Below are 288358 nucleotides of genomic sequence, written 5' to 3'. Positions count from 1 at the left end.
GTGTATGCATGTGTCTGTATATACATCCTGTACTGATTTGTGTTCCCAGAGGCAGAAGAGTCATTTACACCATCCTCTTCCCCAGTGCCATGTGAAAGCTAGCTGTGACATGACCCTATGGAAAGACCCTATCTTCTAACCATCCCACTGTGTACCCCCTGCCAAGGACTGTGGGAAATAGATGTCTGTGACCTTTTGTCATGGGATGCCAGCTAGGATATGTTCTCTTCTTTTTTATAAATCCAGGCCACGGACAGGAAACTGTCTAGGTGTGCTTTGGTAGTCTTCCCAGAAAGTCACATTCTTTCTGAGATATTTACAATGGCAGAGATAATGGGTTATTGATGAACAAATCAGTGGGGATGGCCCCTGGTGAATTAGCTGCTGGCCACCGGCCTGCCTAGGATAAGGAACAATTGCTAACTCAGCAGAAGCTGGAGAAGGTCTAAATCACACCCATCACTTCCTATCAAAGCCTGTAATCTCTGTTAAAGGCACTACTACCACCAATTCCTCATCTGGGGAAGCAACTTATTTAATTTATAGTTAATTGAAGACTCGGGCCCTGGCATCAGATGGATGAGGTTCTCACCCCTAGCTCCTCCTCTCTTTCTTTACTGTGTTATAAAACACAATTTAATATATCCACATTCCAGCTTTCCTGCTAATCAACACTGCAGAATTTCCCTAAAAATGATGATCTCCAGCATTTCACAATTTAGAAAACACTCATGTTCCTCTTCAGTGAATTCTCACAATGACCCAATCATATATAAATGTAGCATCATGCATATTCATATATATATATATATATGTATGTATATATATAATGCATTTATTTTAGTACAAAATTGCTACTGGATTCAAAGAGTTCATTTCTTTGTGGGAATGTGGGAATGCTTGTGTGTGTACATATATGTGTACACGTGGAGACTGGAAGATGATGTCAAGTGATTTGCTCAGTCATTCCCTACCTTGACTTTTAAGTCTTTCACTGAAACTGGAGCTTATCAATTTGGCTAGACTGGGATCAGCAAGTCCTAGTAATCCTCCAGCCTCTGCATGTGTCACCACACCTTGTTTTCTAAAAGCATGAGGTCTAAAGAGTCAAACTCAGTTCTCATTCTTGTGTGTCAATCACTTTCTTCATGGAGCCATCTCCTCAAGCCAAGGAGATGATTTCTCACACAAAATCAAGCTCTCTATATTCTCCAGTACACATATGCTGCATAGATGAGGATACACATATTCAAAGGGATGAGTCACCTGCCCAAGGCTATATGGTCTACAGAAGACCAGCTTAATGGCTTTCTACATAATAATCAAATCTAAGCTGCATGGATCAGCCTTGAAGGACTTAATTGATATGGTTCTATCTGCCTGTCATTTTACTCTTGAAATGTTTCATAAATAGCTCAGGTTTTCATTCCTGCTTTGGTATAGAGATTTTTGGCTTGTAAATACACAGTGCTTTCCCATGGACTCTTAGCTCAGTGTGTTACTTGCTTTGACTGATGGAATGATGGCATTGTACTTCTGTGCCCAAGTTGCATGGAACATTGCATGTTTCGTGCCTTTGGTATTGCTTTGACAGCCTCAGTGCACTAGCTTGCTGTTAGGAGGTGAGAGGGGCTCAACTAAAACTGGATTCCAAGCTGACCACACACCTGGAAGAAAACATAGTGTCACATGCCATTATGTGTCTTGTTTGTTATACAGCATGATCGTGCTAGCTAATACCCTAACTTCATCCTGTTGTACTTCTTCCTCACTCAGTGTATTACGTCCATACATACTCTAATTTATTGTGTAGAAAGCCAAGTTATTCTCTCTTTAGAACATCTCTTTGCCTGGAATGTGCTCTTCTCACTGTATGGGCCTTATTTTTTATCTTTATTTTATTTTGATACAAGGCCTCCTATAGCCCAGGTTAGTCTAGAATATGTTATATAGTTGAAGATAACCTGGATTTTCTGGTCTCTGAAATCTCAGGCTGATGACATTATACTTGGTTTATGTGTTGAGGGATCAAACTCAAGGCTCCCTGCATGCTAGGCAAGTGCTCCACCAAATGAACAGCATCCCCAGACCCATATTTCATTTTTGAAGCCTCAACTTTAATGTTCCTCAGAGAAATGTCCTAACCCTCCTGTCTGCACTAGGATGGTCTTCATATTCTCAATTATACTGTCCTGTTCTCTTTCTAAAAGCATAGCTTTATTATAATTTGTAACCTTACTATAATTCCTCAGCTTGATAATGTCCACCTTTCAGGATTATTGGCTGCATGTTTTATTCACTACTCTATTCACCCAGCACAGAGCCTGGTGCTGCAGGCGCTCAGTTCATATTTGGTTAGCAAGTGCACACAAGAATGAATAAATTGGCAGAACCACTATTTCAACTCTCAGCTGTTCCCCCTCTTTCTTCTATGCCACAATTATGGCTTTATTTGGAGGTTTAGGGCTTATCAGTCTTAGAGTGCCCTATCTAAAGCACACAATTCACTGATAATGTTTCGTCTGTTTAGCTAGCATTTTTTTTTAAAATCAGTTTACACTCAAGTGAGCAGCTTAACACTTTCAGGGATTAGCCACTGACAGTCACCAGAGAAAAGACATGAGGAAATAGCTCAGGTTAACTGAGAATGCAGGGGGATGAAAGCTTTGGATAAAATAAAAGAGAATCCAAGGCCTTGGCACAGACATTTCTTGGGTCAGTTATGGCGCAGTTCCACATGGAGTTAGTTTTAGCTCTCACCAGCTGCTCTTGCAGTGGTTGACCTGTTGGAAAGTCTAGATATATAGGGGGTGGGGCACATATCTAGACCAGGGAGAAAATGGTCCCCATCTTCAAGCAGAAATTATTCACCACAAAGCAGACAGTGAATGCTACTATCCAGGGTGCTGAACTGGAGTGTCTCTTAAGTATTGATGTCCAGCAAGAACAAAGTCTTGTGGACTCAGCAGTCTGAAATTTCTTTGCACTATACAAAAATAAACACAAGGAAGGCAAACATCCCATATGGTTAATGCATAAGTCACAGTAAAGTGCTCATTTAACAACAAGAACCTTGGTAAGGTGTGAGGCAGGGTGCTGAGGTGGAGAGCAGCAGAAAGACCATAGACGAAATATAATCCAAAAATCAAAGTGAAAAATTTGATTTTCTACAGTAGATCTTGGGGAACATATAGTAAGAATAGGCTATGCGGGGTTTAGAACTTTTCGATGGTTTACTAAGGTATGAAAAGAGCAGAGAAGGAGACTTAACAAAGCACACAGGAAGTGCCACTTACAACTCTAGTTGTGAAATATTATACCAGGTGAGCAAAATTTCTGGAGAAAAATGTCTGAGAGGTCTGTGTCAATTCCATAGCAATGGTCTCTAATATATATGTCTCCTAAAGCAGTTTCTGTGATTAAAAAAAATTATAGAGACATTCCATGCATTTTCTTTCCTTACAGAATCATGCATATTTGTATGTTAAAAGATCTAAAACGTCTTTTAGTGGAATACATTATTTAAACAACTTGTTCCTGTATACTAACTGCTGTCTACTACAAGAAGAAAATGGCAGAATGATTAGCCCTAAATATACCACATCCTCTTCTCACAAGGCTCAGGGGACAAAGCAAATGATGGGCAAATGGATAGTAAGAGCCAAGGGTCAGAGAGGCTCTCTGTGAAACAGGGTCTTCTTCACTTGACAGGACCATTCATTGCATAAATAGACAGCAGATATGGTTGCCTGCATAGATCAAACCAGTCAAAATTCCAGTAAGAATTAGGGAGGGTTCTCCTGAGACCACACCCTGAGGTTGATGGCTGCTGGGAAAGGGAGAGTCAGTGTCATTCAAGAATGTGCCTACACTGCAGTTGATGACCTTATATTAATGTGCATACATGCAGAACTAATTTGATGTTGTGGGATATGAAACAAAAAAGAGAGGAAGTTGAGAGAATCATGTAGTAGGAGGAGTTGGAAAAGAAATGGGAATAAGCATTGGTATTTGTTTGAAATTCATAAATAAATAAAAAAGTAAAAGTTTCTACTAAGTTTCTCCTTCTAAACATTTCATTATATGGCCCCTCCTTTCTTTCTTTCCATCTTGTTCAATGTCACTTAATATTTTTTTTTGTAAAGCCCAGAAAGATCGAGTTATTGACCTTAAGAGTTTTTAATGTATTTCATTTTGTTAAAATAATAGAGAGATGTAGCAGAAGGATCACCGAGTGAGCACCCTGCTAGGTGCTATGCCTTGTACTAATCACTTTGCATACATGCATTCATATTATTCCCAAAACCACTGCAAAGTTAGGGAAGGTTAAAGCTTTTTGTTCAGATAGACAGCCTGGGGCCTGAACAGTTTAAATTATTTGTCCAGGGACACATCAGTGGAAAGCTGTATGTCTAAGTTCAAACTGAGTCTACTCTCAAGTTCATTCTTTAAGCATCTCACTATTGCATTATGGGAAACAAGAGATCTGTGAATATACCTTATTTCTCCTTTGAAATATCAGTGATTTTGATTTGTTTCAGCTGATATGTTGATTAAGTGATGTCAATATTTCTAGGTATTTTGCAAGTTAAACTGCCAATTATTAGCAACAGAAATGAGAGGTGTGCCATGGAAAACTGCTCTGGTTAGAGACACTTGCATATTTACCTGACTATCTAGAGTGCAATCCCTAGGTCACACAAAGTTGTAGAACCAACCCCTGAGAGCTGTCCTTTGACATCAATACATGAATGCACAATTAATAAAGTACTTGGTTTGCAACAATGAGGACCTCAGTTTTTACCCCAGAACCCACATAAAAATTCAGGTATGTGTAGTGGTATCTTGTTCTGCCAATAGGTTTCAGTTAATAGTTTTAGGGTGTGGCTTCAGTATGTGGACATGGTGCCTTATAAGGAAGAGGATGGGCTTGTTCAATCTTTCTTGCGTTGTAGTCAGAGCATCCTGAAGGGCAGGTGCTGTGCCTCCAGGAGCAAAGATGGCACTTATTTACCTTCATTGTGTGACTGCCCCCAAATAAATATCTGTTAATCCTTTTTTTGGGGGGGGCATTCATGGACTTCCTTTAATCCACCTTCACTCATGGTTAATACTCTCTTGTAATTCCTGTGCCAGTAGGTCAGAGAAAGGCATGTTTTTGGAAATCTTTGGCCAGTCAGCCTGGACACACACACACACACACACACACACACACACACACACACACGCACGCACGCACGCACGCACGCATGCACGCACGCACGCACACACACACACACACACAGAGAGAGAGAGAGAGAGAGAGAGAGAGAGAGAGAGAGAAAGAGGGAATTGAACTCTCATACAAACTTCATTGAATAAATTTCCCATGCTTTATGTGATGGGGGGATGAATGTGGCCAGTAATTATACCCCATGGTTATTTAGGATGTATAGTTATATCCACTTGTCATCTAGTTTTATTTTCCAAGGAGTGGCACATAGTCTGCTGAGATTTTTGTGTTGAATAAACAATACTGTTTTTGAACACATTGTGGATAAACCATAAATCCTCCTGAAGGTTTCACACAAAGCAGAGTTGGCTCTGACTCTGGATTAAGTCCAGCCAACCATCTACTCACCCCCTGGTTCCTCTTCCCTCGTGTCTACTCTAACTTTTCTTCTCTGTCCTGTTTATATACTGTAATGGAATAAAAAATAATCCAAAGATTTGGGACTATACAAAATTGGACATGGACACAAAATCCCACCCACAGCCGAGGAGCTATTAACAGTTGATGGCTGTTGGAAGAGGAAACTTCACTTTTCTTTAAGAGTGTTGCCCTTGGTAGGTTGAACACACTCCAGTGAAAGACCACAAATCCATAAATATTTGAGCATCACAGATTGGATTTGAAGCATGAAAAAATATAAGAGAGAAGACAGTGTTGGATGGACAGTAAAGGGGATTTAGATCTGAGAGGAGTTGAGGGAGGAGTGAATATGCTCAAAAATCATTGTATGAAATTCTCAAAGAAGTAATAAAACAAAAGATTCATATAGAAGCACAAAAGACAAAGTCAGAGCAATCCTGAACAAGAGAACATTACTAGGGATATGACTTTACTTGACTTCAATAGATCAAATTCTGTAGAGTCATAGTAACAAAAAGAATCATACTATTTGCCCAGAGACACACCTACAGATCAATGGAATAGAATAGAAAATATAAATCTATTTTTGATGTGTTTGTTTTCGATCTTTGCATTAACTCATCCTGGTTCCCAATGGTGCTGCACCTGCACAGCAAGTGACACCAGTTTTAAATAAGAAAGGATATGTTTTGGTGTAGTAAAGACAATAAATGGCCCAGGTCAGCATCTTTGAGTCAACTACTCTATTTTTTTCTACTTAGCTAACGGGTTATCTTGAACCATATCCTTCATCATCTTATCTAATGGTTTCATTTATAAACCTGTCATGTTCTCTTAGTAGGCTGGGATCCAAGGATTGGATGAGTCTGCAGTCTCAACAGAATGGTGACAATCTACTCTTATCTAATTAACAAAGTTACTGGCATGTTGGATTAAGCTCCAAGGTCTTCAAGAGTGCTGGCCAGAGATCTCCCTCAGTTTATGGCCATGTGGCTACTTCATACATAGTCTAGCAATGTGTTGGCTGCCTTTACTAGTGTAATCAAGGGAAAAGACAGGAGAGGACACAGGCAAAACAAAACCAGTTTTTAATGACTTAAATACAGAGATGCCATCACAGCACCTTCTGCCATGCTATACTTAGCCATCCATTTCATTCTATAGTTAAGAGGAAGAGATTGCACAAGGTAGTTGTGTATGTCACTTTTATTGTCCTTCTATGATATCTAAGGAATCTGTTCTAGTTTGTTTTCTGTTGTTGTGTAAACACCTTGACCAAAAGCAAGTTGAGGAGGAAAGGGTTTATTTGACTTACACTTCCACATTGCAGTTCATTATCAAGAAAAGCCAGGCACTAGCTCAATTTGGGAACCTGGAGGCAAGAACTGAAGCAGAGGTCATGGAGGAATGCTGCTTACTGGCTTGCTTTTCCTCATGGATAGCTCATCCTACTTTCTTATCCAGCTCAGGACCACTTTTCAAGGGTGACAATGCTCACAATGAGTTGGGTCTTCCCACATCACACATTAATCAAGAAAATGTTCCATATATATGATTATAGATCAATTTGATGTAAGCAATTTCACAATTGAGGTTCCCTTTTCCCTTGACTCTAGCTTGTGTTAGTTTGACACAAACTAAACAGCATAGAATCAAAATAAAGAGACAAAGTATGACCTAAGAGTGGATATGGTCCAGGGCTTTGTTCTGGTGAGAGTAGTAGAGGGTAGCATTTCATGGCAGGAACATGTTGAGAAACAAACTGACATATCTGGAGGTAGAACATATGATGGAACAAATCATGGTTTGTCATATTAGTCCTTTCACCCTAAGTACCAAGCAGTCTCACAAACATTATCTTTGGAAGGCACACATCTCCCATTAGCTTCTACCTCTTCCTTCCATGCTGGAGGACCAAGTGTTTACTTATGTATTTTGGTTATCACTCATCATCCACACCATTGCTACTACTGTGAATACAGGGAGGTAGGAATCAAGAGAAGACACACAAGAGCTGGTGATGGTAAGAAGTTAAGAGTCTATGTTTGGGGGACTGAAGAGATGGCTCAGAGGTTAAGAGCACTGGCTGATCTTCCAGAGAACCTGACTTCAATTCTCAGGAACCACATTGTGGCTCACAACCAGCTATAGTGGGATCTGGAGACCTCTTTTGGCATATAGGTATGTATGTACATAGAACCAAATGCATAAAATAAATAACTCTTTAAAAGTTACTAGGGTCCAGAGAGATGGCTCAGAGGTTAAGAGCAATGGCTACTTTTTCAGAGGTCCTGAGTTCAATTTCCAACAATCACTGGTAGCCCACAATCATCTATAATGCGATCTGTTGCCTTCTTCTGGCATGAAGGCATAAATGCAGGCAGACCATTGTATACATGATAAATAAATAAATTAAAAAAAAAACAAGAGTCTGAGTTTTGAAGTAAATAAATGCTTTACTGAGTCTCTACTTAGTTCCCCAGTAACACCAGTAAAGCTGTGCAAAGTCTTATGTGAAAAACCTTTGTTTTCCTCTAATTTCTTAGGGTGTAATAATAGTATAGCTCCATAAAGTTGTGTTAATATTAAACTCATGTAGAGATGTTGGACATCTGTCAGTGATGCTGGCTTCTTTCTCAGAATAACTACAGATTCGTATGACCTTCAAATGTAGCATCTGGAGAGACACTGAACAGATCAGACCCAGAATGCTGCATACCAGAGTTCTGCTTTCTGATGTTTAGTAGGGTTTTCTACATTTCCCATTTCTCCTCTGGAATTATGTTTATTGATGTGTAAAAATTAGAACATTATATTGAAAACAAGAAGGTTTGTGTTTTAGAGCCTGTTTTTTCATGGCTGGCTGTGGATCCCCGGAGGGAGATCATTTGTGGTGTGGGCAGGTGGTTCTCAGATGCTTCCAAGAGTTAGTATATGTCTGCTTCCTCATTGTGCATTCAGTGGCACCACATGGTTATTCATTGTCAGCCATGATGGAACATTTGTCCTGTGGATGTTGTAACCCAGTATTTCCTCTTGTCCCTACTATGAGAGGACTGCCACACATTTCCTGTGGCACAAACTAATGCAGATACCCATAGGAAAGGAAGAGGAAATCGCTCCCATGCCTAGTAAAGTCAGTGTGGGAGAAATGGGAATGAGTGGTGATTCAGAGCCACTCTCCCTGATTAGGTGATGCCTGTCTTCTTCCCTGCACTGGTGTTCAGAGTTTATATGCTTTAGAGAACATCTTGCTTCCCAACCATGATAGAAAGGTTTTAATTGGGGTCTTTCTCATAGTTTCAGAGGTTTAATTATTTATTATCATGGCCGGGAGCATGAGGGCATTCATGGCACTGTAAAAGTATCTGAGGGTTTACATCCTGATCCAGAGAGAGAGAGATAGAGATAGAGATAGATAGATAGATAGATAGATAGAGAGAGAGAGAGATGCAGAGAGAAAAAAGAATAGAGGGATAGAGAGAACGAAATAGAGAGATAAAGGGAGAGAGAGGAAGAGAGAGTGACTGGGCACAGCATGGGTTTTTGAAGCTCAATAAGGACACATCTCCTAATTCTTCTCAAGTAGTACCACTCCCTAATAACTAAACATTCAAATATATGAGCCTATGGGAGCCAAAGATTGCTATTATGCCTATATCTATCTAGATAAAGGAATTCTCAGGCCCAATTTATCACTTTTTGACCATGTTATCTTTTCTGTTTCTTATAAGTACCTGAGAATTTAAGAATTGGGTTACATCCAAATAGGCTCATTGTAAGTATTAGATTCCCATTCCTTTTAGCATAGCTACTTTAAATACTATAAATGCTATGACAGTATTAATTCACACATCAGCATACTTAGATCCCAGGAAATGGATTCTACCAATTTCTTCAGTCATTCCATCTCAAGATCTGATGACCATAGATCTTTACTGAGTGAGTTTACCAATGGCTGCACACTGTGGAATGGTCATGCAAAGGCACACACTCAGGTCTTTTTCCTGAAGTATCCACTTTTTAAACATATTGCTGGGAGAAGAAAAGGCATTGCATGATGGGGAGAAGTGGATTGGGAAGTACTTGTATATTTCCTTCTTGCCATGAAATTCTAATGGTCTCCAAAGCAGGGAAATATGGTCACAATCATAGTGTTACCCAAAAGGAGCTAAGGACACAATCATGGACTTTCTACTGCCAATTATTACAATTTCCCAAAGCCTCTCTCTTGTCATATTTAATTCAGCAAAAAGTGCAGGTGGAAGACAACTGGCATTGAGGGTCCTGGGCCCAGGGTTGCTACCCTCATTGGAACAAGCATCTAAAAGAAGAATGACAACCCCGATAAATGATGCCTGCGAAAGCCATTAGGCAAGGTGACTTATTCATGTAGGGTGACATATACTGATCATACAAAACATGCATACTGTATAATGTGATTATACAAACTTAGTCTGCTTTAAGAGAGCCAGAAAAACCAAGGATGGAGCCTAGCTCTGTGAATAAAGCTGGTTTGCCTCTGGGTGTGACCTCCAAGCTTTGGGCAGGAAGGCCAGCATGTTTCTGTCATTTGTTGTTTCTTTGTGCACTTGTTATAAATTCAGTCAACTGGCTATTAACTCAACAGTTGCTTATTTAGTCCTATGTAAGAAGAATTGTAGTAAGTGCTCAAGATAAAATGATGATTGAAATGAAACATGTTTCTTAATCACATGAAACTTATTGTGGCATAATAGAGGCATCTGAGGATTGTCAAGTGGTCAATGCTGATTACAAGTAGAATAAACACCCCCAAAGAAAGAATCAGGGGACAATGGAAATAGATGATGAAAGAGTATGCTTAGGCATGGAGTGATTATGCTAGCTGCTATTCCTTGTATACTTACTGTGTATGTGTTTGCTAGCATCCTCTACAACTTGTTCACACCTCAGAGTGTAATCTTAATTGGAAATAAGGTCTCTCGAGATGCAGATACTTAAAGATCTTAAGAGGTACTAGATTTATGTTGGACTCAAAATCAGTGAATGGAAACAGATGGTTTTCTTAGAATATACTATAGACATAGATGTAAAGATAAATGGAAGAAAGCCATGGGAAGACAGATTGACAAGATGAGACCATAGCTAAAGAATGTGAAGAGCCACCATATTCTGGAAGAGGAAAGGAAGAGGTCCTCACTGCATCATTTTTGAAAGAACATGGCCCATAGGATGCCTTGATTTCAGACAATGACCCCCAGAGTTGAGAAAGAATATCTTTTCTTGTGTTAAGATCTTCAGTATACAGTAATTTGTTATGACAACCACAAGACATGAAAATATCTACTAAGTGAGTAAGTGTTCAAAGTTGTACTGTGACTGTCAGATGCAGAGAGACATGAGGTGCAGCTACCATTTTTTAGTTACTCTGAAAAAGTCAGATTGATACTTAAAATCCACTAGTAAGAGCACTGTACTGGACAAGTCCTTGGACTGTGGGAATGCAGGAGACTATTCTAGATCAAGCTATGGCATTTCCATCAATGCCTAAAGCCAAACATCTGTGGTCACTACACATGCCATGCCACATAACCCCCCACCCCCCCACACACAGTCATGTAACACCACATTCTCAAGGACTGGTGTTCTAGCCAGCTTCGCAGTACTGTCATGTAATAACTGAGGCAATTTCTTCGAAAAGAGAAAATGGTTGCTTGGCTCATAGGAGGTTGCTGTCCAACCTTCAGCGTCTCTACTCTTTGAGTCTTTCATAAGAGTGGTACACTGGGAAAGAGAAACTGTTCTCATGGCTGAGACAGCAAGAGTTTTGAACCTGGTAACTTTCTTGTTCATTAACACTTTCCAGGATCTTAAACCCTTATACTGGGTCTTAGCAATTATTCATCATGAAACTGGTACAGATCAAGGTTTGGGGTGACTTGGGAGAGAAGGAAATAGATGTTGTGGTGGTTTGAGTTAGAATGGACCTCATAATATTTGAATGCTTGGTCCCTAGTTAATGGAACTGTTTGGGAAGTATTAGGAAGTATGTCCCTGGAGTGGGATTTGATGTTCTACAAGTCCATGTCACACCCATGTCTCCCTCTGGATGTAAACTTTCAGCTACTGCTCCAGAATCTTACCTGCCTGCGCCATGCTCCCCAACATAATGATCATGAAACCACTACTCTAAAACTGTAAGTAAGCCATATTAAGTGTTCGATTTTTCTCTTGTAAGTTGTCTTAGTAATGGTGTTGCCTCACAGCTATAGGGCAGTAACTAAAACAGAAGTTGGCTCCAAGTATTGGGATATTGCTGTGACAGGTCTGACCATGCTGTTGTTTAGAGGAATGTGTACTTTAAACCAGGATTAATGGTTCATCCTAGTAGAAGCAAGAAAGAGAGTAGTGCTGTGGGGCATTGAACTACAGAGGGTGGGCTGAAGTGGTTTCAGAGGGGAAGATTGTTATTATTGTGATAATATGGCTGCTTTCTGCCCTTGTGTTAAAAAAAATCTGCCTGAGACTAAACTGAAGAGTCAGATTAATGACAGAGGAGATTTCAAGACAGCTTAGAATTGACTGTGTTGTGTGGTTACTAGTAATCACTCTTATGCTGACCTATAATGAAAATGAGAAAGCTAAACAAAGAGAAATACAAACTATAGAGTTTGAGGGGGACAGGAGCATTAAGAAGTATAATGGAGGAGCTAAGTTCAGTGCTCAAGGAGACAAAAAGTTTAGACTAGGTAGATGCAGATGGGATAAAGGGAGTGGTGACCTCAGGGCAAGGCCTCACCCAGCTAAGCTCCCAACCTGCAAACAGGAATAAAAGAAAAGCTTAAGCAGTGAAGGAAACCATCGACAATGGAAAGTGGATGAAAATGTAATTAAAGGAGAAAAGAAATTCAAAATGTGCCATTTTGAGGAGAAAGGAACATCAGGAAATAATATGTTGGAGCCAATCTTGTGCTCAGGGATGTTAGGAACTAGCAGCCAGCTGACCCCCGCCCCGACGATGGGTGGGACGCTCATGGCCCTGTCATGCTTCCTCAGCTTTACCTGGAGGCCAGAGGACTCAGTTACGCATGTGCAAGCCTCTTTTAAAGCAAGCACACCAAGTGCTTCTCTCTCTCTGCCTCTGCTTCTTTGCTCTCTCTTTGCTCTCTCTCTGGTCCCTCTCTGTTTGCTCTCTCCTGCTTTTGGTTGGCCACCAGCTACCCCCTCTTTCTCTCCCCTCTCTCAATAAACTCCACGTGGGCGCTGAGTCTCGTGTTTGTGTTTCTTAGGCATTAGCTGCGCAGCAAAAGAACAACAAGGGAGATGAGAAGTTTAAAGAAAAACCCAGTGCTAAATGGAATAAAGGAAGTGGTGACCCCAGGGCTAAATACCACACAGCTAATCCTGGGATCTGTGAAAGGTATACCCAAGGGATCTCTTAGGCCTCAACCATATTGCAAAATTTATGCAAATATAATTCAAAGAAGATCCATGTTCCAACCCCAGCCAGCAGAAGGACCTGGCAGCTTTGGCCATGTGGTATAGAGGGTATAGAGGCAAGAAGGGCACTGGAATCTTCCTCAACTGTTAATAAAATCACCTAGGTCAGACATGTGGCAAGGACTCACTGCTTAGAGGCCCAGAGAGGCAATTGCTGGGTTGCACTGGGGAGCTCAAGATGTTGGAGATGCCAGAACCCTGGGATAACTGCCAAGAAGAGCTGTACACAGGGAATGAAATCAGAGAGATGAGTGAGAGGGACAGGGACAGGGAGAAGGAGAGGAAGAGGGGGAGGAGGAGGGAAAGAGGGAAGGAGAGGAGGAGGGAGAGGCAGAGGGAGAGGCAGGGGGAGAGGGAAGAGTTGCAGTCAGCAAAGCTGAAAGTGAAGAGCCTTTAATTCATTGCTGTTGGATGTAGAGATATGGGATTTGGAGTTTGACCTGGCTTCTGCTCTTGCTTTGGTTCAGTATTTCCTAACTATACCCCATTCCTTCCCTTTGGTAATGGTAATGTATATTCTGTGTCTTTGTATGTTGGAAGTATGTGATCCATTCTTTTTAAAATTTTGACTTTACAGGGATATATATTAGGAGATTGCCATGAGTCTCAGAAGAGACTTTGGACTATTAAATAGTCTTGTGACTGTGAAAGAGTTCGGGGACTTTTGAAGTTAGGCTGAATTAACTTTGTATTATGCTCTGGCTAGGAAGCAGAATGTAGTGTGATGGGAGATGTCATTCTGTAAATGTTTCTCATGCTGGTTAATGAATAAAGCACTGTTGGCCAATAGGAAAGGAAGATAAGAGGGGCTAGGAGATAAGGAGGAAAGAGAAAATAGAAAGGAGGAGTCAAGATGGAGAGACTGGGGAGACGAGACACCTGCCATATTCCCTGGTAAGATAAGACCATGTGGAAATACATAAAAATGGGTTAATAATTAAAACAGAGCTAGCCGATAAGAAACTAGTACCTGGCCAATAGGATATTATCAAATACAGAGTCTCTGTGGGTTAATTGGGGCTGGTGCGGCGGCGGGATCTGACCAGGTGGCGGGCACAAAAACCAAACTCCTTACATATGGCGCCCACGTGGCTAATAAAAACTTCCACTTAAAATTTAACAAAAGCTTAAAAAAAGGGTTTTAGACACAAAAGAACGGAGATAAACAAGGTTTCTTGTTAGCAACATTTTTCTCGGTTGGACTCTGCTTTGTGAGAGACAAACAGATTTTCGCGCGGCTCCTTTAAGAGAGGTTTCCTGACTCAGCATAAGCGACAAAAAACCACATGACTTTTAAAAAACACTACTAACAATTTATTGGTGTGTACAAGAACTTACAATGACAGTGACACATCTCTAAGCCGGCAGCATGCAGACCAAGGTAGTGAACACAATTCTCAGTACAGGTGGTAAAATAGCTGCCGCCATCGTTGATAACCACGACAAAAACTATAAAGACTTTCATTTTAACAATGTTGTTGTTTACCAGATAAAAGACTCATGGCCAAAAAAAGATAAAGATTTACAGTAAAAACAAATTCATATTAAAAAAAAAAACCTCCAAAGGTTTACAATGTATTTTAAAATATATGTAAACATACCTTATGGTGTTATATTGTCTTTGTATCTTTTGACTGCTGAGGAAATAACAACAACTGTTAAAACAAATGCTGCTAGATCAATTCAGTTTATATATTTTAGAAATACTTTAACTCAAAAATTTAAATCTAAGGACAAGTTACTGGGGAAAAGGATTTCTATTTTTGTTTCCACAGAAAATGAAAAACTATGGATTCCTTCCAGAGTAATGTGGTTTGAAAAAACCAGACCCCCTAAAACAACGTTCCTGGTGATCCAACATTCAAAACACCTTAAACAAGGCAGTATTGCAGACTACAACCAGGATTTCTGTGTCTTCTTAGGATCCCCATGACAGCGCCCCCTATCAACAAAAGGTAGTTTAAAAAGAATGACACCCAAATTCCCAAATATTGTTTATAAATGTTTGTTTTCATTTAAATGGGCTTGGTTATAAATGGTTAATTACCACAACCAATGTCTTTTTAAAGGTAAAAAGGGTATTATGGTATAAATATGAATACTTTATTTTGGAATGGATTTTCATTTATTGATACAATTTAAAGTCAATTTGGTGATATGTTTAGGTATCGTGTTTATATAGCTCATTTAGAAATATGTATAATTTAGGACAGATTATAGATAGCTACTTATAATAGTCAAATCTTATAGTGTTAGTTAGGTTTTCTAGATATATAGAGATGTATTTGAGATGGATAGGCATTCTTCAAAACTTTCAAAGACCTACAGAAGATGGCATTTAAAATGGTTTAGTGTTTTTCTTGACAATGAGACATAAATGCTCCTGGCAACACCACCTGAGTCAGAAAGGAAGATGAAGATGGACATTAAAGAAACTCGTTATGGAGTTTACTTCCAATATGGCAAGACTAGCCATTTGAACAAGATACTACTCTTGTCTGGACTGTTTGACTTTATGCTGTATAAACTGGACATGCAGGACCCACAAAAAAGTGACTACTAATTCAAAATGGATATTACTACAACGTTCCTACTTCATGGAAGAGTCTGCCAGACAGTCTACAGGACATAAAAAACAAAAAAAAACAAACAAAAAAAAAAAAAAATGACTAACAAACTACCAATGCAAAAAGACAGTTTAAAGTTCCCTACTTTACTAAAGAGTCTACTAGACACACTATAGCCTATAGACTAAAGATAAAAGATTACAAAAAAACTTCAAGTGACTAACAAGACAAAATGTCTCTATCATTTCTAAAGTTTATATATTATCCTTCTGTGGTCTTTAAAGGAGTTAAAGACAGATAGTTATGGTTATAGTTTTCCTTAGTTAGGCTTAAAGGTAAGTTACATATAGGACTTTAGACTCACAAATATAAGATAGATAATAAAATAGTTTCTTTTAATCTTGCTAAATGTTAATGGACTAAATATTGTTAACTATGATTGTTATTTGATAACTGTTATGTTATATATTTTGCTATGTTAAGGTTAAAACCCTTCTTTTTATTTAGACAAAAAAATAAAAAGATGATGGGAAATGTCATTCTGTTAATGTTTCTCATGCTGGTTAATGAATAAAATACTGTTGGCCAATAGGAAAGGAAGATAGGAGGGGCTAGGAAACAAGGAAAAAAGAAAAAGTAGAAAGGAGGAGTCAAGTTGGAGAGACTGGGGAGACGAGACACCTGCCATATTCCCCGATAAGATAAGACCACGTGGAAATACATAAAAATGGGTTAATAATTAAAACAGAGCTAGCCGATAAGAAACTAGTACCTGGCCAATAGGATAATATCAAATAGAGTCTCTGTGCATTATTTGGGGCTGGTGCGGCAGCGGGACAAGACCAGGTGGCGGGCGGAAAAACCATACTCCTTACAGTAGTGATTTGAATAAGAATGCTGCCCATAGGCTTATATGTTTGAATGTTTGGTCCCCAGTTAATGGGACAGTTTGATAAGGATCAGGAATTAGGGCTTTGTTGGAGGAGGTGTGTCACTGGGTTGACTTTGAGGTTTCAAAAGCCCATGTCAGACCCAGTGTCTCTTTCTGTCTTTCTGCCAACTACATTTGGATCAAGATGTAAGAAAGCCCACAAATTCAAAGTTTTTATCTTATAAGTTGCCTTGGCCATGGTGTCTTTTCATAGCAATAGAGCAGCAGTAACTGAGACGGATTATCTAGGTCTTCACCCAAGGATTCAGGACAGATGGAGTGAGCCTTTGTGGAAGTAAGAGTACAGGAGGTTGAGGTGACAGCTAGACATATGGTATGGGACAAGTTGGATTTATCTGGGTGATATTCATCTGAGAAGACCCCACAAGCTATGGGCAATATGAGCTAGAGTGAAAAGAGCATTTTTGGCTATTCTTAGTCCCATTCTGCTCATCTTAGGCAAGTCACCTCTTATTAAAATCCAAACAAGCTGTGTGTGGTGGTGGATGTTTTTAGTTCCAGAACTCCAGATGCAGAGGTAGGTAGATCTCTTTGTGTTTGAGGCTAGTCTGATTTACACAACAAGTTCCAGGACATCCAAGGCTATATAGTGAAACCGTGTCTCAAAAGAAAACAACACCAAAAACCTAAAAAACCAAAAGTCCAGTTCTACTAACCGTTAATGATATGGCATTATTCCAATCTCAGATATTAAGTCATACTACAAACTACAAGATGACAGATAAAGAAAGGGGTCTTCAGAGAGGCTAAATAACAAGAAGGGCTCTAAGAAGGAGGCTGGGACTCCTTGGAAAGGGGAAGTAGAATAACTTTTGAGGATGGATGGAAATGGAAATAGGAGGGATCAGGTGTATTTTGGGGGATGAACAGAGAGAGAGAGAGAGAGAGAGAGAGAGAGAGAGAGAGAGAGAGAGAGAGATGACTAGAATTGAACACATTTACAATGTGATGGGAAAACCCAGTGCTGTAGAAACTTCCTGGAATCTATGAATGCGACTCTAGTGAAGACTTCTAGTAGGGGAAGATATGGAGCCTGAACCATCCATCTTCTGTAACCAGGCACAGCTATTGAAAGACCCGCAGAGCATGGACCTTCACGCTCCCGCTCAGGAAAGGCGACACCCCAAATCACTCACGAGAAGTGGTTTTGATGTAAAGGCATGAGGTCTTTTATATTCCAAGTGCACTGGGGTCCACAGCCATGTGCCACACAGGGGTAGAGGACTGAGGACCCTGAGTACAGAATTGAGGCAGTTTTTATAGGGTTACAAAGCCCGTGCATTGTAAACCAATCATCTCATAGCATCCAGAGCCTGTGCGGTGTGGACCAATCAATTTAAACCCCCCCCCCCAAGCCCGTGCTTTATAGACCAATCAGTTTTCTATAGCTCCGGAGGTCAGCATTTGTACAGGGCTCCTGGATGGGGTGACAAAGCTCATTTCCTGTACTCAGGTACTCACAGGCCCTGTAGTAAACAGCAAAGAATGTGACCTTTCACCTATTTACTGGCTGAGGGCAGGATCTGGAATTTAAGGTTTAAACTTCTAGCTTCCTGGGGTCATTGGAGAGTTAGGCTGTATTTTTCCATCCTTACACTATCAGTGGTGGGACCAATCCAGCCACAAAACCTTCTACCTACAATCCACCCTGCCTGAAAGATGTGCTGTGGCAATGTTGGTATGGAACTTGTGAAAGTTCTCTAATTTGAGGCCTATGTCACAAGAGAGAGCCCATGCCTGACACTGCCTGGTTGACCAGGAACCAGAGGCTGGATAGCTTACAGACCTAGGATAGAACCAATTATGACTGGCAAAAAAAATCAGTGAAATGATTCCTGATGATTTTCTGCTATACTCACAAATCTGCACTTAGCTCATTTGTTGTCAGAGGGGCAAGGCTGTCTCTTAAAGCTTTTGGGAACAGATTTTAAAACCCACAGTCAAACATTAGGTGGAGAGAAAATCTCCAAGTTTGGATGTATCCATCTGATCCTTCCCCTTAGAGGTCAGAGGGTAAGGAACCCTATGGAAGAGGGGAAAGAGAAACTGAGGGAGCCAAATTGGTGAAGGACACCAGGAGAACACAGAATCAACCAAAAATGGTCCATGGGGTCTCAAAGAGATTGAAGCAGCAATTGCAGAGCCTGCATGGGTCTGTGTAATGATTATTGGCTCGGTACTTTCTTTTTTTTGGGGGGGGTAGTCCTGATAGTGAGAGTAACAATGTCTCTGACTCTTTTGCCTGCACTTAGGATCCTTTTCCTCCTATTGGTCTCCCTCAGCTTGATGTCCCTAGGAGGCTTGCTGTTTTCTGGCCAGAGACTGGATGGGGTGGAGAGTGGATCTCAAGGAGAAGGGAGATTGGGGAGGGGGACTGGGAGGAATGGAAGGAGAGGAAACTGTGGTCAGGCTGTATTAATGAGAGTAGAATAAATAAAAATTACAAAAAGAAAGGGTTTTCTGAGCCATTATGTGTCTCCACTGAACACCAAGTAGAAATTCTATTGGAGTAAATGTAGTCAGGAGTTCAGCATCCTCAAAGTCAGCCATGGTTTGCAGCTTGACGGCAACAGCAAGTAGCAGATTCTAACTTTTGCAGATACTATTTAGCTTTTCTAGGTGTGAAAACCTAAAAGTCCCTTCTGGAACTTGGATAATACTTGTATTTTATAGTGGGGAATTGCTACTAGTCTAAAGATATTAAATGTCTACCTCAAGAAAATGTTTCTCTTAACCTTCCTAATGTAAACATACAGTTAGTACAGAATTTACAGATTTGTTACATTAAACAAAAAAAAGAAAGTGTACACATATTCATAGACTACAAGACTATATTTGGAATGGTGGAGGCAGAGAGGATGTCTCATCTCAAATAGAAAAGGTGAAGAATATGCTAAGTAGAGGAAGAAGCACACAGATGTAGAGTCAGGTAAACGTCACCGATTTATCTTCTTGTACTTCAGTAGAAAGAAAACAGTGTGCCTTCTAGGCCCAAGTTTCAACCATGCTGTGCCTCAGTTTCCTCATTTATCAAATGAGGATAATAATAAGATGCTTCCAAAGTCTCTCCTTCCCAGGTAGATGACAGTTGCTCAATAAATGACAGTTTTACCTAGAAAATCAGAGACCCATGCATTTAAGTTCTAGCCTGGATATTATGGTGCACCCTGCTGTACTATGGATATGACTAAATAATCATAGTGATCATAACCACAGTGGTAAGCATGGTGGAACACCCACTGCTTTTCATGGAGTAGTCAGTCAAGTACATGATCTGTGTAGATGGCTTCATCCAGTCCTGTTACTTGCCCAGTACTTTTGTCATTTTCTAGAAAAAAGAGTAGAGCCGAAAGCAGCAGGAAGAGAGTAGTCTCAATGCCATCTCATTTTTCTTGTGCTTCAGCACCAACAATACTGCAGAGACTATGTGTTATTAATTAACTGAATGAATATATGGAAAGAATGGATGGTTGGTGCTAAGGAGATAACTCATAAGCTCCTAAAATCCAGTTTGATTTTATTCTCTACTTTTGTGCACTTACATTTTTCAGTCAACAGGTTTCTAGACATTTCTAGAACATTCTCTGGGTTTGTTTCTCCCTTTCTGAGAGTTGAGCTAGGAGTCACTGTACTTCATTCCTACCCTGTGGCTTCAATTACCTGCTAATTGGCATGCAAGGACCTTCCCACTCCTGCTCCTGAGTGGGAGTAGAAACTGAGAATCATGCCTATTAAGTCATTTTATGATTGCCATTATGTAATAAAGAGCATCTGGAGCCCGAGAAATCATTGTGAGCTTTTATTTTGTCTTAACTATAACTATCTCCTCACACCCTTCTTTCTCTGGGTGATAGCAACCATAGCTATAACTAGTCTCTTATCCTCAGGCAAGAGCTTGGGGTGGATGGCCTTGCTCTCCTTTTAAATTCAACAGGAATCAAATCTTGTCTGAGCCCTGTCACGAGTCCACCAATCATCAGGTACCTACACGAGCTGACATATATCAAGTTTTTATGGATAGGGATGGCTCTTTTAAACTCTTGTAAGGGTCACCCTATCCTTTTATGAGTTGGATGAGGTAAGGACTAGTTCAACACAGGGTACTAAGCTCAAGTCAAGAACTAGCCACTTCTTGTGTCATAGATCCACAGCAGACACTCTTTTCTAGTCCCAAGTGTAAGTGGATCAGGGCATCTTGACCAATACAAGGGTGAAAGTGACATAGTCACTCTGATGCTCCATCTGTGCTTCCAATCTTATGCGTTTGATCTTTTTCTATTTGAAAATCTAATGTAGGAAACTAGTGACTTAAAGGACTGTGGAACAAAGAGACAGAGGAAGTCTGAGAGCCTGAGTCCCTACATGGAAGGGTGTTCCTGGTTAGAAGCAGTTGGGCTGCTATGCAAAGAAGCATTAGACTTTAATTGTGTTAAGCCACTGACATTTTAGGATTGTTTTGTAACAGCAGTTAGCCAAGCTTGACTAATTTAGCTACCAATTATTGATGTAGCATAAGTCTGGGTACTTTGCAACATCTGGGGTTTCAATGCTCACAACACTGCAGTTTATCCCAGGTTTAGAGGAAAATTCAAAGATGTTTTACATTTTGTCCAACAACTCATAGTTTGTACATGGAAAAGCTAAGGTTTGAATTTGATATTTTAATAAAAACAAATAAATAAAATTTAAGACATTTACATAGTACTGAGAAATGATTTTGTTTTTCCATTTGTTTTCATTGTTGAAGGTACCAAAGACTCTCAGAGTAGGGAAGAGAAAAAGCTAAGGAATGAGCTAAGACTAGAACTGAGTCTTAGGCAGAGTGGATAGGGATTGTGTTTGCTTCTTCCATGGGGTACAAATGGAAACAAGGAATAATACTTTTCCCCTTCTCCGATTTCTTTTCTCTTCTTTCCTTCTTTCCCCTCCTCATTCAATATAATAGAAGAAAGAAGGATTTTTCAAAGAATTAGATCATAGATCTAGAAAATGGGAAGTCCCAAATCTGTTGTTATAGATTTTGTTTAGGAAAGAAATCCATCAATTGTCTTGTTTGCCCTTCTTGATAGGGACCTGGGTGCAATTGAAGTCTAGTTCTTTCTGTAAACAAACTAAAAGCAAGCACCTATCCCCCTCAGAAAAGCTCAGGTATATTAATGCCAGTCTAATTGGGTCTTTCTGAGATGCTGGAACGTAGGGGATTTGCTTACATTCTGATCTCTTCTTACGTGCCTGCAAATCTGGGTCTATCTCCAATAACAATTGAAACAAGACCAGAAGGCCTGGTGATTTCTGTCTTTAATTTCCTAGGTGTTCTTTATGTTGTAACCCTATAAATCATCTGCTCATCACTTTTTACATCTCCTATTAAAATGCACAGGCAGAGAAGGTCACAGTACAGGTTCTAAAAACCAGAGGCTAAAGTTGGCCAGACTCATGCTGGAACAGGAAGCCAAACTGGACTCTACTCAGTAAAAAGATGCTCAATAGATAACCACAATTGCATCTTCCTCAGCATGTGTTGGCCCAGGTGCCCCATAAGTATTCACTTGTTATATTGCAAGATGAAATTTAGTTCATTTTACAGATTTCCCATTTCTTTTCCCTTGTCTCATCTAAACACAGTTCCTTAGAACTTGGAAGAAACTGTCCCAGATCTCCATGTCATAGAAGAAGATGCTTACTTGACACCATGAATGTAGACATTGCTTCTGAATTATGAGGGTAATCATTTGGGGCTCTGTTATAGAAAGATGGGTTCCAGTTTGGAAGATGACAAAAGAGGGAGGACCCCTCAAGCCCCACCATCAACTTAAGTTCTCAGTATTTTAACCTCTATTGTTGACAGTTGATTACTGCTAAGGGAGGAAGACTTACTCTTTTATGAGGATGTGGCCAGTGGTTTCCCATGCCCCATGACCTACACCAATGCACACATGGACAGTCTATCTGAATTCAGTGGTGTGTTATTTTAAAAAGAGATAAGGGCATAAAATTGGAATGAAGCATGCTGGGAAGACCCAGGGATTGTTGGAGGGGAAATGAAGGGTGGATATGGTCATGCTTTATTGCATATAAGTATAAAATTCTCAAAGAACAACTTTTTTAAAATATAACTTAAAACATAACTTTTATTCACGTTATTAGGAAGCAAGAAGTTTACCTCTTCCTCAGCAACAAAGGAGTGAAGACTTAATGCCTTCTAGAAAGTGTGATTTCTAAGCACAGCGTCCTTAATCAGAGGGCTTACAGGTTTACCCTTAGCTTCAGTTTTTGACAGATAGCTTCTTTAAGTGCACACATACAGCTTATCTTTCTGGGTGGAAACACAGTGTTTTGGTCTTTTTTTTTCAGTCAGGACAATAGATTTTTTTAAAGTGGCTAATCCTATTTCAACAGAAGTTTAAAAAATACATGGGTGGTACCATGTGACTTCATATCCCTTCATATGTCTCGATTTCCATAACTATGTGCTAGAGACTAAGTTTTGGGACAGATAAAGCTCGTTCAAGTTTGAGAATCAGTTTTATAAAATTTTTGAGATTGTAACGTAATTACATTATTTCTCTCATCCCTTTCTTCCTTGCAAACCTTCTTTGCTCCTTTTCAATTTCATAACCTTTTATCCCATTAATTGTTATGTATGAAGACACATTTATATACTTCAGACTGTATAACATTACTGGTCTGTATGGTTTCAGGGCAGTTTCAGGGCTGACCACTTGGCATTGGATAACAAATTGGCGTGTTCTTCTCTGGGGAGGACTATTTACTCACTCTCAGAATTCCTTAGTTTCCTGTAATTCTTTGTGTAGGACTGAAGCTTCATGAGTTTTCTACTTCTGTGTTAGCACATGTATTGTTGTCCTATTCAGCTCATGTTTAGGCAGTCATCTTGGTGGGACTTTATGGGTACGACTTCTGACATTGCTAGGAAACACAATCCCACAGCAAACTCTTATCCCTTTGGTTCTTAGAAGACTTGCTCTACAAGAGGGAAATCATGCCTGGTACTTGAAATCCAACCAACTGTCTAGGGCTAGTGAAGTCATGAACCTTGGAGGGAAATCTATAGCTTACACTTCAATAAACCAGAACAATCAATTGAACAAACAATTGAATTTATAGATTACATTTTAAATATTTGTCATTATACACAAAGATAAACATAGACTTCACCCTGCATTAAGGAAACTCTTCTTTGTAACAGAGACCATTACAGAAAACCATAGCTATCGTGGTTAAATAAGGATCAGGATAAACAAATAGGCCGAAGAGATGTTTATTCAGGGAGAAATAACTTACAACCTAGACAGATGAACACCAGGAAATTCAACCCGATCCTCTCCTGTCCGAATCATGCCAGCAAGAGAGCTTCCCCCACTCCCTCCGACTTCCTTCCACAGGTCACTTCCGCCCATGGCTCCACCCACCAATGGGCGTGGTCAGTGCCACAGAAGGACTATCTCACTAAACATAGCCAATTGAGATACAGAGTTGTGGAGCCCAGATCCAGTGTTGCCAGCTTTTAAAGGCATGAGTCAGATGACTCATTTAAATTATTTATTTTGCTATATTTTCACTTGGATAAGGAACAATAATTGTTTCCTGGCTTGTTGAAAGGTCTTGAGGTCAATAAGTGTTTGCTTTTATGGTTTTTAATCAGTTCTTATATGCAGTTCCTCAGACATACACAGCTACTTTACTTTCCCAGCCATTGTTTTTTTCTTCATCTTGAATGTATTGGTGACCTGTACCAGAGACACTTGAGGACCCTTTACTCCTAAGCAGAGATACACATTGATAGGTGAAGTTGGAGAAACCCTGAAGTGCCAGTAGCTTCTTCCAAAGAGAGGCAGTATGCAATCTGAGACAGCTCAGGAGTTCAAGGAACATACTATGCCCTCAAAAGAGCTAGTTAAGTAATCATAGAAATGGAGTTTCAGGAATTGGATGCCAAGATGGAAATAACAGAACTGAGGCAGAAGCAAATGGCCAGGAAATGAATCTGGAATGTTTGAGGAGTTGGGATTTGTTCCACCAGTGTGCCTGCTCACTCACTCTATATACACACACTTTCCTGCCAGCTTGCTCACTTACTTAATAGAGCATTCACTGTCTGAATCACTTATTCCATCAGTAACAAGGAAAGATAACCATCTCCTCGGACTGTGAATCTGAGGGAACTCCATAGAGCAGTAAGTTTTTATATAAAAGTCAACACTGGGTGGTAAGTTGGATGTCAATGATGTAGTATCAGATGGCCTATAGCTCATGATGGATATGCTGCAGCATAATAGAAACAAGGTTCTCTCCATGGAGTAATTGGGGAGCCACCTTGTCTGTCCCACTAGAAATGACTCAGGGTGGCCCTAAGACAATATGCTTCTGGTTGGACTCTTTCAAGATAGCTTAGTCTTGAGAGGGTCCTCTACTTTGTGATATCTGTAGAGATATGTGGTTATCATAGTGACTTTCCAGGTGTTGACAATAAGCAGTCCTATGGATGAAGGCACCATTTTGGATTTTGCAGCAAGGCCACAGGACCTCCTGAAGACTCTTCCAAGTCTCAGTGCAGGATCTTAAAGGAAGCAGCCAATCTTGGACAGAAAAAAAAAAAGCCTGCCCTGTGAGCCCTGATGCACCCCCCTAAGGTATCTGAGAATAAGGATAATGATTAGTCAAATGAAGACTGAGCAAGGCAAATAAAGACCCTTCTTGGCTCAGCAGCTGTGATGGTTAGTTTTAAATGTCAATTTAAAATCCTCTGAGAGGGTTGGCTGATGGGATATTTTCTTGATTGTTAATTGATATATAGAGAGAACCAGTTCATTGTGAGTGGCCCTATGGGTTGGGTTCTGAATTGTATAAGTCTGGAAAAAGCTGACAGGGATGTGTTTATTTATTTTTTGCTCTTGACAGAGGATGTGGTATGACTAGCTCCTTGAGTTCTTATTTTTACTTTTCCAAAATGATGGACTGTATTTTGAAAGTATAAAACAAACAAGCAAATTCTTTCCATCCCACCAATAAAAATGAAACCAGCACAATGAATTAAGTGTTTTCAATACAAGCATGAAGACCTAACTTAAAATCCCTAGGTCTGACATAAGCTGGGCATGGCAGTATATATCCATAATCGCAACATTTGGAGAATCCCTGCAACCTCATAGGCTAGCTATCCTGGTGGATGTAGCAGGAAATAACAAAAATGATACCCTCTCAAACAAGGTGGAAGGAAAGACCAGCACTCGAGGCTGTCTAGGCTATCTTCTGATATACATGCTATGCCACACATTCTCTCTCTCTCTTTCCCTCTCTCTCTGTCACACACACACACACACACACACACACACACACACACACACACATTAAACTCAAAACAAAACAAATAAGACTTGATATGCAATAGAGTTTCCTAACCTTCAAAGGAAGTTTTCAGTACCCCTTGCATTGGCCACGTTTGCTAGGGTAAGAGCAGCAGGCAGTTATGGGACTTAGCTGGGTTTGAAGTGGAAGGAGGAAAGCCTTTTTTCAAAACAAGTGAAATGTCACATGACTTGTTCTTTTCATTTATTCTGGCAAGTTATGATTTTTAAAAGGTTGAATGAGTCATTGTTGCTGTTATTCATGTTATTTTTTCTCACTAACTGCTTTGTTGTAAGACAATATTGTGTCTCTGAAATAAAGTTTTGTCAAAAATTCTAATTGTTTGACAGACTTATACACTGTTGATAAAAGCACACTGCTGCAACATAAATAACTGACAGAGAAGACAGAATTATCTCAATGAGGAATGATTCACAGTAACACAAACTTGAATATCTGGGACTATCATGATATATCTGCCTCTAACATACATACATACATACATACATACATACATATATATATATATATGTTGCATTAATTACTTTCAGAGGTCCAAGGTTCATTTGGATATAGCCCATATATCTTCTTTCAGAGGATATGTGTGATTTATTTTTATCTGTGTTCATTTTGATGCTGTTAAAAATATTCCTAGTCAACTTCATTTCCAGAATTTTCTACCCTACTATGTTAGGTGTATCTACAGGTCTTATGGTGAAGTTCATCTTTTAATTGTTGGTGTGAGAAATTTATCATATTTACTTGTCCTAGGTTAGCAATTGTGTTCCATTTTCCCATAAAACATAGGAAAGGGAGATGAAAGGAACCCAACCTATGTCCCTCCAAACCACAGCCATATGTGCAGTATTATGAGAAGTAGACCAGTGTGGTTTCTAATTACTTGACTTCTGAGGTTAATTGTTGTGACACACAACCCACCGTCTGATTAATATATGTCTTGTATTCTCCATCAACAGACCAGAAATTCTCTGTTCTTTGTGTGGTTCCGTAAACAGCAAGACATGCTGTGTTTCTTTTTATTCATTTCAAAAGTGATTACCTGGCTGCATGTTGACCAAACTATCACATATTCTCATCTTCTACTCCTAGTTCAAAAGTCAGCAAAACCCAGGGAAAGAGAACTGGTACCCAGTTAAAAAAACAACACCTCTCTTGAGATACTATTTAAGCAGGTAGAACATAAGCCATAAAGTACTGGTGACCATTTTTATCTAGAAGTGCTGGTGTCCATTTTTATCTCTGCTTGGAAACATCCCCTCAGGGAATAAAGCTACCATGGAAACAAGAGCAGACATATGGTGAGTGTTCTAATTTCATTTCCATTACTGTGATAAAATACTCTGAAAACAAGAAGCCTAAAGGTGAAAGGGCTTTATTTCATTTAAGTCTTCAGGTCATAGCACATCATTGTGGGAAGTCAAAAGAGGAACTTGAAGCTGGTGACATTGCATACAGAGTCAAGAGAGGAAAGAAACAAATGCATGCCTTCTTGCTTTCCTGCTTTCTTGCTCTCAACTTGTTTAATCCTTTCTTGTCATGTTCAGGACCCCCTGCCTAGGGTATGGTGCTGCCTACAGTGGGCTGAGTCTTCTTACAATGAACAACAAAGACAGTTACTCACAGGCATGGTCACAGTCTAACCCAATATAAACAATTCCTTAATAAGGCCCTCTCTCCAGGTGATTATCAGTTGTGTCAAGTTGACAGTTAAAATTAATCAGCATAAAGGGGTAAGGATCAATATTTAATACTTTAGAACATGCTTGCTTCCATTGATATCAACAAGTAACAGCACTCCTTCCTCCTCCTTATGCTATACCTCTTCTTTTTCTTCTCCTTTCCCTGCTCTCTTCTCTCTCCTTTGTCTTCACCCCTTCCTCTACCACCTCCTTTATTTCTAAGTTTCTCATTATTTGCAATAGAGAAAGCTTAAACAACACACCTCCTGTACACAGTCAGCTCTTCATTTGTACCCACCCATAGATTAAAGCTGAGATCTGTCAGCATGGCCTTCAATGACTCTTGGGTTCTATTCCTATGCATTCCCCACTTTACACCTGAGTCACTTCCTCTAAATCTCCCCTCCTCTGTATTCCATTAACAACTTTGTTTACATGTTCCTCTTTCTTAAAGCACTCATATGTTTGGTTTGTATATTCTTGTCACATATCCATTGTACATAGCAATTGGTTCCATAAAGCTACGTTTACACAAGTGTATCATGCGCTTGATCACTGTCATCCTCTGCATCCTCCCACTTATTTCTCTCAATCCCACAATGCATTAAGTTGCTTAGTTCATTTCCATCAGTATGACATAACAATTTATGGCATATTCACTTTTCTTTAAGGATAGCTTGGATCTTCCCTCAGCCACATGCACACTGCCTGGGTCTTTGATGAGTCATTCTTGTATTGGTCCTCTGCAGTTGACTGTCTTATTTTACTTTCCTCATAATGCTTAACATTGATTCTTGTACAGTGTGTACTAAGTAAATAATTATAAAACCAAGCAAATTATGCCTTTTGAGAAGTGTTCATTACATATATATTGTTCATGCTCAGACCACTGGTTTGAAACAATTCCTTATTATTTGACTGAACTTCCTTGAAAACTACCTTTGCCTCTATATCCCTTATCATATTCAAAACTCCAAACTTCTTCTTTTTTTTCTTTTTTCTGTTTTGTTTAGAACTTAAAAATACTGGTTTCCAATGGCCCAGGCTGGTGGAAGACATCTACAGGCCTGCTTGGGTCCTTATGGCCTGTGTTGGCTGAAGATGTCTATTATGATCTGAGTGGCCTCATGGACCACGCTCCCTCATGGACCATGGTTTTGTCTGGGGCTGCTGCTGAAGGCAATATCTGGGTTGATGCCCATGACCCATGTTGTCTCAAAAACCACATGGATGCCCCAGGGTCTGGACCACTACCCCAGCCATGTTGGTGTCTGAGGGCTGCGCTGCCACCAGGGCCATGCTGAGCTAAGTGGACTGTGCTGCCCCTGGGGCCATGGTGACGTCTGGGCTTGAGCTGCTGCCTAGGGTCATGTCTGGGTCCTGCTATGGCTGGGGTCTGTGTTGATCTTCATGGCTGATGATACCACAGGGGTCCATAGGAACCATCCCTGTTGAAATCTGAAGGCTGTGCTGAGCTGGGTCTGGGAGATCTGGCCTTGCCCCCTGCAGCCACTGGAGCAAAAGAGCTGGGCCTGCCCCTCATTGGAGAGCTGGATCCACACTTGGAAGAGATGGTCCCACCCCTTGCCTGAGGGAGGTGGTCCCAGTGGCCCAGACTGACTAAATCAGCTACCACCCAGATCCACATCCAGGGCTTTGAGTTGGCCTACCTCAACATCTACCCCATCTATCACTTGCCAGAGTATGTGATGTTATTGTCCTTTGGAACCACAGCTGCAGGATCTCAATGACTTGGGGAAATAAGAGGAGTTTGGTAAGAGACCAGTATTGATGGTGCACCAGTAGTCAGAGGCTTTGAACCAGTCCAACAACTCATTGCAATGAACATTTGCAAGTAAAGCTTAGTGGACAAAAGGGTATACTATTTGATGCACTGTGGCTTCCAATGCTACTAAGACATGTTGGAGAGATGGGAAAGGTGGAGGAGAAAAGTGTTTTTTGTTTGTTTGTTTGTTTTGTTTTTAATTAATATTTTAAAATTTTCTTTTGCCGGGGTCACTACAAGGGTAAGGGCTAGATATGGAGGGATGGGAAATGAGCAGGATCGGGGTACAAGATGTGAAATTCCCCAAGGATCAATGAAAACATGTTACAAAAAACACTAGTTTCTTTTCCAGGAGGCAAAATATTCTTGAATAATTAAAATTAGATGAGCTTTAAACAGTAGCTGAAGAGATGGCTCAGTTGTTAAAGTGTATGAAACCCAAATGCAAGGACCTGAGTTCAATTTCCCAGAACCCACATAAAACAATCAGGGCATAGCAATACACACCTGTATTCCCACCATTGGAAAGATAATCACAGAAGGATCCCTGGAACTTATGGCTAGTCTGTTGTGCCCCAGGTTCACTGACATGCCTAAGTCAAAAAGTAAGGTGGAGATGGATTGAGAAAGACACCTGATGTTGACCTGTAGATCCCACATGCATGTGTGTCATCCACAGAGACACAGATTTGTGCATAAATGCACACATACATGCACACATAAATACACATATATGTACACTAACTGCTGTAAGAAATACTAGAATGTATACTGGGCTGTTTAAAATATACAGTGAGCACTGTCTGTAGCCACAGACACTTTGCTTCTTTTTACAAGCACAAAATAAAACCCAGAGAAATTTCTGTGAATTTCACCCAATGGGACTCAGATACAAATTCAGACCATTTGATTTTGGAACTTCGGCTGTCTTTGCCTCACATGTCTTCAACATGGAGGAATTGATGTTTCTCTGTAAGAGATTATTTTCATATGCTTCTGAAATATTTTTGATTCATCTTGATCAAAAGTGAAGCTTGACATGCTAAGACAGGAAGATGACATGATATGTTCCAGGAGGAGCTGGCTCTCTGCAGAAATGAGCCTTGAACTGTGCTTTTGTCCCATTGTAGTGATGTGACTGTTATGAGACCTCAGGAGCATGCACAGTCCCAGCTTGTTCACTTACAAATGGAGATAAGAACCACTGCCTAGGAGTAGGAATGAAGATGGGTGAAAAGCTTCCCATACACTGCAAGGAGCAACGTGCCATGTAAACAGGAGCTACAAGTAATAATGAATGTTTTATAATCTTAGGGATGCTATATCTAGACCACCAGTCATAGTTGATATGCATTAGGGACCCTATATCATCTTTTTTAATGCTCATGTAGCATAGTGCTCATTAACATTCTTTTGAAAATATATGTATAAAAGTTGGTTCATGTATAAGTTCACTATGTAGCTGAGGATAACCTTGAACTTCTGATCAACCTGTCTTTCACCTCTCCTGGGTTCTGTGCTATGCTGAAAATTACACCCATAATTTTGTGTGTGCAGGGCAAGGCAAATACTCTACCAGAGTTACACAATCAATAGAAAAGAGTTTTAGCTCCTTAAACTTGGTAATTCTTATTTTCAAAGTGGGTTTATTTGGGGGGTTCTTGGGCAGAAATGAAGGTTTATATGTGCAATGGTAAGCACAAGGGCTCACATATGGCGAATAAATTTTAACAAATTAGATTGGGGCAATGGGCAACAGCACAGTATGAGGGAAGAACCGCAAATATTTCTCACATCCAGACTTCCTCACTCTGAATCTTGTACTTTTTAATCCATCAAGCATGAAGCTGGAGATATTCCTGCTCCACTCCATGGGAACAGCAGCAGTGAGACAATGCCAGTCACAGACATATGCCATCCACAGAGATGGTGACAGGGGCATTGGGGAAGGATGCTGTAGGGCTAAAGTGTTATCCTTCCTATTAAATTTCACCTTCCATTCAGGGAAATGATGCTGAGGGGTTTTAATTTCTTGGTTCCTCACCAAAGATGAGTTGCAGGTTGTCACAATTTATAACATATGCACGAAACTCTGGTCATAAAGAGGCTGTTTTATGGGGACATATGTTGCTCGCCTGGAAGCACAGCCTGGCCTGAATGCTATTCCTTGGCGACGTCATGATAATATCTCCATTGAGTCCAGGGAAACCTCTCAGGCCTGCAAGGCTGCAATTTTGAAATGGATTTCACAGCTGCAAACTGTAAGATGACCCAATTTGTCTTCCCCGTTCCTGCCTCCTTTCCTATAACTATGGAAATCTGCATCCACATCGCAGTGATGAGTTGCATAAAATATGCAATGGACTTACAGCTCCTATTTGTGAGCTGCAAAATTTAAGGACAGCTGCTGAAGTGATCACAGGGTAGGTGTGAGATGGAGGCCAAACCACCAAGGAACATGTGTGGATTCTTGTTCTTCAGGCACAAAGCCTTTCTATTTGTGGAATTCTAGTCCTAAAGAATGTACATATATCCCTTTGCCTTTTCTAAGGAACCCGGGGCTACTCATCCTCCAAAGAATATCCCAGATGGTAAACGGAACTGAAGTTTGCACATAAATTCTCCTGAGGGAATTGGTGGTTGGTGATAGCAGGCCTAATGAAATTTTTTATTGTGGTTATTACATACAATTTGTACAGTATATCATGCACGGAAATTTCTTCTATTCCTATAAATCTGGAATTGCCAGTGTAAATGCCCAGTCTTACGAACTGCTGCAGAACACAATTACCTCTAGATACAAACTCTCTTTAGGACATAAAACTCGTTGCTACTGAGAAAGCCTGAATTGCACCAGCAATTTTGTAAATATCTGAGTGATATATTTCCTTTTGGATAAGTTTTCATGGCCTTGGAAAGCTGTCTCATTTCTTAATGCTTTTGTTGTTGAATTTTTTTTTTCCTGGGTATCACTTGTGGCTTGATTGTTGTTTTCAATCATGCTTAGTAAATCGCAGTATTGGACAAATGTCATTTATAAAAGGCTCAGAACTGTACAGCCTTCTATTGGCATTAAGAGGGCTGTCTTTATAGGAGTTTCTTGAAGATATGAGAATAAAGGAAAATCGGACACAAGATTTAGGCATATACTGTACTTTCACCCCCTGTATGGTTAGTTTTTCAAGTTAGAAGCTGAAGACAAGCCTTCCATTTTTAATGAGGGCAGATATGTACACTTTCTCCTTTATCTGTCTGGATCAATGGGGGTATCACTTCTCAGTCTGTCCAGTTGCGCTGGTAGTGGAAAGTCTCTGTGCATTTTCTGGTTAGGTGTTATTATCGAGTATGATGGTGAAGGATGTTATACCCTTGTATTGATTTTCTACAAGTTCTAATATTGGATATAAGGAGAATTCTTTCATCCACTTTCAGCAAACAGGGAGAAAACTGCTAAAACTCTTCATAACAGCTTCCAAAGGAAGACACCAGTGATGGATTATAGACTGTCTTGGAAAGGAGGATGGAGCATGATGAACAAGGGGTGTGGAAGAACCATTGTCGATGGCCAAGTACAAGCCTCTTTCCTTTCTTCTTTGTTCTTTTCTTTATTTCCTTCCTATGTTTCTTCCTTTCCACTCCCTTTCCCTCTCCTCCTTTTTCCTATCCCATCTTTCCTTCCCCCATTTCAATTCTTTTCTCTTTCCTTTTCCTTTCTTCCCCCTTTCCTCTCTACCCTTCATCCTCTCCTACCTTATCTCAGTTAATCCCCACAATAAATCTTCACTTTCAAATGAAGATAATACATGGCAAGTTGACTAAGATTCTTGACTTGTATGTAGCTGGGATCTGAAGTCCACATAGTTGGATGCAGCTAACCTGCTTTTCCCAGACTTCTTTTTAGCTGTCTTCATTCTAAGAGCTAAGAGTCTAAGAGTCACAAGCTTACAATATACCACCTAAGGGTCTTCTCTAGGTTCTCCATCACCAAGAAATGGATAGCACATTAAAAAAAATGACAACTTGCCTCATGGTAACAGCATGAGTAGTATACAGAGAGAATTTTATTAGAGGCCAATAAAGGCATGAGAAAAGGCTTAGAGAGAGAGAGAAAAAAAACAAAAAACAAAAAACAAACAGAGATGTTTGGTCACTGTGGGATAAACTTGCAAAGAATGGAAACAATTCAAAAAATCTGAGTTAGCATTTACCAAAGAAAGTTAATATCCAGTGCAAATATTAATAAGGAAAGAAAAGTTGAGTTTTTCTATCACTTTGGGGAATATAAATGTAGAATGAAATAACAGGGCTATAATTTTCACTGTTCAAAGCAACAGGTATTTTTCTGGGCACACTGATGTACACATAAAGGGGCAAGTTGAGCTGATGAAAGATAAAGGGCTGAGAGAAACAGACTCTTATGTTCTGGTGGGGGAGTGAGCACTGTTTAAACCTAGTGGTGAGACCCATCTGTTCATGATTTTAGAGAGATCTGAGTGCTTATCTAGCTAGCCCATGATTGCATGCTGGAGTTCATAAAAATGAGTAGGTCCAATTTTCACCTTTATGGAGTAAGAGGAGAAACATTAATAAAATAATTTTACCAGTGAATGCAGAAAGGTAAACAAAGCAAGACTTGTGATGAACACGAAGTGTATGTTAAGGATGAATATAACCAGTGCTACACTGGGTTAAGTAAAATTCTCAAGCATGTTTAGGACATGGAGGGATACTTTCTCAGCCTAGATGTAGTGGGGAGAGGTCAGTCCTGCCTCAAATAATATGACAGACTTTGATGATTCCCTCATGAGAGGCCTCACCCTCTCTGAGGAATGGATGAGAGATGGGATGGGGAGATGGTAGCAGGAGTGGGAGGAAGGGAGGGAGAGGGGACTGTGATTGGTGTGTAAAATAAGATTGTTTTTAATTTAAATTAAAGGTAATAAAATATTCTCTAGCAAGCACGTAAACACAAAAGCAAAACAAATTGGAAACAGACACACAACACACACACAAATAAACAGTTCACACACACTCATGCACTACACACACATGCTCACACATACATGTACACATATTCACAGACACAGCAGCAGCAGCTCCCTTGATGAAGTAGTACTTTGTAAAAGACTATTCAAAACAAAACAAAACAAAACAAAGTCACCTTTGACTTCCCAGTTGACTTGGTAAAGTTCTTGCTATGTAAGTATGTGAGTCTGAGTTTAGATTCCCAATACCTATGTAAAAGCCAGGCAAGGCAGTGTGCACCATTAATCCTAGCATGGAAGGTAGAGCAGGAAGGAGGAAGGCCGGTTCCTGAAGCACACTGGTCACCAATTCTACCCAACACAGTAGAATCCAGGGTCAGTGATAGGCCCTGTCTCAAAAACTTAAGCAGAGAGTGGATGAAGACATACAATGTCAGTTTCTAGCACTCACATTTATGTGCACACATATGCACATGCACACACATGAATACACACATATCACATACAAAACTTTGATGAAACAATCTCATTTGGATCAAATTTATGTTAATCTATATAAAATCTTTATGTTAAGGCTATGACTATTGTATTGCTAGTAATAGATCATTGGTGAAATATGTATCTATGGGAAAATACCTACTATGTGCTGTCAGCACACAATGAAGCCCCACATAGCATATAGGAATCATGTTTTGAAGGCTCTTTGGAAGCACAGAGTTTCACGATGATGAAATGCTAAGTAGAACATCTCAGGCTACAAAATGATGCATGGAGTATGATTTTTCACTCCATAAACAAGAGTCCATGAGTCACACGTCTGGTCAAGCTTATATGCATTTCTCAAGATTTCTGCAATGAGCCTTTAAGAGGACCTTATAAACAAAATTATTCATTTTAAAGAAACGGCACATTCAATTCTTGAGTCTTCTTGTCTATGTGTGAAAACAAAGCATTCTCTCAAAGCATGCTCTCTTATAGCAAGCCTCTAGGCACACCCATGTTACCTTCATGCTCTGACTGTGAGCTCCTACACAGGGAAGAAACTGAGGTTGGCAGCCAGCACTGCAGTGCTATTTACTTAGTGAATTTAATTCACAATAACTAATATTGTTTGCTAGCATGTTCCAAGATCTCTACTTGGTCTAAGTTATTTACATGTCATTGGCAGTCATCAAGAAAACAAACAAATAGCATTTTCTGGTGAGGATGTGAATAAAACCAAAACCAAATCCTTCTATCTCACTGGTGGGAACATAAACTAATCCAGCCTCTATGGAAATCAGTACAGTGGGTTCTCAAAAAAAAAAAAAAAAAAAAAAAAAAAAAAAAACAAGAAGTAGACCCATCATATTATTTAGTTATACTGATTCTCAATATTTACTCAAAATAGCCCAAGTCATTATATTACAGAGACCCTCATGCATCCATGTTTACCATAGCACTATTCACAGCAGCTAAGTTCTAGAACAACCTAGTTGTTCAAAAACAGAGGAATAGATGAAAGAACTGAAGTTTGTAGACACAACAGATTTTTTTTTCATCCATAAGGAAGAATGGCATTATATTGTTTGCTGGGAAAATAGATGCAAGTAGAGATTAACATACTGAGCAAACTAACTCAGTCTCAGAAAGCAGATGTGAGCAGAAGGGAATTAATGAGAGGTGGAAGAGGGTAAGGCAAGGTAGCAAGTTATGGGGGAGTATGTTCAAAGTATATTATATGCTTTTGTGAAAATGGCCTCATATGGCCCTGAACAATGGAAAAGGAAAAGAAATCTCTATGTGTTTCATCCACATGGGGAAAAGTTTGGCAGATCTTAAGAAGGTTAAATACAGACATACCAGGTATGTCTTTCCTTCTTCCCTTGCCTGCCCCTTTCTTTTAGGTACTGTCTCTAGTCGAGACCGTCCTCAAACTTACTATGTAGCTGAGGGTATAGCTGAACTTTTGTTTTCCCTGGTTCCACTTCACCAGTGCCAGGCTACAGGCAGGCACTCACCACCACCAGGGGCTTATGATCTTCTGAGGGTGGAGCTCTGGGGCTTCGAGCATAAGCAAGCACATAGCTAGCCATGCCCCCAGCCCTGTGGTATTATCTTGCAGACATGGTTCCACTCCGTTTTGTGTCTTCCATGTGTGATTCCCCTGAATTTTCATGAGGCTATTTGCAGGGAATGAGTGTCTGTATTATCTCATTTCTCTTGCTTCCTGCTGAAGGTCTCTGTGCTCTCAGTTTCCATTGAGATGGGCTTTAAAAACATACTCAGTTTTGAAAATTGAAATGTGAGGAAGAAAACATGGTGTGGAACCGAGGAAAACATCAAAGTTCCAAAATTCAAAACAAAACAAAAACCAAATGAACAATCCTACATGATGCAGGAGAAAAAACAATTCAGGGACTGAGAGCTCCTTTGGGTCCATAAGATTTATCACCTACACATGCAGGAGGCTCTGGAAAGGCGATATAGGGACTAGAGCAATAGCTCACCAGTTGGCCACATAGCCTGTAGCTGCTGATAGTCCCCACACCATGTGGCCCCACATCATCCCCAGCTGGATCTGGGCATGACCTCACTTCTAACAACCCTTCTCCCACTCTCTGTGGTCCAGGGACCCAGGGATGGTGCTATTCCCCTACATATCTTAAAAGGCACAGGCACATCCATCCTCTCTCACCATAGTGACTGGAATGGGGAGGAAAGGAATATAACAAAAACCAACCTGAGCTGTCAACCCCATGTTTGAGTAAATGTTACATTCTGCTTTGAAAGAAAAAAAAACTTTTAGGGCTATAATACCCACAAAGAGTTTATACTGTCTTTGAAAACAATTGTATTTTTAAAAGTACTTTGAAAGCTTTTTGTCTGAGCCTGTGAGACAGCTCACTGAGGAAAGGTGCTCTCTGCAAGCCTTATTACCAGAGTACCAGAGTTCTATCCCCAAGACCCACATGGACAAAAGAGAAAGCCATCTCCTACCATTGTCTTTTGATGTATGCACCCCCCCCCCAAGTAAATGAATGAAACAAAAGTATTTTTAAAGCCCTTTATCAAAGATATCCAAATTATGAATGGATCACAGAGTATCAAACAGATACAATTATATGGCTTTTAGAGGCGGAAAGAAACACAATCTTGTTCCATTGCCAGCATAGTTGGGTTAGCATAAGCCAAAGGATTTTGTTATATATGCAGCTGCAAACAATTAGAATGGCGATAGAGCTCAAGGGTAGAGCACTTGATTAGCTTGTAGGAGACCTGGGTTTGGTCCCTAAGACTGTAAGAAAAGAAATCAAGACATGGATAATGAAATGGGTGCTTCTCTCCTCTCTCCACCCCTCACTGAAAAGGTGAGAATTATTTCTTACATTTGCCTCTTATGCTCCAGCACACGGGGCTCTTTGGTTTCTGACCTGTGTTTTATTGCCTCCATTTTCTGCATTCATTCTTGTGATTTTTCTCATTTTGTAGTTACATTTTTCAAAAAATTATTTTGTATACACATGTATGTATGTATGTGTGCATACTAATCCTATGGCATGCTTGGGGAGGCCAAAAGAATGTTATTGGGGTTTTGTGGCCTCCCTCCATGTCTTGTGGGTTCTGGGAACTGAATTCAGCTGATTGATCTCAGTGTCAAGCATCTTTACCCACTAAGCCTTCTCACTGAGGGTTTTTCTTTTTCTTTTCTTTCTTTCTTTTCTTCCTTCTTTCTTTTTTCTTCTTCCTTCCTTGCTTGCTTTCCTTCCTTTTTCCTTCTTCCCTCCCTCCCTCCCTTCCTTCCTCTGTATATCTTTTTTTCTTTTTTGAGGCAGTGTCTCTGCCTATAGCCCTACATTGCCCATTTTAAATTGTTGGCAGCTGAAAGTTGACCCTACTGTGTTTATTGGCACCAGAGAAACCAGGAAACATTCTAAAACAAGGCTTCATCCACAGCCCATTCAAAGTTTTGTCAGCACACTCCTCTTCTTCCTGTCTCTTTAAAGAGCCACAGTCAGATAATTTATGCAACTTCTCAGCACACAGCCTTGTATGCAAGAAGGTTATTTTGAAAGGACAGGTACTTCTATGGTGTTACTCCTGTGACTTTCAACAATAACCAAATAAGAAAACCAGTATTAGGACCCTCAGAACATAGTAAATACATAGTAAATACTTGGGAAACATCTTAATTTCTTTATTATTTATTCATTATTGTAGGAAATATGTGTGCATCAATGAAAAGGTAAGGGTTACAAGGGGATAGGTTATTCTCAAGTCTCATTTCACTTTAAAGTGAATTATTTTAATAATTATGTGTATGTCTGAGAAAGATAGGGTATGTGCATGTGAGCGCAGCTGCCCTGGGAGACTATAAGATGGCATCAGATTCCCTGGAGTTGCAGTTACAGCTAGTTGTAATCCACCCAACATGGGTTTTGGGAGCCAAACTCAGGTCCTCTGGAAGAGCAGCAACACTCTTAGCTGGTGAATCATCTCTCCAGCCACTCATGTCTTATTTTTGGTCCTTAAACAAAATGGAAAGTTATTCCTCTTCTTTTCAACCAAAGTAAACCTTTGAAGAAACACATATTATTACATGGTAGTAGCCAAATGTAGGTAGTCCCCATTTTTCCTTCTTCCATTCCATTCCATTCCATTCTGCCTATTCTCCTTAAATGCCACAACACTTGGGTGACTGGGGTTCTCTTCTTACCATCCTGAGGCTGTCAGTACCCATGGTGGGCCCTGCAAAGGATAAAGGACAATTAATCCACAGATCAGTGGCAGCAGCATCATTGTTTATGAAATGATAGTTGCATCAGGTAGCAGCAAGTTCCAGCATTAGCACAACAAAAGCTCCAAGCCAGACCATCTGTTGCCACGTGGACAATCTGGTGGGTTTGCCAAAGCCATTTATCTGTGTCGAGTACATATCCAGCTCGGCCAGTCCTCACGCTGAGCAGAAAGGAAATTTAAAGAAAGACCCGTCATTTATCACTGTAGACAGCTGGGCTAGAGTGTGGGCAGAGAATACGTTTTTCTTCTTCTTTCTTGAGAAAAACAAGACCCTGAAGATGGTTAATGCTTGCTCAGCTCCAAGATTCTTGCTAACTTCAGCCTCCCCAGATTACAATTTTCTTCCTGCTTTCCTGTGCTATAAAGGGAAAGCTATAGCTGTGGATACTTGATTCTTTGCGCCAATATTTCACATACAGATGGTACCTACAAGTCTTTGTTTTTGAACTGTAGTGAGCATGCTTATTTGTGCTCCCCAAAACAGAGTTCCAGAAATAATTGGTTTCTGCAGTGCCCATTGTCTTTGGAGCTAGATGAAGCTCTATGTTCACACAGACTGTCTGGTATATTACTAAGTGGCTGTGATGTATGGACTCACCTCTCTTATCTTCAGCTTAGTGTTCTGCAACATGGCAGCCAACAACTTCACCACTGACCATATGTAGCTTCCACATACCTTCTCCACATAAGAAATAAACACCAAATTCTTTTTTTTTTTTTTTGTATGAGACAAGTATCATTAGTATTGTATATCAAGGTACTTTCTTTTTTGTTGTTTGTTTGGTTTGGTTTTTGGTACAGGGTTTCTCGGTGTTACTTTGGAGCCTTTTCTGGAACTTTCTCTGTGGACTAAGCTGGCTTTGAACTCACAGAGATCTGCCTGCTTCTGCTTTTCAAGTGCTGGGATTAAAGGTGTGTGACACAACAGCTCAAGGTGTGTGGCACCACAGGTCAAGGTATTATCCAGAGTTCATTTGTTCTGTCTGTCTGTCTGCCTGCCTGCCTGCCTGCCTGCCTGCCTGCCTGCCTGCCTATCTATCTATCTATCTATCATCCATCCATCTATCTACCTACCTACCTATCTAGTCTTTCTATTCTTCTCTCTCTTTCCCTCTTTTGCTTGACAGAGTCTCATTCTGTTGCCTACACTGGCCAATAACTTTCTGTTCTAGTTCTTCTGCTTTAGTGTCCTGAATGCTAAGATTACAGACAAGAACCATCATGAATGGCTATTTCTTTTTGTTGTTGTCATGTTTATTTGTTTTCTTTAAACAAATTATATCAGTAGACTGGTCCCGTGAACAAACATATACACACACATAGATATTGATCTTTTGTCATTACATATTTTCTTTAACCTAAGAATTATTATGGTTTTAAAATAAATTAAAAACTTTTCATAGATTCTAAACATTTATGTGAGGGACAGATATATATATATATATATATATATATATATATATATATATGTGTGTGTGTGTGTATGTAACTTGTATATAATAGATCTCTCTGTGTATAGATATATACAGAATATATGGAATTTCATATACATGAAATATATAGAATGATTAAAATATTGTTACCTGGGTGTCTAGATAGGTTCTTGGTTGTCAGAGTTGTATGAATTAATTAACATAAAACTCTTATGGCATTTGCTTGTAACCTATTAAATTTCTAAATGTCAGCTCCTCCTCAGCTCATGTTGCTTGTCTTCAGTATGTAATAATAAATACATTGATAAACAGTAGGTGTATGGTCAAAGCAGAATCCTTAAATCCAGAAGAACTCCATGAATAACAAATGAAACAAAGGAACACTGATGTCTCCACCAACTTATTCTGCTTCACAGCAAGTTTTCCTTCCATGAAATCCCATATAAATGACTGGCATTGCTCATATACAGAATTGGATAGATGGTTAATGATGCATGAGCACATTTTATAGGAATCCACTTGACCTGCAAGAGATCAATTCTATGATTTGATTAAAGGTTTAACCTTTCAGAATCCTGTGTTGACCCCATGTTCGCAGATAAATCTGCAAAGCTGATGGATCCCTGCTTCAAAGAGTTGGGCTCAAGCAAAGATAGAGTTTTAATTTCCATTGTTCCTAATATTGATGAAGCAGACCCCAGCATTGCCACTGGGCATCACTTTGGGTAGCTCTTGGATGCTCTTTAGCATTATTCCTTGTTGGAATGACAATCAAGCTAGAGCAGTATGCTTATAATGTTGCTTCTTAGGTGGTAGACTATATATATATTTCAGTGACTTCTGGGCATTTCTGTAGCAGGATTGACTTCTTCCACCTCTGCAATTTCTAGGATTTCATATGTAATAACAGTTTAACAATGAGTTTCAGTGCTTAAAAATTGGGAGTGTAAAACACTGGACTCTTCAACAGTTCCATCTGAGACCAGTTGTAATATTGGGAAGAAGAGGTCCAAATGTGAAATAAAATAGAATGGGAGAATATACACGATTCCAGTCCAAACCCTCCAAAGAAAATTATCTAATTATCATGAGAGGATGTGCTTAGTAAAACATAAATGAGAATAGTTCAGGTGTTTTGTCTGGGAGAAAGATCAAGAATGAATTCAGGTTACAATGCTATCATGAGATAACACACCAAAGTAATGACCAGCTACTAGAAGGCTAGGCGCCAGATGCTACAAGTGTGAGTTAAGGGAAAGGACTCCCACAAGTAAAGGGAAGGTGGATTTCCCTCCTTGACTCCTGATGATACCTGAAATGTGCTCTGTGTACTCTGATATTCCAGGGCTGTGTCACAGTAATGGTTTTTCACAGTCCTTAATTGGGAGCCCCACAAATTTCCAAACTCTTCCCACTTAAGAACTAACTTAAAGCTTCCTAGGATGTTATAAGCACATATTAAAATCATGATCAACATTTACTTACAAGGTTTGAAGAGCTATTCTCTGTGCGTGTATAATCTTGTTAAATGTAATTCATGCTTTGTAGTCTCTTTAGCAGATTTCTTATCCTCCTCCTCTTCTTTCTTCATCTTCTTCTTCCTCCTTCTCCCTTGTTAGGGTCCATAAAAAAAAGCTTTGCTTCATCTTGACTTAAGGTCAGAGAGTTCAAAACTATCCTTACTCTTCCAAGGTTAAAGTCATAAGAACTAAAGGACTAAGATGTGGCCATCTTATCTTAGTCTTAGTAGGTCTTACCGAAATAACAAAACGCTTGGTCTAAGGTTTGGTTACTCTTAACCCTCAAGGACAAATATCGAAAGCTTTAGTTTAAGGCATGGTTACTAAATGTTTGGAGAATTGAGGAAGAAAGTCTGCTTGTTCCTTGTATCATGATAAAGAAGTCTTCCCCTTTTGTTTGGGATATATAAGAATGTTGAAGAATAAACTTGGGGCATTCAGTATTCACTGGACTCCCCTCCTGATTCTAATCTGTGTCTCTGTCTTTTACTTACTATATTTACCTGCTGTTTCTCAATTCCCACACCCCCTCTCAGGTATGAACCAGGCAAGTCAGCTGGATCCAACTGAAGCCCTCCAGAGATGGGTAACTACACTCGCTCTCCCTCACACTCTTCTTCATCTCCCGCTTTTCCTCTTCCTTATTCTCCTCCAAGACAAGGTCTCATGTCAGTCTGGCCTCTACCTCCCTATTAACCCAGATTAACTCAGATCTGGTTTTAGACCTGTCCACCCCCCAAGTTCTGAATTTCCAGGCATGTGCTACCACATCTGAATTATTTGGTGCTATATTTTGAAACCAAGTCTTCATGCATGTCAGGCAATGAAACCTACTGACTGAACTATATCCTTGGCCCTTTCAAGTACCTTCTCATAGCTCCATTTTTATTCCCTGGGGGGGACTATCTTAATTAGAGTTTCTATTACTGTGAAGAGAGAGAACATGACCACAGCAACTCTTAAAGGAAAACATTGAATTGGGTGGCTTACAGTTTCAGAGGTTTAGTCGATTATCATCAAGGTAGGACATGGCAGCATGCAGGTAGACATGGTGTTGGAGAAGGAGCTGAGAGTCTTACATCTTAATCTGAAGGCAACAGGAAATAAACTGAGACAATGGGTCTGGCTTGAACATATATGCAATCTCAAAGCCTACCTCCACAGTGATACACTTACTTCTTCCAACAAGGCCATGTCTCCAACAAAACCATGTTTCCTAATAGTGCCACTCCCTTTGGGGGCCATTTCCTTTCAAACAATCACATTCCACTCCATGGCCCACAATGGTTTAGCCATATCATAATGTAAAATGTATCTAGTTGAACTTCAAAAGTCTTAGTAATCTATCATATTATCAACAATGTTTAAAAGTCCAAATTTCAAAGTCTCTTCTGAGATTCATGTAATCTCTTAACTGTAATCCCCTGTAAAACCAAAATTAAAAGGCAGATTACATATATCCAACATATAATGGCACAGGATATACATTATTGCTCTGAAACATAGGGAAGGGAGCACAATGAGGAAATACTGGACGAAAGCAAGACTGAAAACCAGCTGGACAAACTCAAGACTCTGCATCTCCATGTTTGATGTCAAAACACTCTTCATATCTCCAGCTCTTTCAGCTTTGTTGACTCCAAAACACATATCTCTCTTGGGTTGGTTCTACTTAGTGTTAGCAGTTTTCCTCAGCAGGTATCCCATGACTCTGGCATCTCTAATATCTTGCAGTTTCCAATGTAATCTAGGCTTCACCTCCTCAGCTTCACACAACGGCCTCTCTAGGCCTCCATTCAGGGACACCCCTGAGACATGCCTGACCTCAGCAATATTCTTTAGTTGAGAAGAATATTCCATAAGACCCTTTTCTATCCTTAAAGCCATAACAATGTGGCTGAAGCTGCCAAGCTCTGCTGCTTGATGGGGCTGGAACATAGCCCCTTGTTCAATTATATCTTCACAAAATTTCTGTTTTTCATGATCTCCTTCACTGCTTAAGCTTGGATGTCCTGGAACTTGCTTTGTAGACTATGCTGGCATCAAACTCAAAAGATCTTCCAGCCTCTGTCTTTGGAGTGTTAGGATTAAAGTGTGTACTATTATACCCAGCTCTAAGTTTTTTTTTACAAGTTGGAAACTTAGCTGGGTGAATTTTTTTCCTGAGGTCACCACTCCCTTTATTCCATTTCTTAACCTGTTTATTTCCTTGAACACAGCATTTAGCACCATTCAACTTTCCGATGTTCCTTTCTCTTCAAATTTTATATTTTGTAATTTACCCTGCTCAGATTGCTCTTTTTCATTACAAATCTTCATTAGAGTTACCACTAATAATAATACAACTGAGTCTATATGAATCTGTTTTGAGATTTCATTCGCCAATGGAATTAATTGATAATTCTTTAGCCTCAGTCAGACTCTTTGGACAAGGATAAAAGTCAGCCATATCCTTCACCAAAATATCACAAGAACTATCTCTAGGCCACATATTCATATTCTTATCCTCTGAAACCTCTTAACTGAGCCTCAACAGTTCAAATAACTCTTAGCACCATTGTCTTCCATAACTCTACCAGTAAGGCCCATTAAGCAGCACTTAAACCATTTCATTGTTTTTCTAACCCAAACTCCCAAAGTCCATATTATTCTAAACAAAAACATGATCAGACCTATCACAGCGATACCCCAGTCCCTCTTGGGTTTGTGCAAGAAAAGAGTAAGCATCTTCAGTACTTAGTGAACACTTTACTGACAATAAAACAGTAGTTGCTGTGGGAATAATATTGAACTTGACAAGGACTTAGTATACCACAAAAACTACCAACATAGTCTGTATCCTGACCTATACAATCATTCTCTTCTCTTCCAAATAAATTAAAACTGAAGTGACTGAGAAGCAAATCACTGGTGTGGCGGCTTCCACAATTATCTCTTGATACACTAGCCCTAAATCCACTCTAAGTGGACTATTGCAGAACCCCATACATATGAGATCAGAATAGTATAAATTAGAACTTGACCACTAAGCAATTGCCTTCCCAGGTCTGAGAGGCTATGGTAGAAATGAGAAATGAGTCATGTTGAAGTGTTCAGAAGCAAAACTGTGGCCATTGAAGACAGAAACACAGATTTAAGTTTCAGTCTCTTGGAAAAATAAATGGAGATACAAGAAGACACTTGATCTGTTCAGGTTGTAGTTCAGTTTGTAGGGTGCATTACTTGACATACATGAAGCCCTGTGTTCATACCCCTGTGTTCTACCAAATGTGATAGAACATGCTATACAGGCTATTATAATAATGGCTGGACAGCTTGCAAAGGAGATAGTTTCTATAGTGGGAAGTTTTGGTAAGGTTTCTGTAGATTAATTTGACATAATCTGTGCACTTACATTGTTATTAGGCCAAAGTTTTGCAATGAGCTCAGAAAATGAATGTAAAAATGCATAAAGTTTTCCAATAAACAAATTTGTATTTGTTGAACCAAAATAATTAAAATAATTAGAATAATTTGAGCTTATATATTTGATATGTAATTTCATTTTACAGCAACTTACTTTTAATAATAAGCATCTTGGTCCATGGGTGCAAGAAAAAAAAAACAACTAAAAAAGTAAGTCTGTTACTATTTGGATCTTGACAAAGCATTTAGACAGGCAGATTTGGTTGCACCTAAATCAAAGGCCCCATTAAGACTGTGTTATACATATTTGAGCGAGTAACATATAAAATTGCCTTGCACAGTTCCAGATACATACTAAATGTTCAATGTTTTTCTTTAATATAAAGGAAATAATTTACTGAAGTTTTGTTATCATATGCGTTAGTTATGGATTTGATTGCTACAAAGAGATACCATGACCATGGTAACTTTTGTAAAGGAAAACATTTAACAGGGAGGTTTACAGTTTCAGAGACTTAGTCAATCATCATTACACTGGGGCACTGCAGTATGCAGGCAGACATGGTGCTGGAGCTGAGGGTCCTACTTGATTGGCAGGCAACATAAGGTGAACTGAGACAATGGGTGTGGCTTGAGGATACGAGACCTCAAAGCTCACTGCCAGGGTGACACACTTTCTCCCAGAAGGTCACACCTACTGTAACAAAGCCACACCTTCTAGTAGTGCCACTCCCTGTGAACTTATTGGGACCAATAGCCTTCAAAGTACCACACCATAATGGCATGATTACTATAATACATACCACAGTAGTTAAAAATTGATGGACAGAAGTTTAAAAAGCATATTTTCATCGTAGAAAAATTGAGAAGTTAGATCAAGTTGCAGATCTTTCCCTCTGTAATATTTGCTTCCCACCTGCAAAAGTCTGCATGCATACATGCATGCATGTTCATTTTCTTTGTAGCAAGGGCCTCTTTTAACAACATTTTTCTTTCCTTTCTTGGCACATGTTTTGCTTTTGTTGGTATTGTATGAATCCCAGGAGGCAATGCTGATCATCTCTGATAGATATACTAGGATATTTAATGTGTATATATGTTTAAATATTACCATTTTAACCAAATTTTTGAAGTGGACACTGACATTGAAGGCTTGTTTTATGATGATTCCTGTATGAAGTTTGCATATTGACTTCCAGTTTTGGCTGCAACAAAATGAGATTGTGAATAGCTGTCTATCTGGCCAGTAGATGGCGAACACAAACTCTCCCAGCTTGTATTGTAAAACACTATGCCAGCACATACAAAAAGTGGTCAACAAGAAATTAGGTGCAGACTCAAGCATTTGGGGTGATTTTTGACTGTGTCTGACCAATGACTCCTTAGTGAAAGCAAGGAATGATGGTTGAACTACATTACATTCATATTAGATTTGCTTTTCTTTGTACTGTGTGGGTTTCATTATGCTTAGCTAAACTTTTTATCCCTTTTAATTTTTTTTTTTTGGCACAAACTACTAAATTGAATACTCTTTACAAATAATACCATCTACCTATGTGTCTTACTAATGAATTTACTCACTCTTCAAGTGGCAACCATGGAAGAATCAGGTGTCAAGCCAACTTACAGAACACCCTCTTTAATTAAGAAGTATTCTCTTTCTGCTCAGGTGTGTGGGGTATTGAATATACAGCCAGTAGCTAAGACATACCTAAAATCAAAATGAATGTGTGTCGTGCTTGGACAGATGAGCCTCCAACCTGCCAGGATGCTGGAGAGTGATGGTTTTTACATTTGAAGGTAGCTGTTCCCAGCCATAAAGTTGGAAGGCAGCCGGCAGCCTATCCACTTTTGGCAGGTTTGAGTAGTCCAGATGTCCATCATGAAATGGGTTATTTAATGTATCTGTGGGCTGTTTGCAAAATGGGAATGCCTCCATTTTCCCAAACATCAAGTGGGCAAATGCCAAATGTCTCTGCCATCCACCCCGACTTGGACATGGGTATTAAGTGCACATAAAGGTTCCTTTCTATTCCATCCAATGCAAATCAAACATTTGCATTGCAATTCATGTCAACTTAATTCTATTTCTTATACAGAAGGAGCTCCATTAGGCCATTCTGCCAAATAGTCACTGTCTGGTCAACCTCTTCCCTATGGGGCAATTATCAAACTGATCTGTTGCTGTAAAAGTTGGATATAGCATGATACTAACCAGTGCTCATCTTCATCATAATTCATCATCAGATCTGACAGACCCCAAAAGAAATGAAAAAAATAAAACAGTCAAACTCTGATTTCAATGAGGTTCCTTTAAGACATGGCACTGAAAGAAATAATTGATATTAGACAGAAACCACATCTAAGCTTTGTCTGGCTGTCAACATCAGATATCTTGCTCTGATCCAACTTCCTAAATTCATGACTTTACATTTTATGTGAGTGTGTGTAGTAAATACATATTGATATGTGATTTATATCATTAAAAATATCTTTTGAGGCTGGGGAGATAGACCAGTTGTCGAAGTGCCTGTTGTGCAAACATGGGAACCTAAGATGGATCCCAAAAACCTGTGTAAAAAAGTCAGGTGTTATAGTTTATAATCCCAGTTTTGAGTAATTCACTAAGGAATCAGCCTAACTGAATCTGAGTTCCAAGTTCAGTGAGAGACCCTGTCTCACAAATGAGGTGAAGAGACATTGAGGGAGACAGTTGGAGCCAATTTCTGGTCTTTTTACATGCACACAGATGCACATACACCTGATTCACACACATGTACAAACACTCACAAAGGCATGTACATCAACACATAAACACACAAAATTTTAAATGAATGCATTCATTTCCCAAGATGGGGGGAATCAGTTTTCAAAGGGCTCATACCTCATGGAAAACTCTGTTAAGGTTTGAAAAGTGATGGTCATCTGAATGTCCATTCCCTATTTTTAATCAAAATGGCAGAGTGGATTGCGTTAAGTGCTAATGTAAGTTATCATAAACATTTATGAATGATACCCCCTCTGAGTGTCCTGGTGAAAGAGAGAGAGAGAATGGATGTGTTAAAGAACTAAGTTACAACAGGATGATACTATGAAGAAGTATGGAGATTTGACATGTGACCTTTTTATGGTGTCTTCTATATCCAAATCAGCTCTAGGGTGTTGATGCTTAGTAGGTAGGTTTAGAACATGTTGAATCTATTTGTCTAATATTACTGGCCCTCCATATAATGTGTAAGTGTTACAGATTTGCCCCTTACCAGATGGACTTACCTTTGTGTTCACAATCCAGTACTTTTGGAGCAGATTGTTCCACTGCTCAGTGGCTGACAACTTGTTCTTCCTTTGCCTTGATGCTGCCTCTGTTTGGTAAACCCTTTGAGAAGGAGCCCCTGGGTCCCTGTGGTGGGATCATCCATATTTGTGGAAAGCTGGAAAAAAGTTTAGATCTAGTACAGAGGATCCCAGATTTCAGGGTGGTGCCCCACAAGAAAAGGTGCCCTTTATTAACCTCATACTTGTTAGGGAGCATGCTATCATTTGAAATACTGTGACAAAATAAAACAGCAAGTCAGATTCAAGGAGAAAATGCTCACTGTATTGAAGGACTCAGCCCAGGGTCACTGGTATCTGGGTCTCTAGAAAGGTAGAAATATTGAGGTGCAGAGTGGAGTGTTGAAAGCTGCTTACCTCATGGAAGTTAGTAATCTAAGAATGAGAGAGAGGAAGAGGCAGGGAGCAAGATATACCTATCCCCAGTAACTCATGTCCTTGAACTAGACCCCATCTTCTAACAGCCCACTCAGCTTTTAAGTAATCAGCAGATTAAGTTTGAGCCCTCATCAGCTAATCACCTCTCAATAGCACCTCCTGCTGGTGATCAAGCCTCCAAACATATGAGCCTTCTAAGCAATATTTCACATTGAAATGCTAACGGTGAATATCCAGGACTCTGTGTGTCTGACAAATAGTTTCAGATAATTCTGACATTGATGGTGAGTAGCTCACAAGCTCACATGTGTCAGTGTACAATAGGGATTGCTTCACCTTAACAGATGATGGGCAAGAGAACCCTCCTGATAGTAGCTTCATATAATTAGGTTGGTGCAAAATCCATCTGGGAAATTTACCACTCAGGAGGTGACATACCTTTTGGCATGGACAGATTTAGGGGATGGAGACACACTGGTAAGAGAAGCTGCCTCAACCAGGAAATTGTACTGATAGTTTGAGTTTAGCACTTAGGCCTTTTGAGGGATCTACTCTCTGAGATATAAACTTGTGTGTATTTTGTGGGTGGAGTTTAGGGACTCAGAGGAAAAAAATAATTGAGTAGCTATTGAGAGGAACAGAGAGAGAGAGAGAGGTCATATATAGCAAGCCTCAATTTCAATAAGGGGCAATTTAGTTCCTATTATTATTGTTAATATCCCTTTAAATTTTAGTGATCAGACTCGGTAAAATCAGAACAAGGATGTGTTCTCCACTCTTTCCCTCCCCCTCCATTTTCTGTGTCTCCCTCCTGGTTTTCAGTTCCTTTTTAAGTGGTAATGCTCGCTTCAGACGAGAAATTCTCTTCCTTATATTTTAAATACTGTGGGAAGTCAGATTTTTGACAGCTCTCATCTGCACAAATGTGGTGTCAAGCAAAGGAGTGGAGGTGGCGAGAGCAGACACACTTTCTGCCTGTATGGAGGTGTGCAAAGTGGCTGATTAGCTGGATATTTTTAAAGTTTCATGGGTGTGAGGCAGCCCGCGCTAATGAGAGTTTTAGGGGATTTCTCAAATCTAAAGTGAAAGGTGCCAAGAGTGGAACATGACCTTGGGGCTTTCCTGTACATGTTAACTAATATTACAAAGAACTCCCAGAAAACCCTTGAAGTAAACTTCAGCAGGAGGACATGGGAAGGAACAGGTGAGGCAGCCCAGACTTGGACTGCAGAGCTAATGATGGCTGCTATAAATAGATGTGTTCGGAGGATTAGGATAGAATACCATAGGTAGTCTGTTAAGAGCAAGACATAGAAAGCTTTGGAACCAGAAATCAGGGCCAAAGGTACACAATGTAGTGTTTTATTTGGAAGAAACATGAAAGGCAGTTGTGCCTCTGGTCACCAAAGCTCAAGACTGATAGGGTTTCCCACCGACTCTGGCTCTTTCAAGAAGTCAAATTTGTCATACATTAGGATGTCTGGTGAGTATAACTGGAAAGGAGTGAGTGGGCTTGGGTGAAGTAAGGCAGGTAGTGAACCCTTAGCTGCTGCCCCATCCTCATGGCAGCTTGCACAAGGTACTTTGCTCTCCCTCTAAAGGCACCTGTTTCTGTTTTGCAGGTGTACAGCTGGTGCCTACAAATAGCTGAGGAAATCCGCAAGTTCATGCAGATGCAGCTGGCACCCAGGATTGAAGCTTCAAACTGTCTGCTCTCTGCTCTCTAGTAGGTACCTAATAAGGATCTGGGGATATCTGGAGTTATAGGGGGTAAGTAATACTGCTGGTGGTGGTTGTATTTGCTACATTTCATATTCGCACAATCAAAGAACTGTCAATAAACACATAAAGGAGTAGTTTATTTTGTCTTACAGTTTGAGGAGATAGACTTCTCACAGTGGGGAAGTCAGGGCAGATGCTCAAAGTACATCCACAAACAGAAGCACAGGGAGAGAAATGCTGATGTCCAGCTCAGTTTTTTTTTTTTTTCTTTTTATTCAGACATAGAACCTCAGCCTATTTAGGGTGTTTCTTCCCAATTCAATTTTGCCTGTCTAGAAACTTCCCAAATCTTTGTTCCCTTAGGTAATTCTAGATTCTGTCAGGTTGACAATCAATATTAGTCACCACAGTGGTCTTACAAAGAGACTAATGACATCAGAATCAAGAGTATTAAAAGGTTAGTTGCAGACTTCACTGGAGTATGGCCACAAACAGGTCTATTGTGCATTGTAATCAAAGACCTAGGTAGCAAAGGCAGAGTGGGGCTCCCTGGATTTATCATACTGGAGGGAAGCACGTTATTATAGTACAGTTTAAGTCCAATGAGGGAGACTGGTATCCTGTGGGGAAACTGAGGCACCAAGTGAGATATGTGTGAAACTGGAATTATTTATGCTCATGCTGCCTGGCACTTACAAAAGCCAATGTGTAGAGAAGGATTCAGATCTTTACTATGTGCCTTATTCAGTGCTGACAATATGGGAAGACAATGGACCAATACCCTGGTGGTTCTGTCTTCAGTCTCATTTCCAGCAAGCAAATTTTATAGGGAAAAGTGAGGTGAGGACAAAAGCAGTCAGTGTTCTGGGCTCAGGCTTGTCTTCAGGTCAGGCGGTCAGTCACATTTGTAAGACTTGTGATGTCCTTGTGGCTCCCCTCACCCACCCCCTCCACAGTTCTTTTGTTCTGTTGGTGTCTGGGCCCAGATACTCCTTAAAACTCCTTGTTTGGGTTGTGTCTGCTACTATCAGCCATGCACTTCTCCAGGAGCATCTGGGCTGGGAGGGGCTTAGTTCAGATCAAACCAACCATGGACAGTGTGTGCTCACTAAACTGTTGATAAAAATGTATGCTCAGATCCCTTTTTCGCTTTTATTGTACAAAGCACTGCTGTGTCTTCTTGTTGTCCCATGGACTGGTGCTGGGGAAGGAAATGCTGACAGGAGTTGTGACTGGGTTATGAGGAGATGCAGTTGGCTCAGGGACTGACATTCTCTGGAGTCAAGAAAAAGGTTGAGGTTAAAGGATTTTATGCTTTTCTGGACCCTGGCTAATTCTCTTCCATTCTGTCAGTACTTAGCAGCTCAGGTTTCCTGTTTCTCAGCCTCATGGTGAGTCTCCTCACCTGTGTGCATGTGGGAGACCTGGAAGCTAAAAGTCCAGGTCTAAAGGCAACTTTGTCAACATAGAGTCAACCTTGTGCAAACCCATACATATTCCTATAAAATTTTGTCATCTGCAGAATTCCTAAAAATGTCTTTCCTTAAGTAATTTGCAGGAGACTGTGGGAAAAGACACAACCAACCCTCCTGTCATGACCATCTGGGACGAAGCCCAAAGTGGTGACTCTCTGACTTGAAATATCTTTGAAGTTGCAAACTTAATCATAAAAAAAAATCACATGCATTCTGTATCCTGCTCTATTATATATTCAAATTGACTTTATTATGGAATAATGCTGCCCTCCCCAAATTGAAAGATGCTCCCCCCTCCATATATTCATATGCCTCCTGGTACACTGTGTGGCCTAGTTTAAAAGCCTTTTGAAAAGAATAAAGTAAAAAGATAAGAAAACTATAAAACACCGAATAAGTGCAAGGCATTCATAGACTTCTTATTTATTAATAAATAATCATTTTTAATAATTAATGCCAATCAAATCCACTTAAATGGACCAGGTCCTTTAGGAATTAGAAGCAGACTTAGCTACAGCTAAAGAAACACACACACACACACACACACACACACACACAGAGAGAGAGAGAGAGAGAGAGGCGAGACACAGAAAGACACAGAATCACCCTTCTTGACTAATCTCCATTGAGCATTTTCCTCACCTGTGCTACTGGCTTTTAGGTGAGGTTTGGTTTTCATCTTATTTGATAAAGGTATTGAAAGCTATAAGAAAGGCACAGAAAAACAACAACCCAACTCCTCACCTGTGATGCATGGTGTTGAATATTCTCCAAACATTCATTTTATTGCTTGTCCATAATAGTATTGCACAATGGGTTTTTTTTTAATGTTATTTTTGGAAGAGGAATAGAGACCTGGGGAATTAAGCAATCCTCTCAAGGATACACAGTTTAGCTGCAGTATAGTTTGAAAACAGAAGTCTATTATGTGTAGTCTTGAGAAATATTAGAATAGAGGAGGTGAAAGATTGACTATGGAGGAGACTGCATACAAGCTGTACCAGGCTTTCCATTGATCTGGGTTTGAATCACCTCTGCTCCTGTAAACAATCTTGATAAACCCATCAGTTCATTCAACTCAGTGCTCCAACTCTGGAACACAATTTACGTTTGTAAATAAAGTTTTATTAGCACACACCCATGGTTGTACTGTCTGCATCTAGTTTGGTACTATAAAGACAATGTTAAATTGTTGCAACAGAGACTTTCGTAGAAAGATCGAACTGACTCAATCTAAAGTTCTTATTACTCATTGCAGTCATTATTTTTAGAAGAGTTTCTGTGAACTGGATCCTGATGTCTAACTGAATGAAGAGCTAGCTGAGATCCAAAAGGTGATGTTTGTTTTGGTTCAGAAGAGGAAAGATGCTGGTGGGAAGTCTTCATCCATCTATGTTGGCTTCGTGCTCAAACTGGAACCAGCAAAGCTCTGCCTAACCTACCTTCTGCAGTCTGTTATCTATGCTTGTTGTATAGTTGTTTCCTCTGAATAAAAAAATCATCGTCACAGAAGGCAAACACAGCTTAAAAGTCATGTGGTTTCAAAAACGTGTAGGGTTACAAGGCTCCACTGGCAAGGTGGACAAGCAGTGACAATAGTTGATGAGAAGGGCTTCCCTCTGAGTAGCCAAAATCCTTGCAAATGGTGTAGGGACTCCAGGCTGGGGCAGGACATTTTGGTGGAAGCTTTTAGCCATTCATGCTGTATAAATAATGTTAATAAATTCACTGGGCATGGGTAGCACCATTCTTTTGGTCTGTCATTATTGCCCTGTTTTGGATGAATAGATATTTGTTCACATTTCCCCCAAGAAAAGTCACGTAACAGCCTTCTTCACTAATAGGAAAGTCAGGGTAGCTTTTCTTCTGTATTCTCAAATTTCAAAGAATCCAAAAGGAAGGGGTTCTCCCCTCTTTCTCTGCACTCTCACGGGTAAGTTTGACAAGTCCAGTTGATGAGCTGTTGAGAAGGGAATGCGACTGCTATGTGGTGTATACAACAGCAAATCTAACAATGCCCAAACTATGGAGTCTTATTCAGCTTCCTTCTGTAAAACTCTCTGCAAGGTTACATTTTTTAATGGAATTTCTCCTGCTTCCCTAACTCTTGCAGTTGTTTGGAAACTGTGAGCAAACAATTGTTGTGCTCTTCCACAAGTAAGTCTGTGGTTGCCTTTACTTCTTTGTGTAGGGTTGAGGGCTCTTGGGCTTTTCCCTCTCCATTTTGGCATGCCTATTGTTGTCTTTGTTCAGCTCATGTTTAGGCAGTTAGTAAAACAGGCCATGAATTTGAAAGAGAACAAAGAGTGATTTATGGGAGAGTTCAAGGGAGGAAAGAGAAAGGAAATGATATAACAATATTATATTTTAAAAATGAAATAAATAAAATAAAAAAGAAAATTACAAAACTTAAATAAAACCAAATAAAACCCTCTACTAAGAGTTCTTTGTCTTCCTCAGTTCTTTGTCTTCCTCAGGCTCCAATTTTTTTTTTTTTGGTACCTATAACACTCTTCCATACCAGTTCTACAGCAGAATGCAATAAAGAAGATGACTGGTGTATGATGTGAATATACTCCAAATGTTTCTGGATGGGGACTGTTTTAGCATGGAGATTCTTATTCATGTTCTACCTTCCAGATTAGCACAATATTTTGTTCAGAATGTTTATAATTTTGGGGGTTTCCTTTGTCTACAAATAACTCAGTATCATTGCTAAGATGAAAAGAATTGCTGTTTCTGTCGGTGGAATGTCAGAAGGGGGGTGGTCCCATGACTGTGTACTTATCCCTCATGTGGTCCGGGACTCAACTCAGACCTCGTTATCTATGTCTTTTTCCAACTCTGTACAGAGGAACCGTATTTCTGTGTTGAAGACACCATCTTGTCCTGCACTTACTTCTGGTGAAGTGTCAAGAGGGAATCAGGGAGGCCAAGAACATTTTCGGGAAATGTAGTTTTTCTTGTTCTACATGGATCTGGTTACTGGAAGCATGCCTCAGCTGATCTTCCTTCATTTCTTATTGTCCAGAGCTGGATAACATGCCCCTTTCTAAGCCAGTCTCTGGAAGAGGGGAAGTCTTTGATAGTGATTGGTTTGTAATAGTGGTAATTTTTCAGCAGAGTCAAGGACAGTGGGTATCATTAATGGGTATTTTCAAATACTTATAGTCTTAGTCCACACTGTCTTTTCATTCTAGCACCTTCGTGTGAGTGGGTGGGAGTGTGGGGTTTAAAAGGAGAGTCATTGTTATCAATAGAACATGGGAGGGTTTCTTGGCTTACTTTCACATGGGATGAGGTTATCGAATTAGAGGGAGTTGGAGAAAGCTATACCATCCTAAACTCCACCCGTTCCCACTCTCATCACAGCTTATGGAGTTTAAAGAGAGAGATGGGATAGGATGAAATGTCAAAAGTGCCTTCCACTGTTATTTTGGGACTAGATGATAAGTTGAGGACAAATATGAGCTCCTTTCAGTTCAAGCTTGATCTACTTATTGAGGACACTTCTAGTTTTTCCAAAACAGGACAAAATACTTCCTTGCCTGAAGCAGATGGATGGCATTTGAGTCTGGCATTCTGAGATTTACAGTTCAACAAATACTTCATACTACACTGCAGTTTAGTCTATGACCACTCTACTCTGCACTGGAAGTCCAGTAATGAATGGCAGATATGATAGGAACAATCAAAGGGTAACAATACAAAGAAATAATCAAGAAAATAAAATATAAAGATAGATGTTATTAAGAACAGAGCAAGAGATGAATGTTAAGTAGACTTTTGGATGGAGGGCTCCAGGGGTTTTGTGAGGAGGTAGCATTTGATCTAAGAGCTGGGTGTCATGACACAATCCCATAACTCTAGAAGGTGAAGGCAGAAGGATTAAGTGTCAGGCAAGCCTGGGCCACATACAAGTCATTTTCACAAAAAAATTCTTGGAAAGCATGTGGGACTAGGAAGATTGAGTCAAGGGAGGAATAGATAAAGGGAGGAATAGATAAAAGGAGAGAGAGAGAGAGAGAGAGAGAGAGAGAGAGAGAGAGAGGCCATAAAAGAGGGAGTCACTAAAGGTTTGAAGAGAAAACTGACTCTAGAGAAATGTCCAGAGACCTATAAGGATGACCCCAACTAACAATCTGAGCAACAGTGGGAAGGCTACCATAAATGCCCTTCCCTGATAATGAGATTGATGACTAACTTATCCACCATCATAAAGCCCTCATCTACCAGCTGATGGAAACAGAAGCAGATGCCCACAGCTAAACACTGAATCCAGATGCAGAAAGAGAGGAGTAATAAGAAAATGGGGACAAGATCAGACTACAGAAACCCACAGAAACAGCTGACCTGAACAAGGGGGAGCTAATGGTCCCCCAGACTGATAGCTGGGAAACCAGCTTTGGACTGACTCAGACCCCCTGAATACGAGTCTCAGTTAGAAGGCCTGGGCAGTCTAAGGGACCTCTGACAGTGGAACCAGGATGTATCCCTGGTGCACAAAAGGTCTTTAGGGGCACATTCCCCTTGGAGGAATACTCCCTTAACCTAGAGGTAGGAGGGAGGGCCTAGTCCCTACTCCAAAGGACTTGACAGATTTTGATGATCCCTCCTGGAAGGCATCACCTTCCCTATAGAGTGTGTGGGAGGGAATGGGATGGGAGGGTGGTCAGGGGAATGAGGAAGGGGAGGAGGGACAGAGGGAGGGAGAGAGGGAGGGAGGGAGAAAAGGAGGAAGGGAGGGAGAGGAAACTGGGACCAGTATTTAAAATAAGAAAAAAAAAGTACTATAGATAGGAATTGTTTAAAGCAGAGTACCAAGAAAAATAGCTCAAGTCCAAGGTGAGTACAGAGAATAGGGGTGGCCTTGAGGTGGGGCTGTGACTGTGAGGTGGAGCTGTGGGGTGGGGTTGGGGATGTGGCTATAGGGTAAAACTGTAGCTATGGTTATGGTGTGGGACTGTGGCTGGGGCTGTAGGGTGGGGCTATGGCTGTGGCTGTGGGGAGGGGCTTTGGGGTGGGACTGTGGCTGTGGGTCATAGTTGTGGCTGGGGCTGTTGCTGTGGCTTTCCTGAAGGGCTCTTGTGAATCCTGTAGAGCATCTTCTTCAAAACACATTTTTCCTGACTGCTCTCATACTAGCACAAGCAACATGGAGAGGGAATACAGAAAACACTTCAATAGCAGCTGTGGGCCTTCATGAGCACATTATTTGTTATTATGTTGTTTGAGTTGTAGGCTGCAACTCGCATGAACATTGCTGTTTGCACAGACTTACTTGCCTGGCCTATCATGGTCCTGGTTAATGCAGGCATCTATGCAATCTTCCTGTGTTTTGTGGCTTCCCGAGAGAAGTGCCATCGTGGATTCAATAAAGGTAGCAATAAAGCCCATATTAATAATGTATGCAGAGCTATATATGTCTATTTATAAGGTGCGGAATTACAGTCCAAATGCATTCCTCCTGTCCTCAGATGCATATAAGTAGCCTGAACTGTGTTAGATGAGATTTCCATCCCAACCTGACACTCCCTTTCACCACATTGCATGTTAAAGACTGAGCTAAGTGCTGTACCGGCCCTGGGACGCAGTACCCCTTGGATCTGGGATGATTATTTATGCAGGGAAGAGGAGATAATGTAGTCCTGGAAACATACTGTGATTCACAACTGAAAAGAGGAATATATAATTGGAAAGAGGGAGACAGATGTGCTTTCTTGAAGGATATTATTTTCTGAGAGGAGTTTACTGAGGTAGCTGAGTGAACATGAATCTAATATGGGTAGTGTTCCTACTGTGTGTTGGAGAATATCTTAATATATGTGTGATATGTTTGCTCAGCTCTTTATATTTTTATAAGGAAACAAACTGAGGACAATGACTTTTAGGAGTTACTTAATTATTTATGAGGACCTACTATGTGCTAAATTACATTATAATCATTATGTCAATTCACTGACTCCTCATTAACTCACAGTGTCCATCAGTCAGTATAGATTATATATTGCTGATATGACAAGTGACTTCATACTTCATAATTAGGCTTATATCTTGCATCATAATAATCTCTGTCTGGGAAAACTGCTAAAGATTATCAAAGAAGCAAGGGGATGTCTGGTATCCCCACACACGCTCTTACACACACAGACACACACATCACACACACACAGACACATCACAAACACACACACACACACACACACACACACAAATAGACACACATACTGCAGTTGAAGCTTTACCACTTGGCTGATAGACATTTGCTCATATTCAACTGGCCCGGGCAAGAAGGCCAGTGGGTATTTTAAGTGTGACTGGCAAGAACCTAGCTATTAACAGAGGATGTTTGGAAGTCTCCCTGTGTTTATGACCACTGAGGTTTGGTGGCCTCCCCAGCAGAAGGGTCTTGAGAAGGCTGCTTGGTTAGAAATGAAAGGCCTCAGGCCAGCTGCCCTGACTCATCTTTGTTCATGCCTGTCTTAGATGGCCTTACCTAGAAACCAGTCTAGCCATCTGAACAGTGACATGTCTAGATATCATGTTCCCTCTTCCCAACCCATGTCCCCATCTGTAATCTCACCAAATGGCACAAGGCAGGAAGTAGGAAATTCACCACTGTCTCTACTTTCTTTTCCCTGCACTCTTACACTTCAGTTACTATACCCTTCTCAAAACATTCCTCCCAAATTACATGGCTTCTTCCTCACAGTCTTCACTATCTCTGGCTGGAACGATAATCCTCCTTTTTGCTTATGAGACTTTGCCTTTAATAGTATAACTATTACGAGCATCTTGCCAGATTAAAATTCTTCTTCCCATGCAATGAACCCCTCACAAATTACAGTTCTATGAAGCAACTGTTTAGTGGACAAAAAAGTGAAGAAATACCAAGAAAGCATCTAGATAAGAAAAGGAAAAAGTAGAGCATTACTCACTGCAGTGAAATGATCTTGTATAAAGGAATTACTAATGAATCTATACTCTAGAACCCCAAATCTAAACTACTAGAGATAATCAATAATTTCAGAAATTGGTCTGGCTACATTTATCTATAAAATATATAACAATCAGCTGTACTTTAACACACAAACACCATACAAAATGAAAATAAAATTAAGAAAATAATTTTAATTTTTACAATATTAGAAGACAACATCCTAACTAAATATCTTATGCCACCAAGTAAAACCTCCAGTGCTAGCAATTGGTTACATCTTGTTGAGCTATTGTCCCAAGGGGTCCCATAGACCCTTCCAAATATCGCAGGTTATTGCCATCCACCTACCATCCATGGTACCCATGCTCAGCCATGTACCCATCATCCATGGTACCTGTGTACAGCCATCCAACCCCATCTACACACATACAAATAAATAAATGTAATAAAATTTACTTAATTTATAAAATAAAAAGCAGATACAATTTAGGTACAGGATTTTCTTGTTTTGTTTTGCTTTTTTGTTTTTCTAGGCAGGGTTTCTCTGTGTAACAGCCCTATCTGTAACTAGCCCTGTGTAGACCAGGCTGGTCTTGAGCTCACAAAGATCTGCCTGCCTTTGCCTCCCGAGTGCTGTGATTAAAAATGTGTGTACCAACACTGCTCAGAAGGTATAGGAGATTTCAAATGTAGGTTCCTTCTTACACAGGAAGACTGCCTAAGAAGGTATGCATAAGCCTTTCCTTGGAATGATTGCGGGGTTCAGACAGAAGGAGATATGGAGATGTGTGGCTACTGCAGCAAGCAGGGGTCACACCAGAAAGCCTTTACCAGTTTTGAGCCACCCAGAAGAATGAGAACATTAAATTTGTATTTGACCATTATGTGGTATTTTAGAGGTGAGGAAGAAGTTTAAAAAAAAAAAAATCACACAAAGCCCAGTTGACACTCTATGTGTCGACAGGATGGGTAGGTGGGGCCTGCATGGAAAGGTCCTGGGTTATCAGACTAACTTCTGGGTGTCTGGCTTAGCTGAGAGTGAAGGTGGTCAGTCTCACCTGCCAAGGTGGGAATCCCAGTGGAAGATATGGGGAATAAGATGAATTTCACCTTGGTCAAGCCTAGTTTCAGATGTCTGTGTGTCTTCAGGTCCCGATGTCAGATCTATAGGCTACAGCCACCAACCTCAAGGCCACATTCAAGCAAGCATTATTTTCATATTATTTCTTAATTTTGCCTATTTGCTTATGTGTATGAGTGTGTGTGTGTGTGTGTGTGTGTGTGTGTGTGTGTGTGTGTAAGTGTGGAGGCCAGAGGTCAACTTGGAGTTTCCTCCTGAGGCACTGTCATCTTGCCTCAGGATAGGCCTGGAGTTCTAGATAGACTAGGCTTGTTAGCCATCTGATCCAGGGATCTGCCTGTCTCTGTCCCTCCAGCATGAAGATTACAAGCAGGTGTGAGCATATTCTGCCTAACACATGGGTTCTAGAGAATTAACCTAGTCCCTATAGCCTGTACAGCAAGTGCTTTACTGACTGAACCCACTACCCTGTCTCCTCATCACATTAAAAAAATCTACTGACAGGTGCTGATATTGAAGCTACTGCCACATGTTTGTGTGAGCTTGGATGGCCACATAACTGTTCTGCTTTGATTTTATCACCAGTAAATTTGGGAGAATGGCAACTCCTCCCCATTGTTGCTCTCAGGGAGTGTTGGGATGCTTTGGAATCTATACATAAAACTGATTAATGTGTTCTAAAGTATTGTATACATGGGAGGAGCTATCACCATAACAAATAACCATATAAATAATAGTTGTCTGAGTAGCAAAGGGTTTTTGAACTTGTGTTTTTAAGATTACAAGTTACAGGGCTGGGAAATTAGCTCAGCTGATAAAGTACTTGATATGCAAATGTGAGGACTTGATTTCAATCCACTCAACACTCACATAGAAACAAACAGCAACCACAACTACAACAACAAACAAACAAACAAAAAAAAAAAACAAACAAAAACACAAAAAAGCCTGACTGGTGGGGTTAGAGAGATGACTCAGCAGTTAAAAGCACTGAGTTCGGTTCCCAGTGTCCATATTAGGTGAAACCCAACCTGAAACTCCAGTTCCATAGACTCTAACACACTCTGCTGCCATCATCAGCCATCTGAACTCAGGTGTACATTCCTCCTGCCCAGATACAAGTAAGTATCAAAATGTCTAAAAAATGACTGAATTTGCTGGTGTGGGGCTGGGTTGCGGGGAGTAGAGAAAGGCAGAGCCCTGAAGCTACCTGCATCAATGAGCCTTGTGTCCTAATGATGATTTCTTAAGGCTGGAGAGATGGCTCAGTGGTTAAGAGCATTGTTTTCCTTGTATTAGGATATGGGTTTGCTTCTCAATACCTACAGAGGCTAACAAGTCTGTGCCTCTAGTTGCTGGGGATCTGACACCTTCTGGTCTCTGTGGGCACGACAGGAACATGGTGCACAAACACGCAAGCAGGCAAAACATCATACAAATAACAAAACAAAGGAGACATTAAAATATTTTAAAATAGGTAGATAGTTCCTAAGGAAAAATGCTTGATGTTGGTTTCCATATGAGTGCATGTACCCCCCCACCACAACACACACACATGCATGCATGCTTACACCAAATAAATTGAACACATGGATACAAGTGCCTCAGTTAATTGTGAACATGTCGATAAGTTCCTGGCATCTGCTTGGCTACTCACTGACATTCTGCTTCTACATTTGTTATCTGGCAGACCCTTCCCTGTAGTAACAGGCAGAGAGAATAATTTTGTAGCCAAGGAAATAGAACCACAGAAGACCCAAATGTACTACCCAGCACCACATGGGATTTCTTGTGTTCCTTACCCAGGACATTTTGTCTGTGTCCATGTGGAAGATCAGATGTTGGCTTCAGTTTTCTACCTTAATCACTCATCACCTTACTTTTTGAGATGCAATCTTATTAAATCTGGAGCTCAGTGTGGACTAAACTGCCTTGTAAGAGAGCACCAGGAACCCACCTGTCCCTTCCTCTCCAGCACTAAAGTTACAGATGAAGCTGGAGATGTAGGTGCTGGAGATCTGAATTCATGTCCTCACGCTCGGGCAGCAAGCACTTTCCTCGTTGACACATGGCAGCTCCCTGAACTCCATTTCTAATGTGAAAGATAAGTGAAGGGTGGCCTCAATTAAGACCTCTAACATCTTGCTTGTCTTTTAAATATAACCAGATATAGTGGTAATTGGCCAAAATCTAGCACTCAGCTCTTCTTTATGCACCGACTACAACTAAGAGCCCCAATTTCTAGACATGGGAAAGATGGGACACTCTTTCATCAATCACTCAAATTCAGACATCCCCTCAGTTTGTTAATGGGAATGATTTCATAGGCTTCATAATTGGTAGGTACCATGTTCTCTATGTATGATCTTCTCCCCCCATTCTCCTCAGGGAGTCAGTTACTTCTCACATTCGTTTATACCACCCTTATAGACTGAAGACTTAGGATCATTTTAAACTCATCTTGCTTTTTCTAATGCCAACCTGGCAGGCTATTGGCTGCATCTAAACACACTTGATTAGTATGGAGGCAAATGGGTAGTTAGAAATACTCAGCCAGGCAAGTTACCTGGAGCAAATGATCCCATGCTGGAGCAAACTGGAGACTTAACGAGCAACCCAGGAAGATCTGGAGACAGCCTGCACTGCGCCAAGCCTTGGCAGTTGAATGTCAACGTTGGTGGGTCCCACGCCGGCAGCCTCCTACCCTCCGCTTCAACTCATGCCCGCTGACATTTTCCTTCCTTTCAAATTGGCAGCAGGAGCAGGGAAAACCTAAATTTAACCTGCAGAGAATATACCACATGACATTTGTGGGCTTTACCATGTACAGTTTAAGACTTTGAAAGCTAATTTAGCCATTTGATTCCTCTGTAAGTGACGAGGGTTGATACACCTGAACTTCTGTCATTGTTAGCGACCATGGTATCATTCTGTCTCCTGAGACTTCATTCTTTAATAACTACTATTGTAAACCCCAAAGGATAGCACTAATGAGTATTTGAAATGCCATATTCTTGGCACCAGGCACTGGTTTTTAAGAAATGAAGAAGAAAATGACTAAATAGCACCCATCAGTCCCTCATTGTGGTGGCCAGAGGTATGAGGACTGTCTTAGGCGTGAATCACTTGGTCATTTCCATGTCGTCCCTGGATCTTCACATTCTAATTACAAGCAATTAAGTTGTTTTTAGACCAAATCTTAATTAACTCAAGTCTCTGTGATCAAGACTCTTAAGATGAGAAGACATCCACATAATTGTAATGCAAGAAAATGACAACAACATCCAAGTGGACAAGCTTTGGTGGTTATGGTGGTTACTTTGTAAAAGTGTTTCTCTGTTTAGTCTGACTTTCCAGTGCAGAATACAACTAGTCAAGTTTAAACTCCTAATGAATTATATTTTCCCAGAACCCATTATCACATATCATATGTATGTATGTATGTATGTATGTATGTATGTATGTATGTGTATGCGCGTGTGTGTATACATATACACATATATATTTATATATGTGTATATGTATATATTTATTATTTTTTCTTATTTTACATATTGATCCCAGTTACCTCTCCCTCCCTCCTTCCCATGCTCCCCGACCCCCCCTCATCCCACCCCACCCATACTCCACAGGGAGGGTGATGCCTTCCAGGAGGGATCATCAAAATCTGTCAAGTCCTTTGGAGTAGGGACTAGGCCCTCCCCCTGCCTCTAGGCTAAGTGAGTATCTCTCCATGGGGAACATGCTCCCAAAGTCCTTTTGTGCACCAGGGATACATCCTGGTTCCACTGTCAGAGGTTCCTTAGACTGCCCAGGCCTTCCAACTGAGATCCACATTCAGGGGGGCTGAGTCCATCCACTTCTGGTTTCCCAGCTATCAGTCTGGGAGTCCATTAGTTCAGCTCAGCTGTCTCTGTGGGCAAGCCTAGACTTGTCCTCCATCTCTGCAACTGGATTCCAGGAGTTCGGCTCAGTGTCTAGCTGCATCATCACACATCTTAAAGCTAACAAGCACATTATATAATAGCCTCTGGGGACTTTCTCCCTGGTATTCTTCTAAGCACTCATGACATGCTGCAGCAACTAAGTACAGTTCTATTAACTGCCCTGAGTGTTCTGCTTTTTTTTGACACCTTTGTGCATGTCCTTAATGTACATATCACAATCTTTTAATCTACATATAGTGACATGGTGATCATAGCCAATAGGTGAGTTTATCCACCCCTAGAAGTGTGTATGGCAAGAGTGCTTCACTGTATTCTTTTGAGTGTGTGTGTGTGTGTGTGTGTGTGTGTGTGTGTGTGTGTGTGCAGATGCCACAGGTGGACATCAGTTGTCCTCCTAGATAAATAACCACTGTATTAATTGGGGCAGGGTCTACTGGTGAACCTTTAACTAATCAGTTTGGTTTGTTCAGCCATCCAATTTGCTCTGTGGAGCTGCTCTTCTCCTCTTGAATACAAGGATTGTCAGACAACCACCATGGACAATGGTTTTTGTGTAGAAGTTGGGGACCTGAAGTCTGGCCCTCATGTTTGTGCAAGAAGTGCTTTGCACACCAATCATCTCCCTTCCCCCTAATACATATTCTCTCAGCGAAATATCCAAGTACAAGAAATTAAGTTATGTTTGTTAGGTCTCTAGACTTCTTCACCCTATTTATAGATGCCCACATCCTTTGACCCTCATCTTCCCATTTCTTCTCCTTCCCCATCTCTGCTTGGAAACCACTGCTGTTTTATATATTGTTCCTCTGTGCATTTGAGTTTTTATTCACAGGATTCTACATGTAACTAAATTTACCTAGTATTCCCTTGATGGGGTATGTCCTTCTGTATGCTGTGAATATATGTTTCTCTTATTGGTTGAAGAATAAAGCTGCTTTGGTCAACGGACTTGCAGAATTTAGTCAGGCAAGAAACCCAAACAGGGATAAAGAAAGGTAGTAGGCAGAGTCAGGGAAACACCAAGTAGCTGTCAAGGAAGCAAGAAACCCGGGCATCACTGGTAAGCCAAGACATGTAGAGATACACTGATGAATAGAAATAGGTTAATAATTAAGAAAGAGCTAACTAGTAAGAAGCCTGAGCCATTGGCCAAAATGTTTATAATTAATATAAGCCTCTGTGTGTTTAGTTGGGACTCAACAGCTGTGGTACAGTGGGACAGAAACTTCCATCTACTTTCTCCCTCTCTTCCTGGATTACCTCTTTTGAGTTTATGTGGTGACAAATGTTATAAGATATCTTATATTTAAAAACAGAACAGTGGTCTGGAGAGATCCTCAGCAGTTAAGGGCACTTGGCTGCTCTTTCAGAAGCTCTGAGTTGAGTTCCTGAATCCATAGTGGACAGCTCACAACTGTCTGTAATTCCTGCTCCATGGGATCCAATATGCTAGTCTGACCTCCAAAGGTCATACTTGTGGAATAGTGTCTATTTAATAGTATCTATCCATCTATCTATCTATCTATCTATCTATCTATCTATCTATCTATCTATCTATTTATCTATCTATCTAATGCAATCACATATTAAATTTTTATCTATCTAAATGTCTATCATCTCTCTCTCTCTCTCTCTCTCTATATATATATATATATATATATCTCACACACATAAAAATTTGAACATTTGAAAAAAAATCTTTTCATAAGTGCTAATGGGCATCTAAATGTACCACACATATAGATATAGGCATAATTATACACATAAATACAAAGATATAGACTCTGTTTTTATTGTTATTTGTTTTGATTTTTGCTTTTCAAGACAGGATTTCTCTGTGTAATAGCTCTGGCTGTCATGGAACTTACTTTGTAGACCAGACTGGCCTTGAACTCACAGAGATTCACCTGCCTCTGCCTCCCAGTTGCTAGGATTAAAGGCATGTAGCACCACTACCCAAATAGATTCTGTATTTTATGTTTTATTTTCATCTTAAGATTCCATATACAACACTTATATAGTGTTTACTTTTTATACCTGCCTTCTTTTTATTTTTGGAACTTTTTACTTATCCTTTGTGATTCTCATGTCATGCATCCCATTCATCTCCTCATCCCTTTATATCTGCCCTCTGTCCTTGCAACCTCCCCCATCCTACACTGACAGCATAAAATTTAAGAGAATACAAAAAAATGAAAAATCTTGTCATGGAAGTTACAGTAAGTGACACAGTATACTCTTTGGCAATACATTTTTACTTGCGAGTGTTCCTTTCAAAGAGGCATTGATCTGGGTCGAGGCCTTTGATTTCTGCTACACTATCAATACTAGGCTCTCCATGTGATTCCTCTTGGATATCCTGCAACTTTTGATCTGCAGAACTGGCTCCTTCATATACTCCAGCAAATCATAGATGGCATGGATTTTGGGGTGCTCCAACTCATAACCTTGGTTCTTGGCCTGCATGGTTGCAGAGTTGGTCAGCCCACCAGCTTTCCCTCATCATCACCAGCAGGGTGAGCTCTCCAGCACCATCCAGGCTAGCTCACTCTATACAGTAGGCAAGGGGCAGGGCAAGTTCTCTAATTTCATGCCTTCAGGGCCGGCTCACCTAAAAGAGTCATCTCTATTGTGCTACTCAGGGGAGGTGCAGGCCTGCTCTTCCAAGAGCTACAACTGGTGAGGGCCAGGGATAACAGTCTTGCTCGTATGACCTCAGAGCCAGCTCTCCTACCTGTAGGTGATGAGTGCCAGGAGAGGGCATCTCTCCTTCAGCTATGCCACAGTATGGCAGAAGAGGGGCAGGGTCAAATCTCCCATGCTTGCATTCTTTGGGTTGTCTCATGGATGTCCCTGTTCTGGCTTCCTTTTATTAAATTTATTTTTAAGTATGCATCTCTTTGAGTTTGTACATGTGAGTGCAGTGCCTGCAGGGGCCACAGGAAGGCATCAAGACTCCCCTGATACTGGGTTTACAGGTGGTTGTGGGCTGCCTGATGTGGATGCCAGGAACCCAACTCTAATCCACAGGAAGAGGAGTTTGCGCTATTAACCTCTGATCCAGCTCTTCAGCATGTATTTCATGGGTTTAATGTTCTTCAAATTTATTTATGTTATGACAAATGATAAAAATCTCCCATGTTAAAGGATGAATAATATTTAGAAGCCTATACAGATATCGGTATGGCTATGGCACATAGATATAGGTGGTTATACAGGAACTGAAGTTGACACTGGTTAATTCCATATCTGTGAGCAACACCACAGTGGATGTGAAGTGTGTGTCTTCATAGGGCGGTAATCTCACTATGTTTGTGGGTTTGGCCAACCTACAAGCACCTTTGCTCCCCATTACTGTAGAATCTTGACTTTTTTTGCTGCTCACTAAATAACTTGCAACCTGATTTGTGCAGAAGTAGATAGCTCACTACTTGGTTGGGGATGGCTGCATCTAGAAATGGGCAGCCTTTTCAAATCCTTCGAAATTCTCTCTAAATTTGTTTTGATATTCATACGTTGTTCTAAAAACCCACATTGACATTACTCTTTTCTCCATAGCATTTAAAGCCTTTAAAGTGATAATCTGGGGGAGGGATGGGAGGATTCCCATCTGGTATGCACATGACTATGGACATGATCAAAGACTCTTGGTCCATTTAAACCTTTGATGAACATATTGATCCTATTCTTCAAAGGTGTCTGGTTAACGTCAATATCAGCCAGTGTCAGAAATTAACCAGAGGGCAAGTCTAGCTGGCTTATTTGCAGGTCGCAAGGCTGAGTTGGGCCATTATACAGTCTGAGGGTAAAGGCAGAGCATCTGTTCTCTATGTTGATTTGATTTTGTTGGGGATATGAGACATCATGCTAAAGTAGGACTCTATAAGAGGAAAATAAGAATCTCTCAACCACAATAGGTCACACATGATTAATAATAGTTCCCCTCTACTATGTACAGTGCCAAGCCTTGGAAGAAGCCCTCACATCTGGCAGTGGGCAGAAGAAAAGGAAGATCTATTGGACACTGGCTTTTAAGACTCAAACAGCCCTGCTTAATAGAAGAACCAGAGTAGGGTCTCTGGACCAATGCAACAGTGTGCATTGGCAGCAGTGTGATCTATCTCAAAGAGAAAAGATTTCAGTGAGGCATAGCCCCAGGCAGACCCTTGTTTAGGGAACAGACCTCAGCACCCAGGCTGCTGGACACCTGATGTGAACTAGAAGCTGATGTTTGAATGTATAACTGTAGGCAGCTTCTAAAGTAGTAGCTATGAAGCACTGGTCCTTTACAATTAGAGATATCTCTAATCCAACCCTCACCAACATGTGTCCTGTGGATGGCTAACAGATTTATTGACCCTCCAATCGAAATAAATAAATGGTGCTTTTGGAACTTTCAAATGCAGCAAACTCCTCCCCTAGTCACTTTATTGGCAAGATTCTCCAGTTGGAGCAGCTTTATTTGGGCTCAATATATCAACACTTCAGGAGAATTAATAATGTATTTATATCACATGCTAGTGGTAGCATAAAATTATCTATAAATGTTTAATAAATATTCTGTAATGCTTTTTGGAACACATGTTGCAAGTGATAAATAAATAACAATGGATTCCTTATGAAATATTTATCTCTGGCATGGTTATTGTTATGTTATAACCATCAGGGAAACCATTACTAGCAAAGGGAATTGAGTTACTGAGGATATAGGCATGCTTAGCCAGCCATTCATAATGAAAAAATATTCAATAGTTAAAATGAAGTGAAGACACCAGAAAGAGGTGTTGACAAATCATAGCCATTGGGGTCACCAATCACGTTTAGTAGTTTGTGGATATAAAAGATTGGCAACCATTTAATGAACTGTGCCTCATGAAATATCAAATACTGGGATCTTGTAAATGGGATATGAATTTTATAGAGGAGTATCTGTCTGGTAACACAGAAGTGTGGGATCTTCCCCAAGTTTCCATCAGTTCAGAAGGTGTTGGAGCAAAAAGGACATTGCTTAAACAGGAATAGTATATGTAGGTTAGATGTGGAAGAACATGTCAGGTGAGGTCCAGATTTTGGTTGTTACCTTTTGAAATCTAAAATTCAACAAGATAATTGTGTGTGTGTGTGTGTGTGTGTGTGTGTGTGTGTATGTGTGTGCATGTGTGTGTGTGTGTGTTGAACATGTCTGTATGCAGCTGTATGTAGAGGTAACAAACCTTGAGTGTTGCTTAGATGGTGTACACTTGGATTTCTCCTTGGTCTGGAACTCTCCTGATTCAGTCAGGCTGACTGGCCAGCAAGCTCCAGGGTTCCTTCAGTGCTGGGATTACAGATTAATGCCATTTTACATAGATGGTGGGGATTAGCTTAGGTCCTTGTGCTTGCAAGGTGAGGTGAGCACCTTACCAACAAAGCTTCTTCCCAGCCCCCTCCCATTCTCATTTACACAGTAAAATTCCTCTCTCGTGTATAGTTACATGAGTTTTGCAAAATGCCAGCAGTGATGTAACCATTAGCAAATCATACTCCCTCAACTTCCCCCAAATATCCCATAGCCCACCTGCTCCCTCACTTCTTGCTCTAGGGACCAGTGGTCTGTTTATTTCCATATATTTGTCTTTTCCAGGCTATCATTATGATCAAAATAATATATTGGGATCTTAGGTTCAATTCTGTTGTGACAAAATACCTGACTAAAAAACCAACTTAATGAGGAAAGAGGTTTCTTTTAGCTGAGCTCCAGGTTACTGCCCCTCACTTTGGAGAAGTCAGGGAAGAAACCTCAAGAACTTTGTCACAGCACACACACATAGACAAGGTCAAAGAAAGATTGTGTTATATGGATACAGCTGCTGCTTCATCTGACTTTCTCCTATGCTGTAGAGAATGGTACCCAGTAGACTGGGTCTATTTAGTTAATTTAGTCAAGATAGTCCCCTCCAGACATACAATAGGCCATGTAGAGAATCCCTCATTGAGACTCTCTTCTTCAGTGACTCTAGATTGTTTCAGGCTGACCATCCTAACTGGTATCTTTTGGAGCACAAGCCCTGTTTTTTCAGTTTGAATGTGCTGAATGTGAAGTTTATCCAGGATGTGGTATGTTCCAGTCATCTACTATTTTGTATTCCTTGTGGATTTAAGATAGTTTGTTTTTTTTCATTCATGAGTTGAAGGACATTTATGCTGCTTGCAGGGTTTGGAAGTTATAATAAATCAGCCATAAACATCTGAATATAGGATGTTGTGTGAAGAGAGATTTTATTTTTCTAAGACAGAGAGCTGAGCTAACATTGGAGCTGTGGGATCATGTGATAATTATGGTTTCAATTTTAGAAGAAAAGTTCTAAAGGGGTTTCATCATTGTGTTTACCATTGGCAGCATATGATTTGCTGTAATACACATCAAGACATCACATAGAAGGTTCTGGTCATACCAACCTAGGAAAACATTTTTTATTATACTCAGAAGAATGGGGTTGGAGATGTGCCTGATTAGAATGTTTGAGCCCTGGGCTGTATCTCTATATCTTATAATCTGGATGTACTTACCACTTGTGAGATCGAGGCAGTAGGGTCAAAAGTTTAGGATCACCAGCCTCATAGCAAGATGATATATGCTATATGAAATGCAGTGTCAACAAAATGAAACAACAACAAAACTAAACTAAAAAAATCAACATCAAGTAGAATGGAAAAAATACACAGTTAAACAATGTCACTACATGACTCATACAGAACATCTTTTTGCATCTTCATCTTTGTGAATTGATCACAGAAAGTGTTGATTTGGCCAGATAATGAGGTATATCTCAGGGATGGGGTGAAATTGGGATTTTTCAGAATGGTATGGTATGAAAGAATAATCTGATATTTTATATGGAGGCACAAAATATCCAAGGTAGCCAAATTAATCCTGAACAATATAAACACTGCTGGAGATATCATCATCATATATTTAAAATTATACTATAGAGCTATTGTAATAAAAGCATCATGGTATTGACATAAAAACCAGACTCATTGATCAATGAAATAGAATTGAGAACACACATGTAAGTCACATTCCTACAGCCTCCTGATTTTTGACAAAGAAGCCAACCACAAGTGCTGCTGGTCAAATTGGATAGCTACCTGTACAAGATTTTATATTACCCCATCCAGAATGACTAAGACAGAAAAAAATAATTACAAATGCTACTGTGAATATGGGGGAAAGGGAACACTTCCTCACTGCTGTTGGTAGTGTGAACTGGTGAAGCCACTGTGGAAATCAGTGTGGAGGCTCCTCAAAAGGGTAGAAATATGATCCAGCCATGCCATTATCTGTCCTACTCCATATCCTTCTACAGAGCTATGTGCCCATCAGTGTTCGTTGCTGCATAAGAGCCAGCAACTGGGAACAGCCTAGATGTCTATGAGATGACAAATTTACAATAAATGCATAGTACTTTCCCACAAGAGAATACTGTTTAGCTGTTAAGAAAAATGAAGAATTTCACAGGTAAGTGGATAAAGATGAAAACAGTCATTTGGAGTGAGGTAACCCAGATACAAAAAGGTGGCTTTACTCTCCTATGTAAACAGTTCCAAGACTGAGATTAGCCTCCCAGCCACCACCATCCCCCTTGAGAATTTATGGTTGACTCCTGATATAGAGGGAGAGACATTGTCTGCAGTGGTTCTAACTACTGGTTTATGCCTATGTTACTATGAACGAAGCCTTGCCTGGGCTCCTGTAAGCTGGCCTGATGAAACTCATCAGGTTGTTGTTTTAGCTTCTTTTCTGTTGTTGTGATAAAATCCTCTACAAAAGCAACTTTAAGGGAGAGGGGTTTTTTCAGGCTCACAGTTCAAGGCACAGTCTATCATGGAAGGGAAGTGAAGATGCACTCGAGCTTGGAAATGGACAGGGGCGAGCGTGAGCTGCCACTCAGCTCCTTTTCATCTTCTTATACAGACCAGGATCAAGCTAGGGAATGTTGTTTCCTACAATGGCAATCAAGTTATCCCCGCAAAGGAGGCCCAAGACAGTCTCTTGGGTGACTCTATAGTCTATTAAATTGACAATTATCACCAACAATCAAAGTCACTTAAAAACAAAGACATAAACGCCAAAGTAGGGCTGGTTGGGAATAGGAAGGGGTCAGTGAGCAGATGAGTGGGGATAACTAAAAAATGGTAGGGGAAATGAGCTTGATTGAAACATATCACATACATGTGTGCAAATGTCACAAGGAAATCCAGCATTATGTATAATTAATATATGCTAATAAAACAGTTAAAAAACAAGACAGTAATTAGATCACAGGGTACAGGTTCCAAGTATCCCATGGGATGCTGTCCTTCAAACAATTTCCCATCCTCACAATTTTACAAGGGGAAAAACACTCCCACTCTGAAAAATACCAGCAGTTAATTTCTGTCCTTGTATTATCCCAACCTCCAGCCATGCCTGGGCTTCAATCTTCAGCAGCTCTTTTGATTAAACAGGAACAGGTTGAAAAGATGGCCCATTAATTAATGATGAATTACCCTCGACCACTGCAGAGCTTCTGGTGTAAGAGTCGTATTAGCAGTAACCATCAGCTCTTCATTATCAAGGAGGAAAAGGAGGGCTAAATGCAAGACCCTCATTTTCTGCTAGATATTGTTGCTAAGCCAATTTAGCATCTGAGATCTCAAGCTCTCCTCAAATTCAGTGAAGCTTCACAGCTATTAAAACACTCAATATTCAACAGAAACACTGAAAATAAAATTGAGCCTCATCTATGTAACAAAGGCAGACAGAAAGCAGGTGCTGCACCAGCCATTAGCAGAACTTAGTCTTCCAAGATGCATGGAGTCCCATTGGTACACACAGCAGAATAAGCTGCCTCTGTTAGAGAATAAGTGGCAGCTTGGGGCAGCAGAATAAAGATGTAAAGACCATTAGAGGTTGGTGATTTGACTAAGTTGAGTAATGCCTAGTATGCACAAAGCCCTGGGGTTCAAAACCTAGCACCTTAGAAACTGAGCATAGTAGTGTATGCCTGTGATAATCCTAGTGGTAGTAGGATCAGAAGTTCAAGGTCATCCTTGAGTTTGAGGCTACCCTGGGCTACACGAAAAACTGTCTCAGTGGAGTAAACATCTCAGTGGTTATTCTAGCAATGAGTCAGCATATGTATAGGAGGCAGAGAGACCAGAGGCCTTTCATAGTCTTAGAGTCATCTCTGTTTTTCTATGTATGTTCTATCTTCATCCAGTTGAGTCTAAACAGATCTATTCCTCTCCTTCTGGTTCATTATCCAACAGCCAGACAAGCCCCTTTAAAACTCTAACACATTCAGGATCAAGAGGGGTCAGGTGCTGCAGAGAGGGAGGACATTATGATTTAAACCCCACAATTTAGTACAAAAAACCTCCTTTTGGAATGTCTTGCTTTGTGTTTAATCTTTTCTTTTTTGACAAGATCTTACTTGTACCCCCATGCTGTTCTAGAACTCATTGTGTGGTCCAGGGTGCTTTCAAATTCATGACAATCTTCCTGATTCTGTTTCCTGACTATTGGCCTATACCTGTTTAATGGTTAATCTAAATCAAGCTGTTTCTTCTGCTTTCTAAAGAGAAATGTGCTGACTGTGCAAGCATACCAGTATCTAGAATAGAGGCAACTAGGCAGAGAGGAGAGATACAGACTACTAATAGGATTGGACAATGCACCTGGCTTCAAGCTTCCTGATAAGAGCAGAAAGTAGAGATGATGCTCTGGGGACTTTTGTTCCCTCTCAAGTGCCTTTTACAAGGTCCTTAGAGGGCTGGATACAAGAAATGATGGGGCATGCCCAGAAAAGAGCACCTTGTGGGTAGAGTAGCAGAATAGTGGTCCAGAGAAGGTGACAACCTTGGTTGGTGATGCTGAACTTGGTAATGCACTCACATCCATTCACTTAGTACCTGTTGTACATACGAACTATTCGAGATATGTAGCACTGATAAGTTACATTTAGATGGGGGGTGTCTAGAGCAATACCTCAATGGTAAACAGTGCATACTACCCCTGTAGAGGACCTAAGTCCAGTTTCCATCACTTAGGTCTGAAGGCTAACAACCACCTGAACCTCTCAGCTCCAGGGGATCAGCCTCTCTTTCTGGCTGGCCTTTGCAGATACCTCATCAGCACAAGCCCACATTCAGACCCACACATCTACACATAATTAAAAATAATAAAAATAAAGATCATTGAAAATACCTTGCTCCTCCTTCCTTTTTTACTGAAGAGAGAAACTTTGCAAGCCATCTGCTGAAGAAGCTCATGGTGTTAGAAGGGTGACACCATGTGCCACAGAAGAACAGAAAACACAAAGCAGAAGCAAGTGGCTCAGGCATGATATCAACATGGTGACTGGTGCTCTTCTGTTATCTTTAGACAGCTCTGAGAGGCAAATAAAACCATGCTGGTGAAAGCTGCACACTGTTATATAGAAGCAATTTAACCTGGTAACTGAGAGGATTGTTTGGAGAGGCCTCACCCCACAGACACACATGCCCATATTAATATTTAGCTTTGGGGATTTCCCAGAAGACTAATCTTTTCTGCTATTTTTCTGACTAAATACCAACTGCTGTTAGGGGAATGCCTTTGGTTCTTAGCCAATAGCAATTAGGAGATGACATTTTGGGAACAGATATAGGACCCCTGTCTCTTAGCTGGTCTTCTCTCCTGCCCATGTTATTGATAACAGTGCTGGGACCACAGCAGTCAGAAAGCCAATTAGAGTCTTATTGTTGTCACTGGTAGCTGACTTTTCCAGCCACTTTCACTTACTGATGGGTGAATGAGAAACAGGCATACCACTCCTTTCCTCTTTCAAAAGAGACACCTGGTGTTTGGACCCCTGAACTGATGAATGAAGGATGAATTGCAATGGAAACTGATATGACTACAAAGTCCTCATCAGAGTCCATCAAACCACCACTCACTTGTTTACACTGAGGTTGCTTCTGAATTCATTATGTTCTTTAGAAAGCTGCACATAGTCTGACAAGTTCACTGTTGGCAGTGTCTAAGGTGGTGGCTCATACAGCACTTTCTGGTAGACCTTGGATGGAGTTCCTGAATAGAAATAGAATTAAGGGTAGTTTTTGGATTTTGTGCTGAGTATTAAAGGGAGGTGTGCTGGATACTTTTGTGTCACCTTGAGACAAATTAAAGTCATATGAGAGAAGGGAGCTCAATCAAGAAAATGCCAGTATAAGATTGCCTGTAGACATGCCTGTAGGGCATTTTCTTAATTAGTGATTGATGGGGAAGGACAACAACAACAACAACAAGAACAACAAAAACACAGGTGAGCAAGCCAAGAGGAACATGTCAGTAAGCAGCATGTCTCCATGGTCTCTGCATCAGCTCATTCCTCCCGAGTTACTGTCCTGATATTCTTCAATGATGCAGATGTGTAAAATAAACATCCTCTCCTCCCTAACTTGCTCTTTGGACATGGTGTTTTGTGGAAGCAATAGAAACCCTGACTAAGTCAGAAGGGCACTGGGTCCAGTGCTCAGAGACTAAAAAACATGTGCTTCTTGTAGAAAGGACTCAAGCTTGGTTCTGAGCACTCATATCTCCAGTTCAGGGCTGCCTGTAGCTCCAGCTCCAGGGCATTCTTACATTTCTTCTGACATCCACATACAAATACATAAATGAATATTAAAATAATTCATTAACAATTAAACAGGGGGAACTAGAGAGATAGCTCAAACAAACATTGGCTGCTCTTCCAGAGGACCTGGGTTCAGTTCCTAGCACTCACATGACAGCTGTCTGTAACTCCAGTTCCAGGGGATATGAAAACCCCCACATAGACATACTTGCAGATAAAACACCGATCCATCTCATAAAATAAAAATAAAGAAATTATTTAAAATTAAATAGTCAGGCAGTGGTAGCACACACCTTTAATCCTAGAACTTTGGAGGCAGAGGCAAGAAGATCTCTATGAGTTCAAGGTCAGCCTGGTCTACAGAGTGAGTTCTAGGACAGCTAGAGCTACACATGAGAAACACTGTCTTTAAAAAGTAAAAACCAAACAAACAAAAAACAAAACCAAAAAAAAAAAAAAATTAAAAAGGGTGGGTTGTTCTCAACAGACCTCAGGAGGACTTAGAAGGTCATAAACAATTCTTTTGGGCATGCTACATTTTAGGTAGTAATTAGCTTCCCAAGAAGAGATGTTGGAAAGGAAGGTAGATAGGAGTCTGGCTCTTGGGAGAGAGTTCTGGACTTCAGATACAAATTTTAGTTTTAGTATGTGTACTATATATGCTATGATATGTAACAACATATGCACACATGTACACACATACATTATTGTCTGAGTGAAGGTGAGAACTTCAAGGCTAAGAAGTGGTAGGTGGGAGCTTCAGGCTTAAAAACTCTAACAGCAAGAGGAGAATGAGGCAGGAAGAGAAATAGGAGGGGATGGTGAGCAGGGAATGCTGATGTCATCAATCTAGTTGCCATGGTGAAATAAGAGAAAAGGGAAAAGGTCTAGTCTCCTAGAAGAAAAACAGAATGATATAGTAGACACAGCTGGAGGGCCATGTAGGATAAAGTATCAGAATTGGCCCTTGTCTTCAACATCATTGTCTGCCCATTGTTGTCAGTCATGTGGTTATAGAACCAGTAGGAAGAGACTAGAGATGACATCTTCTACAATCTGTGGTTGCAAAAAGGAGATAAGAACATAACAACACCCATGACAGTAAAATATGTCATCAAAGACAAGTTAGATAGCTCATAGGGTACAGGTGTTTGCTGTTAAGCCTGATGGCCCAGTTTGATCATTAACGACTACAGAGTGGAAGAGAGCACAGACTCCTGAACGCTATCTTCTGACCTCCACATACATGGCAAGGCATGCTCACCTCTTCAGATAATTAAATATAATGAAAACCATCTAAAATTCTGTAGTTCACTGTAGGATTATCCATTTTGAAAGAGAGCAACCCTGATTCCTTTTAGAATTTTGTGAGAAGGAGCTATTGGCATGATTTTATTGGTGAGGTAAAAAATGTAGAGATAGATGGGGGAGTTCTTCAGGGGTCACACTGCTGAGCAGGGATTTAAACCAAGAATGCTTTGCCTTCTCTACCCACTTATTTATACCATGAGTCTTAATGTTTGCCTTCTCATCACCGATATCCTGCCAGAACTCTTGGAAAATATAGGAGGTGAGAGAAAAGAAGATTTAGAAATTTTCTTATTTATTTTTGTGTTATCTTGCACAAAGTAATTCAATGGGGGAAGTGAAATGAGCTCAATATCATATTGTATTTGAATTATTGACAACCATTCTTATTCTAACCAGGAGAAAACATGTTGAAATCAAGCCCCCTTCCCTCTCATCTTTTTTATTATTAAGTGAAAGCCTTGCAATTCTGGGCCTATTATTTTACACTGTATAGCGATGAGGAATTAGAAAATTGTGAGAGAACAGGTGACAAATTGCAATCTGATGGGCCAACATGAACCTATAAAAATGTTATCAAGATGATATTAAACAGTCTATTCCTCACTTAGCATCCAGGCAGGAAATTGGACCCATTCTTGCTGGGATATCTCATACTTGGATATTTTTTTCATTTAGATAATGCTATTTAAAATTTAACTGGATTACTGGTAATTTGTCTCTCAAAAAGATGCTTCTGAGCACTCAGCTTAGTTTTCAGGGGAAGGCTTAAAACTTTCTGCAGTTTCTAGAACTTTATGTTTTGTTCTATTGCCTGCTTTAAGATGCTTTTAAAAAGAGCTGAGAAAAATGATGGTTGAGTGTTTAGTCCTAAATAGGATTTCTGTGTTGCACTGCATCCTACCTCCCTCCAAGCCTCATGCAATATTGTGGAAGACAGGGGAGAAAGTGTGTAAATATGCCTAAGTCAGAGGACTAGGAGAGGAGCTGTGGAATGCTGTCTTCTGGGCATGACATGGCTGCTGCACTTACAAACCCACAGCCACTCTGGTTAATGGCACAAGACCAGTCCAGTCCACATTCTAGCATGGATGGGTCAGGAGGACCCACTCTTACCTGAGCAGCCATTGTCAGTTAATGGCTTCTTGCGGAGAGTGTAATCATGTTTCTTTAGGGGTGTACTCATGATCCAGCAAATAACCTACAGCTAGGCATGTGCAAAAATCTCTGACTACATTTGATGAGCTATTTAGAAATTCAAAAGACATTTTAAAAAATCGTGGTTGCACATTTTGTTCTATGGCAGTTGCATGTGAATACAGTCAAGTTGGTAAGTATCACCTTTGGCATGAAATGTGGTTTTGGAATAATTGCCACATCTCTGGAACTCAGCGTAGCACTTGGCTCACAGAAGGGGCTCAGCTCACATTTGTTGGCTGAGTGTTTTGTTTGTTTAATAAAACCTACACTTGTCATCTTATCCAGCCCAGAGTAACTGCTGAATTGTTATCTGTCCCACTGAATATTGAGCATGTGCACAGAAATAGTCTAGTGCAATCTTACTCTGTACCTCTTCTCACAGATCTTGTGGAGGCAACTCTTGTCTTCAAATAGACACTTTCCTTCTGATATGAGGATACTAATTTGTTGTGGAATATTATTATAATTGGGCAAAGATGTGTGACATTTATTTTGGCTGCCTTTGTGAACAATGTAAAGATGTGTCACTTTTGTTTATGCTGCATTTGTCTAATTATGTAGGGATGTGTTGCATTTGTTTTAGCTTGCCTGCCTAAGGCACCTGATAGGTTTAATACAGAGCTGGACAGCCAGTAGCTAGCAGCTAGGCAGAGAATGGATAGGTGGGGCTGGTAGGCAGAGAGAATAAGCAGGAGACATCTAGGCTCAGGAAAAGAGGAATGAAGAGAATGAAGAGAAAGAGAGGGACACACCTGCAGCCAGAAACCAGGCAGCTGCCAGCCAGCAAGACAAGGAGACAGCAGGAAAGTAAGATATACAGAAAGAAAGGGGAAAAGACCTGGGCAAAATGTAGAGAAAGAGAAACATTAAAAGAGGAGCTAAGATAAGGCCAAGCATAACTAATAAGAAGTCTCCATGTCATAATTTGGGAGCTGGTTGGTGGTGTAAAAAACTAAGGCCTGGTACACCTATTTCTGACTCAAAGTCAGGACAGAGGTCATGATATTTAGGGTACATTTGGTTTGTGAGAGAACAATAATTGTCAGCGTGATCAAAAAGTTACATGTGGGGCAAAAGTAGTTTTCAAGTGAAAAACTCTGTGTTATGAAAAGAACAACACAGATTCTGTATGCGTTTGAATATCAGGCCATACTTACAAAGCTCAAGGAGGAAGACAAGAGGCATAAAGACAACTCTTCCTTCAGGCTGGGAGGACTACTTTATTAGTAAGATGCCTGACGTGGGAGCTTGAGGCCCTGAGTGTGATTCCTTAGAGTCATGTAAAATCTAAGATGGTATGGTGGTAGAGCTTTAGGCAGTGTGCAGAGACACATTCATCTCTGGAACTCAATGGTCAGCCCAATCAATGAGCTCCAGCTTCAAGTGAGAGAACTTGCCTCAAAAAATAAGAGTGGTAGATTAAAGAAAGGTTAGCCTCTGACCTCCTCATACATGTGCACACACGTGCATATATACCTGCATGTACATTAACAAACAAACATATACACACCGAATTATATTTTTTATATCTAAATTTGTTTATTTTATATCCCTGCCACAGTTTACCTTCCTTCTTTCCCTCCCAGTCCCTGCTCTCTGCTGTTCCCAACCCTAACCCAGTCCTCCTCTGTTTATGTTCAGGAAAGGGCACGTCTCCAGTGGATATCAACAAACACGGCATACCAATTTGCAGTAATACTGAGTACCTCTCCTTGTACTGAGGCAGGGAGAGGCAATCCGGTAAGCAAGAACAGAGTTAGAAACAATCCCTGATCCCACTCTTAGGAGTCCCACAAGACCAAGTTACACAACTGTCACATACATGCAGAGTGCCTAGGTCAGTCCCATGTAGGCTCCGTGGTTGTCAGTTCAGTCTCTGTTAAGCCCTGTGAGCCCAGGTTATTTGATCCTGTGGGGTTTCTTGTGGTGTCCTTGACCCCTCTGGCTCCTACAATCCTTCTCTCCTTCTACAGGATTCCCCGAGTTCCAGGACCATAGGCTAGATGGCTCAGAGACCTAGGATAGAACCAATCACCACAGGAGTAGAAAAAAAAGTCAATGTAATGATGCCTAACAATATTCCAGCAACTGATGGAAACAGATGCAGACCCTCAGCCACCCATTAGACGGAGACCAATTTTTAAAAAGTGTTAAGGGGCTTTTGAGGCCATGCTTCTAGCTGAGAAGCTAGTGACAGTGGATGGCTGCTAGGAGAGAATCCATTTTATTCAATTCAAGGCTGTGGTCCCTGGATGAGGGAGAGCTGGTGGACCTTGGAGGAGTTAGGATGAGGACTATGATAAATATATGGTAAAACACATTGTACACATGTACAAAATGCTCTCAGAACCAAGAAAAATGTTATGTTAAAATTTGAGAAGAAAATCCTTTATTATGGATAAATGCTGTTTTTACTTTTTTTCTTTGAGAGTATAAATACATCATTTCTCCTTTCCCTTTCCTCCCTCCAAACCTTCCCATGTACTTCTCCTTCTTCCTTTCCATCATGGCTTCTGTTTAAAATTAATTATTGTTATGTGCACATATGCATGTTTATACATGTATATTGCTGAGTATAACCTGTTCAGTCTGTGTAATGTTACTTGTATGTATGTCTTCAGGGCTGACCACTTGGTATTGGATAACCAATGGGGTGCTCTTCCTTGCGGAAGACTATTTCTCCTGCTCTCAGTATTTCCTAGTTGTCAATAGATCTTTGTGTAGGGTTCAGGCTTTGTAGGTTTTCCCCCATCTACTTCGACATGTTTATTGTTGCTGTCCTTGTTCACCTCGTGTTCAGACTGTTGATGAGATACGACAAGTGCAGCTTCTGACCTTACTAGGAAACACAATCTCACAGTAATCTTCCTGATCCTCCATCTCTTATGATCTTTCCTCACCTTCTTCTGCAGTGTCCCCGAGCCTCAGATGCAGCAGTGGTTTGATTGATGTATCTACTGGGCCTGGGCTCCACAACTCTGCTTACTGAATTGTTGCTTTTTTCTATATTGGTTTCCATTTGTAAAGGGAGAAATTTCCTTAGTGAGAAATGAGAAGAACTTCACTTATTTGTGTTAATAAGGACAAATACTTAGAATGTAGTTAGGGACTATGCTAGAAAACTCTTTCTCTTGCTATTTACTGTGTGCCATGTCCTTTACCTCCTGCTGGAGCTGCAGTGAGGACCAGAGAGAGTATGAGACCCCTTGAGATAGGAAGTGATCCTGTCATGCAAAGTAGACTGCAAAAATCACATGGACAAGGCAGATTGTGAAGAACTTGAAGAGACTAAGGCTTGGCGATGAGTCATACATGAGACTGCAGCCTGAAGGATGAAGTTGACAAAATTAGCATTTGCAAATAGAAGAGAACAAGCTGCAGGCTTGATGAGCCAGTCATTGGGAAAGGTGCTAACCAAACACAACACTATGGAAAAGTCAGGAGAGTCAGGGCAATTTCAAGGAACTCTACAAACAAAGTGACAGCAGACAAACAACATAATATAAAAGGAGGAAATATATACATTAAGGGAGTTGGTACTCAAGGGTTAGGAAAGAAACCAAATGCTTAGGCTATGTTTAAAGAGATCAGTACAGAGCCTAACTCAAGGCAAAGGGAAGCGATATAAGTGGTTAGATCAACCAGAGGAAAAAAAAAAGCTTCACCTGAAAAACAAAACAATCAGGACTGGAGATCAAGTATTGGGGTAAGCTACATCATAAAATACAAGAGTCATTTAATACTGATAAACAATACAGTCTACAATAAAAAATAATAGCCAAGATTAATTATGCTTCAAATAATACATCTTTGATACATAAACCACACAATAGATAGTGTAAAGCATCGGGGCCTGTGAGATGCTTAATGGGCAAATACGCTTACCATCTGCTGACACAAACCTGGTGATGAGTTTGAGTCCTAGAGCCCACGTGAAGGTCTCAGACCTCCGTATGTGTCCTGTGCTGTGCTCAGTCATACACATATGCTGTGTTGTGTGAACCCATACACATCACAGGCCATACATTTTTAAGAGATCCTAAAAGTTGTTTAGTTTATACTTTTATTTTTATTTTTGTAACTGAAGTGATGCTATAAGCAACCTGAGGAATTTTTTTTTTTTTTTTGGTTTGGGGATGAAGCTTTCAGTTTTACAGCTGATACATCTTAAAATTCTAAAAAAAAAAATGTGCCTAATGAACTCATAGATCTTGAAAGGTAAAATCGATGTGGTACCACAATGATGAATATAAAGGGCTTTGGTGGGAGAAGAGGGCATGGTTAGTTAGTTTCCAACCCCTAGCATGCACCGAGGGCTCATTTCTGCCTTTCATAAAATGACTTACTACATGTAATACACACAACAACTGTTAATATTTACCGTTGTTAACTGAACACCTAACAAGTTGAATCACAGTATTTATGAGATAAAGGAGACACTGCGAGTCCCTCAAAAGCTATTGGTGTAGGGACTATTAATGTCATTTATCAGAAAATGTAGTAGAGACTAGGAGGGAGAGGTTTATTTATTGTCTCACAACAATAAACATTGACGCTGGATATCAACATCAGATACATGTCTATTCAAAACCACCAGGACCTTTTTTTCCTTCCTCTCTCCCTCCCTCCTGCCTTCCTTCCATATCTGTGTGTGTGTGTGTGTGTTGTGTGTTTTGTGTGTGTGTGTGTGTGTGTGTGTGTGTGTGTGTGTGTGTGTGCCAGAAGTTGACTCTAAGGCCTCCCATGTGTCAGGAAAATGCTCTGTCATTGAGTTATATCCCCAGTCCTTCAAATCCATTTTTTAAAATTTGAGACAGAGATTCACTAAATTACTCAGGCTGACCTTAAACTCTTAGGCTGGCTTGCAATTTGCAATCCTTCTTCCTCAACCTCCTGAGTATCTGGAATAATAGACCTATTCCCATAAAGCCTGACTTAGTGAATGTGTTCACATGAGTGTTTGGTTTTAGTGGTATATGTGCATGCATGTATGTAGAGGCCAGAAGTTACTACTGGGTGATTTTTATACTCAGCCTACACTTCATGTTTTTGAGACAGGGTCTCTCCTGGAACCCAAACATGGTTTGTTTAGTCAGGCCCAGGGATCCTCCTGTCTCGGCTACCCCAGTGCTGGAATTTCAGGAATACATGACTCTGCTTGGCTTTTTTAAAATGTAGGTTTTCTGGGAATCAGGTTTTGCCAAGTGACTCATCTCCCAGTCCCTGGCTTAGTTTTCTCCATCTTCCTCCTATCAACCCTGCCTTCTGAAAGCAGGCACTGAAAATGCTGCCCTAGGAAAACACCAAAGGCAGCTGACCTGGATCCCTTTGAGCATGCCTGCTTTTAGGTTTTGTTTTGACAGGATTTCTAGTCCAGGATGGCTTTGAACTCTCTATGCAGTTGAGGATGACTTTGAACTATGATCCTCATTCCTTTACTGAGATAACAGGTGTGCAACACGGTATCTGCTTATTCAGTGCTGGAGCCTGAAGCCAGGGCTTCCTGCATGCTAAGCATATGCCCTACCACCTGAGCCACATCTTCAGCCCTGTGCTTGCATTTTTAAAAATGATTTTGCATAAACACTGATAATGTTATCACAAATCAGGGTACACTTCTAAAGAACACATACAGCTAGACATTGTGATCTTGATAAATGTGCTTGCATTGGAGCTGGAATTCAGCCTCCTTTGTCATGTGTGAATGGTGAGCTAATGAGAACAGAAAGGCTGGACCACATTGGCATCCTGGGGCCTGTTCAAGGACTCCACATCCACAGGTAAGTGATGGACAGAAAACAGTCACATTTCTCTTTTCTCCTTGTTCCCAGGAAGCTGAGGTCTGTAAAAAGCACATCTCTGCATGATTTCCTCATGGAAAGTGGGTAGGTAGTGCTTTTGGGGCATGAAGACCAGAGAAGTCAGGTCTTTAGGAAATGGGGCTTCTAGGTAACTTAATCTCTTTAAGAAAATGTTAATATTTACTTTGTCATGTTAACACCATGCTTTTTTCTTTCTATGAGACATAAGCTTGAACGCACAAATATTTCAAACAGATATTCTTTTAAGGAAAAAGAAATCTGTACAGTATTCTTTCTGAGAAAGTGTCTCATGTAATTCAAGCTCCCCTCACATTTACAATGTAGAGAAGAGTAATCTTGGATTTCTGATCTTCCTACCTTTTGTCCCTTAGTACTGGGATTATAGTATGCAAGGTTATATCTAGTTTATGGGGTGCTATGGATGGAACCTAGGGTTTTATGCATGCAATGCAAGACAAGCACTCTACCAACTGGGCCACACCCCAGCTTTTTTTTTTTTTTTTTTTTTTTTTTTTTTTTTATGGAGGCAAGTATATCTACCCTCTATTCTGACCTTGTGAGTCCAAGATGCATCACACTGCCTTATTAGGTCATTAGGTCATCTTGAGAGCATCAATTATCCTAGCCCACAAAGCTGTGCATTTAAAAGTGGGGAAATGCCCTCTTACATTCTGAGAGGATTATCTAGGAACCCCACTGAAGCCATCTTCTTCCTAACACATATGTGGGAACTGTCTCAGTTGCTTCTTTCAAAGTTTGTTTAAGGTTGTTACAGACAGAATTAGATCCACTCTTCAGAGAAGTCTCAATGTTGTTGAGATAACACAATGTGCTTGTAAGCACTCTGTTCCCTACAGTGCCTTGCATCCATTGTGATATGTATATCATGGTGGTGGTGTCCCACAGACCAGATAGTCTTGGTATAAATCTTGACATTGCTACAATTTAGTGTCAGGACCTTGAAAAATCTCTTTACCTTCTCAATACCACAATATCTTCTTTTTGTGAAACTTTGGTCTTGGTATCTACCCTACAGGTTTCTTGCATTCTTCTGTGAGTTGATCCATGAATAACACTTAGTGTCTGACAAGTCCAATATGCTTTCAGAATCTCAGTGGTTATTATTCATGGACTTTTGATTGTCCTACCATAGGATGAACTACAGAAAGCATGTGACATTATTCTCACTTGAAGGAGGAGACACCAAGTCAGAGAACAATCAACAAGCATGGTCAAAATCACAGAGCTGGTTTGCGGTTAGGGCATGTCATCTCTGCAGCCTCCACAGTGCCAAAGCAATGATATGACCCAGGAAATGTCCCAGCTGCTCAAGCTGCAGCCAGAACTCATTTCAAAGGCAGCTTTTTCACATAGCACTCCCCCCCACCCTCAGGCCCCCACATACTGACTGCTGCGGCAGATCAGGCTGTGGGCTATGCATCTTCTTCGACATGCTCTGCTCCTGAAGAAACTCCCAATTACCAGGCCTGTGTTCTCCGTGATTGCGATGTGTCATGACATTTCCAAGATGTAAGTTTCTTCGAAAAACGCATTAGCACCAGGCGAGTGAAGCGGCTCATTTTTCAAACTTGGAAACTGTCGTTGGCTCAGCTCAGTGCTGGCGAAAACTGAACACACTGTTTAGTGAGCTCTGTCAGGTGACCAGAATTTGTCCCCATGGGTATGGTCAGCTGCTTTCGCTTGGCTGGCTCTATCCTGCATCCTGGATTTACACTAGGTACTTAAGCACTGTCAGACCTTCCCACATTTCCAGTTCTCTCCAGCAACTCTTATCTCCTCCTCTAGTCCAGAACCACAGGACAACCCACTTGTAGACTGTGCCTAACCCTGACCACCACCCTGAAAGTGTCAAAACCCTTCATATTCCCCACCTGTGACAGACAGCCATCACTTGTAAACAAAACAAAGAGCTGATTTTTTTCCTATGGCAGAGAACTACTAAAAGGCTTAAGGTCAGCACTGGGAAACAATGCAGCCAGACTGAGCACAGGGGAGACTTCATACTTGATAAAAGTCTTAGAGAAGATTCTTCTCCTACATCCTTTCACTGGCTTAAGTCCTGGGTTGAGGGTCACATTTCTCACTCAGCTGCAAGGGAGGCTGGGGAACATCAGAACCTGTATGTGATTCTTACAGCTGCTATAGTGTTTCATGGGTTTGGTAGGTAAAACGTGGTACTAGCATGGTCACGATCCCTCTGAAAGTACCAGGGAAGGGGCTTCCCAGACATTCCTTTATGTTTCTAGAAATCTCAGGCTTTTCTTGGTCAGTACATGGCTGGTCTTTCTCTGTGTTTCTTCATATCACCTTCCCTCCACGAATTTTCTCCATTTCATAGAGGCACCAGTGATACTGGATTAGAGGCCACCATGGTGACATCATCATGGCTTGACTATATCTGGGGATACAATTTCTAAACAGAAGAAGATATCTGACTACTTTGACCCATCTTTCGGAGGTGACATAATTTAACTCGTGATCTTTCAGTTACAACATTTACAACTTTAAGCAAATATATGCTCTGCTGGAATCTGTGCAAGGCACTGACATGCTGGATGTTGTAAGGAGTATGGTTTTTCCTCCCGCCGCTGGTCTTGTCCCACCACCGTGCCAGCCCCAAATAATGCACAGAGACTCTATATTTGATACAATGCTATTGGCCAGTTACTTGTTTCTTATTGGCTAGCTCTGTCTTAAGTATTAACCCATTTCTATTAATCTAATATTTCCACGTGCTTTCATCTTACTGGGGAACGGGCCTGCATCTGGTCTTCCCAACCTCTCCATGTTGACTCCTCCTTATTACTTCCTCTTTCTTCCTTGTCTCCTAATCCCTGCTATCTTCCTTTCCTATTGGCCAACAGTGCTTTATTCATTAACCAGTATGAGAAACATATTTACAGAATGACATCTCCCATCAGGATGTCACAACTCATGATCCATCTCTTCCTCATGTCCGTGGAAGCAGGCTCAGAGAGGATGGTGATTTGCTAATGAGAGCAGAGCTGAGTAAGAATTCACTGCTGGGGTCCTGTGGCTAAGACGTTGAGTCCAGTGATTATTTATAGCATGTCTTTTTTCACACCTTGTACATCTTTGGACCATAAGAATTACATAGTCTAACTAGCTCAATCAACTATTCAAGATAACACTGGCTACTCCCCTGCCATTTCTAATTCTGGCTTCAAGCCCTACCTTCTATGAATTCAGTGCTTAAAAGCAACAAACAGAGGCAGCCACAACTTTATGTATCTGCTGTAGAAAATCATCTTTGATATTCATTCCTCAGTAATATGTACATTTTCACTTGCTTTGCAGGCTCAGCCTTGGTCACCTAGGTTGGGCCAAAGACATTAAACTTCTCTAAGATCAAATCTAGGCTCTCTACCTAGTTCTGGCAAAAATGTCTTGCACCAGCAACACTACCATGGTCCAAGAACACAGGTACACATTCTTTCAAAAGTGTAGAGTGGATGAGTCAAGGAAAAAGAATTGTATGCAGATTTGATGAAGGTGAAGACTAAAAGCTAGGCGGCTATGTGCAAAGGGGCCAGTTGTAAATGTAGATTCTAGGCACATGCCTAGAATACCAGTATTAGAGGTAGAGGCAGGAGGATCAGGAGTTCAAGGTTATCCTTGGATACTAGTGAGTTTGAAGTCAACCTGAGTTAGAGACTCTGTGTTAAAATCTAGTGACTGACTGACAGGACTGACTGAAAAATGAATGAATGAATGAGTGGGGACATCCCTGTCTGCTTATGTCTAAGGTCTGAGGAAAGGGAAAATCCCAGGGAAGAGACTTTTTTTTTCTGCCTGAAACAGAGTATCAGGTGATCCTACATTCAAAATAGCTGGACAAAGCAGCCTTATGGACACAGCCAGGATTTCTGCATCTTCTTAGAATCCCCCATGACAGTGCCCCTTACCAGCAGGAAGTAGTTTGGAAAGACACCCAAATTCCCAAATATTGTCTATAAATGTTTGTTTTTATTTAAATGGACTTGGTTATATAGAATATATATATATATATGTATATATATATATATGAGAGAGAGAGAGAGAGAGAGAGAGAGACTTTTCTCTTTTTAAATCAAGAATCTACTCTGACAATATGTAAGTTCACACAGGTGCTTCTGTTTGAGGTATTCCTATAGATCTTGTATTTAATATTAGTAATTAGTAAATGATTTTAAATTGTATATCCATCAAATTAATAAGGCCTACAGTATTTAGGGCATTTAGTTTGCTAAAAATCATTGACATCTGTGTCTATTAAAAATGACAAGTGATTAGGATATCCAAAGTTTGTTGAAATCTGCTAGCTAACAAGGTAGAATTAAAATTTACATCTTGTTCCAACATGATGAAGATAATTAAAAAGTGATAAAACCCTTTGATTAACCCTCATCTCCTCTTGCATAGCATTTTATTATGCAAATGAAACCTTCAACACTGTAAACCTAACACTAGTTAAGAATGCGAATGCATTTTGTGAATGCATTCTCATTTTCCAGGTACAAAGCTATATGTGTATGCATAAAATATCCTGTGGAGGTGGAACACAGGGATGTGTGTCACATGGAGCAAAGTTACAGCACTGCTGTCTCTAGCTTCCAGTTCTAGTCTTCCATGCCATCCATGACGCATTCTTAGTAGTAGTTTGTACTGTGCTCTTTATGATCTGGCCTGCCATGTCATGCATTGGGAAGATGCAGAATTCAGAATGATTGCATTGTCCCGCCAGGCTCATTGCAGTTCTGACTTTGCTTTCCCGAACAAAAGAGGTTACTACGGGGACCTCAAGAGACAGATCCTAAGGATGAGGATGCAGTTCAGCTGGTATACTTGCCTAACATGCATGAGGCCCTAAGTTTGATGTTCAGTCCTGAATAAACCGAACATGGTGGCACATGCCTATACTTCTAGTACTTGGTGGTAGAGACAGGGGAAATCAGGAGTTTAAGGACATCCTTGGATACAGAATGTGTCTGAGGCTATCCAGAGTTAGAAACCCTGTATCAAAAATTAAGTGAATGACTGATGACCTACTGACTGACTGAATGAGGACTTCCTTGTCTGTCATGTGTCTAATATTTGAGGCAAAAGGAAAAGACCAGGAAAGACACTTTTTTTTTTCCACCAAGGACCTACTGTCATATGCTATTTCTCTCCTTCCTGGGAAGGATTTCTTCCTCCCATCTCCATGGTCTAAAGGGAAAATGGGACAGTAGGATTCCCAGCAGAGACATTGAGCTCATTTTCAGATTCCCTCTTGGATGATGGGGTTGATTAACAGGAAAACAACAAAAGGCACCTTTAGAAGTAAGAGACATACTTCTCTTCATCCATTGTCCTCCATCCTCACTTTGGGGTACACAAGGAGAAGCAACCAAGGTTAGCAAGAGAAATCTGAATTTGCTCCCAAGACCTAGACTTTAGAGACAGCCCAGATTCAGAGTCAAAATGGGTTACATGGATACCTGAAGCGAACATTTAGGGAATCAGCCACTTGAGGACAGAAGAAAGCACAGAGGCTACAAAACAGTTCTGGAAGAGCCTCCTGAGCAGATGCCCTGTAAAGACATAAAGGAGAGCTATAGGCAGCCATTAGCAAAGGGATGCTGGCAGTTTCCCACCCCCAAGGAAAAGCAAGTGAAGGCACCTACAGCCTCAGAAGGGGATTTACCCCTGCCATCACCTTAATTTTGGATGCTTCCTTGAGAGAGCTAACACTGTGTAAACCACCCAATTTTCAGCATCTCCTTGTAGGGAATAAAAGCTTTTGGTATTAAGAAATAGGAAGTATATTATGGGGGAGGGGAGAAGATGGCATCTTCTCCCAGCCTCAGTTCCTGAGCAGCTGTAGGAAAACGTGGCTCAGATAATGGTCTGTGTTGTTTCTACACTCTTATCTTGGAAATGGGAACTGTCCTGGTACTTACTCGGCAGAACAGTTGGGAGGACTAACTAGGCCCTATCTACAAAGAGCTAAGGATAGCGTCTGGCATAGTAGGTACTGTACAAGTGCTAGCATTTATTTCTGTTGCTGCTGTTGATATTTTGTTATTATGATTTGCTAGAATGTGCATGCCTTCCTGATTATTATGGAGCCTATTTGAATAATTTCATTTGCATAGTTTTTATAGGGAATAAAAGGACTAGAAAGCCGTTCTCCAAACTATCATGAAGAGTAATTTCTGAGTGATGGGTTTACCATAGGGCTTTATTTGCTTCTGTTAGCTTCTAGTTTCTAAATTTTGGGCAATGAGTCCATATTACAGTGGGAGTAAGAGCATGAAAGTTTTGTTTTTCTCTTTTGTTCTTAAGATGGTGTTGTTTTCACTCTTAATAAAAATTAAGAAGTCCAAAGATAAACATTTTAAATGCCAATGAGTTGATAGAGAACATTGTATATAATATTCATGATGAAAGTTTAAGATTTGTGAGACGCTTCAATGTATAGCTAAGGGGAGAGATGGGATTGGTGATGAGTATAGAAACAAATCTACCCATATATGGGCATTTCTGGGATGTGGACGTGTGCGCGCACGCTTGCTCACGCCTGTGCATGTTTTTGTTACTGTATGTTGCCAATATGGACTTGCCTCCTTGGTTATTACAGGACCTATTGGAATAGCTTCATTTGCATATGTTTTATAGATGACCAAAGGGCTAGAAATCCCTTCTCTATGTATGAGATCCAGTGGCCAATGTTAGGTGTCCTCAATGGTTCCACCTTAGTTCATGAGACAGGGTCACTTACTGGACCTTAGATGCACGGATTTGGGCAGACTGACAGATAAATTAGTTGCAGAGATCCATCTGTTTCTGCCTCACCAGGCTGGACTCACAGATGTGTGCAACTGTGTCTGAAGTTCTGTATGAGTGTACAAACTCAGGTTGTCTTATTTATACAAGTACTTTATCAATTAAGCCACCCCTCAGCTTTGTGCATGAAAATCAAAGGGTTTCATGTGGTGGTATTTATTTACTATCTTATAAAGCAACTAAAGATTAAAATGCAAAGCTAGCCACAACCATAGAGCCAGGCAGTGGTGATTTATACCTTTAATCCAAGCAGCTACACTAGCTAACCATAGAGGCCAGGTGGTGTTCGAACACACCTTTAATCCAAGGACTTGGGAGACAGGCACACAGGTCTCTGTTAGTTCAAGGCCACACTGAGCTACACAAAATTTATCTAGTCTAAAAGAGAAACAGCTCATACAAAGGGAATCTCAGCACTTGGGATCACATGCCTTTAATCCAAGCACTAGGGAGGTGGAGACAGGAGGACATGACTGGGCAGAGATAGGAATATAAGGTGGGAGGAGACAGGAACTGGGGGTATTACAGTCTGAGGCTTAGGGGAGAACAGTGCAGTCTGCACTGCACTCAGATGATTTATGGAGCCAGGTTTGAGGTAGAGGTAAGAGCTACTGGCTGGCTGCTTTGATTATCTGATCTTAAGCTTGAACCCCAGTATCTGCCTCTGGGGTTATTCATACTGCAGTTTCAAGTTAGCCAGAGTTAAATTTTGGTATCCTCACATATTGACTGGAAACCCACAATTGTGGATTGAATATTCTCCTCTTTCGGAAGTTATTTCTGAGAAGAAAAAGGCATGTGGTAGCTACAGAGTGTTACCCTTGACATGATTGGCACTGGGGGCAATATCACTCTTTGTGGCAGGGGATGTCCTATGTATTCTAGAATGTCTAGTAGCATGCTTATGTCTGCCCACTAGAGGTCAACAGCACATGTCCTTCAATTGTGACAATCAAACATCTCTACAGACATTATCCAGCGTCGCTTGGGGTGAGGAGCGAAAACTGATACGCTTCCAGCTGGAGAGTGCTGTGTAAATCAAAACCCAATGCTATTCGAAGAGTCTGTCATGAAAAGTCCTGACTGAGATTCTCAACCATCTTCTTCAAAAGGGGCACTGTCTGAGTGGACTCATGTGAGCTGTGTGTTCAGAATGCCTGGATGGCTCTTTACACCAGGCCTTCTCTAGCCACATGACCTTAGGTTAATCTGGATAAAGGCACTTAACTCCTCCAACTCCATTCCCTCACATAAAGCAGAATCACTAGCAGCAACTTTCCATTGAATTTCATGTGAGAGACTGCATTTAGGGCTAGGGATGTGGCTGAGAGCCTAACATGTACAAGGCCCTGGGTTTGATCCTGGAGCCACATAAACTAGGTGTAATGATTCAGTACTGCAACTCCAGCATTGGAGAGGGAGGTTGAAGACGGCAGAATTAGCAGTTCAAAGTAATTTTCAGTTGCATAGTAAGTTGGAGGCCAGGTTGGAATATGTGGGACCTTGTAAGAGAGGGAGAAAGAGGAAAGAGAGAGGAAGGAAGGGGAGGAGGGAAGGAGGGAGGAAGAGAGTGAGGGAGGGAGAAAGAAAGGCAGGGAAGGAAGGGAAATTGATTCCCCAAAGGGGGTTGGTATATGTCTTACAGTTAATGATGCTATCCATATAGCTGGCCCCTCACCAAAAGCTTGTCCCTCCAATCAGGTATCTGCTTCTTTTTAATCAAACCTACTTCATCCTCATTCCAAAACTCCAGTAAAAGATGAAACAAAACATAGAATGAAACTTGATGCAAACATGACAGTTTATTTATTCTTGTCACTTAGGAAAGTTCCAACAGACACCCTTATCACAGAGCCTCAGCTGCACAACTGTCCTTCTGGAAGAATCACACAGATTTGAGTCAGAATTAAGCTACTGGGTGAGGAGGATTCACTGCCCTGAAGCTATGTTGTTTCCTCCTCCCAGCTGCAAAGGCTTTTAGTGTGCTTCCATTGGTGTTTTGAGATCTGGAGACAATGGAGTACAGTCATGTTAGATAGACTGAGGCTGAGAGAGAACACATTTAAGTTTAACACATGGTTCATAGGGAACATTGTCAATGATGATAATAGAGGAGGCTGTCCCATTTGGCTCATAGAGATCAATCACCATTCTTCATGGTAGTGATTTTTCCTTAAAGTATTTTTGAAGGATTTTGGAAGGTCTGAGGGAATTTCTCTGTTTGAGAAGTTTCTTTTAGGATGGAGCAAATTGATAGCTTTTATGAAATTCAAGAAAAGGTCTAAAGTTGGTGGGATTGGATTTGAATTCTGGCTCAGGAGGCCATTGGCTAGGTTGGTAAGAAAATGACAACCTCTCCATACCCCCATTTTCTCAGCTGTACAATGGGGATACAGGCTGAGCATATTATTCCCAAAATGAGTTGGATCAAGTCATTTCAGATTTCAGAACTTTTCATATTTTGAAACCTTACTAGTTGAATGTCTTTATTCCAAAAATTCCAATATACTTCCAAATTCACAACTTTTTTGAAGACTGTGGAGTTTGGGACTTTGCAGAATTTTGCATTTTCACATTGGAGTCTGTGGACTTGCCTAACCAAAACAGTATTTGCTATATTCTTACGGTATGAAGAGTATGTTCCTAGCATTAAAAACAACACAAAACAGCATGAAAATGTCTTTAATATGGAACCTATGTTTAGTGATTGGGCTCCATAAAAATGAGCCCAGTTTAGGATAGCTGCTAATTTCTGGGGTATAGATTTTCCAGTTGGGTCTGTAATTGAGCTAGTACTGCAACACACTGAATAGTAACATCACGGAGGAAATCTGCAGATGAACTGATGCTCACACATCTCTGCTGATATCTAAAATCTTCATGGAGCTCCAGCAGGGCTCACCAAGATGATAACTAACTGTTCCGGGTTTTATGTGCATCAAGGGGCACTGCATAGGGCATGAGTGTGACTTCAGCTACTGGAACTCTAACCATCTTTCCCATGGCAATGTCCCCTGCTCTCTGTGTCTCCTAGCAGCAGCCTTTCCTGAATCCTTTCTCTTGGTCCTCCATCATACTGTTCTGTGACCACCTTTTGCTGTGGTTACTGTAGGCTTTCTCCTTATGTGCCACATAACCGGCCAATGTGACTACATACACAATGATAGGGCCCATGTAGAGATTGCTGGCATCAGATTTGGAGCAGAGCTCATGGTATCCCTTGGTTTATGTAGGTAACTCTACCAGTTCTGTTCCAAGGGAGAAGAACACACCTACCCCAACCCTCCTTTCTGCTTTGAATCCCTGACTTGCTGGTTCATGTTTACATTTTAATAGGCTTATTCAGACAGCTAAATTTAGACTTTATTCTTGCTTTTTCCTTTATCTTCTGGTAATGGAAGCCAAGACAGCTGGATTTCTTTATAGATAATGAACCCAAGGCAAGAAATAGTGATGTCAACTGGCAAGCAAATAGTCACCACAGCACTTGAAACTTGGGCTGTCTTTCCTGCTGTGGATGTCCCCCCTCTCTCTCTGTCCACAGTGTGTGTGTGTGTGTGTGTATCTGTCTGTCTGTCTCTTTGTCTCTGTGTCTCTGTGTGTGTCTGTGTCTCACATCTCATATCTGAGGAACAAAAGACAACTTCCAGGAGTCAGTTTTTTTTTCCCCCTACGGTGTCAAGGCAGTGCTTGGTCTCTCTTGTTATTTCAGCTCCTGCTATCCCATTCTAGGGTATCAGGCTTCTGAGCTCTGTGTCTGCCACGTTGCCTTAGGTGTTCTGGGATTACAGATGAGCACTGCCACACACACCTTTCTAGGTGGTCCAGGGACTGAACTCCAGCCATCAGGTTTTCACTATGACTGATTCTGATTTCTACCCACAGAGACATCTCCCTATTCATATCATAAGTGTTGTCTAGTAGTCTAGTTTTTTTCCCTATTCTGTTTTATGTTTTAATTGAAACTTTTGTATCTGTTGCAATTGTTAAGGCAATATCTTGCTATGTGTTTTTCTATCTATTATAGCTGTCCTTTACTTTGATGTTATCTTTCCACCTCATTTTACATTGTCAAGAATCATTCCACCTGCTTGTTCTTCTCTATTCAGCTCCGCGATGTTCCTGCAACTGCAACATGTTTCATTAGCATAGCCTTCTACTGTAGAGCTATCATGGTACTATGACAGAGTGAGATGTTCCAGCCTTACTATGCTGCTTGCCCCCTGCTGTCTACTGTTTTCATAAAGACTATTTCTAACTAGTTGATTACCCACAATGAATTATAATTGTTACCAGACTTGTAAAAAATAGATTAAGTAGAGTATTAAAAGCAGAAGTATAAACATGATTATATATTTGCATATATATATATATATTTTGGGGCTCATGAATATATACAAATTAACATCCATCTGGTTTGGATTGCCCTTCGGCCTTTGCCTTTACCAATACTTTCAGCACATATCTGCTGCAGCCCAAATTTATTAGCTTTTATCATTTTAAAATATTCTTAATTTGCCTTCATTTTTTTTCTAACATTCACAGTGTGGAAAACTTGAGATTGGCACATGTGCTAATTAATTATTCAAATGTCACAATTTCAAAGACGGTGTCCCAGTGCCTTTTGGCTTTCTTGTTTCTGATTAGTGTCTGTCACTTCTGGTTTCTGTTTGGTGATGGTTGTGCATATTGTTTTTCCACATATTTTTAAGGCTTTCACCTGGAAGTTTTTGTTTGCTCACTTGCTGGCTTTTGAAGCTGGTCCACTGTGTGTCTGCAGGTGATATTCTTCCAAGTTGTCTCCCTATTTTGTTAACTTTCCTAGTTCTGTGAATTCGTGCCTGATTTTAAGGTACACAGCCCTCATTATCTCTTCAAGCATCCCTCCATGCTGTTTTTTCTTTCATTTCATACAGGGACAGTGACTGCATGCATATTCTACTGTTTGACTTCATCCTAAGGTTCCTGTGCTACTTTAAAAATGCCCACGAATTCATGAGGATAATTTTATTTATTTAAAAAGATTCAATGACTTTTGAGATAAGGTCTCTCCATGTTGCCCCTGTTGGCCTCAAATTTGAAATCCTACTGCCTCAGCCTCCTGGGTGCTGGGCTTGTGGCTGTACCCCCATTGCACTAAACTTTTTAACAGTTTTCATTGATGTCAACCTACAAATAAGCTTACTTGGTGCATTCTCCCTTAATGTATCACACTCTCTATTCCAACATTTCTGCCTTTTCTCTTTACAGTGTCTGACAATTTCCTCTTCTCTCCTTTTTCCCACTAGACACCTGAACATACTAATTGTGGTTATTTTAAAAGTGTTTCCACTACTTCTTATATTCTCATGTATGGGTTCACTGATTAGTGTTTTTCTCTAACTTACGAGTCACATTGTCCTCTTTAAAAATATACTTAATAAAATTGTGTACAAGAGGCTAGAGCATGCATTCTCATATCTGTGCAGAAAGGGCTTGTGTATTTCATCCTTTGAATCACTGGAGTTAGAGTGTTCTTTCTCTAATCGCATCCTAATTTCCCTGGGGTTGGGTTGGCTGCAGCTGTTGTTAGTTGAAGTTCATCACTGGCTTTCAATGTTTTGAAGGTAAGATCAAGACAGTCCCTTCTGCAGGGCTAGGGATCTGAGTCCCAGCAAGACTTCTTGGATCTCTCTCCACTTCCCTATCACATCCCCAGCTCTCTGACCCTTGTAGAGCTGGGATTGCTTCCTAACCACACATCCATTATCAAGCATTTGAAAATGTCTCTTAGTCCTTCTGCCCTCTAGACATATGTCAGCTGCCCTCTATACTCGTGGAAGTTCCGGTGAGAAAAATGGGCAGTGCATGTACCTCTGGTGTCTCAGTCTGCCCTCCTATCCTGCCCCCAGCCTCCCATGCTGCTCTGTGGATCACAAATCAATGGGGAAAATGGAGAGTAAAGTCTCCAGGTAAATCAGAGAGAATTTGCTCACATAGGGAGAAAAAGATGCTGAAAGGCACTTAATCTGTCTGCAGTCCATTCTTACACTATTCTACATGTTAACACTCACTGTCTGCACTCCATCCTTACAGCACTTCACATGTTAACACTGTCTGCAACCCATCCTTACACTATTCTACATGTTAACACTCACTGTCTGCAGCCCATCCTTACAGCACTCCATATGTTAACACTCTGTGTGAAGTCCATCCCTACAGTACTCCACATGTTAACAGTGACTCTAGAGTACTTTGTACATGTGAACGGGGAAGCTTGTGCTCCTCTGGCCCAGTTACATGTTTCCTGCATCTTCTTTTGGGCAGTTCACAGTTTCCATACCACAGTCTAATTGCATCTCATCACATCCAATCCCCTCCAATGCTCTGCAGAAAGGATCTTTATCATCTCTCTCTTACCATTCCATCCAAATCTCAATATTCTGTCTCTCAAATTCACCTCTGTAGGCCTTTAGGCTAACATTCCTTGGGTATGACATTAAAACACACACACACACAGGAAAATACCATGTTTACCTTTTTTCTTTACCTTATCACACTGTAATTTGGTTGTGTGTAAATTTATTTCACTAGATTTTTAGCTTCTTACAGGTGAAGCTGTATCCAACACGTGTCTGTTTCTCCCACTGATAAGACCATTCATTGAGTCCTGTCTGCTGTTTAGAGCTGACCAACCCTTATTGTTTGGGGATTCTCACAAGGCTAGGATTTCAGCGCTATTGCACAACTCTTCCTGCTCAGGGAAGAGACTGGGGTAATAGGATGTGTTATAGGTGAAGCATGAACTGTCCCCAACAGCTCATGAGTCAGGCTGCTTTATCCCTAGCTGATAGTGCTCATGTTTTAAAGACTTATTTTCATTTATTTTTTGATTATGGGTATGAGAAGGGAGGGTATGTGCACATGTGTTCAGGTGCCTATGGGGGCCACAGGCATAGGATGCCTCTGGAGCTAGTTACAGACAGATGTGAGTCATCCAACATTGGTGTTGGTCACAAAGCATGAATCTTTTGCAAAAGTACAATGTATTCTTACCAACTGAGCCATCTTTGTTGCCCTGAAGGTGCTGTTTTGCTAGGTTGTGGAATCCTTAGGAGGTGTGGCCTAGTTAGAGGAAGTGAGTTTCTAGAGAGCAAATCTTGAGATTTATGGCAGGCCCCCACTTTCTGCCTTCTCCCTGCTTCCTGGTGCAGTGGGATGTGGACAAACAGCTTCCCTTTCCTGTTGCCATGACTACAACATCTCCCATACCCTTTTCTTCCTGGCCATGATAGACCATATCCTCAAAACATCCTTCCAGGCCATCTATGCATCACATTGCTTCCTGTTAGGTATTTAGATGCAACTAGAAGACTAACTAACAGGAGATGCTTCAATGACTTCAGGAGAATTGGAATTGCATCCTAACAGAGAGCCTGTGTTAGTGTGAATACACTGAAACCTTTTGTATCTTATCTTCTTCCTCCTCCAGCCTTCATGTCTCTCTCTTCCCTTTCTGTGCGCCCAACATGAGATTCAATGATCACTTGATCACAGAGCCCATCCATCTGGCAGTTGACACTTGAGCCCCAGAGCTCTGTTTTTTTTCCCTATTCAGCGTTGGTATCATTCACCAACTTGTGTTTTCCTCTGAGGTCACCCTTAAAGGTTTGTGTGTCGTGTTTCTCGTTTTTGCCTTGTCTCGCAGATCCTGCCAGTACATCTATCAAAGTAATCATCGTGGGCCTGATGGAGGAGTATGGCTGCCCTCACATTTTTCATTACTAGATAATTTATTAATATCCTTCCTGGGAAGCACTAGATTTATCTTGATAAAACTTCTATCAGCAGCGACACCAGAGATGCCACTGGGACACCAAGGAAGGGCCGCATGCTCACCTCCTTCACCCCTTAATACCTCTGGAAGCCCAGCCTGCAGTCAGCCCAGGGGTCTGCCAAGACCCAAAACATTTTATCATTTTGATAAAGCTGACCTGGAGCAACCTCAGAGGGATTGCTACCTATCCTGCCTTTCTTCTCGGCTTGCGGCAAACACAGGCTCATCTGCAGACCCAGAAAGGCTGGTAGCAGGGGATGGACACATTACCTTCAAAGAGTTCACCATTTATCTGGGTTTCCTGTGTGTGTCTGCAGGGAATGACTTCCCTTTTCAGCTCCAGTAGGCTTTCTATAAGGCCCTGTGTTTGTGATGGGTGACATGACCTTTGTACTATTTCCTCAGGGCATGGACTCTTCAGTGTGTGAGCTGAAAGGGGTCTCTGTGGTATCCACCTTCTGTCCCCTTCATGCCCTCCCCTCTCTAGGAGGAGAGCTGAGAACAGAGGCTGTCACCCCCTCCTTGCTCTGATTATTTGCAAAAAAAGAACATTCTGAAGACCCCCCCCTGTGAGAGGCAGCTGCTACTCAGGCTGCCAGCAGACTATGGCTGGCGCACAGGGAAAGGAGCAGTTCCTGAAGCCCTCCATTAGCCACAGTTCAGAGCAGCCACTTCATAAATCGGTTCATTTCCTTTGACGTCAGCCTCCCATACCCCCTCCTTCTGAAAAACAAAAACAAAAACAAATAAAAACTAAAACATAAGTAAGATAAAAAGAGTATGCATACATGTTGTGGTCTAAGGTTGTGAAAAGCAGAATAGACATATGTACTGTACACATCGCTGCTTGAGAGGCTGACCCTTTAGCAAACTGAAAATGAATAGATACACCTCATGACTTGGGATAGTAGTATGGTAATGATTAGGTGTATCCCACCTGGAAAGTCAAAAGGTTGAGCAAAGCTGCAAGTGAAGCAAAAATGTTTAGGGGCCAACTCCTACACTGATACATTTCAAAGTGTCCTTTCAGGGTTATGGACACTTTTGCTCTACAAGCATGAGTATATGCATTTGGATTCTAACACCCATGTGAAAAGCTAGTCATGGCCACACATGCATCTGTCTCCCAGTGCTGCATAAGATTAAGACAGGAGGATCATTGGGGCCTCCTAGGTCTGGTTCAATGAGAGACGATGTTTTGAGAGAATAAGTGAGAGAAGATAGAGAATGTCCCTTTCTGATCTCCAGGAGAATGAACACACACACACACACACACACACACACACACACACACACACACACAGGCACACACACATGCACACACACACACACACACACACTCATTAAAGCGAAATGGTATCTTTTTTCTCTCTCTTACTTTTAAATCAAAACTTAACGATGCAAGCTGTTAGTGCCTGGAGTTGTTGATATCTGTGGTCTTTCTGACTCAGGCTGAGCATGCCCAGAGCTGTTCCCACTGCCATCTTTATGACACTGACTGAGCCTGTACTGTACAGAGTACATTTCCATGCTGCAAGCTGGTCATGAAACAAGGAGCCTCTGTGACCTTTGATCATTTGAATATGAACTCTGTGGTTTCTAGCTAAGCATGCCCCAGGTTTGTCTGCCAGCTTCCTTTCTTAAAGCAGAAATTGAGCACACTCATGAATGTGCCTGTCCCCAAAGTGATTTCTCTGTGGCTGCATAGCATCTCTGAACAAAATCCCCATGCTTTGTTTTAGGAGGACATTGCTTTGGAAATTATATCTGCTGCAGGTAATAAATCTTTTTTCCATTCCTTTACTTTTTGGCAGTGCTTGTTTTGGCTTTGTGTGAACCAATTCCATTTGGCTACAGTAAGATAAATGGTGCTGCATTCGTATGGTGGAGGTCTGCCTAACTGGACAGAGGCAGACACAGGTGCATGCATTAGGATGTGGAGCAAGAGTCAGAAAGTGACAAGTAAAACAGAAACTGCTTAAACTGCTTCAGTAGCGTGTTCCTCTTGACCTTGCATGGATAGTGTCATGATGGTCACACAGGACCAGCGTTGGTGGTTTCCAGTGACATCGATAGGCCAGGGAGAGGTGATAGTGTGTGTGTGTGTGTGTGTGTGTGTGTGTGTGTGTGTTTGTTATCACATGCTCTTTATACTAGTAAAGTCCATGATTGTCGGCAATGTCTTTGAAGGACGGTTGAAATCTTTGATTCTTCCATTCTCCATCAACATCCAGAGGCTTGTCCTCCCTCCGTTCCTCCATTCCCTCCATCCCCTTATCCTTTCTTCTTCCCTTCCTTCTCTTTTCCTCTTACCCTCCCTTGATACCTCTCTTTCCTCCCTCCTCCTGCCCTTCACTGCCGCCATCCTTTACTTCTTATCTCCCTCCCTTCCTTCCCTTTTCTCTCCCCACATGAGCTTAATCCACACCATCTGGTTCTGCCCTCCCAGTCTCCTTCATAAATAATAAAAATCAATGTGGTGCAGGTGAGTTGTAGCTGAACACACTAGAAGGTACATTCTTAAATGTAATGTCTTGCTACATGGTTTTTGTGGCAGTTAATGAGGAAAGAATGATTTGTTGCTATTTTTTCAGTTGATGAAAGAAATTTTTAGAGAAAAGTGATTGCCTGAAAGTCACTCATCATACAGGGAGGAAGCAAATAGTCTACTCCCAGTTTGACTGAATCCATAGAGCATGCCCTTTGCTTTTGTCAAGACTCACATCTAAGCAAGTCAGTTGTTTCTCCTGGCTTCTTCTTAGGTGGTGATTTTAAGCATCCATGTGTCTTGCACACTGCCCTCCTCTACTTACTACAGAACTGGGAGCCTTGCCCTGCTTCTTGCATTGCAGCTATGGCTGTGTCTGTGAGCTGTGGCTCCTGGTGTGTGCTCAGGAAGAGCTGAGTTTCCGAATTTTATCTCAATGCTGAGGTGGCTCCAGCTTCCTGGACAGATGGCCAATTGCACTCTAACTCTCAGAGTGCACATACGTCAAGAGTGACAGAGAGGTTCAGCTGTGACCAGAGCTGGGACAGCCTTCCAAATGCAGGGCCATTCGTCACTGTGGTTGGTTCCATAAAACCAGAGATGAGGGGTTTGACTGGGGATGGAATTTCAGCTCCCTGAAGTTTGGCAACACAGGAATTCCAGTATATACCTGGCTTAAAGAACATGGGAACCATTGCTCTTGTAGACACTCAGAATCTGAATAGATTTAGGTTCCTTAATAGTCACACACAATCAATAATTGTGTTAACAAGTATGCTACAATTGCTGAAGAGGGACACACACACATACACACACACACACACACACACACAGAGAGAGAGAGAGAGAGAGAGAGAGAGAGAGAGAGAGAGAACTCAACTTGCAGTCTTAACTTAGGAGATCTCATGGAGAAGGAAGCTCTTCATGCTGTTCCATCCAATTCTCTACTTTCATTGGTTCTCTGTTTTTAATGACTTCTATTAGGTGAGTTTAATTATATGTAACAGCATCTTTCACTTTTCACATGTATATACAGTATATTTTGATCATTCCTGCATTACTCTTGCATATCCCTTCCATTCCACCAATCCCCTTCCTCATTCCAACTAACCTCCTTCTAGTTTCATATCTTTGTGTGTGTCCATTAGAGAGAGAGAGAGAGAGAGAGAGAGAGGCATGAACACACATGTATGCACATGTGTTTATAAATGAGCTTCATGGGATTTCTTACAGGAGAGTGAGTGAAGGTTATGTACAGGAGCATAGGTACCTTACCACTCTTAATACTTGGAGAAACTGTCTCTCTCTTTGACTAATAGGCTCTAGCATTCTCCCCAGGTAGTTGAATGCATCATTTTTTTCTTACTGTTACTTATAGTATAACACAAATCCCAGCAAAATCTTTAAATCTATACTTTATCAATTCATTTTGAAGGCATACTGCACTTATACCACGGAGATTCAGAGAACAATTGAGAAAAGCTTAATAGATGATGTGAGATTTAGAAGATAGGGTGTATAACCATGTGCCTGTTTCTAAAGATGTGTTTTATTGAATTATATGTATGTACATGTAGCAGGTACATCTATGGGTGCAGAAGGCCAAGGAGGCTGGGAGAGGGCATTAGGTCCCTTAGAGCTGAACTGGTTATGATCTGTCTGACATGCTTCAAACTTAACTTGGATCCTGTGCCACAGATGTAACTGTTCTTAAATGTTGAGCCACCTCCAGCCTCCTATCTATCTGTTTCTAAATTTTTGGATAGGCTAAATGTGACTGTCATCTATGCTTGTGCATTTAAAATGGGAAAGAGACAGGCACATCATAGGTAGGTTTATGGCAAATACTTTGAACTTGGACATCCTTAAAGGACAATGAAGTAACACAGCAATTCAGAAACTGCAGGTCAATTTACTCAGTCTTAATGAACAATTTTCATCAGTAATGGAGTTAGATCTCAGGATATGGTGAATGCCATAGGAAATGCACTCCAACCCAGGGCTTGGCTGGCAGGCAGAGGAATGAGTCAGGAAGCTGGTGACTAAGCTTTGTTATCAGAGTCATTTAGCAGACTGAAAAGTTTCCATGAAACACCAATGGTCCCTCTGGAACCTGTTGACTGGGCTGCTTCTTGAAATAAATCTTCAGCTCTGTGGAGGTCATGAAGGACACTGATGATCATGGTAGAAGACATTTCACACCATTTGCCAAAGATTGCATCCCATAAATGAGTTGGTAGTGACCTGGAACTTCACTACCCATTGTAGGGAGAAGTGAGTTTCAGAGAAGCAAAGGACTTAGAGAACTGCCTGGATGGTTTCTAACAGCTCAGATTCATCTTCTGTAATGAGGAATTATCACTGGGTGTTGGGGCTGGGCAAGGTATTATACAACTTCATACCTATAAGAGGTGAGATGGGCTTGTCCTGAAAAATGTGTCTACTAATAAACTTTTTACAAGGTCATGTGGTGACTCAGAAATCAATGAGCTGGGCCTGATGGTGCACAACAAAGCTGATGCAAGTGGATCTCAAGTTCAAAGCCTGTTTGGCCATAGGATGAATTCAAAGCCAGCCAGGGCAAGTTGCTGAAGCACTGTCTCAAAATGGAAAAGCAAAAAAGAAGATTTGGGATGTATAGGATGGTGAAGTCATGACTTCATATCTTAGTGACACCACACACACACACACACACACACACACACACACACACACACAGAGAGAGAGAGAGAGAGAGAGAGAGAGAGAGAGAGAGAGAGAGAGATTTGGCTAGACACATGCTAAACATGCCATTTGTGACCCATTACATTGTAGCTCCAGAAAAACTATATAGCTGGCAGATTTTAATATGTTAATTTAGCTTTTCTTTTCTTTCTTTTTTTTTATTTGAGGAAGGATCTCTCTATTACTATGGGCAGGCACAGAACTTACTGTGTAGACAAGGCTACCCTCAAGTTCGTAAGAATTCATCTTGCTTCTACCTCCAGAGTGCTGGGATAGCAGATATGCACCATCACTCTCACTCCAGGATTCGGATTTAGGTTTCCATTGTCATCTTGTAGCCTCCAAAGATGGATCGGGGATACCCACATCTCATATCTTCAACCAAGGCTCCTTTCTGTCCTCCTGCCTCCCTGCCTCTTCTGTTACTACTAAAAGTGTGTCTGTCCACTGACATGGGTTTTCTTCTCAACTGAGCTTTGCCTTACAAGAAACACACACTAGTGTATTCCTGTGATTACAACTTTGTTCCAGGTATGCACATTTTAGCACTTGTCTCTTTAGACTTTTTTTTTTTTCATAAAAGTTACTTTGCTCAAACAGGTTAGTGTTTTTGCTATTGTCATTTCGATTTTGAGACAGGTTCTCACTCTGTAACTTAGACTGATTTTGAACTCATGATCATTCCCCTGCCTAAGGTTCCCAAATGCTAGAATTACAAGTGGGTGCCACCATGTCCTGCTTTCAGTAGCTCTTGTGGTCTGTTTTAAACTAGTGTGAGGCATACACAGTGGTTAGGGCTAGAAAGAATGTCTCTAGTTTTCTTTGTCTAGTTCCATGGATTAACACCCCCTACACACACACACACACACACACACACACACACACACACACAGACACACACACACACACACAGTACTTGTTCACTAAGCCACATCTCTTGCCCCCAAATAATCTAGGATAGTGCTTATTAAAGTATAGCAATAACATCTGTCTTCCTGCCATTCTGTTTCTGTTCAGGCTAGTAACCAGAATTCTGAATGGAAAAGTCTCAATTACTGTCTCATGATGGAGGAGAGAGAGAGAGAGAGAGAGAGAGAGAGAGAGAGAGAGAGAGAGAGAGAGAGAGAGAAAGGTGTATCCCATTTATTGGATCTTATTACAGCAAGGAAACCAAAGGAAAGAGTTCACATCTTTATAGATGATCTCAGGACAGAACTATGAGCTGAGAGCTCAGGCTTTGCTGTGAAGTGAATTCTCTTCTGAATGCTGAGAGGTGAGTTTGCCTGGAGCAGCAGCAGGGCAGACACAATACCACACATACAGAGGTAGGTTTGAGAAAAGCTCTCCAATGGTGAACATACAAGTATGAAACATGACACAAGGTGTAGGGGGGGGGGAGATACATGCTCATTGTGAAAGGAGAAGGAAGAAGACCAAGAAAAGAGGCTCGAAGACCAATGGGGAAGCTGCTGTGATGGCTTACTGGATATGCTATGGGAAATCAGGAGGTGTCAAGGGATTTACTGCAGTATGTTCAGAGCAGAGGCAAGGGCTTTCCTAAATGCAAGCCTATTACTATTGGCCATGTTATGCAGAGCAGGGCCCCCCAGGTCACTCAGGATTGGGGAGATAGCTGACCAGGTTCAGTGGAGAAGGGCTTCTCAGGACAATTGGGATCCAGGGTGGAGAAAGTGTTGGCCATGTTTTGCAGAGCATGGCTCCCCCAGGTCACTCTGGATCCACGGGGGTGGGGCTGCTGTTCAGAACAAGTGCTTTGCTAAGGGTGAATACTCAAACCCTTTCAGTCCTATTTCAAAGGCCAAATCTGCCACAAGTTCAAAGCATGCTTGCATTTAGGATGACAGCTCAACACTGCATTTGGGAGACATTTACATGAGGACTTACGAGGAACACAGCGAAGGAGTTAAAATTTAAGGAAAAAAAGGATTGGGGATTATACGGCCTTGAACTATGAAAAAGGTTGAAATGCTTTCAAGAAAGCAATAAAGACTAGTGAACCAGAAACTCTCTGCTCACTTATGATAAAATATCTAGTTAATTCCAAATAAAAGATTTAAATAGACTTGTTATGGCTCCTCAGAAAGTCTCCCTAAAATAATGCCCATATCCCCCTTTTCTTGAAAGAGCATTTTCACAAATAAAGTGTTGCCTTTAGGAAGGAAGATTGGCTATGGGGAGTGAGGAGCTTAGTTGGGCATAAAGAATAACATAAGGAATAGGAGTTCTGGGCTTGAAACGCTCCTCAGACACTGTACGGAGAATCAATCTTATCTTGTAAACAACTTCGATGGCTTATTTCATATAGGTATAGGCAGGACACCTTGAATATAAAAAATACATATGCTAGCGCTCCAGAGACCGAGACAGGAGGATTGCTGTAAGCTCATGGCTGGACTGGGCTACAGAGTGATAATCTACCTTGGTGGAAAGAAGAAGCTGGTTTAACAGGAGAGGTGGAAATCAAACCGATAATGACCCAGGAGTGAGTGTAAGTACAGTTGTGACACAGCAGCTACTGGAGGGATGATGAGGAGGGATGGTGGTGGTTAAGAAAACCTGAAGATACCAGAAAAGAGAAAACTAGCTCCCGAGGGGTGACAGGGGTTCTCCAGACTCTCAAAAAGCTGTCCTGTTGCCGAAGAGCAACGATCAAATGGGTCATAAGTACAAAGGGACAGTCACATGGCTCTCAAATACCAAGGGGCTACAGAGTGGAGAGCAGAGAGCTTCCTTCTTGCTTTGGTTATAAGTAAATCTGCTGATAGAACAAGAGCCATGTCTCAGGGGTGGGAGTGATTGCTACTGAGCCTGATGACCTGAGTTCCATCTTGGTGCAGGGAGAGAACTGATTCTCATAGTTTCCCTTTGGGATTCCATACATGTGCGTGTGCATCCTCAACTCTGCACAAAATAAACTGATTTAAATTGCTTACCAGAAGCCCAGTAGGCCCTCTCACCCAGCTTTTCTCTTTCTAGAGTTTCAGTTAGTTACACAGCATCAACTGTGCTCAGAAGACTTGCCTTGGAAAATTCCAGAAATAAACAACTCATACATTTTAAAATCTGTCCTTGTCCTGAATCCTGTGAAGAAATCTTAGGCTCTTTTTTTGTCCTCTGACACAAAGATGATCTTCCTTCCTTTGGACAGGGCGTCTGAAGGTCATGGTAACTCAAAGCTACATCACATGACTATGCCAATCACCTTATTTGGGCTCCACACCTAGACATACTCTCAGCTCACACTGTGGAAAGAGGAGGGCAGTACAATGAGATGCAAAGAGAGAGGCAGACATTCAGTGGTCTTTGAATGACAGCTTATTCTTATTGTTCTGGTTACCTTTCCTGATGCTGTAAATAAACATCATGGTCAAAAGCATGGAGAGGAAGTAGTTTATTTGGCTTGCACTTCATAGTAGAGGAAAGCCAAGGCAGGAACCTGGAGGCAGGAACTAAAGCAGACGCTACAGAGTAATGCTGCCTACAGACATGCTCTCCATACTTCACTCAGGCTCCCTCCCTCCCTCCCTCCCTTCCTCCCTTCCTCCCTCCCTCCCTCCCTCCCTTCCTCCCTCCCTCCCTCCCTCCCTCCTTCCCTCCTTCCCTCACTCTCTTTCTTTGCAACTAAGACCACAATTTAATTAATTAATTAATTAATTTTACAACCCAATCATAGCCTCCCCTCCCACCTCTCCTCCCACGCCCTTCCCCTTTCCCCCCTCCTCAATCTACCCTTCCTCAGGAAGGGGCAGGCCTTCCATGGGCATGAGCAAAGCATGGCATATCAAGCAGCAGTTAAGACCAAGCACCTCCCCCTGCATTCAGGCTGGGTAAGACAATCCAGTATGAGGAATAGGTTCCCAAGAACTAGACAAAGCCCCAAGACTGCCACTGCTTCGATTGCCAGGAGTCCCACATATAGACAAAGCTACACAACTGTCACATATATGCAGAGGGCCTAGGTTGTTCCCATGCAGACTCCCTGATTGTTGGTTCAGACTCTATGAGTTCTTATGAGGCTGGCTAGTGGTTTGGTTTTCTGGCAATGTTTATGACCCCCTGTTTTCTACAATCCCTTCTCTCTCTCCTCAGCAGGACGCTCAGAGCACAGGCCAGTGCTTGGCCCCAGGTCTGTGCATCTGTCCCCATTGAATGAAGGCTCTCTTGGGGTAGTCACCAATCTGATCACAGGAAAGGGATGGCCAGTTCTAGCTATGCATTCCCTGCTACCATCAGCCTGCTTTCTAATATAAGATGGGGCCACATAGACTGGGCTGGGTACTGCCCACAGTGGTCTGGGCATTCCCACATTAATCAAGGAAATGCCCCACAGACTTGCTATAGGCCCATGTGATGGAGTCCATTCCTCAAATCAGGCTTCTTCTTCCTGGGTAAATGTAGTTTGTGTCAAGTTGGCAAATATCTAGCCAACGCAGTGGTAACTTTATTGTTGTTATTATTAGTCATGGTTGTTAATTTCTTGCCATGCATAATTTATGGACTAAACTTGTACTTCTGGTAAAAACTTGGTAAGCTTATGGTTCAGCATCCTCTGAGGTCTTGGGGGCCAGAATGGCTCCCTCAGCTCCCTTTATAAGGTAATACTAATTTTAAACTTGGATGGGTCTGTAATCAACTAAAAGACACACCTATGTGTGAGCATTTCTAGAAAGAGTTAAGTTACAGAAAAAAGAAGGCTGTGCTCCCAGAGTAGGAGCACAACCCTGTGGCTGTGTGGACAGAAAGAGGACTGAGGGAAAAGCTGTGTTTCCAGCCTGCCCTCACTTCTGGTGGATTACAGAGCAGAGCTTGAGGCGAGGATCAAGCATGGAGTGTGGAGTATTGAGAGCTTGCTTGAAAATCGTACATCCAAAACAGCAAGGATAAGAGGAAATGAGAGAAAGGCATGGAAGCAGGAGGCAATGCCATGCACAGCTTTTAAGAGCTGGCCACATTTCCTAACAAACTGCACAGAGTCTCTTATGATCCACTCTGCAAGCATGGTAGCTCTGCCAGAGGCATTTTCTCAGAAAGTGTTGGAAAGAAAACAACAATGGGGTTACAGACACCAAGGAAGTCTCTACACAGGAGAAAGAAGAATGCACTTTGCCAGTCCCTTTTGAGATCTGCTTCCTTTGGTTCAGTCTTATGCCTTGTGGAGCTGATCCTCTGCATTTCAAGATTACACCAAATGCCTCTGGATGTCCCCCAAGAAGTTAGATGCCATATCCCATGGTATAAAGTTCTGTCTAAGGATGAATAGGACTCAGCATATCATGAATGATGCTCAAGCAGGCTCAGGGCTCAAACCCTAGCAACCAACAGGCTTTGCAAAAATCCCAAGAAAGATGACAGCCAAGTGATACATAACTGGTACTTTCCAAAATAAGGGGACTGAAGAAAAAAAATCAAAGATTATATTTTGTGACTTGCACTAATCTAAAGGTACAGAGTTGGTGGAAACTAAATGTGTTTGTGTGTGTGTGTGTGTGTGTGTGTGTGTGTGTGTGTGTGTATACATGTGCACATGCAGTGCATATATAAATATGGATATAGGTGAATATATAAGGTCAACCTTAGGTGTCATCCCTCAATAGCTATTCACCTTGTTTTATGCAGTGTCTCTCACTAGCCTGGAACTTGGAAGTCAGCTAGTCTGTCAGACAGCTAGTATCAGAAACCTGTCTGTCTCTTCCAGAACTATTGTTACTAGGATGTGCTTGGCACTTTTACCGTAGGTCTTGGTATTGAACTCAGATCCTAACTCTTACAAGGCAAGCACTTTAGCAGCTGTATTATCTTGCCAGCCTGATGCAGACACTAAATTTGCTGCATTGAGGATTTTTACTTTCCCAAGTTGTGTGGGAAGAAAGGCGATTAGAGACTCCAGGAATGATCACTTCTCTGCCACTGATGCTAATGTGAAAATACATGCATGTTCTTTACTATGTGGCTTAGGGGAGTTTGTAATAATTTATTGGTAAAACAAAAGGCAAGCAATGAGATGATATGCATATCTTTCACCTGAATTATTTACTCATTTTACTTAACAAGCAGAGGGAAGAAAGAGGGAAATTGTATCTACCCATCCTGAGCTTTTTTTATTATTATTTTTTAATGGGGAATCTTGCTAGCCTCATAATGAAGCTCTGGAAGAAATAAAAACTTATGATCAGAACACGCATTATAGACATTTATGTAAAACTGGAAGTGAATAGTATTCTCCCATCTGTTACTAATTCATGATGGGATTCTCTTCGGTATTGTGACTGAAGTATGTTTGCATCATTCGCTTCTTGGCTTCAACTGCTGGGGAGTTCTCATCTTTGTTAATTTCACAACATCAGATGTTCGTGAGGAAGTAACCATTATGATTCAGAACCAACACGTTATCAATTCCAAGAGGGGAAGTTGCAGCCAGATAAAGTGGCAAATCCGAGACATTAAAATAGAGCTGTATTGCTAAACACTCTCTGCTCCAGGAAAACATTGGAGGAGATAGGAAATGGCTATGGGGTTGGATTTGGGATCCCATGGTCATGATTGTTGGACCCAGCAATGCTGTGGTCCAACAATCTCCCACATTCTTGTTCCTCTGATGATGCCAAAAGCCATTAACTACTCATTAGAAATGGTGGGAAAACATCTGACAGGAACAGGAGTGAATGGCCCCTGTTAAGAAGCAGAGAGAGAGAGAGAGAGAGAGAGAGAGAGAGAGAGAGAGAGAGAGAGAGAGAGAGGTGAAGATAGTGAGAATGTTGTTAGTTCTAAGATGAGATAACCCCAGTTTGATAGTTTAGCTTAGAATAATTTCATGAATAGAGGGAAGGGAATTTACTGCTTCTATCAAGAAGCACAAACAAACATTTTTCATGAGCTGAAAATCTGAAGGACAGTGTACCATTTTAAGCAAGCAGCTGCTTGGCTGGCATTTATTTGTGAAACATATAAAAGAAGACAGAAATGAGGTTCAACCTGAGCCAGATTCAGTATGTTAGTCTAGTCCTGGACATTTTAGGAAATATATATATATATATATATATATATATATATATATGTATATATATATATATATAAAATCAGGTGACTTGATCACTGTACTATTGCTGTGAAGAGACACCATGACCATGGCAACTCTTATAAAAGGAAACATTTAATCAGTGAAATACAGTTTCAGAGATTTAGTCCTTTGTCACGGAGAAACACAGGGCACTCAAGAAACAGTTTAGAGCTACAGTCTGATAGGAGAGAGAGAGATTGGACCTGGTATGAATTTTTGAAACCTTAAAGCCCACCTCCAGTGGCACACTTCTCCAACACACAAGCCCTAATCTTTCTCGAATAGTGCTATTCCCTGATGACTACACATTCAAAATATGAGCTTATGGGGTCATTCTTACTCAAACCTCCACACTGAGGCTAATTACTAAATCTTTGATTTATATTGTTAGGCACAGACAGCTATGTTTTCACCTTGGAAATTTTAATTATTTGGTTGTTTGGTATATGAACATGATCTGAAATGATAAAGTATAAAAGAATATGCAGGAATATTTGCCAGAACAGGAATCTTGACTTATTGGAACAGTTGTATTTTCCTGATTAATCAATAAATTAATTCCTTAATTTTAATTTCTATAGTCTTTACTATAGGGCTCATTATTATAAAAGATTGGTAATAACACACCAAGTCCAACTAGTGATTCCCATATGTGCATGGATGTAGGGCCACACACTGGAGCATGTAAAGCTTACCAGTGGCTATACTCCAAAACAAGAATTTCCCCTGCCACAGCAGCATTCATCTGCCAATAGCTCCCCAGAATAGGACTTTGAAGGGTCCTTTTCCCATCCTTGCTAGAATTTTGGATGGAAAGAGAAAACAGTGGAAGAGGAAGAAAAGAAGGGGGAGGAAGTGAAGTTAGGAGAAAGCCATAAGTTATGTGTCTGGAGAGATTTGGGTATTGGTGGGAAATGGAAGTAAAATAATCCTATTTCATTGTATAATGTATGAAATTCTCCAAGAATACATTTTGAAAATAAATTATTGTTAGATCTTTTAGATAAAACATATGACAAAAAAATCACAGTGAAAAGTCAAGCTAAAACAAACTCAAATTTTCTGATAGTTATTCCATTTAGAGTTATTCCTAAGAAAAGCACCCTCAGTTGAAGAATATGCTCTCAAAGTGACTCACTCACTGGGAGTGACTAGCCCGACATTACTTATGATAGGGAGACCTTCAAAACCATCCCAACAAATCCCAATGCTAATAAAAATTGGAATACCCATTCATTTAAAATTTAATGTAACAGAATGGAGAGGTGTCTGAGAAAGAATGATATGGGTAATTAGGTATGGAAACCCTAACTGGGCTTTGGCCAACATGGTACTTTATAGTTATTTCAAAGGGAAGATGAGAAGAAAACCAGAAGATACATTAAACCAAAATCAGCTTGTTATAGACCTGTCTCAAAGCTCTGTTAGCCAAATTCCTACATCATTTGAACAAAATGAGATTAAAGTATGGGAAGCAACAGGAAAAGTCCCCTTAAGGTTTTCTTTGTGATAAAACTATGACACAGGTGTGCTTCCTATCTTGTACCTGTGTGAGAAAGCTGGCTGTCAATCATTTCTCTGAGTTTGCACAACTGTTACTATTAGATGATTGGATGGAGTGTGGGAATTCTGGTTGGTTTATATCGTCTGGTTATTGTGTAAACATTGTATATATGTATAAGAGTTGAAGGTAGAGAACAAACTATTACAACATAGTCACAAACATGAACAATGAGCACAAAAACATAAAGAGAAAATAAAAACAGAAATTAGAGAGAATGAATTTGAGATAATTGGGTAATCTTTGGAGAAGGGGAAATGGAAGAAAAATTTAATCAGACTTTGTATATTCAACATTTTTTATTAGCCTTTCCAGAATTGTCTTCAATGGCAACAAAACATGGAAATAATGAAAATTACCATCCATAGGGGAATTATGGGCTAAATGGTGCTACATTAAGATGATAGGATTTCATATAGATGTTAAAGTTATAATCATAAAATTTCATGAAAATTGTTTTGAGCAACTATAGAATAAAAAAAACCACACAGCAACAAAGTGATCTGTGTGACATTAATGCCCTTCTTTATAAGAATGGGTATATACTCAAGGCCTGGAATAGGATATATGCAAGAGGAAATAATTGTATTGTGATAATTTTTGTTTGAAATAAGAGGGCTCTTACATCTTCCTTAGACATAAATACAAACATGTATTTTGGATATCATTAGTTTCTCATCATTATTTACTTTAAAACAGAAAGCTCAACCAGCCGAAAGAATAAATTCTACATAGTCATGCAAGTAGAATCAAATAATGAACCCATTGTATTCATTATACAGCTTCAAAAATTAACTTTTTCATAATGCATTTTATTATTACAAAATTAATGTGAATTTAGGTAAATTAATCCCAGTGATAATCACCAAATGTGAGGAAAATCTTGTATTAGAGTTTGAAGATCTATCTGCTGATTCCACTCAGAATATATCACTCTCACTGGGTTTACATGTGAGTTAAGAACTGCAGCCATCAACAATGCCAAAATTCCCAAATATTGACTATAAATGTTTGTTTTTATTTAAATGGACTTGGTTATATAAAATAAAATAAAAAAAAAATTAAAAAAAAAAAGAACTGCAGCCATCCAAGGTTGGGAAGGGAAAGTTAACAGCTGACTCCAAAGAAGCACAAGGGTAAGAACAGAAAAATGGAAACCCCATGCCTTATAGTCAGAGGGAGAGAAATAAGAATAAAATGAATCAAGAATAGTGGTTTCTACCACCAGGATCTCAGTGATCTCCAAAGTCTGAACCAAGATGGCAGGTTGGATCTGTAAATAAAGTCATACTTCCCCAAAGGATATTATCTAACCTTAGCACCCAATGAGTGTCTATGATTGAGCTACATTGATAGGTCAGAAATGTAGATATAGATGGTTGAGACCAAAGGTGAATATTCTGGGAATAATAAATATTTCCAGGAAAAAAAAGTTCATTCATCAATTGATCTATCTGTCCAACCACCTATTTGTCTATCCACTCATGATCCTATATCCATGCATCCATCCATGCATCCATCCACTTATCCACCCAGACAGGAAGACAGACAGACAGACAGATGGCAGACACACAGATGACAGACAGACAGACACTAAGTCTGTCATGCAGGCATCAGAAAACCTTCAGAAGATTTGGTTTAGTACTGATGTATTCAGGAGAATATGTGTTAAGAAGATTTTGCCTGAAACTTTAGACTTTTCTGGGCATGATGGGAAGCCACAGGCAAGTTTGAGCAACTATGTGACAAGAGATTTGTATTTCAGAAGCAAATGGCTAGTAATTATCGTATGATCATGGAAGCACTGCAGACTTTGATTTTCTGGAGAGGCAAATAGAAAGGGGAGTGTATGAGTTGCCCAAGGAACTCTGGAAAGAGACATTCTAGTAGATTCAGAGCCTCCAATTATTCTAGGAAGCCACACCTTTGTTCTCTAATCATAAATAATTGCTATGTTATCAGTCAGGCATTTAATCTAGCAGGCTTTTCTGCAACAAGAGTCCAATTCCATAGTTAATCTTAGCTATCATTTTTAAATTCACATCAAACTTGCCATCAGAGACCAAATATGACACCAAAGGAAGACTAGAGATAGAGACTTCAAAATTGACCAAAACCAAACTGTATTCACTCTGAGGACACCTTTGCTTTTCTAAACCGCATATCTATCTAATATATAACTAAAGGCTAATTGAGCATGTCCCAAGGGGAACTCAAACCATCTAATCTCAACTCTGCACACTTCTGGATTTTAGAAAAAAAAAGTACAAAAGATTTATCATACAGTCTTTCTTCTCACGTCACCACACTCTCTAGAAGTAACCCAATAGCTATGACAGCTAAATATCATCTGTGTTAAATTACCTTTTCAATAGTAGATGATTTATAGTTGATTAGGTAATTAAATCAAATACAAATGGCTGAAAGTAAGTCTATTTTTATCATCCCTGTAAATTAAAAGTTCCGCATCATAAAAAATCATGACCATCTTGAAAACGACTCGTCAAGTGCCTTTTAGAGGCAAGTAAGATTTATTGTCAATTAACGTATTGAACCGAATAGTCAGCATAACCCTGTGCTCAAGACTTTTTAAATTATTGGCTTCCATTTCAGAGATGCCCCCTACCATGGTAATGAAATGTATCTTGCTCTCCCCATATTGAACAATTCCATAGGTTGTGTATATATCTCACTATAACAACACTTCATTTTATGATCAGCTTCAATCCAGTGTAATGAATACAAATACATTCCTTTTTATTTCCATCATGAGTTTATCAATTTTCATTGATTTGCCTATAATGAATACAGTCAGAAAAAGAAAGCCAGACAGATCATATCCATTAAAGTATCTTTAGCTTCAAAAGTTCGTCTGTGGCATTGTTTAATTAAAAAAGAAAAAGAAAGTCTCTAGGAAACTAATTAAAAAAGAGACATTACTTTTCAGACTTGCTTATAAACAACAAGTCAATAATTATTACATGCATCAACTCTGTGCTCTTGTTCTTGTAGTATTGCTGTGTTTGTATGCAGTTCACTTGAAAAAAATAAAATGATTAAATCTTACCAGACAGAGTTCATAGGGTAAGCCTATGTTGTCTGGTTATGATGTTCTAGATTTTCCTAAGTTAATAATGGCCAACCTCAACTAACATTCATTCACAAGTTCAATTTTTACAGCTAACTCTGTTAGGCAGACCACATGATAAAATGTGAGAGCCAAAGCCCCATGCATTCACAATATTTATCATGAGAACCCTGATTTTTCTCCCCCTAGCATCATGTACCAATTATCATCTTTCTTGGTGTGCTTCTTCAAAGAATGCCTTCTGTTCTAGATACCCCGGGCTGGGAACTCAGCCAAGCAAGTGGATTTCTAAAGTTCCAAGGCTTGTAGATGGCAGCCTGATCACTGAACTTAATTGTTGTTACTCCATGGGAAGCAAGAAAGGAATGTGTTTTTATAAAATAAAATATGTCTTCACATTTTCTGAGGATGAAAACTTGAAGACTCTCCATTAATTTTCTTTCTTTACTTTCTTTTATTTAAAAAAATAATTTATTTTTAATTATTTGTACTTGGGTGTGTCTGCATGTGGTTATGTGTACATAAATGCAGGTGCCTGTAGAGGCCAGAAGAGGGTGTTAAATCTCCTGGTACTGAAGTTACATGAGATTGGAAACTGCCTGTTATAGGCTCAATTGCCTCACATTGGACCTCTGTGAGAACAGTCAGTGCTGAGACCACTGAGCCCATTTCTCCTGTTCCTTTTTTACTATTTTATTTGCAGGCTTATAAAGTAGGACCTTTTCGAGTTATGCATACAGTATTTTCAGAAAAATTCACATCAGGACCAAGTGCATTACAGATGTGCTTACGGTCTTTTTAAAACTCATTAACCTAAGTCGTTATAATTTAAATCTTCAGTGGCATCTCATAGCTGTGCATGTTGTATCTCTTGGGACTTAGCATTTATGGCTCCATTTAGGTGTTATCATTTGGCATAATATTGTTCTAATACTGTCACATGAAGGAGGCAAGTTTGTTAAATGAGTATTTCACATTCCTCTCTTGTTCTCTTTTTGTTTAATGTTTATGGGAGTAAATGCTGATTGGTTTTAAGTGTCAACTTGATGGAACTTACAGTCATCTAGGAAGAGAATCTTAATGTGACTTATCTAGATCAGGATGACCTGTGGGCATGTCTGTGGGGTATTGTCTTATTTATTAATTGGTGTGGATTAGGAAGACCCAGTCTATCGTGGGTGGCAACAGTTCCTAGGTGAGGAGTCCTAAGAAGTATAAAAGAGGAGAAAGGTAGCTGAGAACAAGCAAGCAATGGGCCATGCTTTCATCCTTGTTCTGCACTGCCTTGTATTTCCAGAAGTAATGGACTGTAACCTGTAATTATAAGCCAAATGTACCATTTCTTTCTTAGTCTGATTTTTTTTAGAGTATTCTATGCCAGTATTTTACCAGCCCACTGGGGGCCTGGGTAAGGAGAGCACTTGATACTTTCCCAGAGGACTTTAATTTGTTCCCAGCAGCCATGTTGGTAAGTTTGCAACCACCTGTAAGTCCAGCTCCAATGTTGTTTTTTGGCCTCCATGGGTACTTTGCACATGTGTGGCAGACACACAATATGAAACACACATACACACATGTACATATTAAAAAAATCCAAGAAACAAACAGAAATAAAATACAGTGTCTTGGTGAGTTTATACTGTCTAATTTTGCCTAAGGATGCTGAAGTGGAATCTCACTCTGATGTTTGAAATTCCTCCATAAGCTAGACCATTTGTCTTTGAAAAGCTGATGATACAGTAAGTGTTCTTGCGTAGAGCATAAGATATCGAAACTATGCCTTACCTAGGATCACTATGAGGTCTATCATACAAATAGGACTTTAAAGGTGTCATGTGTAAGCAGGTACCACCATAGAAGAGGGATATATGCTTATCTATTTTATTCTTCCCTATGTAGTCTGCGCTTAGCCTACAGCCAACATCCAGTAGACCTGATTGTAGGAATGAGGTTTTATTTTCATTCACCTGATAGCTAAAAAGTGGGGCAGCAATACCAACATTACCCAGAAGATTCTTGATGCGGTTCATTGAATTTCTCAACTTAACATGTATCTAGGGATTAAAATTGCACACTGAAGTTTAAGAAGCAGTAAAACAGAGCATTGGACTCAGGAAAGATTCACTATTTCTTTCAATTGGTCATTCATTAGAATTACTCTGTGGTTTTAATTCCTCTGAAGCTCAATTAGGCATACCACAAAGGGTTATACTCATATGTGTTCATGAAAGCATTGTGAAAGTGAAAACTCAGAAATGTTGTATGTGTCCATCAATAAAATCTGCTGAACAAAATGTGATAAATTCAAATAATAGGTTACTGTATGGCACTAAAAACAAAGAAATTGATCTGCTTTCATCATCATGGTAGACCTTCAGCATCCTAACACTAGAGATGAAGAGACAAATGAAACAGAAACATTCTCTGCCATCACAGAACTCATGCTTCAGGTGGTGTGGCTGCCTCCAACCTTTGGAAGTTATACAGAGGCTTGTTGTGACTGGATTGCAATTACTTTTATTCCAAGTGTGATAAGAAGTTACAGAAGCAAAGCAAAGAGCTGCAAGTCACAGGAGAGAGTATGAAAACAATTGCTTGTCCAGTCCAGACAAGGCTTCTGCAGTCAGGTAATTTCCATGCCCCACCCACACCTGAGCATTTGACAGCTCTTATCTAGTCTGGTGCCTTCACAAACTGAGTTTTCAGTAAGATAATCATGTGTCAGACTGTGTGTGTGCACTGATTCCCATGTCCTGCCACTGTTGGGATTGTTGGTCCTGCATTGGGCTCAGGTCTGAAGAACACCCAGGGAGGTGCCTGGACACTGCTCATTGAGCCCAACCTCCATACCTGCCCTGCATGGTGCTATGGATAGATAGCTCTAACCACACAAGTGTTTTAGGGTACTCATAGGTATTCTTTGACCTATCTCATTTTCTTCTGCCATGCACCCACAATCCAGGGTGGTACAGTTCATCAGAAGGTTTCCCTGGGAAGGATTTTGACAATCTGGCCTCCAACTTCTCCTACTCTTCAGATAGGGACAGAGACACCATGATCACAGCAAATCTTATAAAGGGAAATCTTTAATTAAAGTTGGCTTACAGTTCAGAGATGTAGTCCACTGTAATCATGGTGAAAGCCTGGAAACATGCAGGCAGACATTGTGCTGGAGAGAAGATGAGTGCTCTACATCTGGATCTACAGAGAACAGGATGAGAAAGAGAGAGACACTGGACCTGGCTCAATCTTTTGAAACTTCAAAAGTGCCACACTTCCTCTAACAAGGCACTCCTACTCCAACAAGGCTATACCTCCTAATAATGCCACTCCCTGGTGACCAAGCATTCCAATCTATGAGCCTATGGGGGTCATTTCTATTCAAACTACTACATGCAGCTTTCCCAGTGCTGAGATTACAGGTGTCAGAATCCCTCCTCAGTTAAAGTTATCAATTTGACTACCATTGGGAGCTTTATAATGATAAAACAATATGGAATTTTCATTCAGAAAGGGATGGAATATGACTCTACTCACTAGTGTTGCTTTAGACATACTATTGGATGACTCTGTGCATTACTTTACACATCATCAAGGAGCATTAAGGACAAAATAAGAAATGAGCTAGTCTAAAAATGCCCATTCACTCCATTATCACAAAACAGGCAAGCTAAGTTTCCATTAGTGAAGATTTGAATACCCACATAGCATTCATTCATACAGTATCGTCAATGGGTCAGAAGCAACAAACTTACCATCCAAACTTGAATGCTATTCTCAGCCAACTGTCCCGTGGAAAAGAGGAAAATATTGACTAGAAATGGTAACATACTCAAGTCACAATAAAATAAATATAATATCTGAAGAATGAAGTCTGTGGGTTTGTACACTCTCACGTTTTTTGGGTGACACATCTTTATCTATTTGGCTTTGTATTCTCTGTAGGTCTGAAGGATTGTGAAAAATGTAGTATTGTATCCCATGTCCATACAGACTGGCACATGCCAACCAATGGTCCAACTTCACAGGTCCTCTCTGATTGAATCCATGAACAGGCACTTCTGGACCACAGATAGCAACCTATGTGGGGAAGTAAATGAAACTGAGATTCAGAGCCATGAATTTAAATATTCTTTGGAAACCTCCACCCAACACTAGACAATTCTTTTACATGCAGGGTTGTAGCATAACTATTTAGGTTGAGCATAATATGGCCATCACCATGTAAGTTCAGTCTGCAGTGCCAATAACAACACAACTTATTGTTAGAATCATGGTAATAAAGCTGGTGATACTATAGTTTCTGGTAGGAGGGGTAGGAGGGAGACTCTTATAGGACATTGTAGGACATATTATTTTAGGGGAAATGCTAAAATATAGAGGTGGTGGGAAGTCGACTGCAGTTCATGCTGTATGTAGAATTTCCCACTGATGTAGCTGCCTTTGAGTCACTACTTTTCTTGTAAGCAACTGAACAATCTCATTGGTTCAGAAAGCTGGATGGAATATTAGAAATCTCTAGTGGAACAGAACTCATAGAAGGGGGTTTAATGGATTGACTTATGACCTGAGTACTCTAGCAAGGCTGTCTGCATGCTGGAGAAGTTGAGAACTCCAGTGAAGGCTCAGTTCATGAGGCTAGATGCCTCGAAGTTTCAATTCAATGCTGAAGGGCTAGGACATTTCAGGAGAGGCACTGATTTGTAGTCTGAATTGCAGGGATGAAGACACCCAGTTCTGGCATCAGTGAAGAACAGCAGTAGCAGTAATAACAGCTGTGTGGATATACTCAACAAGAAGTGATGGTTTGCCAGCAGGCAGCCCAGTTTAGGGGCCAGTCTTCTGTCATGCAGTTAATCCCTCTGAGGTTCTAGATAGGATCAAAATGACTACCAGGAAAACCATTACAATTGCAGTTGTTTCTTTGGTTTGTCTGGGTTGAGTAGATGTTTCTCTGAGTCCCCCCCAGGTTAAGCAATATACCAAAGATCCACATAGTTGCTGTTTTAAACTTTGTGGTCATACAACACCTGCTTCAAGTACTCACCCCTGTGTGAACATGACTTTTCTAATAAAACTTTATTCACAAAACCACGACTAAGTCTCAGGCTATACTTTGCCAACTTCTGATAAAGTTGAATTATCTTAAATTCTATCCTTAAAAAATGAGGTTCCAGTATTTTGGACATATAAAGGAAGCAACTGGTAAGTACAATCTTGAAAATAATAATAAAAAAATAAGAAAACCCCTATTTGCTACATAATATATAAAAGTATTATAGAACTATTGCTATTTTCTGGATTCTGTGATATTTAGCTTTTAACTTGGTAATATGCAATTTTTATATTTGTAATAACTATCTATATAATATCTAAAATTTCATTACTATTTTGCTTTTGTTTTCCTTTTTTCTTAAATAGCGTTTCCAAAACTGTATAAACTTTCAGCCTTACAAAACTCAGATCCATTCCTGCCCAAAGGCATGAGAAAATTGCACATTGGGGGAATTGCAAGTAATTTGGTTTTGCTCATGCGAAATAGTGAGGTGATTAAAATCACAGTCGGAAAGCCCGGGTTGAAATCCAGAGATTACCTTATTAGCTCTAAGACTTGTAAAAATTAGTCTTGATTCCACCCTTATTTCTTCATTCCTCTTTCCTAGGATCCCTCCTTCCCTGCCTCCCTTCTTCCCTTGCTGACTCCCTCCCTCACTTCTTCACTCTGTTTTCCTTCCTCTTTCCCTCCCTGAATCCCTCAGTTTCTTTCTTTCCATGGTGGTGGTGTGTGTGTGGGGGGGGAAGACAAGAACTTGTCTAACCTTGGAGGATTTCTGGGTAAGATGAGTATGAAATGTGAACTTGGTAAGTGTCAGTGGTAGAGACAAGAAAAACGAAGAAGGAATGTGGTTAGGGTCAGGATGGAAATGGTACCTGACCAAAAAAATCTATAATGCTACTACAAGTATTTGGGTTCACTGTGAAGATGATCATAAATACAGGCTGTCCTTTCTGTGCCTGGCCTGATCACTTATTTATGAACAACAAAGCACCAAATCACTGTCCAAGGGGCCCCAGGTCTGTCCCTATCTGAAAAGTAAGAGAAGTTGGAGGCTAGGTTGTCAAAATCCCTCCCAAGGAAACCTTCTGATGAACTGTACCACCCTGGATTGTGGGTGCATGGCAGAAGAAAATGAGATAGATCAGAGAATACTTATGAGTACCCTAAAACGCTTGTGTGGTTAAAGCTATCTATCCATAGCACCATGCAGGGCAGGTATGGAGGTTGGGCTCAATGAGCAGTGTCCAGGCACCTCCCTGGGTGTTCTTCAGACCTGAGCCCAATGCAGGACCAACAATCCCAACAGTGGCAGGACATGGGAATCAGTGCACACACGCAGTCTGACACATGATTATCTTACTGAAGACTCAGTTTGCAAAGACCAGACCAGCCAAGAGCTGCCAAATGCTCAGGTGTGGGTGGGGACTGTTTGGCGTGGAATTACCTGACTGCAGAAGCCTTGTCTGGACTGGACAAGCAATTGTTTTCATACTCTTTCCTGTGACTTGCAGCTCTTTGCTTTGCTTCTGTAACTTCTTATCACACTTGGAATAAAAGTAATTGCAATCCAGTCACAACAAGCCTCTGTATAACTTCCAAAGGTTGGAGGCAGCCACACCACCTGAAGCATGAGTTCTGTGATGGCAGACAATATGTCTGTTTTTCTCATCTCTTCATCTCTAGTGCTCAGTGGGAGCTTCCAGAGGGGTTGCAGGTTCTTGTCTTCCAGAATAAATAACTGAGCAGAGACCCACAGTTACAGCCTAAGCAGATTCAGTTTAGAAAGAAAAGAGACACTTCCAAGAGAGGAAACTGGTTAGAGTAGAGATTTCAGTATCTTAGAGTGTGTGCAGGTGCACAGAGGATTGGTGCTTTCATGCCACTGAGTGTGGCGTTTTGGACTTTTTGCACAGGAAGATTCTTTCTGAGCATGCTCTGTTCCATATAGCTTGAAATACTATGTCACATCTCATTAGCATCTTAAATCTCTCCCTGACTTTGTGTGTTTTATATACTGTGTTTTATATAATGGGCCACAGTCAATGATTTTAGCATTGTAATGAGCCATAGATTACTTGGAACTTGCAGTGTCTCTGTACTTGGGCCAATGGCCTGTGGGCTTGGGGTTTCTATTCTTCCTCTTTGCAAACTATTTTTTTCTTATATCCCTTTACTTTTTGAGGTTTGAGGCCTCCCTGAGAACTCACATTGGACACATTGTTGCTTGTTGATAAATATGTCAATAATTTAGGAGGGATAGCCTTGGAAGACACAAAAAATTGAGGCAGATACACATTCTATAGTCTATAGACACCCCCGGATATTCATTCTTTTTACATTCAGTTTTTGAAATAGTTTTGTGGAGGTATACTCTATGTACCAAAATTTCACCCACCCACATATGATCTGCAGTAGCGCTTATAGGTGCTATTATTATATTTACAGAATTGTGGATCTGTCACACCATGTGTACTTTATGAGAAGCCAACCAGCTCTTTGTAACTGAAATTCTTATACTGTGCCTTCCATATGAATGGATCCTTAGGGATGTGATTTTTTATGATTGGCTGTCTGTTTTTCTTCTGAGCATCTTGTTTCTAGGGTCTACCTGTGGTACCTTATTTTGTTGTTGCTGCTGAGTAATATTCTATTGAAAAGATATATGAATCTCTCTATCTGTACAGTCATTATTTGATATAATTTGGGCCATTTCAACATTTTCCATGGTACGGTTATTGTGAAACTGTTTTTAGGGCATGTTCTATGTTCCTTAAAATGATAGCTCCTACCTAGAAACAGCATAGAAAAGCTTAGGGAGAGGAAGTAAGTCCAAACTGTGTCCTCTAGTAAACTTTTAGAAACAGTCCCCTATTTATTGTAATCATGTACCCAGGCATAGCTAGGCATCTCTATGATTAAAATCAGACAAACAGTCATCCCTGAAAACATATACACAAGTAACATTATACAGTCTCAACAGGTCATATTTAGGAACACACACACATATACAAATACATATATGCTTACAATAATAGTTGATTAAAAAAAGAGGTCATGAATTTGAAGGAGAGAAGGGAGGGGCACATGGTAAAGTTTAGAGGAAGAAAATGGAAGAAATGTTTTAAGTTACAGTATTAAAGTGGATAAAATAAAAAATAACATGCAATGACAGTAAAAACCAGACTCATCATAGGAAAGGACAATGAGCAGTAAGAAAAATGAAAATATGACCTAATCTATCAATAGAGAGCCATCTAAACTACCTACCCTAGTAACTAGCCTTGCCTTTATTTAGAGCCCTCAAAAAGAGCCTAGCCCACAGCATAGGGCCTTGCACTTTCACTCAGTGACCTTGAGACTGGCTCCCTCTGATACCAGTACCATCACGTTGTTCTTAATAAAGTTATTGTGTTTCTTTTGCACAATGCTGTGATCCCTTGTTTTCAATTCTTTGGACAAGAAGTCAAGAGCCTGGAAATACCTGGCCCAGATTCCAATCACCAGTAACTTCTAGATTGGGAGTGGGGTGGGATCTGTCCTAGAGTTTAAACATCTTGTGCTGATGCAAGCCCCTACACACTGAAGACAGACTTCAAAATTGCTAGTCAAACTCACCTTAAATGACTTACACTGAAATGTGAAGAAACAAATAAGAAAGAAAACCTTGCATTACCAAATGAGAAATTGTACTTGCTTTTGGAAGGAGGGCCTGGACAAGGTTCCCTTCTGGGGGAACATATGGAGCAAGATGCTCTTTCTGAAGAAGAGTGTGGTGTAGACTGCCAGGGACCAGACAGCAGTTTTGTAACTCACAGGCTTCCTCTGAATCTCTATTAATGCAACCAAAAGGGGACTCAGCCAAGAATCCCCCAAATGGAGTCATAGACCTAAAAGGGGTTTCTGGGATCAGCTTGAAAACACAACAGCTGTGTCTGCACTAGATATCCAAGAGTCTAACAATTTCTACAGCTCAAAATGTAAACTCAAACTTCCAATCACAATAGACATGTTTCTATTAGATCAAGACTTCCACCAATAACACCCTTAAAATATCCTATTATTCTAAAATCCATTTGATGTTCTCGAAAGCAGGTAAAGCTTAGCAAACACTGATGTCCCAGTAAGAAGGAAAACTACTTGAGCAGTGACATCTGTGATTGAGGTTCTGAACAGGAGGTCTCTGGTAGGAGTCAGAGAAATCCCTGGAAGCTTTTATCAGTCTCACAAGATTGTAAAGGTGACAGAGAAAAGCAAATGTGGACTACAGAAGTTCATAGTCAGAGCCATGTGGCCAAGATCCTAGGGAAAGGAGTATGAAAATGGAGTTTAGCAATCTAGGCTGTTTTTCCATTGGTTTATTGGTGGGGGAGGAGATGAGAGGCAGAAGAAGCACAAGGCAGATAGGTAGTGCTTTGAGGTCAGGGGTGAGGATCTAGGCACAGATAAAGAGGACTCGATTTAATATTCAGCACAATCACAGCCCTTATGAACAAGGCTGCCATATCTTAGGAAAGATGAAGGACCATGCTAGGAGGGGAACTCAGGAGCAAAAGGAAGTGTTCTCATAAGACTAAAGTGTGGGGAGTGGGAACTGGGATTGATATGTAAAATAAGGAAAATAAAATAAAAAGTATGCTGTGATTGTTGGTGTCAGTTGCCAACTTGACACAATCTAGACTTGCCCAGTGGATGAACCTTTGGCATGCCTCTGCAGGGTTATGCTGGTTAGGTTATTGGAAGTTGGAAAAGCCATATTGACACATTGTGAACTGCATACAATAGAGACAATGAAATGAGTATTACTATGTATTCTTCTCTTTGTGTTTCTTGACTGTAGATGGAATGTGAACAGATGTTTTAAATTCATGCCATCTTGATTGCCCTCCCACAATTGATGATAACCTTGAACCATGATCCAGAATAAACACTATTCCTTCAGTGGCCTTTGTTCCAACATTTTATAACAGCAACAAGAAAAAAAAAACCTAAGACATATGCTTCAAATCAACTAGATTTTTTTTTGTATGTGTGTGTGTGTCTAATGACCCATGCTTTCCTAAACTTTTTATTAGAAGCTGAAGAAATATTACCAAGAGGAAGATAGCAGTATGTAAAGCCACTAAATTTACTTAAATCCATGTTGTATGATGCTTATCCAGCGATGGCCAGACACACCAGGATGTGAGACCAGCAGAGAACACAGGCGAAGAAGAGGGAATCAGAGTTACAAGTTGGGTAATTCATGAAATACAGATAGGAGAATAATGCCAAATTTTTAAGATGTTTAAAAATAGCAAAGACAAAACAGGAGATTTTACATGGCAATTGGAATTTAAAGAAAATAAGGGAAACTTTAGATAAAATATGAAATTAACATTGTACCAATTAAATCACACAATAATCTTCTACAGAGTCAATATTTTTAGTAGTAAATAAATATTTGACAGACACTCAAAGAGAAGAATGATGATTTATAAAAATAAAAATGGCAGAAAGGCACACGTGGATTATATTGTTTTGATCTACAAACATGTATCTGGATGTTCAGAATTGGATGAGAGACTGGGATGCATCATAGTTAGGGTTTCTATTATTCAGAGACACCATGACCATGGCAACTCTTATAAAAGAAAACCATTTAATTGGGGTGATTTAAAGTTTCAGAGGTTTAGTCCATTATCATCATGGTGCAACATGGTGGTGTGAGGGCATACATAATATTGAAGAAAGATCTGAGTCCTACATCTTGACTTGGAGCCAACCAGAAGTGGTCTGTGTCACTGGGTGTGGCTTAAGCATATATGAAACATCAAAGCTCACCTCCACAGTGATACACTTCCTTTAACAATGCCATACTTACTTCAAAAAAAAAAAAAAAAGCCACATCTCCTAATAGAGCCACTCCCTATGAGCTTGTGGGGGTCAATTCCATTCAAACTACCACAGAGGAATAGAAGGAATATTTGAAGAAAATATTCTGAGAATTCCAGTAAGGGATGGAAGACAGATTAAAGTATCCTACAAACTGAAGTAACAAAAATATTCAGGAAACTATAGTGAGTCCTATTCTCATGAAACTGTTGAAAACTAAAGACAAGGGACTGGGGAGGTGACTCAGCAGTTAAGAGAGCTTGTTGCTTTCACAGAGGACCCAACTTATGTTCCTAACACCCACATTGGGTAGCTCACAACCCCCTGTAACACCAACTCCAGCTCCAGGGCATCCCACATCCTCTTCTGGTATCATTGGGCGCGTGCACGTGTGCACACACACCACATAAAAGAGAAACTAAAGACAAAAATAGTAAAGGTGAACAAAGGATGAAATAGTACATTGTCTTCAGAGAAATACAATAATAAATAAATTCTATGTAAATGATGAAACCCAGAATCTACATAGTGAAAAACAAATAAGCAAGCAAGCAAGCAAACAAACAAAAAACAGCTTCCACCTAAAAGTTATAGATTGTAAACAGAGCAATAATTTAATTCAAAAGTGAAAGCAAAATAAACACATTTCCAAAAAAAAGTATGTTAAGATATCAGACTTAGTACTAAAAGAGATACTTTAAAAGACTTCTTTAAGCTTGTTAAAATTATTCTAGCTGCAAGCATGAACATCTAAGCAGAAATGAAGAGAAATGGAGACGTTTGAATATATTTGAATGCATGTATAAAAATGCATGTATCTTTATATATGATTTAAGATAGAAACAAAGTTAAAACATAAACTGTGAAGGAAGGCAGATGAGCTTGTAGATGGGGTTAAATTACATGGAGGTTCTAACATATGGAATATGTTGCAACATTTTAAAAGCTTGTTTTAATAAAAATGTATATCTCTCTTATATTTGTGTGTAGATATGTACATATGACAGCAGATGCCCACAAAGACCCAAAGAGGGCATCATGTCCCAAGAAGCTGCACTTGTTTGTTGTGGAATAGAATATCTGTTTAACCATGTGAAGAATGTTGCATTTATTTGTTAGGTATGTAGCTATGTGTTTCGTTCATGAGAAACATATTTACAGAATGACATCTCCCATCAAATAGGAAAGCAAGATCGGCTGGACTAGGAGACTAGGAGTGGAGAGGAAGGAGTAGGGAGCAGATCCAAGATGGAGTACAGAAAGAGAAGAATGCCAGCCACTCCCTCTGGTAAGATAAGACAACATGGAAGTACTTAGATTAATAGAAATGGGTTAATAATTAAGACAGAGCTAGCCAATAAGAAACATTAGAAACAGGCCAACAGCATTATTTCAAATACAGAGTCTCTGTGTGTTATTTGGGGCTGGTGTAGCTGTGAGTCCAGGCGGGCTGGCTTGACATAATGACATCCAACGCGAACCGAAGAACTTCCACTTAAAAGTTAAGAAAAGCTTAAGAGAGGGTTTTAGAAATAAAAGAACAAAGACAAGCAAGACTTCTTGGTACCAGCATTTTTCTCAGTTGGACTCTGTTTTGGTAGAGAGAAACAGAAAATTGTGCAGCTCCTTTAAGGGAGGTTTCCTGATTCAGCATAAGTGGCAAAAAACACGGCTTTTAAAGAGCTCTGTTAATGATTGAATGGTGTGTATGAGAGCTGGCAATGGCAGTAGCTACATCTCCAAGCCAGCAGCATGCTGATGGATGGCAGCATAGACCAAGGCAAAGAGCACAGCTCTCAGTGCTGGCAGTAAAAGTACCTGCCACTATCTTTGATAGACCACGGCTAATACAGCTCTGGCTTTCATTTTAGCAATGTTATTGTTTACAAGATAAAAGACTCATGGCCAGAAAAAGATAAAGATTTACAGTAAAGACAGATTCAGATTAAGAAAAACTGCTAAAGGCTTACATGACAAATGCCTTTAATTTCAGCACTTGGGAGACAGAGGCAAGCAGATCTCTGTGATTTTCAAAGTAAACCTGGTATACAGAGTTAATTCCAGGACAGATAAAAGTTACACACAGAAACCCTGGCTCAAAATTGAAAAAAAAAAAAAAAAGAACTAGAAGAAATAGAGTAATAAAAAAGCCATGTAAAGATGGAAAGAATCTGGATACTGTACAGTATTATCTTTGTATCATGTGATGGCTGAGGAAATAACAACTATTAAAACAAATGCTGCTGGATCAATCCAATTTATATATTTTAAAAATTCTTTGACTCCAAAATTTAAATCGGAGGACAGGTTACTGGGGAAAAGGATTTCTATTTTTGTTTCCACAGAAAATGAAAAGCTTTGGATTCCTTCCAGACTAATGTGGTTTGATGAAGCCAGACCCCTTGAAACAGTGTCCCAAGTGATCCCAACATTCAAAACAGTTGGGACAAGGCAGCCATGCATACTACAGCCAAGATTTCTGCATATTCTTAGGTTCCCCATGACTGTGCCCCCTAACAGCAGAAAGTAGTTTTTAAAGAACAACGCCCAAATTCCCAAATATTGTCTATAAATGTTTGTTTTCATTTAAATGGGGTTGGTTATAAATGGTTAATGACCACAACCAATCTCTTTTTAAAGGTAAAAAGAGTATTATGGTATAGATATGAAGGCTTTGTTTTGGAATGAACTGTCATTTATTGATACAAATTTAAGGTCAATTTTGTGATGTGTGTATTTCTTATCTTGTTTAGGTATTAAGTTTATATAGCTCATTTAGAAATGTAATGTATAAATTAGTACAGATTATAGATAGTTACCTATGATAGTCAAAACTTAGAGTTAAGTTAGTTAGGTTTTCGAGATGTATTTGAGGTGGATGGGCATTCTTCAAACCTTTCAACAATCTACAGAATATGGCATTTTAAATGGTTTAGGGTTTTTCTTAACTGTGAGACATAACTACTCCTGGCAGCACCACCTACATCAGAAAGGACGATGGACATCAAAGAAACTCACTATAGAGTTTACTTCCAATATGGCAACACTAGACATTTGGGCAAGATATTGCTCTTGTCTAGACTGTTTGACTTCATGCTGTAAAACTGGACATGCAGGACCCACAGGAAAATGATTACTGATAGAAGATGGACATTGCTACAGGGTTCCTGCTTCATGGAAAAGTCTTCCAGACAGTCTGCAGGACACAGAGAAAAGTGACTGACAAACTGCCAATACAGGTGGACAGTATAAAGTTTCCTGCTTTGCTGAGGAGTCTGCCAGAAACACTATGGCCTATGGGCTGAAGATGGAATTTTACAGAAGAACTTCGGGTGACTGACCAGGCGAGATGTCTGTCATTTCTGGAGTTTATATATTATCCTTCTGTGGTGTTTGATGGAGTTGAAGACAGATAGTTATGGTTATATTTTTTCTTAATTAGGATTTTTTTATTCAAAAAATTTTTTATGTAATTTATTATTTTACATGTCGATCCCAGTTCCTTCTCCCTTCCTCCCTCCCTGCCTTTTACCCTCTCTGCCCCCTCACATTCACCCTGACCACTTTCCCCTCCTATACCCGCCCTTCCAATTCTACATGTAGAGCAATGCCATCCAGTTGGGGTCATGTAGATCTGACAGGTCATGTGAAGTAGGGACTAGGGCTTCTCTCCTGTCTCTAGGTTAAGGCAGTTATCCCTCCATGGGGGATGTGTTCACAAGGTCCTTTTGAGCACCAGGAATACATCCTGGTTCCACTGTCTGAGGTCCCTTAGATTGCTCAGTCCTTCTGGCTGAGACCCATATTCAGGAGGGCATGGTGTCAGTCCCATGCTGGATTCCCAGCTATCAGTCTGAGGGCCCGTTAGCTCCTCATTGTTCAGGTCAGCTGCCTATATGTGTTTCTGCAACCTGGTCTTGTCCTCTCCGTCTGCATCTAGGCTCTAGTTTGACTCAGTGTTTAGGTATGGGTGTTTGCTTCAGTTTCCAACAGGTATTAGATGAGGGCTCAAGAATCTAGGGAATCTACCCCAATTAGACCGGAACACAACAACAAAGCAGATGAACCAGAAGGGAACAACTTAAAAATTACCATCATAAAAATAAAAATGATAGAGGCCCTCAAAGAAGATGTGAGAAAATCCCTTAAAGAAATGGAAGAAAGAACAAACAAAAAGTGGATGAAACAAATTTCTTTTTTTTTTTTAATCTTACTTTATTCACATTTTTCTTTCTTTTCACCCTACAGGTCCTTTGCATATATATAGGCTTCCAGTTTAGTGTTTTTATGGGATTCCTGAGTTGTGAAACAGTGAAACCCTGGGTCTGTTTCTTGTGGCTTCTTTTGGCCTGTTTTCTGTCTGTTTGTGTGTTTTGATCTATCTTGATCTGTTACTTGTTGTTTTATCTTATTATATTTTATTTTTTTTAATTTTATTTAATTTTATATAACAAAGTCCAATTAAATGAAAACAAACATTTATACACAATATTTGGGAATTTGGGCGTCGTTCTTTCCAAAATACTTCCTGCTGGTAAGGGGCACTGTCTTGGGGGATTAGAAGAAGATTCAGATATCCTGGCTGTAGTCTGTAGAGCTGTTTTGTCCAGCTGTTTTGAATGTAGGGTCAGCTTGTTCTCTGTTTCAGGTGGTCTGGCGTGATCAAACCACATTAGTCTGGAAGGAATCCACATCTTTTCATTTTCTGTGGAAACAAAAATAGAAATCCTTTTCCCCAGTAACTTGTCCTTCAACTTAACTTTTGGAGTCAAAGCATTTTTTTTAATTTGATTTATTATTTTTCATGTCGATCCCAGTTCCCTCTCCCTCCTTCCCTCCCACCCTCCCCCCCAGCCCTCCCTCCCACCCTTTACCCTCTCTGTCCTCTCACATATACTCTAAACACCCTCCCCTCCCATCCCCCCACCCCAAGTCCATATGTAGGGGAATGCCATCCAGTTGGGGTCATGTAGATCTGACAGGTCCTGTGAAGTAGGGACTAGGGCTTCTCTCCTGTCTCTAGATTAAGGCAGTTATCCCTCCATGGGGGATATGTTCGCAAAGTCCTTTTGTGCATCAGGGATACATCCTGGCTCCACTGTCTGAGGTCCCTTAGACTGCTCAGTCCTTCTGGCTGAGTCCCATATTCAGGGGGGCCTGAGTCAGTCCCATGCTGGCTTCCCAGCTATCAGTCTAGTGGCCATTAGCTCCTCCTTGTTAAGGTAAGCTGTCTCTATGTGCTTCTGCCGCATGGTCTTGTCCTCTCCACCTGCTTCTGGGTTCTAGTTCGACTCAGTGTTTATGTATGGGTGTTTGCTCCTATTTTCAACAGGCATTAGTTGAGGGCTCCATGGAGAAGTTAGTTGTTGATCTCACTCTCCAGGAAGGGCATTTATGATAGCCTTTCCACGGAAGCTGAGATTGTTAGTTGGGAGCAGTCTTGTAGTTCTCTCGACCTTTCTTTGTGTTCAATTTTATCTTCAAACCAATATTGGCTCCCTCTTTTATGTTCTCTCTCTCTGTTTCTGTCTCTCTCTCTCTCTCTTTCCTATCTTCTATTCCTAACCAGGCTTAATCTTCCTGGTCGTACATGTTTTCCTTTCCTCCCCCTCATTTTCTCCTACTTCTCTCTCCATTTGCTGTCCTCCCCCACTTCACCTGAGCTCTGGGGGACTTGTCCCTTCCCAGTCCTGTGAGGGATTTTATATGAATCTCTTAGAATACACCTTGTATCCTAGTTCATCTGGTGATGTGAATTATAGGCTGGTGATCATTTGATCTAGGTCTAAAATCCATATATGAGTGAGTACATACTGTGATGAACAAATTTCTTAAGGAAAGTAACGAAAGTACAGAAAGCCAAGAAAACAAAAACAAAAACAAAAACAAAAACAAAAACAAAAAAAAAGCAATTACGCAGGTGAAGGAAACAGTTCAAGACTTGGAAACTGAAATAGAGAAAATAAAGGTAACAGAAACTGAAGGAATGCTGGAAATAGAAAAGCAGGGCAAAAGATCGGGAACTACAGACACATAACCAACAGAATTCAAGAGATGGAAGAGAGAATCTTAGGCACGGAAAATGAAAACTATAGGAAATAGATTCATCAACCAAAGAAAATCATAAATCCAAGAAATCCTTAACACAAAATATCCAGGAAATGTGGGACACCGTGAAAAGGCCAAACCTAAGAATAATAGGCATAGAGGAAGGTGAGGAAGCCCAGCTCAAAGGTCCTGAAAACATACCTTAATTAGGATTAAATATAAGTTTCATAACTTTAGACTCACAAAGATAGGATAGATGATAGAATATTTTCTTTAAATCTTACTAAATGTTAATGGACTAATTATTGTAAACTATGATTCTTATTTGATAACTGTTGTGTGATATATTTTGCTATGTTAAGGTTAAAACCCTTCTTTTTATTTTAGACAGAAAAGAGGAGATGATGGGAGATGCCCTTCTGTAAATATGTTTCTCTTACTTTTGGCTAATAGGAAAGCAAGATAGGCGGGACTAAGAGACTAGCAGGGGAGAGGAAGGAGTAAGGAGGAGATCCAAGATGGAGTATGGAGAGAGAAGAACGCCAGCCACTCTTTCTGGTAAGATAAGACCACATGGAAGTACATATATTAATAGAATGGGTTAATAATTAAGGCAGAGATAGCTGATAAGAAACTAGTAACAGTCCAACAGAATTATATATTAATACAGAGTCTCTGTGTATTATTTGGGGCTGGTGCGGCAGAGGGACCAAGAATGGCAGGCAGGAAAAACCTACTCATAACAGACAGGTAATAGATAAGTAAGCAGATTGGCAGGCAGAGAGAGATATTATGTTCAAAAAATTATTCCTTATGTATGAGGATAAATTGGTATTGAAAATGAAAGAATGGAAAAGTTATAACAGGAAAACTCTGAGTGAAGAACATGGATATAGTTATGTTAATCTGAATGTTGGCCCAAGAGAGATTGTTGCTGGACACAATAGATGGCATAGGTCCAAGGAGAAGCTGGGATTTATTCATTTATTCACTACACAGCTGCTGTGTTTCCACTCTGGACCAAGAAGGGACAGCTGTCAGGAACAAACATTTCAGTCATCAGGGAAATGGTCTGGGAGAGGCAGAGTGGGAAGAAGGGAGCTGTGGATCTCTGTGCTAGCCAGGTGGTAGGCAGGCTCCACTTGTTTTTCTCGAAGTGAACAATTTATTTATTAAAACTGTATGGATAGAAATCTCTTAATTTTAAAATGTATTTGAAAGCATTTTATACAATATATATTTTGATCATATCTCCTCCTATCCAGCTCCTTCTAGATTTCCTTTGCCTCCGTACCTATCCAAACTCCAAACTCTTTTGCTCTCAAAAAAACATTTTAAAACTAATATTTACTGAAGTGAAGTGAGAAAAATTATGTGCTAATGGAAGTTTTTATATGTTTATATTTGTACTTGTGTGTGTGTTCACAAGTGTAAATAAGTGTATATATTTGTTTTGTTTACATGTATGTGTGTATATATGCTTGTGAGAGTGTGCCATTGAGCATATTGGGAGGTCAGAGGATATTTGTGTTGGTCCTTCCCTTCCATTTTGAGACAAGGGTATATTATGGTAGACTGTTGCATAGATCAGTCTCTCCGGTCCAAAGGTTCCTTGGAATTCTGTCTCTGACTCCTGTGTCAATACAAGAACACTGGGATTATAGACATAGACTGCTAGGTCTCTGGATTTTAAAAGCAGATTCTGAGGATTCAAACTCAGGTCCTCAAGCTTGTTGAAAGTACTTTTCCAACTAGGCATCTCTCCAGCCTACACTTATATCTTTAGTAAGATAATATTGAAAGGCATAGAGGTTATTTGTGCTATTTCAGTCTGTCAGCTCTGTTATGTGTCAAGCTGCAGTAGATGCTTGACTCTGTTCTACTGCCTCAAACTACTGCTGTTTTTCTCTGCACATGGCTCCTTTCAACTTTGAGTGAGTTGACATGAGATAAAAATGTGGGATTAGGTAAAAAGCAGATTATGGTATAGAAATGAATGCTTTGTTTTTGAATTGATTTTCATTTGTTGATACAAATTTAAGGTCAATTTTATGATATATATATATTTCTCCTCTTGTTTAGGTATTGCATTTGCATAGCACTTTTAAAAATGAAATGTATAGTTAAGTACAGATTATAGATAGTTGCCTGTAATAGTCAAAACTTATAGTGAGGTTTGTTAGTTTTTAATAGATATATAGAGATATATTTCAAATGGATAGGCATTCTTCAAACATTTCAAAGACCTACAGAATATAGCATTTAAAATGGTTTAGGGTTTTTCTTGTCATAACTGCTCCTGGAAACACCACCTATGTCACAAAGAAAGATGGATATCGAAGAAACTCATTATAGAGTTTACTTCCAATATGGCAACACAAGACATTTGGGCAAGAAACTGCTCTTGTCTAGACCATTTGACTTCATGCTGTATAAACTGGACATGCAGGAACCAAAGAAAAGTGACTGCTGATACAAGATAGACATTGCTACAGGGTTCCTGCTTCATGGAAAAGTCTTCCAGACAGTATGCAGGACACAGTGAAAAGTGACTGACAAACTGCCAATACAGGTAGACAGTTTAACATTTCCTGCTTTACTGAGGAGTCTTCCAGAAACACTATGGCCTATAGACTGAAGATGGAACATTACAGAAAATTTGGGTGACTGACCAGGTAGCGAGATGTCTCTGTCATTTCTAGAGTTTATATATTATCCTTCTGTGGTGTTTGATGGAGTTGAAGACAGATAGTTACAGTTATAGTTTTCCTTAGGTAGGATTAAAAATAAGTTACATATAATACTCTAGACTCATAAAGATAGGGTAAATGATGGAATATTTTCTTTAATTCTTGCTAAATGTTAATGGACTAAATTTTGTTAACTATAGTTCTTATTTGATAACTGTTTTGTCATATGTAATTTTACTATGTTAAAGTGAAATCCCTTCTTTTTATTTTAGACAGAAAAGAGAAGATGATGGGAGATGTCATTCTGTAAGTATGCTTCTCTCATTGGTTAATGAATAAAGCCCTGTTGGCCAATAGGAAAGCAAGAAAGGTGGGACTAGGAGACAAGAGGATTCTGGGTGATGTATTAGAGAGGGTTCAAGATGTAGGATATGTGAGAAGAGATCCAAACCCTCTTTCTGGTAAGATAAGACCATGTGGAAACACTTAGATTGGTAGAAATGGGTTAATAGTTAAGACAGAGCTAGCTAATAAGAAATGCTAGTAACCTGCCAACAGTTTCATTTAAAAAAAGAAGAAAGAAAGAAATAAAAAGAATGTGGGATTAGAAGTCCTCAGATGTTTTCACACATCTGTTATTTCAACATATCAAAGGCAAGAGCTACTGACAGAAGACTGATCACTTAGAAAATTTCTCCTTAAGTTTCTAATCTATAGAATAACTATTTAAAATGTATTTTTGGTTATTGTGTGTAGAGGTAAGACAGATGCACCATAGCATGCATAGGACCCACTTTTACATGGGTTCCTTGAGTAGAACTCAAGGTTTCAGGATTGCATTGCAAGTGCTTTGCCCACTGAGTCATTCTGCCAGTCCAAGAATGACATTTTTTAAATAAGACTACAAGTTTATAATTATTGTTACTGTTCATATCTGCAGATGTGTAATGAGTTTGGGCTATACACATCTTCTGTACAACATACATCTGTACATACCCCATTTTATCACTGAGGAAACAGATTCTTGTGGGGGGGGGTTCTCAGCATCTGACTGGGTGTACAGTCAAATGGACAGGTAGAGCTCTTGAAGGAAGAAAATGTTCTATGTTTATTTCAGGTGGATGTGTAAGTTCCTTTGAACTTCATACATTGAAGCCTGTAATAGTGTTATAAACTTTATAGCAGCAGGAATCACCTAGAAGGCAAAGATCTTGGTATATCTGTGAAGAAGTTTATATTCTATAGGTTAGGATCCTAATTGAATAAAAGGAAGAAAATGAATTGAGCAGCAACATTCATTTCTTTGTACTTCCTGACTGTGGATACAAGGGGAATACTGCCTCCCACTCCTGTGACAAGCCAACCATGCCAGGATAGACTGCATCCTCACACTGTGAGCCAAAATAAATCTTTCTTCCATTATGCTTCTTTATTCAGTGTTTTGTCTAATAAGGAGAGAAGTAGCTAATTCAAAGACCTAAACAAAACCAAATGGTGTTTGCAGGTGGCTACTTCTGGTTGAAAGGTAAGTTGTAGGTGTAAATGTAAGATTGCTTGTAGATGGAGCCATGAAAATCAAGTTTACATTGTGAGAATGCTGTCTTTAGAAAGTGACAAAGAAACCTGGGTCATTGAGCTACTTGGGAGGCTAAAGGAAGAACATGAATTCAAGATCAGGAGTGAATTCAAGGCTAGTTTGAACAATGTAATGAGACCTTGTAGACCTTGTGTTAAAATAAAAAGGTAAAAGAGGGCTGGGGATATAGCTCAACTATTAGAACATTTGCCTAGCATGTGGAGGGAGCAAGGAGGCTTAGGTTCACTATCAATAACATACACACACACACACAGAGAGAAAGAAGAGAGGAAGGAGATAGAGATAGAGAAGGAGAAAGTCAGAGACAGAGACAGACACAGAGAGCTTAGATTTCTTTTCTACCACATAAGGACACAGGTACAAGGCAATTGTTGGTCAGTCATGATGAGAGCATTTATTGGGAACTGAATTGACTGACACCTTTATCTTGAACTCAGTCTCCAGAATAGAAATACATTAATGTTTGCTTTTGATGTCATGCTTAGGTGTTTTGTTACAGAATCCTGAACTGATTAAGACCATGGTTTTCTGCTCTTATCGTGAAAGTGCATTTCTGTGTTATCACTAGTAAATTCACAATAATTCTACACCTACATCCTGTCCATAAAAATAAGCCTGCATTTTGGAGGCTGAGTTTATGCCTCCATGTAAGATTATAGCTTATTCTTCAATTAATTATACATAAGAGTCTCTGGCTAAGAAAATCTAAACAAAAAGCTTTTAATCCAATTCAAAAATTTCCCCCTCCACTGTGAGCAGGCTGTCAAACACTATCAGTTTCCAAATGTAAAGCAGAGAGGAGGCAAGCTTCATCCCCACCTGCTTAGCAGGATTTTAAGAAGAAATCTTCAAGTCAGAGAACAGTTGGCCGTGCAGATGGCCAGGACAGAAGACACTTGGAGAAGCCACTTGCTTACTGCAGCCTGGAGTGAGGAAGAGAACATTTGAGGGTTGCAGGCAGAGAGACATTTCTTTGGTTTTCTTGATTTGGTCCAGTGAATGTATGTGAACTTAGGAGAAAGCTTAAATATTGGCAAATAGGTGTCTCAGTACTAGGTGCTTTACACACATCACTAATAGGCCACACAGTGGAAACTAGCTCTCCTGTTTTCTAAGTAAGAAAAATTATGAAAACCCAATAGGTAAAGCATTTGACTAAGAATGCACAGCACTTATCAAGGTAAGTAGAATTAGGGGCACCAGGCCTCTCAAATCCTTTGCCTTACACCAGATCTTTTGGAAGAAGGCCGTAAGATGACCACTGAGTGATGACCCTATGTCCACCTCTGAAATGTTGTACCAGAATGTACAATTGCTGTCTGACCTTTAAGACATGGCTTTATAAATAGAGAGGGCAAAATGATTACATAAGGACAAAATTAAAACCATTAATATGCTGAACTGTGTGACCATGATACAAAGCCTGCCAGTCAGGACTCTGTATAGGAATAGAACTGATAGACTTAGTATTTATATTAAAATGGTTTACTAGATTGCCTGATAAGATGTGGTATAGGTATTTCATTAATGGTTGTCTTGTACTATAGATAGTACTATAGATAGGATAATGATCCAGTAATAGTGGCTCAGTCCCTGAAGCTAGGTGTCTCAGCAATCCTAAGCTGGGGCAGAAGTCGTGGAGGATTTCTGGAGAGCTGCTGGTCTTCAGTCCACACTGGAGGCTTGAAGGACTTTAATGCACATGGTGAGACTGAAGAAGCTGCTTCTAACATCAGGAATGGAATCAGTAGAGGCAGCAACAGACTGCATGAGAACAGAGGTCTAGTGAGCAAAAAGGCAGAATCTATCTTCCATCCTTTTATCCAAGCTGCTACCAAAAGGGGGCACCCACATTCAGAGTGGGTCTTTGTAGGTGGGCTTTTCTTTCCTGCCCACCAGTTCCCAAGTAACTGACACCCTGACTCAATATTAATTATAGTGCTCAGCTGGTAGCTCAGGCTTGTTACTAGCTAACTCTTACATTTTAAATTAACCATTTTTTTTAATCTTCACTCTGTCAAATGGCTCATCTTTATTAACTCATTTTCTGCACACCCTACTCCCTCTGTGTCTCTTGGCATCTCTCTGACTCCACACTTCTTCCCAGAATTCTCTTTACCTCAAAAATTCTTGCTAGCTATTGGCCAATCAGATTCTATTAAAAATGAGAGCAACACATTTTCAGAATGTACAAAAAGATTATTCCATAGCATTCTCCCATTTTTATCTAAATAAAAGGAAGGTTTTTAACTTACACATAGTAAAAGTATATACAATTAATAAAAAGTTGCCAAATAAGAACTACAGTTACATCTATTCCATTTGTATTTGGCAAATTTAGAGAAAATACTATTTATCTTATCTTTGGGAGTCTAATTTACCTTTTTTTTTTTTATCATGACTAAGGAAAACTTTCAGTCTAATTACTTAGTCTTTAACTCCATCAAAGACCTAAGAAGTTAAAGACTGTTCTACCTTGTCTTGGCAAAGTTTGGCTGTTGCTTTCTCTTGTGTTCTTCTGGCTCAGTTTGGACAGAATACTGCCAGCAAATGAGGAAAGAGCAGTTTCTTTGTGCAAGTGGCTAGCTTCTGCCATAAAGAAAGGAAGATGCCCATCATCTTCTTTGAAGTAATTTGGTGCTACCAGGAACAGACATGTCTCACTGTCATGTAAAGTTTTAGATTATTAAACATATTAAATACCATGTTCTGTAGGCCTTTGAATTGTTTGAAGACCATGTATCTATGTATCTATGTCTGTTTAACATTTAAAAACACACCTGATATGACTAGAAGTTTGATTATTATAAATAAATAACTACTAACCTGTGCTTTTAATTATATATTGCAGTTTAGAATGAATTTTGTAAGCATATTACCCAAAACAAGAGTAGAAACATACATATAGCATAGCAAAAATTAACTTTAAATTTGTATCAATGAGACAAAATCCTTACCAATTTAAACAATTTTTGAGATTAATAGTTCCTTTTGGGATAAAGTAGATTTAATAATCTACCCCATTTTCCTATCACTTCTGTATCACATTCTCCTTTTTACCTTTAGAAAGAGATCTTTGAATTTAATGTTTTATTTAACTTTTTTTATGACTATGATCAATAACAACTTGTAACCAACTCCCTTTAAATGATGACAAACATCTGTAACCAATCGTATTGGAATGCGGGAATTGTTTTCTTTAGACTGGATTCCTGTTGTCTAGGGGCACTGACATCTATGAGGAGCCCTGGAAAAATTTAGGATGATGTTTATCTTGTCTAGAGTAGTTTGTGAGGCTGGATTATCTCACCCAGAAGCCTTGAAAATATTCTGGATATAGAAATCTGAAGGAACTGCAAAAGAGGCACTTTGAGATACTGAAAAATCTGGGCCATTTGTTTTCACTAGTGTCTTGTCCCATTGCTCTGAAAATACATAAACTTTTGAAGGTGACATACATATCTGCATTAATGCAGATACTGTGTATTGTACAAAAGTCATCCAAAGATGCATTTTTTTTTATATTATGTTTGAGCAAGTAAATTATACATTACACATTTTGTGTTTTTTTTTTTTTCTAGTTTTATTTTTTATGTTTGTAGCCAGGATTTTTAAGGGGTCTTCCTCGATCAATCCTGATCATTTTTATTAACTTGGAATGAATTCACAGATTCTCATCTCCTGTGGAAATTAAAGCCAAACCTCTTCCCCAAAGTAACAATCTTTTAAAAAATATATAGAATGGCATAATCCAGCAGTTTCCATTATCCAACATGTTTATTTAGCTGTTGGTTTTTCATCAGCAATCAGAAAATTCAAAGACAACACAATAACATACAGGATCCAGACACCTGATGGGAGAAGTCATTCTGTATATATGTTTCTGATACTGGTTAATGAATAAAGCACTGTTGGCCAATAGGAAAGGAAGATAGGAGGGACTAGGAGACAAGGAGGATTTGAGGACGTAGTAAGGAGGAGTCAACATGGAGAGGCTGGGGAGACCAGATGCAGGCCCCATTCCCCAGTAAGATGAAAGCACGTGGGAATACCTAGATCAACAGAAATGTGCTAATACTTAAGACAGAGCTAGCCAATAAGAAACAAGTAGCTGGCCAACAGCATTATATCAAATACAGAGTCTTGGTGTGTTAATTGGGGCTGGCACAGTGGCGGGACAAGACCAGCGGCGGGAGGAAAAACCTACTCCTTACAGACACCTTGCATGTTTTACATCATTTTATTATTATTTTTGTCTTTTGCATATTGTTCCCAGTTCCCTCTCTCTCCCATCCTCCCATGTCCCCAACCAGCCCCCTTCCCATCCCATTTGCCACACAGTACCCAGGGAGGGAGAGGCCTTCCAGGAGGGAACATTAAAACCTGTCAAATCATTTGGAGTAAGGGCTAGGCCCTCACTCCTGTCTCTAGGTTAAGAGAGTATCCCTCCATGGAGAAAGTGCTCTGAAAGTCCTTTCATGCACCAGGGATACATCCTGGTTCCACTGTCAGAGGTCCCTTAGACTGCCCAGGCCTTCTAACTGATACCCATGGTCAGGGGGTCTGAGTCAGTCCAATGCTGATTTCTTAGCTATCAGTCTGGGGGTCCATGAGCTCAAAGGTCAGCTGTCTCTGTGGGTTTCTCCAGCCTGGTCTTGAACCCTTTGCTCATCACTCCTCCCTGTGTGCAACAGGATTCCAGGAGGTCAGCTCGGTGTTTAGCTGTGGGTATCTGCTTCTAGATGACTGCTCTAGGATGACATATAATCTAGTTATCAATATCATTATCAGGGAAGGGTATTTAAGGTAGCCCCCCCAATTGTTGCCCAGATTGTTAGTTTGGGTCATCCTTGTAGGTCTCTGCACATTTCTCTATAGTCAGTTTTCTCTTCAAACCTATTATGGTTCCCTCTATTATGGTATCTCTTTCCTTGCTCTCATCTATTTGTCCTCCAACTCAATCTCCCTGCTCCCACATGCCCTCCTCTCCTCTTCTCTTTTTCCTAACTCCCTCTCCACTCATTGCCCCCTCCAATATGCTCAGGATATATTGTTCATTTGCCCATCTGTGGGGGACCTTGTATGAATCTCTTAGGTTCCTCCTTGTATCCTAGTGTCTCTGGCAGTATGAATTATTGGCTAGTGATCCTTTGCTCAATGTCTAAAATCCATATATGAGTGAGTATTTACCAAGTTCCTCTTTTTGTGACTGGGTTACCACAATCAGGATGGTTTCTTCAAGTTCCATCTATTTGCCTACAGATTTCAAAATTCCATTTTTGTTTTGTTTTCCACTAAGTAGTATTTCATTGTGTAAATGTACCACATCATCTTCATACATTCTTCAGTTGAGGGGCCTCTAGGTTGTTTCCAGGTTCTGCCATTACAAATAATGCTTCTATTAACATAGTTGAACAGATGTCTTTGTTGCATGGATGAGGATCATTTGGGTATATGCCTATGAATGGAAGTGCAGGTCCTGTGGTAGATTGATTCCCATTTTCCTGAGGAACCACCATACTGATCTCCACATTCACCAGCCGTGGAGGAGTGTTCCCCTTTCTCCACATCCTCTCCAGCATAAGCTGTTATTGGTGTTTTTGATTTTAGCCAATCTGACAGGAGTAAGATGGTATCTCAAAGTTGTTTTGATTTGCATTTCCCCAATGGCTAATGAAGTTGAGCATTTTCTTAAGTGTCTTTCAGCCATTTTAGATTCCTCTATTGAGACTTCTCTATTCAGTTCTGTACCCCAATTTTTAATAGAATTATTTGGTGTTTTGGTGAATAGTTTATTGAGTTTTTTGTATATTTTAGAGATTAGATCTCTGTCAGATGTGGGGTTGATAAGGATCTTTTCCCACTCTGTGGGCTGCCATTTTGTCTTGTCCACTGTGTCCTTTGCCTTACAGAAGCTTCTCAGTTTGAGGAGGTCCCATTTATTAAGTGTTGATCTCAGTGTCTCTGCTACTGGTGGTATGTTCAGGAAGTAGTCTCCTATAACAATTTGTTCAAGGGTACCTCCCACTTTCTCTTCTAAGAGGTTCAGTGTGGCTGGATTTATGTTGAAGTCTTTGATTTTTTGGACTTAAGTTTTGTGCATGGCAATAGACATGTGTCTGCATCTATCTGCAGTCTTCTACACAACATAATCCAGTTGTGCCAGCACCATTTGTTGAAGATGCTTCCCTCCTTCCATTGCATAATTTTAGCCATTTTGTCAAAAATCAAGTGTTTGTAGGTGTGTGGGTTAGTATCAGGATTTTCGATTTGATTCCATTAGTCTACCTGTCTATTTTTGTGCCAATACCAATCTGTTTTCAAGACTATAGCTCTATAGTAGAGCTTAAAGTCAGGAATGGAGATGCCTCCTGAAGTTGTTTTGGCTATCCTGGGTCTTTTTTTCCATATAAAGTTGATTATTATCCTTTCAAGTTATAGATTACTTTTGGAAAGATTGCCATTTTTACTATGTTTATCCTACCTATCCAAGAGCATGGGAGATCTTTTCATTTTCTTGGATCTTTATTTTCTTTCTTTAAAGTTCTTGCTATATAGGTCTTTCACTTGTTTGGTTAGCATTACCCCAAGATATTTTATGTTGTTTGTGGCTATTGTAGTGGGTGATGTTTTCTCTGATTTTTTTTCTCATCCCCTTTATCGTCTGTATATAGTAGGCCTACTGATTTTTTTTTTTTTTAGTTAATCTTCCACTTACCTGAATGTGTTTATCAGCTGTAGGAGTTCTATGGTAGAGGTTTCCAGGTTACTTATATCAACTATCATATCATCTGCAAATAGTGAATGTTTGCCTTCTTCCTTTCCAATTTGTATTTCCTTTATCTACTTTTGTTGTCTTATTGCTCTAGCTAGAATGTCAAGTACAGTATTGAAGAGATATGGAGAGAATGGCCATTCTTCTTGTCTTCTTCATTTTACAGGAATTGCCCTAAGCTTCTCTCCATTTAGTTTTATGTTGGTTATTGGTTTACTGTATATTGCTTTTATTATGTTTAGGTATGTTCCTATTATCCCTGATCTCTCCAAGACCTTTATCATGGAAGGGTGTTGGATTTTGTCAAAGGTGTTTTCAGCATCTAGTGAGATTTCTTTCTTTCTTTGTTTATATGATGAATCACATTGATAGACTTTCATATGTTGAACCATCCCTGAATCCCTGGGATGAAGCCTAAATAGTCAAGTTGGATGATTTCTCTGATGTGTTCTTGGATTCGATTTGCCAGTATTTTATTGAGTACTTTTGTATAAATCTTCATGAAGGATATAGGCCTACCGTTCTCTTTCTTAGTTGTGTCTTTGTGTGGCTGGTACCAAGGTAATTGTAGTCTTATAAAAAGAATTTGCTAAAGATCTGTCTGCTCAATTGCGTGAAACAATTTGAGAAGTATTTGTATTAGCTCTTTGAATTTCTGGTTGAATTCTTCAGTGAAGTCATCTGGCCCTGGCCTTTTTTTGATTGGGAGGCTTTTGATTACTGCTTCTATTTCATTAGGAATTATAGATCTATTTAAGTTGCTTATCTGTTCTTGATTTAATTTAGATACCTATCCACAAATTTGTTCATTTCCTTTGAATTTTTGAATTTTGTGGAGTACAGGTTTTCAAAATATGATTTCCTCACTCTCTGTTGTTATGTTCCCCTTTTCATTTCTAATTTTGCTGATTTGCATGTTCTCTCTTTGCTTTTTGGTTAGTTTGGATAAGTATTTGTCTATCTTATTGATTTTCTCAAAGAACAAACTCTTTGTTAAATTGATTCTTTGTATTATTTTCTTAGTTTCTACTTTATTGATTTCAGCCCTCAAATTGATTATTTTTTGGTATCTACTCCTTCGGGGTGAGTTTGGTTCTTTTTTATTCTAAGGCTTTCAGTTGTGCTGTTAATTCTCTAATGTGACTATCCTCCATTTCTTCATAAAGGCACTTAGTGCAATGGACTTTCTTCATAGTACTGCTTTCAAAGTGTCTCATTAAGTTTGGGCATGTTGTGTCTTCATTCTCATTGATTTCTAGGAAATCCTTAAGTTCTTTATTTATTTCTTCCTTGACCCATGAATGGTGCAATCGCACATTGTTCAGTTTCCACGAGTTTGTGGGTTTCTACAATTTGTGTTGTTGAAAAGCAGCATGGTGGTCTGATAAGATACAGAGAGCTATTCCATTTTTTTTTTTTTTTGTATCTTTGAGGTTTGTTATGTTGCTGAGTATGTGGTCAATTTTATAGAAGGTTCCATATGGAGCTGAGGAGATATATTCTTTTGTGTTTGGATGGAATGTTCTATCAATGTCTGTTAAACCCAATTGGACATAATTTCTGTTAGTTCTTTTGTTTCTTTGTTAAGTTTCTGTCTGGTAGTGAGAGTGGGGTGTTGAAATCTCCCGCTATGAGTGTGTCAGGTTTTATGTGAGATTTGAGTTTTAGTATGTTTATTTTACAAATGTGCGTGCTTTTGTATTTGCGGTTAAGAATTGAGACTTTGTACTGATGGACTTTTCCTGTGATGGATATGAAATGACCTTGTTCATCTCTATCTCTCTTGATTGATTTTGCTTTGAAGTCCAATTTGTTATATAGTGGGATAGCTACACCTGCTTGCTTCTTAGGTCCATTTTGATTGGAAGATCTTTTCCCAACCTTTTACCCTGAGGTAGTGTCTGTCTTTGAGCTTGAGTGTGTTTCTTTTTCTTTTCTTTTTTGGAGCTCTTTATTATTATGATTATGATTATTATTATTCTACATGTTGATCCCAGTTCCCTCTCCCTCCCTCCCTCCATCTTCCCCACCCTCTTACCCTCTCTGCCCCCTCACATGCACCCTGACCAACTTCCCCTCCCATCCCCCCATCCCCATTCCACATGTAGGGCTATGTCATCCAGGTGGGGTCATGTAAATCTGTCATCTGAAGTAGGGACCAGACATCTCTCCTGTCTCTAGGTTAAGAGAGTATCCTTCCATGGGGGATGTGTCCACAAGGTCCACAAGGAGCAGAGAAGAAGGTATATTCTTTTGTGTTTGGATGGAATGTTCTATAGACATTTGTTAAACCCAGTTGAGACATATCTTCAGTTAGTTCTTTTGTTTCTTTGCTGAGTTTCTGCATTTGGCTCCATTTTTTGTGGGTTTAGAATCCTTGAAAATCTTTCTCAGATGTTATTTGTGTGTAGGTGCAGTATGTGTGGACATCATTTCTAGGTAGACTTTTCTTTCCTGCCTGTGAGTTCCCAAATGACCAACACATAGACTCAATATTAATTATAAAGGCTTGTTACTAGCTGACTCTTATGCCAGTTTTTTTTTTACCCCCTGCCACATGGATCATGGATTGTTACCTCATTTTCTGCCTGTCCTGCATCCTCTGCATCTTCTCACATCTCTCTGACTCCACTCTTCTTCTTCACAGAATTCCCTCTACCCAAAAAAATTATGCCTAGCAATTGACCAATCAGCTCTTTATTAGCAATGAGAGCAATATATTTTCAAATGGACAAAAGGATTATTCCACCACAGATATTCCTATATCAATTAAGGCAATTAAGAGAATCCCACACAGACATGCCCACAGCCCAACCCAAAGTACATTATCCTTAATCTCAACAGTCTTTCCAGGTGATTTTACGTTGATTCAAGTTGACAGTTAAAACTAACCATCACACTGGGCTCAAAGGATGGATCACCACAAAAGGAAAAATTGGAATACCTTGGCAGCTTAGAACAAAGAGCATTTTCATCATGTGTTAGCATATTGCTGAGGTCCTTTGAGGGTGAACAGCCTTATCCAGCCCTATGCCTATTTCTTTCTATCCTGTCAGTAAATAATAATTGAATATGCTAATAAAATTAGTATCAGATAATATATATTCTCTAATATTGTCTATTATATACATGAAGAGCCATGGATACTTACTGCATTTATAGATGCAGAAATGTCACACCCAGAATAAACCTGCACATGTTAGTTCTAAACATCCAGATTTCACAGACACTGATTCATTATTGCATGCAGGTGTTGTTTTAGCTGGCAAGATGGCTCAGTCAGTACAGTACTTGCCACATAGGTATGAGAGCCTATATTTGAGTTCACATATACACAGGAAAACCCAAGCTCAACTGTGCACATTTATAATTCCAGTTCTGGAGATATGGAGGCAGGATACTCCCTAGAGCTTACTAATCAGATAATCCTATCCTCACTTGGGAGTCTTTGTTACCATTGAGAGATTTTTCTCCAAAAATCAAGGTAGATGGTGCTTGAGGAATGACATTTGCCCAAGATTGACCTCTTGACTCTTCACTCAGTATTATACATGCACATAGGCACACACAAACTCATGTAGGTGTGATTCAAGGATATATGATTCAGTAGATAGATATACAAATTATTTTTAAGTTTATCAATTTTTTTTTTACTTCTTATTCCCAGTTCCCCTTCCCTTCTCTTCCCCACCCCTGGTTCCCTTACTCCCCTTACCTCTCATCTGCTCCTCGGAGAGGGTGAGTCTTCCGCTAGGAAGTCTATGAAGTCTGTTTCATTGTCTTGTTGAGGCAGGACGAAGGTACTGCTGGACAGGGTATTTCTTTGTATAGAATGGGATCCATTAAATCAGTTTGTGCATTGGTCATAGATCTTGGACCCACTGCTAGTTGCCTCATATATTGCCCAAGTTAAACCATTTTCACTTATATTAAGGAGTCTAGTTTGGTCTTATGCAGTTTCTGTTGTCAGACCACCATCAGTGATGTCTCACTAGCTCAGGTCAGCTGATTCTGTGGGTTTCTCAATCATGGTCTTGATTCCTTTGTTCATATTATCACTCCTCCTTCACTTTGATTGTACTGCAGGAGCTTAGCCCATGGGTTAGTTGTAGATTTCTGCAACTGCTTCCATCTGTTTCTGGAAGAGGGTTGTAGCTTCTCTGGGGTTATGTATTGTAGGATGGGTATCTTTGTTTTATGTCTGGTATCTACTTATGAGTGAGTACAAACTATACTTGTCTTTCTGGTTTGGGGTTACCTCACTCATTATGGTTTGTTCAAGTTCTGTCCATTTGCCTGTGATTTTAGGATGTCATTGTTCTTTACTACTGAGTAGTACTCCATTGTGTAAATGTACCAGATTTTCTCTAACCATTCTTCAGTTGAGAGCAACTAGGTTGTTTCCAAAATCTGGTTATTGCAAATAATGTTAGTATAAACACAGTTGAGCAAATGTCCCTGTGGTGTGAATGTGCAGTGGTATTTCAGGGCTTTGAGGTAAGTTGATCCCTATTTTTCTGAAAAATCACCATACTGATTTCTACAGTGGCTATACATGTTTGTACTCCCATCAGCAATTGAGGAGTGTTCTTTCTCCACATCCTCTCCAACATAAACTGTCATTAGTGTTTTTTGATCTTAGCCATTCTGATTGGTGTAAGATAGAATCTCAGAGAGGTTTTGAAGTTCATTTTCCTGATGATTAAGGATGTTGAACATTTTCTTAAGTGTTTTTATGCCATTTGAAAATGTTCTGTTAAAAATTCTGTGTACCCCATTTTTTAATTGACTTATTTGGTAGTTTGCTGTCTAGTTTTTTTTTTTTTTGAGTTCATTGTGTATTTTGAAGATCAGACCTCTGTCAGATATGGGGTTTGTCAAGATCTTTTCCCATTCTGTAGGGAGCTATTTTATTTTTTCTTGACCATGTTCTTTGCTGTACAGAAGCTTCTCAGTTTCAGGAGGTCCCATTTATTAATTGTTGCTCTCAGTGTCTGTGCTATTGGTGTTTTATTTAGGAAGTAGGTCCTGTACCTATGCATTCAAATGTATTTCCAACTTTTTCTTCTATGAAGTTCAGTGTGGATGAATTTATATTGAGGTCTTTGATACAGTTATACCAGCACCTTTGTTGAATATGTTTCATTTTTTTCTATTTTATATGTCAAAAATTAAGTGCCCATAGGTGTCTGTGTTGATATTGGGGTCTTTGACTCAATTCCAATGGTCCATCTGTCTGCTTTTACACCAATGCCAAGCTATTTTCATTACTGTAGCTCTATAGTAGAGCTTGACATCAGGGATGGTGATACCCCCAGATGATCCTTTATTGTACAGGATTGTTTTAGCTATCCTGGTTTTTTTTTTTCATATGAAGTTGAGTATTGTTCCTTCAAGGTCTGTGAAAAATTGTGCTGTGATTTTCATTGGGATTGCATTGAATCTGTAGGTTAATTTTGGTAGGATTTCCATTTTTTACTATGTTGCTCCTATCTATCCAAGAGCATGGGAGATCTTTCTACTTTTTTGATATCTTCTTTAATTTCATTCTTTAAAGACTTAAATTTCTTGTCATATAGGTATTTCACTTTGTTGGAGTTACTTCAAGATATTTTACGTTATTTGTGTCTATTGTAAAGGTTGATGTTTCTCTGATTTTCTTCTCAGCCCATCTATCATCTGTATATAGGAAGATTTTTTTTGAGTTAATCTTGTATCCTCCTACATTGCTGAAGGTGTTTATCAGTTGTAGGGGTTTTCTGATAGAATATTTGGGATCACTTATGTAAACTATCATATCATCAGCAAATAGTGAGAGTTTGACTTCTTTTCCAATTTGTATCCCTTGATCTCCATTTGTTGTCTTCGAGTACTATCTAGGATAGATATGGAGAGAGTGTATAGCCTTGTCTTGTTCCTGATTTTAGTTGAGATTGCTTTGAATTTCACTCCACTTATTTGATCTTGGCTGTTGAGTTACTGTATGTTGCCTTTATTATGTTTAGCTATGTTCCTTGTATCTCTATTCTCTCCAAGACCTTTATCATGAAGAAGTGTTGAATTTTGTTGAGGGGTTTTTCAGCATCTACTGAGATGTTCTTTCTTTCAGTTTGTTTATATGGTGAGTTACACTGATAGATTTTCATATGTTAAACCATTACTGCATCTCTGTGGTGAATCCTACTTGGTCATGGTGGATGATTTTTTTGATGTGTTCTTAATTTTAGTTTGCCAGTATTTTATTGAATATTTTTGCATCTGTGTTCATGGGGGAAACTGCTCTGTAATTCTCTTTCTTAGTTGTGTCTTTATGTGGTTTGTATATCAGGGTAACTGTAGCCTCATAAATGGCAGTGTTCCTTTTGTTTCTATTATGTGGAATGATTTGGGAAGTATTGGTATTAGATCTTCTTTGAACATCTTGTAGAATTCTGCACTGAATCTGTCTTGGCCTGAACATTTTTTTTTTTGATTGGGAGACTATTGACAAAAGCTTGTATTTCCTTAGATGTTATATATGTATTTAAGTTGTGTATTTGTTCTTGATTCAGTTTTAGTATGTGATACTTATCTAGAAAAATGTTCATCTCCTTAAAAATTTTCAATTTTGTGGAGTACAGGTTTTTGAAGTAGTATGACCTGATGATTCAATGGATTTCCTCAATGTCTGTCTTAATGTCTCCCTTTTCATTTCTGATTATGGATATTTGGATTTCTAATTTGGATATTCTCTCTGTGTCTTTTAGTTAGTTTGGATAAATGATTGTCTATTTTGTTGAATTTCTTAAAGAACCAACTCTTTGTCTCATTGATTCTTTGCATTGTTTTCTTTGTTTCTATTTTATTGATTTCAGCCCTCAATTTTAGTATTTCTTGCTGCCTACTTCTTCTGGGTGGGTTTTATTCTTTATGTTCTAGATCTTTCAGTTGTTCTGTAAATTCACTACTGTGGAATTTTTCCAACTTCTTATGTAGGCATTTATTACTATAAACTTTTCTCTGAACAGTGTTTTCATTGTGTCCCATAAGTTTGGGTATGTTGTACAGTCATTTTCTTAAATTTTTGGAAGTCTTCTCTTTCTTCCTTCCTTCCATCCATCTATCGTTCCTTCCTTTCTGTATTCTTTCTTTCTTCCTTGACCCAGTGGTGGTTCAGTTGATCATTGTTCAATTTACATGTGTTTGTGGGCTTCCTAAAATTGCTATTGAATTTTAACTTCAAGCTGTGGTGATCTGATGAGGTACAGGGGTTTATTCCTTTTTTTTTTTTTTTTTTTTTTTTTTTTTTTTTTATCTTTTGAGGTTTGCTGTGTTAATGATTATGTGATCTATTTTTGAGAAGGTTCCATGAGGTGCTGCAAAGAAAGTATATTCTTTTGTGTTTAAGTGGAATTTCTATAGATGTCTGATAAGTCCATTTGAGTTGTAACATCTGTGAGTTCCCTAATTTCTCTGTTAGGCTTCTGTCTGGCAGATCTGTCCAGTGGTGAGAGTCTTTCCACTATTAGTTTGTGGGGCTTAGTAATGTTTCTTTTACAAATACAGGAACCCTTGTGTTTGGGGCATAGATGATCAGAATTGAGATTTCATTTTGATGGATATTTTTCCTGTGATAAATATGAGATGCCCTTCTTTATCTTTTTTGATTGATTGCAGTTTGAAGTCTATTTTCTTAGATATTATGATAGCTACACCAGCTTATTTCTTAGGTTCGTTTGATTGAAAAAAATTTTTCCCAACCGTTTACTCTGAGGTAATGTTTGTCAGAGAGGTTGAGGTGTATTTCTTGTATACAGCAAGAGAATGGATTTTGTTTTTATATTCAATCTGTTAGCCTGTCTTTTTATAGGTATTCTTCAAGCCTCATGTATTTTTCATAGGCATGTCCTTCTTTAGGTTGGAAAAATTTTCTTCTATGATTTTTTTGAATGTATTTTCTGTGCTTTTGAGTTGGGTTTCTTCACTTTCTTCTATACCTGTTATTCTTAGGTTTGGTCTTTTAATGGTGTCCCAGATTTCCTACATGTTTTGTGTTAAGGATTTGTTGAATTTATTTATATATATTTTTGACCAATTAATCTATTTCCTCTATCATATCTTCAATGCCTGAAATTCTGTCTTCCATCTCTTGTATTCTGTTGTTTAAGCTTGCATATGTGGTTCCTGGTTATCCATATTTTCCATTTCCAGAATTCCCTCGGTTTATGTTTTCTTTATTGCTTCTGTTTCACATTTCATGTCTTGAGTCATTGCCTTCACTTGTTTGATTGCTTTTCATTGGTTTTCTTTAAGGAATTTGTCGGTATCTTCCAATTTCTTTTTGTTTGTGTTTTCCTCTATTTCTTAAAGGGAATTTTTCATTTCCTCTTTGAGGGCCTCAATCATCTTCATAAAGTTATTTTTTTAGGTTGTTTTCTTCTACTTCATCTGGGGTGGGATGTTCAGGTCTTGCTGTTGTTGTTGTAGCACCACTAGTTTCTGTTTTTTTTTTTTTTTTTTTTTTTTAATTTTTCTTTCATTTTTAAAAGTTTTGCTTCTCTGCATTAAGTGATTGGGAAGACTGAATGAAAACATGTACTGTAGATGTTTGACTGAGAGAGAGAGACAAAAACTTTATCTAGCATTTTGAAAAAAATCCTCATAAATATTAGTACTTACTATGCTTTCCTGTTTTTCTTTAAAGTTACTCAGTAATTTGATCTCACAATTTCATGCTTCACACACCTGCTGGTACACACATACACATGAGCACTCATGCATGCACACACTTAATAGTCTATAAAGTTCACTTGGAATTGGGGGCTAGTATTGTCTGTGAAAGGAAATGCTGTTCAGGATGCAGAGGCTTCAAATACTTTCTCAGTGAAAAGTATGTATTTTGGAGGTGAGCAGATGGCTCAGTGGTTAAAACAACTATCACTGGAGAAAGAATGCTTGAGTTCAGATCTCTCTCTAGTATCCTGATAAATGTCAGGTGGGTATGTTGGCTCACTTTTAATTCTAGGCTTGGAAAGGGAATCTTCAGAGTATGCTAGCTTGAAAAACTACTTATGAGTAAATTCTAGGTTTGATTGAGAGAGCCTGATTCAGACAGGAAGGTGGAAGAGTGAAGATTTCCAACATCAGCTTTGGGCATCCTAACACACAGACCCATCTGAGCTCACAGAAAAATCTGATCATACATGTATATGCACACATGCAAACATGTATAAACTCACATGTATATATGGGTTGAAGTTTCTGTCCCACCTGATCCCACAGCCCCTTAGTCTCAAATCAACACACAGAGGCTTATATTAATTATAAACTGTTTGGCTGATGACTTAGGCTTCTTATTTGGCTAGCTCTCTCTTAATTATTAACCCATCTCCACTTTGTCTTTGATTTCTGGTGATGCCCAGCCCTCCTGCTCCCTCAACAGCTACATGACATCTCTCTGGCAGCTCCTCTCTGCCTTCCTCTTTCCAGAATTCTCCTAGTCTGGTAGTCCCACCTATACTTCTGCCTGGCTACTGGCAAATCAGTATTTATTCATCAACCAATAAAAGAAACATATATTAACAGTATACAGAAGGTCATCCCCCACACACATGTATACATGTAAACCAAAGAAAATAAGCACTTGAATTAGAATAAGTGTCTCAAGTTTGCAGTTAGGGGAATAAAGTGCTTACAGTCCAGGTTACAGCCCATTACTGCAGGGGAGTCAAGAAAGGAGCTCAAGTATCTAGTCACATTGCATCTATACTCAAAAAGACTGCAAGAGACAGAGGAATGGGGGACACCAGAAGAATACGGCCCACTGAATCAACCAAGCAAGGCTTGTGTGGGCTCACAGAGACTGAAATGGCAAGAAGTGGACCTGTATGGGTCTGCACCAGGTACTCTGTGTATGTTATGGCTATTAGCTTGGTGTTTCTGTGGGACTCCTAACATTGGGAGTGGGTGTATTTTTTGGCCTTTTGCCTGTTTCTGGGACTCTTTTCATGTTGGGGTCCCTTGTCCAGCCTCTATATGAGGGGTTTCACTGTATCTTAATTGTATTTTGTTTTGTCCTGTTTGTCTATTGTTTCTTGGAGGTCTCCTCTTTTCTGAAGAGGAAATGAAAGGGAGTGGGTGTGGAAGAGAGGGTCAATGGGGGAGAGATAGGAAAAGTGGAACAAGGGGAAATTGTAGCTGGGCCATATTGTGTAAGAGAAGAATCTATTTTCAATAAAAAGAAAATAATAAAAAGAGAATAAATGCATGGATCCTTGCTTGCTTTCTCTCAGTTAGATTTCTCTTTTCTTAAACTGTTCAGGTTGTCTTTCCTAGGATTTGGAGGATGATGCCCACAGTGGGCTGGGTCTTTCTACATCAATTTACAATCAAGATGACCCCCACCCCAGACATGCACACAAGCCAAAATGACCAAGACAATCTTTCATTAAGACTCTCAGCATGATTCTGAGCATGTCAAGTTTGCAGTTGAAGGGACTCAGCAATGGAGCATTAGTGTAAACATGAGATGTTCTTTCCTCTGATCACTGTTCATAGGACAGAATATTAGTATCTTTCATAGAAAGTATCTGAATTGAATCCCACTGTTTACCATGAATTCTCCAAGCAGTGAGAATCACACAAAACTTCACTGAACATTGCAAATGAGTCATGAGAAGACAGCTGCCTGGAAAACAGGTCTTCTGCCTCAAATGTTTTCCTGTGTGCAATAGAACTGCCTGTCCCTTTGGTTACAACATACCACTATGCCATCTACTTAAACAATAATCAATACTTGCAATTCAAGGACTATGCTGCAACACTCAAAGAAGTCTTTAGCTACCTCTCATGTATGTCCATTTCTCTCCATGGAGACTTGTTTGAGGGCAGCTAACAAATCTTGTCAAGATGCCGTTCAAAACAGAATGACAGGGAAGCAGATATTTGAGGAACCAGGCAGAAGTTGCGTGGAGAACTGAATATTAGAAAATTAAGTAAGGCAAATGTTAGAATGAAATCTGCCTTCCCCAGATCTAAACCATGGGACGTAAGTGCACATGAAGTAAATTGAATCAGAAAAGTGCAACACTATGCTTCCCAATAAAGAACAAATTCTGAAACCACTGGGAAAGGAAGGAAGATGAGGACATCAAGAACAGAAAATATAGCCACTTCTCCAAGTGGAGGTGTGATGAGAAATGGATGGGAGGCTGTGACACCAACAAGGAAATTGTCCTCTGGACAAAGTAGGGACACTGCTTATATTAACTCTCACAATTATGAAAGTATTCATAAGCCTCATGCAAGCTCAATCCAGATCAAACACAGCATAGAGAGGAGAGGTGGGCACAGCATTCCACAACAGTGCAAGAGCTATTAGCAATCCATAGTTGCAGAAAGATGCTTTCTTTAATTAGAGTAATGCCCTGGTAGGTCCATGACCATGTTTCTGTGGAAGTCCTCCTTCCCATCCATGAATGTGTAGGCAGCACAAAATGGACTTGAGATGTGAAAAAAGAAACATATATAAAGTTGGGTAGGTAGGAAAGAGGGGTGGATCTGGGAAGAGTTGAGAGGTGGTAATGAATATGATCAAAACACAATGTACAGGATTCTCCTCAAAGAACTATTAAAATTAACTTTGTAAATAACTCTCTGATGTTTTTTTTACCTTTAAAAATCATTTTAAGTTAGCACAAAAGTATGGCTTTGCTGTGGCATTTTCTTATGTGGTACTTTTGTTTCTTCTTATACTCCTACCTCATTGCCTTCCCCCCAAACTCCTACTCTAGGTTCCATGCTTTTCAGTAGAGCATTCTCAGTGTGGTTCGTTAAAGGAAGGAAATTGTAGCAGCCTCCCTCCCCTTTAGCAATGCCAGGAAAGAACATATGTCTCATCATTTTTATTTGTTCCTAAATACTTGTCTTTACTTATGACACAAATACTAATCATCATCTGTATTCTGTCTTTGTTCAAGACATCTTCTTTCAAGTCATGGACAAGGGAGGCAGAATGTTGTCTTATTTAGAAGCAGATACAGATCAAGAGAAAAAGCACATTACTATCTAAATAACCCAAATGCAGTTAGTACTGAGTGCTGTGAATGTCTCAGAGCAGGATGAAATAAAGACACACTGGTCAGAAGGGTTGAGTTATCAGAAGATGGAACATGCCAGTGCATGTCAAATGAGGAAACATCTGTACAAGTATTTAAAGATCATCTTGCTAGAAGGGATTATGTAAGTATTAGGGGCTAGAGGAAAGACTTAGAATGTCACAGGTTGTGCACAAAGGCCATAGTGGCTGAGATACTGCAAAGGAATAATAAGTAATGGGCCATATACCCAACCACTCCTTCACCAGAGTATCTGGCAGGAATTTGGTTCATTTTTCCCCCAATGTTATCATTATCATTTTTTCTTATGTTCAAAATTTGTGATCTCTCTATTTATAGGTAACCTGGCAGGCGTATACTGAGGCATAATGTGTCCTTTACTGAAGTAGGTTTGGTAATAAACTCATGGCTTGGGGAGTGAGGCTTAGCTTCACTCCACAGAAGTTCACCATTGTCCATCAGCTGTCTTTGCTTTACTGGGGATCTTGGGAAGTAACCACATGTGTAAATTTGTGTTAGAAATAATCCACCCAAGAGCCGCTCACTCCTGAATGGAAGTGAGGAGACACAGCAGTGACTTAAAAAAGGATGATACCTGGAGAGAAAAGAGCTTTCTATGGGCATTAAATTTTGTGTTTCAGACTTTTCCTTTCCCTGCTGGAGTCATTTTCCCTTCTTCTGCTATGTTTTATTGCATTCATGAAGTGTCCATGGCTGCTCTGATGTTATTTGGGGACTTGAGGATTTGTGAAAACCTAGATCTTATATGCCTCACATATAAAGGCAACACTGCTGGGGGCAGTGTGATGTGTTTTACATGCAGTGGATCTAGGTAATCAGCTGTCTGAGGCTGAGTCATAGTCCTAACCTTTTGCCTTTGTGCTGTGTGGCCATGTGCAAGCCATTTGTCTGCTCTCATCATTATTTTGCACAGCTGTGAAGTGGGGATAAAAATATGTGTCTATACAGTTTTTTGAAGTAGACAAAATAAAACAAAATAGCTAAAACAGTATAGGTAGCAATAGTCAGGCGATCATTGCCATCACCACCACCATTACCATCAGCCATAGCAGCAGCACCAACATCCTTTGACTTTATCATCATCACTAGTACCTCCATTATCTTCCTTACCATACTCCACTACCAGCTACATATCGTCTTCTTTCCTCAACACAATCATTATCTTGTTTACTTTCTGAATTTGCTACTTTTATTGTTGTTGTGATGAAATATGGTGGAAAACAAACTAATCAAGGAAGAGTTTGTTATGGTTTAGTTCAAGGGCACAGTCCATCATGTGGTAAGGACATCATGGTGGTAGGAGCCAGAGTCAAGTGGTCCTGTTATGTTTACCATCCGGAGGCAGAGAAAGATGGACATCACTGCTCAGCTTGCTTTCTCATTTGTATTCACTCTGGGACTCCAGTCTGTGGGACTGTGCCTCCCACATTAAGGGTGTGTCTTTCTCCTTCTATTAATTCAATCTAGAAATGCTCATATATGTGCCTGGAGGTTGTCTCGGCCATGATTTAAGCTTCCATTGACAATCAATAGTCACCATCACATGCTTTTCTTTTTCCATCACCAGCATCAGCAACTCATCTTCTGTCATCATGACAGTGATCACGAGCTCATTTTACCTTCACTATTACTCTCAGTACAAGGCTCTGGATAAAGATGTGCAGAATGCAGGCTTGGGAACCTGCTCACTTGGGTCTGATTCCTGCCTCCTCTACTAGTTCTACATCTGTGATTTCATGCAAATTTTGATGTTCCATGTTTCAGTTTTCCCAACTCTATCTGAGGGTAAGAACAGCACCCATCTCATAGAATTGGACCAAGGATTAATTACCCAAATTCAAAGAGAGTGCACAGAGCCAAGGGTATTCAGTGAGAGTGCTTTCTTATGGACAGGAAAATACATCTGTGATATCTGAAAGTGGAACTCATGATCAATTATCAAACCCTGGCCCTAAAACTGGAAGCCAGATACAGATGGATACTAATCTGTCTTTGTCTTCCTTCTTGATGTCAAAGACAAATGTGATGCCCTGAATACTCAGCCTTCCCCTGCCTGATGCCCTTCCTGTGTGTGCCCAGGAGATGGTTCCCAAAGGAGACATTGAGTCTGCAGCCCAGCTTCTATCTACGGGGCAAACACAGTGGGATTTCAGACAAAGCCTCCAGCCTTACCCTCCCCACACACTCTTCTTGGTGAACCCTCTAAGGTCTCAATAATTCACCCCAGTCTCCAGGCTCAGACAGGTTGCTTGGAAAGCAAATTCTGAGCCAAGGGCTTTGGCAGGTCTTAAAATATTTCCTTCTGTGTGACTGAGATCACATCTCCATTATGGGCACCTGGAGTGCAGCAAGGCATAAAAACACAGGGATGAGGAACAAATGCAGCTCTCAGCTTATAATTCAACCCAGTCACTGTAAGACCTAGGAACAACCGACATGACTTGCAATGTATGATCTGGGAGAAAGGGACAGATAACATTTTGGTTGTATTTGTTTTAATTATATAAAGCACAATTAAGTATGTTAATGAAGTATTTGTCTATTCCCAGGGGTGGCTCCCTATTTCTCTGCATTTCTAATGGCCAAAGCTTGAAAAATGCATGTATCAATTTGCACCTTCCATCAACTCCTACAAAGTTGCCTACTTCTGCTCCTGCTTCCCAGAAAACACTAGAAGTCAATAGAGGTGGGATATAGAGGTCAAAGATAAACACAGAACAAGAATTAAGTATGAATTTTCTGTGACAAAGTGATGCATGTGGCAGTGACACAGACAGTCATTGTAGAAACATTACATACTAAGTTCCAGAAGACACAGATACGGCTGTGGTGTTGCTATTAAATACCTCATTCATAGCAAGGTATTCAGTGCATTGTGTATTTGTTTGTTTGTTTAGTTTATTTGTTAATGGTGTTATGGATTAAATCTGGGGCTTAGTGCATCTGAGCAAGCACTACACCACTTAGCTCTGACGTAATGATAGGTGTGTTTAAATTATTGGAAAATGGGAGAAATAAAACAGAAGAAAAAGAAGGTAAAGAATAGAAAGAGTGATGCATCACTCATTTATAGTGCCAGAGACTGGAATTGATCAGTGAATTCTGAATTTATTAGTCATGGCTTTTGAACATAGCTTCTCTCTCTCTCTCTCTCTCTCTCTCTCTCTCTTTCTCTCTCTCTCTCTCTCACACACACACACACACACATATACACACACACAGAGTTGGCTTTACACATGTACTGTCTGCTAAGCCTCAATTATTTATTGATTTTCTAAGTCCCAGGAAAGTCATGATATTAGCTCTGTATCTTCACACTCTCTATGTACCAGGCACCACACTAAATATTTTCCATGAATTATTGCACTCATTTCTAATTTATAGAGAATATGAAAGATGGAGTAATTTTCATCCTATAGTCATTCAAATATAATCCAGGAGATTAGATTTAAGGACATACTCTCCGACTTCTGTCCCTACTTCTTGGTGATGTGGTAGTCTTACTGGTTAAGAAGACACAGAGTCAGAGTTGAGGATTCCCAAATATACACATGGGTTGTATATTTATGAGAATATGCTACAAGGCCCTGAATGCATGCGTCAAGTTGAGGACGATAGTACCAAGCCCTATATACACTGTTTTACTTACCTACACATACGTGTTTCTCTATATATGGCTACCAAAAGGTTTAATTTATAAGTTAGTTGAAGTAATAAATTGACATGAGAATGGTTGATAAAATACAATGGCTTACCCAAGAACTTTAACAGGAGTTACAAGAATAATCTCCTCAATTTTTCTTTCTTCCATTTCGCATTACTTGAACATAAGCATTGTGATTCTGAACCAGCTGACCTGACAACCTAGATGTCTATGTAAGTGAATGATGGTTGAGTAGTACATATAGTGTGGACAGCCTGAAGAATATGACCATTCACATCTCTGGTTGACTGGAGTTGGTTGGTGTGAGATTTCATCATAATATTTAGAATGGCAGGCAGCTTAAAATGCATTATTTGGTTATTTGTAGAACTTTTCACATGGCATTTTCAGACTGTGGTTATCTGAGGATACCTGGAACTGTAGAACTCGAAAGTACAGACAGCAGGAGGGGTAGGTGTTTATTAGAGGACAAAGAAGTGACAAGGCTAGGTAGCATGATACAGGTCCACTGTTGACCCACACTCATGACACTCTACATCCATACAAGACTCTCCGTGAACGCTCAGTCCTGACTGCACTGCTTCTGAAGACTGTGAGCCTGACTTACTCTGTGTGTCATGGAGGTCTGCTGAAGAATTTCTGTCCTATCAAATGTTTCTCACCAGAAGTTTGTCACCAGAAGATGACATGTCACTCATGCCTTGAAATCCCTGTTTCCTTTCATCTGAACTAGAGGCAAAGGTGGAAACATGGTCTCAGTTTGGCAAAGTGTGGGTGTGATGGGGCACCATTAACAGCTAGTCACAGCACCCTGCGACTTGGTTCTTACTGTTGTTCTCTTTAAGCAGTGTGGGTGTCCTCATAGGCCCACAGAAGAGAGAAAGCAGCAAAAATGACAGAAAGAAGAGAAAAACATGGGTTTCAAAGCAGGTTGGAAATTGTCTTTTAAGAATCAGGGATTTGTGGAGAATATCGAGCCAGCTTTGCTCACATACAAAGAGCTTCATGCAGAAGCTTCAGCAGGCTCAGGTATGACCAGAGATATACTTCCATTATTTGTGGTGCTATGGAATTCTAAGGTGGATTATATCTCTGTCACTACTTGAAAGAACTCCCACTTCCTATTAAACTTGTTTCTCTTCCTCTGCATTTATTTCTTATTTTTCATCAAAACATGTGACAATGACATCCAAGTCATTTAATGGATATCCAAGTCATCCTAGAATCTTGCATGTAAGTGGTGTTTCTTTATGTGTGTGCACATACATGTATGTGTATATGCATGTGTGTGCATGTGCAAGTGGGGGCAAGAGATCAACCTTAGATGCTATTCTTCAGGAGCTACCCTTCTCCTGCTTCTCCTTCTGTTCCTCCTTCTTCTTCCAATTTACTTATGTGTGCATCTATGTGTGTATGTGCTCATGCAAATGGATGCCTATTGAGGCCAGGAGAGGGCTTCTGATCCCCTGAGCTGGAATTACATATGGTAGTAAGCTATGTGATATGGGTGATAGGAAGTGAACTGCAGTCATCTGGAAGATCAAAATGTTCTCTTCATTACCAAGCCATCTCTCCATCCAAAACTTCTCCTTGGTTTTTTGAGGCAAAATATAATAACCTAGAGTGAGCTGTTCACAGTGTCTGGGGATCTGCTTATCTCTGCCGCCCTAGCATTTGGGGTACAAATGTGCCATCACACCAATAATGTACATTTTAATTTTGGTCATGTCTGTTGCTACCAGAAAAATGAATAAGATTAGAACATGATGAATTATCAGGAAAGTTAGGGCCTTTTGAAAAACTTGGCAAGTGAAAGCATGTTTTTTTGACTATGAATTTGATTGAATTCCTGACTGATTTCTTGGCTGAGCTAGGGTGCCACGTTCTTGTGTATTTAGTTACCACTATCTTAAAAATGGTGACAAAAGAAGGCATTCAGCCCCTGCCATTTGAAAACAGTCTTTGGGATGAATGGGAGTTGGAGACATGGCCATGCCCACATGAACAAGCTACTTAGTTGGACTATTATGAGATCATTGGAAAAAACAAACAAACAAACAAAAAAAAAACCCACTGGGTTTACATGAGATCTGGTGAATCCAAATATGTAATAACACATGCTAATTAAGATACAGTATTAATGATTCAGACTCATTGTCTCCCTTGATTCTTAGAAGTGTTTGTGAGGTCCATGTCCCCTTTACAGCAGACAGAGTGAATGCACAAACTCTCCAGAGCTAACTCATGCTCAGACTCTTGGCACTCAGGACTCAATGCATCTGAACTAGGACTTCCCCTGCCTCAGAGCTTGTGCTTACCAATGGTTTTCTGAACTAACTCAACTTGTGACACTGTCTTTCTTTTAATCTTGGGAAGATCACTCATCTGTCAAATGGCACAGATGTGAATTTATGGAAATATATATATATATATATGCATATATATATATATATGTGTGTGTGTGTGTGTGTGTGTGTGTGTGTGTATTATAGTGGATGGCTATGTATTCTGGGAAGCTTCACATCTAGGCAGAGCCAACATCCTTGGAAGAAGTTAAGAGAATGTGCATTCAATCACAGTTTATAGTAGATTTCTTATTGTCCATCTGCCAGTCACACCGCCAGTTTTGTTGTGGAGAAGGGAAGCAAGCACTAACCTCAATGGTAAGTTCATTACAACTTCTGAGGAATCGCACAGCCTAGACAGTAGAGTTTCAGTAAACATTTTAAGGGAAGTAGACAATGCTCTCGAGGTCCTGACACATTTTCTTGCTGTATTGTGTAGTCAGGAGGACGGTCACAAGACTGGGACAATCCTAAGTGGCTGACAGGTAGTATAAGGATGGGGAGGAGGGCTACCTTGAGCTGTTTCACATCAGAGACAACTGTGATAATCCTCAGACCTGCAATCTCTCCTATTATCATCTGGCATAGCATTTGATGTCCATCCACTTTGTCCCGGAAATTCTCCTTGTCTTGTAAATGATGTTCAGCAGCTTCAGTATTCAGTGGATCATCAAAAGATCAGTAAATAATGAGTTTAATCCCCAAACAACATCTTTCAATGGCCTAGTGGGAGCCCAGCCAGTGCCATCAATTGAATGTTCTCTTAGTAAACTTAAACATATTTCCCCTGTTTCTGTGATGTTGGGGTGCCAGATTTTAGTCGAACATTTCACTTTGGGAGGCACCATGTTGTAAGCATCAGGAACTTCAGTTTCAGACTGAAATTTTCCACCCTGATAGTAACCCTCATCTGGGCTTATAGTCAGCTGAAAGCAATGAAGCTTGTTTGGATCAGGAAAAGTTACTTTCCATGTACCAAGGAGATTCACAGACATGTATATCCATCATCAGAAGTGAAGTTAGAAAAGCAAAATCAGAGAATTTTTCATATGATCATCTGGCTATTATATTTAGAAGAACAATATATTTTATAAACTTTCAGGTTTTTTTTTTTTTTGTTAAACTAAAGGTGGCCAAGGAAATAAAGACAGTAGAACATTTATGTCAGAAATCATTTATTTATGAATAAAAGGCAACATTTTCGTGTGCCTGTGTCAGTGAGATTCCTCTTGATACACCCATCTTGTGTTGGCCCTGGAGCCTGGGACTCCAAGGACTAGGCCAGCAAGCCCCAAGAATCCTCCTGTGTCTGCCGCCCCAGTGCTAGCTCTTCCCTCAGGTGCTGGGCTACAACTCAGGTCTTCATGCTTTTGTGTCAAGTGCTTTACTGGCTGAGACATCTGTCTAATCCCAAGGGGCAACTTTTACAGTGGCTAAAAGCCTCCAAAATGGCAGTGCTCATGCTCAAAATCGCCTGCCTTCCACTTGTCAAGTGTGTGAATTTGAGGAGACTGTACAACCTCTTTCTCACTCAGCTCCCTTTACTACAAACTCCTCCTCCTAAGGAAGTGGCAATGCAATGAAGAGTTTCTATTTAGATAGTACTTAGATGCATCTAGAGAGTAGCATGCATTTTGTAAGGGGCAGCTATGGTTATTAATAAATTTGTTGGCACATTGGTGGTAAGTGTATCTTACACTCTCACAGGTACACTCATTCCTTAAACAACAGTAGATATATATCGAGAACCTCTAAGATGATCTCTCTAAAACAGGTGCCAAGTCCTAAAAATATGACCTTTATTCCAAACTGAGCATTATGGGAAAAAAACGGTTGAAAACAAATCAAAACCAAAACTCCTCTGAGCCTTTTCAGTGTTATCATGCATTTACTTCCCAAGATTCCTGAATAGAAAAGCAATTGAATGCAGGGAAACTTTTTGTCCCCCTTTTTTTTTAACTCTTTAAGACAGAAATTGGGATAATCCATGTCAATACTAAGCTAGTGCCTTGTTGCTGGCTGCAACACAACAAAGCATGCCCTCCTGTGAGTAGCATATGTTCACCCTGTGTGTGCCAAAGGAAAGGAGGTAAGGAGGAGAAAGCAAGAAAGGAAGTTGACATGGGCTTGATGCCCACCTTTCTTGAGCAGATGGAAAGTGTCCAGTAAATAGCTGGATATGTAGACCAAGAATTGGCAGAAATAAGCCAGGTTTAGCCACCTGTATAAGGGTGGGCCAGAGACTGTTAAAGAACATTTCTGGAAATACTTTATGACTACAAAGACTGACTGACGGGTTAGAATTTCAGTGACCTGGGAAGGTTGGGATGTTGCAAATGCAAAGCCAAAATATCTTGGGCTATCTTTATCACCACTCAAATCCATTTATTGCCATTCTCTGTATGTGACCTAGCATCTCTGTGACCATCAGGAAATTCCTTTGGAATATACAGACAGACTCTTAGCTTCTATCAGTTAAAAGGCTGAGAATGTTGTCCCCATCTTGGGCCTAATCCTTCAGTGTAGTTGAAGTGTCTTTACTTACCTTTTCCTGTGTTATGTTTCTATAAAACTCCCTGGGATTGACATCAGGAAAGAACCACAGTATTTGAGGAAATCTGAATCTGTATCCATGGTTGCTGTCACTCATACTAGCTCAAGAATAAACCAGTTCCTTTCTTCCTTTGAGGTGAGAGCTGTTGCTGTTTCTTTTCTTGACAAGCCTCATATACAGGTCAACCCAGGCACACCTGCCCTGGCTGGCTGAGAGTCTTAGTCAACCATTTCCCCCCTTCCTATGGCTCTTAGAAGTGTGTCTGCTCTCACAGATGGGGATGGCTTAGCAAGGCTTCTGAGATTCCAGGTCAGGGTTGCATTCCTTGCTCAACTATGTTTCACATCTCTATGCCTTGTTCCACTGCTCCAATGAGTGGAGGTGACAGTCACAGAAGGAAGGTCATTGATGAAAGGCCTAAGTGGCTCAGGTATTTTCATAAGTTTTTCTGTGAATCCGAAACTACTAGTCTTTTGAAAATAAATTATATTGATTATTATTAATTTTAGTATTTCTCAGAGAATTTTGCATGAGGTATTTTAATCATAGTGTTCCCATTCCCTTCCCATTCTCTACCCATGCAACTTTGTGTCCCTTTAAACAATATTAACTGTGTGTTGGAGGTCAGTTGGGAGTTCTGTGCATGTGAATTTAGGTACACACCCATGGAGCCCACTGTTCCTTGTGGGTTCTGGAAATTGAGCTAAAGTACTCTGGAAGAGCTACTGGCACACTTAACAACTAATTCATATCTCTAGCCCCAAACAATTAGTCTTGAAATGTTGTAAACTGACCCAGCCTGTGGCTTGGCCCTTAGAGCTGGACTGAACTTTGGTCAGCTGGGACTGCTTTAATTTACTTGAACCTGACTTGCATGGGTCTAATTTGTGTGGTAGAGACAGAAGACCTGAAAATTATGTGACCAGCAGCTCCTTCTAACCTTTCAGAATATATACTACCCAATATAAGCTATCCACATATGACATAATGAGTTACAGGCAGGAAACTGCACACAGAAGGCTCACTCTCTCTAGGGCTGGAGAGGTTACCCAGTAGTTAAGAGCACTTATTGCCAAGGTCCATTCCCAGCACCAACAACCTGTTCTCCTACACTACCCCTTGTCTTCTTCTGTGACTTGTTCCCATATGCGTGCACACAGCAAGAGTAATCCTTTACATGCAAATTCAATTGTTGCTTGCGTCCCCTTTCTCCCATTAGACTGTAAACCTATCATCATCATTCCTAAGTCCACAGTTCCAGAGCAACCTCTGACAACATTCAGAGGTGCTCAAGCTGCCTGACTTACTGCTTTCCTTTACTTGAAGTTTATGTTTTCTGTCTTTAGAAAAGAGCAATGCACACACCAGAGGTCCCAAAAATACATAGAGGTATAATCATGGAAGGTAAAATTGAAGAAACCATCTATTTGTATTAACATGGATAGACCTGGAAAACAAAGAAGTAAACAAAATATGAACAAGGTCAATTTTGGAATGATAGCATAGTGAAATATTCACCTAAATCACCATTCTAATATATATACTTTCAAGAGTAATGGAAGCATATAAAAGATGGGCAGTACACACAGAAAATATTTTTTGGATGATGGGATAAAAAATGACAATGAAAGAGACAGTATACATATTTGACTTTATTTAGAGGAAGAGGGGAGGAGAGGAAAGGAGGGATATCTGAGATCCTGGGCTGAAGCAAATCTGAATAAGTCAAACCCAGAACAGAGTGGCATTTTATTGGATAGAAGAGACCCATGGCCTCCTTCATCAATATCAAAGAAGAATCAGGGGAAGTATTTTAGGGCTAGTCCTCCCTCCCCATTTGCTTCCCTACCCTGTCCTCCCATCCTTACCCTTTTGTCTCCACTAGTTCCCTGCCTTTTAGGAGTGTGACAAGTTAAACACATTTACGTGAAGACTGTAAAGGCATTTGAAAAAGGCAAATGGAAATATATTACCATAGAAGCGCCCTAAATATACACATATACACATACACAACTTCCATGTACAAACATACATACATATAAGGGAAGTTTAAATGGGGCTATCCCTTAACAGGAGAACACATCTTCTGCCAGGCATCATACACTATCAAATACAAACCCAGGGCAGGATATAGGGCACCTCTCTTTGAATTGTTGGCCAGCAGAATCCCTTAAACTCCCTCAAACATTACAAGCTTTGTTTTTACTATTATTGACTCTCCAGAACTTGATTGTAAGACCCCATTGATATTACATACCTGAGTCATTGAACATGAAGATACCAAGCTGCTACTGACATGGAAGCTTCATTCATACTGGCTAGATTTTTGTAGTTCTGAAATGGTCTATGTATGTTACCAGGATATAAAAGTTAATCAACAGCCTTACCCAGTAACTACTTGGGAGGGCTATAGCAATGACTAGCCTAGTAAGATATCCCCATTGATGTGATAGAGGTACAAATCTGATATTAATAACCAACCACTTTCTGATTTGTGCGAAAGCTTGTTTCACAAGCTGGAACTCATGCTTGATACTGTTAACTGATCCAAAAACCTGTGGCTGGCTAGGTCATAAGGGAGAACCTAAAGTATTAGTCTAGTGACTGGCATCCTAAGAAGCCACCCCATAGGTTCTTACCCTTATACTCTCACAGATTAGTACACTCCTTATTGGAGCTCATTAGAGAATCTTTTTATAGTAGAAAGTGATTCATTTCAGACACTCATGACTTCTCAGCTGTGTTCAGATTAAGAGACTATGAAGTACTTATCTCTAAATGAGACATCTATCATACACACACACACACACACACACACACACACACACACACACACACCTCAATCTTCAGGGATCATTGGGGAAGATGGAACAGAAAGACTATAAGAGACAGAGGTAGTGGCCATCTTCAGAAAAAAGAGTATTTGACAGGTACACCATGAACTCAAGGCAGCTTTGACTACATACACAAATCCCATGCAAATTCAAATTAGCCAGAATTCCAGCATGGATGATGAAAGGCTCATGAAGATCAGCTTCTGTTGAAGAGTGAAAGCTACTAGCAAAGGAAGAGTGGGGTTGCTTCAGGAATGTGAACCTGGACAGGCTACTAGTGACCACCAGTCATGCTCACATAGGCAGTACTAAGTGGATGTAGTAGGTTTAAATGTGTGATGCTGCAGGGGAAGGAGGAATTGGACAGGAGGAATTGAGTAAAGAATTTAATAAAAGCAGATTATGTACAGGAATGAATTTTTCAAACAATAAAAATACTGTATATAAAAATTAATCAGGAAACATTAAAAATTTTCAAAAAGATCAGGCTAGTCTTCCTTATTCTTGTGATTATTTCATTGTCAGGACTGAGACATGAAGGGTCCCCACTCAGGATGAGCCCACACCAACTTGAGAAAGTTTTGCCCTGGGTGGGAGCTCTACTGAATGCAGAAAACTGTTGGCTGAAGACTGGGAGGAGGAGAGGGTTTAATGGGACATCGATGTGTGCAGCAACGGCATGTTAAAGAGCACCTAAGGAAACACTGAGGCAGATCTTAAAGAACCTCCACCACAACATCAAATAAGTCAAGACCCTAACTTAGGACAAAGTTCTAGGAAGACAACTATGATGGTTGTGTGGGAATTGCAGAAACAAAACAGCTGCTGCTGTACCCAGTCAGACACCCAGCAGGTGCAGAAGGAGACGACAGATCCCACAGTCTCAAAAACAACTTGTCTAAGGAAAATGGCTAACTTCCCATTCTGTCTCCAAGGAAATGCTTTCCCTTCCATATCCTTAACTATGAACTCCATTACTGAAGCATATAATCTGGTCACTGTGTTTCTGGGTCTTGTAGGCCACCTCTCTAACACTATACAAAGCCAGCTCCAGGTGTTGGGGTCAACTTCTCTTCTTTAATTTCTCCATACAAACCCAATTCTTCTATATTTCTGTGACAGATCATATGTTTGCAGAAGCTGGCCAAAGTTTGGGCAGAGATGGAGAACTCCATGGAGCACCTACTCTTCATCAAATGCAGGGCAGCAGCCTCAAGGAGCTGGAGGTGGAACACAGGGCTGCATGATAGGAGGAAGCCAGCCAAGGATCAAACTGCAAAGGAAGCTTGTTTTAGTGAAGCTATTTCCTTCTGGTGAATCATGACCAGTGGCTTGCAGGAAGCAGAGAGCTGTTGCTGGGACCTGCAGTAGTCCTTGGCCCAGAGCCACACAGTGAAATAAACTGAGCATTACAGAGACTATAAACGTCCATAGTAGAAAGAGAAAGGCTAGTCACATACCAGTCTACAACAAAGGTGGGGAACCAGAGCCCTACCAAAGGTGATGTTCCAGATGTTGTTGGCTCCTACCTCATAGCTACATTGGGTCTTACCCAGGTGCTAGAGTGTATAGGAGGTGGGACAGTTGGCTGAGTGTAGGGATCCCTGTGATGCAGCTTTCCTGACTCATTCATGTTGAGGTAGTATGCTGCTGCTGCTTTTGAGTTGTTCCTGTTCCTGTAAGTAACCCCTCACCCAAACTTCTGCTAAACTCATTGGTTCCAGCAAATTGAACTTTGGTGCCATCATTACTTTGGTTTGTCATGGGTTCCCTATCTGGAGTGAATATATATATGTATACATACATACATACATACATACATACATACATATATATATATATATATACAACGCCTTTATCCTCATGAGAGAGGCACCAGGTTCTCACACTCTCTTGCTTTGTGAAGAAGGGGGAAGGCTCCTCCCCCTCAGGGGTCTGGCACAGAGAATTCCTCCTTGCTTCTGGAGCAGGCACGTGTTGGCACAGGTTCCTACTCAATCAGTAGAAAATCATTAGCATGTCATGAGGAAAATGAAACAATGTAAGTTTTACAAGCTCCAAGGTGATGCTGAGAAATGAGGAGCTGTCAACAGAGCCTTGCAGCTGGGTTTATTTGCTTGCCAGCCAATCTACAAACAGCCCCTGTTGCTTTAGTTGTGGTGTGCAATGAATAGGCAGCATGAAAAAGCAACCCCATGGAGCAGCTTAGAAAGTCCGGGGACAGGACTGGGGAGGAGAGGACAGAGTGATCAATGTCAAGGTCAAACTGAGGTCATAGAAACTATGTGCCCAGGGCAGATGGGCACTGGCTCCCTTTGGCCAGGTGACTGCCAGCAACAGCTCTTCTGACACTTCTCTTTTGTGAGTGTCTCGGAATTGTTGGTCCCTGATTATTATGTGACTTGTTGCTAGATAGCCAAATCTGTGTCTGCTGAGGTGTGGAAAACACTAGTATGTACATGCAAATGGGATGAGAAGTGCCACACACAAGTACATGGGGTGGAACATGCTAAGCCAGCACTGATTTCCCAGAGTCAAAGTTGCCTCTTCCACAGATAGTTTCCTTCCTTCAGAAGAGAGGGAGGATGTCCAAGCACTTCCTCTGCTACCTCCTTCCCTTCTTCCCTCCCTTCCTCCTTCCCTTACTGTCTTCTTCCCACCCTACTTTCCTTCCTTCTTTCACCTTCTTCATTCCTTCTCCCTCTCTCTCCCTCCCTCCCTTTCTCCCTCCCCCCCTCCCTCTCTTTCTTTGCTTTGTATTGAACACAAGGCCTCTAATAGGTTAAGCAGGAGAACCACCACCAAACTTTTTATCCCCAACAACACTTTTAATCCCCTCTCTGTCTCCCTTTCTTTCCCTTCCTCCCTTCACAGAGTTGCTGAGCATTGAACTCAGGGCCTGTGAAAGGGAAAACACTCTGTTCCCTGGCAACACCTCCAACTCTCACATTAAACTTTCCTGATCTTTCTATTTTGTTGACAAAGAGGAAGCAGGCCTCAGGCACATTCTAGCATATGGTGTGTGCTGCACAATGCTTTATTTTATCTTACTTTTCACCCTTTATTTCTAGTTACAATGGGTGATACTTGTTTTATATTTATGGTAATGATATAATGTATCTTCTTATAATAAAACATATTTATCTATATTAAATTCAAAATTACATGGCAAGCATGATGTACAAGGCTATAACCCTAGTTATTCAAGAGACTGAGGCAGAAGGATCATAAATTAATAGACTTCCTGAGATCTAGAATGTGTTCAAGTCCAGTCTGCTCAGTTTAGTGAGGCCTCATATAAAATTGAAATGTAAGAGAGGACTGAGGGTGTGATTCCGTGTGGAGTGGTGCAGAGTGTGATGAGGCCCTGGCTTCAAGGATGCAGTTCAATGGTAGAACATGGGAAGAATATGATGGTGCCCTGGAGTCAAGGATGCAATTCAGTGCAGAGTGCATGCAGAGTGTGGTGAAGGATGCAGTTCAGTGTGGAGTGAGTGCAAAGTGTGATGATGCCCTGGCTTCAGAACTTCAATACCTATGAAAAAAGCCTGGTGCAATAGCTTGGGTCTCTAATTCCAGCTCTGAGAGTAGGGACAAGGACATATATACATTTATGCAGTCATGAAACTGTTATCCAGAAGGGTTTATTTTCTGCCTACATATTTCCAATTACACCACCCACTATTTAAACACAGTGACACTGAGTCATTCCCACTTATATCTACACAGGATCTTTATTGCAGCACCTAGTTTAAAAAATCTCTTCAGTTGTTAAATATGATGGAGTAATCAAGTCAGCCCATATATACACAACACAAGTTACTCCTTGTGGTTTTAGAAGAAATCAGAAAAGAGGTACTACCAGGATGTCAGACAGGGGAACATGGTTTATTATTGTAAGATACAGAGAAATGTAGACTTTGGACTAGCACCTCCATGGGCCTCATAGATATCTTGGGGATAGTAAGATTTTTAAAAAATTAAGTTAAGGGATGACATAAGGCTCAGTGAAGTGCTTAGCTGGCAAACATGAGGACTCAAGTTGCCTTACCAGAACCCATGTAATAAAGACAGACATACTGTCATGTGCTTATAATCCAGAACTGGGAGGTAGAGACAAGTACAATCCTACGGGTTACTGGACAGCCATTCCAGCTTTATTATCAACTCGCAGACCAGAGAGAGACTGACCTTATCTCACAAAAGAGAAAAATACAATGAATGTCATCTGAAAAGGGCATCTTCTCTGGGCTTCATGTGTACACTCACGTACATGCTTACACATACACACAAAACCAATACAATCACTCATCATTATCAATCCATATCACAATGTTTCATTGTACCAGTCACCGAAGTCCATCAGTGCTACATGAGTTGTTGCTAGGTGTCCAGAGGGTATCATCACAAAGACAAAGGAAGGCCTTTTTAGTGTGAGCTGACAGAAGCAAAGTGAAGACACCCTTGGAATACACAAGGACTTGGATAGACGGCAGCCATGGACATCCATCTACCTGGTACTGGAGAAGGCATTGTTATAAAAGATTTCCCAACCCTTACTCCATTCCTGTGTCATGAGTCTCTGCTTCTGCAGACTTCATTTTGCATTCTCAGAAGCACTCTAGATGTCCATCATCAGGACAATGGGTGAAAAAATATGTGTTCTATATATGCAATGGAATGTTTTCATTTATAAAAAAGGATAACGTTATTTTACTTGTAAGAAAAGGACACAACTAGATACCTTGAAAAGACAAATAAAACACGTTTTCTTTCACTTGTGAGTCTTTATATGTACATAATATCAGTTGTGTGTATATGGCATGATAGCAGAGGTGAAACTGTTTGGGGGCAAAGGGAAGAGCATCGAAGTGAGTGTGTATTCTATTCTTGCATGAAAATAACCTTATGTAACCCTGTAGAAAAGGATTAACCAAGGTTTGGATAGATGGCTCATTAGTTAAGAACATGAACTGCTCTTGGAGAGGACTTGAGTTTGGTTAACAGTATTTGGATATGTTGGGCAGCTCATAATTGCCTGAAACTCTAGCTCCCAGGGGATCCAATGCCTTCTTCTGGTCTGTGAGAGTACCTGCACTCATGTGCACACACCCTTCTGTACATAAAAGCACAATTTGAAAATACATTGACTAATAAACAATAAAGTTCGGCAAGATGGCTGAGTAGGTAAAGTTGCTTTTTACCATGCCCAAGGACTTTATTTCAGTCTCAGAGTCTTCTGACCTTCACATACATGCTATTATGCCATACAGGTGTGTGCATGCACACACACATGCACATACACACACACACACACCTTATTAAATTTGTCTGTAACTTCTTAGCTCTCTTATTGACCCCTATTTGAAATATAAAGGACTAGAATATTATAGGCTTCTCCCAGTTTCTATTTCTAATGCAACCGACTCTGTCAGAGCAAAGATGAGTTGTGAAGTCAGTTAATACACATGTGACAGCAGAATCCCAGCCCTGAGGGGCTGATTGAAGAAGCTTGTGATGTCAGCTGGCCAGAAACCCAGCATCATCTGCCATGGGGGATGACAGGAATGAGGTCCATGCTTGTCTGCCCTCATTCTCTCCATGTGTTTCCCATGATAGAAGGCTGGGAAGAGTCAAGGGGAGAACCTTGGCTAATCTTAGATATCTTTTTCCATAGTGATGGAATTCTCTTTGTTTCCAGCGACAGATTTTATTTCCTTACTCTGCCCAGTGGTGGAGTTTCCTCTGCATGGACGCCCTCTCTTCACCCAGTCCTGAAATATATTATTTTACCAATCCAAATATGTCAGAGATTGTATTACATTTGCATTTCAAACCTGATAAAATCATTTTCAGGTGACATTTTTTCCTTGAAGGCAACTTCAAATTGAATATTTTTGCCTTGTTATCTCTCTCTCCCTCTCTTTCTGGGCCAACTTCACTTTCAGATTGCAAATCACTTAGTATTGAGAGAGAGAGAGAGAGCGAGAGAGAGAGAGAGAGAGAGAGAGAGAGAGAGAGAGAGAGAGAGAGCAATCCACAGCTGCCATCTTTTCTCCCCCAGTGTGCAGAAAGGCCTGGGTTTGCATTTCCCACACAGGTCTGTCCTCACAGAGGATCTTCTTCAAGGATTTTAAAATATCTTTACTGCCCACATCTCACAAGTTGATCATTGATTTCTACTCAATTCTAGTGAACAGGATGGCTCCTGTTATGTCCCAAAGGAAGACAATACTGAGAGATAGTTTCTGTTTGCAATTCAGAGATGCAAAATCATCTAGGACCCTTGTTCTTTGTATCCTTTGCAACAAAGGATAGAGAGCTGGAGGTAGAACCTCTTGCCTGAGAAATCTCTTTGTGGGAGACAGTGGCTATAGCTTAAATTTAAAGTTTACAAAAGGAATGACAAGACACTAAACCATTAGGAGTTTGAAAATTAAGCAATATGGCTCATAGAGCAACCAGCATGAATATTAGATAATGTGTTCCTCTCTCTCTCTCTCTCTCTCTCTCTCTCTCTCTCTCTCTCTCTCTGTGTGTGTGTGTGTGTGTGTGTGTGTGTGTGTGTGTACATGCACATGCACATGTGTTTATAAATGTGTGCCTTGGCCCATGTTTGGAAGTCAGAGGGCAACTTGCAGGAATTGGAATTGGTTCAGTCTATTCATCATGAGGGTGCTGAGATTCAACTTCCAGTTGTCAAGGTTGATGGCATGTATCACTACCCACTAAGCCATTCTGCCTTCCTCTTGTCTGTTTTACATGGCTTCTCACTAAGTGTTCATAGGAAGATTTCACATATTAGCTGTTCATAGGGGAAACTCCAAGCACAAGTAAGAAAGATAATCTTGTGGTCACTCTCCCTAGGGTGGCATCACTTGATGTCCAGGACAGAAAGCACATAATTTAACTTCACAGAACTTGGTTTAGACCTCTTTAAAATGAGTGAATAATCTATGCCATGCAGGTTTGTTGTAAAAATACAGCCAGACATGTTTCCCAAAACAACACTGTATCACCCTTTCAAAATGGTGATCTTGCCATCTGTCACCTGAGGATTGAACACATTCTTGGCAGTGTATGCCAACAGTGCTGTGACACTTGTTACACAAAAACCACATACATTGCAACCCTACATATTTTATCAGTGCAACAGAGAAACTAGACCCAAGCACACTCTCACATACCTTGGTGGTAAAGTAATGTTTGATCCTAGGCATTTGTCACTGGCTCTGCAGCCAACACCATAGTTCTTACTTTCTCAGAGGTTCAGGTTTTTTTTAAACCTAAAATTAAGAAGCAAAACAAAAATGAAATTATTATGATACAAGTGAAAGGAATTTAATGCTTGGCAATTTTCTTGGCACTTCCTCGAAATACTAATTGAAAACTTGTTTAAACATCCATGACTGTCATCCAGATGGCAAAACATACAATTAAAATAATTATTCTAACTCTAACAATCTAGAACAATCATTTATTATTATTAATACAGCACCTACTCAGATAGAATTAACTTCCCTGCTTTATATTCCTCCTGCAATATTTAGCACAGACCAAATGTCTTTCTTTAATAATTTCATTTGCACTAATGTTTGTCTGGTGAGAGAACTCCTCTTGACATTGGGTAATTCACTGGGTGGCAATGTATGGACATATGTATTTCATTTCACAGATGAGCACCCAGATAATAAATGGTGACAGAACTACATTCTTATCTCTTAAATCAAAATCAGTGCTGATCAGGCAAAATAGTTTGAGTAATATAGATCATAGATGTAAAAATACAGTTAGAACTTGAATATCAATGCAGATGCTTAAATCTATAAATGCATATTTTGTAGCATTGGTAATTTTGTTGTTGTGTTTAAGACAGTGTCTTGTGTATTTCAGGTTGGTTTTGAACTTGCTATGTAGTCAAATATAATCTTGAACTTCTGCTCCACTCCCTTCCCCCAGTGCTGGGAGTGTAGGTGTGCACCATCATGCCTGGTTAAGAAGTGGCAGAGATTGAACCCAGGGCTTTATCCATGCTATGTATGTACCAACTGAGTTATACCCCCTGTCCTCTCACTGGTAGCTTCAATTTAGTAAGTGTATGGATAAAAAATTCAGTAAACAGTAAAATAATATGCAAAATGTATCAGCCTTATTGTCACAAACCACTGCAGAAGGCTAAAATGTCTAGCTAAAAACAGGGGCTGGGGGGCTGGGGTTGGTGCATTGCTCACCAACTTTATGGCAGATTAGAAAATTATTTAAAATGTTTATAAACAGTGTATCATATCATGCAATTCTGTTTGTTGTGTACTGGTGCATTGAAATTATCTAATGTGGAGTGAAAATTATTAAAATTCAAAAATATGTGTGATGAATGACTGCAACTCTCAAAAAAATTAACATAAACAATTCATTGAACTGTCATCAGAATTTGTCTCTGAAAATAAAAGGGTTTTGTTTTGTTTTGTTTTGTTTTTGGTCAAATCTCACATATTTTCATTGTATTCGCTGTCACAATCGAGTGATCACCCAGGGTTAGGGGAATGCTTAGTTGATGGAGCTCTGGCTTTGTGAGCATGTAGAGCTAAGTTACAGTCATAGAATACATGTAAAAGAGCCAGGCCTTCTTAACTTAGGACCAGTCACCAAGAGGAGGTGAAGAGATGTGGGTGCTTGAGGACCATGGTCAGCCAGTCTATCCAGATGGGTGAGTCTTAGGTACTTGGGAAAGGCCTTTTCTCAAAACACAAGATGGATGATGAGGAAAAGTCCTGGAGCTGACCTCTGGCTTCTGCAGTCTCTTAAAAGCACAAATGCACCTCTCTCTCTCTCTCTCTCTCTCTCTCTCTCTCTCTCTCTCTCTGTCTCTCTCTCTCCCTCTCTCTCTTTGTGTGTGTGTGTGTGTGTGTGTGTGTGTGTGTGTGTGTGTGTGTGTGTACACAAGACACACAGACACACAAAATCACCAATCCATTTTAAATCCCTCAACTGAAAATATGGAAGGGACAACTAAATGTTTATCTGAACCCAAGATAGCTTACAGAGTCTAACTAAAAGCTCAAATCTCAAGTATTAAAACCATTCTAACTCTCTCAGATGTCTCAAGCTACAGCACACACCTGAATCCCGGAGGTTTTGTTGGCTGGCTTACTGACATAATAATTTGTCCCTTTTTGTCTAAAATGCCAATTGCTCATCATTACAAGTTCTAATGGGACAGAAGGCATACTCATGCCATTTCTCCTGGAAACAGTTCCATACACTAGAGAAGGCAGATGATTTGAGGAGCACAGTTGGGCAACTAGAAGGAGGGGGAGGGAGCTAGCCATGATGGTACAGTTCTGCCATGCCAGTACTCAGGAAGCTGTGGCAAGACCATAACGTAAAGACCAGCCTGTGCTGCACAGTAGGGTGCAGGATAGTTTGAATTCCAGACAAGACCCTATTGCAAAAAAAAAAAAAAAAAAAAAAAAAAGGATCAGAATCTGAATACACATGCACCCCTCCAACATACACACCACACATCACACACAAAGGGTATATGAAGTTGTATGAATTCTGTCCATGATTACCATGGGAATAAATATAAAACATTCCATGAGGTTTAGGGGTGTTTGTTTGTTTTGCTAGTTAACTACCAAATAGCTCTTGCACCAAGTCCAAATCCCTCAGCTCAGGGGATTGCATAGCCTTGGAAGATAAAAGCAAATAGGCTTGGAAGTAGGGTGGAAATGTTCGGATTTGGGTTAGTCCTTAATATTTCTGAGTATTCAATGCTCTGCTTGGGAGTTAGGAATACTCTTGTGTAGAAATGAATTTTGGGATTAGAGTTGATTTTGGATGCAGGATGGCAACTTCTTTCCCACATGATCCAGTTGCCTTTCCATGTCCCCATCAGAATCTGTTTATAGTCTCTCTATGCTTTGTGCTTATTTTTTTTCCCTGCAATGTTAGAGTTTTAAATGCAGGAAATGATAAACTTTCACTTCCATCACATATTTTCACTCTTTGTCCCCTCACATATGTAAAATTACCAAACATTTTCTGAGGCCTAGCTAAGGTGAAACCTGCCTCCCTGTTCATATACCTCCCAACCCCAAACTATGCCAGCATAAAACGAAGTTATCCAAGTTTAAAATGCTTATTGTGTGGCTATTAGATTACTGTCTTTTTTTCTATGGGAAAACAAGTTAGAATTGCACAGAGTTAATTGTCTTATATCTAACACAGTGCCTGATTGAATAGGCTCTGCAAATGTCGTAGCAAAATTAAGGAGAGAGTGTAGTACACAGAAGCTCCAGCAATACCTGCCCTCATGACTAAGCTCATGTCAGCGACAAGGCTTGTGGAAAATTATGTACAGCCTCCAGTCATGAGTTCAAAGTAGAGATAAACACCTCATTCCTTGAAGTATGCCTGCTACATTTTCAGAGCCATCCCTAGAACAGCTGAAATAGAGGACATAACTCACAAACTGGTGATGGATGGAAAGTAAAGCTGGGATACAGAAGTTGAGGAGCTTGATTAATTACCTAAGAGTATAAAAAATTAAGAAGGAATATACAATATATAGGCAAAGCTACAAAGAATGTGTAAATAAATGTAATAAGACCTTTTCAAGTGGAGTTAAATTTTGTGGAAACAGTTTTTCAAAAGACTCGAACAGAACATAGGAAAGGGAATCACTGAGTATGGGGAGGGCAAGAGAGGGATGCATATGATCAAAGCACAAGATGCATTTGATGTTTTGGTTGTGAACCTAACCTTTAATGGTTGAGCCATCTTCCCAGCCCACAAAGTACACTAACATAAATGAAAATATCTTTAGAAAATGCTTCAACATGTACAAAGAATATATTTTTAACTTGAGTATGTGAATAAATAAATATATTTTAAGAGACAAAGATACCAAGTGTTCCAGTTTTATTTATATTGCCGTGATAAAATATCATGATTAAAAACAACTGAGAGCCTGGAGATACTGGCCTCTTAGTTAGGAGCACTGGCGGTTCTTCCCAAGGATCCAGATTCTTTTCTCAGAATCCAACTTCAGTCTCAGTTAAATGCCCTCTCTTGGCCTCTGTAGGTAGATCCAATACAAATAACTAACATAGAGACATAATATTACTTATTAATGCTCATCCAATAGCTTGGACATATTAATAAATAACTCCTATGTTTTAAGTTAACCCCTATACTTTATTTACACTCTGCTGTGTGGTGCTACCTTTATTAACATGGTCTGTTAATTTCCTGCCCGTTCTGCATCTGCCTGGTGACTCCAGACTCTGCCTTCTTTTTTACTAGAATTCTTTAGTTTGGCTCTCCTGCTCAATATCAATGTTTTCTTGTGTTGCATTGGCCAGTCAGATTCATTATTAAACCCCACAACATAAGTTTTAACTTTAACATAGTAAAATTATATACAACTAAAATAATTATCAAGTAAGAATTATAGTTATAATATCCAGTCTAATTGTATTTGACAAAACTAGAGAAAAATATGCTGTTATTTATCTTATCTTAGTGACTATAAAGTTTCACATCTAATTTACAAAAGTGTTATCTACAATAGGAATCCTGGACCAGGATACATGTGGTGTTCAGACATATGGGAAGGTACAAACACCCATACACATAAAATGTTAAAAGAAAATTAGGGGAGAAGGATTCATCTTAAACTACAGCTAGGGGAGGAGATCACAGAGGAAGGGGTTTATGACAGCTGGTCACACCTGAGAACACAACTCTGGATTATCTATTCCTGCAAGGAGATCACAGTGGCAGGGGTTTGCAACAGATGGACACATTACATCTACAGTCAAGAGAAGAGAAACATGCAGCATGCATGTTCACATGTTTGTGCTCAACTCAGTTTCTCTACTTTTACACAGTTCAGGACCCATGTCTACAGAGTGGTGGTGCTTACTGTAGACTGAGGCTTAGCATATCTATCAACTTAATGAAGATAATTTTGTCAAGCCCACAGGACAACCCAATGTAGACAGTCCTTCTTTGAGGACCTTTTCCCAGTTGTTCCTAGGCATATCAAGTTGACAAAGCTAGCCTTCACAAGATAGATTTTTTATGTTCAATGAAGATGAAATAACATCATAGAAGGCCAAATTCACTCTGTATTGATCAAATGATCCAATTCAATTCCCCTCAAGGATCCTATACCATCTTTTGTATAATTTAACATAAAATGTGTGTAGGATGCTAGAGAAGAAATGGGAAGAAGGAGTGAGAAGATCATAAAAGGAGATAGAGAAGTACAAAAAAAAACACTGAAAGTTTTTGTAAAGAAAATAAAATGGTAAAATGCTTGTCATACTTGGATAGATTTAATATAGAATTATGTAATCAATATAGTTTGTGTGTATTTATATATGGCTAAAACAATTAAATTATCAGAAGTCTTATTAAAAAGTGCTTATGAAGTAATATCTATACAAATATGAGCAGTTCATCTGTGATATAATGCATAATTGTGGATCCATAACTCAGGAAATTGAATATATTAAAGCTGGGCAGTATGGAAAATCCAAAAGCAAAAGCCAAACCAAAATAAAGCAGAAAAAGAAATATATTAGAACAAGGGCCTACTTGAGAAAAGGGAGATGAGAGAGAAGTATAGGAGACAGAGGAGAGATGGAGAAGAGATGGGGATAAAGGAAAAAGAGAGATGGAGAGGGATAGGAGTAGCAGAGGATGAGGCTGGGAAGGAGGGAAAGAGGAGGGGGAAGAGGGAAACGGAGGGGCGAGAGAAGAAGAGGGAAGGAAGAGAGGAAGGGAGAGGGAGAAAGAAGAAAAGGGAACTGAGATGAGGGGAAAGGAGAGAATAAGAAAGGAGATAGTAACAGTGAAGAAACAGAAAGAGAAGTGAGGAAAAGAAGTACAGGCAACGAGAAAGACGAGAATATATTCCTTCCATCAAATGCTTAAATATAAAAAGACAGTTTTACAAGTAAAACAACTAAAACTTTACAAGTAAAAAATATAGGCAAAAGTCATTGCAACATATGGATAATCAGAATTTCTTAATCTACTTATAAAAACTAGAGTCATAAATACCTAAATTTAACTATTTCCCAAGTTAAAAAATATCTTCATCAGGATTTAGATCTGACATCCAAAACTCTGAGTCAATAGGTACACAGTTGGAGTTTCTCACAGCACACTGAACTAACACCACCCAACACATAATAGTCAGCATTTATGCATTGGCATCTGGGAAAGAGAAGAACAAATGGCCAATAAAACAAGAGATGGTGCTAAAAGAACACAATTTAAAGAGACAGTAAAACAGTTATATAAATAAGTTTCTTTAAAGTAAAAAGTCTTCAAATATGAATATAGAGGGCAGAAACCTGAACCCAGTTGCTGCTGGGAACACAAGTATTTATGGTGACTTAGAATACAGTGGTCATTTGAAAGAAGTCTAGAGGCTAGGTAAAAGCTATCCCATTTCTTGGAGTAAAGCATAGGAGAATGAAACTTTATCAGCACTACTGCTGTTAGAAGAATATTAGAGCACAGAAACACCTGATACAGTCAATACTTGGTGAAGTGTTGTAGTGTGACACAGACATGCATGGAAATACAACTCTGAAGTGAACAGGAGTAAATAATGTGTTTGCACATCATTGATAAATCTCACAAAAGGCTTTCAGGATAGGAAGCAAAAAAGCAAATAGTAACTCATTCAGGTGAGGTTCTTTGATTCAAAAAGTAAATGCCATGTTAAATAAGCACCTAAGCACCTTATAATAGAAATCAACAAAAATTGAAGACATGGTTATCACAAACTTGATAAACAGTGGAAGTTGATGATAATTGTTTTCTCATGATGATTAGAACATGATTATAAGTTATAACATAATTGACAATATGTTCTTACTTATTTCTTAATGGTTTATTTTGTTATTTGCGATTATGTGTATATGTCTGTGGGTAGGTGCTGGTGCATGCAGGTGGTCCTCTAAGAGGCCAGAAGAGGGCATCAGTGTCATCACAGTTAGTTGTGAGTCCTATTATTTTGAATGCTAGCATCTAAGTAAGGGTCTTTCACAAGAGCTTTAGGCATTTTTAACTGCTGAACCATCTCTCCAGCCCTAACGTCTTCTTTATTCATAAACTGCTACATAATTTAGAAATTGTGGAATGGCTAGCTAGATAATTATTTTGCTTTCTTATAGTGTTCCTTTTCTCATCAACTACATTATTAGCAAACCTTAGAACTTGGAAAGTTAGTCTTTTTCTTTTTTCTTTTCTGTTCTTGCTTTCTGAGATGCCGGTATGGCCCATGGAGGGGCAAGGAAATCTCTTTCCTTGCTTAGATTTCCTTGTTGCATTTAGAATAAAATGTGCTATGGTTAAGACATGAAATGGAATTCTTTGATCACCATGCTGGTATACAAAATGGACAGTGAAGTTATCTTGTTGACTTGAACATCGCTCATCATGATATACCAATCTGTCACTTTTTCCTCAACTGTCCTTTGATAGCAAAATGGACATATCCTACTTAGCTGATTATAGCTGGGTGGTTGCCTGTCTGGTGCCCCACAGAAACAGACACGACCTCACCACCAGAATAGATAGTATGGTGATTATTCTTTTCTTGGAAGAGTCAGATTAGTGCTCTAATGGAAGTGAGGTTAGTTTTATTCAGGTCTCTGCTTATTCTGTTAATGTAAAATAATTCTCTCATCTTGATAGGGGATTCAGTGCTGTATTTTATCTCCATCTTATCCACTGGATGAATGATTTATGAAGCATCTGAGATGAAGCTTGGCTGCTGGACGCAACTCACGCAACAAGTGTTCATCTTTGGTGACCATTATTCCTAATCTTGAAGAGATCATGATGCAGATAGAAGACCACCATCAGTACACTTCCCAGTGACTATGAGCTCTGTTTGTTGGTGGGATGCAGTGATGTATCCACAAGGTTCAGTGCTGTGGTTTCCACGACTACATATCAGCATCACTTAGGGAGATTAACATTGATGTCTGGTGCTTTCTCAGTTGTAGTCTTTTGGGTGGGTGAGTGTGGGTTTTAGGTATTGGGATATTTATATTTTCTGTGAGTAATTTAAATACCAAGATGCAATCAAACACAATTTTCAAGTCAAACCATCACTGGAATGACAGCTTTGTCACTTAACTACTTGGTGTGACTAGGTGGTTAATAAGTTTACCAAACTCATCAGTTTGTTTGAAAGACTAAGACTGGCCTTGGAATGTATTTAAGGTTAGTGTTGGTGTGTTGAGAGGTTTCAATAGCAGGGTTGGACAAAGAGCTCAGTGTTTAAAGTGCTTACTGTGTAAGCATGAGGCTTTGTGTTTGAGTCCCTAGAACACAGAACAAGATGCAATTTGTAACTTGATCCCAGTGCAGAGAAGAGCACAGATAGGTACATCCCAGGGCTTTGCTGGATAGCTGGTATAGTAGGAACAGTGAACTTTAGGATTGGGGAGAGACTTTCTCTCTCAGAAAATAAGGTGGAGTGAGATAAGAGGAAGACAGACAGGTGCAACTATGCATGTGCACTCTCTCTCTCTCTCTCTCTCTCTCTTTCTCTCTCTCTCTCTCTCTCTCTCTCACACACACACACACACACACACACACACAGAGGAAGACAAAACAGGGTCCATAAGTGTTGGGCACTAATGCCTGTTTAATGGTTTTTCCTCACCAATGTGGTAGTGTGGAGGAAAGAAAAGACCCTACAATCATGTAGACAGAACACCCCTTGGGGATTTGAGTCCCCACTTCAGATGATGATAACCAGTCTTCTCTTTCTGTTACATTATTTTATCATCTATTCAAAGCATTTGGTAATGAGTGGAATGACTGATTCTCTTTAATTTCAAACACAAGTTCTAATGGAAGCAAAAAGTTCTATAATTTTTTGTATCAACAGGCTTTGCCCTGGGGATGATGAAACTGGAGGGCTTGAACTCATCCAACAGAGTGGATGGAAAAGTTCAATCTTCCCTGGCATCCTGCCAATGTGGACAGCACTCTTGGAAATATTTTATCTCTGAAAATAAAAATCAATTTAGCGGACTAGAAGATAATGTAGTATTCACAGACATACCATTTTTCTTCCAACACAATTCCCAAATGCTGCTAAAGGGTTCAGTTGTCAGGGGCAAGGTAGAGGAAGCCACCCCCTCTCCATACACACCCCAGAGATAAGTTATGAATTGGTTTTCACTCCATCAGCTCATTGTTAATATATCACCAGCCACCAAGGTCAGGCTTGGCTTCAGCTCACTTACTCCCAAGGTGGTAGAACAGTTAAGGTTAACAGCACAGGGTCTTGATCACAGGGCTCATCTCTTGGCCATGTTCAATCTTAATAATATGGTACAAGGCAAGACTTCACCTTTTGTTGCTTTGATTTTTCTCATCTGTGAAATGGGACAATAATATGTGGTCTTTGTTCAATTAAAAAAACTTAAGCTTTTAATGTTTTCAATTTACAAACAGTTAATACTAGTTTCTCATTGTTGCTTAGTGATTTTTGATGGACTGAGATCTCTCTAAAGCTGTATGCATTCTTTGTATTTGGGAAGCAAATACGTGTTTCAGCTCCCTTAATTCTTGAAGAAAGCCACAAGGAATAGCAAATTACATTAAAACCTGGTTTTAGAGAACTGTTCCTTTGACAATAGGATGAAAAATAGCCCTATATTTTATGCTTTAAGTTGGAATTGAAGAAGTGCATGCCAATTATATGCAGATCTGATTACTGTCCTGGCTTATTACAATAATGAATGATATAACCTTAGTCAAATCATTTCCATTTTTCTAAGTGTGTTTCCTTGGTGATGGCATATACTAGGTTGGGACAGGTGTTAAGGTCAAATCTTGCTTGATTATGCATTGAATATATCCAGACTTACACAGTCCATGTTGGCTTACACAAGAAGCCTAGCATCCTCTTCTATGCTGCAATTTGAGTGGTTGCTGATAAAAAAAACAAAGCGCTATTATTCAACTGATATTTAACAACCAACCCACAAAACCTGAGGGTAGGGACCTTGTTCTCTCCTGGTTTCTCTTCATTGTAGAGACACACCTCTGTCCATCTCAACTTATCTTTACATACTAGTTCATGAAGGGATAACCAGATTCAAAGCATCCAGGAACATGCATTTCTCTGTGTGTTATTCTATACAGAACTACATAAAATAATGAGATAAGCATTTTTGTTGCTATCCATTCAACTCATTTTAAGCATTTTATTAGATATTTTAACTGCTTTAAGAGAGACTGGAAGTATACTTGGGAGACAGAGAGTTTGCCTAATGTGCATAGGGCTGAGGTTTCATTCAGCAATACAGTAAATGCACACATGCAGGCATACCCCCCACACACACAAGGGTTTGCAGACAGACAGAGAGTAGGTAAACAGAGAGAGAAAAAAATGCAAAATGAATGGCTTTACATTCACCTAAATATTTATCATTTCAATGCTTTTTAAAAATCTGATTAAAACAGAGCTTATTCCTAAGCCAAGATTCTTTAGTTCTTCTGATAGTACATATTTGCTATTAAAAACTTCTCTTAGTTTCCACTTATTAAAAATACTTTCATCTTACACTGTACTGTGGTGCTGTGGAGGGCTGCCAGGAGGGCTTTAAGCATGCCAGGCTCTCCCTCTCTCTCTCCTCTCTCTCTCTCTCTCTTAATCAAGATAGCATTTAAAAAAACATGTTATAATCTTCCATTTACTTCTTGGCAATTTCATATGAAGGATGGCTTTGACAATAATTTTGAATTGATAGTTTTGTTTTCCTTTCAACCTGTTATTTTTTCATATGTGTGTATACATGTGTGCTTTCAGATATGTGCTTGCCTGTGTGTGTGTGTGTGTGTGTGTGTGTGTGTGTGTGTGTGCGTGCATGCACACGCATGCATACTCATATTTCATGCATGTGGCAACCTGAGGATAGCCTCAGGTGTCATCATTAGGAGAACCTACATCCTTTGATGGAGGGTTTGTCTAGGCTATTGGCCAGTGAGCTCCAGGGATCCTCCTTCCTCTGCCTCTCCAGCTTGAGATTACAAATGCATGTTATCAAGCTTGACATTTTTATGTGAGTCTTGGGGATTGAGCCCAGGTATTTGTACTTGCAAGTAAAGAATTTAGCTGATTAAACCATTTCCTTGGGCCTCCATTTAACTTTAAACTTATTTTAATATTTTAAATGTGTCTCTGTGTCTCTGTGTGGGTATGTACAAGGAGAGCAAGTGTCTATAAAAACCAGAGCGATCAGATCCCTTGGGGATGCAGTTACAAGCAGATGTTAGCCACCTGATATGTGTACTGGGAATTGAGCATGATCCCTCTGCAAGAGCTGTATGTGTTCCTAACCACTGATCCACTGCTCTAGTCTCATCCTTTCGAATTTCATAGGCATGCTATAGCTTCTGCTTTCCATTGCTTCTAAGAAGAACCAAGTCATTTCTCTTGAAGCTGTTCCTTCAGTATTGTTTTAAAATTTTCTTTGTTTTCATAACAGGATTTCTCAGAGTTTGAATACACTAACTTTTATTGAAAATATATTTTCTCATACAATATATCCTGATTATCATTTCTCCTCTCTACACTCCTCCCAGTTCCTCCTTACCTCCCCTCCCCTCCAGATTCACTCTCTTCTTGACTCATTAGAAAAGAACAGGCTTCTGGGAGATAACCAAACAGGACAAAGTAAACTATAATAATATGAAGCAAAAACTTTTTTACCAAAGTTGGACATGGCAATCCAACAGGAAGAAAAGAATCCCAAGAGCAGTCAACAGAGTCAGACACCCACTCTTTCTCATAGTCAGGAATCCCATAAAAATATTAAACTAAATAGTTATACACTGAGGACCAAGTCCTTATGATGTAATTTTTAAAAATAGCTGAGTAATAATCCATTGAGTAAATGGATCACATTTTTTTTTGGTTGAGGGACATTTAGGTTGTTTCCAGTTTCTGGCTGTTATGACAAAATCCACAGTGAAGATAGATGAGAAGGGGTCCATGTGATAGGATGAAACATCCTTTGGATATATGCCCAGGAGTGGTATACTTGGGTCTTGAGGTAGATCAATGACTACTTTTTTCTGAGGAAACACAACATTGATTTTCATAGTGGCTGTTCAAGTTTTCACTCCTATCAGCAATGGAGAAGTGATCCCCTTGCTTCACATCCTCACTAGCATGAGCTGTCACTTGTGTGATTGATTTTAGTCATTCTGACAGGTGTAAGATGGAATCTCAAAGCAGTTTTAGTTAGTATTTTCCTGATGGCTAAGGATGTTGAACATATCTTGGAGTGATTCTCAGCCATTTTAGAGTCCTCTATTTAGAATTCTCTTTTTTTCAGATGACAAAGAGACAGAGAAAGAAACCAGAAACACGTCACCCTTTACAATAGCCACAAGCAACATAAAGCATATTGGTGTAACGCTTACCAAACAAGTAAAAGACATATATAATAAGAACTTTGTGACTCTAAAGAAAGAAATTAAAGAAGATACCAGAAAATGGAAAGATCTCCCATGCTCTTGGATAGGTAGGATAAACATAGTAAAAATGGCAATCTTGCCGAAAGCAATCTACAGATTCAATGCAATCCCCATTAAAATCTTAGCACAATTCTTCACCGACCTTGAAAGGATAATAGTCAACTTTATATGGAAAAACAAAAGACCCAGTATAGCCAAAACAACCCTACACAATAAAAGAACTTCAGGAGGCATCACCATTCCTGACTTTAAGCTCTACTACAGAGCTATAGTTCTGAAAACAGCCTGGTATTGGCATAAAAATAGACAGGTAGACCAATGGAATCGAATTGAAAATCCTGATATTAACCCACACACCTATGAACACCTGATTTTTGACAAAACAGCTAAAATTATACAATGGGGTGAGGACAGCATCTTCAACAAATGGTGCTGGCACAATTGGATGAGGGTGTGTAGAAGACTGCAGACAGACCCATGTCTGTCGCCATGCACAAAACTCAAGTCCAAATGGATCAAAGACCTCAACATCAATCCAGCCACATTGAACCTGTTAGAAGAGAAAGTAGGAGGTACCCCTGAACAAATTGGTATAGGAGACCGCTTCCTGAACATAACTCCAGGGGCACAGACACTGAGTGAAACAATTAATAAATGGGACCTCTTCAAACTTAGAAGCTTCTGTAAGGCAAAGGACACAGTGGACAAGACCAAACGGCAGCCCACAGACTGGGAAAAGATTTTCACCAATCCTATATCCCACAAAGGGCTGATCTCCAAAATATACAAAGAACTCAAGAAACTAGTCAACACAATACCAAATAACCCTATTTAAAAATGGGGTACGGAACTGAAGAAAGAAATCTCAATAGAGGAAATCTAAAAGGCTGAAAGACACTTAAGAAAATGCTCCACATCCCTAGCCATCAGGAAAATGCAAATCAAAACAACTTTGAGATACCATCTTACTCCTGCCAGGATGGCTAAAATTAGAAACATCAATGATGACTCATGTTGGAGAGGATGTGGAGAAATGGGAATACACCTCCACTGCTGGTGGTAGTGCAAACTCATACAGCCATTTTGGAGATCAGTATGGTGGTTCCTCAGGAAAATGGGAATTAGTTTACCACAGGACCCAGCAATCCCCCTCTTAGGCATATACCCAAAGGATTCAAATCCATGCAACAAAGACATCTGGTCAACTATGTTCATAGCAGCACTATTTGTAATAGTAAGAACCTGGAAGCAACCTAGATGCCCCTCAATTGAAGACTGGTTAATGAAGATGTGGCACATCTACACAATGGAATACTACTCTGCAGGAAAAAATAATAGTATCTTGAAATTCGCAGGCAAGTGGATGGCACTTGAAGAAACCATCCTGAATGAGGTAACCCAGTCACAAAAGAAGAACACAGTATGTACTCACTCATATATGGATTTTAGACCTAGATCAAAGGATCACCAGCCTATAATTCACACCACCAGAGGAACTAGGATACAAGGTGTATTCTAAGAGTTTCATATAAAGTCCCTCACAGAACTGGTAATGGACAAGTTCCCCAGAGCTCAGGGGAAGTGGGGGGGTAGCAAATGGAGAGAGAAGTAGGAGAAAACGAGGGGGAGGAAAGGAAAACATGTGCGACCAGGAAGATTGAGCCTGGTTAGGAATAGAAGACAGGAAAGAGAGAGAGGGAGAGAGACAGAGAGAGAGAGAACATAAAAGAGGGAGCCAATATTGGATTGAAGATAAAATTGAACACAAAGAAAGGTCTAGAAAACTACAAGACTGCTGCCAACTAATAATTTGATCTTCCGTGGAAAGGCTATCTTAAATGCCCTTCCTGGAGAGTGAGATCAACAACTAACTTATCCATGGAGCCCTCAACTAATGCCTGATGGAAACAGGAGCAAACACTCAAACATAAACACTAGGGCAGGACCAGACCAGGCGGCGGGTGGAAAAAACCGTACTCCTTACAATCAAGCCAGACCACCTGAAACAGTACCAGGTGATCCTACTTTCAAAACAGCTGGACAAAGCAGCCTGACAGACTACAGCCAAGATTTTTGAATCTTCTTCAAATCCCCCACGACAGTGCCCCTTACCAGCAGGAAGTAGTTTGGAAAGAACAACGCCCAAGTTCCCAAATATTGTCTATAAATGTTTGTTTTCATTTAAATGGACTTGGTTACATAAAATAAAAAAACATTTAAAAAAATAAATAAATAAGAAATATTTGAACAGAAAAAAAAAGAATTCTCTGTTTAGATCTGTACCCCATATTTAATTGGATTATTTGGGATTTTTGACATCTAGTTTCTTGAGTTCTTTATATATTTTGTATATTAGTCCTCTTTTAGATGTGGAGTTGGTAAAAATACTTTCATATTTCTGTACCTGCTGGTTTGTCAGATTGACAGTTTCCTTTGTCTTAAGGAAGCTTTTCAGTTTCATGTAGTCCCATTTACTAAGTGTTGCTCTCAGTGCCTGTGCTATCTGTGGTCTATTCAGAAAGTCATTTCCTTTGCCAATGAATTTAAAGCTATTCACTCTTTTATCTTCTTTTAGGTTTAGTGTATCTGGTTTTATGTTGAGGTCTTTGATACACTGGGACTTGAGTTTTATGCAGCGTGATAACTATGGATCGATATGCATTTTTCTATATGCAGACATTCAGATGTTGTCTTTGTTCCTGGCATATTTATTAAAAAAAAATAAGGTGTCCATATATGCTTGGGTTTGTGTCTGAGTCACTAATTTGAATCGGTTTATCAGTCTCTTTGCTTTTATGTCAATACCATGCAGTTTTTATTGCCATAGCTCTGTAGTATTGTTTGAAATCAGGGATAGTAATAAACACAGCAGTTCTTTTATTGTTAATCTTTCCATATTCAATTTCTTTCTTCAAAGACTTGAAGCTCTTGCATACAAGTCTTTCACTTGCTTAGTTAGAGTTATCCCAAGGTAGTTGGTAATATTTGTGGCTGTTTTGAAGGGGTTGTTGCCCTGATTTTTAGATTTAACATTTTCTTTGACAGATGTATCCATTTGTCCTATTGGGTCATGATAGCCTGAGGTCTTTCTTCTATCTCTTGCATTCTGTTGGTGAAGGTTGCCTCTGTAGTTCCTGTTCCTATTCTTAAAATTTTCATTTCCAGAATTCCCTCAGTTTGTGCTTTCTTTATTGCTTCTATTTGCATTTTCAGGTCTTGTACAGGTTTATTTATTTTCTCCAATTGTTTATGTTTTCCTGGATTTCTATAAGGGATTCATCCATTTCTTCTTTTAGGACCCCTATCTTCTTCACACAGTTGGTTTTCATGTATTTTTATTGTGCTTCAAGCTATGTTGAGATATTCCAGGTCTATGGTCATGGGATAGCTGGACTTCTGTGGTCACATATTGCCCTGGCTGTCATTATTGATTGTGTTCTTATGCTGGTGTCTAGGCATCTAGGTTTGGGGTGATTATAGGTCTACGTGCTGGATTTTCTGGATGACTCTGTGTTGCCTGTTCTACTTCCCTTCTCAGCTGGTGTGGTCAGGGAATGCCTGCTTGTGTTGGAGGTTGGGATGCAGCAGTAAGTGGGGAAGGGAGGCTGCAGATGGTGATCTATTGCAGCACTAGGGATGAGATTGAGGATTTGGCTCTAAGGGAAGAGAGAAATGGAGATGGGGAAGGCAGGAGTGGAGAACACACTAACAAAAAACTTATCAAAGCCCCTTTCCCTATATGTATGTGAAGTCACTTACTCCTGACCCAGTGATTAATATATCTGTTAAACCCATCCAGGGTAATTCAATTTCAGGTGTTACAGCTTGTATTTCTAAAAGACAAATTATATTTTAATAGTTTACACAGTTCCGATGAAATGTTTTATATTTCCATTTATTATTAGCATGTTTTATTTACAACACTGAGCAGACTGAGAACAGCATGCTTTTAAATATTTTTCTGGTATTTCTAGCTTTAAAACATTTTACTATGTTTCATGTATTTGCTTCTGTATACATGTATGTGAATGCACACATGTCACTGTGTGTAGGTGGGATTGGAGTACCACTTAGTGGAGGAGTCAGTTCAGTCCTTCTACTGTTTGAGTTCTGGGTGTTGAACACAGGTCATCAGGCCTGCAGCCTTTAGACACCAAACCATCTTGTTAGGCCTCCTTTTTCTAATACATTGGCCTAATTGTGTTTTTCTTTTGTAAGAATAAGTTTCCGTTGTGAAGAGGGACTTTGGAAGTATATAGCAGGTAATAACTAGTGTTCAGATGTCAACCCACCAGAGAAATGATTCTGTAAATGGGCAAGAATCCCATCCAGGCAGGGTCTACAGGATCACCAACTCTGGAAATTTTTGTTCATGTCAGTAATTTTACATTTGCTAAAGCAGCTATGGTGTCTCACCAATACCTGCACTATAGTGTGTGATTTCACATGATATGTATGTGTAATCTCATAGTTGCATCTCAATCTTATGGGCACATATACCTGTGGATAGCCAGAAAGATCACTTATTATTATTTGCATAATTTTGATATGTAGAAAATATTCTAGGATTTGCTTCATAACTAGATCTGTTGTCCCATGAAAACTGTAGACACTTAAAGGCCTGCTTTGTTCCTTTTACTCAGACTGTATCAGAAAACAATTTCTTCTTACTCCAAGACAAACTACACTCATTTTTACCTCAGAACAAGTTCAAACTATATTAAATGTTTCTGTAAATAGATCTTAAGTTAGAGACTTTACAGTTATGTACAAGGTCAGAGTCCGAGGTAATCAACACAAAGCAGCTTAAAAAAATCATGTCAATTTCTTGCTTGACAAGTCTAGAAGATAAAAGAACTGTCTTGCAGCTTGTCTCACTGGACTCTGTGCCCCAGCCCCTAGTCATAGCCTTACACCAGAAACCTTGAAACTTTGTGGTGCTATGGAAAATGGCTTTGTCCATATCACTTATCCAGGGAATACACTATGACCAATGAGATGTGACTCTTGTAACTTTTGTACTGCCCTAAAGCTCCTGTAAAACATGTTTTTAAGTTAGGTGAACAGAGAAGCAGAGGGAATTGAAATAATGGAGAACTAGAAAGAATTAGAATGTAGAAGATAATTGGAGGACAGAAAACTAGGCAGAAGAATAAAGAACATAACTCTAACAGCATGTGTGTGAACTTACTCTGTAAACCCTTGGATAGAAAACTTTTAAATCAGTTTTGCTTTGCTGTGGACTTCTTCCTGGAACTCTAGACATGGCCTTGAGGAGCTGGACTCTCAAGCTAGTGTTATCTTTGTTTCTTCATAGTACAGTACTTTATGGCTACAGTTACCTTTGTTTTTTCATAGTATGGTAAATACTTTGTGACTGTATCAAGCTTTGTAGTAGTTTTAATGAAAATGGCCCCTAAAGACTCATGAGGTGTGGTACTGTTGTGAAGTGTGTTCTTATTGGAGTAGACATGGGCTTCTTGGAGGAAGTGTATCACAGGGGGTGGCTTTGGGGTTTCATAAGCCCAAGCCAGGCCCAGTGGTACTCTCTCTTCCTGTTTCTTTTCTATCTAAATGTAGAACTCTCAGCTACTATTCTAGCACCATGTCTGTCTACATGCCACCATGATTCCCACCATGATAAAGGACTAAACCTCTGACTTATAAGCCAGTACCCAATTAAATGTTTTTCTTCAGATGCATTGCCATGGTCATGGTGTCTTCACAGCAAGAAGTTGGTACCAAGGATCATGATATTGCTATTATGTTCCTTGGTATCAACCAAGACCTGACTGTGCTTTTGTTTATAGGGATGTGACATTGAATCTTTGGACTAGAAGCACAGTTTACTGCTTTTATTGGAACTTAATAGGTCATACTAATAGGATAATGGAAGATAGTGGTGCTGAGGATGATTTGAACTGTGAGGACCGGGCTCAAGAAGTTTCAGAGAAGTATATTAGTAAGTGGCCTAGAGGCCATTCTTTTGATATTTTGGTGAATAATGTGGCTGCTTCATGCCCTTTTCCAAAAAAAAATCTCTCTTGGTCTAAATTAATTATGGATTAACAGCTTTGGCAGAGGATATTTCCAAACAATCCAGCATTGATTGTGTTTCATGGCTATTAGTGGCCCCCCTTTTGCAGATCACAAACGGAAAGGAACAAGCTGAGCAAGGAAAAATACAAAATTTACAGTTGGAGGAGAAAAGGAGTAAAAGACCAGGAATCATAAACAGATTAAAGAAAACCCTGGTGCTAAGTGGAATAAAATAAGTGGTAACCTCAGAGCAAGAACCCACCCAGCTAAACTTCCAACTTGTAAGAAGAAATTAAAAAGAAAAGCTTAGAGCTAGGAGAAGTGGTACACACTTTTAATCCCAGCACTCCAAAGGCAGAGGATGGCAGATCTCTGAATTCAAGGCCAGACTGGTCTAGAGCTCAAGTTTCAGGACAGCCAAGCTTAGGCAGTGAAAGAAATCATCAAAAATATAAAGTTAGTGAAAATGTATTTTAATGTGAGGCCTTGTTTCAGCCCCAGTAAGCAGTAGAACTTGGCAGCTTCAGCCATATAGTTCTGGCTTTAGAGTCAAACATACAAGAATGAGAGTGTGGAGTCTCCCTCCATGACTAAGGAGTGCTACTGAGACCAGGCCTGTGACAGGGGTGTCTCTGAATGGAGGCCTATAAGGGCCATTCTGTTAAGCTCTGAAGTTGAATCCTGGATTTCCTTAGGGACCCCAGTATGTTTGAAATGCCAGAGTCATGTGATACCACCAAGGAGAGCTGTTATTAGGGAGTGAAACAAGCCAGAGAGAAAAGTATGTTACAGCCAACAAAGCTGAAAGGAGTTGGAGAACTAAAGAGCATTTTGATATCAGACATGGAGATGCAGAGTTTGGACCGACTGCCTGGATTTTGGTCTTGCTTTGCTCCAGTGTTTTCTTACTTTACTTCCTTCCCTACATTTTGGAATGGTAATGTATACCTTGTGCCATTATATATTGGAAATAAGTGATCTGCTTTTTCATTTTGATTTTATTGGGGATTTTAGTTAATAGAGCACCATGAAGCTCAGAAGAGACAGAAGAGGCTGTTAACTTTGAACTTTTAAAAAGGGTTGAGACTGATATAGACTATAGGGACATTTGAAGTTGGACTAAATGCTTTTTGCACTATGATATGTCTAAGTGCCTATGGGGGGCGGGAGTGGATTGGGTAGTTTAAATAAAAATGGCCCACATAGGCTCATAGGGACTGGCATTATTGGGAGGTGTGGCCTTATTAGAATAGATGTGGACTTGTTGGAGGAAGTGTGTCATTGGGGAAGGGCTTTTGCGTTTCAGAAGCCCAAGCCAAGCCCAGTGTCAATCTTTTTTCCTGCTCTCTGCCTATCAAGATATGAAGAATTTGAAGATGTGAAACCACATTCTTAGCCATAATTTCTCAGCTACCTCTCCAACACTTTGTCTGCTTATATGCCACCATGCTTCTTGCTGTGATGATAATGGATTAAATCTTTGGACTATAAGCCATCTCCAAGCAAACATTTCCCTATATAAGAGTTGCTAAGAACATGCTGTCTCTTCACAGCAGTAGAAACCCTAAGACAAACTTACTGTGAGTGTTTTGTTTTCCAGACTCTAAATTCTGCTGTATCCCTCCAAACCATGTTGATTTATGATTTCTTTTCTGCAGAAGATTCACTCAGCTACTGAATTCAAACTGAAAATTTTATCTCTCAGGATAAAGTTTTCAATCTCAGTTCACTCAGTTTACTATTAATTTGGTGCCCTGTGATTGCTTGAATAGCCATCAACCAGAGAAGCAGGAAGTTTGTATGCAGAAGTGGGGTGTGTCTAACTAGACAGCTGTAGTGGTTCTATGCTTTGTTTTCTGGTTTGTTAGGTAAGGTTTACTCTAGGCCTTTTATCAATATTTGCTATTCAGCATAGCATCTTTCGATGTCTGCTAGCAGCAATAAGTGGGAAACTCATTGGTTTCAAGTATGTTCTTTAAAATAATAACTCCCTCAAAATATTTCCTGCTAGTTTTGTTCCCAAGTACCCCCTACATAGTTTCAATATATATACATATGCATATATGTGCATTTTATGTATGTATTATATGTGTTTACATATACATACATATATACACATAATATGTATACATAAACATGGACCTTATATTTATAGATGTTTCCAGGCTTGTGGGCTCAAATAAAATGAAAAGAAATGTTATTCCCTTATTGGATAACAACATATGTGCTCTCCTGGAGAATACACATAAAGTGTAAGGTAGCTTTTAGTTTAACCACACAAGTTGATGTAAAATACAACTCATACTTCCACATTGAGTGAGAAATAATCTATTCTTGGGAAAATATGAGAGAATATGGTACAGAACAATATTCAGAGGGTTTTAAACTACCTGCTGTATCATGTAAGGGATTTTATTACCCTTTACAGCCGTGGAACAAAAGAAAGTCACAAAGTAATTAGTTTACTCAGCACATTGGTAGGGTTGGCAGGTAGGTCGGTTCAGCAAGGCAGAGCAATAGCTGTTTAGGTCTTAGTTGCTAACTGATGACCATCTTAGCTTTTAGATTGGTAGAAGATGATAATACATAGAGTTAATATACTCTAGAGTTTTTACTTGATAACCCTTAGTCAGATACAAAAAGAAAGTAATCATTGGCCAGAGAGAGGAGAAAAGTCGTCCAAGATAGTCCTGTGTCTTGATCTGTCACATTCTGCTTCTCCACAATTGTTACATTTTTATTAGTCAATCAGCCTGTGTGATGTGGCTTTCTGTAACTTGAGTTCACACATGCATAGTTTCACAACCTTAAGGTGGCACCTTTTAGTCTCTTATGAATAAGAACTCTCCAAATGTGACTCCTATCACTGCATCTTCTTATTTCCCAAGAAATGCAGCTCAGTGTGTCTTCCAGCATAAATCACAACTGCCCTATCATACTGATGTAGCCAAAAAAAAAAAAAAAAAAAAAAAAAAAAAAAAAACCTAGAATCAAAACAAAGTAAAAACCTAACTGTCTGAAGATGCTTGGAATATAGAAATCAGGTAGATACTTAAAGGAGTCATTTTTTGGAAGAAGGAATCTTCACTTAAAGTACTTTCCTCATGGGAAAAAATAGCTTAAGTTTTGTTTTATCTTTAAAACTCAAAATAGCAACAATCCTCTGAGTTAACTCTGCTGAGAGAGTGCCAAGCATCCATTCAACAGATAGTACTGAAAGTCTTGTCTTACACAGGGGGAAGTAAGAGAGAGGGTGAAACTCATAGAGTTTGGAAGTAAGGGCTCAGAACTCTAATCTAGGTTTCTATATGATTAGCAAAATACAGTTCTACATAAGTTCTATAATGACATGGATTCTTATTTTTTTTAAATGCTACTTTTGAATTTGTAATGGGGGGGTCACATAAACTCTGGTCAAGAAAAATAAATTAATTGGTTTTTGATCTTAGAAGAGTAATTGAATACACTACTGATCTTCAGATAGTTTGGCATGGTGCAAACCCCAAACCTCTGCGTCCCTATAGCTGCAAATAGAAGGTGATTGGCAGAAGTAAATTCACCTCCCAGGAGGGAGGAGGGCGCTGATGTTGAAAGTCTATAAGACCTTTCCTCGGACCTCATAAGAAATTCCATTATTCCAGAATTCTAACATGATTGAAAACTCAGGCATCAGTCACTTTCAGAAGCTAATCATATTCTTAACAGCCAGAATGGTGTGACTTTGGCTTAAGATAGGGCAAACTTGTTTCTTTCCCTTTTGGTGGGGGTCAGGGTGGAGCAGCAGGGGCGAGGGGGGCTTTAACTGGATTGAAAACAGCTATGACTCTGGAAAGCACTTGGAAAAACTGTTAACAGTCCAACCTTTGTCTTCATTCAGAAGGTCATCTCCAAAGTTTCTGGGAATTTTATTTTACCCATTAAATAAAAAGTGACACTAGGACTTTTCCCCTTCCAGTATCATGTTAAAATTATCACGGCATGCTTACAGAGTGTTTATTGAACACGTTCCTTAGGATAGGCAGGCCTTCATGAAAGAAATTTCCAACCCATGTTTCTGAAACAACAATGTTAAGAAGCTGTGGACAAACAACTGAGCCATGTGTCTGTGTCCTACACATTGTGGATTGCACAAAGAATAATCATGCTTATTTGTATATGTCTGAAAATTAATGACTCTGTGAAATATTTGAACTATCAGCTGGGTCACTTCACTTCTAGTGACCTTTGATGCTAGGTGCCATTTTAGGCAGAAGGCATGCCTTATGGCACCTCCAAAATAGCATGCAACAGACACCTATGGCTTGCTTAATAACTTTAATTAATTAACATCTTTAATAAAGGGATGATGAATACAGAGGACAGAGAATACATGCACATATATTACACATATACATAATGTGTGTGTGTGTGTGTGTGTGTGTGTGTTTTAAAAAGCTTTAAAATAGAAACAATAGCCAAATCACCCACAGGAAACAGAACCTGGTAGTCACTTGGCTCAACAGTCAAAGTAATCCAACAATACTTATCTCTCACTGAAGGGCTATAGCTGGGAGTTATTCAGTCCACAAGGCTCAGTGCCTCAGTAGTACCTTCTTGGCACTGAAATACAGAATGTTCCAGGAGATCTACTGGTTCCTATATCATGATGGAGGCTTGGAGATCCTGATTTTGCTCTCAAAAAACAAAGGAACAAATCCACTCAGCAGCAAGAGGGCAGCCAAGTGAGCCAACCTGAGAATGATCCCCCATCTTTCATATCCTTTTGTATCTGGGCTGCTACCAGAAGGTGCTTCCCACAATCTTTGTGGTTCTCTCCATCAATCAATCAGGACACTTCTTAAGCTAAGGATCCCTACTTAAGTGATTCTAATCTGTGGCTATCACACCTGTGATGCTGTTTAATGCACTATGCCAAGTGATAGGGATGCAGTAGTCGCTTTCTTCCATGAAGTGTTGTCTCTAATGGTAGGGACCAAGTATTAGACCTGTATCCATGTAGGTAAATGTGCAATTCTGGACTTACCTTAGGAATTTCTTACGAATGCTTTGTTAAAGTTAGAGGTTACATGGGATTTATGTACTGCACATATTTACAATATTATGAACCATATTTAACTCAGTTCAGCCCTTCTGCCAACATAATTTTTATACCCAAAGCAATTACTATAAGGATTGATAGCCAGAATGTACCATCTTGCAGAGTTGCCCTTATAAGAAAGATTTCTTAGGAGATAATAGTATATGTAACAAATATAAATTATGGTCCATGTGTACAAGGACCATAAATGTTTTTCATGTGAAAACTGAGGGGGGTGAAGATGTACAATTTAACAACAATCTTTTTCTTTGAATGCTATTTCATGTCCCTTGAATTACTTTTCCTTCGCTCTTTATTTTCCCAATATATCTTTGTTTTTAAGCTCAGTCTGCATTAACAGTAGTTATAAATCTTCTCAATCATGGGAGGATTGACACAGGGAGGATCCTTCCATGTAATGCCCTTTCTTCCTTCACTACTTTGCCTGATCTCACCCATGACCCAGTATTTTTTCTCTTCTGATCAGCAGAATCTTCATAAGCCACACCACATCCCACCTGCCCTCATGCAAATTATATTTTTAATCTATAACATGTCCCTTACTTCCTTATCAGGTGTGTGTGATTCATGTGCTTTGAATAGGTATGGCCTTCATAGACTCATGTGTTTAAATGGCTGGCCCATAAATAACAGCACTATTAGGAGATATGGTCTTGCTGGGGTAGGAATGGCTTTGCAGGAGCAGGTGTGGCCTTGTTGGAGGAAATTTAACACTGTGGGGGAGGGCCTTGAGGTCTTATATGCTCAAGTTATGCCCAGTGTAGTACACCATTTTCTTCTACTGCCTGTGGATCAAAATGTAAAACTCTCAGCTCCTTCTCCAGTATTATATCTACCTGAATGCTGCCATGCTTCTTGCCATGATGATAATGGGATAAACCTCTATAACTATAAACTTCCCCAATTAATAATACAATTTATTTGGAGAAATGGAGTTAATACAAGCTCTAATATAATTCCCTAGCTAAAATGGCTAGAGCCATTTTATTTCACAATTTTTGTTTGTCTTAAGTATTGCTGATATCTATTTTTGCTTATCCTTTTGAGACTGTATTTTAATTATAACATGTCTCCCTTCCCTTTCCTCCCTTCCCCACCTAGCCACATCCTCATTCCTATTCTCCTTCAAAATCTTGGCCTCTGTTTTCATCAATTGCTATTGCATGCATGTAATATTTGTATATACATATATATCCTAAATATAACTGTTGAGTCCATATAATGCTACTTGCATGCATTTTTCTTAAGGCTTACCATTTGGCACTGGACAAGCAAATGATGTTCTTTTCACCCATTTCACATTTCAAGTCAGCAACAGGGTTTCAGTAACTAACTGAGGTCTTCAATCTCCCTCTGTCTATAAGTGGCCTGAGGCGATTTGTGAAAATATCTCATTACTTTCTGGGCCAAGGAAACCCTACAAAACCTTGCAATTCAAGAGGCTCACATGCTCAAGTTCATGTTGAAAGCACCTTTGACACTGATCAGACCATCAAGGTGTGCATATCCCAAAAGTCATTCCATATCTGAAGGATATCCCCTTCAATATAATGGGGGAGATTATGGGTGTGCCAAGGTCAAACACTGAGGCTGGACACAGGTGAGAAGTCTGAAAAGAGGGATACATTTCTGCTACATGTCTGTAAAACTGTGGAGAGTAATGCTGAACTGAAAAGCTTGGATATAGATTTCTTAGTTAGTGGATAGTTCTAGGAGAACAAAGAGTCATGATATGCATTCACACTTCCAATACTCAGGGTGGAACCACATACATGAACCCCTCATGCCACATTGAGGTGATCCTCATTGTTAAGGAACAAAGTTCTTGTAAACCAGAAGAAGTGGCTCTGCAGAAGAGAAAGGTTTAGAGGAAAAAAAAACATACCACAGGAATAAATTTAACATTTAAAAAATGTAAAATAAATCATTAAAGTTGTTGAGCAAGACATTGGTGTTTTTGAATCCAGCTTTGGACAAGTATAACAGTTCAGTTATCTTTGTGGATTGTATAATGGGTTGGGGAAGTGTGATTTAAATAAAGATGGCAGGTAGTTCCAGAGAAGTGATGCAGGGCCCATGCACCTGGTCCTCTGCGGGAGTATAGCAGGTAATAAGACCAGAGGGTAGTGAAGTTGGCCCACCTGATGCCCACTGACTATGCTGTGTCGAAGATCAATAGGGATCTGAAGAAGGCTCTACACAGGGTATCACAATCTAATATTTACTTCTTCTGATCCCACTTGCCTGTTCTGTTCAGAGAGAGAGATATGTGTGTGACCATGTTTGCAGGCATGTGTATGTTACAGTGTGCACATGGAGGTCAAAGAATAAGTTTTAGTAGTCAGTTCTCCTTTTAATGTGTGTTCTGAGGTTCAAAACCAACAAGCACTCTCATCCACTGAGATTCTCATTGATGTCTTCTGCTGATGTTTTAAAATGCATGATAACAGGGCTGATAATGAAAAAAATGGATGAGGTCAACAGATGCTTTTTAATATCTAACTTATTTTGTACAAATAAGTCAGGTTAATTAGATTTGAAGTAGAATCATGGGAAATTATTTATAAATAATTTCTTCTGTGTTTGACCCTTATTCTGAGGATCCAGATCTTCACAGAGATGCCTCCGTTTGTCTTTAAATGAGCAATGATAAAAATCAAATTTTTATTATAGGCTGGCATGCTATCACAACTGCTCGCATGCATTTGATTGTGCTATTTTTCACTTCGTGTCTTACTACAATTTTTCTTGTATAGATAAGTCAAACAACTTGAACAAGTTTCTGTGATTGGTGGGTGAGAGCATCTAAATTCAAACCCCAGTAGCCTGAATACAAAGACACCCTCTTAACATCCCCACCACACAGCATGCTGTCTCCCTATCTCCAATCTTATTTCCAATTAAAAACCTAACTAATATGTTCTACTGCTTTAGGCAATAGGGTGGATGTTCTCTGCACATGTCTACGTATTTTAATTATCCATGCACTCTCTGTCTTGCAGAGACTAAGATAACAAAACATGCCCTGCACTTCTGAATGCTCAAATGCAGAGACATCCCCAGCTTTCCACACATCATCCCTTAGGTACTCAGAAAAGTGGGTTGCAAAGAGGACATGCTTTGCTTGCACTTGGTGTTAATTCTTCAAAGAGCTTCCTGCTTGCAACATAGAAATGATTTCCAGCATAGAAAACCCTTAGCCACTGGTTTTTCCTTGATAGACTTTAAAATAGAAGGGTGGGCAAATATCTAAGACACTTTGTAAGGGCATCAAGGAACTTGTTGATAGTGATGAAAGATGAGAGGAAAGACAAGTCTGTTATGGGTCATGTTGTTCAAACCTCTACTTTGTCCAATGTCCAGACAAGATAGGTTCCTGATGATTTCTTTGTGAACAAAAGCTGGAGGCCAAGCATGGTACTTCCTAGAGCTAACAGGCCACTGTCTGATTGGTGTAACAGGTATAAACCTGGGCTAGTCCATTCTGGAAAAGTGGAATTCATGACATTTGTGATGTCTTGGATGCCTTGAATCCAAGCCCATTTCTGGTTAGTGGGCCCATTTCCACCAACAGCTTCAGGACTCTTTCCTTTTTCTTGAATCTTTTAGAAAAAAATTCAGATGAAACAAACAATGCTATCAGAATATTTTCTTTTTAAATCAAATGTATATTGTTTAAATAGCTAATATTGTTCTCTTTATTATTTTTTTATTTTACATGTCGATCCCAGTTCTCTCTCCCCTATCCTTCCCTCCCTCCCTCTTATCCTCTCTCCCCCATTACATGCACCCTGACCACCTGCCCCTCCCAACCCCCCACTCAATTCCACACTTAGGGCGATGCCATCCAGGAGGGGTCATATAGATCTGTCAAGTCATTTGAAGTAGGGACTATGACTTCTCTCTTGTCTCTAGGTTAAGGGAATATCCCTTCATGGGGGATGTGTCCTCAAGATCCTTTTGTGCACCAGGGATACGTCCAGGTTCCACTGTCTGAGGTCCCTTAGACTGCTCAGTCCTAGCTGAGGCCCCTGTTCAGGGGGTCTGAGTCAGTCTGATGCTGGATTCCCAGCTATCAGTCTGGAGGCCCATTAGCTCCTCCTTGTTCAGGTCAGCTGTCTCTATGTGTTTCTACAACCTGGTCTTGTCCCATCCCTCTGCATCTGGTTTGTAGTTCAACTCAATGTTTAGTTATGGGTGTCTGCTTCTGTTTTTAACAGGTACTATATGAGGACTCCATGATGGTGGATAAGTTAGTTGTTGATCTCACTATCCGGGAAGGGCATTTATGGTAGCCTTTTCACAGTTGCTCAAATTGTTAATTGGCGGCAGTCTTGTAGGTCTCTAGACCTTTAAGTTCAGTTTTCACTTCAAACCAATAATGGCTCCCTCTTTTATGTTCTCTCTCTCCCTCTCTCTCTCTCTCTCTCTCTCTCTCTCTCTCTCTCCTCTGTTTCTCTCTCATGTCTTCTATTCCTACCTTGGCTCAATCTTCCTAGTCACACTTGCTTTCCTCTCCTCCCCTTCTCTTTCTCCTACTTCTCTCTCCATTCACTGCTCCCCCCCCCTTCCCATGTGCTCTGGGGGACTTGTCCCTTTCCCTTTCTATGAGGGACTTTATATGAATATGCCTTGTATCCTATTTCCTCTGGAGGTGTGAATTATAGGCTGGTGATCCTTTGCTCTAGGTCTAAAATCTATGAGCAAGTGCATACCATGTTCCTCTTTTTGTGACTGGATTACCTCATTCAGGAAGGTTTCTTCAAGTGCCATCCACTTGCCTGCAAATTTCAAGATTCCATTATTTTTTTTTCTGCAGATTAGTAGTCCATTGTGTAGATGTGCCACATCTTCTTTATCCATTCTTTAGTTGAGGGGCATCTAGATTGCTTCCAGGTTCTTGCTATTACAAATAATGCTGCTATGAACATAGTTGAGTACATGTCTTTGTTGCATGGATGTGGATCATTTAGGTATATGCCTAAGAGGGGGAATTGCTAGGTTCTGTGGTAAATTCCCATTTTCCTGAGGAACTGCCATACTGATGTCCAAAATGGCTGTACGAGTTTACACTCCCACCAGCAGTGGAGGAGTGTTCCCCTTTTTCCACAACCTCTCTGTCATTGGTGTTTCTAATTTTAGCCATTCTGGCAGGAGTAAGATGGTATCTCAAAGTTGTTTTGATTTTCATTTCTCTGATAGCTAAGGATGTGGAGCACGTTCTTAAGTGTCTTTCAGCCTCTTTGATTTCCTCTATTGAGAATTCTTTGTTCAGTTCTGTACCCCATTTTTTAAAATAGGGTTATTTGGTGTTTTGTTGACTAGTTTCTTGAGTTCTTTATATATTTTATATATTTTTAAAATTAGCATACAAAATAGCAGTATATAATTGTATCTTGATATATATATTTTGTTGACCTTTAGAACTGGTGCTTGTCTTTCAAAGTGAAACTGTTAAGAGATCAGTGGTTGAAGGGAATGGGTGGTCATATATTTTACTTATGATTTATTAAAGCATGCCTGAGGATTCAGAAAGCAAAGTCAGCCTCAAACTATAGAGATCAGGTAGTGGTGGTACACACCTTCAATGTTAGGACTCAGGATTAAGAGGCCACAACACCTATACAAGTGTGAAGAGTAACTGAACTCATGACTTTGATCCCGGCACCTGGGATCATACACCTTTAATTCCAGGATTAGGGAGGTATATGAGACAGGACCAAGGTCTCAGATCTGGATCAGTATCAGGATTCTACAGCCACAAAGAGGATAGGAAGACATTGGAGTCTCTGGACATGTGGAGGAGAGCATAGCAGTCTGGAATCACAGTCTGAGGTTTGGTAGAACCAGGATTCCCTTTCAACCTAAACTAGAGTTAAGAGCTAGTGGCCACCTGCTTTGCTTTTCTAATCTTCAGCTTGAACCCCAATATCAGTCTCTGGGTCTTTTATTTTTTGTTACAGGAATGGGAAAAAATTCTCAGGAGAAAGTGTATGGGGTTTTAATACTAAAAATTAAACACAAGCTTGCCAGAAGTGTATTAGACAGAAGTCAGTCAACATCAAATTACTTGTCAAGGCTGTAAATATGGTTCCAGTATCTAATTCATTATATCCACCATCAGTAAAGAGCCTGACATTTAATTTGGGAGAGGGAAGTTGGAGCTATTAATTAAAGATGGTGGTATCTCAAACAAGGTATGACAATGATGACAGCAAAAAATAGGAGATGTCAAAAGATGCATCTAATATTTCAATTATTTTGTACAAATATTTAGAAAGTCAAATTGATTAGATTTAAAGGTAGAAACACCAGGGAATATTTATATATAATTTCATTTTTATGGCTTTAAATCCAATCAGGAAATGGAAAACTGGTTTTACAGCCAAAGGAAAACATGGGAGCCAGAGATTATGGAAGTTACAGTTAAGGAGGTATTGGAGTGGGAAGCTGGCCTGGCTAATGGTCTGCATATGTTAGATTTGAGTTTAGAGCATAGGAAAGGCTTTGTGAATAAGTTACAGACTCCACACTGTCTTCTTTTGGAGGTCCACAGGTGAGAAGGACCAGAACATACTCTAATTAATTATGCCATTCCCACAGCTTTCTACTTCTTGAACTTAAGGTAGTGATATAAAGGAGAGATGGACAATAGAGATAGAGATGGAGACAGAGAATGAAAGGGAAGGTTAGGCAAGGGGTAGACAGGAGGAGAGGGGAAGACACACACACAGACAAAGGGGGAGAGAGAAATACAGGTAGAGACAGAGTTGATAGAGAAGGAGATGACAGAGACAGAAATCAAGTTAGAGAGATAGAGAGAGAGAAGATGAGAGAGACAGATGGGGGGTATTACAGGAACCTTTTCATCTTTTGCAGAACATAGGAGCTCTTTCCCCCCATTCCTCTGATGGATTTCATCTTGGTCTATGGAGTTTGCAGAGCTGATCCCACCAATGTTTCATGAAGTCCTGGGTACATGGCACATACAGAGAAGGCTGTGAAGTCACTTCCATCTATGCATACTGTATTGTTCTGAAATTTTTGGTACTCTTACAAAAAAATGGAGTGAAGGCAAAAATATCCCCCAAACACTCACCACCTGTAATAGTTTGAATGTGAAATGTACCTCAAATGCTAAATGGTTGGTTCCCTATTGATGACATGATTTGGAGAGATAATAGAAACTTTAGGAGCTAGGTTCTACTTGAGAGAACAGGTCACTGTGTGTGTCTTTGAAGGTTATAAAGCAGCCTTAGTTCCCTCTCTAGCCCTCTAATTGCTCTTTGCCACAAGGTGAAGATCCTTCTCTGCAACACACTCTTGCTGCCATGACATTCTTTCCAGACACTTAGGGTCAAATAGCCTTGGAGTGAACCCTCCAAATTCAAGATCAAAATAAACCCTTGTTTGTTTAAACCATATCTGTCAGATTTTATCACAGTGAAGAAAAGATTCACTGTGACTTAATGTGTTTTCAGTTCTCCTGAGAGCATTTTTTCCAGTCATTTGACTGTTTTCTTGTCACTAATGAGGATGACAGTGTAAATAGTTCCTACCTGATCTTAGCTGGGACTTTAAATCTCCATTTCTTTTTTGGAACATAGATACAGGACTCAGTGTTTAAGAATGAATATTGTTCCTGCAGAGGACTTAGGTTTGGTTCCCAGCACTCCCAATGGCAGCTCACAGTTGCTTATAACTCTGGTTCTAAGTATGAACTCTGTAGGTTCCTGCATGTATGTGGAGCAATATATATGTACTTAAGCACACATGTGCACATACATATACACACAAATAAAGGACAATAATGTAGAAAAAAAGAATCATGGTACTACCTAAAATTATGTGGATAAAACTTCATAATTGGTAACATAACATATTGTTCCTATCATACAATCATACACATATGGCTTAGGGATTATGTGCTAGAACGTCAGTAAACTGCTGTGGTGGCTAGGATTGTCAACCCAACAGGATCTAGAATCACAGATACACAAAGCTCTGAGACAGCTTCTAGATTTTGTTAACTGAAATGAAAAGGCCTACTCTGATGAGTTCCAGGCTAACTAGAAATGAGAAAGTGACCCAACAGCTGTACTCATTCTCCTTTTTCCTGACTAGAAGTGCAATGAGACCAGACAACTTAAGCTCTGCCCTCTATGACTCTGCCATCCTCAACCTGAGTCAAAATAAACCCTTCCTTAAATGGCTTCTGTCAGTCATTATGTCACAGCAATGAGGAAAGTTTTCAAAGTATCTGTGTTCTCTCAAATAGATATTGAGGAATTTACCTAGCACTGCCTGGAGGGAAATGCTGATAAACTGATTTTTTTGGATGGTTAACACAGAAAGATCTGAACTAAACTGTTGCACTAAATAGAGAGAGACTGCTTTTCTACCTTGGCTGGTCCCTCTGTCACATTTCTTTGAGTTTTTCAGGACTCTATTTGCTACTGTTGGCTTTGTATCCCAAATGTAATTTCCCCATGAGCAAGGCAGCCACATAATTTACTTAAAGCAAGACCTTTGAGAGTGAAAAGATAATATGAACTAGGTGGCATGCTGGGAAAATTGATGGTTGCTGGAATTAGTTTGGGAAAAGTTTCCATTGTACATATCTTTCACTTTCTTGGTCAAATTTATTCCATTTTTTTTTTGAGGTTACTGTGAATGAAACTTTTTTCAGCCAGATTTCATTCTCAATATGGTTCTCCCTGGCATAGGAGAGCTACTGAGTTTTGTGCATCAATTTTTTATCCTGCTACTTTGTTGAATGTGTTTGAGGACCTTTTATTGTCAGAATCACGCCATCTGCAAATAAAGATGCTTTGGCTTCTTTCCTTCTATTTGTGTCTCCTCTCCTAATCCTCTTTCTCTAAGTAAAGCACTGTGTTGAGCAGGAACATGCACAGTGGACACCCTTGTCCTGTTCCCTTTGTTAGTGTAAATGCTTCAAGTTTTTCTCCATTTAGTGTGTTGTTGGCTATGGGGTTATATGTTAAGATACATGCCTCATATCAATGAATTCTCCAGGTTGTCTTTTAAAAGTTTTTCTCCCCCCTCTCTCCTTTCCCCCTCTCTCATACACACACACACACACACACACACACACACACACACACACACACACACACGCACGCACACGTCGCACACAACACAGGCAGGCATGCATCTAATCACACTATGTAGAGAATAGTTCTTTGAGAATTCCATACATGTTTATAATTTTCATCTTCTGTCTCCCAACTCTCTGGCTATAAATCTCACTTTTTTTTCACTTTTTTTTTTCACTTTAAACCACAGACAGATGATGGAATTAAGTCAATGATTGGATTTGAAATCAGAAAAATGTTTTTTCTCATTCTTAATTCTGTTTTAAAAGATACCTGCTTTGTGAATGGAGTGCATATTGCTATTTCTTTATATCTTGCTATTAATGTTAAGATACAATCAAAAGGGTTGGGCTGAGGAGAAGCTGGGCTTTAGAATCTATTTCTTTGCTGAATAAGTGACAAAAGTTAAAAGGCAGTAATTTAGGAAACTTAAATGTGACAGCAGATGATAGATGGAGGCTGGCAAGTCTGCAAAATGAGAAACATTTAAATCACATATTAGAATAGATCAAGCCCATACTCCAGTTTGTGTCAGCAAGTTTCTTTTGCTACACCAAGTCCTCACTGGCCTGGAACTCTGGTGTACTTCAAAGATGAATTTTAAAAGTAAGATGTTTATGCTTAGTTTCTTAATAATGCTGTCTGCACCGAGAACAGGAATAAAATCAAGCAATGTGGTACTTGGTGTTTTCTGTGAGATCTTCCTGTGTCTGCAGGTCAGAGCTCTGTGACTCTGGAAGTACCCTGTAGAATTAGACCAACATCCACTGCTACTAGGGAGGCCTTCTAATGCCCTCATTTTTCTAGAGGTCTCAGCTCCATGTTTGAACCTGATGGGTGACATTTGACATTATTTCCTTTGTAATAAGCTCCTATCTAAGGTGGTTTCCTTCCCTGCTCACATGTAGAGCCCCAAAGAACAGAGACTGGGTTAGTTTCATCACCCTACTGGGTTTTGAAAGACAATGCTGCTCTTGTAAGTGTACCTGAAGCTTGGCTATTTCACAACATTAGTATACTTTACTTACACTTCTTCTGTAACTAGTCATCAGGAAGCACTTACTCATTTTGTCTGCCATTTTCATCAGTGAGTTTCTGGAGGACATGGTATAATTCCCATTAATCATGGGAATCCCAGCCACTAGCACAGGATCTGGGCTACAGTGGGCATCTTCTAGGTGCTTGGATCAGTCAGTCTTTAAGTCAGTCAACAAACTGTAAAATCCCCCTAGTTGTGCTTGAATATTCACAGACTAGCAGTCTTGTTATAGGTGGGTGTGTTTCTGAGAAAAATTGCTTCTTTCTCTGCACATGATCCCTCAAGACTTTTCCACTATTAACATAAAATATTTTTATATGTTAAATGGAAACAACACTACTAAATTCATATGGATTTTGCTTTATACATTTCATTTCTGAGGACATATTCTTGATCATTTGCAGGAACCCATCTTTTGGGGGCTTCCTCAAATCCAGCCAACTTGCCCCATTTGTACTTGAGAATGAGAGTATAGATTGAGATATGGCAGGTAAAAATTACTAAAGAAAAGACAGAGACACAGAATAGAATCAGCAGGGTATTCCATTGAATACTGAATTGCTGAAAGTTTATTCTTCAACATTCTAATACACCCAAACCAAAAGGGGAAAGAGGCAAAAGACTTTTTTACTATGATACAAAGAACAAACAGACTTACTTTCATGATTCTTCAAATGCTCAGTAACCACATCTTACTCTAAATCTCATTATCTGACCTTGAGGGTTAAAAGTAACATCTTAGACCAAGTCTCTTGTTACTTAGGTAAGAGATCCATGCCTTAGACCAAACGTCCTACATTAGCCATGCCTTAGACCTTCAGGTCTCATGACTTTAACATTGGAAGAGTAAGGACAGTTTTGAACACTCTGACCTTAAGTCAAGATGACTCAGAGCCGTTTTTATGGGCCCTGACTATAATGGTCAAAATGCATGGGGACTTAGAATTGGGGAAGAGAATAAAAGTGTGTTTTAATGACAGCTAGCTGGCTTTTCCCCTTCTGTGGTCTCATAGATCCCAAAATGGAGCCATTAGGCTTTCAAGTATCCCATTCTTAGCTCTTAGCTCTGTTCAGCAAACCTCCCAAAGGAAGATGAAAAAGATGGTGTGAAGGAAGAAGGGGGCACAGTTCCTTCATTCTCCCTACAGCTGCTTACTTTACTCCATCTCTGGAGCATGTGTACAGAGTCACACCATTCTCCAGGCAAGTCTAGATTCTATATTGACTGTTCTGTAGCCACAGTGCCACCTCAGTTGGAATCATTAGTCGACAGGCTGATACTTAAAGTTTTGATAGTAGGTCCTAGGGCGATACTTCTTCTGATAATTCTACTATGAGCTTTGATTTCCAGATACTTCTACATGTTTTCTAAGAGCTGAAAGAACAATAGATGGCTGCATTAGGTTTAAAAATGTATAACTGTATCAGCACCTGCCAGTTTTGCATCAAGAAGCAGCTATGCCTCAAGAGCTCAGGTTCCACGCTCAAATGCTGTTTAAATGGTATACATGCTGAGACAGTCTCCCAGCTTTCTGGACTCTTGGTTTCTTTATCAGTAATTTAAATGATAATATCAAATATGAGTAAGAGTTGCTAAGAGAGAAGGTCAAGTAAAACAAAACAAGTGAGTTTCAAATGGCCACTGGTGTATCAGGAAAAGCAAATTTGTTTCGATTGTACATCTGATTCTCCTCTAAGTAGGCAAATAAATAGATAATATTCTCTGGGCATATCAATTTAAGGAGTTAATATTGAAAAAGGTTGAGAGAGTTGGGCATTGTGATACAGGGTTTGTTTCCCCGTGTCTAGTGCCCTTTCATCCGTATCTGTCCTTTCCGTGTTCTCATGGCAGCACAGGGGACATGAGCTGGAGGAGGGGAGTTCAGTGTCACACTGGAAAAGGGCTGGTTATTTGAGAAGACACAAGTTTACACTGAGTCTGTATCAGATCATAACTGTGTTTCAGAACAGGCTGTTTAAATATGAGTTCAGCCCAAGAGCCTGGGATTCTAAACCCCACCAAAGTGTGATGCACACAATCAAAGGACATAGTTTCTGGAAGGCATCAGGGGCTCATAATACATGTGAATGCCTCATTCTTCTATTAATAGATAGACCTTTTTATGTAAATGGTGTTAGCATTTTATTCTAAACAGTGTGTCCAGTACAGTGGCAGAAGTAGGGATATTGGTTTATCTGCAGCACTAGAATAAAGTCTGAGCAGAACAGCCAGTTAGTTCAAATAGAATCATCTAACTACACTTGTAGTCATGTAAGGACAAAGAGACAAACTCAGGGAAAGAGGGTTCTTGAAAATCAGAGTGATGTATGCAGGGTTTCTTGGGCACTAGTTGACAGAAAGTATGAGAATCGGGTTGCTTTTCAAATGGTTGTGCATTGACATCAAATAGTAGGAAAAAAAACATCATTTTTGAAGTCATTCTCTTGTTCCATTTCATCAGACACCAAGGAGAATAACCCACCTGCACTGATGAATGGGAAGTTGGGGTGAGCAAGACAGTATCAAGGAAGAAGAGCTGTGTGGCTGGATGTTCAAGTAGCCACAGAAGGGGAGACAGGGGTCAGCTTGTGTTTGAGTGGGGGAGGATACTCCAAGCATAGAGTGATTCGTATGTTAGAAGGGAAGCCTTGGCTGCATAGGAGAAAAGAATGGGGTGTGGGTGGGAGCAGGTGAGCACACACTAAAACCCAGCAATCTGGTTTGTGGTTTGGACTGAGGTTAAGACCATGCTTCTGATAGGCTGCCAGGCCAGAGATGGCTCAGACATAGAACTTCCAATGCTTTCAAAAGTGTCTGGTAGGTACCTAAAAGACTGGGAAAGAGTTCAGGGTAACATTTTGATTTTTCTTAGAGAATGAAATGGATGGAAGCATTGTTTTAAAGTGACGATGCAAGTAGGCAACCTGAACTTTACACATGGGACCCTACCCTGCACAAGGTTTCTCCTAATTCTACCTGAAGAATAAGACCAAAAAAAAAAAAGCATATTTTGCATATTTGCATTAGGGCTTATTTTTGTTCAGTGTGTTTATTTTACTTGTGTTTTTGTTTGTATCGATGGAAATTTTACTTTGTTAAACCAGGGTTACTAAAAGGAGCAATTTCTTGGCAAATTCTCAGGACAGAACAAACCACTATCATGGCATTTCTTACAGATTCACACAATTTTTATCCCTGATGAAAAAAGGCATTAAAGCCCTACTTTACCCACCAGCCTCTAAAATATATTGCACTCAGACTGAAGCCACTCCCATGCAGAACTGATTTGCATTATCCTTTTTAAAAAAGTTAACAGAGATATATAAAGTCCTCATGAAAAATAGATGGAAGGAAAAGCTTCCAAATGAGGAGGGGACCTTCCAATGACTGGGTTAAAGGTAAGCTGGAGAAAACATGTTCTGGAGAGAGGGGGCAACAGGGAGTTTGTCAGCATCCAGGGAGAACAGCTGAATTTCTGCACATGTGTATGAAAATGTGAGTCAGAAAGCCAGCTGCATTTCTGGGAGATAGAGGCTGACTATCTATCTAGGGGATAACCTTAGATTGTTGGAAATAGACCAGCAAGGAAAACAGTGTCTTTATTCCATACCATTTCCATTTACCCACATAATTTAACAGATTCCATTCTCTTGTAAGACATCACATACACACACAGGCACATACACGGACACACACACGCATATACACACATACCACAAACATGCATTTCATCCATATATATACACACACACATATATATATCCTACATGTGCCTACATATACACATATGCACATATAAACACACACACACACACACACACACACACACACACACACACACGGCAAAGCCACCACAAAGAAGACAAGCTGAGGAGCGGAAAAGAATAGTCACTGCTACATATTCTTTGTCACAGAGCCTTCTTATGTACCTGTTTCTGACTCACAAAGTACTTTAAGGATAGACTACTTTCCAAAGGAGCTAGTTACAAAATCATGGCCTGGCATGGAGCGTCTGAAAGTGGGATGCCGGTTTCCACGTGGGTGTTTGTGTGTCAGAAGGGCCAAGCTTCTTGTTCTTCACTCTTGCTCCCTGTCCCTTCCTTATTGCAGAAGAGAGTGAATTTCAGAGAAGTGAAAGGAAAAGTAGAGGTGGAGAAGGAATTTAAAATTATTTTAACGTTAGACTTGCAAAATAGAAACAACCAGGTTTCCTTATTGGCAGTCACCTCACCCTCGAGGGACTGTTTCTAGGACATTCCTGGTATACCACTATCAAAGGATGTCCATGTCCCTTATATAGAATGTAGAATATCTGTATATAACTCTGAGCCTCTCCTCATATGCTATAAATCATCACTGGATTATGTATGACATTCAGTACAATGTAAATGCTGCATGAATAATTGGACGCATTGTTCAGGGATAATGACAAGAAAAACTGTCTGCACATACCTACAATAGATGAAAAAGTTACTCAAATATGTACAATCTGTGGTTAGTTGAAACCATAGATATAGACCCACTGTATACATGAGATAAATATATGTTATTTTATTTTAGTCTATCATAAGGCTTGAAAGCACCTTTGTAATGTGGACCCACAATTGTGAGAAGTCAATAATAACCCTTTCCACTGATTCTCACTTTAAATAAAAAAATGGTTTTGGTTTCTGTGAGTGCTAACATGGATTGTCAGCTTGACAAGATCTGGAATCATGTAAGAAACACACTTCTAAGCATGATTCACAGGGTTATCTATATTAGTTTAACTCTGGGCATGCCTATACAAGGATGATTGACCTGAATCCCATGAGCTGGGGTCCTGAATTGCATACAGAAGAAACCAATCTGAGCATCAGCACTCACTCATCTCTTACTGATGGGAAAATCATGTGACCAGCTGATCTTCAGTTCCTGTCCTTGGGCCTTCTCCACAAGGATGGCCTGAAGGACTCTGAGCCTTTGTTTTCTCTTGCTTAAGGTACGTGTAACAGCACCCCCCAGTCAATTTACCTGCTGTTGTTATGATGGGGATGACAGCAGTTAAGGAAGATCAAAATATATAGACATGGGGCTTCATGCTAACACAAACTGAGACACAATGGTCATATCTAGTGTAAACTTCCATATTTTAGTTTTTAAGAAGACCTTTAATACCATACTAAGGGAGTCCTCATTTTAACTTTCAGGAGACCTTTACTACCATATTAGGCATTCTGCTCTTTAAATAGTTGAATAGTTTGTTTTCTCACTGCCCTTACCTTTTAAATATGGAAATCAATGCATAGAAATAGTTTCCACTGAATAACTTGAAGGGCTGGTCATGAATTTTAGATTGGATGACTGTAAGCCAATCAGCACTTTTACTGTCCCTGGTCACATGATATACCTAGGCCAATGAAATTGTGATATTTTCTGAAACCTGGATAAGAAGAAGTATTTCCTCTTTTGATCGTCATAAACTAGGAGATGTATAATTCATACCACTAATTGTGCCTGGGGTGGTATGTGTTGATTGGTCTTACTATGTAGGCTTGGCTGGCGTGGAGCTAGCTATGTAGTCTAAGCTGCCTTTGGACTCAGAATAATATGCCTACCTCTGCTTCCTGAGTTGTGGGCTTTAAGTTGTGTGTCATCACACCCAGCTTGATCATCATTTTGCTTGTCTTACATCTTGATTCTCAACTTGCTATGATGGAGAAAATCCTATAAGATTAATAAAACACATATCTGGGTGTGTCTGAGGCTTTGGCCTCATGAGGAATTTGACTTAGTTGTTGGTTCAGTCCAGACCAGTAGTAATAAAACATTTGAATATATGACTAGGAGGTAGTGGAACTGTGGAAAATTCTGCTTGGAAAAGTAGGTCATTGTGTTTTATTTATTATAGCACTATTCACAATAGCTAGGTGTCCACAACAGAAGAATAGGCAAAGAATAGTGTATACATACATTGGAAATTTTTCAGTGATAAAAAGAATGAAGTTAGCTGGGCGTTGGGGGCACATGCCTTTAATCACAGCACTTGGGAGGCAGAGGCAGGCAGATCTCTGTGATTTGAGGCCAGCCTGGTCTACAGAATTAGTTCCAGGATAGGCTCCAAAGAAATATAGAGAAACCCTGTCTCAAAAAAAAAAAAAAAAAAAAAAAAAAAAAAGAAGTAGAAGAAAATAAAAGGAAGAAGAAGTTATATCAATTGTATCAATTGCAAGAAACGGAGCAACAAGAGTTTATTATATTTGTCCAATTAAGCAAGTGTCCACAATAATCATTAATGTTTCCTAATTTGTAGTCCCTAGACTTTATAGAGATACATAATGCTCTGATAATGCTCTGTATGCATACATGGCCTGAGAGTAGGAGTGAGGTTGTACGTGTAAATGAAGGGGACTGTTGTGAATGGAGGGGACTGGGGAATCATAGTATGTTCAGCACATGGTCTGTGCCATCATGGCAGTTTGGCATCAGGCTCACAGAAGTGGACCTAGCCAACCACAGCTAAACACATGGAAACTGTGATCCCAAATTAACCTTTTCCCCTTTTAATTTCTACTCACATGTATTTCTCACAGTAGTAAAGCATAACTAACACCGAAGTTGAGGCTAACAAGAACATATGCTAAGAAAGGCAGAGTGGACAGATGTGATGAGCATCACTTCTTGTTCATACTGGTGCCTTGCTTGAGCCAGCCAGATTTATTCTCTACTCTATGGATGGGATTTTTAATTATGAAACAGCTACTTTTAAAACAGGGCAATCCAGATTTTTTTTGCTGTTATATCTAATGGATTACTATTATTAATAATCCAACATAACTAAAAAATCATTCCCTATCCAGACTCAAAATTTTACATTACAAAATATAATTTTTATCATTTGAAAGACAAAGTTTAAAACTGACAGTGTTGCTCTAGCTTGGAAATGTGATTGTCTGTATCAGTGTTTGGAAAGAGGCCTCCATAACAAGGCATAACAGATTAGCTCTGCAGTGAGCAGCAGCAGTACATTAAAAGAATATTAAGGTTGTGACAGGAAACGATATCAGTAAAAGCAATTCCTCGGAAAGGGAGAGGCGCCATATGTGCAGTCAGCATTGGCAATGTAAGGCCAGGAGGGGGGGTCCAGAATTAGGAAAGCCATTAAAGAGGCTTCCCACAGCGCCTCGAGTCAGAAGACATATGGCGCCTTTGCCCAACTTGGGAGGTTTGTTTCTCTTTGCTTCCATCTTCCTACTCATCACTGGGAGGAGATAGGATGAACAGCTGAACCAGAGTCAGCTGTGTGGGCTTTGATCTTATGAAAACTTGATGGGAAAAGCAAGGAGGTGAAAAGGAAAAAGAACACTGAGTTGTTCTGAGCTAGAAAGAGAGATCAATCAATGGTTGAGTACTTGCTGCTTTTCCAGAGGATGAAAGTTCAGTTCCCAGTTCACTCTCATTGGGTGCTCCCAAACACCTGTGAATCCAACATTAGTAGATTTGCATAAGTGTGTGCATGCACACATACACAAGCATGCACACATGCACTCATGCACACATGCAACCCAATAAATCTTAAAAACCCCACTTTGTTATAAATGCTCAGGCTTCAGTTCTGTGCATGGATAATTCTGACTTTGGTCAAACACTAGACCTTCCTCACTGCAGTTGTCACAACTAAAATTAGAGGGAGTTGCTCCTTTAACTGTGAAGATAGGCCAAGTTGCTCCCGTCCTGAGAGTCCTGCATCTTCCCCTCTAACTGAATTTTGCTCTCACTGTTTATGGAGTGATGCTTTAGCACAAGCCTTATGATCACTACTAGACTTGTGAAGGAAGGCGCTGAACTAAGCATCTTTGCAGTCATTTACGAACATTTCTTCTGACTTGATGCACACATCTGGATATTCTGTAAAGTGAGACTAAGTTTGGGAAGGTGAGAAACCTGATTTCCTGGGAGGAAAAAAGCCTTTGCCATACCTGTCTAAGAAGTGTTTGCTCTTTTCTTTCTTTTCACAAGTAGTTCAAAGAAACAGCCAACTACAAACTCAGGAACAGCAGCAAACATTGCTTGAAATGTCCACCAGCTTCAGGAGCCTCTGCAGCTCAGACTTCTCTCTGATTTTGTGAGGTATTCCAGAGCCTCTCCCCAGGAGAGGGCTTGAAAGTACAGCTCTGATGATGTCCTTGTCTGTTCTTTCTGTCTTACCTTGAAATTTAAGAGTACTCAGCTGACAAGGCAAAAATCCATGCTGGTCCTTTGTAAATATTTTTAGAAGCTAAAGAAATTCTCTGATAGGAAAGGCATTGGGAAGGTGGAGGAAGTTTAAGTTCATATTCATTTTCATATCCATCAATTCAAGTCAATGTTAAACTCAATGAGGCACCCTCCCTCAACCTCTGCCTTCCATCTTCTCTTTCTGTGTTCTCTGTCTTCCCTTCCATTCATTTCCTTTCCCCTCCTATCTTTTCTACTTCTCTCTCTCTCTTCCTCCCTCCCTCTCTCTCCCTCTCTCTTTCTCTCTTACACACACACACACACACACACACACACACACACACACACCTTCTCTTTTTCTCTTTCCTTCCTCTTTCTCCCCTAGCAGTCTCTACCTGTCTGGAGCTGTCTCTTCCTGTGTCCTTTCCCACCTCTCTTAAACATAGCAGTCTTCACTATTGTTGGAATGAATGTTGGTGAGATTTTACAGGACATTTTGACTCTTTGCTATCTTGTTGGTTGAAACAAACAAATTTCTTGTCAGGCACCCCAAGAGGCTGTCTTTTAGAGGCTTGAAACTTTCCTTTTTTTTTCTGTCAGTTTTAGAGTTTTGAGCATTACGAGAAATGTCTGTCTGCAAATGCCTGTTGTGACAGGACATGTCTCTAAATTCCTCACCTGTCTTCTGGAAGGGGTGTCTCACTTCAGTGTAGTCCTCTCTGGCTCAAATATGTGGGCTTTATTTCCCAAGTGGATTATTTGGAAACAAGGTTGCTTCCCCCCCCCCAAAAAAAACTGGTAAGTTCAAGGCTAAATGCTAGGAAAAGAAGAGAGCAAAGACTAAAGAAATTTTAGTGACTAATAAGCATGGATCACATCATCATTCTTAAGAAAGGTACACCAATTAAGCAAAAATGGGGTGCAATCCACTGCTGTACAAATTAGACTTTAAAACACCGCTATAATTGCCTAGGTCAGAGAAAGAGGTCATGATGGACATAGCTACCCTAGACAAATATAGATTCAAAAATTCCAAGAGGAGTAGGTATGGAGGCCAAGACAAAAGGATCCAATGTTCAAGGTCTACATAAGATGATGTCTCAAAAAACAAACAAGCAAACAACTAAAACTCACAAAACTAATTCCAGAGGGAAGTGTGTCAAAATAAATCTGATACTGTATCACATTCAGAATCTGTAGCGTACCATTAAAGTGTGAAGGTATAGGACTTAAGAGGGCTTTGTGGTGGGTTAGTGGTTAAGAAGGAATACTGATCCTATAGAGGACCTAAGTTCAGTTCCCAGCACCCAGCACCCTTCTCAGGCAGTTTACGACTACCTGTAACTCCACCTCCAGAGGGTCCTACATGCTCTTCAGTCCTCCACAGGCATATACACTACACATATGAATAGACACGCATTCTGACATATGTATATACATATAATTAAAGATAAAGATTTTAAGGTGAAATAGGACTTAAGGATATGCATACATAAAAACAGTAAGTTGCAAATGCTCAAGTGTTGACATACTTTGTGGTTTATCAACACGGTAAATGTTCTTTAGGTAAAATAGTGATTGCTGATAATTAGATGTAGTAATATATTAGTGAAAGTGCAGTGGAATGCAAAGTTAAGAAAATAATAAAGGGGTAGAACAATAACAGCAAAAACAGAACACAAAATATAACAAAACAAACATAGAAAGGAAGCTATACTATCAATGTCACTTTAAGACTGCTTCCATTCAGCAAATGTCTTTTTATATATATGTATATATATATAAAAGTACATGGTTATTTGACATAACAGGCAGATTTTTTTAAAAAAGAGGAATGGCAGGAAAGATCTTGTAGAAGACATTTATGGTATATCACGACACAACTAAGGAATACAATGTTGGTCCCATACTATATGGTGTTAGGAATTATTGTCACTTTGTTAGGTCAAGACATTGTAGTGACTTGATTTAAAATGCTGTATTAAGTGCTGAGGAGATAGAAAAGGCTTGCTTTGCATTTTGGACCTAAGTTTGGTTCTCAGAACCCATGTAACAACAAACAAAAACCAAACAAAACAAAGACAAGACAGGTATAGCTGCCAGCAATTATGCTAGAACTTGTGGGGGGGGGCAAGAGGAAAATGGAACTTAATTTCATAATTGGCACGCTCCAGGACAGTGAGACTGTGATGTAATAACAAGCAAAAAAGCATTAGAAGTCCACCTAAGGGACATTTCCAAGGGTTGTCCTTAGCCTCCACATGCTTGGGGCCACATGTGCACAACATACACACATACAAACGGTATGCTAAATAGGTGCATCTGTTCCATGTTCTTTCCAGGCATGGTTTGTTAGCTTCAGAGAACCTGGAGAGGGACATCTTGCTTGGCTTTGATGTAATATAAATAGTACTGTTGTGGAATATTCTTTTACACTGTGTGAAAATGTGTCACTGTGATTGGTTTAATAAAGAGCTGAATGACTGATAGCTATGCAAGAAGAGGTCTCTCTGGGGCAGAGAGACAGAGTTGCCAGCCAGACATGGAGGAAGCAGTATGGGCAGTACACAATAAAGGTAACTGAGCCACATAAAAACAACTAAAAGTGCATAGATTTTAAAATATGGGTTAATTCAAATTGTAAGAGATCATTAGCTATAGGATGAGCTTTCATAATTAATAGTAAGTCTCCATGGAATTTTTTGTGAGCTGGTGGCCCAAAGGAAAATCTGGCTACCCAGCACTTTATTGGTTACTGTTCCCTGAGCTGTGACACAACATCTGACCAAAGAAGCTTAAGGAAGGCTTTACTTTGGCTCACAATCAAGGCCAGTCCCTCCTGTCAGGCAAGGTGTAGGGAAAGAAAGGCATGTGGCAGCTGGTCATGTGGCATCCACTGCTAGGAACCAGAGAAATGAATGCTGGAGCTCAGCTCACTTTCTCTGTGTACTCGGTCCTGGGTCTAAGCCCATGAAATGGTGCTGCACTCCTTCAGGATGAAGGACCTCAGTCAGGTGTCCCTAGAATGACCTTCATAGCTGACATGCCTGGAGCTTTGTTTCCTACTTCATCCTAAAGCTCTTCAAACCATCTATGAAACTGATTCAGGGAGAGCAAAGATGGTCCTGGAATACAAGCAGCTCTCATGTTCCTCTCTGCATTGTTCTGGGTTTTCCTATGACTTGTAGATGTGTCTACTTCATTCTCACCATCACATCTGAAGATCTGTAGATACATCTAATGCATTCTCATCATCAAGTCTGCCAGGCATGGATTCCCATGCTGTTCATACTGGTCTCTTCACACTGAGGACTCAGTTGAGTTGATATAACTTTGGAGAGGAACCCACTTTCCTTCAGTGTGGTATAGAACCACTCAGAGGCATTATTTTCTGTTGAAGTCTCTGGTCAGACATTCCCCAGCCTTTTCAGCATGCTGCTTTCCTTCTTCTGCTAGGGAGGTTGTTTTCTGAAGTCCTTGTTTAACTAGCTCCTTGTTTTATTCCCAACACATTGAAGAACTCCTCCTTTAATGCATTGTTATGGTTTCACTGTGAAATGCTCTCCTCCCCATCCCAGGTTAAGGGTTTAACACGTGGTGTCCAGATGGTGGTGCTGTTTTGGAGGATGTAGACTCTTTTGCACCTGAAGCCTAGCACAGATATAGACTAATGGGGAGGAGGGAGGAGGCAAGCGAGTGGCAGATCTGAGTCCTGCCTTTGCTCTCTGTTTCCTATCTCACTAAGGGTATAGGAACAACAAACTCCAATCTTTAAGAATATGGCCAGACTTTCTCCACCACATGGACTATACCCATTCACTCCAGAAGCAAAAGTTCCCACTTCTTGTTTTTTGTCACAGTGAACAAAAAAGTAGCATAATCAGTGCTAATATCTCCATATATATTGGGTATTTGGAAGGGTGGAAAGGGGCAGGATAAACTAAGAAGAGGGCCTAGAATGGAGGGAGGGAGGGAGGAAGGGAGAAAAGGAAGAGACAAATTCAACACTTTGCCACTTAGTTGCAGATCTGAATTCCAAAATGGATTAGTACTTTCCCCAGCAATAAAGACTGTTCTGTTCCCTACTATCCTTGCTCTTTAGAAGATACTTAAAATTCTAAATCAAAATTTCCTGTTATATACATATTGTCAATTAACATAAATATGTAGTAAAAACCCAAATGTGAATATAATGGTTCACACTTAGCTTTTCTTTATTCACACATCACTGATAACAAACTCCATCCAGTGATCAAAGAAGTGAACACATCCATTTTGACATTTTTTTTGAAGCCTTGGCTTATGAAAGTTGCATGTTTTCAATTTAGATTATTTCCTCTGAACCTGAAACATGAAAAAAAGAGAAATAAATACTATTTTCTTTGGTCTTTGAGAATCACATTAACAGTTGCACAATAGTGTGAATTGATTTAACAATGTTGAATTTAAAACAGTTATGATCTCCTGGCCATGGTGGTGCACACCTTCAATCCCAGCCCTTGGGAGTCAGAGGCAGGTGTTTAATCTGAGGAGGCGGCAGCCTGGGATAGAGAGTAAGATCCAGGACAGCCAGGGCTGCAGAGAAAAACCCTGTCTTGAAGCCGAGGAGGATGAATGTCATTCTTCCTGGGTCTTCTTTTCTCTGTCACAGTAAGTACTGAGGAATTTGTGAACCTTGACTAGCTTGGATTCCAGAGCACCAGTGGGCATGTATCACAGGCTAGGAGCAACCTCTGCTGTATCATTCTTTTACTGTTTCTTCAATAAAACCTAACTCATATTAGTGCATACATGTTAGTCACTTGAAGAATGGGGTGGGAGGGTGTGAGAAGAAAAGAATGAACATGATGAATTTGTAGGATTGAGAGGGGGAGTGGCTGGCTGGTTTTCACTGTGGGAGAAACTAAAGGCTGTGGTGCATACATGGGCAAGACACAGTGAGGGCACATTGGGTGTATGTGGTGTTCACATACCTAACTTTGAGATATTGATAACAAGCCACAACAGCCTGGCATCATCCTGTCCAGTAGAACCACCCCAAAGCAAAGTAAATAGATGATTGTCCAGCTTGGACTGAGGTGATTTAGCATGAGCTTTTTGTCTCAAGAAGACAAAGGTGCCTCAGTTTCCTCATCAATAAAATAGTGACAATAGTAGAATCCATCTTATTAAAGTTGTTACAATAATTTAGCTAGGGAGTTGGAGATGTGGCTCTTGCAGAGGACCTAGAATCATCCCCTAGCATTTATATAGTGATTACCAAACATATGTAACTCCATTTTCAGAGAATCTGGGCCCCTCTTCAGGCCTTTGTGAGAACCAGACTCACATGTAGTGTACATACATACATACATGTAGGCATATAAAATAAAAATAAATGTTTTTAAAAAATATAATCCAGAGAGATCTTAGTGAAGCATGGAGAATAGAATTGGGCAAAGCATGGTTTCTATTTGAATGTAACTTCATAACTACTTTGGGTTCCAAAATTTGGTTATGGAGACTCTTTTATATAGCATGGCTTCTTTTAGCAATTATTTCAACTATGCAGGGAAGTTCTGATGCATTCAGAAGAAACCAGAAAACAAACAAATAGGGCAAGAAAAAGCATCTCTACCCAGCTAGTGCTTTTAAGTAGAAAGCAATCTTAATTTATCTTTAAAAATGAATCACAGATAAATTCTCATGAATCTCACAGGAGCTGAGTTTGACATAATGAGAACTTATTGTAACTGTATGGTAACAGTACTAAAGGAAGTAGTGAAGAAATGAAGGGAAGATAGAGAGAGGAGGGAGAAAATGGAGAGATGAAGTAAAAGGAAGAGAAGTTAGATTCAGAAAAGTGAGAGGCAGGAAGCTAAGAGAAAAAGAAATCTAGGGGAAAGCAAGGTTTATTGACTGGTTGACAAAACAGACTAAAAAAAATCAATAGTGTTTTCTCTGACACTTGAGATAAATTCCCAACAATGCTGGGAAGCTTGCTAACAGAGATGGGTCCCCATGACTGACAGCCTCTCTCCTGAACAAGTTAAAGTTTCTTTATTTTTACATCTCCTCGGGTGGGAAATGGTGCAGCCTGTCGCCTCTCCAAAAAGATGAAAGTGCCTTCATCAGCATGTCATCATGCAAGGGACTTCAGAGCTGGAGTAGGAGGTGGTGGAACTATAGGTAGAGATAATTTTTCTTCTCTTTTTTTGCATGTCAAGGGTGTGAATCAGTGATTGATTTTGTCTTCCAGGTCACTGGAACCTGACAGCATGGTAAGGCTTTGGAAGATCATTGCCAAAATTAGCACCAAAGAGAAAGAACAAGAGCACAGTTCCTCCAACTTTAGTGTTGCACAGGCAACTGTGGAGGAAGGACGCAGTGTGTAGAAGCCTTGCATGGGCTCCTGCCAAAGCTCCTGTTAAGCATGGGTGGCTACCAAAGCCAGTATGGACGCTCATGTCTGCTCTTACACAGCTGGCAGAACCAAAGCCTTTTCACACAGTCAGTGTACCTGAGCTCAGATGTGAACAAAATCCTAAAAGTGCACACAAATTTATGGTGTGAGCCTTAAAAGATGGGCTGCCATTATGAGGCTTGCTAGAGAAAACTAGCTTCAGCTAAAGTTTTTCCTTTAATTTCTCTTAACACCTTGTTCTTGGTGATCATAACAGAATATTCCTCTTCCTAGGTTACCCTAGTCAACATAATTGAATTAGCATCCCCCAAGAGTTTATTGCTTCGCTTAGAAAGATCAGGTTGGGTACTTAATCTGAAGTTCTGCCATTGCGTGAGAGTAACCTATTATGATGGGTCATTTTGTTTTTTTATAAAGTTAATTTGTTCTTTGGAGACTGTGGCTAGCCTAGTGGTTTATGGAACACTTGAGCAGAATGGATATATAATATTGTAATTGTTGCATGAAGATAAGGAAGCTTCTACCACTTGTCAGTCTTTGGCTGTGATCAAATTGTAGGAAATGAATGTGTCTAAAGTAAGTAACTACTTAAAACCTTTGCAACGTTAGTGGGAACACACGTGCTATCCATGGAACATATTCATTTGTAAGAGACTACAATTTTAAAATCCTTTTGGAAAAGGCTGGAGGAAGCAAGCTTGATCAATTAGTGTTTGCCAAACAAGCTTGAGGACTTCAGTTTGATACCCAGAAGGAACACTAAAAACTAGGGCATGGTAGACCATGCTTGCAATCCCAGGGCTAGGGAAGTGAACTCAGGGAAACCTTAGAGCTCACTGGCTAGCCAGCCTAGCCTGTTCGGCTGGTTCAGGACAGTTGAGAGATCCTCTTTCAAAAACAAAACTAAACAAAACAAAACCCCCAATAAGATGAAGAGACAAGAGAGATGACTCAGTGCTTAGAAGGATGTGCTGTTCTTGCACAGGATCTGAGTTGAGTTTCTAACACCCATATTGGCTGCCCGTAGCCACACCTCTACTTCCAGTTCCACAGGATTCTCCCTCATGTGGATAGCATCCTGAGGAATGACACCCCAGTTTGTACTGTGGCCTATACACACAAACACACATGTACTTGCAGACACATGAACACACACATTAACACACATATATCTGTGCACATAAACATATACTATTCACACACCTACACAGAAAATACTTAAAAAATCCAGAAACCTCACATCCCTAGTTTGGTCTTCACATACTGTAATATGTTTTGTAATGAGACATTCACTTCTTTCTATTCCCTGCAAAACTGTTATCCCTACAATATATGGGAAGGCAATTTGTGACAACTCAAGTGGAAACACAAAAGAAGAGTGTGTATGCCCTATAGTTAGGAGACAAGTATTAGATAATACTGTGTGTTTTACATTTATCCATATTATCACTTAAAGAGAAATAACATCCCTTGGGGCACATGAAGAAGGAAGACCCTTTTGTGATTCCAAAGCCTGGGGCTCTAGATGTGACCAAAGCCTAATGATGGATGAGTTCCAGTTGACCAAAGTAACTGTCTTTTGAGGGAATGGGTACTGTAAAAAAATGTCTTGCTAGCTTTGCTGATTTACATGGGCAAGAAGGCTTTCAGGCAGAAATAGTTTCTGCCTTTGGGGTTTCTTGATAAAAGGTATCAGCTGAGCCAGAGGAAAGAGAAGAATGCAGCTGGAATAACTGATGTTTTAGCTCCATTCACTCCAGGCCACTGTGGCTGGCTGCTGTCTACACCCTCTTTGCATTGTTCTTAGCCCTCACTTCAAAGATCATGATTATTTATGTTAGTTTCCCTAAGTTATTCATTAAATCATGTGAGTAATTTCTTTTATAAACTTTCCTCCAACCACTGCTTCTGTCTCTTACTAGAATTTACATTAATTCTACGATGAAACAAGGCTATAAATACCTGCAGCAAACAAGATAACATAACAGTGTGGACACACACACACACACACACACATTTTATGTGTCATGTATATTTGTGTTTCATGTGTAGGGTGTATGGAGGAAGCTGGCATGCATAATTAGCTCATAACATTTTGATCATTCATCTTTTCTTTCTGAAGTTCTTGAACACATCTAGAGGATTAACTTTTCAGAAGCTAGAATCAATGCATCCAACATACCCCAGCAGGTGTTTCCTTAACTGTATTTCTCTGTTGAAGTTGGGTGTTGAGTATGAAAAGGACTTGGGCAGGCAGCCTCTGTAAACTGATCTGAGAGAGTCTGCATGTTAAAGCCTGGACAGCATGCTGTTATAATTTAGAGTTGGTATGCCCTACCGGAGTCCTTTAGGTCATTGGGGATATGCTCACAAAGGAGATTGTGGGACTTCAGTCCCTTTCTCTTTTGTTCTATAGACACCTTGCCTTTCATCCAACAGACCCACTAGAGCTCAAAGAAATAGAGCTACTATATAGTAGACTTAAACCTCTAAACTCCTGAGCTCAGCAACTCATGAGACTGAAGTAGGAGGATCACTCAAGTCACAAACTCAAGATCAGCCTGGAAATTAACTTACTGTGGTTTTATTGTCAATTGGACACAATCTAACCTAGGAAGAGGAAGTCTCAGCTGAGAATTGTATTGACTGGATCAGACTGGCCAATGGACATGACCATAGGACATTGTCTTGACTACCAACTGACATAGGAAGGGCCAGCCTACTTTGAGGTCCTGGGTTGTATAAGAATGTTAGCTGAGCCTAAGCCATTGAGCCAACCAGCAAAGGAGCCAACAAAAAGTGCTCCTCCATGGTTTCTGTTTCAGCTCCTGCTTGAGTTCTTGCCCCAGATTCCCTCAGTGATGAAAGTGCAAGCCGAAACAAGCCAGTTCCTCCTCAAAGTTGCTTCTGATCATGGTGTTTATCACATCAGAAAGCAAACTACTAGAACAATGTAATGAGATTCCATCTCCTAACAAAACCAGCCAACCAACCAACCAACAAATGCCCATTATACAACACAATAAAAACTAAGCATAAAAGTCTAGAGTTAAACAAACTTGTAGGATGTCCATTTCAGGAACATCAGTGCTCTAGCATTTAGGTTCTTTCCATTCACTGATGGGAGATGTCATTCTGTGAATTATGTTTCTCATACTGGTTAATGAATAAAGCACTGTTGGCTAATAGGAAAGCAAGATAGGTGGGACTAGGAGACAAGGAGGAAAGAGGAAGCAGGAAGGAGGAGTCAGCATGGAGAGACCTGGGAGAGCACAACACCAGCCCATTTCCCTGTAAGATGAATCCATGTGAAAATACATAGATTAACAGAAATGGGTTAATACTTAAGACAGAGCTAGCTGATAAGAAACTAGTGCCTGGCCAACAGCATTATATCTAATACAAAATCTCTGTGCGTTAATTGGGGCTGGCGCAGTGGCAGGACCAGACCAGTGGCAGGAAAAAACCTACTCCTTACAATTCATCTGCCATAGGACACAGCTGAAATGCTTAAATGATTTGTTCTCTTGTTTTAATACACTGAATTGACATTTGGTCCAGTGGGAATAGACATGTAGAAAACACTTAAAAGAAGGATTCTTTTATCTTCTTAACATTCTCACGTGCAAAACATACACAATTTGTTCCAGCTCTAACCTACAGGGAAAAGTGTGCTTTGAGCCAACCAAAATTAACTACCATCACAAGAAGGAAACTAAAGGAAGCTGGTAAACAAGCTGTGATCAATGGCCACAATGATGTATATTTTTAAAAGCCTTATAATATTGGCCTTATAAGAATCATTAATAAAATAATTTTTTAAAAGAGGTGGGGGTTCAAGAGATGACTCAGCAGTAAAGAGTACTTGCTCACATTGCAGAGACCCAGGTTCAATTCCCAGCACCCAGTGTTGGTTCACAGCCTGCTACAACTCTAGGTTTAGATAATCTGGTGTCCTCTTTTGGTCTCTGATTGCACAGACTTGCTAATGGTGAACATATATATGCAAAAACACTCATGCACATGAAATAAAAATAATTCTTTTTAAAAAGATACATTAACAAAGTTTACGTTATAGCCATAGTGCCCCACCTCAGATCCCCAAACATTACTTAAGTCTAACATTAATAATAAAAAGGTAAGGAGTTAAAAGAAAAGCTGTAAGCTGGGAAACATTGGTTTCAGACAGTTTGGATATGCATGCATCCAGTATTCCAAGATCCACTTTCAACCACTCATGTTAGAGCTGGTCAACACAACAAATTCCCCAGTGAATTCTGGTCTTGTCTGCCCTTGTGTTTTCCCTATGTATCATTTGAAGAATATGGCATAAAGTTGTGGTAGCCAGAAGACATTTTCATCTTCAAACTGAAACTTTGGAGATGTGTGCTTTAGGGTTATTCTTTCTCAGAACACAGCTAAAAGAAGCTTAAGCCCTAAGAAATTTGTAGGCATTCCTACCCATTGTCCCATCTTAATGTCCATAGCTCAAGCTTAGTTACCTTTGTCTCCAGCTGAACACTGATAGCTCAACTTAATATTTATATCCTAGATAAACACCCATGCCCCCTTAAGCATCCATAGCCATTGTTAGCATCCTTAAACCAACCTAAACATTCACATTCTTTGTTTTATTTTACATATCGATTCCAGTTACCTCTACCTACCTGCCTCCCTCCCTCTGTCTTTCCCTCACTCTCACCCTCTCATGCCCCCTACCACCCTCCTTTCCCATCCCCTCCCACTCCACATGTAGGGTGATGTCTTCTAGGAGGGGTCATCTAGATCTGTCAAGTCATTTGGAGCAGGGACTAGGACTTCTCTCCTGTCTCTAGGTTAAGGGGATGTGCCCCCAAAGTCCTTTTGTGCATCAGGAATACATCCCAGTTCCATTGTCTGAGGTCCCTTTGACATCCCAGGCCTTCTAACTGAGATCCATGTTCAGGGGGTCTGAGTCAGATCCGTGCTGGATTCCAAGGTATCAGTCTGGTAGCCCATTAGCTCCTCCTTGTTCAGGTCAGCTGTCTCTATGTGTTTCTGCAACCTGGTCTTGTCCTCTACCTCTGCATCTGGATTCTAGTTCGACTCAGTGTTTAGTTATGGGTGTTTGCTTCTAGATGAGGGCTCCATGATGGTGGATAAGTTAGTCATCTATCTCATTATCAAGGAGGGGCATTTCCACTGTTTCTCAAATTGTTAGCTGGGGTCAGTCTTATAGGTCTCTGGACAATTCTCTAGGTTTAGTTTTCTCTTCAAACCTATAATGGCTCCCCATTTTATGTTCTCTCTTACACACTCTCTCTCTTTTCTCTGCCCTGACTCAATCCTCCTAGTCCCACATGCTTTTCTCTCCTTCCCTTCTCTTTTTCCTAGTTCCGTCTCCACTAACTGCCCCCCTTCCCAAATGCTCTAGAGATCTTGCCCCTTTCCCCTTCTGTGAGGAACTTTATATGAATCTCTTAGAATTGTACTTGTATCATAGTTTGTCTGGTGGTGTGAATTATAGGCTAGTGATCCTTTGCTCTATGTCTAAAATCCATATATGAGCAAGTACATACCATGTTCCTCTTTTTGTGACTGGATTACCTGTTTCAGGATGGTTTCTTCAAGTTCCATCCACTTGCCTGCAAATTTCAAGATTCCATTGTTTTCTTTTGTCCCCCACCCCGGCAGAGTAGTATTCCATTATGTAAATGTGCCACAACATTTTTACCCATTCTTCAGTTGAGGGGCATCTGTGTTGCTTTCAGGTTCTTTCAATTGTAAATAATGCTGCTATGAACAGAGTTGAGCACATGTCTTTGTCAGATGCATGTGGATCATTTGGATATATGCCTAAGAGGGGAATTACAGGGTCCTGTGGTAGACTAGTTTCCATTTTTCTGAGGAATTGTCATACTGATCTCCAAATTTACTGTACAAGTTTGCACTCCCACCAGGAGTGGAGGAGTTTTCCCCTTTCTCCACATCCTCTCCAGCATAAGTTGCTATAGGTGTTTCTAATTTTAGCCATTCTGGCAGAGGTAAGATGGTATCTCAAAGTTGTTTTGATGTGCATTTCCCTGATAGCTAAGGATGGTGAACACTTTCTTAAGTGTCTTTCAGCCTTTTTGATTTCCTTTATTGAGAGTTCTCTATTCAGTTCTATACCCCATTTTTTAATAGTGTTATTTTGTGTTTTGTTGACTAGTTTCTTGAGTTCTTTGTATACTTTGGACATCAGCCCTCTGTCAGATATAGGATTGGTTAAGATCTTTTCCCAGTGTGTGGGCTGCCATTTTGTCTTGTTAACTGTCCTTTGCCTTACAGAAGCTTCTCAGTTTGAAGAGGTCCGATTTATTATTGTTGATCTCAGTGTCTGTGCTACTGGAGTTATGTTCAGGAAGCAGTCTCCTATACCAACTTGTTCAAGGGTACCTCCCACTTTCTCTATTAAGAGGATCAGTGTGGCTGGATTTATGTTGAGATCTTTGACCCATTTGGACTTTAGTTTTGTGCATGGCAATAGACATGGGTATATCTGCAGTCTTGTACACACCATCATCCAGTTGTGCCAGCATCATTTGTTGAAAATGCTTTCCTCCTCCCATTGTGTATAATTTAGCTGTTTTGTCAAAAATCAGTGGTTCATATGTGTGTGGGTTAATATCAGGATTTTCAATTTGATTCCATTGGTCTACTTGTCTATTTTTGTGCCTATACCAAGCTGTTTTCAAGAATATAGCTCTGTAGTAGAGCTTAAAGTCGGGAATGGTGATGCCTCTTGAAGTTCTCTTATTGTACAGGGTTGTTTTGGCTATCCTAGGTCTTTTCTTTTTCCATATAAAGTTGATTATTATCCTTTCACGGTCAGTGAAGAAATATGCTGGGATTTTGATGGGGATTGCATTGAATCTGTAGATTGCTTTTGGCAAGATTGCCATTTTTACTACATTTACCATATCTATCCAAGAGCATGGAAGATCTTTCCATTTTCTAGTATCTTCTTTAATTTCTTTCTTTAAAGACACAAAGTTCGTATTATATAGGTATTTCACTTGTTTGGTAAGCATTATCTCAGCCCCTTTATCGTCTGAATAAAGTAGGGCTACTGGTTTTTTTTTTTTTTTTTGTTTTGTTTTTTGTTTTTGTTTTGTTTTGTTTTCTTTATCTTGAATTCTTGAATCCTGCTAGTTTGCTGAAGGTGTTTATCAGCCATGGAAGTTCCCTGGTTGAGTATTTTGGGTCACTTATGTAAACTATCATATCATCTACAAATAAAGTTTGACTTCTTCCTTTCTACTTTGTCTCCCCATGAACTCTTTTTGTTATCTTATTGCTTTAGCTAGAACTTCAAGAACAATATTGAAGAGATATATATAGAGAGGGCAACCTGTCTTGTTCCTGATTATAAAGAAATCACCTTAAGCTTCTCTCCCTTCAGTTTGATGTTGGCTGTTGCTTTTAGTATGTTTAGTTATATGTTCCTGTTATCCCTGATCTCTCCAAGACGTTTATCTTGGAGGGGTGTTGGATTTTGTTGAAGGCTTTTTTAGCATCTAGGGAGATGATCATGTGGTTTTTCTTTTCCAGTTTTTTTTATATGGTGGGTAATGTTGATAGATTTTTGTATGTTAGACCATCCCTGCAACACAGGGATGAAGCCTACTTGGTCTCATGGTGGATGATTTCTCTGTTGTATTCTTGGATTCAGTTTGCCAGTATTTTATATTCATGAGGGATATTGGTCTGTATTTTCTTTTTTATTTGTGTCTTTGTGTGCCTTGGGTACCAAGGTGATTATGGCCTCATGAAAAGAGTTTGGTAATGAACCTTCTGTTTCTATCATGTGGAGCAATTTGAGGAGTATTGGTATTAGCTCTTCTTTGAATTTCTGGTAGAATTCTGCATTGAAGCCCTGGGGTTTTTTGGGTTGGAAGGTTTTGATGACTGCTTCAATTTCACTAGGGGTTATAGGTCTATTTAAGGTGGTTGTCTGTTCTTGATTTAATTTTTGTATGTGATAGTTATCCAGAAATTTGTCCATTTCCTTTGAATTTTCAAATTTTGTGGAGTACAGGTTTTCCAAATATAACCTGAAAATTGTCTGGATTTCCTCAGTGTTCATTGTTATGTCCCCCTTTTTGTTTCTGATTTTGTTAATTTGTATGTTCTCTATCTGCTTTTTGGTTAGTTTGGATAAAGTTTTATCTATCTTGTTGATTTTCTTGAAAAAACTAACTCTTTGTTGCATTATTTTTTTGTATTGTTTTCCTTGTTTCTACTTTATTGATTTCAGCATCAAATTGATTATTTCCTGGCGTCTACTCCTCCAGGGTGTGTTTGCTTCTCTCTGTTCTAAGGCTTTCAATTGTGCTCTTCATTCTCTAATGTGACTATCCTCCATTTTCCTCATATGGGCACTTAGTGCAATGAACTTCCCTCGTAGTACTGCTTTTAAGGTATCCCTAATTTTGGGTATGTTGAGTCGTCATTCTAGGAGATCCTTAATTTCTTTCTTTATTTCTTCTTTGTCCCAGGTATGGTGCAATTGCACCTTGTTCAGTTTCCATGAGTTTATAGGGTTTCTGTGATTTGTGTTGTTGTTGAATTCCAACTTTAAAGTATGGTGGTCTGATAAGATACAGGGGTCTACTCCATTTTTTTTTTTTTTTTTTGTATCTTGAATATGGTTGATTTTAGAGACGGTTCCATGTGGAGCAGAGAAGAATGTATATTCTTTTGTGTTTGGATGTCTGTTGAGAAATCCATAGTTGTTGAAAACTTCTGTTAGTTCTTTTGTTTCTTTGTTAAGTTTCTGACTGGTGGTCCTGTCTAGCCATGAGACTGGGGTGTTGAAGTCTCCCACTACAAGTATGTGAGTTTTTATTTGAGCTTTGAGTTTTAGTAGCATTTCTTTTACGAATGTGGGTGCCTTTGTATTTGGGGCATAGATGTTCAGAATTGAGACTCTGGGATGATGGATTTCTCTTGTGATGAATATGAAGTGACAGCCTTCATATCTTTTGATTGATTGTGGTTTGAAGTCTCACTTGTTAGATATCAGGATAGCCACACCTGCTTGCTTCTTGGTTCCATTTGATCAGAAGATCTTTTCCCAACCCTTTACCCTGAGGTAATTAATATCTGTCTTTGAAGCTTAGATGTGTTTCTTGTATGCAGCAGAACAATGAATTCTGTCTTCGTATCCATTCTGTTATCCTGTGTCTTTTTATAGGCGAGTTAAGACCATTAATGTTGAGGGAGAGTAAGGACCATTGAATATTAATACTTGTTCGTTTTAGATTTGTTGTTGGCAGTGTTATTGTGACTATATTTGCCCTGCTTTACCCTTGGGTTCTGGTTAAGTGGGATTATCTATTGCCTATGTTTTTGAGAGTAGTTAACTTCCTTGGGTTCTAATTTTTCTTCCAGAATGTTCTTTAGGGCTGGATTTGTAGATACATATTGTGAAAATCTGGCTTTGTCATTAAATATCTTTTTTCTCTGTCTATAGTGATTGAGATTTTTGTTGGTTATAGTAGCTTGGGCTGGCATCTGTGCACTTTTAGTACTTGTAGAACTTCCATCCAGGATCTTCTGGCCTTGAGAGTTTCCATGGAGAAGTCAGGTGTAATTTTGATAGGTCTGCCTTTATATGTTACCTGGCCTTTTTCCTTCACTGCTCTTAATATCCTTTCTTTATTCTGTATATTAGGTGTTTTGATTATTATGTGTCTGGGGTTCTTTTTTCTTTGGTCCAGTCTATTTGATCTTTACTATGCTTCTTTAACTTTCATGGGTATGTCCTTCTTCAGATTGGGGAAGATTTCTTAAATGATTTTGTTGAATATATTTTCTGTACCTTTGATCTGGGCTTCCTCACCTTCCTCTATGCCTATTATTAATAGTTTTGGCCTTTTCACAGTGTCCCACATTTCCTGGATGTTTGTGTTAAAGATTTGTTGGATTTAAGATTTTCTTTGGTCGATGAATCTATTTCTTCTAGTTTATCTTCAGTGCCTGAGATTCTCTCTTCCATCTCTTGTATTCTGTTGGTTATGCTTGTGTCTGTAGTGCCCGGTTTTTCTTTATGGTCTCTATTTTAGTTTTCAAGTCTTTAACAGTTTCCTACACCTGTTTTTTTTTTTTTTTTTTTTTCTTGGCTTTCCATTCTTTAAGAGATTTGTTCATTTCTTCCAATTTTTGTTTCTTTTTTCTTTCATTTCTTTAAGGGATTTTCTCACATCATCTTTGAAATCCATGGCCATACCACCCTGAACACGCCTGATCTTGGAAGCTAAATAGGGTGGGGCCTGGTTAGTACTTGTATGGGAGGCCTCTATCATTTTTATGAAGATAATTTTTAAGTTGTTTTCTTCTGGTGGTGTCATGCTTATCTTTCTATTGTTAAGTTTTTCTTGTATTACCATCTTTCCGTTGCTTCTTCCAGTGGGTGCAGGTGGGTCTCTCTCTCTCTATGGTTCTCCCCTCCCCCCCGTGGATTTGGGTGGGTTAGAAGTTCAATGCCAGTAGCTCTGGGTGGTCCAAGCTCTCTATGAGGTCTCTCCTTAGGCCCTCCAGCAGAGGCCCAGCGATAGAGGTCAAAGATCCAGCAGGCAGGGACTCAGGATGATCCTGTGGGGATAGGTGGATCTCTAGCCAGGAGCCAGGAACTCCATCTGTGGAGTGGGGATGGGGTTCAGAGATCAGGCAGGTGAGATTTGGAGCATCCACATTCTTATGTGAGCATCCCTAATTTCAGCTGAGCATCCATAGCCCCAGCTGAGCATCCATAGCCCATTTCATGTGTGAATCCATATCCCCAGCCCTAGCTGAGCATTCAGACAACATTCAGAAGCATATGTCATGCAGGTGCTGAACTCTTTGGGTGTGGAGCCCAGTTGAGACTTCTTGTAAGTCCAACCCCAGCTGCTATCTGATTAAAACTACAGCAAATATTCCAAGTGAGAGCTATCTCTCCTACACAGTACACAAAACCAGGAGAGATATTAGCTAATTATTCCAAACCCATGCATTTGAAATCATTCTGTTGTGCAGTGATATATACTTGCCTACCAGATTGCCAGTTACACAAAAACAATTAGGAAGAATAATTAAAGGTAAGGGTAACACAGGAGTTGGAAGTGAAATTTGTGGGAAGTAATAGAGCCCATTGAAAGCCAGAGAACAAATCAAAACATAGCAGTGAGAGGCCATTTAGCAGGGAGAGGCAGGGATAAACAGTCAAAAACAGCACCAGATCCTCACAATAACCAATACCAATTTTATCCCATCAGGCTCACGTATTCTTGGTAATACAGAGTTAGGAAGACAAATTACACTCTCATCAGCATATTATTTTGCAACCCTCTGAGTTAAAGAGTTGCTTTTAAGAAAGGTTTTTATTGTCAAGGATGAAATAGTGACATTGTGTTAGAATTTCAGCAGGTAAGTTTCTGTTTTCCATAAATTTATTAACAAAGAACACTTCTGTAACAGTCTCAACACTGATTGTGTTTCAGTACCTACTAGGACAATAGAAACACATTATCATATTATATTTTAATTTTATTTATAGTGTATGTGTGTGTGCATGCATGTATATCATGTCACATATGTGGAGGTCAAATAAATTTGGAAATCAGTCTCACTTTCTACTTTGTTGAAGCAAAGAGGTCTCTCTTGTTTCTGCTGTGCAGTCCAACTGGCCTGTGAGCTGGTAATTACTCTTCTGTAGAAGTGTTTGGATTACAGCTGTATATCACAGCTGGCTTTGTACATGGGTATAAAGGATCAAATTGGGGTCATCAGGCTTCTTACAAATGCTTTTCCCACTGAGCCATCTCCCCAGCACCATATTCCTTAATTCCCAAATTTATTACTGAAGAGACATTGGTGTATGGTAATGACTTTCTTTTCTAGACTCTGTCCCTAAAACAATAAACATAATGGAACTCATGCCTCCAACATGTCACTATCCATCAGTGAATTAGCAGGGAAGATGCCAAAACTGACATATACTGAACATAAACTACTTGTGAAAGGTAGTATTCCAGTTGGCTTTTCTCTTTCTTTCCTCCCTTCCTTCCTTCTTCCCTTCCTTCCCACACTGGCCTTGAACCTCCTGATACAACCTCCCATGTATGAGGTTACAAGCATGTACTACCACTCTCAGCCCTTTATTATCATTTTTAATTCCTTACAGCTGCCTTGTCTAGTAAACTTTGTCCTGTTTTTAGTTGAAGAAGCTATGCCTTGGGGAACTTGCAGAGACTCAAAATAGAGGATGGCTTCTGCTACATTATATAGTATCTATGTCCCACCATCCACTCTATCTGCATTTATGGAAACCTACTGCATAAAATGTGCCATCAACCAATTTACTTACTTTGACCACACCAAAATCCTTCATAATAATTTTAGGTCCCAGCAGAAGTGGAAACAGACCTCCCTGGAATCTTCCCTCCCACTTCCACACCAAGCCCTCTTGTCTCTTTCCAGCCCCTGTTTAATTTGGGGATTCCTGAGGACTTCTTAGAGTCTTTGTCATTTTTACAATGGCTGTTTCACTTTGACTTGGAGAAAACTATATTAAATCAGCGTTTGTATTCATGTACATTCCTTAAAGATCTCCCAAATAAGTTGATTCCCAATGAACTTACGATTTTAATTCATTTTACCCATTGCAGCTGCAAAAGAGAGTCACATTTTTAAATGTGCAATGACATATGGCTGTTCATTATTTATACATTCTGTAGCACACTATAAATTTTTCTTTGGACATATATCGAGGCACTGAAACCATTTTGGTTGCAAACACATAAATCATGCTTACAGTTATTAGTCTAAATGTAACACCACCAGGGTTCTAGATCAAAACCTTTAAAATCTATTGTAATTGATGTCTGCATGCATAACTTATGTCTGATTTTATTAAAGGTTCTCATTATTATTTTTATATATGGAGTATTATCATCCTAGCTCTGCTTCTCTATACAGAGTAATTATTTTGAGGCACAGGATTCAGAGAGGACATACAAGTGGGAAAAGGTGCCAGGGTCAGGGTGGGGAGGCTGGCAGGCTCTTTGTGAAATGTTTAAAAGAAAGGAGAAAATATGGGTGTCGTATTTCAGTGCGGTCTAACTAATTCATGCAATGATTTTGTTAATTTAGTTCCCAAATGCCTTTTCTTGTGTACCAATTGACATTCATTGGAGACAAATAAAACAGTGGCGGAGTTGTGTCAGCTAAATTATAAATTAGTGAAAGGGTAAGTGAGTAAGCTGCATTCCCAGGGCTGCCACTGGTCTAGGCTTTCCAAAGACCAGAAGCACTTAGATTGATCTATACATCACAGCTTCGAGATACCTCAGCGAAATGGGGACTGAAGATTGATGACACTTCCCAGGCTCATTAGAAAGCCTCAAGTTGATGAGCTGGGTCGCTTGGAAAGCATGACTGCAGAGTGCTGGCAGGATCACCCCAGGGGACAGGCTGTGTCAAAGTGGCAGAGAAGGCAAAAACAGAAGAGAACTTTCCATGGAGGAGAGACAACTCAAGGAAGGAAGCAGGATACAGTCTATAGGAAAGTGAGGTGAAGGAATTATGGGGACATAACTCTCATGACCCTGTAAACCACACTTTCTTCCCCCTCTGGGCCATCAATATCCTGGGGCCACAGTTGTAGAGCTTGTCAGAACTTTGTTTTCTCATCTTCACAGTAAGTCACAATGTCCACCTACCGGGAATTGCTACAGCTTAAAGTTTATACCAGGAAAGCCAGTTCTTGAGACGAGGACCATGGACTTCCCTACGCCAGCTGCAGCTTTCCGCTCCCCTCTGGCCGGGCAGTTATTCAAGATTGAAGGAGTGAAAGGTGTCTTCTTTGGACCAGATTTCATCACAGTTACAAAGGAGAATGAAGAATTAGACTGGAATTTACTGAAACCAGTTATTTTCGCAACAATTATGGACTTCTTTGCATCTGGCTTACCTCTGGTGACTGAGGAAACACCTCCAGGAGAAGCAGGTTCTGAAGAAGATGATGAAGTGGTAGCAATGATTAAAGAACTGTTGGATACTAGAATAAGGCCCACTGTGCAGGAGGATGGGGGTGACATGATCTACAGAGGCTTTGAAGATGGCATCATGTGGCTGAAGCTCCAGGGCTCCTGCACCAGCTGCCCCAGCTCCATCATCACCCTGAAAAGTGGCATTCAGAACATGTTGCAGTTTTATATTCCAGAAGTGGAAGGTGTAGAGCAGGTGATGGATGATGAATCAGATGAAAAAGAAGTAAATTCACCTTAAATAATCCAAATTTTCATTGGCTGAAACTTTTGGATTTGACTGTACAAAGACTTATTAATCTCTGCTATGGAAGGTGGTTAATAAAATGTTTCCTTCCTCCAGAATGATATAAATGTAAACAAAAATTAATGGAATAGATATTAAAGGTTTATTTTAATATATTAATTATATTAGTAATAGGTTTCACTATGAGATTCTCATCTAGGTATACAATGTATTTTTATCACATTAACCCTCCCTTACATATTATTGTTTCCCACTCATTTAATCTACTTCCTCTCCTAACTAGTCCCCTTTCTACTTTCCTCCTTTCTCCTCAGTGACTTTCCTTAAGAATGAAGAGTTACTTACAGGAGGATGGGTACCATACCAACAGGTATACCACAAATAAACTGTCTCTCCTTCTTTCTGCAACCATTACCTGCCAGTAGATTTTCAGGAAAGGGGTTATCATGAGCCCTTATCCCTTAGCAACTATTATTCTACAAAAGGCTCCAGCAAAGAGTAGAAATTCTCCACGAGCCCTTAGCCCTAACCCTTATATTTACTACTACCTGTTGGAATTATAAATCTTTGAAGCACTTTCTTTTGCAATGGATGAATATCAACCCATGATTATTAACCAAAGTTCATGGTTTACATGAGGACTGATGTTTGTGTTATACAGTTCTAAGGATATAGATAAATATATGGCAAGTACTAACAATTTCAGTATCTTCCAAGATGTTCTCATTGTGCTAAAACTCTCATGCACTCCACCTGTCTCCAGATCCCAAGCAGTGGTCTTTCCACTGTCATTATGGCTTTGCTTTGGTGGTGAAGTTTTGAGATAATCGGCACAGTGATCACTCAACATGCACAAGTACTAGGTTCAGGAGTTGTGGTACACACATGTAACCCTAGCACTTAGAAAGTAAAGAAAGAAGGATTATTTGAAATTTGAAGTCATCCTCATCATGTTTGGGGTAATTTTGAGTTACATGGTACCCTGTCTTTAAAAAAGATGATTTGAGGTAGTTCAGTGAAAAAAATCTACCAGTGTTTGGTCAATCGCTGAGCTATGAGCAAATAGTAGCACCACTCCATTCCGGTTAATGTGAGTTACAAACTGCATATTTAAAAGCCAAATTTCAGAAAATTGAATCAACAACCTGAGTGCCTGTAAAAGAAGTGACTGTATTAGGTGGTCTGTAACTATGTCCACAGATGCAGGTGACTCAAAGAGTTAGAATGTGGCCAGCTATCTTCCAAGACACTGACAACTAAGGGAGTTAATACAGGCTCTTCCCATTTCCTGAGAGCCTCCTGGAGGCCTTCTGTAGGGAAGAAATCAGAATGCCCAACTGCTGTATCTACAGATCTAGGTCCCCAGAGCAGGTATGCCTCATCACCAGAGCAGTCCCCAAAGTTCTCGCTGGATTGCATCTGAGACAGGGATATGGCTATTCTCTTTTGACCAGACACACATCCTGTTTCTGTGAGAGGAGTATCCACAGGAGGAGTGCAAGAAGTGATTTGACAGAGACATTCCTCACCTGCCTTCAAGACTAGGCGCTCGAGATGCATTAGTGTCCCTAACTCGTAGAAGCCAATGATCTCTATACTGCACAAAAACAGCTTTTCCAAGGTTTCTACTCATGCCAAAAGAGCTTGTCCATATAGACTGGAAATATAGGGTATCTGTCTCTGGAACATACCTTCAACTAGAGAGCTGTGGATAGTGATGGTTAATATCTCAGCCACCTGTATTCATAAGAGATGGATCAGAGGCCAGTCTCCCATTGCTTCTTCATCTTTATTTCCAGAGACATTCTCTACCCGTTCAGCCCACTCCACAATTGTCTTAGGTGCAACATTTTTAAGAGATACACCTAAGCCAGTAGAGCTGTGTGCAGACAGCTGGCAGAAGGTAACATGAGGTAGAAGCTGAAAATTTCATTTAGCTAACGAATGAAAATGCAATTTCCAACCATGATTACAACATTCTGAGCTGGCTTTGCCAGGTTGTTTGCTAAATATTAGATGTTGTACATGAATTATATCACTTAATTCTTATACAACTATCTGAGGTAGAAATTACTCAAATAACTGCAGAGGAGGGAATCATGGTTTAGAGAGAGAGATGTTAACTGATTTGTCTGACTCTCAACAGCTCACTAAGAAGATGGTCAGGAAGCAGTAAACTAGACAGTTCTAAATTTGTCTATTAACTGTAGTTCTCTGCTTCTTGATATAGCACAGGAATTTATATGGTGCATGCATTATGTACAAGTTTTTTTATTCTTAATATTTACTTTTGAGTGTATATGTTCAAATGCGCACAAATGTATCCAGGTGTGTGTGTGTGTGTGTGTGTGTGTGTGTGTGTGTGTGTGTAAGCAATAGGTCAATCTCATTAATTCTCCACCTTGCTTTTTGAAACATGATCTCCCTTTAGAACCTGATGCTGGCTGATTAGAATAGGACATAGCCCAGTGATCTGCCCACCTCCACATTCCCACCACCGGGATTACAAGCATGTGCCACCATATCAGGCTTTTCATGTGATACCAGGATTGGAGGCAGGTGCTCATGTTTGCACAGTGAGAAATTTTCTGGCTGCGTTATCTTCTCAGCCAAAATATACAAGGTTTTAAGGACACATCTTTATTTTTTATACAGGACCTAACAATTCAACACAGATTGATCTGAAATTTAAAACCCCCGTCCCCAGTACCCTTGCCTCCCAAATGCTGAGATGACAGTATAAACTACCACATGCAGCCTATATACATTATTTTTGTAAAGGTGCAATCATAATTCATATAAAATATAAAACGAGTATGAATACAGATTTTTATTTACCTTGGGAATTAATGAGGGAACCAGCAAGATGTTACAATAATGTTTGAGGTTTATTAAAAATCCTGTATTTTCATAAGCATTCATAGATGCTGAAACAAACATACAGATAGACTCCCAAACAGCAGCAAACATAGTCAGCATCCATAAGCCCAAAAAAAAGATAATTGCATCACACTATATACTAATCACTTGTCTACATTTTTCTTGGCCAAGTATGTAGACTGAATGTACTTAAGATTCTTAGAATAACACTGATCATGTAGAGGGTGACAAACTGAAGGGTAAGAGGGTGAATGCTGTAAGTTTAATAGGCATACCATCTGTAGCAACATTATTCAGTGCTGCCCCAGAGCAAAGAAGGAGCCAAAGACAATGTGTAGATTGACAGTCATGGATGCATTCCAAGATGAGCACAGAAGCAGGTGGCTAGCCTGTAAGCAGTTGACCAACATGCTTGGGATAGAATGCAGACCATGGGCAGTATAAAGACTGGCTGAAAACTTTTTCTAGGCCTGACACATTGAATTAATGCACAAAGTTATGAAATAGCTGTCATCAAATGAAGTTCAGGTATGTTGTTCACATATAATATTAATGAAAATAAAATTTACTTATAAACTGTCCCATGAGTCTCTGTAATTATTAACAGGGTATAGGAATCTCTGATAACATCTCCATTCCACTCACATATGGATGAAGAAACAGATCAAAGTTGAGGGAAGATATTTGGCCAAGGGCTGAGAATTTGACTCAGTTTGCCCACTTGCACAAAGCCCTGGGTTCCACTCCAGCACTGAATAAGTTGGGCTTGGAGGTGTACGCTTGTATTCCAACACTAATGAATTGAAAGGAGGAAGATCAGAATCTTGGGATCACTCCATCCCTCTTGGCTACATAAGAAATTGTAGGTCAGATTGCACAAGAGATCATACTCAAAATGAAAGAGAGAGAGAGAGAGAGAATAGAGAGAGAGAGATGTATTCAAGTCATACAGAACATGTTAGAGGTTACCTAAAATCCAAACAATTGTCCAATTGTCTAAGGATAGTTATTTGTTCATATCTAAGCAAATTTTTGTTTTTTTGTATGTATGTATGTGTATATATATATATATATATATATATACAACATTTACATTTATTTCTTGTGTATTATATCACCTATAAGCTCATTAAAGAAGACTCCTTAATAAAATGTTTAGCAACTTAGTCATTTGCTAAAACAAACATCACCTATCCTTATATAAACTTGGCAATTTAATACTATAAACACTTATTAATAAATTCCAGACTCATAAAAGAAGGAACACCATGTGATAGTCAGGGTAAAGTCCTGGCTTAAAGATTTCAGGCAGATAAGATGCCCCAGTGGGCACACACCTGCTGCCAAACCCAGTGAACTTCAGTCTGAGCTCAGGGATCCACATGGTGAAAAGAGAAAATAGACTGCAGCAAGTTATTCTCTGATGATACACACACGTACACATGGGTGTTCTCTCTCTCTCTCTCTCTCTTACACACACACACACACACACACACACACACACACACACACACACACACAGACTTCCCAGCAGACACACATTCCAAATGAACAGATAAGTAAATAAATAACTATTAATTGACCACATTCTCTGGTTAGAAGAGGACATTCACAATTGTTTAGTTACTTATAGTGTCATCAATGCTAGGAGCAGCTGAGCTCAGGGACAAGGGGAAGAAGATCACACACCCAGAGCAGAAGAGAATGTTTCTGAAGGAGCATTTGAATTGATATTAAAGGCTGAGTAGAAGTGTGTGGGAAAATACACATGTTTTGATGAATGAATGATTATGATTTGGGTCTTATAAAATAGTTAATAAAGATAATAAGGCAAGGTCCTTTTGTGTTATCTTTTGTCATTGTAAGAGATTATTCCAAGGGTTAAATTTGTGTGGGTGGGGTTTGTGAGCAGGGGTGGCTGGTGGATGTTCCATGCAAATGTCTGCACTCCAGCATCCCTTCATTCCTCTGAGTTCTTACCCCTGAGGTGAACTCTTTTCCCTTGGTTTCTGCAAAGCAGTTTGAGGGTTTCAGATAGAGCAGAATATTTTGTAAAGAAGTTTTGACCATCACTGAGAGAGGGAGATACCCTGATTCTTGAGCTTTGCAGAGATGCTAGGCATGATCCAACATTATTTTGTGCTGCAAGGACAAGACCTCAAATGTCCATCCAGAGAATCATTAATGGTATGTGATGATATGCTGCCCAAGGATGACAGCCATGAGTCAAATGGCTTTGGTAGCTCAAATTAGAGAGTAAGATAATATTTTTCCTCTTGGTATAACGTTGTCTTATAGACAGGGATATTTTTTGCCCTCACTTCACCTGGATAAGGTTTGTAGTGTCCATCCTCAAGTTTCATTCTCACATTTCTGCTAGTTAAGTTCCAAATCTTGCAGGGTTCCTTGTTGTCATGACTCCCATTGCTGGGCTTTTTCAACCTTTGTTCTGCAGGCATTGATGAATTCCTGGGGACCATAGACTGGCTGGAAACATGAGCACCTGAGATGCCTCTGAATCTCAAAACTTCATTGCTCACTGCTTGTCTTCAGCTTCCAATGGGATGCTTGCACTTTTCAGCATCTGGTCCTTTGCTTTCCTATGCTATTTTCCCAAGTGCTCATTTATGTTTTCAGATCCAGGATATTGAAGTCCATGACTGTTTGGCTGGCCTGATGGAGAGTCTCACAGCTGTGCTGAAAATCAAACATAGAAAGGCCTGCATAGCAACATAGCACATAAATTCTATTTTAAACAGCCAAGGATTCCTATATGATAAGCAAAACAAAACTTCTGCAGCTTGGGTAGAGAGATACTCTGGGGTAATAGGGAAGCTCCTTACAAGTAGCTCTATGGGGATAGAATTACTGCCCTATTTATTTCTTCTTTTGTTTTTCAAAGCTAATCTACTTATGCCATAACTTTTGTAATTTAGAAACTAGTAATCATTCTATTAAGATCACACTCAAGCATCTTTTCTTGACTCTCTTGAATCTCCATGTCAAATTTTCCCAAAATCACTGAACTACTCAGCCAACAATTCCTCACTGAGTGTTTACCAGTGTTCAGTTAACAGGTCACAGTCATGAAGAACTGAAGCTGTGCCTTCCAAATTTCTGCCCCAAGGGACTTATATTTTAGGGAGGGATATCTAAATGAAGTAAATACCTTGTGAAGTGTGCTGTGATTTGCAAATACCTGTGCTTAGACCCCTTTTCCCCCACTGCATCATCAATGCACATACATCAAGGAAAGAACAGCCCTACAGAGAGAGCACCTGGGACAGTGAATGATTACTGTGCATCCGATTCTCAGTCTACTTCTGCTTGATTGAAAAGAAACATTGCCAATTTCATCTGCTGACTTTCCTCTCAAAATATAGCTCAGATTGGAGAAATCGAGAACAGAAACTATAATTTGCAGCCACCACTTGGATGACAAGAGCTGCCAGCAAGACACCTGAGTGCCCCTGTACTGTTTACCTGTGTGGATAGCAGGTGCAGGAGGCTTGTCAAGGGGAAGGTAACTTCAGTCATCCTAGCCATAATCCTCAGCACTTGATCACAATCAGGGCAAGAGGGCAATGCAAAACCCATGTTTCCCAGATGGTTCTTATTCTTTTAGACCATGCTAATATCTTTGCAAACTCTGTGGATACAAAGTAAAACTCTTTGGCTCTCCTGTCACAAAGCTGATCTTTCATTACCAAGTAGGAATGGAGACAAAAGACAAAGCAGTTCAAGTGAAGTTGGGGTTGGAATGAGCTCTTCACTGCCTTCCCAAGAATGCTCATAAAACTGTTCTTGCTACCAGGTGTGCATTTTAATGCAAACTTGAATCTAGATGTGCCTTTGTCTATGGAGTAAATGCCAACTGCTATCTTATGTGCTTTCTCATTAATTTGTCATTTGTCTCTTTTTTTTCCTTGTGTTTTATATCTGGGGTGATCTGAGTGTTGAACTGAACAGTTTTTTTCTCTCCATTCCTGCTGAACCTGTATTTATTTGTTGGGGTTATTTTGGTGAACTGCAATGTATCTTGAATAAAGGATATAGCAATTTTGCAAGAACAATTTTAAATCTGAAGAAAAAAAGGAAGATAATTCCTTCTTCCATGGTAAGCTCTTTTGTGAAGATTCAGTGTCTTGTATAATCAGAAGCACTCTGATCACTGCATGTCTAACTCTGAAGATAGTCTGAGGAGAGTAACTTTTGCATTGAGAAAGTGAAGATTTTGCTTAAAAAAGAGAATTAAGGAAAAAAAAGTAAGAGAGAGAAGAAGAGAGGCTTTCTTTAAGAAGACACTGATATGGAGAAAGAGGTTTAGAAAAATAAGTTCCTAGTGGAATATAAGCTTGTGCACAATTAGGAGGTATGCTTACTATAGGAAAGAGGAGACAGAAAGGAACAATGAGAGAAGACAGAGAGGAGGAGGTAGAGAGCAAGTGAACTGCTCTCTGCAGATAAACAGGTGTCTCCAACCCCATAGCATCGCTTTCCCTGTAGTGAAATAGTTACAAAATTGTCTGCTTTTATATATCATGATGAAGAAACAAAAGGCATTGGGGAAAGTTCCTACTGTACAAGCTTTAAGCCCTGTGTATAGGCCTCCAGAACCCATGTAAAAAAGACGGGTATGGCCACTTACAATTGTAATCCAAGTATAGGAGGAGCTGAGACAAGTGGATTTCTGGAATTTACTAGCCAGACAGTAAGTAACAAGTTCATGGAGAGAGCTTGTCTTAAAAGGAATGATGGAGAGCAATAGAGGAAGATTTCCATGTGCATGTTCACACACTTGCATGAAGCACATACAGGTGTACAAACATTCACATGTGTGCACATACACGTGCATGCACATGAATACAAATACATTTTTCCTGTGTTTGTGTTCCTGTTTGAATTAATAATATTTAAAGAAGGATGCCTCTCACTACTGTGTAAGAATTGTTGCACAATGCTTAGGAAAACCTCAGTGGAAACTACTTGATTGAAAATCAAGATTTGTCAGGATATCAGTTTTGTGATAGACTCAAGACAGGGGTGTGAAAGGATAATTTTAAGAAGCTATTTTGCAGGATTATCCTCATCAACAAACTTCTACCATCTTCAGGAGTTTTTCTGGGCCTGCTTGCAAAGATCATCACAGCTGAGAGGATAGGCTGAGGACTTGCTTCATGGTACCAGAATTTGCCATGTGATCTTCCAAAGTAGGGAGGCAACCAACAGTTCTACCCAGCTATGATGCCTGTGAACCACATCACTGTATGAATGACCAATGTAGAATGGTAACCCTACATGTGCAATAGTGACACACAGACCATGATGAAACCAACTTCTCTCTAATTGTATTTGATACCTGCTCAACAAGAGGGAAACTGTGCCCTGTACTAGTGAAATCATGATTTACTAAAGGAGCTTAAGCCCTAACAACAATCTATAAACATTTGTCCTGATACACAAAGATTAGTGTAGTCTCACCTCTCATCAATGAGACTTGCAAGTAATGGAGACAACTACAGAAAACCAACACAAATATTCAGAGCTGTGGAGCCTAGTCACTGTGGATACATCTACATAATATTCCCATACCTAAGGCTTAAAGAAATTGTTGCAGACAGTTCAGAAATATTGTAAGAACCAGAGATTAAGGGACTTAGTATTGAGGTCATGTCTCATAGTAACATCAGAAGCTATACTGTTAAAGTTTTATTTATGTGACCACCAAAACATGAGTTGAACAAGGATGACATCAATTAATATGCAACTGGGGTAAAGCTCACAAGGCCTCAACCCTACGCAAACAACTCCAGTAACTGAGTAAAGCTGGGAGTTGGAAAGGTGTCTTTTCCCAGGAAAGAGCACAACAATTTGTCATCCAATGCCAAGAGGTCATCCCTGAAAACATACATACAAGTAACATTATATGGACTCAACAGGCTATATTTAGTAATATAAAGTACATGTATATACAAATACATATAAGTATGCAATAGCAATTGATGAAAAAAGAGGCCATGATTTTGAAGAAGAGCAGTGTAGGGTGTATAGGTGGGTTTGGAGGGAGGAAAGGAAAGGGAGAAATGTTGTAGTTAAAATACAACTGTAAAAAAATTTTAAAGGGGGTGGGGAGGATCATGAGACCATCAGTTAGATATCTAGACAATTCTCCCTCCCAGTGCAATTCTGACTCTAGGCTCAGGTGGGGAAGGATGTGGGAAAGGGTTTCCATCTATGCAGCTATGAAGAAGCCATCATCCTTTCTGTGTACAGACCTTCCAATATGGCTGCTTTATGGTCATCTATTCTTCTGCCCATTACCCCTCACCAACTACTCTGTAAGCAAACCTGAAAAACTTGCTGGTTCTCCCTGACAAGACTGGTAAAATTGCACCTCCCTTTGCCCCTGGGACCTTAGGAGGAGGGCCAGATGATCCCCCTTGTGGAGGAATTTTAGCAATGGAAAGGAAAACCCAAGATAACTCTATATGCTTACAGCCAAAACTAAAGATAGGTATAGGTGTTGAGTGATGTGGGCAAAAAGAACTAAAAATGCATCCCTATTTTAAAAAATTCATATGAAAGGAAAAGTGCACACCAATCATTCATTTAAAATCATGACGCATCAGGTAAAGGTATCTGCTGCTAAGGCTGATGACTTGAATCTGATACCTAGAAACAACAGGGTTGGTGCAGAGAAACTCATGAACTAAGTCTACAGGATAGGAAGGAAAGGTGATTAAGTATACCAGTAGAAGAGAACTGCATTTACAGAGTAGAAGGGATCATCTCTCTCTCTCTCTCTCTCTCTCTCACACACACACACACACACACACACACACACACACACACACACACACACACGCATGCACACAGGTATACACACAGAGACTCACAAACATGCACACACACAAACACATGCACATGAACACACAAACACATGCATACACATTCCTAAACATATTCATGGCTATGACCAAATATCTAATATAAAATCTTATCAATGGAGAGACTCATTTTGGCTTGTGAATTAAAAAGGTTAGGAGATTGTACCTTCAAAATTCTGCCCCAGTTACCCATTCCTTCTAGATAATCTCCACTCTCTGAAGTGGTTCTCTTAAGAACCACTCAACAGAGTGCCACCAGCTAGGGACAAAGCCCCCCAAACACAGGAGCCTTTTAGGAGTACAACTCATGTTCCATCAATAACAAATACTTAAGCACAGTGTTCAACAAAAGAATGAAGAAACTGTATCTCACCAAAGTGGCTGGGAAGTAGACTGGGGAATACGGGGGTATGGAGTTTCCTTGAGCTGAATATACCTTGGGAAGAAGATGGGGTTCTCCTCAACCTGTTCAAAGGTTCACTTCTGCAAGCAGGACAAGGATGCCTACATTATTAATTACAACAAAAACACTACCAAGTTTTGTCTCTTCATTGTTCTCACTAGGGAACTTTTGTTCTATTGAGAAATTACTTAAAAATAATATAGATGCCAGGGTCTCATGATTGTGGTATCAAATTGCTCATGAAGAGTTAAGAGATGTGAAAGACCCCTTTCTAGCCCACCCTTGTTCTGTTCCTCTGGTATGTGTCTTTTTCTACAAATCTTGTTGTAGGCTGTTATCTTCTCTTGAAGTTACCCTAAGAGCAGGCTTCTTAATTCTTTATTTTTAAATTTAACTGCAGATATGCTCCCAAGTCATGGTTTTCACATGCATCTTCATCAGAATTTCTGGGGGTAGGGAACAGATATCTGCATTTTTAACACACAGTCTGGACATGCCCAAGCATATAAGCATCCAGGAGCATCACCTTATCTGTCTGCTTCTCTCCCGACTGGAGACTGCACAGCAATGGAACAGATTTGAGTACTTTCTTTTTGTTTCAAGTTCAAAACTTCCAGTGCAAACAACTGTATTGATATTGTTCTCACACAACAAATACTGTCACCAGAATCTGGTGGTGTTTTACGGGATGGTTGCATCACAGGCTTCCTTGTTAAAGGTTCTGCATACCTGAAGTCAGAAGTCAGATGATGTCAACTTCCCTGTGTGTGCCACTTGTGGGAATCCCCCATGCCTCAGAACCTGTGCAAATGTTGCATCTTTCCTAGAGGATACTATGCCCCTGTGTGGAGACTTGGACTGTGTAAAATTGAACCTGTAAACTTCAAATGCAGGAAGTTCAAGTTGAAATGAATTGGGAATGAACATTCATTTAGTATGTGTGTCTGTGTGTGCTGTTGTGTGCATGTGCATGGGTGTTGGTGTATGTAAAACATAGGACAATTTGTGGGAGTTGGTTCTCTCTTTCTGCCTCTGGGAGTCTTAGAATCAAATTTGGTCATCAGGACTGGTGACAGATGCCTTTTGCTAATGAGACAGCTCCACAGCCAAATCTGGATTTTAAGCTGCACACTGGATGTCAACCATTACCAAAAAAGTGGACTAAAATATCTCATTAATAGTTTTTTGTTGAAATGATGATATTGTGAGTATATTGTGATGGTATTGTGAGTTTTATAAAATACATTCTTGAAATTAGTTTTATTTATTGTCTTTTTCTTTTAGAATGCAGTGACGAGAAAAAATAAAATCAAAATTTTCACATTTAATTTCTTCCTTTGTTTTTTAATATTGTATAATCAGAAATAGTTCAGTAGTAAAATATGAAAAAAAACCTTAATTCTATTTTTTTAAAGACAGGGTCACATTATGTACGTTACGTCTGGCTGGCTAGATCTCTCTATGTAGACCAGACTGGCTCTCATTGCACTTCTAATATGAATCCTAGGCTAACCTCTTCCATAGGTAAAGAAAACACACACACACACACACACACACACACACACACACCACCACCACCACCACCACCACCACCACCGCCACCACCACTACAAAAAAAAAAAAAAAAAAAAAAAAAAAACATAATGTTGCAACTGCCAAGATGACTTAATCTATCTTTGTGCAAGCATGAAGATCCCAGTTCAAATCTCCAACATTCATGTAAAGACTAGGTGAGGTGGCCTATATTTTATAACATCAGTCCTAGAGAGAAAGTGACAAGAGGATACCTGGAGTGCATTGGCCAGCCAATCTAGGTGAGTCAGCAAGTGCCAGGATTAGTGAGATATGCTGACTCAAAACTATACTGTTGAGGGTAGGTGAGAAGTACATCTAGTGTTACCCTCTGTACTCCACATGTACTCACTCACACACAAACAACAAGCAAACAAAGCACCATATTGTAGGAGTGAGGATGCTCTATTAGTAAAATGCTTGTGACAAACATGAGAACTCTAGTCTAGATTCCCAGTACCAACCTAAAAATCCAGCAAGGGAGTACATAATTGCAGCCCTGGCGCCTGGGGAGTGCACACAAATTGACCCCAGGATCTTGCTCAATACCTAGATGGCAACCTTCCATTTCAATGAAATGTGTTGTCTTAAATAAGGAGAAAACCAATAGAGGAAAGCCTCAAATGTTGATCTCTACCCATACGTGTGCTTGTCCACCTGCATGAGTGTACATATACACTGACATGATGCCAGGTGATGAGAGAGGGATCCATAGAATCTATAAATACTCCACTTGCCATTCAAGAGCACAAAAACACACATCAATGAACACACAGTATTCTAATTCATCGACATCTGTATCTTTGGAGATCTTTAAAAATTTTCATTTTGGGGGCTGGGAATAAAGCTCAAGTGTACTTGCTGCTTCTCCAAAACACCAGAGTTCCATTCCTAGCACCCATGTTGGGTGGCTCACAACAACCTGTAACTCCAGCTTCATGTCATCTGATAACCCTTTCTGGCTTCCATAACTCCCACATACTGGTGACATGTATTCACACAGTCATACATAAATGCTCATACATAAAAATATAATGTGTCTTTAAAAATCTTTCCCCTAACTAGTATTTAATATCAAATCTATAATGCAATGATGTCCACACTACCATCAAGAACATATTGCATATTCCCTCGGGGGTATGATTCCTGACAAGAGAGTCCTTGGATGCTTGTGAATTACTGCACCAAGTATGTTAACTCCAAAGGGGTTCAAAGTCACTTCTGACATTAGCAGGATCAATACTAAATGGTGAAATATTTGCTTTATATAACAAAGATATAAATGCATATATTTTCAGTTTCATGAGGTACTTTTTATTAATTGTCAGTTGCTATTGGTGTTCTGTTCAGGAAGTGGTCTCCTGTGCCAATGCATTCAAGGCTATTTCCCACGTTTTCTTCTGTCAGGTTCAGTGGATTTATGTTGAGGTGTTTGATCCAGCTGGACTTGAGTTTTGTGCAGATTTGATAAATAGGGATATATTTTCATTCTTCTACATGTGGAAATTCAATTATAGCAGCACCGTTTGTTGGAGATGCTTTTTTCCACATTGTATAATCTTGGCTTCTTTGTCAAAAATCAGGTATCCATAGGTGTGTGGATTTAGTCTTGTTCTTAAATCCAGTTCCATTGATGCACCTGTCTGTTTTTATGCCAGTACCATGAGGTTTTTATTACTATAGCTCTGGAGCACAGCTTGAAATCAGGGGTGATGATACCTCTGGAAGTTCTTTTATTGTACAGGATCATTTTAGCTACCCCCATTTTTTGTTGTTGTTTGTTTGTTTTCATGTGAAGTTGAATATTGTTCTTTCAAGGTCTGTAAAGTATCGTGTTAGAATTTTAATATGAACGGTGTTAAATCTGTAGATTGCTTTTGGTAAAGTGGCTGTTTTTACAATGCTAATCCTGCCAAACCATGAGCATAGGAGATCTTTCCATCTTCTGGTAGCTTCTCCAATTTCTTTCTTCAAAGACTTGAAGTTCTTATCAAAAGGCCTCTCACTTGCTTATGGCAAAGAACACCATCATAAGACAAAAGAGCAGCCTACAGAATGGAAAAGATCCTCACCACCCCCACATCTGATAGTGTGCTGATTTAAAAAATGTACAAATAACTCAATAAAAACTAGACATCAAAACACCAAATAATCCAATTTTAAAACTGGGGTACCAATATAAACATACAATTCTCAGTGTAAGACTCTCAAATGCCTGAGAAATACTTAAAGTAATGTTCAACATCCTTAGGTATTGGGAAATGCAAATTAAAATGACTCTGAGATTGCATCTTACTCCTGTCAAATAACTAAGGTCCAAAACACAAATAACAGCTTATGGTAAAGAAGATGTGGGGGGATTTTCTCTCCCATCATAAATGATGGGAGAAAAAACTTATACAGCCACTTTGGAAATCAATGTAGTTGTATTTCAGAAAATTAAGAATAGATATACCTCAAGACTCAGTTATACCATTCCTGGACACATACCCAAAGGATGCACCATCCTACCACAAAGACACTTTCTCAACCATGTTCATAACAGCTTTATTCATAACAGCCAGAAAACTGGAAACAGCCTAGATGCCCTTCAGCTGAAGAATGATAAAGACAATGTGGTACATTTATACAAGGGAGTACTTCTCACCTGTTAAGAACATTGACATCATGAAATCTGAAGGCAAATGGATGGAACTAGAAAGAAAATCACCCTGAGTGAGGTAACCCAATCCCAGAAAGACAAACATGGTATGTATCCACTTATAAGTAGATAATAACTGCTAAGTAAAAGATAACCATGCTATAATCTAGAGACCCAGAGAGGCTAGGTAACAAAGGCTCAAGAGGGTATACTTGTATCTTTTGGGGAAGGAGAAAACGAATAGATAGGGTCAACTTGAGGTGGGTGGGGATGAGAACTTGAAGGATCTGGTGGGAGGTATGGTGGGGAAGAGTACTGAAACAGACAACATTTGGGGCCAGGTAGAAGCCTGGTGCAAAGGAAATTCCCAGGAATCTACAAGGATGTCCCTAGCTAAGACTCCTAGCAATAGGGGATACATCACCTGAACTGGCTGCCTGCCATGACCAGACAAGACTTCCAGCGGAGGAACTGGAACACCAACCCAGGAACATAGTTTTGGAGTCTGTCCTGCCTATGGAATATGCTGGGGTAAGGGTGGCACAAAGATTGTGAGAGTAGTCAACCAATGACTGGTCCAGCCGGAAACCCATGTCAAGGGAGTGATCCTAACCCTGCCACTGCCTGGAGCACCAGGACCCAGAGGCTGGGTGCTCCAGAGATCTAGAATAGGACCAAACATGACTGAAGAGAAACATGTGACTGTAATGATGCCTAATGATATTCTGCTATTCTCATAGGTTGTTGCCTAGCCCAATTGTCATCAGAGAGTTTTCACCCAGCAACTGATAAAAGCAGATGTAGAGAGCCAAAGCCAAACATTAATCAGAGTTTGGGAGATCATGCTGAAGAGAGGAGGGACTATGGAAGCCAGAGGGGTCAAGGACATCACAAGAAAACTCACAAAATCAACTGGGCTCATGGGAGCTCACAGAGTCTGAACCAATAATTAAGGAACCTGCATAGGGCTGACCTAGGCCCTCTGCATATATGTTACAGTTGTGTAACTTGGTCTTCTTGTGGCACTCTTAACAGTGGGAGCAGGGGTTGTCTCTGAAGATTTTGCTGGCTTTTGGACAAAGGAAGATGCTCAGTCTTACTGCAACTTGATATGCCATGTTTTGTTGATATCCATGGGAAACCTACATTTTTTTCTGAATAAAAATACAGGAGGAGTGGGTTGGGGGCACCAAGAGGTGGCAGGGAGGGACTGGGAGGAGAGCAGGGAGGGGAAACTGGTCAGGATATAAAATAAATAAACATTTAAAAAAGCATATTCCCAACTTGAAGTTGTCTTAACACACAAAACATATCTATATGGGGAGTATGAGCATCATAGTATACAATTTTTGTATGTTGAATTTGATTTAAAAATGATGAAATACATCCAGTCATTCATACACAATATTCAGTACTTTTAGTTAAGCCTTGTGTACCAAATTTGCTCAATTAGCATGCTGTATCCCAGAAGATATATAGACAGATCCCAGAACATAGTGTCACAGAAGACAGAAGAGGACCCAACAAGTAGGACCCTATCTAAACCAAATTGCCCATTGATACTAAGAAGCCAGGATGAGACATTGAGTGTTAAGTAAATATGAGAATTTAAACAGTATCTATAAGACCCCAGGCATTGGTAAGACTTAGAATATTCCTTCCTTCTCTGCCCCCCGGTCGTGCTTGTTTTTCTTTGAAGAATAATTAAGATTTAATGGCATATTTTCACAGTTTTTTTGTCTGCCTGCTTTCTCAGTGCCTACTGTGCAGAATGCCTGTGTTTGATCCTGGTCATTACAAGAACGGTACAGTAATTGCCTATCTGGTGACTCATTAATGGAGGTCCCTAGAGAGCAGAGGCGTTGCTCCTTTGAAGTTCGTCTTGTTTACTGTTGGCCCTTCTGTTTTAATCTATATCATCAGAAAGCCTGGCTCAATTATAGGCAGCTCTATCTCTTCTCATGAAGACACCGCACCAGGAAAACCAAGGCAGCTGCTTTCCTGCTTTTTCCTTTCTCTCCTTCATTCTCTTTTGCCTTCCCCCATCATTTTTGGATTTATTAGCTTATACATATGGCAGGCCAATCAGATTTATTTAGAGCAGGGGGTACTGCAGGTTGTCTATGAAGCCACTCTTCAGACCTGCCCAAAAGACTGCAGGTTGGATAGCAGCCAGCTAGCAGAATGTCTCTCTGCTCATCTCTTAAAACCAAAATGATTTCCCTTCACCACACAAGATCCAGAGGAGGAAGTACCCCTTGGATGCTCCAAATACACCTATCACTGGCTTATTTGCCTAACCATGGAGCGTTTCTGACAACACTTCTCACTTTTGATGCCTGCCATGTGTGTGACCTCCTTGTAGGCACCCCACAAAGCCCCATGCTATCTTCATGTCCTGAAGCTCGGGGCTGAAAATAATTCTAAGTCTGTCCTTTTTGTTGACATGGTGGCAGAGTAAGTGAACAATCTAAATATTCTCCAAAATTGCTTTGTCTTTTTCTCTGTTTAAATTTTTGTTTTAATTGGCATACAAAGTACTAGATTTCATTATGAAATTTTGAAAATAGTTACTTTGTTCAAAATTATTTGATCTTCCTACACTGTGATCAACAGAGCAACCCCTAATGCCCACCGTTAGCCCCCTCCAAATCCAGTACCCCAGTGGTGAGTTAGCCATTTCATGTTATATGTGTCCTATTGCCATCACAATTCCCTTAGACAATATCTCCTTTTTCCTTCTCATGGTACCCTTTCTAGTTTTTTCACTTATGTTTACATTCATACTCACATACTTTAAAAGCAGAGGTCTGTATATGAGATAACATGCAGCATTTGTTTTGTTGTTGTTTTGTTTTATTTTGTTTTTAATCTGGGTCAGCATAATAATTTCTTGATGTGTCAGTTTTCCAGAATTTTTTATGAGTAAATATTATACCATTGTGCATATGAATCACATGTTTACTATCCATCCAGTTGTTGAGCATCTAGCATGGTTCTATTTTCTTGCTCCTGTCTAAGAGAGGAAAACATAAACACTAAATTCCAGAGATCCATTCCATTCCACCTAATGCCTGTTGTCGGAGTAGCAAAGAGTAATAGGAAGTGTTTGAAATGGGAGTTTGAGGTTTCTACAAGTAAAGGGCATGTTACTGTTTTCACTTTATTTCAGTATTTAAAAAAAAAAACAAGCTAATGAGTGTCTTTTCAGTGAAAAGGAGAAATTCACAACTTGGTCAGAGTTCAAAGGTTCTTTAATAAATAGAGGGGTACAGAGAGATTCACTGATGTAGATGGTATATAACCTACTAGATATTGTTCTGTAAGGAATTTGCTTTAACCCTAGCTTAACCTTGCTAGGGAGAATTAATATTTTCACAAAAGAGATAATTGTTTCTAAAAATCGTCTTAATGCACATAATTACATAGCACTGTTAGCATTTCCAGTGTCAACAGGCTTTATGTATTTGGGCATCAAGTTGGAAAACATGTACTACAAATATTAAAATAATTACACTAAAACCTGCTTTGGAAGTATTTTAGAAGGTCCTTTCCTAAGCCAGGGACTGTGGTAGGTTCTTACTGTGCATTCCTGCATGAATTATCACATCACAAGAAACACCTTGTTATTTTTATTCATGTCTAAAGAGATAAATCAAGGCTAGATAGGGAAATAGTCAATGTCGGGTATGAACTTTGTTTCCCTTTAATTTCTGTTGCTATGATAAAATATCCTTACAGACAGCAACATAGGGGAGAAAGTTCTTACTTTACCTCACAATTTCAGGTTTCAGAAAGAAGCCTTGCTGGCAGAAATTTGGCACAGTTGGTATGCTCTTGACATACCAACAGTCAAGAGCAGAGAAAAACAAATGCATGCATGCTTGCTTCTCCTTGGTTTGATTTCTCCACTCTTATACCATTTAGGGTCCTCTATCTGAGAAACAGTGCAACCTTCAATGGGTTGTGTCTTCCTATTCCAATTAACAATCAAGACAGTACTAGACACACCATCACACAAACCTGATTTAGATTATTTCTCATTAAGACTATATTCCCAGGAGGCTCTAGGTTGTGTCAAGTTGACAATTAAAACCAAGGAACACAAGGCTTACGTCTCTGTATCAGTGTTTCAATGACTTCCAGAATTGTGAGGTCTTTCTAATAATATTATGATAGATGCATTTTATTTTTATCATATATTATGGTTAAGTAACCTGTCTAGAATCCAGAATAAGAAAATGCATAATGTAGACTATCACATAATTGTCATTGTAATCCTTTCAGTGTGTAGAATTAATATGATCAGCCATGGATAGTTTTGGGGAGAGCCAAGGCTTGCTGAGGTCCAGCACATGCTGAGGAACAAAGCAAGAATCTGAAACACACTATTCCTAGACACACAGCCATCTCCCTTCTAGCCAAGATCAATACTTTTGCTTAGGTAAACTCATTTCAAATAGCTGGGCAATTCTTCTCAAGTATACTCACACCACCATGAACCCCAAGTCCAATTTAGAAAACCCTATTAGTCTAATAAGACTTTACTCCCATCAGCATAATTGGCAGACACCTCAATCACATACAGTCTAATTACTCTACCCTGGACTCCTCATTACTGGGTTTTAGGGGAGGCAAATGGGGAGACAGAAGAAAATGAATGTCAGAAGTGTCTGATGGACAGAGACCTCTCTTCAAGGCCTGGAACACTTTGCCAGAATCATGGGGAGACTGCTAATCTAGAAGTGATGTCAGACACTGTCCCCCTGTGTTCATGTATGCATCGGGCTAGACAGCCAGGCCAATATCTTAAACTGTATGACAGGCATTAAAAGATTCGGAAAGGAAGAGCTCACAGTTCAGCTGCATTGTAAATCCTCAGGTTGCTTTATTTCAGGCTTCATCTCTTTATATAGGTTTGTATGAATTTCAATCATTCTTTAGGAATCAAAGCAACAAATGCAGAATTGATGCTATATATTTAATTAAATGTTCTTTTTTGTTTACATGAAATATCATTGTGTGCATTCTTTTTGACCTTCAAAAATGAATGCAATATTCCCAAGTGTTTCCTCAGAATAAACTCCTGGAAAAAGAAATGATAACTCACAGGGTATGCACACTCTAAATTAGCTTTCAACAAGTATTATCAAGGGGTCTATTATGTACAACTTTGGTCTCCTGAATAGCCTTTATATCTATCATTTTATTTTTTGTCCTTGCTTATATAGTAAACAAAATATCTAGGTTTAAATTGGGCTGTATGTATTTACTGGTTGTTTGACTCCAAGCATCTCAGAGAGAAACTAAATATTTGCAAAGTAATTATAATCTAAAAAAGATGGAATAGCAATAGTGAGATGGCCTGGGGGGTAACCATATTTGTCACCAAGTCTGATAACATCCTCAGAACCAGCTTGTTAGAAGGGGAGGGCTGACTTCTACAAATTGTCCTGCAACCTGCAACCTATGCATGCATGCTGTGGCATGTGCGTGCATGTGCACTCATAATATATATATATATATATATATGTATATATATATATATGTATACATATATATATATATTCTGCACTCAAGGGGCAGAAGATTATTATGGTCAGTCTGAGGCTGACCATATAACATGGGTTATATGAAGCTTCAGACAACCCTGTAATATGGAGTGAGTTCATGCAAAAAGAAAAGAAGAAAAAAAAAACAAAAACAAAAACCAAAAATCAAGGGTCACAACAATAGTATTACCTCCTAATACAGTAACAAGTGAACAAATGATGCAAAATCCTGGTAGTCAGTAAAGACTTGGTAAAAATCACTGTAGGCTCAAGTATAACAAACATAGAATGTTCTAATAGTCCTCCCAGATATGTGAGGACTTGTGGGATCATCAGATAAACAAAACTCAGGAAGGCTTCCTAGAAGAGAAGAACACACTAACAGAATGGGCTCCAACTCTTTCAAGTATCAGGGGACAATTTTATTTTTTCTTTTGTTTCTGAGTTTCTAATTACATCATTTCTCTCTTCCCTTTCCTCCCTCCAAATCCTCTTGTATCCCCTATTTGTTCTTTTTCAAATTTATGGAATCTTTTTTTATTAATTGCTGTTTCATGTATATATGTATCTGCATATACATCTATATTCCAAAATATAACCATTTAGACTGCATAATCTTACTCATGTTTTTAGGGGTGATCCTTTGGTATTGGACAGCTGATTGGTGAGCTCTTCCCCTCAGTTATCTATTCTAAGTCATTTAGATTATGTTTGTTTGGAAGGAGAATAAATAGCAAATAGTGCCCAGAATCTACAAAGACTACAGCAATGAAGTTGATTTTCTTAATTCACATTGGGCAATACCAGTATTTCTAAAGTTTGCATGTATTGGTCTTTACCATCATGTTTATGTGTTTTAAAACTGCTTCATATTTTAAGGGTAAAACCTTCACTGTGAAAGAAAAGACCAATTTGGCAGTGAGACATGTTTAACTATACAGGTACATGTGTGAGCACAACTTTGTTCTTGTTTTGTCTAGAAAAATTGGACATGTACACACTTGAGCTCAGCTTTATCTCTTCTTTTTTCCAGAGCAACAGTACATGTACAAGTGTGAGCAAGACTGTTTCTGCTTTGTCTAGAACAACTGTACATTACATGTGTGAGCAGGGCTTTGAACCTACTTACTCTAGAACAAGCTTCTGAAAGAATTTTTTCCAAATTCAATACAAGTCTCCAAATATGTGCACCCCTAGGAGGTTACAAAATTTGAATTAATCAACTTAGTTACAACTCATGACTGTTTATATCAGCCAGTCAACAACTATACCTGCTTAGCACCAGCCATTTTCAAAGCAATCAATGAGGGCTAATGGTTTAATCTTTCTAATTGCTTTAACTTATTATTAAGAAAAGAAAAAAGTGGAGCTGTAATATGTCATTTGGTGACAACCACAATCTCTAGAATGTCACAAATAGGCTCAGCATATCTGTGACTATCTTTTTTTATTATAATTATTTTTACTTTTATTTTACAAATTGATCCCAGTTCCCCCTCCCTCCTTCTTTCCCTCTCTCCCACCCTCTCATGTGCCCCGACCACCTGCCACTCAAATCCCCACCCCACTCCACATAAAGGATGATGCCTTCCAGGAGGGGTCATCTAAATCTGTCAAGTCATTTAGAGTAGGGACTAGGATTTCTCTCCTGTCTCAAGGTTAGGAGAGTATCCCTCCATGGGGGATGTGCCCGCAAGGTCCTCTTGTGCACCAGGAATACATCCTGGTTCCACTGACCAAGGCCCCTTAGACTGCTAAGGCCTTCTACTTAGACCCATGTTCAGGGCGTCTGAGTCAGTCCCATTCTTGATTCCCAGATATCAGTCTGGGGGCCCATTAGCTCCTCCTTGTTCAGGTCAGCTGTCTCTATGTGTTTCTGTAGCCTGGTCTTATCCTCCTTCTCTGCATCTGGATTCCAGTTCGGCTCAGTGTTCAGCTGTGGGTGTTTGCTTCTGTTTCCATCAGCTACTAGGTAAATGCTCCACGATAGTGGTTAAGTTAGTCGTCAATCTCATTATCAGGGAAGGGCACTTATGGTAGCCTTCAAATTGTTAGCTAGGGTCAGTCTTGTTGGTCTCTCAACATTTTTCAATGTTCAGTATCCTCTTCAAACCAATAATGGCTCCTGCTTTTATGGACTCTCTCTCACTCTCTTTTCTCTCCTCTATTCCTCCCCTGACTCAATCCTCCTAGTCCCACATGCTTTCCTCCCCTCCCCTTTTCTTTCTCCTAGTGCCCTCTCCACTCATGTAACCCCCTCCCCCTACTCCCAATATGCTCTGGAGATCTTGCCCCTTTCCCCTTCTGTAAGGGACCTTATGAATCTCTTAGAATATTCCTTGTACCCTAGTTTCTCCGGCGGTGTGAATTATAGGCTGGTGATCCTTTGCTCTATGCATAAACTTCATACATGAGCGAGTATATACCATGTTCCTCTTTTAGGGACTGAGTTACCTCTTCAGGATGGTTTCTTCAAGTTCGATCCATTTGCCTGCAAATTTTAAGATTACATTGTTCCCTCCCCTCCCCCCCGCAGAGTAGTAATCCATTGTGTAAATGTGCCACATCTTCTTTATCCATTCTTCAGTTGAGGGACATTAGGTTGCTTCCAGGTCCTTGTTCTTACAAATAATGCTGCTATGAAGATAGTTGAGTACACGTCTGTGTTGCATGGATGTGGATCATTTTGGTATATGACTAAGAGGGGGATTGCCAGGTCATGTGGTAGACTGATTGACATTTTCCTGAGTAACCGCCATATTGCTCTTCAAAATGGCTGTACAAGTTTGCACTCCTACCAGCAGTGGAGGAGTGTTTCCCTTTCTCCACATCCTCTCCAGCATAAGTTGTCATTGGTGTTTCTAATTTTAGCCATTCTGGCAAGAGTAATATGGTATCTCAATGTTGTTTTGATTTGCATTTCCTTGATAGCTAAAGATGTTGAACACTTTCTTAAGTGTCTTTCAGCCTTTTTGATTTCCTCTATTGAGAGTTCTCTATTCAGTTCTGTACCCCATTTTTAAATAAGGTTATTTGGTGTTTTGGTGAGTGGTTTCTTGAGTTCTTTTTATAATTTAGAGATCAGCCCTCTGTCTGATGTAGGATTGGTGAAATCTTTTCCCAGTCTGTGGGCTGCAGTTTGGTCTTGTCCACTGTGTCCTTTGCCTTACAGAAGCTTCTCAGTTTGAGGAGATCCCACTTATTAATTGCCCACCTCAGTGTCTATGCTACTGGAGTTATGTTCAGGACGCAGTCTCCTGTACCAATTTGTTCAAGGGTACCTCCCACTTTGTCTTCTAAGAGGTTCAATATGGCTGGATTTATGTTGAGGTCTTTGATCCATTTGGACTTGAGTTTTGTGCGTGGTGATAGACATGGGTCTATCTGTAGTCATCTACACACCATCATCCAATTGTACCAGCACCATTTGTTGAAGATGCTTTCCTCCTCCCATTGTATACTTTTAGCTGTTTTGTCAAAAATCAGGTCATCATGCGTGTGTGGGTTAATATCAGGATTTTCGATTCTATTTCATTGGTCTACTTGTCTATTTTTGTGCCAATACCAGGCACAAGCTATTCTCTTGTTCTCAAGAGAATAGCTCTATTGTAGAGTTTAAAGTTGGGGATGGTGATGCCTCCTCAAATTCCTTTATTGTACAGGGTTATTTTGGCTATCCTGGGTCTTTTGTTTTTCCATGTGAAGTTGATTGTTATCCTTTCAAGGTCAGTGAATGATTGTGCTGGAATTTTAATGGGGATTGCATTGAATCTGTAGTTTGCTTTTGGCAAGATTGCCATTTTTACTATATTTATCCTACCTATCCAAGAGCATGGCAGAATCTTTCCATTTTCTGGTATCTTTTTTAACTTCTTTCTTTAAAGAAACAATGTTCTTATTATATAGGTATTTCACTTGTTTGGTAAGTGTTACCCCAAGATACTTTATGTTGTTTGTGGCTATTGAAAAGGGTGATGTTTCTCTGGTTTTTTTTCAGCCCCTTTTGTCGTTTGAATAAATTAGGGCTTCTGATTTTTTTTTTTTTTTTTTTGAGTTTATCTTGTATCCTGCTACTGAAGGTGTTTATCAGCTATAGAAGTTCCCTGGTCAATTATTTTGGGTTGCTTATGTAAACTATAATATCATCTGCAAATAGAGGAAGTTCGACTTCTTCCTTTCCAATTTGTATCCTTTGAACTCCTTTTGTTGTCTTATTGCTTTAGGTACAACTTCAAGTACAATTTTGAAGAGACATGGAGAGAGAGGGCAGCCTTGTGTTGTTCTCTCTATTCAGTTTGAAGTTGGCTGTTGGTTTACTGTATATTGCTTTTATTATGTTTAGGTATGTTTAGGTTATCCCTGATCTTGGCAAGACATTTATCATGAAAGGGTGTTGAATTTTGTTGAAGGTATTTCAGCATCTAGGGAGATGATCATATGGTTTTTCTTTTTCAGTTTGTTTATATGGTGGATCATGTTGATAGATTTTCATATGTTAAACCATCCCTACAACATAGGGATGAAGCCTACTTGGTCTCATGGTGGATGATTTCTCTGATGTATTTTTGGATTCAGTTTGCCTATATTTTATTGAGTATTTTTGCATCAATGTTCATGAGTGATATTTGTCTGTAGTTTTGTTTCTTATTTGTGTCTTTGTGTGGCTTGGGTACTAAGGTGATTGTGGCCTCGTAAAAAGTTTGGTAATGAACCTTCTGTTTCTATCATGTGGAACAATTTGAGGAGTATTGGTATTAGCTCTTCCTTGTATTTCTGGTAGAAATCTGCACTGATGCCATGTAACCCTGGGCTTTTTTTGGTTGGAAGGCTTTTGATGACTGCTTTTATTTCATTGCGGGTTATAGGTCTATTTAAGTTGTTTGTCTGTTCTTGATTTAGTTATCCAGAAATTTGTCCATTTCTTTTGAAATTTCAAATTTTGTGGAGTACAGGTTTTCAAATTATGATCTGAAAGTTGTCTGGATTTCCTCAGTGTCTGTTGTTATGTCCCCCTTTTCGTTTCTGATTTTGTTAATTTGCATGTTGAGTCTCTGCTTTTTTGTTAGTTTGATAAAGATTTGTCTATCTTGTTGATTTTCTCAAAAAAAACTAACTCTTTGTTGCATTGATTTTCTTGTATTGTTTTCCTGGTTTCTACTTTATTGATTTCAGCCCTCAAATTGATGATTTTCTGGTGTCTACTCCTCCCTGGTGAGTTTGCTTCTTTTTATTATAAGTCTTTCTGTTGTGCTGTTAATTCTCTAATGTGACTATCCTCTGTTTTCTTCATATGGACACTCAGTGCAATGAACTTTCCTCATAGCACTGCTTTCAAGGTGTCCCATAAGTTTGGGTATGTTGTGTTCTCATTCTTGTTTAATTTTAGGAAGTCTTTAATTTCTTTCTTTATTTCTTCTTTGACTCAGGTATGGTACAATTGTGCATTGTTCAGTTTCTATGGTTTGTAGCTTTTCTGTGATTTGTGTTGTTGTTGAATTCCAACTTTAAAGCATGGTGGCCTGATAAGATATAGGGAACTATTCCAATTTGTTTTGTGTCTGTTGAGGTTTTTTATGTCACCTAGTATGTGGTTGATTTTAGAGAAGGTTCCATGTGGGGCAGAGAAGCAGGTATATTATTTTGTGTTTGGATGGAATGTTCTATAGATGTCTGTTTAACCCAATTGAGACATAACTTTCTTTAGTTGTTTTGTTTCTTTGTTAAGTTTCTGACTGGTGGTCCTGTCTAGCCGTGAGAGTGGTGTATTGAAGTCTCCCACTATAAGTGTGTGAGGTTTTATGTGAGCTTTGAGTTTTATTAGCATTCTTTTACAAATGTGGGTGCCTTTGTATTTGGGGCATAGATTTTCAGAATTGAGACTTTGTGCTGATGGATTTTTCCTGTGATGAATTTGAAATGACCGTCTTTGTCTCTTTTGATTGATTTTGATTTAAGTCTAACTTTTTTGAAATCAGGATAGCCACACTTGCTTGCCTCTTGGGTTCTTTGGATTGGAAGATTTTTTTTCCCAGCCCTTTGCCCTGAGGTAATGTCTATCTTTGAAGCTTAGTTGTGTTTCTTGTATGCAGCAGAAGGATGGATTCTGTCTTCGTATCCATTCTGTTAGCCTGTGTCTTTTTATAGGCCAGTTAAGACCATTAATGTTGAGGTAAATTAAGGACCATAGATTGCTAATGCTTATTTGTTTTAGATTTGCTGTTGGTGCTGTATTGTGAATATATTTGCCCTGATTTACCCTTGGGTTCTGTTGAAGTGGGATTATCTATTGCCTATGTCTTTTGTGAGCGTGGTTAACTTTTTTGGTTTGGAGTTTTCCTTTCAGAACTTTCTGTAGGGCTGTATTTGTAGGTACATGCTGTGAAAATCTGCTCTGTCTATAGTGATTGAGAATTTTGCTGGGTATAGCTGCTGGGCTGGCATGTGTGCACTCTTAGAACTTGTAGAACATCTATCGAGGACCGTCTGGCCTAGAGAGTCTCCATAGAGAAGTCAGGTGTAATTTTGATTGTTCTGACTTTATATGTTACCTGGCCTTTTTCCTTCATTGCTCTCAATATTTTTCTGTATGTTTGGTGTTTTGATTATTATGTATAAAGGGGTCTCTTTTCTTTGGTCCAGTCTATTTGGTGTTCAGTATGCTTCTTATACTTTCATGGGCATGTCCTTCTTCAGATTGGGGAAATTTTCTTCAATGATTTTGTTGAATATGTTTTCTGCACACTTGAGCTGGGCTTCTTCACCTTCCTATATGCCTACTATTCTTAGGTTTGACCTTTTCACAGTGTCCCACATTTCCTGGATGTTTTGTGTTAAGGATTTGTTGGATTTAAGATTTTCTTTGGTTGATGAATCTATTTTATCTAGTTTTTTTTTTTTTCATGCCTGAGATTCTCTCTTCCATCTCTTATATTCTGTTGGTTATGCTTGTGTCTGTAGTTCCCGATCATTTGTCCAGTTTTTCTATTTCCAGCATTCCTTCAGTTTGTGTTTTCTTTATTGTCTCTATTTCAGTTTTCAAGTCTTGAACCACTTCCTTTTCCTGTTTAATTGTTTTTTCAATCTTTCTGTACTTTCTTTAAGAGGTTTGTTCATTTCTTCCAATTTTTTGTTTGTTTTTTCTTCCATTACTTTAAGTGATTTTCTTGCAATGTCTTTGAGTGCCTCTATCATTTTTTTATAATTTTTTATTTAATTTTATATAACAAAGTCCAATTAAATGAAAACAAACATTTATACACAATATTTGGGAATTTGGGTGTCATTCTTTCCAAACTACTTCCTGCTGGTAAGGGGCGCTGTCATGGGGGATTCGAAGAAGATTCAGAAATCCTGGCTGTAGTCTGTAGGGCTGTTTTGTCCAGCTGTTTTGAATGTAGGATCAGCTTGTACTCTGTTTCAGGCAGTCTGGCGTGATCAAACCACATTAGTCTGGAAGGAATCCACATCTTTTCATTTTCTGTGGAAACAAAAATAGAAATACTTTTCCCCAGTAACTTCTTCTTCAAGTTAATTTTTGGAGTCAAAGCATTTTTTTTTTTAATTTATTATTTTACATGTCGATCCCAGTTCCCTCTCCCTCCCTCCCTCCCTCCCCTCCAGCCCTCCCTCCCTCCTTCCCTTCCTTTTACCTGCTCTGCGTTCTCACATGCACTCTAAACACCCTCCCCTCACATTCCCCCACCCCAATTCCATATGTAGGGGAATGCCATCCAGTTGGGGTCATGTAGATGTGACAGGTCCTGTGAAGTGGGGACTAGGGCTTCTCTCCTGTCTCTAGAATAAGGCAGTTATCCCTCCATGGGGGATATGTTTGCAAAGTCCTTTTGTGCACAAGGGATACATCCTGGCTCCACTGTCTGAGGTCTCTTAGACTGCTCAGTCCTTCTGGCTGAGACCCATATTCAGGGGGGCCCAAGTCAGTCCCCTGCTGGCTTCCCAGCTATCAGTCTAGTGGCCCTTAGCTCCTCCTTGTTCAGGTAAGCTGTCTCTATGTGCTTCTACCGCATGGTCTTATCCTCTCCATCTGCTTCTGGGTTCTAGTACGACTCAGTGTTTATGTATGGGTGTTTGCTCCTATTTTCAACAGGCATTAGTTGAGGGTTCAATGGAGAAGTTAGTTGTTGATCTCACTCTCTGGGAAGGGCATTTATGATAGCCTTTCCACGAAAGCTGAGATTGTTAGTTGGGAGCAGTCTTGTAGTTCTCTCGACCTTTCTTTGTGTTCAACTTGATCTTCAAACCAATATTGGCTCCCTCTTTTATGTTCTCTCTCTCTGTCTCTGTCTCTCTCTCTTTCCTATCTTCCATTCCTAACCAGGCTCAATCCTCCTGGTCGCACATGCCTTCCTCTCCTCCCCCTCATTTTCTCCTACTTCTCTCTCCATTCGCTGTCCTCCCCCACTTCACTTGAGCTCTGGGGGACTTGTCCCTTCCCAGTTCTGTGAGGGACTTTATATGAATCTCTTAGAATACACCTTGTATCCTAGTTCCTCTGGTGGTTTGAATTATAGGCTGGTGATCATTTGATCTAGTTCTAAAATCCATATATGAGTGAGTACATACTGTGTTCCTCTTTTTGTGACTGTGTTACCTCATTCAGGATGGTTTCTTCAAGTGCCATCCACTTGCCTGCGAATTTCAAGATATCATTATTTTTTTTCTGCAGAGTAGTATTCCATTGTGTAGATGTGCCACATAATCATTAACTATTCTTCAATTGAGGGGCATCTAGGTTGCTTCCAGGTTCTTGCTATTACAAATAGTGCTGCTATGAACATAGTTGAACAGATGTCTTTGTTGCATGGATGTGAATCCTTTGGGTATATGCCTAAGAGGGGGATTGCTGGGTCCTGTGGTAAACTACTTCCCATTTTCCTGAGGAACCGCCATACTGATCTCCAAAAATGGCTGTATGAGTTTGCACACCCACCAGCAGTGGAGGAGGGTTCCACTTTCTCCACATCCTCTCCAACATAAGTCATCACTGGTGTTTCTAATTTTAGCCAGGGGTAAGATGGTATCTCAAAGTTGTTTTGATTTGCATTTCCTTGATAGCTAAGGATGTGGAGCATTTTCTTAAGTGTCTTTCAGCCTTTTTGATTTCCTCCATTGAGAATTCTTTCTTCAGTTCTACCCCATTTTTAATAGGGTTATTTGGTGTTTTGTTGACTAGATTCCCGAGTTCTTTGTGTATTTTGGAGTTCAGCCCTTTGTCTGATACAGGATTAGTGAAAATCTTTTCCCAGTCAGTGGGCTGCCTTTTGGTCTTGTCAACTGTGTCCTTTGCCTTACAGAAGCTCCTAAGTTTGAAGAGGTCCCATTTATTAATTGTTGCTCTCAGTGTCTGTGACCCTGGAGTTATGTTCAGGAAGCAGTTTCCTGTACCAATTTGTTCAAGGGTACCTCCTACTTTCTCTTCTAAGAGGGTCAGTGTGGCTGGATTGATGTTGAGGTCTTTGATCCATTTGGACTTGAGTTTTGTGCATGGTGACAGACATGGGTCTATCTGCAGTCTTCTACACACCCTCATCCAATTGTGCAAGCACCATTTGTTGAAGATGCTGTCTTTGCCCCATTGTATAATTTTAGCTGTTTTGTCGAAAATCAGGTGTTCATAGGTGCATGGATTAATATCAGGATTTTCAATTCGATTCCATTGGTCTACCTGTCTATTTTTATGCCAATACCAGCCTGTTTTCAGAACTATAGCTCTGTAGTAGAGCTTAAAGTCAGGAATGGTGATGCCTCCTGATGTTCTTTTATTGTGTAGGGTTGTTTTGGCTAGCCTGGGTCTTTTGTTTTTCCATATAAAGTTGATTATTATCCTTTCAAGGTCGGTGAAGAATTGTGGTGGGATTTTAATGGGGATTGCATTGAATCTGTAGATTGCTTTTGGTAAGATTGCCATTTTTACTATGTTTATCCTACCTAACCAAGAGCATGGGAGATCAACATTAATGGTCTTAACTCACCTATAAAAAGACACAGGCTAACAGAATGGATACGAAGACAGAATCCATCCTTCTGCTGCATACAAGAAACACATCTTAGCTCCAAAGATAGACATTACCTCAGGGTAAAGAGTTGGGAAAAGATTTTCCAATCAAATGGAAATAAGAAGCAAGCAGGCATAGCTATCCTAATATCTAACAAGTTAGACTTCAAACCAAAATTAGTTAAAAGAGATGAAGACGGTCATTTCATATTCATCTCAGGAGAAATCCATCAACACAAAGTCTCAATTCTGAACATCTATGCCCCTAATACAAAGTCACCCACATTCGTAAAAGAAACACTACTAAAACTCAAAGCTCATATAAAACCTCACACACTTATAGTGGGAGACTTCAATACACCATTCTCAACACTAGACAGGACCACAAATCAGAAACTCAACAAAGAAACAAAAGAATTAAAAGAAGTTATGTCTCAACTGGGGTTAACAGACATCTATAGAACATTCCATCCAAAGACAAAAGAATATACCTTCTTCTCTGCTCCATATGGAACCTTCTCTAAAATCGACCACATACTAGGAGACATAACATACCTCAACAGATACAAGAGAATAGGAATAGTCCCCTGTATCTTATCAGACCACCATGCTTTAAAATTGGAATTCAACAACAACACAAATATCAGAAAACCTGCAAACTCATGGAAACTTAACAATGTGCAATTGCACCACTCCTGGGTCAAAGAAGAAATAAAGAAAGAAATTAAAGACTTTCTAATATTCAACGAGAATGAGGATACAACATACCCGAACTTATGGGACACCTTGAAAGCTGTGCTACGAGGGAAGTTCATTGCACTAAGTGCCCATATAAAGAAAACAGAGGATAGTCACATAAGAGAATTAACAGCCCAACTGAGAACCTTAGAACAGAGAGAAGCAAATTCACCCCGCAGGAGTAGACACCAGGAAATAATCAACTTGAGGGTTGAAATCAACAAAATAGAAACCAGGAAAACAATACAAAAAAATCAATGCAACAAAGAGTTGGTTTTTTGAGAAAATCAACAAGATAGACAAACCTTTATCCAAATTAACGAAAAAGCAGAGACAGAACATGCAAATTAACAAAATCAGAAACAAAATGGGGAACATAACAACAGACACAGAGGAAATCCAGACAATTTTCAGGTCATACTTTGAAAATCTGTATTCCACAAAAATTTGAAAATTCAAAGAAAATGGACAAGTTTCTGGATAACTATCACTTACCAAAATTAAATCCAGAACAGACAAACAACTTAAATAGACCTATAACCCGCAATGAAATAGAAGCAGTCATCAAAAGCCTTCCAACGAAAAAAAGTCCGGGGCTAGATGGATTCAGTGCAGAATTCTACCCGACATTCAAGGAAGAACTAATACCACTACTCCTCAAACTGTTCCACAAGATAGAAACAGAAGGTTTATTGCCAAACTCTTTTTATGAGGCCACAATAACTTTGGTACCCAAACCTCACAAAGACACAACTAAGAAAGAAAACTACAGACCGATATCCCTGATGAACATCGATGCAAAAATACTCAATAAAATACTGGCAAACCGAATTGAAGAATACATCAGAGAAATCATCCACCATGATCAAGTAGGCTTTGATCAAGTAGGCTTCATCCCTGGATTGTAGGGATGGTTTAACATATGAAAATCTATCAACGTGATCCACCATATAAACAAACTGAAAAGAAAAACCATATGATTATCTCCCTAGATGCGGAAAAAGCCTTCAACAAAATTCAACACCCTTTCATGATAAAGGTATTAGAGAGGTCAGGGATAACAGGAACATACCTAAACATAATAAGAGCAATATACAGCAAACCAACTGCCAACATCAAACTGAATGGAGAGAAACTTAGGCCAATTCCTCTAAAATCAGGAACAAGACAAGGCTGTCCTCTCTCTCCATATCTCTTCAATATCGTACTAGAAGTTCTAGCTAGTGCTATAAGACAACAAAAAGGAGATCAAGGGGATCCAAATTGGAAAGGAAGAAGTCAAACTGTCTCTCTTTGCAGATGATATGATAGTTTACATAAGCGACCCAATAAACTACCAGGGAATTCCTACAGCTGATAAACACCTTCAGCAAACTAGCAGGATACAAGATAAACTCAAAAAAATCAGTAGCCCTATTTTTTTCAGATGACAAAGAGGCAGAGAAAGAAATCAGAGAAACATCACCCTTTACAATAGCCACAAGCAACATAAAGTATCTTGGTGTAACGCTTACCAAACAAGTAAAAGACCTATATAATAAGAACTTTGTGACTCTAAAGAAAGAAATTAAAGAAGATACCAGAAAATGGAAAGGCCTCTATCATTTTTTGAAGATATTTTTTAAGTTGTTCTCTTCTGCTTCATCTACTTTGGGGTGTTCAAATCTAGTTGGTGTAGAGTCCCTAAATTCTGATGCTTTCATGCATGTCTTTCTATTGTTAGGTGTTTTCTTATATTGCCGTCTTCCCATCGCTTCTTGCAGTAGGTGCTGATGGGATCTCTCTCTCTCTCTCTCTCTCTCTCTCTCTCTCTCTCTCTCTCTGTCTCTCTCTGGTATTCCCCCAATGGGCTTAGGTGGGTCAGAAGTTCGATGTCTGTGGCTCTAGGTTGTCCAAGCTCTCTAGGAGGTCTCTTCTCAGGCAGGGGCCTGGCGATGGGGGGGAGGGGTCAAAGATCAGGCTCCAGCAGAGGCATGGTGAGGGGGGTCAAAGATCCAGCAGGCAGGGACTCAGGATGGTCCAGTGGGGATAGGCGAATCTGGCTGGTGCTTGAAACTCTCCAGCTGAGGCCTCTAGTAAAGTCCCGGCGATGGGGTTATGGGGTCTGTGACTGTCTTATGTGTCATTTGTTACAATCCCCTGGTATCTATGTCATATATACATTATACTTGCTCAACACTTACATGATCTTATCCAGTATTAACAAAAGCATCCTGAAATTATTGGAAAAGATTGTTTACTTCAAATCAGGAAAGTAAACTCTAATCAAAGCCAAGCCAATAGGACTGTGGATATATGGCACAAGTTCACAAGTTTCCTGAGCTTTTTTTTTTTTTTTTTTAGTTCAAATGAAGGTTGTCTGAGGGCTGGAGAATTGTTTCAGAGGTTAGGATCACTTGCGTTGTTAAGGACTGTTTTCAGTTTACAGCACCATGTCAGAAAGGTTCACAACCACCTGTAATCTCAGTACTGGAGGATCAAATATCATCTATCTTCTAGAACATTACAATCGCATGCTACCTGAACACAGACACTCATGCATACACATAAGGAAAACTAAAACCAAATCTTTAAAAGAGTCTGGATCTATTTAACAAAAAGTATAGAAGTAATGGAGGGAGATATAAAGAGAGGGAGAGGAAGAACAATGGAAGGAAGGAGGCAGGGAGATAAGAGACAAGTAAGTTCATATACATCTCATGTACAAATATCCTAATAGCTAGTAATTCAGTACCATTCCACATCTTCAAGAAGAGCCATACCTGAGATGAGCTGCTGAATCCACTATCTCTGGATCATGATTCCATCCTGTTCTCTTTACACAGTATAAAGCTTGTGAGAAATGTTTTCCAGTTTCTGTGTGCTATGGTCAGAGAACACTCATGAACAGGTAGGAAAAGTGACCTAATTGTCCCTTCTGTACTTAGTTGATTGCTGGAATGACAACACTAAAATATTGAACCTTAAGCAGGTATACTTTACTTTTCTTCCAGATAGTGGGCCACCTAAGGCATAATATTGCCAGGTGTTTCCTAGCATGAACACACCTCTTCCTTCTTCAGTCAAGAGACTCTGGTCTTCAGCTAAGCAGATGTTCCTTCAACTGTAAACTACTTCTTTGACTTTCTCACAGATAGAAAAATATGTGACTACATTTTTGCCCAAGGTTTAGAGGTAGAAGTGTCATAAGCATATTTCTAGAGTCTGCTTAAAAGGAAAGAGCATGTTCTTTATCCTACTTGATGGCTGCAACCCAATTGTGGATAAAGGGTTGTCCTTCTAGCATGAAGACCTGAGTTCAATGCCTAGCAATTTAGGGTAAAGAGGCTCTCTGGACCAGGATGGTTGGTCAGCCTAGCCTACTTGGCAAATTCTTGGCCATTAAGAGACCAGGTTTCAAAAACAAGGTAGGTGGACTTCTCTTGAGTAGTATCTAAAGTTTTCTTCTGGACTCCATGGGCTTGCATGCATGCATGTCTCTGACTTTTTAGATGAAACCTCTAGCATCATATAAACATTCTGTATTGAACTACTGAGGTTATCCAACCTTTTCAGGGTATGAAATGACAAAGCCTAGCTCACTGACAACATAACACGAAACTTCTTTATCCACCAAGAGGGAAATAGGGATGACCCCTATGTAAAATTATAGCAGCCTGCCTGAGAGGCTACATGGCAATGATAAGAAAATACTGTTCATTGTGACACACACTTCTCATAAAGCAGTCCTTCCTATGGCCCCAATACTGCTTGCCATCACATTGATTGTATTGACAGAGCTTCTAGATGAGAGAAAATGATCAGAGAGTCAAGTCACTTGCCAAACATGAAAGCCACCACCTCACCATGGAGACAGTGTTAGAGAACAATTCAGCACCTGCTGACCTTGTCTGCGACTGTGTCTCCAACATTGAATGAGTGCTCATCAAGCATGGTCAATCAACTGCTGTTTGATGGAATGAATTGGTCCCCACAAACCCCATGTTCTTCTCAAGGATCCTTCTCTTACCAGAATGAGATGTATCCTGATCTTTCTTCTAGAAATACTTGGCAAATAGAAAGGTGATAAAAACTCAGGACAGAGCAGCACAATCAGAAGTCATAACCTATCACTACATAATAGCCTTGCTCTATTCCCCATAGAACAGAGAAAGCAGCCTAAAAGAGATTGAGTCATTCCACACAAAGAATTCACAGGAGGCAGTAAGGGGGAAAAAGAACCTTGTTTTGATTTGCTACCTTTTTTTTTTCTGTTTCAAGCACAATAGTGCACAATTTCATCAGAAGCTAAATGATAGTGCTTACTGTATTTAATATTTGAATTCAATTATGTGTCTGAAGGCTTATTACCATAGCAAAAGGAAAAGGATTTCAGAGTTTCCAAAAGCATCAGGTCACAATTGTTGAGGGAAAGTACACACTGTTAAGGAAATGATGTATCCACATAAAAGGGAGATAGCAAGCAAGCCTAGAAACAAAGTGTACATGCCAAAAGTCACATAAAAGGTAGGAAGGCAGAAACCAAGAAGCATGTGTGGACACAGGAAGGACAGAGATGTACAGAGCTTCCAGGGTGTTCTTTCCATTCTCTGTACCACAGTCTGAGTCTTCCCTTGTATTCTTATATCATGCACAAAAAAAATGACTCTGGTGGATTCAAGGCATAAGCATAAAAATGAAACAGTAAAGCTCCTAGAAGGAGATATGACAGGAAGGGTCTTCCTTGCCAATAGATGCATGGAGAGACTCCAAAGCAGGCTATAAAAGCAGAGAAAGACAAGTGAGAGGCCTTTAAAAACAAAACAAGAGAAACCTTCCCAGCAAAGAGTGGAGAGCACTTGTGGAATGGAGGAGAGCATTCAAAGCACTACCTTTAAAGCTCAGAAGATATTGTAGAGGAGGTAGCTCAAAAAATTGAGAACAAGAATATAGAGGAAGGACTGTGCAATGCTGTCTTCTGGGCATGGCCGATGTGGTTATGAACTCATGGCACTTGTGATAACCTGCTATGAGCCTATCAACGGGCTATTATGTTTTGGGGCTCTTCTCTTCCATGCTGAACAATTAACTACTAAATACTTCTCAGAGAAAGGCAGAGTTTGTATCCAGTTGTAGTATCTACTGGGTTCCAGCAGAAGGTTTCAAAACACAATTACATGGATGACCCTGGAAAAACTCAATGGTCCTCAAAATGAGCACTACCAACAACACAAGAATTCGTGGGAGGAAAAGTCCTACAATGCACAGCACCTAACTCTGATTTCAGGTGAGGTAGGGAGTTTTCTTCATTAAGACAAAAACAGGAAGGCAAGAAACAAAACCAAAGTGCTACACTCTAGAAGAGATAGAAGAAGGCCAGTCAAAGTTGACACAGAAACCATAGGGAGGGAACTCTAAGTAGAGGGCACAGGCTTCCCAGTTGGGAAGCTTTCCTGATAGATGTCTCCTCATCACCCTTACATGAGGGCATACCATCAGGGACAGCACCTCTGAATTCCTTCAAGGTTACCTCAATTTTAACAGTGCCTGGATGGGAAAAGTAGGCTGCATTTCCCTGATCTATGAGTGGAAAAATTTCTCTTCCTTCTTTGTTTCTTTTTTGTTAATTGAGGAACTGCTTTGAATCAAAATATTGTGGTTTCTGTTTTGTTTTGAGGCAGGATCCCAAGTAGACCCAGCTGCTGGGAACTCATTATGTAGTCAAGGATGACATTGAATTCTTGATCCTTCTGACTGCACCTCTCAACACAACACCCAGTTTTATGTGGTATAGAGGTTAAACCCAGGATTGCACATGCCAGGAAAGCAGTCTCCCAAATAAACCACATCCCTAGTTTCTGATTTTTCTTTTGTTTAAAATTTGCTAGCAAAGCCTCCATGGAACCTTTCCCTCTCTGTACACGATACATGCCACTGTCTGCTCATTATAAATAGAGGGGAGTTTTGCACCCGGGAAGCCATCTCCGGCATGCCTCCCAATGTGAGCAGGCTCTCATAGGCCCATCCATCATCTATAGCAGTCCTGGGCAGAGGCTGATTACTCTCAGGCAGTAAGCTAGGGTTCAATGATGGAGGTATTTGGGGACTCAAGGCTCCTCTCCATCTTTCTTTGAATTTCCAGATGCAGTACATGATTCAAGGTTTCCACCCCCTTGCTTCGTCTGGTTTAAAAATGGAAAGACATTAATTTCATATGTGCCTTTATTCTTAGACTTCAGGCACAACAATGCTTCCTGTTGCTTGGTAGGGGTACTGCAGAGCAAAGAGTGTGATCCTATCAGTTGATCTCAGACTGGTAGCTGCAGAGACTAAAGACAATTCAAATACTATTCAATATGCTTACTTGTGGTGATACATTGTTTATGATCTAATAAAACCATGGAGGAGCAGAATGCAAAACTAGCCATAGCCATTGAAGCTGGGCAGTGGTGTCCACACCTAGGGTGATATATTATTTATGATTTATTAAAGCTTGCTTGAGGATTCAGAAAGCAGTCATGGTAGTACACACCTTTAATCCCAGGACTCAGGAGACAAAGGCACATGGATCTCTCTGAGTTCAAGGCCACCTAGGGCTACATGAGGTTGAATCAGTCTAAAAAAAGAAACAGAACTCACACCTTTAATCCCAGCACTAGAGAGTTATATAAGATAGAAGCAGGGCATTCAGTCTCAAGACATTCAGTCTTGGGCAAATCAGTGTCCATCCATGTTAAGGACAGTATCCCTTCCCTAGCCTTGGTAGAGGTAAGAGTTCTCTGGTGGCTTGGCTGCTTTGTTTCTCTGATCTTCAGCTTGAACCCTAATATCTATCATCTTTGGGTTTTTGATTTGTTTTACAAATCAAAGTAAGAAAATACTTTGTGGTAGTGGAATTGGGAAGGGCATTAGACAGATATGATTCTTGGTACTAATAGCCTTCAGCTTGGCCCCTAGAACAAAAATCCACATTTAAAAATTTATTAGTGTATTATCAAGTGCTATCCTTAAAAAATAGGCTTTCTTGCTGACTTTGATTTCTGATTGAGGAAGGAAGGTATTAGCAAGAAGACCTACTTTTCAGGGTGAACACATTTGGAAAACTGAGTGGCATAAAAGCAAGATCAATTTAGAGGCACTGCTGATTCAGGCTCAGTGTGACTAATTAATTTACACTGCCATGGTCACTGCAGACACATCTAAATTTTAGATTTTTTCCCCTATCTTGGCAAAGAAGCCCTTGTTCAAGCCAGCCTTTTGTTGCTAAGCATTTAGCAAAGCAGACATTAAAGGAATTAAGGGGGGGAAATTAAAGCTACTGTATGCTATTTCCTCTTTTAATGACAAATTGATGTCTTTTAAAACAATCCAAAGAGTAGCATTTTATGTAAGAATAACCCTTAAGTCAATTTAATTAATTGATGTGTGTGTTAAGATCAGCCAATGAGTTCCCTGCCTTTCATCTAAACAGAAGAAAGAGGTTGGAACAGCTTTGTGCGATCTGATATGAAGGCTGCTTTGAGCACATAAAGTGCTGCTCAAACTTTTAATGGTAGTTTAAGGAAAACATTGAGATAATGCTTCAAAACTTTGCAGCTTTGTCTTGTAATGAAAGGGCTGGGGAGGTGTCTCAGTTGGCAAAGTACTTGCTGCATAAGCATGCATAGCTGAGTTGGATTCCCAGAATCCAAATAAAAACCAGGTGTGGCATCATGTGTCTTCAATGCATATGTGCTGCAGAGGCAAGTCTCTGGAGCTCACTAGCCATCTAGTCTGGTTAAATTCATGAGTTTCAGGTTCAAGAGAGACTGTCTCAGAAGATAAGGTAGAGAAAGCTTGGGGAAGGCACGACTATGTCTTCATATTCAATTTATACACAGTACATACGTACACCTACTAGCCCACACACATCCACACACGTATGGATTGATGATCCAGACTGCTATGGCCTACTGACAATTCAGTGAATGTCAGGGAGAGTTGCTGTAGATCCTCATTGTGACTGATGTTGACTAGGTACTTCAGTGAAGCACATTGAGGCCAGAGAGAATTCCTGTTATACCAGGGAATGGGATGGCACAGGGATGAGGCACAGTAAGGAACTCTTGCATCCAGACTGCTACTCCTGGGGTAAGATCTGTGGCTCTTGCTGAGGTTTCCCTCTACCGGGAAAGTGGTGCTGTCCACTGAACATTGTCGAAATATACAGTTGATGGTCTTCCCTTTCCCTGATGGCATTCTTCACAGTTTTAGAAAGTGCATTTACATGAACTTATTCTTTCCACCCCCTGTCATGTATGCATACCACAAGACACATGAATGTATAATACAGGCCTTAATTCTCTCCTTCCACCTGGTGGTTTCTGGGTTTGAACTCAAATCATCAGGATTGATGGCATGAACCTCTATCTACTGACCCATTGCCCTGGCCCTTTAGGCTTATTAATGTGCAAGGTATAGTGATATGAATTCCCACTGGGAGCTAGGTAGCAACGAGCTTGTCCATCATTTATGCTAACTGAGGTTTTTTTTCCCCTTGCTTACTTGATTTCAAGAGTAAGTAAAAGGAAATAATAAAATATCCCAGTTATCTTTTTGTTTTATCCATAAAAATAAAAATAGTAATATTTGTGGCATCTGCTTGACTGTGGGAACACTCTGAACTGAGAGAGATAGATATAGAGACAGAGACATAGAGACAGATGGAATGAGACAAGAGACAGAGAGAAAGAGGCACTGAGACAGATTGCAGAGACAGAGACTCAGAGAGGCAGAGACAGAGACAGATCTCCAAATTTATTTTCCTTGCTTTTTGTTTTTCTATCTATGGTTTATAAAACCAAGACCTTGGCCAGGACTCCTGAGAAATGATTCCAGATGAAACTAATCACATTTACAAAGTCTTCCAGGCAGTTTGCTTTAAAAGCCAGAAACAGCCAGAAAGGCAGTTCAATGGGCATTGCAGCCTGAGCACTGAAGCATGCTGGGATTAGCTTGGGCGTAGACTCGGGGTCCTGTTTGCCAGGGTGGGCAGGTCTGATACATCTGCCCCCTGCTGTTGTTCTCTGTTCTGGACCAGAGCAACTCTTAGCCTCATGCCAACCCTGGAAACTGGGCCCCAGGGAGCTGCTGCTCAGATTTAAAGACAGAAGCAATCTCAATATCAGGACACGGTCTTCATTTCCTCTGTGAAGGTTCTCTTCCTTTCTATTCATGATAGAGCAGCCATTTGTGGCCTCTTCTTCTCTTCTAGTTACCAGGAAGTATGAAGGAATGAGTCATTAAGTGAAAATTAGTCTTGGAATAAATGTATTCAGTCCTTTTAAGTACTTGGACAATTGGCTGTCACCTTAGCTTTTGTGTGTGTTTGTGTATGTGAGTGCACATTTGTGTATGTATATGGGTACACATGTGTGTATGTATGTGGGTATACATGCATTTGTGTATGTGGGAGTACATGTGTTTGTATATGTAGGTGCATATGCATTTATGTATTTATGTATGTGGGTATGCATGTGTGTCTGTAAGTGGAGGCCAAAGATTGGTGTTGGGTGTCTTTCTTTATCACACTGTACTTTATTTTTTAAAAGGTTTGTTTTATTGCTTGTATATATGTATATATGCACCTATGCAAGTGAATGCCATGTGTGTGACAGTGTTAATAAAGGCCACAAGAGAATGTCTGATCACCTGGTGCTGAAATTAGAGGCACCTGTGACCTGCCCCACACAGAAGCTGTGAACTAAACTTAGGTCTCCCATTAGAGCTGCAAGTATCCCTCACTGCTGAGCCGTGTCTCCAGCTCCTCATCTTGTCTCTCATTGAGTTTTAAGCTTGCTGATTCTGATGGGGTTCCTGGCCAGTCAGCTCCTGTAATCCACCTCCCTGGATTATAAGTGAGTACCACCATGCCTACCTTTTCATCAAATTCAGGTGCTTAAGCTCCCATGGCAAGTACTTTATCCATTGAGACATCCCATGGGCTTCACATCCGTTGTTTGAGATAAGACTGTGTATATTTGGGGTGGGATAACTATAGACCTCATCCTCAATATGAATTCTCCTATGAGTTTCTGGTTATGGTGGAGCACAGCTTTAACCCCAGTTTTTGGGAAGTGGATTCAAGCTAGCCTATAAAGCAAGACTCAATCAAAACTAAATGAATAAAATAGGTACCAGGTTAAGATACTGGGAGGACCAAAGGAGAAAAACACTTAAACATTTTACAAGCTGAAATTTACAATGAAAATGTCATCAATAAATATTAATGATAATAATAATTTTTAAGTTTTGATCCCAGGGTCAGTTAAGCTTAGTGGGTAAAGGTGCTGCCAGGAGATCTGAAGGCCTGAGTTTGAGCCCCAGGACCCACATGGTAGAAGGAGAGAATCAACTCCTGCAAGTTGTCCTTTGGCCTCCACAGGCGTGCCTTGACAAACATATCCCCCACACTAAATAAACAATAAACAAATAAATGATAAAACATGTAGTCTGTTTCCTGATTATAGAAATCCTACTCTGACTCTTTTCCTACACCCTGACAATATTTCCTCAGATTCTCTCTCAAGTACAACCTTTCCTCCACATCTGCCACTCTTCTCTCACACCAGCACTCCTTGCAAGTGTTTCAGGCCCTTGCATCTACTCACCTTCATCCTTTCTCCCACAGTATTCAGATTTATTTTCTGTATGAAAATCTGATCTCATATCTCGGCATAAGTCCACATGAGGATCACTAAAATCCACATACTGTTATAAAATGTCCACTGTGGTTGCTACATGCTAGGAATGTGCCAAGACCCAACCCCACTGACTATGTATTATGTTTTGCCATCTCATTGGAAATACAGTGCATACCCAAGCATGACCCTGCCTCACCTGTTGCTTTGTTGATTAACTGTACACCTATCAGCCATGGATAATAAAGTTCAGATGTCATTCCTTTCATGGATCATATTCTTAATTTTCTCTCATTAAGATAGTGACCATGAAGTTGTGATCCTACTGTATCCACTTCCTGAGTGGTGAGATTATAAAAAGGTACTATTGTGCCTAGTTTTATGCTGTCTAGAGATTAGACCTAAATTTTCTATCTACTGTGCTCCAGCCACAAACATTGTGCACTCTTTGGTTACACAACAACCACGATGATGATAGAACTAATGAAAATAATAACAATAGTTTTTGTTGACTCTCTTAAATTTTAGAACATTCCATAGACTATTCTAGCAGCACCATAGTAAGTCTTTAGTGAAAATTCTCTCTACTTTATAGATGGTTGTTTTAGGCTTGGTTGAGTTATTTAACTTCCCCCAAGGTCAATCAGGAAATAACTAAGAGGAAGAACACAATTCCAAGACCTCTCAAAACCCTGAGATTACAGACATCTGCTCACTCTGTTTTATTTCTTAGGACTACATTGTACGGTATGAAAGAGATTCACCAGAACATCTAATTAAATTAAAATTGAGAAATAAAGTGAAATCAATTTGCAGTTTGTGATCTATACATTACATTGGTAAATTGTCATGTGGTGTTTGCTCGTGTTGATAGCAGACACCAGGGGAGACCCACTGTCCTAGAGTCAAGCATTTTATTTCACATATCCTCCATGGCTGCCTGTCCAGTGAAGCCAGCACCTGGCCTGTCACAGGTGAAAAGGGGCACAGTAGACAGTAGGGGGTGAAAACCATAGCACCCTAAGAACAGCTAAAAGGTGTGGCATTTCCAATAAGGGTTGCCATTGCTTATTCTACACAGGGCTGGGAAGTTGGTTCAGTACTTAAATGTTCCAGCTGTTCCTTCAAAGGATTCAGGGTCAGTGCCCAGCACCCATAGCAGGTGGCTCCCAAGAGCCTGTAATTCCAGCACCTGGGGACCTGATACCTTCTTCTGATGTCCTTGGGCACTGAATATGAACAGGGTCACACGTACAAAGATGCAGGAAAAACATGTCCTCTGTCCTTTGTTCTTTTACTTGGGAGCATCACTGGAAGGGATGTGCTCTGCCTGAAACTCCTTCTTTTGGGAACTCCAGCTGGCTCCCTCACTGTGGCTTCCCTGTCATTTCTGCAAAATGTAATAAGCACCTGGTTTGCTGATGTTATGCCTCTGCTGCTTGCTACTTCCTCTTTTACATTGAGCCCTCAGCTCACTTGGGCTCCTCTAGTCATTTCTGCTGGATGTTGCGAGGATCTAGTTTGATGATACTTTGCTATTCACTTACTACTTTTAAAAAATTACTTGTTTCATGCCTAATGAACTCACTCATTAGAAACTGAAGTCTCATGGATCATTTTGCTTATAGAACAGTTCATCAGCTACACTGATGTGGATTGTCCATACATCAGAGGCTAGATTACTATAGTGGGTCACTCTGCTTACATCATTAGAGAAAGAACCATTGGGCAGTGTTATCTTCAAAAGAGAGCCTACTTAAATGTCAATGGTGGTATCTATGGGGGATCCAGAACCTCACTATGCTGGCTTTTCTTTTCCACCGATTGCAATTTTAATGTGGTTTATACTTAGCAGATGAGCAACTCAGTATTAGACCTGCAAATCCACCATGGTGAACTACTTTGGAACAACAGCTCCTCCCAGGACAGATGTTCTTCACCTTCACCCTGAGGAAGCAGGGGAGAATATTCCTGAATTCCAGAAAGCACATCTTCAGTGCTTCCCAGGGTGCAACATCCTGGGTACAACTTCCAAAGGCCTCAACCTTTTGACTTCTTGGCATGTAGATTCCAAAGGGCAATTGCCAAGCCTGTAGTAGCCACCAAATAGATTGAGAAAGAGATATTTCTGTGATAAACACTTCACTAACCATAATCTCCTAGCCACTCTGCTATTCTTGTTTTGATCATTTGCTTTGGTTTTTAGGTTGCTGAGGATTGAAGCTCCAGTCACAAATGCTAGGCAGGCATTCTACCACTTTGGAGTTGCCAATTCCTCCCAACATTCCTACAAGAAATGCAAATGTCAGTTTCCCAAGCATCATTTTACTTATGAACCTTAGTAGAACACCACTTTGGTCCTCCAGTTCTGGCTTAGAACCCTGATGCAGAAGGGACTATCAACCCCAGGCAAAATGTTTAATTCTCTCTGTTTCTTTCCTCCATCTATAACTCAAGAAATATGTTTCCCACCAACAAGGACTATGGTGAAATTAAAGTTAAGATAAGAATATATAAATTAATTACTGGACGATTATGGAAAAATGTGCTTGGCTTTGTGTCACTGATTTTTCAACCATATTTGGTTTTTGAAAGATTAATTTTATGTGTATATATGTATCTATCTGGGTGATTTGGTGCCACATGAGTGCAAGTGTCCTCCAAGGCCAGAAGAAGGCATCTGACACCCAAAAACTATAGTTAAATATGATTATGAAACACCTGGCATGGATGGTAGAAATCAAACCCCAGTAGTCTCAAAGAGCTGGAAGCTTACACCACCTTCATCTCTTTAGACCTGAGGAAGTTTTGCTTTTAAAAGCTAGTGTCTCACTATGCTGCCTCAACTGACCTGGAATTCACTGTTTAGAACAGGCTTGAACAGGCTTAGAACAGGTTTGAACTCCCAAAGATCAGCCTGTTTTCTTGGTACTGGGATTAAAGGCATAGGCCACCATTCTTTGCCAGATTATTGGCTGTTCATCCCATTTTAGGTCCCTTCATAGTCTTTGATTTTTTTTTAAGTCTTGATGAAGTCTGTATCAATCTCCCAGCTTTCTAGACAATGGAGCAGTTCAGAGCCATTATGGGCATTATTCAAGGTGAATAATCGCAAAGCCTGTTTTCTCTCTTAAGTCTCTGAGCCTCAGGACCCAAACTCTAGCAGTTCCTGCTTACATCAACTCCCCTTTAAAAGAACAGCTCAAAACTCAGACCAGTGTAGCCCAGGGGCATCAGTAGATAGCAGCTTGGCTTGTGTGGAAAGTGCCAAGCTAGCTGGGGTTTCTGTGAGACACGTCCTTCCGATAACTGCAGAAGCCACTGGGGAGGGTTAAACTGCAGGCCTTCCGGAGACAGGCTGAAAGCCATTAACAGAGAACATTTCATTCCGTGCTACCGAAGACATTTAGATGAACACTTTGGAAAGGAACCAAGAAGGTAAATGTAAGGGGGAGTCATTTTCTCTAGGCGACTGGGATCAGGTAATGAGAAAAAGCGAAGCACAGTCATCTTTTCACTTCCGGATCCTTTCCGTGTTCCTGTGGCAGCCTTAAAACAGCTCAGCATTGACAGCTGGATAAAGGATTTGCCATTCCAGACACTGGGAATTCACAATGCTAGCAGTGCAGCTCCTCCCCCACACAAGTAAAATAGAAATTATACATGTATATAATGCATTCTGATCTTAGACCTTTGCTCTCTTCCCCCTCCTTTTCTTTTCAACCCCCACTCCCCTACATACACCACATATGCACATGCACACACAAGCACACACACACATACACACATACATACACACACACATATACACACATACACACCACTCATATGACACATGAACACACACCACACATACACACATATGTACACATATACACCACAGACACATATACCACACACACATGCACAAACACACCACATACACACATACCACACACACATAAACCACAGACATACACCACACACACATACCACACACATACACCATACACACACACACACACACACACACACACACACACACTATGAGCATACACCACGCACACACAGGTCTCCTCTCCACTCTCATGCTCTTATGCCTTTTGTTTTGTGTTTTGCCTTGCTGTGTGTATGTGTGTGTGTGTGTGTGTGTGTGTGTGTGTGTGTGTGTATGTGTGTGTGTGTGTGTCTTGGAGTTTAACCAGGGCTATCTATGTGAGCATGATTATGAAGCTATGTAATGGAGCATGGGGGATTCACCAATGACAACATCACTGAGGACAAATGTAGTGAAGGACTGCTACAACACAAGATTTGGAGGACAAGGAAGGGCTGTTGTCCATGTGATCCCTCAGAGTTAGTATTGATGCAGAAGACCTGAACAAGACAAAGCCGGTTAGAATTCCAGCTTGGATGAGGTAAGGATTAATGAACCTCTCAATTTGACATCTATTATGCCTGCAAAACTAATGCTTAGCTGTTACGCTATTAGTTTCTTTGGAAGGTTGAGCCAGTTTTCTCCAGATGGGGTCTTTGGTAGGCTGTCTATGTACTAATGGATAGTCTTAAACTCAAGTACAAATCAGCAACACTAAGTAGATATTAAAAAGATAGTATATGAAACCAAGAGGGGGAAGAGGTGATGGACTGGTGGAGGAGAGGGAATAAGTTGATGTGATCAAATAAATTATAATTATGGATAATATTACCAAATAATAAATTTCATTTCTAATCCCTCACTTGATATCTTTTTCCATAGCTCTACATGTGTCCTCCAGAAATGCGAGATGTTCTAAACAAAATTCAGAAAGTTAGATTTCATTACAAAATGTTTATAAACAGTATTTATTTCTTTTTTAAGTGAAAATTGGCATGGGGAGATTGCCCAACCTGAAGACTTGAGTTTGAATGCAAAAAGCCAGGCACGGAGATGTACAACCACAACCCTAGTGTTAGGGATAATGGGAACCAGAGCTCACTGGACAGCTGTGAGCATCAAGTTCAGTGAGGCCCCTGGTCACAAGATGGTGGAGAGCACCAGAGGAATGCAGCAGAGATCACATGCCTCCACACATCTGCCTGTGCACCAATGGAGATATGCATACAGCAACACTACACACATGAATGTAGTTATTTTAGTAAGGGCAGGATTACATAGGGAAAATTTTGGCATGTAACAAACACTTTGAGAAAGATAAAATAACACAAATCTTCACTTGTGGTTCTTACCTGAAAGTATGCCTATTCATGTCAATAAGAAACAAATTTGTGGTTGATATTGATGAAGACTGATGTGTATTTTTTATTACTAATAAATGACACCAGAGGCCTTATTACAAAATATTTCTAAACATACAAATTCTATAATGGGCCCCACAGGGGCTGGGCCCACAAACTGTGTACTCTGTCTGATGTATACGCATAGCCACATGTTCCCACGGTAACTAAGGCAGCAATTGCTGGCATGCAGAAATCCCAAAGCCTGCTGACTTTATTTTTAGTGTGAACATTTCATCAGCATTAAGCTTGCTTCTGCTTTCTAACGAATGCTGCACGCCCATGCCTGCTCTACCAGATGTCTACATTTTATCATGCAAATATTACCTAGAAGCCATTATCATTATTAAGGAACACAATCACCCCAAGTCAAGGGGGATATCGTTCAATGCCAGTTTGTGTTCAATTCCTTATGTTCCAGGGTGAAAAGAAAAAAGGAAGGAGGAAGAAAGCCCTGTCTGGGAGCAGATGAATGCCTTAACAAAGAATATAGCTCACGGCCTGCCAAGGAGCTGTTGGTATGATATTTCTTTGTATTTTGACAACATGTTTTCTATCCAAGAGCAGAGTGTACAAGGTCACTGGTTGCCAGGATGGACCACTGGTTATTCTTCATCTGTTGGCTTCTAAGAATCTACTGAGTCCATTTTCTAGGGTGATGCCAACATGCCTTTGGGTTCTAAGTTGTAGATAGAAAGAGACTCAAGCAGCATCTCTGTTCTTTTGTCTCAGTGCTAGGTCCCTGGCTGTCTAGCCTCCCCCTGCACTTTTGTTTCTCAGAAGCCTCAGATGTGGGGTTAGTGGTTCACTTTGGTCTTGCAGGCACAGTTTCCTTGGCCCGCATTGTATTTATACAATAAAAAGAATTAGGTATGTCAGAAATCAGAAGGTTTCACACACAAACCTGGATTTTTCAATAAAGAAAGAACAAAGGAAGTAAGTAAAAGGAGAGAGGGAGGGAAGGAGGGAAGAGGAAGAAAGAACAGAGGGAGAGGGAAAGGAGGGAGGAAGGGAGGGAGGGAGCCAGAAGGAAGGAAGGGAGGGGCAGGAGGAAGAGAGGAAGGGAGATTCTTTGCACCTTTGGCCAGCTTCCCCCATTACTCCCAACTGGCTGAATGGGCACATTTCCACCTTCTCCAAACCAGTTCAGCAGAGCCCTCTCACTAGCTCACTGCTTCCCTTTGGATGCTGTGCCAGGCTCATACCACATGTTGACACATTTGGGTCCTTGCCTAAATCCCTGATACACGATAATTTCCTTTCTCCCCTGGGGCAAACAGACCTCTTCTTTGAAGAACCCTTCTACAGTTTCTGACTGAATGGAAGTCTTACATATCCCACCCCCATTGCTGCTTTACAGCCTCCCCCTCTTAAGTAATTATTGCACATTTTCTGTATTTCTAACATCTGAAAGAGATGTGGAAGAAAGTCATATGGTTCCTTGTCTCCATGATATGACTGAGGTGATGGGAGGAGCATGGATACACACCAAGCAGTGGCTAGCACAACCAAGTGTGCTTCCCCTTTTCTACAGTTCATCTGTTACTAGTGCATCATAGCCCTGCATCCCTGAACCTCTGAAAATATTCAGCATTTGGCTCCTAACTGACCACACAGCCAAACACATAACTCCTACCATATCTTCAGAGATAAATTTCCTCATAGGAGTTTTGTGTCTCTGATGTAGCATCAAGCCATGAAAACCCTGCTAGCTGTGCAAAGATTCTTTACCTGGGTACCACGCAGTTCTCTACCTGGGGTGATAACAAGGTTTATACTGATTTGGGGCAGAATCTGGAGAATGTTTCAATGGATTTTAAAAGATGCATGATAGAGAAGGAAGGAGAAAGAGACAAGGAAGAGGAGAACAAGGAGGAGGGGGAAGAGCTACAAGTTCAATTAAATTCATTAAAAGAATCTTCTAAGAGCAAAGGCATAAAGAAATTGCACATGAAAAGGATAGGAGACATTCAACACTGAGAAAAATAATGCAGTTCAAGGTTTCTGTATGTTTGCTAAATACATCTGTGACATCTTCTTTTCCCAAAAACTTTTATAATTTGAAACTTTTATAGACACTTCAAAAGTTTCAAAGTTTTAAAGAGGAAATGGTGAAGACCACTGGTGATCACAAACAGCAACTAATCCACACGTTTGTTTTGAACTTTCTCCACCTGCCTAATAAATGTCTTTTTTCCTTTCCAGATTTCAACTTAGCTTGTCAGTCCTCATCATCTGAAGCCTATGACAAACCTTGAGTGTGACTTTGTCTCTTGTGTTGACATGCTTTTATAGTGGTTTGGCAAAAATCGACTTCTATTAGGATTATCCTGTTATTTGTCCTCATGCTTGGATGTGTATGTGTTTGGAGTGCAGGCATACCTGTGTGCAAGCATGTGTATGTATGTGTGTTTGTGTGCCAGTGTAAATCAGACGATAAGCACATATGTTGTTCTTCAAGTGTCATCCACCTTGGCTTTTGAGACAGGCCAGGATTTCCTCCAGTTCTGCCTGCCTCTGCTTCCCTAGCCTCCCATAAAACTTGACTTACTGCATATGAGCCCTTGGGCATATACTTGCAGGTCCTCACACTTGCCAGGTAGGCACTTTATTTTTGTAATTGTCTCTCTAGCTTTCTTCTTTTTCTTTTTCTGTTGTTTTTCTTTCAGGAACAGGGACTTTCTACTTCACCATGTAGCCCAGACCAGCCTAGAATTCTCAAACCTTCAGCCTTAGCCTCCTGAGTGTTGGACTGTTGCTGTACATTGTCCTTTAATCCTGGCATCTATTAATGGGTCCTACCCACAGTTCTACTTTGGTGTTTATGTAATGTTGGTCATCATGTGTAAATATGAACAATCAGGCACAAAGCATTAACTTCTCACAAGGAAGTTTCACATCTGCTAAAACAATTAATTTTGAGTTTAGATTAACCTTCAGCTCAGTCAGCCTTGCATCAACTTTCCAAGTCCTCTGCCTGTTCTCAGTCCTTCCTGAATTATAATCTAAGACACATATTAGGGACAGCTTGGCAGGCAGAAGGTGGAGAAATTTACCACATATTTTGACATAGATATGACCCTTCTATTTTACCAACCAAATATAGATGACTCCATATTTTAAATCTATACAGAAGACCGGATTAGAACAAAATCTCTCCTTTCTACTTTGGGTCTATGACCACTTACACCCTCTTTGTATATTCCAAGATGGTGGTCACAAATAGGAAGTTCTTGTTCAGAGTAGACCATGGTCAGAGATTTCACCTCGCCATCACAAGCATCCTTGTTTCTGAAGCCCATGCTAATCTCAGGCAGAGGCCTGGATGTGAAGTCTAAAGCCTGTTACCCAAAGTCAGTTTCATCATAGCACATTCAACTCTGTCATGTTTTTTTGCAGACCTATAGAAAATGAATTGAATTACCTCATCCACGTTCTTACCTGGCAGTGTTTCACACCATACACTATCAGTTCTTGCTGTAAGCTTTCTCCTCTGTCTCCAAATCAGGAGAATCTTAAATATTTTCTTTGTTTGTTTTCTAGGTTAAAATATCAATCCAGACAACCCTTGGACAAAAATTTCAATCCTAGTGCAACTTCTGTCGAGTTTCTTTAATCTGTGCATCACTCAACACTCCCTGCCCATGCTCCCAGGAGATATTTGTAGCTAGGGAGAACAAGGGAGTAAGGCAGCACTCCTCCATGGCCTCTGCTTCCCTTGACTGAAACATGTTAGCCAAATACATACTTTCCACTCCAACTTTGTTTTGATAGTGGTGTTTATCACAGCATCAGAAAAAAATTCATCTAGCACACTGTGACTCAGTTTCTGATCTGCAAAATGGGGCTGATCCTGGTCCCCACTTAATGAGATGGGTAAAAATGGGTTGACTCAGGAACAAGTGCCTAGAATGTACATAGAATCATCAGAGGGACCTCAGTAAATATTTGGTGGTGTTGATTTCTTCTAGAAAATTGATAACTTACCAAGGAAAAGAAACAAGATGGGTTGACAAGCAAACAATGCACTGATCGAGCTGAGAAAGAAAGCCTTTGTTTTACTTTATTTTTCTGAGTTGAAGGAAGAACAGAAAGAAAGATCCAGCACACCCTTCCATCTCAGACCAAGCTGCCATCTCTTGTTTTCATCTTTCATGTTGAGAGAGTCTAAGTCTCCAAAGACAATTGTGAAGGGATTGTGTTTGACTGATCAATCAAAGGCAACCCCCTTGCTTGTCTTCAGAGACTGTGAATTAAAACCTCCAGGCAGGATGCTGGCGAGGACAGCATGGCAAGGGGGCGGGCAGTACTCAGTGTTGAGTAGGCTTTGATGGCAAGGAAGCAGCAGAGATAAAAGGGCTCCTCCCAGCAGAGTGAAATTAAAACGGGAAACATTTCATTAGACCAAGTCCCAGGAA

The 288358-nt window shown here is 39.9% G+C and overlaps 1 protein-coding gene across 1 annotated transcript; it reads left to right on the top strand.

Moving 5' to 3' along the window:
- The first annotated feature begins 48565 nt into the window (after positions 1-48565).
- On the top strand, positions 48566-237347 carry LOC127218769 (NFU1 iron-sulfur cluster scaffold homolog, mitochondrial-like). Its single transcript, XM_051179751.1, has 3 exons — positions 48566-48595; positions 50944-51047; positions 236744-237347. The coding sequence occupies exons 1-3, from the start codon at positions 48566-48568 to the stop codon at positions 237330-237332; spliced, it is 723 nt and encodes a 240-aa protein (XP_051035708.1). The 3' UTR covers positions 237333-237347.
- Positions 237348-288358: the final 51011 nt, after the last annotated feature.

The sequence above is a fragment of the Phodopus roborovskii genome, unplaced genomic scaffold (assembly GCF_943737965.1).
Source record: "Phodopus roborovskii unplaced genomic scaffold, PHOROB, whole genome shotgun sequence".
Taxonomy (NCBI): Eukaryota; Metazoa; Chordata; class Mammalia; order Rodentia; family Cricetidae; genus Phodopus; species Phodopus roborovskii.
Note: the sequence above shows the minus strand (reverse complement) of the source record. Positions and strands in the feature narration are given on the sequence as shown.

What these genes read in the sequence shown, in the direction of transcription:
- LOC127218769 (XM_051179751.1), top strand. Translation starts at nt 48,566, where the DNA reads ATGGCAGAGTGGATTGCGTTAAGTGCTAAT. An exon ending in GGATTGCGTTAAGTGCTAAT is followed by an intron (nt 48,596 to 50,943) that starts GTAAGTTATCAT and finishes TCTGTTTTGCAG; the next exon opens with GTGTACAGCTGGTGCCTACA. An exon ending in TGTCTGCTCTCTGCTCTCTA is followed by an intron (nt 51,048 to 236,743) that starts GTAGGTACCTAA and finishes TCATCTTCACAG; the next exon opens with TAAGTCACAATGTCCACCTA.